This window comes from Lipophrys pholis, assembly GCF_963383615.2.
Source record: "Lipophrys pholis genome assembly, chromosome: 21".
NCBI lineage: Eukaryota > Metazoa > Chordata > Actinopteri > Blenniiformes > Blenniidae > Lipophrys > Lipophrys pholis.
Window position 1 is genome coordinate 3,525,872 of NC_137649.1, and position 288,358 is coordinate 3,814,229.

Sequence of the window (288,358 nt, forward strand, 5' to 3'; positions counted from 1 at the left end):
CCAGGACAAACCTGCTGGTGCTCCATCTTTCTGAGAGCCTGGAGAGACGTCCTCTGGTTGCTGCCTGTCTGTGTGGAAGCGGAAGACATCATGGGAGGTGGTGGAGGAAGGTCCAGGGAGAAGGGGGAAGGTCCAGAGAGGAGGAGGAATGTCCAGTGATGGAGGAAGCGGAAGGTCTATTGAGGAGGAGGAAGTTCCAGGGATGATGATGGAGACAACCAGGTGATGCTGAGGATGCCCAGAGGGACCTGGCAGGAAGTGATGTGTGAGAGCAGAACTACATCTAGACAGGAAGCTCTACTCATGTTCTCTAGTCTTGTTCTCGAGTGATGTTCTCTACTCATGTTCTCTAGACTTGTTCTCTAGTCTTGTTCTCTAGTCATGTTCTCCACTCATGTTCTCTCGTCTTGTTCTCTACTCGTGTTCTCTACTCGTGTTCTCTACTCATGTTCTCAAGTCTTGCTCTCTACTCATGTTCTCTCGTCATGTTCTCTTGTCATGTTCTCTACTCATGTTCTCGAATCATGTTCTCTAGTCTTGTTCTCTAGTCATGTTCTCTGGTCATGTTTTCTTGTCATGTTCTCTAGTCCTGTGTAAACACATGGAGATAGATGATAAAGACAGAGATGTAAACATGTTTTTCATCTTTTGTAACACTGCTCTCCTTGCTTTGACAAATGTAACCTTGTGACTGTAAATACTTGTATATGACGTTAAAATATAGAACTTAACATTTCTGTTTTATTTGATAAACAATGTAATGTTGCTTTTGTAGCCCTGGTTGAAATCATTTTGATGTGTATGGGGTTCATCCACTCCCACCACTGGACTCATGAGTCCCAAAACGACACTTTGCACGTGCTTTTTGTTTATGCTGGTTAGCCAGTGATCGGCCATTTTTTGTTTCTGGTCTCCACACTCACAAGCATCGAACTGGGCCTGCAACGAGGGGTTTTGTTTACTTTCAATTGGTAATTTCTTTACAGTGCGGATGTGTGAGTGAGTGTGGGTAAATCTATGTTACTATGGCTTAGGTGCCTGTGCGTATATTTAGTTGTCGGGAACAAACCGTGTTTCCTTTATGGGTGCCGATGATTTGCACTGATTCTCCTGCTTTTATTGGAGTCAACCTAATTCATCCATATTGTTTAGTTCACTTTTCTATTTTTATTCATTGGCTTTTTTTCGTTTTGTAATAAATAACATTTGGTTACAATAAGGTGATCCAAATTGAATCCAGGCCCTGCCCCAGCGTACTACTACACCCCCTACGTTTATTAGTTACCTGGGGCTGCGGTTACACTTTAAAGAAGAAATTGTCTCGGGTGAATTTCAACACGTATGAGGTCTATGAGGAGGACATAAAAACAAAAAGAATAACACACTACCAATTCAATAAGTTATTAACCCATGTATGAATAAAATATATACATGTAATATTTCAAGCATCAAAAACAATCCTCACTCCCATCCTCATCTGGAGGAGTTCCTCTTCTCCACTGGCTCAGGCCTTAGTAGTCCTGGATTCAAATAGTGCATGGTGTTAGTTTGAATCCACAGCATCCTCCAGTATAATGGGTAGAAAACTCTTGTACAATTAAGACAAAACCATTTACCACCATTTACTATTTTCAAATCAATCAAAATATGGTACTTTCAAAACGATATGTCAATCTTCAATACTTGGTTGGGAATCCCTTTGCCTTTATCACTGCCTCGATGCGCCGTGGCATTGAGGCAATCAACCTGTGGCATTGCCCGGGAGTTATGGAAGCCCAGATTTCCTTGATGCTTGCTGTCAGCTCTTCTTTGTTTTTGGGTTTGGTGGCCCTCATTTTCCTCTTCATAATACCTCAAAGATTCTCAATGAGCTTCAGTTCTGGCGAGTTGGCTGGCCAGTCAAGCACTGTGATGGCATGGGGGCATCAAATCAGGCTTTGGTGCTTCTGGCGGCATGGGCAGGTCCTGCTGGAAGATGAAATAAGAGTTGGTTGTTGTCCAGGCTGGAGAGAAGCTGCTGGCTCCTGTAGCGGTTAGCACCTCCTGCTAACTGTGGTTGGCTGTGTTCTGCAGGCTGTGGAGAAGAAGACCAAGTTGATGATTCAGGAGAGTCTTACTTTGCAGCGTCCTGGTTGTTCCCTTGTCAAGACCCGAGGATCTGGTCGCTCAGGTCTGTGGTGGTTTTCCTGCTTGTTGAGGAAAGCACAAAGAGGTTCCGTGAGGGGTCGTTTCCCAGGTCTCGTTCTGGAGAAACTGGTTGGTCTTCCCTGGTTGATGGGAGATCAGACGCTGGGTGCTGGTCTCTGGATCCGGGGGAAGCTCTGACCCTCGTGGTCGGTCAGGAGAGGAGTTGAGGCATTTTGTTGCAGGCCTCTGGTGTTAGCAGGATGCTAATGCTGGGTTAGCTGCTGCCAGCAACCCACCTCCTCCGTCGAAGAGCAGGAGCAAGAAGCCGTTTGAAGAGAATCTCTCCAGAGGATTTTGACGGAACCCCGGCTAGCTCAGTTGGTAGAGCATGAGACTCACAATCTCAAGGTAGAGGGTTCATGTCCCACGCCAGGCGCCACCTTCCCGTGGGCTCACCACCTGCAGGAAGGTTCTTAATGGGTGCAATGTGATCTGGGTGACGGTGCTCAGATTGCCACCCCTGCGACCTGGAAAACGGATAAGCGGGAGACAATGGATGGATGGATTTTGATGAAGGGGGGGAAAGTCCAAGGTGTCGAATCCTCTGGGCCCAGACCAATTGTTGACTGGCTGAGTGCATGGGGGTAGCCAGAGTCACTGCAGGACCCCCTGCTGTGGAATGAAGCTCAGGCAGATTCCTGAGTCAGACTCCAATGTCATGAACTTATATCATGACAAATGAAGATTGTCTTTGCTTAGAAATAAAAAACAGTCTTGTGAGATCCCAATAAAAGTGACAAAGATAAAAACATAATTTGTAATTCATAAATCAAATCTAGAATGTACCCTATCAAAAATAACAACCAAAATCACTGTATTCGCTCAGGGGTCCAACTCACTTAACAAAGACAGAGCAAAGTAAACACAAAGTCTGCCCTAAAGGATATACATCATCTGAAAGGTCTTTATATGTGGATTAGTGTCATAAAGGTTCTACATTACTCCTGATTTGAAATATTGACCTTTGAACTTTTAATTTGGTGCGTATTGTGAGTCCTATAACTCTACATCTAAATGAGATACAAGCATGAAATTACGTGTTATACAAAGCTCCTGACTTATTCTATTGCATGGACTGTGGTTTGGCATGCTCACCCATAGGGGGCGCCACAAAATATGGTGAAGTTTGCTGATGACTCCACTATAGTTGGGCTCATCAGTGACAACTAGGGATGGGAATTGAAAAACCGGTTCTGACTGAGAACTGGTTCCAATGGATCAATTCCATCAGAATCGTAAACCTTATTTGTGTTCGATTCTTCTTAACGATTCATTTCCAGCACAAGGTCAAGTCGCGTTGCGGTACGTTGCATGACGTCACACTCTGCGACGCGGACCTCCTTCAACCAGGAGAAAACATGGAGAGGAAGAAGGTCTAAAGTGGGAGACGTTAAACGACAAAATAATACGATACGGTAATACATGTTCCACTCACTACGTTCTGAGTCCACAACCTCTTGCCTCACAGCAACAAGGTCCCGTTAAAAAAAAAAAAAAAAAAGTCTCGGTGCAAATCCTGGCAGGAGCCTTTCTGTGTGGAGTTTTCATGTTCTCTCTCTCCGTGTGCTGGTTCTCCTCCGGTACTCCGGTTTACTCCGATAGTCAAAACAACCTGTACCGTGACTCCCTGAGCCACCCCGCAGGGGTGGCAACATTTGACTGTTCTTTTTTATGGGAAAAATTATAATTCAAGTTTCATGTTTGGAAAAAATTTAATTGTTCCTTTTGGTGCAGAAGACTGTGTAAAACTACTTTTCCCCGAAAAAAAATACTCAGGAATAGGAATTAGAAGAATTTTATCTATTTCTTTTATTATTATTTTTTAAGGAGAATAAACAGGTAGATTAGCAGGGGTGGTAATTGATAAGATGTGATAGAGAATCGATAAAGAATCGAATCGTTAAACAGAATTGAAAATGGAATCGGAATCGGAAAAATCTTATCAATTCCCATTCCAAGTGACAACGAGGAGGTTCACTGCAGGAAGGAGGTCTCACACCTGACTGGGTGGTGTTCAGAGAACAACCTGGTGAAGAAGGCACATCGCAGGTTCTTCTTTCTCAGGGAACTGAAGTGGGCTGGTCTCTCCCTCAGCTCATGGTGAACTTTTACTGGAGCACTGTGGAGACATCCTGGACATCCTCTGTCAGGGCATCACTGTCTGGTACACCAGCTGCACAGAACAGGAAGGACTTGGCCCGGAAGAAGCTCAGAAGATCATTGGAGCTGAGCTTCCTGCCTGGATGTAGTGTCTGCTGGATGCCTGCAGAGGGCGCCACCACTATTTCTGAACTGACAGCTGAGAAGCTCCTTATCTGAAGGGATAAGGAGCTTCTATGCAGCCAAACATAAGGTACCTGCCGAGAGCAGGTTTTTACAAAATGTTAATGGCTCTCATTGTGGACATACACATCTTTAGTGGCAACTTTATAACCATTAGTGTGGACTGGCCGTACAGTACAATTAGTTAATGCCTGCTTGTTGGAAGAAAAGAGACAAAAACATCACAGCTCTGTCATATAGGGAAAAAAGCCTGACCCAGACACCAAAGATAAGTCTAATTGAAATACATTAGTTTGAAAATCCTTCTGTGTAACAGGAATAAAGGGGCAAACCATGTCACAGAACATGAAAAATAGATTTAATTTCATGACCATTTGGTGACCATTTGATGAATTGCCCTGAGACTTGTTTGAGCTACACAAAATGACATCACTGTTGTCTCACTTTCAAGTGTGCTTTGGTCTTGGTAACTTCACTTTGATCTAGACAAAATGACATCACTGTTTTGTAGCTTTCAACTATTTGCTTTGTTCTTGGTAACTTCACTTTGATCTAGACGAAATGACATCACTGCTTTCTTGCTTGTGTCAGTAGATGCAGTAACTGTCAAGAAGAACTTCTCAGCAAGGTTAATTCCCAGGTGTAGCTCCAGCGCTTTGAAAACTTTTAACGTTTATTGTTTGATACTCAACGAAAGAAATTGTCAAAATGCCCATCCTACTTTTGGGTTACTGTCTTGGTACAATCATCACGAGGACCATCAGGACCGTCTTTAATCATTGTCAAGAGAAAGAAGCTTTGAACCTCAAAAGGAAAGGGACGGGGCGGGCCGCCGTTAACGTTAATGTAAACAAGACGGGGCGGGCTGCCGTCAACACTAATGTAGACGAAACGGAGCGGGCCACCGTCAACACTAATGTCGGCGAGACTGGGCGGCCTGCCGTCGACACTAATGTAGATGAGACGGGGGGGCCTGCCGTCAACACTAATGCCGCCGTCGACACTAATGTAGACAAGACTGGGCGGCCTGCCGTCAACACTAATGCCACCGTCAACACTAATGTAGACGAGATGGAGCGGGGCACCGTCAACACTAATGTAGACGAGATGGAGCGGGGCACCGTCAACACTAATGTAGGCGAGACTGGGCGGCCTGCCGTCAACACTAATGTAGACGAGATGGGGCGGCCTGCCGTCAACACTAATGCCGCCGTCAACACTAATGTAGACAAGACGGAGCGGGCCACCGTCAACATTAACGTAGACGAGACGGGGCAAGCTGCCATCAACGCCAACGTAAATGAGACAGGGCGGGCTGCCGTCAACACTAACGTAGATGAGCCAGGGCAGGCTGCCGTCAATGATAACGTAGATGAGACGGGGCGGGCTGCCGTCAACACTAATGTAGACGAAACAGGGGGAGCTGCCATCAATGCTAACGTAGACGAGACGGGGCGGGCTCCCGTCAACATTAACGTAGACAAGACGGGGCTTGTCGCCGTCAACACTAATGTAGGCGAGACGGAGCGGGCGAACGTCAACACTAATGCTGCCGTATACACTAATGTATACGAGACGGAGCGGGCCAACGTCAACACTAATGTAGACGAGACGGAGCGGGCCACCGTCAACACTAATGTAGACGAGATGGAGCGGGCCACCGTCAACACTAATGTAGACGAGATGGAGCAGGCCACCGTCAACACTAATGTAGACGAGATGGAGCGGGCCACCGTCAACAATAATGTAGACAAGAGTGGGCGGGCTGCCGTCAACACTAATGTATACAAGACGGAGCGGGCAACCGTCAACACTAATGTATACGAGACGGAGCGGGCAACCGTCAACACTAATGTAGGCGAGACGGGGCGGGCTGCCGTCAACACTAATGTAGACGAGACGGAGCGGGCCACCGTCAACACTAATGTAGACGAGATGGAGCGGGCAACCGTCAACACTAATGTAGGCGAGACGGGGCGGCCTGCCGTCAACACTAATGTAGGCGAGACGGGGCAGGCGAACGTCAACACTAATGTAGACGAGACGGAGCGGGCCACCGTCAACACTAATGTAGACGAGACGGAGCGGGCCACCGTCAACACTAATGTAGACGAGATGGAGCGGGCAACCGTCAACACTAATGTAGGCGAGACGGGGCGGGCAACCGTCAACACTAATGTAGACGAGACTGGGCGGCCTGCCGTCAACACTAATGTAGGCGAGACGGGGCGGGCAACCGTCAACACTAATGTAGACAAGAGTGGGCGGCCTGCCGTCAACACTAATGTAGACGAGATGGAGCGGGCCACCGTCAACAATAATGTAGACAAGAGTGGGCGGCCTGCCGTCAACACTAATGTAGATGAGACGGGGCGGCCTGCCATCGACACTAATGCCGCCGTCAACAATAATGTAGACGAGACGGAGCAGGCAACCGTCAACACTGATGTAGATGAGACGGGGCGGGCTGCCGTCAACACTAATGTATACGAGACGGAGCGGGCAACCGTCAACACTAATGTAGATGAGACGGGGCGGGCTGCCGTCAACACTAATGTATACGAGACGGGGCGGGCAACCGTCAACACTAATGTAGACGAGACGGAGCGGGCAACCGTCAACACTAATGTAGACGAGACTGGGCGGCCTGCCGTCAACACTAATGTAGGCGAGAGGGGGCGGGCTGCCGTCAACACTAATGTGTACGAGACGGAGCGGGCGAACGTCAACACTAATGTGGACAAGACTGGGCGGCCCGCCATCAACACTAACGTAGATGAGACGGGGCGTGTCGCCGTCAACATTAACGTAGGCGAGACGGGGCGTGTCGCCGTCAACGTTAACGTAGGCGAGACGGGGCGTGTCGCCGTCAACATTAACGTAGGCGAGACGGGACGGGCCGCCGTCAACATTAACGTAGGCGAGACGGGACGGGCCGCCATCAACGCTAACGTAGACGAGACAGGACGGGCTTCCGTCAACACTAACGTAGACGAGACAGGGGGAGCCGCCGTCAACACTAATGTAGACGAGACGGGGCGGGCCGCCATCAACGCTAACGTAGACGAGACAGGGGGAGCCGCCGTCAACACTAATGTAGACGAGACGGGGCGGGCCGCCATCAACGCTAACGTAGACGAGACAGGGGGAGCCGCCGTCAACACTAATGTAGACGAGACGGGGCGGGCCGCCATCAACGCTAACGTAGACGAGACAGGGGGAGCCGCCGTCAACACTAATGTAGACGAGACGGGGCGGGCCGCCATCAACGCTAACGTAGACGAGACAGGGGGAGCCGCCGTCAACACTAATGTAGACGAGACGGGGCGGGCCGCCATCAACGCTAACGTAGACGAGACAGGGGGAGCCGCCGTCAACACTAATGTAGACGAGACGGGGCGGGCCACCATCAACGCTAACGTAGACGAGACAGGGGGAGCCGCCGTCAACACTAATGTAGATGAGAGTGGGTGGCCTGCCATCAACACTAATGTAGACGAGACAGGGCGGCCTGCCATCGACACTAATGTAGACGAGACAGGGGAAGCCGCCGTCAACACTAATGTAGATGAGAGTGGGTGGCCTGCCATCAACACTAATGTAGATGAGACAGGGGAAGCCGCCGTCAACACTAATGTAGATGAGACGGGGCGGCCTGCCATCAACACTAATGTAGACGAGACAGGGGGAGCCGCCGTCAACACTAATGTAGACGAGACAGGGGAAGCCATCGTCATCCCCAGCGTTATTATAGAGATCCCGGGCAGACCCAGACGCCTCGCCAGAACCAGAGCCAGGAGGGCCAGAAGAAACAGAGCAAGTCGGCCTCCCATCAGAGATTTCATCAGGCTGATCTTAGCCAGGGGAGATTTTTTTCCTAATTTGCCATCATATAGTCAGTGGAGAAGGCAGCCACCAGTAGGCCCCCGTGGAGAAGGGATGAGGGGACGTATTTCTATTCCCTTTCTTGTACATGATGCTGCGAATGCATGAGTCCTAGCACCACTTGAGGGCGTGGCCTTAGCTACACTCACCATGGAATAGGAAATGCAATGTAAAGAGCCTTAACAGCTGCACGGTGAAGGCTGCAGCCTTCACAAAACAAACTGTTTGGTTTACATTGAGTGTCTATTGTCCACAATTGTAGATGCTAACGTAAAATGCTAGTAGACGCTAATAGATGCTCAGGGTTTTACTCTGTAACACTGAAAGACAAACAACTCCTCACTGCAGCAAGAGCTCAAGAGGAATACAAATGGAAAAATAGTCTGTCTTTACATGATGGAGCATGGAGCTTTAGAGTTCATGAGTTCAATCTCTTTTCTTTTTCACTTCAACTGTAGCCTGCTGTCATTCACCGGGAGGAACAAATACTTTATGTTTAGAACTTTTCCACAGACTTTCTGTTTGCACTTTTCTTATTGCAGTAAATGTGCATTATTACAGGAATGTTCTGCTTTCTATTGTTTTCTAGTAATTTACACAATTTTGAGTAAATCTTTATTTATTCTGTTGTCATTTAAGCCAGACGGAGTTCTGTTAAGGAAAGATGTTGTTTTATTGTATGAACCAAGGCGGGTTTCTATTTGAGAAAGATATTGATTTTATTCTGTTAATTTTGAATTTTGTAATAAAAATAAATTGCTAAATAATCATTTGTTTTCAGTGTGTTCACATAAACAATAATATGCATCTACTTAAATTCAGGTTCAAGTCAAACAGTTAAAAAATCATTTCACACACAGAAAAAAAGAGCTGAAAATAATTCACCATGCCAGGAACGGTGAAGGCAATGGGGTCAGCCGGCCCTGCCAGTGAGGAGTCCCGTATTTTTCTTTTCAGGGAGTTGGCAACTTTACATGTGGGCTTTTAAATTTCGATAACTGTTTTTGGAGTTTATAATGGGATTGGATGGGATGAGACAGATTGGAGTGACAGAATGGGAGAGGATGTTGAGTAAAGCTTGTCATCAAGGCCACAGACTCCCTCCACCTCTGCTGAAAAACTTTTATCACTGCTCAATAGAGAGTGTCCTCATCTACGGTTGTACGGTGTGGTACGCCAGCTGCACTGCAAATGAAAAAAAAACAACTGCAGCGGGTCATCAAGACTGCTCAGTGGATCATTGGATCCCCATTACCACGCCTAGAGGAGATCTACTCGAGCCGGCTCCTCCGACGGGCCACAAAGATCCGAAATGACCCCGCCCATCCAGGACACATTCTGTTCTCCACCCTCCCCTCTGGAAGACTCAGAGTCATGAGAGCTCGCGCCAACAGACTGAAGAATAGCTTCTTCCCCATGGCTGTGAAGAGACTGCTGCAGGGATCATGACCCCCCCCCCCCCCCCCAAAAGAACTTGCACTTTAATACCGCACCTTACCAAAGACAATTTTTTTTATTTAAATGTGAATGTGACATGCTGCTGCTGCTATTAGTGATGCAACAAACGGAATTTCGTTGTACTTGAACAATGACAATAAAGCTTCTTAAATCTTAAATTTCTCACTCAGTTTGATCATATAATACATAAAGACTCAGCTATAGGCCTTGAGCTTCAATGTCTTTATTGTCATTGTAACACAGTCACATCAAAATTGTTATGGCAGTTGGCGCGAAGAGCGCACCAACACCATCGAGGCAGCCAGCGTTGCGGCGCCCCAGATGAAATAAAGAGAAAAACAAGAGGTAAGGAGAGGAGAAATAAAAAAGCAGGTCCCAAACTATGCTTCTTAAAGGAGACATATCATGCTTTTAAATCCTTCCTTTTTACATATAAATCATACAGTTGTGGTCTATACAACGCGAAACTGCAATGCTTGGGTCTGAATTCCTCATTATTAGAGCTCCACAGGCCCCTTTTCAACCCCTTTTCTGATGTGCTTCTGAGAGCAACTCGTTTTGGTGCGGTCTCTTCAAATGCAAATGAGACACTTCATACCCCTCCTCCTCTCCAGGTTGCAGAGGTGACACTCGGTTCAACGTCACCCTGTTCGGCCATCTTTGTAGTTTGATAGAACAGATACAATTATCTAGCGGCGCAGAAACTTTATATTCACACATTATTTACAAAATGTCAACAACGGAAGATTTGTCCATCCAGCCATACATGTTGGAGCCAGAGTCGGACCTGGCGGAGCGAGATGAAAATGACGATGATGCACCTGCAGAACAACGTCTTCATATGGATGTAACGCAATGGTGTGTTACTATATTTACACTAACTTCTCCATCCATGCCCACTACTACAATACTGCGTGTATTACAACGACTATTTAACACAGAAGTTACATTATAATCTAAAACGAGCACACAGCGCTAACATATGAAGACGGTGCAACTGCTAATGCTAACAAAACAATGACAGGGACGTCTTATCATCACACTTTTTAGCGTTATATACAGCTTACCGAAGTGCTCTGTTCGTCGTCTCCATAGATAGAAGGAACTGACCGCTCAATCAGACCAAGTCTTTCGGCAAATCCTTCTTTATACTGGCGGAGGTTGTTGAAGCAGTCGTCCTTAAAGTGATTCGCGCACACAAAAATGACCTTACCCACAGATGTGGGTACATTTCTGTGAAAAATAAAACTCAACCAGGCACTTCGAAAAGGTTCTGATGCTGGGAGACGGTGTAACGAAGCTTGTGGGTTACTACATCCAACAACCGAACAGTTCCACTTATCCTCTCGTAACTTCGGTTGGACTACAAAATCGCAGCGAGAAACAAAAATGGCGGATTGCTCGAAGTGTCGATGTCCTAATTTGGCAGTTCCGCTGAGAATACTGTGACGTCATTGTTCAAAAAAAGTAATAGAGAATAGAAAAATCGAAACCGATCGCAAAATATGACCAAAACAGAATATAAAGATATCAACGGAGCACCTGAAGAGACTACTTTGAACTTTTCTGTACTTCTAAACACTCTAAATATACAACAAAATGCATTTAAGGGCTAAAAAAGTGGATTTAGCATGATATGTCCCCTTTAAGAGGGGAGCACAGTGTGGGATTAGGAAGCAAACTCCTCAGCACACAGAAGCACGGCGACAACAACACAATTACAACAGGAGCACATATGACAAAGTTCCAGGTGGCGCGCTGGGGTGAGAAGATGAGGAGGAGGGACGGAGAGTCAGTCTGCACAAACATCCTGGAGAAATTTTCTTGTGGGAAAACATTTGGTCGACTGCATTGAGAGACCAGCTGATCAAATCCATAATTTTGGTTTGGATAGAGATGTAGGGAGAGGCTCCTGCTAGATTCTGACAAAAGACAATACAAGACAAGAAGCAGCAAGCAGGGCAGATAAGAGGGAGGGGAAAAAGCGTCCGCCTTCGTTGAGAGCAGGAAGGGAATAAGGGGCCACCTTTCTTTTTCTGGAACACAAACGGTTCTCTCTAAAAATATATTTGTTTGCATCAAATGCCAGATTTCTACCCATGTACTGCCATGTACGTATTTTTGGGAGAAATTTTTTCTTTGAAAGCCAAAGGTACAGACATTTGTTTCAACTGTTTGCTGGCAAATGGAAGATCCTACAGACATGACACAGTAACGGTAATATCCTACTGATATCGAGACGCTTCATCATTTAGACTGGCAAGGAGCTCACTTCTAATTAATTCATCAGAACATTTGTTCCCCACATCAGTCCAATTATTCTTCATGTAAGAAGAAATCCTCTCCACAAACACAGTATCAGCTGGATGCTGAGGGCAAAGGACACAACAGCCTGGATGTTTGTGGAGGAACTGGAACCTCTCTGCTGTTCTCCTGGACTGTTCTCCTTCTCCTGAGGTTCTGGAGTGAGGTTCTGTTTTTTTTAGTTAGGTTCTGTTTTCGGTAGTGAGGTTCTGTTTTTTAGTGAGGTTCTGGAGTGAGGTTCTGTTTTTTTCAGTGAGGTTCTGTTTTCTGTAGCGAGGTTCTGTGGTGAGGTTCTGTTTTTTAGTGAGATTCTGTTTTTTTAAGTGAGGTTCTGTTTTTTAGCAAGGTTCTGTATTGAGGTTCTGTTTTTTTAGTGAGGTTCTGTTTTTTTTAGCAAGGTTCTGTAGTGAGGTTCTGTTTTTTTAGCGAGGTTCTGTAGTGAGGTTCTGTGTTTTTAGTGAGGTTCTGTTTTTTTTAGTAAGGTTCTGTAGTGAGGTTCTGTTTTTTTTTAGCGAGGTTCTTTAGTGAGGTTCTGTTTTTTCAGTGAAGTTCTGTAGTGAGGTTCTCCAGAACACTGTTTGCAGTCACACACTCATAAAGCTCCTCCATAGAAATGTTGATACAGATGAGAAGTTGACATGAGTCATAATCTCTCTCTCATCCTGGTGCGTAATTCTCTGACTCGTTCTGATGCACTTGATGATCAGTCACTTTGATCGTCAGTGGTACGGATCCGAGATCTGCTTCCCTCGCTTCGTACAGCTTGAGTGCATTGCAGCCTGACAGCTCGGTGTTTGACAGCGTGGGAACTTTTTGAAATCGCCACCAAGACTAGTTCTGACAACCCGGAGTGGCTCGCTTTTTGCCTGGATCCGGGTGTCAGTGGTGAAGACAGCAGTATGCCCCCGAGGAAAGCACCGTCGATGGAGGAAGTTGAGGAGATAAAACAGGCTGTCAACTTCATCACGGAGGAACTTTCTGCTGTTAGGAAACAGCAGAAGAGCATCATGGATCTGGTCGGAGAAGTAATGCAACTTCGAATACAGAATGCTGAGAAGGATAAGCGCATTCAGCATCTGGAAAGCAGAGTCGCGGACCTGGAACAGTACACCAGGGTGAATGACGTGATCGTCACCGGGCTCAAAATCAAACCCCGGTCATACACATTGGCGGTGACCACGGAGAGCGAGGGGGGGGAGCCCGGTGAGCTGGATGTTAGCTCCACGGAGAAGCAAGTGGCTGGGTTTCTACGGTCCAAGGGGATGGAGTTGGACTGTAATAACATCGAGGCCTGCCACCCTCTGACCAGGAGAAACGCCAGTGAGAATCCAGCGGTAATACTCCGGTTCACAAACAGAAAATACTAAATGGCCCTGCTGAAACAAGGAAGGAAGCTGAAGGGAACCAATGTTTTCATGAATGAGCACCTCTCCAAACATAATTCGGATATAGCCTGGAGCACGACAACTCAAAAAACAGAGAAAAATACAAAACACATGGACTTCAAATTGCACAATATTCATAAAACTGAACGGGACCCCCGAGGAAGCCAGAGTGATCTGCATACGCAGCGTCACTGAACTGGACAAATACCAATGAATGTTACTGGATTATACTGCAACGTCATGGCATGGACTGGATTAGGACTGGATTGGACATGGAAGTAACAAACAAAAACTCAAACATGGCTTCACGCACTGACAGAACTCACTGTACACCTGGGGACATGAACCACATCGCACAGAGGATACGTGACTACCAAGAACTGGAGCTTCAAGGTTCTAGAGCAGGGGTGTCAAACTCAGATCCTCGTGGGCCGCAGCCCTGCACGTTTTCAATGTCTCCCTCCCCTGAATGTCCTGATGGTTCATCACCACATTCAGCACAAAGCCAGATAACGAGCTGCTCATTGCAATCAGCTGTGTTGGAGCTGGGAGACATGGAGAACGTGCAGGGCTGCGGCCCACGAGGATCTGAGTTTGACACCCCTGTTCTAGAGGGAATGACAACTGTGATGGATAATGCTCTGGAATGCTTGTCAATTAAAATTTGCAAGAAAAATACGAAAAATATTATTGTGAGCTGTATATATAGAACACCAGATTCTAGCATTGGAACCTTCAGTGAATGGATGGAAAGTATGTTTTCAAATATCGATAGCAAAACAGTTTTTATATGTGCAGATTGGAACATTGACCTTTTAAATGCCAGCAACCATAAACCCACAAATGACTTTATCAGTACTATGTACAGTATGAGCTATTTTCCGAGAATCACCAGACCCAGTAGGATTACATCTAGTTCTGCTCCTCTCATTGATAACATATTCACAAATGACATTGATAATAAGGCAATTAGTGGATTACTGATTAACAACATTAGTGACCATCTCCCAGTATTTACAGTTAATAATACAAACCTTGGAAAGAAAATAGACAAAAAAACAGAATACAGACGAGTAAAGACAGAGGAATCCATAAATGCACTAAGAAATGGACTGTTTGAACAGAGTTGGGATGCAATATATAATGATAACAATGTTGACCATATATATAATGAATTCTTAAAAATATTTACCTTATTATATGATAAACACTGTCCAATTAAGAAATACAACAAAAAACTAGCATCTAATAGTAATCTGTGGATATCAACAGGATTACAAAATGCATGTAAAAAGAAGAATACACTTTACAGAGGTTTCATTAGATAGAACTATAGAGGCAGAACAAAAATATAAAAAATATAAAAATAAGTTAACTAATATTATAAGAGTGAGTAAGAAAGATTATTATAAAAGAATATTAGAGGATAATAAAAACAACATTAAAGGAACCTGGAAGATACTAAATAATATTATAAGAAACAGTAATACACACAATAGTCTACCGAAGTATTTTATTGATAAGAATGTGGAAAATTATAACATGAATAAAGTAGTTAACAGATTTAATGAATTCTTTGTAAACGTTGGACCTGAACTAGCAGAACAGATCCCTGATACTGGGAGTTATGGAGAGCATATACCTATACATATCTATCCATATACTTATATACCAGAAAGAAATCCTGGTTCTTTGTTTCTTGAAGCTGCGACAGAACAGGGAATATTGGATATTGTCACTAAAAGCAAGAATAAAAACTCTACAGATTGTGTTGATAGTGATGTGTCACTAGTGAAAAGGGTAATAGAAGGCATCTCCAAACCATTAACATACATATGTTATGTTTCATTTCAAACTGGTTCATTTCAAAATAAAATGAAAATAGCCAAGGTCCTACCTCTATATAAAACTGGGAACAAGCGTCATTTCACTAACTATAGACCCGTCTCATTAGTACCACAATTCTCAAAAATACTGGAAAAACTCTTTAACAACAGATTGGACTCATTCTTAGAAAAACACAACATACTTGCAGAGAATCAGTATAGATTTAGATCAAATAGATCAACAACACTGGCAGTAACTGAAGCAATAGAACTAATCACCAATACTATAGACCACAATAAATATGCTGCAGGGGTATTCATAGACCTGAAGAAAGTATTTGACACAATCAACCATGACATATTGATCAATAAGCTGGAAAGACATGGTGTCCGGGGAATAGTGCTTGATTGGGTCAAAAGTTATTTAAGTGGGAGACAGCAGTTTGTAAAGGTGGGCGACTATTCCTCATCATGTCTGGAGATTGTTTGTGGCGTCCCCCAGGGGTCAGTATTGGGTCCCAAACTTTTTATTTTATATATTAATGATATGTATAAGGTTTCTAAGCTACTGTATTTTGTACTGTTTGCTGATGACACTAACATTTTTCACTGAGGGGATAATATAGTACAGTTGCAGGAGAAAATAACTACAGAAATGAACAAATTAAAAAAATGGTTTGACAGCAACAAATTATCATTAAATTTAGGAAAGACAAAAATAATGCTATTTGGCAATTGTAAAATGAATGCACAGGTAAAAATAAAAGTGGAGGGGGTAGAAATTGAGAGAGTTCATGAAATTAAATTTCTGGGGGTAATTATAGACGACAAAATGAGCTGGAAACCACAGATCAAACATATACAGAGCAAAGTCTCAAGAAACATCGCAGTAATGAATAAAGCAAAGAAGGTCTTGGATGGCAGATCACTCCATACTCTATACTGTTCACTAGTCTCTCCTTATTTGCAGTACTGTGCTGAAGTTTGGGGCAACAACTACAAAACCACATTATCTTCAATAAATATCCTTCAGAAAAGAGCAATAGGATCCTTCACACAGCCGGTTATCAGGAACACACAAACACATTATTTCTGAAGTCACAATTACTCAAGCTTACTGACATTGTGCAAGACCAAATAGGAAACAACAATGTTCAAAGCAAAACATAATCTATTAACAGGAAATATTCAACAATTGTTCAAAAATGATGAAGAGTCTTAAGGAGGAAATGTAACTTTAAACAACCAAGATTTCGCACGACCAGTAACGGTTTTGTCTCTCAGTATGCAGGGTGAGACGACTGAACGGGTTTAGTGTGGAACCGAAGCAATGTCTAAAAATGAGACAGTGTAAAATGCTATCTAAAAATATGATTTTCAAAAGGTACGAGGAAGAAGAAGGTGTGGCCAATCACTAGGCTAATTTTAGGGGCAAATGTCTGGTCATTTCTTTTGGTTATTTCTATTGTTCGTTTCTTTCCTTGCACTGTGGGATTGAGTGTGGGTACAGGTGTTTATGTCTGTCTGTAGATATGTATGAATGGACGTGTATGTATATATATTCTATGTGCTGCACAGGACACGTGTGTGTGTGTGTGTGTGTGTGTGTGTGTGTGTGTGTGTGTGTGTGTGTGTGTGTGTGTGTGTGTGTGTGTGTGTGTGTGTGTGTGTGTGTGTGTGTGTGTGTGTGTGTGTGTGTGTGTGTGTGTAAGAGATGGAAGGAATAATTATATTATTTACTTGGGACAAGGGGTGAGAGTAAATAAGTTTTTACTTCTTCTCACTCCTTTTCGAATACTCATCTGACGATGTTTTTCTTGATTTATTTTTATATTATTATTACTGTTATTCATTTCTTTATTTATTTGAGAGGAAAACTTTGTTGTTAATTTTCTTTTTTTCTTATTTGTTTTCGTACCTTATTCGAAATCAACATTTCAATCAATCAAATGATTCAGGAGTGTCTTTCTTTGCAGCGTCCTGGTTGTTCCCTCGTCAAGACCCGAGGATCTGGTCGCTCAGGTCTGTGGTGGTTTTCCTGCTTGTTGAGGAAAACACAAAGAGGTTCTGTGAGGGGTCGTTTCCCAGATCTCGTTCTGGAGAAACTGGTTGGTCTTCCCTGGTTGATGGGCGATCAGACACTGGGTGCTGGTCTCTGGATCCGGGGATAACATACAATACCCTTGTTGTGCTACATACATTATTTGCAGTTATCACACTGATCCAAATACTTTACAAATGTTATTGGATTAAACCAGCCTGAGCAGCTCTATCTAGACAGTAAGATGATTTCCTAGATTAACCAGCCTGAGCAGCTCTATCTAGACCAGGGTTGCTCAATACGTCGATCGCGATCTACCGGTCGATCGCAAAGGTAGTATTGGTAGATCGCGTGACATTAAAAAAATTGACATCAGCCTATCATCCATCCCGTCTTTTGATTGATATACAGGGCAGCCAATCAGATGACATCTGAATTTTGTCCGACACTTAGGTCACTGCGCATGAGCAAACAACTGCACTAAGTGCTAACTAACTAGCAAGCTTGTCAGCGAGTAACCGCCAGTTTTCAGCCTTCGGTTTTTTCTCTTAAACCTAAGAAAGGGTATAAAAATGAGTGGGGGAGCAGGACCAAGTAAGAAGAAAAAAACGTATCACTTTCATACGGAATGGGAGGAGGACTTTTTTTTCACGATGACATTTTCGAAGTGTGTTTGCCTCATCTGCCAGTCTACCATCGCAATACCAAAGAAGGGGAATGTGGAGTGGCATTTTCGGACTGTTCATGGAAAATACGACACCGAATTCCCGCCGAAAAGCGAGCTGAGAAAGAGAAAAGTGAAGGAACTGAAATCCCAGTTTTCCGGACAGCAGTCATTTTTCACGCAACAAACTTCAAAAGCGAAAGCCGCCACCGAAGCATCGTTCCGGGTGAGTCACATCATCGTTAATAACAAGAAGTCCTTCCAAGACGGAGAGATGGTAAAGGAGGCATTCGTTGAAGCAGCTGACTCATTGTTCCGAGACTTTAAAAATAAGGCAGAAATATTATCTTCGATCAAAGCTCTCCAGCTGTCAAGAAGTACAGTTACACGGCGCTGTGCAGCCATGGCTGAGGATTTAACCCAGCAACTTTGGAAGGACATCGGAGATTGCGAGTGTTTCACACTGCAGTTGGACGAATCTACGGACAGTCGTTTAAAAACTTTATGGAGAAAACTCAGCTCCCAGTGTACAAACTGATGTCTATCACCACGCATGGAGCTCCCGCAATGGTTGGCCGCTTGAATGGATTTATTGCAAAGTGCAGGCAGGACGATGATTTCCCGGACTTCCTAAATTACCATTGCATAATCCACCAACAAGCGTTATGCGCTAAAATGGTCAACATGAAAGAGATCATGGATGTTGCAACGAAGATCGCCTGTTCTATTTGCGCCAGATCTCTTCAAAGAAGGCTATTCCGTGCACATCTGGAGAATGCTGACTGCGACCACTCTGAGTTGTTGCTGCACACTGACGTGAGATGGCTTAGTCGAGGGAAATTCCTGCAAAGATTTCGAGAGCTCTGTCCGGAGATTCAGGAGTTTTTCCGTGTAGCTGGACATGCAGAATACACGCAACTAAATGACGGTCAGTGGCTGTTAGACTTGGCATTTTTAACCGATCTGACCAACATGTTGAATGAGCTTAATCTAGAGCTGCAAGGAAAAGACAAAACAGTGATCAATATGATCAGCTCAGTTAATGCTTTCAAACGAAAGATGCAACATCTCTCCTCAAAGCTGCGGCGCCATGATTTGGCAAAAACTTCCAGAACCTGGCGTCAGAGCTGGAGATGCAAGGGAAGGCCTGTGTGCAACTTGACAGTGCACGCTACACAGAGCAGATTGACAATTGTCTGTCAGAGTTTGACAAACGCTTTCAAGACTTTTCTTTGCTCGAGCCAGTCGCTACATTCATGTGCTTTCCTTTTCGGGAAGATGCTGAGGTTGATTCACTCGCATCAAAAATTGCAACACTGTTTCACCTGAACTCTTCTGGAGTGGAAGAGGAGATTCTGACACTACAAGCCGACATTAAGCTGAAGTCCAGAGCTCATGGACAGTTCTGGAACTTACTCACAGAGGTAAAGTACCCCAACATGAGGAAATGTGTTACCTCCTTGACAGCATTATTCGGCTCCACTTATTTATGTGAGTCAGCCTTTTCCCACATGAAGATCATAAAGTCCAAGTACCGTTCCACCATGACTGATGAACATTTGGAAGTGTGCTTGAGGCTGGCTGTCAGCAGCTACTGTCCGGACTATGCATCCCTGGCTGATTCAATTCAGTGCAAGTCATCAGAGTAAACTCCGGTAATGACAAAAAATGTACATAGTTAATTGTGTTGTGTTGTGCAATATTGGCTCATGCGGTTATGCATGTACATCAACATACATTGTAGATATAAAGAATCCTCAATATATTTATAAATAAATATATGTTTTGCATTTTTGTAGTTGGTAGATCATTTTGAATTGATCATTTTATAAGTAGCTCGCATGCTGAAAAAGTGTGAGCACCCCTGATCTAGACAGTAAGATGATTTCTTAGATTAACCAGCCTGAGCAGCTCTATCTAGACAGTAAGATGAAGCAGGAACATGAATTAACAAAGAAGCAACAACACAAGAGGAACATTATTTTTAGAGTTTGAGCAAATGATGACAGAGAACAAGCAACTTCAGAAGCACCTTTCGTGAGGAGTGTGTGTATGTGTGTGTGTGTGTGTGTGTGTGTGTGTGTGTGTGTGTGTGTGTGTGTGTGTGTGTGTGTGTGTGTGTGTGTGTGTGTGTGTGTGTGTGTGGTTTCCCACTGGGTGTGGCCAAAACTGTTGTGGGGGGGCCCGTAGCGACACCCCGGGGCCCGAGGCCATCGGGCCCGGACATCGCCACCCCGGCAGACGGCAGCCCCCCAGGCCCGGGGAGGCCCCAGCAAACCACCCCAGAGAGCCACGCCCCCGCCCAAAAAGCACCAGATGGAGAATGCAGAGAAGAATCCCCCCCAGGCAAGAGGGGCCCACAAGAGAAGGCTAAAGGGCCCCAGGCCCCAACCCAAGCCGCCAAGACGAGAAAAGACCGGAGCAGGGCCCCCGGGCCGAGCGGGCCGAGAGCCCCCCCCAACCCGGCAAGGTAGAGATGGCCCCAGCCGCCGCGCCCCGGACCAGCCCCGTCCCCAGACCAGGAAAAGCGAAAGCCCAAACAAGCCCCGGTCGGGGGACAGTCAACTCTCCACCCCCAGGACCCTCATACCCACCCCCCACTTTCTCGCCCCGTGACTCTCCCCCCGATCTTGATAGATAAACCCACAGACACGCACCCCCACCCCCACCCCCACCCCAGACACAGACACAGACACAGACACAGACTCAGACACTCACATACTCACACGCTCACACACTCACACACTTGAGGGGGGGGGGATCCCTCTTGCCCCCCAGGCTGCCAGCCGGGCCCCCACCCGGCCACCGCGACATCCCATCCTCCACTAATCCAACAGTGAATGGGTACGGAGCACCACACCCCAGCCCCCCCACGAGCGCCACGCCCGAGGGAGCGCGCCCCCCGCATTCTAGCCGCACTCACCCCGGGCCGGGGCGGGACCCCAGCGGGAGGTGCTGGGGGGAGCCACGTCTCCCGCCCTCCCCCCACCCTGTGTAGTGTTGGATGCATGTAAGGGTGTGTCTTTTTGTTTTGAGGAAGTGGGTGCAATGTGTGTGTCTATGGTGAGGTTTAAAATTGGGGAGTAGCGAGGCCCGGGCGTTCTACCGCTGACAAGCGCCAGAACCCCGAAAGCGGCTTACCCCCTCAAGACCCTGCGTGACTAAGTGTGGTTAAAATTGTGGGTGGTGCAAAGTCGGGGGAGGGCCCAGACCACAGTTAAGTAGCCTGGACCCTCCACCCGAGGCACCGCACCACTGTTCCCTATTGTGGAGTGATGTAAGGTGAGGTAAGGCAAGGATGGTTCTGAGGGAGGGGGTCCCCCCGTCGCTAGGACCTTGGCCCAGCTGGACCCCCCGCGTTGCCCCACCCCACCCCCGAGCGGCCGGCCTAGGACCCGGGGAACCACAGCCCCCCCGACAAGGCGCCATAAGGGGACCCGGGCACACACACACACACACACACTCCCAAACCCACACACACACCCCTCCCATATATCAGACCCTGGAGGTCAATCTCAGTCAACCGTCCATCCAGAAACCGGAGCCGCCCTGTCCCCCGCTCCCCCAGATCCTGGAGCGAGGCAGATCCTGGAGCGAGGCAGACCCTAAGCGCGGCAGCAGGGGCCAGCCCGCCCCACCGGGGGAGGGGGGTAGAGGGAGGACCCACCCCCAGCGCCGCAGCGGGCACCCCCACCAGAAAGGGGGAGGCCCCGCACCCCCAGGGCCCCGCACCAAGCCGACGCCCAGCCCAGCCCCCCCACTCCACCCCAGCGGGAGCACCCCCGGCCCAGAGCAGAGCCCCCCCCACACCCATCCCCCAGGACTCCCCAGGCAAGGCCGCAGCCCCCCAGCACAGACTCTAGGACCCCCCCAAGCCCGCAGAGCCGCCAACCACCCAAGCTACAACGCCCCAACCACTGATGGCCCCCAGAGCCCCGGGGCGGAGCCACCGCCCCCCCACAGAGCTACATGGTGTATTTAATTATTAATTATTACCATATGGACTCAAATTGTGTTCAATGATTTTTCCTGCAAGCAGACATTCTCTCCAATGTGATGTGGTCTAGAAGTAAGTTTTTAAATAACTTTATATTCAGGTTACTTTTGGATTTTCAGTTCATGAGGATCGTCTTTTTTGCGACGCTTAGGGGAACCAGGAGCAGGCAGGACAAATGTTTTTCTCTTTTAATTTTTGTGAGATCTCCTAACAAGCAAAGTGAAGGTGAGACTGGGATAGGGTAGCCCAGGCATAACGATAAATCTTCCCAAATCTTTTGCCAGAACGTTTGGACTGGAATACACAGCCAAAGTGCGTGTAAATAGGTATCGGGGAGCTCACCTGTGCAGTTTGAACATATGTTAGTGGGAGTGAGCCCCATCTTGAACATCCTTTGTCTTGTGTAATGAACTCTGTGAAAAACCTTGTATTGTATGAGCTGTATATTGGGGTTTTTGCTCATTTTGAATGTGTTTGTATAGATTTGTGACCAAAATGTTGGGTCTCTGTTGATGTTGAGATCTTCTTCCCATTTGGAGGTTGAAGGGATATTGAGATATTTGAACCTGACAGGATTGAGATAATTTTAGAAAGTGGTTTAGGTGCTGAGATCTTCAGGAGATTTGTCACTGTCTGAGGTAAGTTCAGGTCAATCTGTTCTAGTTTGATTTGAAGGAAAAGCAGTCATTAATGTGTTCTTTAATTGATGAGGAAACAAGAGTGGAATTAATCACACAGTTTCACAGATAATTACCTTAAGCAGAATACATGGAATAAAACGAGATCTCGGGCTCAAGCACCAGTCTGTCCGGGAGGATCAGGCTTCTTTGGTCAAGAGAGCCCAGAGTACACGAAAACGAGAGTTACGTATGGAACTACGGTTCTATGAATCCTGGAAGACCGCCAGAGGCGGTGCTTAAAGCACTGGATGTTCCATCTCGCGCATGCGCAGGTCGAGTAAATTATATCAACAAAGTCACCCGTGACCCCTGGATGACCCGGAGAGTCTATATCTACCGGCGTCATCAGGTGATCTGTTCCTGTCAAAATCTTCTCGCGAGGACACGAGGATACTGAGTGACAGGATGCTCTGGCGGTCTTCCAGGATTCATAGAACCGTAGTTACATACGTAACTCTCATTCTATTTCATCCTTCCAGAACGCCAGAGGCGGTGCTTAAAGCACTGGATGACTTGTACCAGAAAGGTCACGAAGAATCCTCACCTACTCAAGGCCTGGAGCTGTGGACAGTACAGCCACTGCCACAGGCTGGACACCAGTGACATTCACCTTATAGAAACGTCCAAAGGTGCAGGATGAGGACCAGGCCGCTGCAGCACAAATGTCCTGCAGGGGAACGCCCTTCAAGGCGGCCCATGATGCAGCCATGCCTCTAGTAGAATGGCACATTATGCCCTGAGGCACCGGGGTGCTCAGTGCACGATAGGCATGCTGAATGACCTCTACTACCCAGTGAGAGTCTCTGTTTAGAAAGCGCGGTCCCCTTTCTACAGCCTCCATGGCAGACGAAAAGGCTATCTGTTGTTCGCAGTCTAGCTGTCGCTTCCATGTACGCCTTAAGCGCCCGCACAGGGCACAACAGCGATGATGGCTCGCCCTTCCCCTCTGAGGGGCCCGGAGAATTGAAGGCAGCCAACTCGATAGGCTGGTTTACATGGTGAGGGGGTAACCGCTTGGGCAGAAATGCAGGATTTGGCCTAAGACTCACCCCAGAGCCATCCGCCTTCCAGCGCAGACATGCCTGGCTCACTGACAGTGCATGCAGCTCTCCCACACGTTTTGCTGTTGCCACGGCAAGAAGGAAGGCTGTCTTGAGAGACACCCATTTTAAATCAGCGTGTCCAAGCGGCTTGAAGGGCGGCTGGGACAGCGACTGAAGGACAGCCTGCAAGTTCCATGATGGCAGCTCCAGGACATGGTGCGGTCTGAGCCTCTGAGTCCCCTTCAGGAACTGCTTGACCAGATAATGTGATCCACAGACTGGCCATCCACCTTGGTATGACTGGCCGAGATAGCAGCCACATACACTCTGAGGGTGGAAGTATTCCTGTTTCTGTCAAAGATGGACTACAGGAAACACAGTATTGCCACCACTGAACATGTCTCTGGCACCTCGTTGTGAAAGTTACACCACTCCACAAATAGCTTCCATCTGTTAGTGTAGAGCAACCTGGTAGACGGTGCTCGGCAGTTTAAAATCGTGTGGGCAACTGCCCCATCGCAGGATGCCAAAAGTGGGTCCTCAATTGTAGGGGCCACAAGAACAGCTTCAGGCGACCCGGACTCGGGTGCCATATGCGTCCATTGATTTGAGACAGGAGGTCTTTCCTCTCTGGAAGTCGCCACGGTGTTCCCTGCAGGAGTTTGATCAACAGCGGGAACCATGGTCTTCCTGGCCAGCATGGGGCAACCAGAAGCAGGCGGTGACCACCCTGCTGGGCCCTGTGAAGCGTTGCTGGTATGAGGGGGAGTGGAGGGAAAGCATAAAGTAGGCCGTCCGGCCAGGTATGCGCCAGGGCATTCTGCCCGAGGGGGCTGGTCTCTTCCCTCAGAGAGAACCAGAGAGGACAGTGGGTTGTTGCCTCTGAGGCAAAGAGGTCCACTGCTGCTTGGCCAAACGTGGCCCATATCATGGTCACCAACTCTGGATGAAGTCTCCACTCCCCGGTCGGAGGTTTCTGACGAGAGAGGAGATCCGCGGCAGTGTTCCCGAGACCAGGAACATACATTGCCCGGATGCTCAGGAAGTTGGGGTAAGCCATCGTGAGGAGCTGGTGTGCCACCCGCAGACACGCCAGAGATCTGGTGCTGCCCTGGTGGTTGATGTGGTACACGGCTGAGGTATTGTCCGACCGGACGAGAACATGCCGATCTTTTAGAACAGGTAGAAAATGCCTGAGCGCCAGGAATACCGCCTGAAGTTCCAACACATTTATGTGCTGTTGCTTCTGCTGGGTACTCCACAGGCCCCTGACAGTCCTGGACTGCCATACTGCCCCCCAACCGACAAGAGAGGCGTCCGTCTCGACAACCTCCCGGCGGGAGGCTACCCTCCCCAAGGGTACACCTGACATTAAGTAAGCTCTTTCCCTCCAGGGTCGGAGGGTAAGGAGGCACTGGGCAGACACCCTGACCACCTTGTGCCGGTGAGTGCTGGGGTCCAATTGCAGGCTGTTCACCCATTCCTGAAGGGGGCGCAAGGTAAGAAGCCCGAGTGGTACGGCCATGGATGCCGAGGCCAGCATCCCCATGAGCCGCAGGATCAAGCCATACTGCATGAGGCTGCCGCGCTGTAAACGCCGTAGAAGGCCCAAGATTGTGGAGACCCGCTCTGGAGAGAGGGAAGCTCTCATTAATGAGGAATCCAGGGGGCTTCCGGTGACGTCATGACCGAAGAAACAGCTTGAAACCTTTGCTCCGGGGAAAGACCCAAAAACTAGCCAACATAGCACGCGCTTCCTGTTATAATCAACGTGAGACACTACCAAAGATGTCTACAACTCGACGACAAACTGAAAACAAAAATAAGAGCGGTAAAAAAGACAACAAACACGATCCCGCAGACGAGGACGCCGTGGACATGAGCGAGCCTGAAGACAACATGGCGCCTATACTTCAGGAGTTGCGAAACTTCAGAAAAGAACACTTGGAAGCCTCTAAAGACACAAAGGCTGCTCTGACAAGAGTGGAGACGACACTGAAAGATGTGATTGACCGCACGGACCAGCTTGAAAAGCAAATGACCGACATGCAGCAGAGGGTGAGCGACAACGAGGATACGCTACAACGCCATGAGAGAGCCATTCGCCATCTGCTGTACCGGGATGCCAAACTATCTGCTAAATGTGAGGAGCTTGAGTCGAGGGCAAGGCGAAACAATCTGCGCATATATGGAATAAAAGAAGGAGAAGAAAAAACGACATGATTCCTTTCATAACCGGAATGCTCCGTACTTCACTGAAGCTGCCCGCGGACATGGAGCTGGGCATTGAGAGGGCACACCGCTCCCTGACGACTAAACCAAAAGAGTCTGCACCCCCCAGATCCATTATTGTCAAGTTTCTGGACTATTGGGTGAAGGAACCAATGCTTCGAGCGGCGTGGAAAAGTCGTGAGGTTATGCACCAGAACCAGAGAGTGTACTTCGATCAGGACTACACCGCGGAGGTGCAGAAGAAACGTAAACAAGTACGGGATGTGATTAAACAGCTGAAAGAGAAGAAGATAAAGGCGGTGTCGCCATTCCCTGCCCAGCTGAAACTCTACTACGACCATGGACCGAAGACGTTTGCTACACTAACAGAGGCAGCGCCGGCACTCAACGAGCTCGGAATACATGTTAAGGTGGATGAACGGCAGAACATCCGAGACAAGCTTTTGCACAACGCCTGGGCCACTGCATCCAGAGGAGCCACCGGAGACGCAGCGCTGGACGTCACCGATCTGCAAAAGTTTGTACGAGATGACGAATAATAAAAGACTGAAAAGTAAACTGCGATAGCAGGAATGTGCACATTGTTTAAACAACTAAAGTTTACTAACAAGGCTAGTTATCGCCAACACAGACTTTACCACTATGACATGGGACTTTCCCCCCCCAAAGGGGAGGTAAGATGACTCTTTTTCTTTTTTCTTTTTGTTTGATTTCTTTACTTGGATTTATGAGAGCGACTGGGAGTGCAGCCTTTCGCTGCAGGACAGTTGCTACGACACTGTGTGTTAAACCCGGAGGGATTTCGTCACGCACCTCCGTCTCCACTGTAATCGCTTTTAAGGAGGACTGGTTTGTTCGCGTGAAAGTTGGGAGTCTGTTCATGTTCCTAACTACTGTTCTTTTCCAGGTCAACACTGTTCTGAAAAATCCACTGAAAATACAACTGTTTATTTGTAGGTACATACCCTCTGATATTTGTAATGTGTATGAGAAAGTAATGAGGTACTCCTTTATTAATCTGTGAATCTTTAATGGGAAAGTTGACTGTTGTTACATATAATGTCCATGGCTTAAATCATCCCATAAAAAGAAAAAAAATACTGAGCCAGTTAAAGAAATTACAATGCTCCATTGCATTACTACAAGAGACTCACTTAAGTGAGCTTGAACACAAAAAGCTTAGACGAGAATGGGTGAACCAAACATATAGTGCATCTTTTGGGAAAAAAAGAGGGGTGGCTCTTTTAATCAGTAAATCACTAGCTTTTTCAACAGAGAAGGTAATCAGGGATAAACTTGGCAGATTTGTTATGGTAATTGGCCGATCAGAAGGGGAAGAAGTGTCTATTTTAAACTTGTATGCTCCAAATGAATATGATGAAGATATTGCAAACACCATAGCAGAGAATGCAAAGGGAATAATAATAGTTGGGGGAGATTTTAATGCTGTGCAAGATGGTAAATTGGACAGAACACCATCAGAGGTGGGCCCGCAAAATAGGAAAACAAAAACACTTAATAACATGATAACAGAATTGGGTTTGGGGGATCCATGGAGAGATAATAATCCAAGTAGGAAGGATTTCACCTTCTTCTCTAATGTCCATAATAGCTATTCAAGAATAGACTTCTTTTGCGTCTCTCAGCAACATATGTACAAAGTAACCGACTGCCAAATAGAAACAATAACACTGAGTGACCATGCACCTGTGATTTTACACCTTGATTTGAATAAGGAGAACGTCTTTAAATATTGGAGGGCAAATGTTTCATTGTTCACCAATACAGAAATAGTTCAAGAGCTGAAACAAACTTTGATTGATTATTTGGAGATAAATGATAATGGAGAAGTTGATCCACCTATCTTGTGGAGTGGAGCTAAAGCTGTGATAAGAGGAAAAATGATTCAAATATCTTCTAGATTAAAGAAACAGCGCTTAGAGGAACAAATCAAGATTGAAAATAAAATAAAGCTCTTAGAAATTGAACATAAAAATTCAGGATCAAATAATATACTAATAAAACTAAAGGAAGCTAGAAAAGAATTAGATAAAACTCTCACATATAGAGCAGAAGGGGCTCTGAGATTTACGAGACAAAAATATTATGAAATGGGAAACAGAGCTGGTCGCCTGTTGGGTTTCCAACTTCGCAAAATACAAGCTGACAGAGTAGTACATGATATAGTAGATCCAATTCTTAATAAAAAGGTATACAGACCAAAGGAAATAGCTAATGCATTTGCAAACTTCTATAAAAAGCTATATGAGGAACCAAATCCAATGAATGACAAATTGGGGGAGAAGTGTGATGCCTTTCTTACAAATCTAAATCTTCCTTTATTATCTGCAGGAGAAGCATCAAGCATGATCTCAGAGATTACACAGGGTGAAATACGAGAAGCAGTTAAAAAGCTAAAAAACAACAAGTCTCGAGGAACTGATGGGCTTCCTGGAGAATTTTATAAATGTTTTATTGATGTTTTATTGCCATTACTGACTAAGGTTTCTAACTACACACTTAAGAATGGTAACATACCTGATTCATGGCCTGAGGCCATCATTTCAGTAATTCATAAAGAAGGAAAGGATGCAGCCCATTGTGAAGGATACAGACCAATTAGCCTATTATGCAATGATTTAAAATTACTGACTGGCATCTTAGCTAAAAGGATACAAAAACATATAAAGAAACTTATTCACCCAGATCAAACGGGTTTTATCCCAAGCCGGCACATTACCAATAACATAAGAAGAACTTTAAATATCATAACACAAGCCAAAAACAATAAGCAAAATTCAATGCTAATCAGCTTTGATGCACAAAAGGCATTCGATATGGTCAATTGGCAGTTTTTATATAAAACTTTATCAGTTATGGGTTTCCATCCACAGTTCGTGGAATGGATAAAGATTATATACACAAACTCCAAATCATGTGTTAGAGTAAACGGATGCTGCTCGGACTTCTTTTATTTAGAAAGAGGGGTCCGCCAGGGTGATTGCCTCAGTCCACTTTTATTTGCAATTAATATTGAACCCCTTGCAGCATCAATCAGGATGAACAGAAATATTAGGGGCATTGAGGATGGGAATAATAAAGAACATAAGATTTCACTTTTCGCGGACGATATTTTAACATATATCAGCGACCCTGCAACATCATTGACCCCACTGATGAACGCTTTAGAGGATTATGGCAATCTTTCGGGCTATCAAATAAACCAGTCACAATCAGAAGCAATGATGTTAAAAGGCCAATGGCCCACAAATTCCAGAGATAAAGTTCATTTTCGACTCTCTAATCAAGGATTTAGATATCTTGGAATAATGATTACTCCAAAAGCATCACAATTATTTACAGCTAACTATAGTAAATTGATAGATGAAATTAAAAAAGACTTCACACGGTGGGAAATTTTGCCCCTCTCACTCGTAGGGAGGATAGAAACAATTCGAATGAACATATTACCAAGACTTCTTTTTCTATTTCAGTCACTACCTATTAAAATCCCAATGTCTACATTTACAACACTCAATAAATGGCTCTCAAAATTTATTTGGCAAAATAAACGTCCAAGAATTAGACTCAAAACTCTCATGTGCCCTAAAGAAATTGGTGGATTGAATATACCAAACCTAAAAAATTACTATTACGCAGCTCAACTTAGGTCTCTGCTGACATGGGTGTGTCAAGAGGAAGACTCAATCTGGTTTGGAATGGAACAGGGAGACTGTCCTGGAATGTTTCTTGATACGATTCCATTCATAAATCCAGATGCATGGTCAAAAGAGAAGAAGAAAGTTACAAATGAATGGGTCAAAACCACTCTATCCATATGGTCAAATATCAGAAAGACACTAAATCTTCCGGGTTCACTTTGCAGACTGATACAAATTCATCATAATTTAGAGTTTCCACCTTCCTCTGGCTTTAAAAATTGGGCTGGAAAGGGTCTTATTATGCTGGATCAAATGGTTGAAAGAGGAAGTTTAATGTCTTTTCAGCAACTCCAGCAGAAGTATGACCTGCCAGCCCAAGATTTTTATAAATATCTACAAGTAAGGAATTATTTCGTTAAGCATAATTACATAACCCTGTTACAAACTCCACCCACAAATTTAGAGCAATTTTTTATTCATGTAATAAAGGGGAAAATTAACAGTAGATACATATCTCATGCTTACAAATTACTACAAGAAAATACAGAGAATACACAGGACATTAAGAGAAAATGGGAACTAGAAATGAACATAATAATTAAAGATGATGACTGGGAACGGACATTGCGGGAGGGACATAAAATAACAAATAGTCCAAGCCTGAGAAAATTTGAGTGGAAAACTAAAATTAGATTTTTTAGAACCCCCTTTGTCACGTCTAAGTTTGGTGGAACCTCTGATCGGTGTTGGAGGGGCTGTGGTCTGGTGGGAGACCATACCCATGTGTTTTGGGACTGTCCAAAATTAACTAACTATTGGAAAGACATACAAGGAGAAATTAAGAATTGTCTCAGCATTGAAATTCCATTAGAACCTAATTTAATAATATTGGGAATTTTTCCCAACAACATAAGATTGAATGACATTAAATTTATACTCAAAATACTACTCTTAGTTGCAAAGAAAATGATTACGGTCTCTTGGCTCAAACCTCAGCCCCCCACTATTACTCAATGGAAGAACAAACTAAAATAAGTGTACCATATGGAGCAAATAACAGCAAGACTGCAAATGAAAATTGATGTATTCATGGATAAATGGTCCTTAATACAAAGATACATTTCTAATGGTTGATTTTTTTATACTATTCCATGTTGAAAGAAAGAAAGGAAAGAAGATTCACGTGTATATATTTATAAACTGTCTCTTTTCGTCTTTCTTCCCCCACTGTGATGCTGGCTCTACTTTAAAGATATAAGGAGTAATGTATAATGTGCCTACATTTTGTCTGATACTACTGGATTTTCTTTTGTTGTATTTGACCTGTATTGAAGATTTTCAATAAAAATAAGTAAAAAAAAAAAAAATTAAAAATGAGGAATCCAGCACCAGCCCTAAATACCTCGCAACCTGGCCAGGTAAGAGGTTGCTCTTGGCACAATTCACCTTGAGGCCCAGCTTGCCCACGTGAGCGAGGAGAGCCGCAGTGTTCCTCCACGCCTGCTCCCGTGTTGGGGAAATGACAAGCCAGTAGTCCAGATAGGGGAGTATCGTTACTCCGCTGGCCTGTAACGGTGACAGAGCAGCTGCCACACACCGGGTAAATATACGTGGGGCCAGGGAGAGCCCAAACGGCAGAACCCTGAACTGATAACCCTTGTCCATGAACATAAAACGAAGGAACCGTCTGTGACGAGGGGCAATGGGAATGTGAAAGTATGCGTCTTTCAGATCCACTGTCACTAACCGGTCTCCTGCTGAGACAGTTTGAAGAACGTCTGCCACTCGCAGCATATGGAAGGGGAGAACCTTGAGAAACCGGTTCCGACCCCTTAGATCCAGGACTGGGCGAAATCCGCCCCCTTTCTTGGGCACCAGAAAGTAAGTGGAGTAAAACCTGCTGAGGTAAGCCTCTGGTTTTACTCGCTCGATAGCACCCTTTCCGAGAAGGGTGGCCACCTCGTGACTGGGCATGAGGGATTTCACGGGATCTCTGACCACAGTGTGTTTGATCCCGCTGAAGGTAGGGGGCCGGCGTCGGAACCGTAACGTGTAACCCTTGGAAAGCGTGGACACCAACCAAGGGTCTGTGGTCTGCTCTTCCCAGCTGTGGAGTTGCTCCTGGGAAAAGCGTCCGACGACCGGCCCCTGAGGTTCAGGTTCCGCCCCCCTTGCCTCTTGGGGCCCTGGGGGGGCGGCGACTTGGTCCAGAACCCCTAGGCCCCTGGGCATATGGACGCGCTGCTGCACGGTGTTGCCGAAAACCCGGCACCGTGACCTGTGGGCCCCTGTACTGCCCGGATGGGCGAGCGAACAGCCGTGTGTGACCTGCCCCCGCCTCTGCCAATTGTCCCTGCCTAGGAGGGGCAGTGGGTGCCCAGCACAGACTGGCAAACTGCTGCCTTGCTTGGCCAACCTGCAGGCTAAGCTCCAAGGCCTGCAATGCTGCTGGGCCAAATGTCTGGCCCGGTACAACTGGAAGAGGACGTAGTGTTCTGCGGCATGACTCGGATAGAGGGGACTGTGCCAGCCAGACCTGGCGACGTGTTAACGTTATCATTGACATCAGCCTGCCCAACTCCCTGGTCATAAATCCGAATGTCTGCAGTGAAGCATCACTGAGGGACTGGGCCGAAGGCTCCGCCCCGGAGTCCTGCAAAGTACGTGACAGAGCCAGTACCAGGTGTGACAGTGAATTACCCAGACGTCCCATACGGGCAGCAATGTTATAACTGCGGGTCAACAAATCGTCTGTCAATCTGCACTGAGGCCGGGGGCAGCGTGCATCTGGTCTCACAGCCTCATCCGGTGAAACGATCAGTGCTGCAATGGCAGGCTCAACTGGAGCTAGCTGTTCTAACCCTTAGCTGCCAGCATCGTGCATGGCTGCCAGAGCCCTGCCATCGCTTGTGTGATGGGAAAGAACCCTTGAGTCCGGCCAGCATCTGCGGAGCTCCGCAATGTAGGGGTCAGAGGGAGGCACCACAAAGGTCGGGGGGGTGGGGGTCTGCCTGAAGAAAGCATTCGCCGTTCGGGTAGGGACGGGGGCCTCACCCACCCCCAGGCGCGCCCAGGCTGTGCGCATTGCGGGCTGCACCGTGCCACGGCTACACCCTGATCCTAAGGAGGAGCTCCTACTGGAACCCTCTGTAAGGGCATGAGAAGCCTGTGAGGCAACCTCATCCTGCCCATCCCCGCCAGTATCACCAAACAGGGTACAGGATGCTGCCGTGGACAGCGCATCCTCTTCCTGGAGGTGGGATGGCCCCGAGACGGGGTTAACTACGAAGTCTGGGGCCCTGGGTTCCATGTGCAGGCCAAGCAAGATGGCCTTAATCTGCGCAAACTCAGTGGTGAGAGCATCCACCTTGTTAGCCAGAGCATCGACCTTCCTCGCTTTCCGCGGATTAACGCCCGACGCCGTGGCCGCGCGCTTAGCACCGGCGGCTGCGCACTTAGGACCGCCAGCCGCTTGACCTGAAGATGGCAGGTCCATCGAGCCCTCTGCCCCAGCCAACCTGGAGAGTCGCAGAGCATAAGGCATAAAACTGCAGTTTATGCACGGAATATCGGAAGCCCCCTCTTTTAGGTGGTCAATGCCAAGACACGCAGGACACCGATCATGACCATCATCTGCCTGAAGGGGGGCCATGCAGGAGACACACATATGGCCGTCCATCCCAATTATTTGTCGTATTAATATTAGCAACTATTGATAAGATTACTAATATATAGATATATCAGTCATTAACTTAATTATATTTATAAGTAGTTATATTAATAACTATTATTAATTTACCCGCTGACAAGGAGGCATGAGCGAGAACTGCACACGCCATCCCTTTAAAAAAAATTATAATTTTTTTTTTTCACTTCGACGTAGAAGCTTGACTCAGGCCGGCGAGCACACCGGCCAAGAGTAATCACTATATGCCCAGTGAATCAGACTGGAGCAACCCCCGACAGAACTACACCGCACACACTGCTGTTAGCAAGGGAGAGAGAGAGAGAGTGAGAGAGCCCAGCACTGAGGCGAAAGCAGCCGTTCTCTGGCTCTTTTTTAAGCTGCAGCGCACCGCTTAGCGTACAAGCTGCGCTAACCCACCGGTCCGCTGGTAGCAGCAGCGAGCCGGGAGACCGCGTCGGACCCACACAACAGCGAATCCACCAGTCAGGTAACCACTCAGCAACACAGCAGAGTAATTTTAGCTGTTTAATACACAGAGGAGAGACAGCGGCCTAGCCGCGGAGCTACCGAGGCTAAGTTAGCACACAATCACAAGGCGATCCCGCCGATGATAATACGTGCGCAGTACTCACCACCATCCAGGGGTCACGGGTGACTTTGTTGATATAATTTACTCGACCTGCGGATGTGCGAGATGGAACATCCAGTGCTTTAAGCTGGAAGGATGAAATAGAACGTTGGTTTATAAGCATTTCTTTCTTCAGAATTTTGAGACATGAGAATCGAGAGTGTTTAACCAGATTTTTGGTGGTTTTGTTGGTATTATTGAGAAGATGTAGTTAATTTTAGGCAGGACCATCATTTTGATTGTTGCTACACTCCCCATCAGTGAAATTGGGAGTGTCCTCCATCAAGTGAGGTCCTCCTTTATTGTTTTAATAAGGGGGGTGTAGTTTAAGTGTACCAAGTCTGAGAGTTCGGCTGAGATGTTAATGCCGAGGTATTTGATGTTCCCTGGTTTTAGTGGGGTGTTTGGTGTTTGCTGAAATGTAGAGTTGATAGGCAAGACGACTGATTTGTTCCAATTTATAGAATATTCTGAGATTGACCCTATTAACGGGCAGCATGAGCTGTCTCCATGGTTTTGATTTTATCTTCCAGTTCTTTCTCCTTTATTTTTTCCCTTTTGGTCTTGTATGAGGAGTAAGAAATGATTTTACCTCTCATGACAACTTTAGTCGTTTCCCAGAGGACACAGGGAGAGACACCAGGCAGGTCATTTGTTTCTAAAAAGATCGTCCATTGTTTTTTTAAGAATGTGAGTAAGTCTGGATCCTTGAGCAGTGATGTGTTAAATCCCGGCTAGCTCAGTTGGTAGAGCATGAGACTCACAATCTCAAGGTAGAGGGTTCATGTCCCACGCCAGGCGCCACCTTCCCGTGGGCTCACCACCTGCAGGAAAGGTTCTTAATGGGTGCAATGTGATCTGGGTGACGGTGCTCAGATTGCCACCCCTGCGACCTGGAAAACGGATAAGCGGGAGACAATGGATGGATGGATTTTGATGAAGGGGGGGTGGTGTCGAATCCTCTGGGCCCTGGCTGAGTGCATGGGGGTAGTCAGAGTCACTGCAGGACCCCCTGCTGTGGAATGAAGCTCAGGCAGATTCCTGAGTCAGACTCCAATGTCATGAACTTATATCATGACAAATGAAGATTGTCTTTGCTTAGAAATAAACCAGCTTTTTTGTGGTCTTGTGAGATCCCAATAAAAGTGACAAAGATAAACAAATAATTTCTAATTCATAAATCAAATCTAAATGAGATACAAGCATAAAATTAAATGTTATACAAAGCTCCTGACCTATTCTATTGCATGGACTGTGGTTTGGCATGCTCACCCATAAGGGGCGCCATAAACTATGGTGAAGTTTGCTGATGACTCCACTATAGTCGGGTTCATCAGTGACAACTAGGAATGGGAATCGAAAACCGGTTCTGACTGAGAACTGGTTCCAATTGATCAATTCCATCGGAATCGTAAACCTTATATGTGTTCGAGTCTTCTTAACGATTCTTTTCCAGCACGACATCAAGTCGCGTTGCGGTACATTGCATTACGTCACACACTGCGACGCAGACCTCCTTCAACCAGGAGAAAACATGGAGAGGAAGAAGGTCTAAAGTGGGAGACGATAAACGACAAAAAAATACGATACGGTAATACATGTTCCACTCACCATGTCCTGAATCCACAGAGTCCACAGCCTCTCGCCGCACAGCCACAAGATCCCGTAAAAAAAAAAAAATTAAAATTAAAAATTAAAATTAAAAAAAAGTCTTGGTGCAAATCCCGGCAGGAGCCTTTCTGTGTGGAGTTTTCATGTTCTCTCTCTCCATGTGCTGGTTCTCCTCCGGTACTCCGGTTTACTCCGATAGTCAAAACAACCTGTACCGTGACTCCCTGAGCTAAGTATTCCCAGACCGAGAGAACTTGTATGTCACTTCCACATTCCTCTCCAGTCTCCGACCTCCCAGGGAGGGTTAATTTGTCAACAGCACAAAATTTGAAAAAGTGTAAATACCAGGGGGCATCTAATGAAGGCAAATACACATTTGACTGTTCTTTTTTAAGGGAAAAATTATAATTCAATTTTCATGTTTGGAAAAAATAAAATTGTTCCTTTTGGTGCAGAAGACTGTGTAAAACTGTGTTTTCCCCTCAAAAAAACACTCAGGAATAGGAATTAGAAGAATTTATCAAATCTTATCAATTACCACCCCTACTAATCTACCTGTTTATTCTCCTTAAAAAATAATAATAAAAGAAATGGACAAGAGAATCGATAAAGAATCGAATCATTAAACAGAATCGAAAATGGAATAGGAAAAATCTTATCAATTCCCATCCCAAGTGACAACGAGGAGGTTCACTACAGGGAGGAGGTCTGACACCTAATTGTTCAGAGAACAACCTGGTGAAGAAGGCACATCGCAGGTTCTTCTTTCTCAGGGAACTGAAGTGGGCTGGTCTCTCCCTCAGCTCATGGTGAACTTTTACTGGAACACTGTGGAGACATCCTGGACATCCTCTGTCATGGCATCACGGTCTGGTACACCAGCTGCACTTAACAGGAAGGACTTGGCCCGGAAGAAGCTCAGAAGATCATTGGAGCTGAGCTTCCTGCCTGGATGCAGTGTCTGCTGGACGCCTGCAGAGGGCGCCACCACTATTTCTCAACTGACAGCTGAGAAGCTCCTTATCTGAAGGGATAAGAAGCTTCTATGCAGCCAAACATAAGGTACCTGCCGAAAGCAGGTGTTTACAAAATGTTAATGGCCCTCATTGTGGATGTACACATCTTTAGTGGCAACTTTATAACCATTAGTGTGGACTGGCCGTACAGTAAAATTAGTTAATGCCTGCTTGTTGGAAGAAAAGAGACAAAAACATCACAGCTCTGTCATATAGGGAAAAAAGCCTGACCCAGACACCAAAGATAAGTCTAATTGAAATACATTAGTTTGAAAATCCTTCTGTGTAACAGGAATAAAGGGGCAAACCATGTCACAGAACATGAAAAATAGATTTAATTTCATGACCATTTGGTGACCATTTGATGAATTGCCCTGAGACTTGTTTGAGCTACACAAAATGACATCACTGTTGTCTCACTTTCAAGTGTGCTTTGGTCTTGGTAACTTCACTTTGATCTAGACAAAATGACATCACTGTTTTCTAGCTTTCAAGTATCTGCTTTGTTCTTGGTAACTTCACTTTGATCTAGACGAAATTACATCACTGTTTTCTAGCTTGTGTCAGCAGATGCAGTGGTGCAATTTTATGGATGCAAACTGTCAAGAAGAACTTCTCAGCAAGGTTAATTCCCAGGTGTAGCTCCAGCGCTTTGAAAACTTTTAACGTTTATTCTTTGATAGTCAACGATTGAAACTGTCAAAATGCCCATCCTACTTTTGGGTTACTGTCTTGGTACAATCATCACGAGGCTCATCAGGACCATCTTAAATCATTGTCAAGAGACAGAAGCTTTGGACCTCAATGGAGAAGGGACGGGGCGGCCCACCGTCAACACTAATGTAGACGAGACGGAGCAGGCCACTGTCAACACTAATGTAGAAGAGATCGGGCGGCCCGCCGTCAACACTAATGTAAATGAGACGGAGCGGGCCACCGTCAACACTAACGTAGACGAGACGGAGCGGGCCACCGTCAACACTAACGTAGACGAGACGGGGCGGGCTGCCGTCAACACTAATGCCCCCGTCAACACTAATGTATACGAGACGGGACATGATGCCGTCAACACTAATGTAGGCGAAATGAGGCGGCCTGCCGTCAACACTAATGCTGCCGTCAACACTAATGTAGACGAGACAGGGGGAGCCATCGTCATCCCCAATGTTATTATAGAGATACAGAGAAGACACAGACGCCAAGCCAGAACCAGAACCAGGAGGGTCAGAAGAAACAGAGCAAGTCGGCCTCCTGGCTCTGGGGGAGCCATTGTCATCCCCAACGTTATTATAGAGATACCGAGAAGACACAGACGCCAAGCATATACCAGAGCCAGGAGGGCCAGAAGAAACAGAGCAAGTCAGCCTGCCTTCAGAGAATTCATCAGCCTGCTCTTAGCCAGGGGAGATTTGTTTCCTAACCCTAACCCTAACCTGTGGATAAGGCAGCCAGAATTTGGCCCCGGTGGAGAAGGGATGATGGGACGTATGTTTATTCCCTTTCCTTGAACTTGATGCTTCGACTGCATGAGTCCTAGCGCCACTTGAGGGCGTGGCCTTAGCTACACTCGCCATGGAACAGGAAATGCAATGTAAAGAGCCTTAACAGCTGCACGGTGAAGGCTGCAGCCTTCACAAAACAAACTGTTTGGTTTACATTGAGTGTGTATTGTCCACAATAATAGATGCTAATGTAAAATGCTAGTAGACGCTAATAGATGCTCAGGGTTTTACTCTGTAACACTGAAAGACAAACAACTCCTCACTGTAGCAAGAGCTCAAGAGGAATACAAATAGAAAAATAGTCTGTCTTTACATGATGGAGCATGGAGCTTTAGAGTTCATGAGTTCAATCTGTTTTCTTTTTCACTTCAACTGTAGCCTGCTGTCATTCTGTCATGAGACGGAACTGAGGCTCAGGCGCAGACAGCAAAACAGGAGACACAAAAATTCAGTCCACTGATTTATTTGAACAAAAAGAAGAAGCGGAGTCAACAAAAACTACCAGAGCCCCTAGTGGGATGGTGGGGCAACTATAGGTAAAATAAGCCACTAAGGCAAAAACTAATACTAAGACTTAAACAGAAAATGATCAGGAAACTACTGACGGAAAAGCTACTGGAAAAGTAAATACAACTAAGCAGACTCTGGGTGGGCTAAACTAACAACATAGAGTACCAACGCGAACGAATCGCAGCCAAAGAGGACGGACGGAGGAGTCTGGCACAGGAGTGGGGAGAATCGACTGATGAGTGGGATAAGTAGAGGGGATCGTTGTTCCAGGCGAGCAGGAAGCAGATGGGATTCTAGCGACGAGGAGGGTCAGAATGAGGTAGGTTTACGGTTTGGCGTCGATGAGTGGTCAGCCGGTGTTTATGTAGAGGTTTGAGTAATTGCAGGTGGGGAGGCCACGCCACGTCGCAGCTGGAAGCAGTTGAGGTGAGTGGTCGGGCCAATGAGGCAGAGAGACCACTAGATGGTGGCAACGGACCAAATTAGGGTTGAGAAGTGGCGGCCATGACACATTCACTTGTAGGAACAAATACTTTATGTTTAGAACTTTTCGACAGACTTTCTGTTTGCACTTTTCTTATTGCAGTAAATGTGCATTATTACAGGAATGTTCTGCTTTCTATTGTTTTCTATTAATTTACACAATTTTGAGTAAATCTTTATTTATTCTGTTGTCATTTAAGCCAGACGGAGTTCTGTTGAGGAGAGATGTTATTTTATTCTATGAACCAAGGCGGGTTTCTATTTGAGAAAGATATTGATTTTATTCTGTTAATTTGGTATTTTGCAATAAAAATAAATTGCTAAATAATAATTTGTTTTCAATGTGTTCACATAAAAAATAATATGCATCTACTTAAATTCAGGTTCAAGTCAAACAGTTAAAAAATCATTTCAAACACAGAAAAAAAGAGCTGAAAATAATTCACCACGCCAGGAACGGTGAAGGCAATGGGGTCAGCCGGCCCTGCCAGTGAGGAGTCCCGTATTTTTCTTTTCAGGGAGTTGGCAACTCTACATGTGGGCTTTTAAATTTTGATAACTGTTTTTGGAGTTTATAATGGGATTGGATGGGATGAGACAGATTGGAGTGACAGAATGGGAGAGGATGTTGAGTAAAGCTTGTCATCAAGGCCACATTTCTCACTCAGTTTGATCATATTATACATAAAGACTCAGCTATAGGCCTTGAACTTCAATGTCTTTATTGTCATTGCAACACAGTCACATCGAAATTGTTATGGCAGTTGGCGCGAAGAGCGCACCAACACCATCGAGGCAGCCAATTTTCTTGTGGGAAAACATTTGGTCGACTGCATTGAGAGACCAGCTGATCAAATCCATAATTTTGGTTTGGATAGAGATGTAGGGAGAGGCTCCTGTTAGATTCTGACAAAAGACAATACAAGACAAGAAGCAGCAAGCAGGGCAGATAAGAGGGAGGGGAAAAAGCGTCCACCTTCGTTGAGAGCAGGAAGGGAATAAGGGGCCACCTTTCTTTTTCTGGAACACAAACGGTTCTCACTAAAAATATATTTGTTTGCATCAAATGCCAGATTTCTACCCATGTACTGCCATGTACGTATTTTTGGGAGAAATTTTTTCTTTGAAAGCCAAAGGTACAGACATTTGTTTCAACTGTTTGCTGGCAAATGGAAGATCCTACAGACATGACACAGTAACGGTAATATCCTACTGATATCGAGACGCTTCATCATTTAGACTGACAAGGAGCTCACTTCTAATTAATTCAGCAGAACATTTGTTCCCCACATCAGTCCAATTATTCTTCATGTAAGAAGAAATCCTCTCCACAAACACAGTATCAGCTGGATGCTGAGGGCAAAGGACACAACAGCCTGGATGTTTGTGGAGGAACTGGAACCTCTCTGCTGTTCTCCTGGACTGTTCTCCTTCTCCTGAGGTTCTGGAGTGAGGTTCTGCATTGAGGTTCTGGAGTGAGGTTCTGTTTTTTTTAGTGAAGTTCTGCTTTCGGTAGTGTGGTTCGGTTTTTTTAGTGAGGTTCTGTAGTGAGGTTCTGTTTTTTTTGTGAGGTTCTGTTTTCTGTAGTGAGGTGCTGTCGTGAGGTTCTGTTTTTTAGCGAGGTTCTGTGGTGAGGTGGAGTTTTTTTAGTGAGGTTCTGTAGTGAGGTTCTCCAGAACTCTGTTTGCAGTCACACACTCAAAGCTCCTCCATAGAAATGATGATACAGATGAGAAGTTGACATGAGTCATAATTGGCATATAGGTCATTACAGTGGTTTATAAAAGGAATATATATTACTATTAGGGATGTCCTGATCAGATCGGTAGATATCGGATCGGGGATGATATTGGTGATTTGTGAGTGATCGGGAATCGGCAAATCCAGCCGATCATCCCGCCGGTCTGAAAAAAACAAAAAAAACCTTTCACGTCAGCTGCCGTAAAGCGAGCCACGTTTGCGACCTGCGGTAAACTGAGGTTAGCAGCCTAAAGCCATTGAATGGATAAAATGTCAGCAGTCTGGAGGTATTTTAAGGTTGACAACCAAACCAGTCCAGCAGCCAGTTGTACCATTTGCTTCGCCACAGTCCCGAGAGGTGGAGCACCAGAGCTTCGTTTAACACAACTCATTTCATCTAAAAAGTAAACATGCGGCGGAGTACGCTCAGGGGTCGTCCACACCAGGAAACCGGTTAATCTAAACCAGCTGTTTTTGGCCTCTCATCCACATGAGGCGGTGTTTAGGCGCCCGAAGATGGATTTTTTTGAACACTGGTCCCAGAGTTGGGTAAATTCTCAAACCCCTGCAAAGATCATCCCTGGAAAAAAGAAGACGTAATCACCCACCTCCTCCCCCCACCGCGGTCCGCAACGTCACCCAATAACCACAACAGTCACGGACTACAAGCTCCGGTCGAGCTGCAGAAGCTAGAAGCAGGCGGAGTGGGGCCATAGACCTATAAAACTAGAGTTATATATAGTGGTTTATGTGTTTTTGTGGAGGAGTCGACTTCTAAATTTCTATGTGGTCTGTCTTCTGTGTTTTTTGTTGTTTGGTGAGTCACAGCGCCCCTAAAGGCCTGGCATGTGTACTACATGCCCTGAAGCATCGTGTTGAGCCGTGTTCATAGTGAGGTGTGGACGAAAAATTTTTGGGAGAAAGTTTTTCCCACTTTTCAAAATTTGTTTTCATTTTTAATAACGATGGGTTAAAATTTAGCAATAGAGTCTAATCCCTGGATATTTCATGCCTTTGTGTGTCCATTTGAATGAAATTTTCCACCATATGGAAATAGCAGAGAGCAGATAAAGGCCTCAGGTTTGATCCAATTTATTATGGAACCTGAAACCTTCCAATGAGACTGCATAGTGTCCATGAGATGTGGTAAGGAAGTACGTGAATCAGTGGCCAGTGACAAAATGTCGTCCGCGTAAAGAAGCAGTTTGTGTTCTTGTTTACATATTATTATCTCTTTAATGTCCTGATTTGTCCTCAGAATCGATGCTAAAGTTTCAATAAAAATAAATAACAGGACTGAGTGAACAGCCTTGTCAGGAACCACGTGAAAGATCAGAAAAAGGGTGAAATAATGTCATTGGTCACCACTGCAGCCTTTGGTTCTTTATACAATAATTGAACCCATTTAGTAAAATGTGGTCCAAATCCAAAATGTGATCAAGCTGAAGAAAGACACTCAACTGGATCAAACGCCTTTTCTCCGTCTCAGGAGAGGGCAGTCACGCTCAGACACATTTAAGTGTTTTCTGATGTCATCAGAGGAAGATCGCTTTTTCATAAAACTGGTGAGATTCAATTCAATTCAATTCAATTTTATTTGTAAAGCGCTAAATCACATCAACAAACATCTCAAAGCGCTCTTACAATGATAGAGTACAACAGAACCCAACTAAACCCTTCCAAAGCAAGCAGGTGTAACAAGCAACAGTGGAAACCAGGAAAAACTCCCTTGCATGGAGAGAAGTTCATAAGAACTCCCTCTTCCGGAAGAAACCGTGGGGTTAGACTCTGGAAGGGCCGCCATCCGCCTTGACCGGTTGGGGGGAGAAGTACATGGGATAGGACAGGGAGAGAGAGGAAAAGAAGAGGGAGAGAGAGAGAGGCAGACAGGCCAGATAAGTTCAAATACTAAGAAAAGTCTACGATGAGCGTTGGTCTGATGATGAACCAATCTCAGTCTGGAGTTTAAGGGCCGTGCCGTTGCGGTGGGGTCCCGGTGCTGTGGTGGGGTCGGGTAGTAGGACCGTGGTAACTCCACTCTGGGAGTCTTGGGTCTGATCCCCTGGATCTTGCTCCCCTCCTGTCAGGGAGAAAAACAGACGGCGGCAGTATCTGGTGGCTCCAGTAATGTTGTTACACAGAAAGAAAGAAAGAAAGACAAGAAACAGAACCTCCAAATGTAGAGTTACTCCCTTTAACGGGAGAGAGAAAATCCCCTCAGCAGTCTAGGCCTAGAGCAGCTCAACTTAGTGCTCCTATTTTATTCCTATTTTATTCCTAAGGATAAGCTTTATCAAAGAGAAAGGTTTTTAGTCTACTCTTAAATAAACTAATGGTGTGGGGCCTTCGGACCGAGGCTGGTAGTTGATTCCAGAGTAAAGGAGCCATATGGCTGAAACTCCTGCCTCCTCTTTTACTTTGAAGGACTTAAGGGATTACCAACAGTCCTGCATCCTCAGAGCCAAGGGCTCGTGGAGGGTGATAAACTTCTAGAAGTTTCTCCATATAGGACGGAGCCTTCTGATGAAGAGTTTTATATGTGATCAGAAGGATCTTGAATTCTATTCTAGATTTAATTGGAAGTGTTAAGAGATTCTATTCTTAAAAGCTGTGTGAAAGATACTAACGTGCACTGAGGAATTTGCTGACCGCTTGACTAACAATTTGCTGAGGTCTGCACTAATGAAAAACACCTCTATTTTATGGTTGCAGGACGTGGCCTGTAACATGTGGTTATCTCAAGTGTTTGTAGGAGACAAAGCCTGAGACACAACATCTTAAGTTGGGGGAACGAAAACCTAGACTACAATCGGCGGAAACCCATCACAGCTGGTCCCTTTTGATGACCTCGCTCAAGTACCCCTTGACCCCAGGCTGGCTTCGTGACATCCTGCAAACCTCAGCTAAACCTGCGGAGACCCCGTGACTCACCATTTGGAATGCTCTGCCTGCGAGCAGATGAAAACGCATAAATACAAATGTCGCCTAGGCAGACACGTCTTTCTTCCCGTGAACTGCTCGCAGTTCACGTTGCTCGGTTTAGAGTAGGAACCAAGACCCAGAATTCTGTAAATTGAGAATATTGCTTGCTTATCGCACTTCAATATAATTTGATGGTCAATCTTTAAGAAACCTGACTCATGTGTCTTTCTTTAGTTAGACTGGCAACAAAAGGACTTGTGGTGCGAATTGAAAGCACCAAAATTGGCGTCACGAACAGGATGTCAGTTGAAGGACTGAGTCAGAGGGACGTTCTGCGTAACTGAATTCCACCCCAGCCGGCTGAAAGACGAAAGGTGAGACATTACCTGTTTCTGTAAGACAAAAATGTCAGATTTGGATGTGAATTCAAATTAAGGGTGGAATGGGTTCGTGGAAGTCCTTTATTAAGTGTTTTGTGTGCGATAAGGAAGAAATATCAATGTGAGATAAATAGTTTTGTGAATAATTTCCTGATTGCGACTGAGGAGCTTATAATGCGGCCCAGTGATCAGATGCCTGATTACGACCGAGGCGCACTAATGCGACCCAGGGATCAGAAGCCTGATTGCGACTGAGGAGCCTATTGGCGGCCCAGTGATCAGATGCCTGATTGCGACTGTGGAGCCTATTGGCGGCCCAGTGGTCAGAAAACTAGCCCAAATAGAGGTCTCAGGGAGACCCGGGCTTAGTATATCTGTTAAAACTGTTGTGTTAAAACTGTTGTGTTGAAATAATTTTGTTAAAACTGTTGTGTTAAAACTGTTGTGTTGAAATAATTGTGGCGTGTTGAGAAAGGATTTTTGGAAGTTTATTGAAGGATTGTGTTAAGTGATAAAAGTGGGTCAGCGATAGACCGCTGACGATGGAAGGTGAATTTGAACGGGAAATTGAGGAGTATCATTTGGATATATACGGTGATGGTAATGAGGATGTTGAACCGGTTGGAGTGCAATTGCAGAGAATATGGCCATTTTACAGGAGTGCAGTAATTGGCACGGACAGAGAGAAAGAGAAGAGTTTGACAGTGGCAAAAAATTTAATTGGCAGACTGCAGAAAAAAGGAAAATTTCCAAATGATAAATTTCGGATGGATGTTGTTGTCGCATTAAAACAATTGATTGCTTTTTCAAATGCGCGAATAAAAGATTTGGACCAAGATATTGAGAAAGGAGGACTGTTGACTAAGAGAAAAGCACGAAAGCAGAAGGAAGTGTTGGAAGTCGGACTGGGCTTCTGTCTGCGATTAGCGCAGGCTGCGACGATGCAGACAAAAGGTATTGCTGACAGAAAAAATGACTCGACTAAGAACAAAACCGACAGGACTAGAAAACCATTTAAGGGTCCCCAATGGCCTGAGCTGGAGCACAAAATGCCCCCACCCTACTCTTCCACTAATCCGATCTTCCAAGCCCCAGTGTTACAGATTTCAGGTAAAATGGACATAGACGGAGGTTTCATGGTCAAAGATGAAGAGGAAGAGCCTGGGCTTCCACTTCAACGCCCAGGCAGTGTGCAGTTGATGGAGACACACTCAGGTAACACTCTTTACCCGACAATATCTCCTGACACCAAGCATCTACCCCAAGGTAAGGCTGTGCACACATATGAAGATGAATGGAAGGTTAGAGAAGTAAGGGCTAGAGTGGCTGATAGCAGTTGTAAGAGTGCTCAGAAAGGAGGACAGTGCCAGCCAGCATTATCAGAAGTGTTAAGAGACATACATCTGGACCAGGACCAGGCAAGAGATAGGCAGCAGATGTTGTCAGGAAAATTTAGAGAACTAAGAGAGGAAACATCAAAATTGAGGGAATTAAAAGAGGAAGCATCAAAACTGAGGGAGACACCCATGAGGAAGTGGGCGGAGAAAGGCTTTCAGATGGGTGGCACACAGGATGAGTCTGTGAGAGAAGAAATGGCTCCCCCTGGCGGTGACGTTTGGGAAGTGCTGCCAGGGTTGAGTGAGGAAACAACGCCAAATCCGGTAACAACCTCAACACCACATTATAATCTGAGATCGAACAAAGAAAAGAATGTGATTAGCTTTTCAATGCCCCTTAGAACAGAGCCTACTACTGGAGTACAACATTATGTACCTTTCTCGTTGGGAGACATTCAGTGCCTGGTTGAAAAGTTACCCAATCCATTAGAAGGAGGTGCCATTTTTATGCAGCGTTTTACTGATTTAACCACAGGTCAGACAGTCGCTCTCGGAGATTGGAGAGCGATCATGGGCCGGCTTGTTAATCACCACACACTTATGGAATTAGAAAGACAAGCAGGTACCGCCAGACAAACTGATGCAGCCCCATTTGGTCCACAAGCTACAGCCGTGGCACAGCAATGAGAACCATTTTTTCCCCTCCTATTGGTGTGTTGAGCCAAATGACTTTTACTTATTCACCTGAAATTGAACCATTGAAATATTTGCAGGATGCTAAGCGAGCTTGGACGGACACGACTGGACAACAACCTGGGACATCGGAAGTGATGCTGTCACTTTTTAGGGCGGCATTGCTGAAACGATGCCCTGAACTGGTACAGGACGTGATGACTGACTCACCAACCCTCTCAACTGCTTCTGAGACGGATTGGCAGACTCATTTCCTGTTCCACATGAAAAAAATTTTGACTAAAGAGGCACAAAAGAAAGCGAATACTGATAACTAAACAAACGAATTGTTGTCTTTACAATTACAGGAGGCGAAGCGACTGTCGTCTGAAAAAGCAAAATCCAAACAAATGAACCAGCAGCAGGGTCCACCACAGCCGCTGCCCCCTCCGCAGCCACAGCAGCCTGCCGATTGGCAGAATAACCAACCACGTCTCGGTGCAGGGAGAGGGAGAGGATATGGAGGATATGGAAGCCAAAGAGGTCGCGGGTTCCCACAGCGTCGCATGCGAACTCCGATGCAGTATCAACCAATAGTTTGCTTCCGGTGTGGCGCCCCTGGACACCTGGCGCGTGAGTGTAATGCTGGTTATCTCACGCCCCCTCAGTTCCAGAGACCGTTTCCTCCACCGCCACCCCAGATGATGCAGCAACCACCACCGCCGCTGCAACTGATGCCACCTCCGCAACCTCACCAGGCACCCAACACACAGTTCGCCCCTCAACCACAAGGGGGCCAGTGGACACAGAGACAATAGGGGTGCCCGGAGGAGCCACACCCAGGGCAGGTGGCAGAGCCATGGGTGACAGCCGTAGTGGGACGATCTACTATTCCTCTCATGGTAGACACGGGGGCACAGTATTCAACTGTTTCTGTTTTACCCCCAACCGCAGAACTATCTACTGACACTGTTCCACTCATTGGTTTCTCTGGGACTATGGAAACCTGCCACCTCACCGAACCTTTGCCTGTCAGCGTGGGTAAACAGGTACTCTTACATCAGTTCATTCACTCACCTCAATGCCCTGTAAACCTGATGGGAAGAGACTTACTAGTCAAGCTGGGAGCCAGCGTCCTCTGTTCCCCTGATGGATTATCTGTGACGTTGCCTGATGGAACTGTTTTGATTCATGCATATGATGGCCAGACTCTCTCTCGAATGTTACCACAGATAGTTGAACCTGAAGTCTCCTTCGGGGCTAACATCTACTGGTTGAGGCTTGGAGAGCCAACATCATCATCGATCCTTACGCAGTTTCGTTTGTGGCAACCCTGGCTACAGGCTCTCCATCCCTACTCTCCTCCCATTGATTCATTTCATTGCACTCTGTTCTATGATCGCAATGATGATTTTGAATACCAACAGATGTTTCAAACTCAATTGGCAGGCACCACACATACACTATCGTCTGTTGGCATTGTGGCTGGACCGCAGGGAGCGGCTGCTGTGGTGAAACTATCTGACTCTCTGCTGCCCTGGTTCAAAATGAGTGAAACTGCTGTACCACATATTTCGTTAGCATTAGGATCAGGTCACCAGGCCAAAGAACTGGGTCCAATGGTAAAGCAGGCTGTTTCTCTAACTGACTGGGAGCCTACATCCATCCCCAACGTTTGGTTTTCAGGCTCCACTAAATTTTACAAGATTTTGTTGACAGGAGAGGATTCTGCCAACGCCGAAGAACAGTGGTTGACACGTGACCATGGTAGAGAAATGACTGACTCAGACGTAGCAGAAGACATGATTTCTTCCCTACCATCTACACTGTGGTCCACTACACCAACTGACGTAGGTTTCATCAACATTCCACCTGTTACGTTTACACTCCTGTCCCATGATCCCATTTACAGGTCCCAGTACAAGTCCAATCCGGAGGCGGAGGAGGGCGTGCACCAGGTAATTGGGGGCCTTTTGCAGGCAGGTGTGCTTGAACCCTCATCTGCCTCCTGGAACACCCCCATTCTTCCGGTTGCAAAAGGGGGAGGTAAATACAGAATGGTACATGATTTGCGATTGATTAATGCTGTTACGTCCTCCCCATTGTCATCGGTCCCCAATCCATTCTCTGCTCTGTCCCAGCTTAGCCCCCTACACAGGTTTTTCTCTGTGGTTGACCTTTCCAATGCTTTTTTCTGTCTCCCTTTACATCCAGCTTTGCGTGACATCTTCACGTTCACACACAGAGACTCTAAATATCGGTACACTCGCCTGCCTCAAGGTTTTTTGCTATCCCCAGGTATTTTCAACCAGGTTCTGAAAAGTCTCCTACAACCTTTGACACTGCCAGACGATGTTCTTCTTGTACAGTATGTAGATGATTTGCTGATTGCAGCTCCGGATGAAGTTTCTTGTTTGGCTGCAACCCACTCTCTGCTCTCGCATTTAGCAGAATCAGGCTTTAAAGTCTCTAAATCTAAACTTCAGGTTGCCCGGTCCACTGTACAGTTTCTGGGCCGGTTGGTGACCCAGACTGGTATGGGAGTCAGTTCCTCCCACCAATCCTCTATTCTGAACCATCCAAAACCCACCACTGTTCGCGATATGTTGTCTTTCCTGGGTCTTACAGGTTTCAGCAGGACATATGTTCCAGACTATGTCGAACTAACCGCACCCTTACGATCCATGATCGCCTCCGTGGGCATGAAAAATCTTGCTCATCCCCTTCTGTGGACTCATGCAGGTGAAGAATGTTTTATTGCTCCGAAGCAAGCACTGGCATCTGCATCTGCTTTAAAGAGACCAGACTACTCTTTACCCTTTCATTTAGATGTTTCTGAAAAACCGCACTCAGTTTCTGGTGCTCTTTTTCAGAAAAAAGGGGGAGTAAGATATGTACTGATGTACTGCTCTGTAATGTTAGACAACACTGAACAGCGAGCGCCAAGTTGCACTCGTTTTGCAGCAGGACTGGCAAAAATTTTGCAAAAAACATCCCACCTGGTCCTGGGACACCCACTGACAATACTGACGTCACATAGTGTTGTCTCATTCGTCACGTCTATGTCATTCACACTTTCTCCGTTGAGACAAACCAGACTTCAAAAGATTCTGTGTGCACCTCATCTGACCTATATCCATGAAGGCACTAACATGGCTGATGGTATGTTGGAAGGTGAACCACACCAATGTGCTGAAAGAGTGCAACAGGAAGATCAGGTGAGAGAAGGTTTGTTTGCTCAGCCTATTACAGAGGGATTAACATCTACTATTTTCACAGACGGCTGTTGCTACAGGAACAAGAAAGGTGAATTACTTTCAGCATATGCAGTGGTGCAGGCATCCAGATGGATAGGACAAGGACAGGATTGCACGTATCAGGTATGGGAAGCAAAAAGATTGGAAGGACAACAGTCTGCCCAAAGAGCAGAACTGATGGCGGTTGTTAGGGCTTTGGAATTGTCAGAAAATGAAGTTGTAAATATTTACACTGATTCAGCATATGTAGTTGGAGCTATACATGTTGAATTACCACAATGGCTGAGGGCAGGATTTAAAACAGCAGCAGGAACACCAATTAAACATGGGCCGGAGATTCAAAGGTTATATCAGGCTCTATTCAAACCAAAACAGGTAGCTATTATCAAGTGTCAGGGACACAGCAAGGGCTACACATTTGTTGACAGAGGAAATGCCAAAGCTGACGAAGAAGCTAAAAAGGCAGCTGGGTACAAATCTACTTTACAACTAATGGTAAGTGAACCTAAACAGCCCATGGGACCTAAGATTGATCTGAACATGTTGCTACATGACCAAGGTAAGGCTTCACCTGAAGAGAAATCAGGCTGGATCTCTTCCGGGGCAATAAAAGGGGAGGACGGGCTGTGGAAAGGTAAGGGTGGACGTCCTATTCCTTCACAGGTTCTGTTGAAGGTATTAGTTGAAGAAGCCCACTCACCGGCACATGTTGGCCAGAAAGCAGTTTTGGCCAAGCTCAGACATTGGTGGCACCCGCATATGGTTGACTTTGTGAATGACTTTGTGACTAACTGTTCAATCTGCAATCAGATGAACCCGAAGAAAGGACTGACTCCGGACGGAGGAAAGTTCCCTGTCCCAGCGGCCGCGGGACAGGAAGTAGTGATTGACTTCACTGACATGGGGGAGAGAGTAAGTGGTAAAAGATATCTCCTGGTCATGGTGGATGCATACACCAGGTGGCCAGAAGCATATCCATGTGCATCGGAGAATGCGACCTCGGTGGTTAAGTGTTTGATTAACCACTACATTCCCACACATGGTTTTCCCAAATTAATTCGGTCCGACAATGGTACACATTTCAATAACAAATATTTGCAGGCTGTGGAAAAAGCACTGGGACTGAGGCATAAATTCGGATCAGTATATCATCCCCAGTCACAAGGAAAAGTTGAACGCATGAATGGGAACTTCAAACAGAAATCTGCAAAAATCCAAAAACACACGGGCATGAATTGGCTTCAAGCACTGCCGGTTGCTCTGATGTCTGTTCGAAGTACCATCTGCTCCTCTACAGGTTTCACACCCTATGAACTGGAACATGGACAACAATTTCCAGGACCGACAGCAGCGTTGTCCCTTGGAGACACGGTGGAACACGTAAAGTATAAGCCGTACTATGAGGCTCTCAACGCTCTGGTCTCTGCTTTTGCTAGACAGGTGGCGTCAGATCCTCCTGAGAACGACAAACCGCCCCCTCCAGACCCAGCACCATCTCAGTGGCTGTATCTGAAGGTGTTCAAACGAAAGTGGACTGAGCCAAGGTGGACTGGCCCCTTCAAAGTGGTCGAGAGGACTTCTCACGCCGTGAGGCTTCACGGAAGAGGACCCACGTGGTACCATCTCTCACAGTGTACTCCGGCTCCGCCTCTCCTGGAAGAGGACTGACAGTGATCATGCCCAGACACGGTGCAAGACCGATCTGGGTTCCTTCAGACGATATTGTGTGTGTGTGTCTTTTGTTCTGGATGTTAGCACCACTGCCGCCTTTGCTCATTTACTTCCTTGATACACCTATAGCCGCTACGGCTAACATTTCTAGACATGCGCGGTCTTCTTCCTTTACTAACACGACTCATCTCACTCCTTTACCTACTTCTAATTGCCCTAAGCTCGTCGGTAAAGACACAATATGTTTAATGATGATTGGTAAGCGACGACTGACATTTCAGATCGACATATGTTCCTACTTTGCGTGCCCTCAACACCAGAACGATCATTTTTACTTGGGTTATCCTTTTAGTAAGTCATGGGACTGTATTTGCTTATTCTGGTACCGACTGGATTCCTTCTTTGACTCCCCCGTCAACTTCTTACTTATCTGCATTGTCTATAGTACGAGGCACACTCAGTCATTCACTGACACCAGGGCTCCTTTTAACTGTTGACTTAGAATCATATGACTTGGACTCAGACTACTCAGCTGGTATGAGTTATAAATCAGGAAATATCTCTTGTAGATTTCTCAGACTGTGGGCTTATGCAAGCGGAGATGATCCATTTAGATTTGCTCAGATTTGTCAGATGCCAGTGGACACCGCTTCCCCTGACATTCTCACACCTCCACGAGTAACTCACAATACTTATATCCCCAGTGTCACCGGTGTGGTTTCTTTTGATACTCATAAACTTACTCTCTCTGATAGGTCACAGGTGGAGACTGGATATAGCGAACCTAACACCTGGTATGAGTATACTTCCGCTGTTGCTGAGGAGGCTAACAGAGGCGACTGTCTTGTGTGCTCTCCAGCTCGCCCGACCTTGGTTATGGTACCCACAGATATGGAGAGATGCTTTAATGCCACAAGGTGCTCTGAATCCCCCAATTCCACAGATTGCATCATTGATATTATGTCTAAAGATAACTCCTCGCCTTCTTGTTTATCTTGGGACCTGGTTTACCCGGTTACGCCCCCAAATGTGCAACCACCTGTGTTTAACCCCGACATATATCCTAATCTTACCTGTTTTCAACCTAATTCTGCTGTCAATGGATCCCCTCCTGTAGGTGTAGTTCCACTTTCTAAGTGTGCCCAGATTGTCATCCTTCGCGACATCCCTAAGCTGGTCACCCCACGAGCAGATGTTTGGTGGTTTTGTGGTGGACGTCGTTTATATGATATCCTGCCCGCTGTTTGGACAGGACGTTGTGCCCTGGTTTCGCTTATCGCCCCAATTCAGTTGCTTCCCATTTCTGCCTCGAGCCTGTTTCCCTCCTCCTACATGTCATCGCACCCAATCTTCCATCGACTTAAGAGAGATGTAACTAAGGATGGTGAGCTTTTTGTCGCCTCCCTGAATGCAGTAGGAGACATTGCGTCTGTTCCCCATGAGTACCATATTATGGACCATTCTTTTGGTTTCATTAATGCAATCCCAATTTTTGGCCAAATTGTTAGCATTAAAAAACTTTTTTATGGTGTTAATTACGTGCACTTTAACACTCAGCGCTTGGCCAATTATACTGTTAATGCTGTTACGGCTATTCATAGTCAGCTGTCAGCCACCTCTATCATGACTATACAAAACCGAATGGCAGTTGATATGCTGTTAGCTGAAAAAGGGGGTGTCTGTGCTATGTTCGGCAGCTCTTGTTGTACTTTTATTCCCAACAACACTGCTCCTGACGGTTCTTTGACTAGGGCCCTAGCGGGTCTTCAACTGCTATCCAGAGAGATGAAGGATGTTTCAGGTACGGTCCCGGACCCCTTCACTCAATTCATGACTGCTTGGTTTGGTAAATATAAGGATTTTGTTACTTCTGCTTTGATTGCCATGGCTATTTTTCTATCTGTTCTAGTTACTTGTGGCTGTTGCTGTATTCCCTGCATCCGTTCCCTCTGTAACAGACTTATTGTGACTGCTGTTGAAAAGTCCAGCCTTGACCGCCCCCCTCCACATGCCTATCAAATGGTTCAGACTAATGACTCGTCAATTTTTGTTCCAACTGCGTCTGATTTTGATGATGGCCGTATTGCAGAAGATATGTTATATGTTTAACTGATTTGTGGCCTGATCTGTTGGCTCAGGCCAAAAGGGGGACTGTTAAGAGATTCTATTCTTAAAAGCTGTGTGAAAGATACTAACGTGCACTGAGGAATTTGCTGACCGCTTGACTAACAATTTGCTGAGGTCTGCACTAATGAAAAACACCTCTATTTTATGGTTGCAGGACGTGGCCTGTAACATGTGGTTATCTCAAGTGTTTGTAGGAGACAAAGCCTGAGACACAACATCTTAAGTTGGGGGAACGAAAACCTAGACTACAATCGGCGGAAACCCATCACAGCTGGTCCCTTTTGATGACCTCGCTCAAGTACCCCTTGACCCCAGGCTGGCTTCGTGACATCCTGCAAACCTCAGCTAAACCTGCGGAGACCCCGTGACTCACCATTTGGAATGCTCTGCCTGCGAGCAGATGAAAACGCATAAATACAAATGTCGCCTAGGCAGACACGTCTTTCTTCCCGTGAACTGCTCGCAGTTCACGTTGCTCGGTTTAGAGTAGGAACCAAGACCCAGAATTCTGTAAATTGAGAATATTGCTTGCTTATCGCACTTCAATATAATTTGATGGTCAATCTTTAAGAAACCTGACTCATGTGTCTTTCTTTAGTTAGACTGGCAACAAAAGGACTTGTGGTGCGAATTGAAAGCACCAAAGAAGCCAGTGTAAGGATGCTAAGACTGGGGAGATGTGCTCTCTTCTTCCAGTTCTGGTTAGTAAACGTGCAGCAGCGTTCTGCACTAGCTGTAAGGTCCTAACAGAGGAGTTTGGACATCCTGACATTAGGGAGTTACAATCATCTAATCTTGAAGTCACAAAGGCATGAATAATTTTTTCTGCATCTTTGAAGGACAAGAAGTTTCTAATTTTTGCAATATTCCTTAGATGGAAGAAGGCTGTCCTGGAGACATGTTTAACATGGGACATAAAGGACAGATCCTGATCAAAAATAACACCCAGGTTCCTAATATCACTGTTAGAGGTTAAGGTAATATTATCTAAGGTAATCAGACTGTCTGAAAAGTAATCCCTGAGCTTTTTAGGACCTAGGATTAGAACCTCAGTCTTGGATGTGTTGAGCATTAAGAAGTTGATAGACATCCAGGACTTAACGTCCCTGAGGCAGGACTCTAGTTTAACAAGTTGGTCGGCCTGATTGGCTTTAATTGATAAATATAGCTGAGTATCATCTGCATAACAATGAAAGTTAATGTTGTGTTTCCTAATAATATTTCCGAGTGGTAACATATAGAGATTAAACAATATCGGTCCGAGGACGGAGCCTTGTGGTACTCCACACACGACCCGTTCATGCATTGAAGATTTGTTATTTACATGAACAAATTGAAACCTGTCAGATAGATATGATTTATACCAGTTTAAGGCTAAGTTTTTAATGCCGACGGCATCCTCTAATCTCCTTAAAAGTATATTATGATCGACAGTATCAAATGCGGCACTAAGGTCCAGAAGAACTAAAACAGATAGAAGACCTCTATCTGAGGCCGTTAGAAGGTCATTAGTAACTTTTAGCAGTGCAGTCTCTGTACTGTGGTTCATTCTGAAGCTGGACTGAAGGTCCTCTAACAGATTATTCTCCTGCAGATAATCATTGAGTTTTTTTAGCGACTACTTGCTCCAGAACCTTTGACATGAAAGGAAGGTTGGAGATCGGCCTGTAGTTTGAGAGAAGGCTTGTGTCTAAGTTTGGCTTCTTAATGAGAGGTTTAATAACTGCTAGTTTAAAGGATTGGGGCACATAGCCTATTGATAGAGACTGGTTAATAATTGCGAGTATAGAATTATTAATTAGTGGCAGTGCCTCTTTCAGAATTCTAGTAGGAATTGGGTCCAACAGGCTAGTAGTTGGTTTAGCAGAAGAAATAAGGGATTTTAGTTTGACTAGTTGTATTTGCTGAAAGCATTCCAGATGACTGTTAGGTTTAACCAGTTCCTCTGTTATGGGGCTAACGGACGGTAGGGTTTGATGGATGTTATCCCTAAGCGTTGTAATTTTATTTTGAAAGAACTTCATGAAGTCCTCACTACATATATCGATAGGAATGGTGGGCTCGACGCTATTTTGGTTCTTAGTCAGTTTGGCTACAGTACTGAAAAGAACCCGAGGGTTGTTTTTGTTTTCCTCTATTAAGGATGAGTAGTAATTAGTTCTACTTCTACTCAGAGCTTTCTTATAAGTTTTGAAGCTATCCTTCCAGGCTATATAATCTATGTCTGTTTTTGTTGAACGCCAAGTTCTTTCTAATCTACGGGAGCGTTGTTTACGCTCGCGGGTTGATGAGTTAAACCATGGGGATGACTTTTCCTGTTTTTTCATTTTAATTTTTTGAGGAGCTATGTCGTCTAGCGTTGTTTTTAGCATATCTGTCAGACTGTTTGTTAGGTATTCAATGTCTGAGCTAGCAACAGTATACGGGTCAGGAAGATCCACTACTGATTCTATAGCAGAGGGAATTCTTTCCTTGAATTTAGTTACTATGTTATCAGAGAGAGACCTGGTTAACACGGCTTTAACCGGAGGGTTAGAACTATTTAGAACAAAGTCAAAGGTTATTAAGAAGTGATCTGACAGGAAATCATTGTGAGGAGAGATGGTCAGATGCTCTATATTCAAACCATAAGTTAGAATAAGGTCTAGGGTGTGGAGATGTTTCTGGGTAGGCCCGTCTACTACCTGAGAGAAACCTAGAGAGTCAAGTGTAGATTTAAAGCTGGCACTGAAACTATCATTTTCTACGTCAACATGAACATTGAAGTCTCCTACCATGATAACCTTATCTTTAGTCAGGGCTACATCTGACAACAATTCAGAGAATTCAGTTAAAAAAGTTGAATAAGGTCCAGGAGGACGATAAATGATTACAAATTCTACAGAATTTACTATTTTATTTGACGGGTGTCGCATGGTCATGCTCAGACTCTCAAAAGAACTAAAGTTGGATTTTGGGTTAATATAATTAGTAACTGAGAGTTATAGATGGCTGCCTCCACCCTCCTCCACCACTTTCACGAGCTATTTGAGTGTTAATATGACTTGGAGGGGAGGCTTCATTTAGACTAACATACTCATCTTTACGTAGCCAGGTTTCTGTTCATCCAAAGAGATCAATGTTGTGTTCGGTTATCAGATTATTGACTAGAAGAGCTTTGGATGATAAAGATCTAATGATTAGGAAACCACATTTAATTTTTTTGTCTTGATTTTGTCTAGTTTCACACTTGATACGGATTAAGTTTTTGTAGTCATTAGAAGTTATTTTCCTAGGTTTAGATAGTTTTATACTTGTGGTGGTCCGAGGGATAGACACAGTCTCTATGGGATGTATAACTAAGTTAGCTATGGTTGGTGACTGCCGAGAGGGAAACTCAGAGAGGCGTGTAGGACTGCGACTCTGTTGCCTGGTCCCCACTCTGGTGCGTCAGGATGGAGGAGCTCAGCTTTTAACTATGTTTCTAGATAAGAGGTACGCTCCATCCAACGTGGGATGGATGCCGTCCCTCCTGATGAGACCAGGCTTGCCCCAGAAGGACTCCCAATTATTAATGAAGCCTACCGAGTTACTGGGACACCACCCTGACAGCCAGCGGTTAAAAGATGACGTGCGGCTAAACATCTCGTCACTGATGAGGTTTGGGAGGGGGCCAGAGAAAACTACTTCGTCTGAAATGGTCCGCGCGTATGTGCACACTGACTCTACATTAGCTTTGAGGACCTCAGACTTCTTCAGGCGAACGTCGTTTCCACCGCAGTGGATTACAATCCGTTTAAATCTCCGTTTACTCTTGGTCATTAGCTTTAGCTGGGACTCAATGTCGCCTGCTCTGGCCCCAGGCAGGCAGCTAACTGTGGCCGCTGGTTGTCCTAGGTTAACGTGTCTCACTATTGAGGAGCCAATAACCAGCGTGTCCTTCTCAACCAGCGTGCTGCTGAGTGGGGCAAATATATTGGAGACACTGACGGAGGCCTGCGGGGTGTAGCGGGGGTGTTCGGTAGACTTCTTGCTGCTACGTTTACCCCTGGCAGTCACCCAACCGCCCTGTTCCCCCGGCTGCTCGGGGGCCACTGAGGGGGGGTTAAAGTTAGCAGCTACCTGCGCTGCTAAGCTAGAACGCTCCGCTCCAGCTAAACCTGGCGGCTGCTTACTAGCTACAGGGCTAGCCCTAAGCTCGACAGAGAGGAGACGTTCCTCAAGCTGACTCAGCCTCGCCTCAAGTGCTACAATAAAGCTCCAGGTCACAGGTCCCTGAGTCAGTAACTGAGGTCGAGGTGTAGCTAAACATCTGACATTTGGAGCAGGAAAAAATAGGAGGAGAGGAGGGGGAAGCCATGGCTAAACAGGTGCTAATAGGAGCTAAAACAGAGCACAAACAGAGAGAAACTGGAAGGCAATCACCTTTTCGGTTTAGGAATCCGGTTCTTTCCGTCCAGTAGTTGGGTTTAGCCGCTCACCTGCTCTGAGCACCGCTCACCTGCTCTGAGCACCGCTCACCTGCTCTGAGCACCGCTCTCACCTGCTCTGAGCACCGCTCAGGGATGTATGATACTGGGAATGACTCCTTGTCAGCATGAGGCCAGCACCTGCGTTAGTGTTTTACAGTCCAGATTCAGCTTATTGGCCCATCATTTGATGGATCTGTTTGTGATGGAGCGGCTCCATCAGCAACGGGGCAACAACACACGCCCGCGCTCGCCCGCGCTCGCCCGCGCTCGCCCGCGCTCGCCCGCGCTCGCCCGCCCTGCTGTTACGCAGACAGCGGAGACCCTCGGTCAGTGAACGCGCAGTGACACCCGAACGCATACACACACATACACACCCTGCGTAGCATACACACCACGATACACGCCACACTCATTTCCTCATTCCCCTCCGTATTTCGCATGACATCATTCACTGAATTCATCTTTCGTTCCCCACCTGTTCGCATAGGCAGCCAGGGGTGCACACCAGCTAAAAGAAGAGCTGGGATCAGGTTCTGCTTTTCTGTTCTTATTGTAAATATTTTTCGCACTGTAAATATCGAGCACCGTCACTGTTTGGGGACAATAAAAGGAAAAAGTCGACCTGCCATTTGGAGTTGCTGTGGTTGTTCTTTTAACGGGAGCAAACCCCACCACAGTTGGTGTCAGAAGTGGGATGGCAAGTCGAAAGAAAAGTGGGCAGCTGCCAAGACGGCGCACAGGACTCCGATAGCAGAAGATTGAGCAGCAAGAAGATGCTGGAGCAGGTGCTGAGTCAGCATGGGAGACCGTCCCACCTTCATCATCGGAGGAAGATGAGGGACAAAGCGGGGCTGGGTTAGCCTCCGCGTCAGTAAGGCAGCCAGAGCCTGAGCTGATGAGTCTGATGAGAGGCTTCCTGGAAACACAAACCAGGCAAGAGGAAGGACTTCTGAGAGAGCTGCGTAATATCAGAGCGGGCCTTCCATTAACCAGCCAACCACCTCCACGTGTCACTGGGTCAGTAGCCCAAGAATCACCTGTGACACCAAGTACGATGACCGCCAGCAGTCCCCGGCTTGACCTGCCCCCACCAGAGCCAAGTCGTCAGCGACGGTCGGCAGGATCATCCATGTTTTCTGCACCCGGTAGCGGCAGCAGACTTGATGAGCAGAGATCTGATCACAGGTATTATAGTGACCCCAAAATACCACCTTATAACACCGGAGAGGACATTGAGAATTATCTCCTGCGTTTTGAACGAATTGCTAAAACCTGGAACTGGCCAGAGACTGAGTGGGCGTGCCAGCTTGTTCTGCTTCTGTCGGGGAAGGCATTGGAGGCATTGGAGGCCTACACAGCGATGGACGAAGAGAGGGCCCACTGCTACAGGGACTTGAAGGCAGCACTGCTGGTGAAATTTGACATCTCACCAGAGACCTATCGGCAGCAGTTTCGGGCAACGTTGGTGCCAGGAGGAGAGAACCCCACGGAGACCTACCATTGCCTGAAGGGACTCTACCGACGCTGGATCCGTCCCGAGCAGCACAACAAGGAGGAGGTCGGGGAGATCATCATCCTGGAACAGCTTCTTCGCGTTCTATCGCCGGAGGTGAGGACCCGGGTGAAGGAGCACGAACCGGCAGATGGGATCACAGCTGCCAAACTGGCTCTCCAGTACCTCAACGCCAGGAGAGGTCCAGCTTCGCGGGCTAGTGGTACAGCATCCAGACCACCACCGCTACCTCACCATCAGCCAGCAAGGAGGGAGTCGATGAGCCAGGAGCGAACCCCGCCACAGTTGGTGTCAGAAGTGGGATGTGATTATTATTTGTGTTGTGAAATTATGATTGGTGAAGATGACTCAATCACACCCCTGGGAGGGGCGTAACAGTATAAAAGCAGTGGGCTAAGCTGCAGAGGGTAGTCATTCCTTGAAGTTGCACTGTGGAGCAACACGACTCAGACTAAAACTGTTTTGTCAAACCCACCAGCTAAAAGAAGAGCTGGGATCAGGTTCTGTTTTTCTGTTCTTATTGTAAATATTTTTCGCACTGTAAATAACGAGCACCGGCACTGTTTGGGGACAATAAAAGGAAAAAGTCGATTTGCCATTTGGAGTTGCTGTGGTTGTTCTTTGAACGGGAGCGAACCCCGCCACACTGTTCCATCCCGATCTTTTTTTGGAATTACGGATATTAATGCCTCATTAACAGGAGGAATCTGTCCCCTCTCAAAAGCCTCCTGATATACTTTTTGTAAAGCCGGGCTAAGAGTGTGGATATACTCCACAATATAGTATTCTGCAGGTAAACCGTCATGACCAGGGGATTTCCCCGTCTTCATCACTGAAATTGCTTTTCTAATTTCTGCCTCTGTTATTGGCTCTTCCAAACAAGTTCCTGAGATGACCGAGGGAGATTGAGTTTGGAGAAGAAGGCCTCACACTCTCTCTGGTTCTCATCATCGGACATTGTAGAAGTATATAATGTTCCATAATATTTTTTGAACGTACGAAACGAAAGTTTATATCTTTCGCTGATGTGAGCAGAGTATCCCCTTGTTTAATGGCAGGGATCATATTTAGAAATTCCTCCTTGTTAACCTGTCCAGATAGCACGTTACTAGTTGTTTCCCCTCCCTCATAAAATGTTGTTTTCAACCTAAACAAGGAATATTCAACATTTTTTTTTTATCATAAATTTCATTTAACTAAAATTTAAGCCCACAACTATCCCGACACAGTAAATCATCCTACTTCTCAGATAATGTATTCTCTTTTAATTTGATTTCTCTTTCTGGTTTTGCTCGCCTCATTTTAAAGGTTAAACATAACCCTCCGAGGAAGACTACAGATGCTGATGAAACATGTCATCTACCTGTCGTTAAAAAGAGTCTATAATATACAAGGTTTGTTGATGTGTACATTGACAACTGGGGATCTGTGCAGGATGCTCTTGTTCTGCACAGATCCTCCATTGAAGGAGGTACCAGCTGGTGCCAGCAAGCACTGGTACGGCTGGGTACTTTCTGCTGGGTGATGGAGGAAGTACTGTATCTACCAGGTACTTTCAGCTAGGTGACAGAGGAAGTACTATATCCATGCCTGCAGCACACAGTTGTTATTATAGCACTGTACTGGGAACCTGCTTTAGCTCAATAATCCCAATCATATAATCACACTAAGGAAACAATAAATTCTGATTCATGATTACATCAAAATATATCAAATGTTTTCCATGTGAATTCTAACTGACAGGCAGGATGAAACCCAACAGACACCAGGACAAACCTGCTGGTGCTCCATCTTTCTGAGAGCCTGGAGAGACGTCCTCTGGTTGCTGCCTGTCTGTGTGGAAGCGGACGACATCATGGGAGGTGGTGGAGGAAGGTCCAGGAAGGGAGGAGGAGGAAGGTCCAGGGAGAGGGGGGAAGGTCCAGAGAGAGGAGGGAAGGTCCAGGGATGGAGGAGGCGGAAGGTCCAGTGAGAAGGAGGAAGTTCCAGGGAGGGGGAGGAAGTTCCAGGGAGGGAGGAGGAGGAAGGTCCAGGGAGAAGGAGGAAGTTCCAGGGAGAGGGAGGAAGGTCCAGGGATGATGATGGAGACAACCAGGTGATGCTGAGGATGCCCAGAGGGACCTGGCAGGAAGTGATGTGTGAGAGCAGAACTACATCTCGGCAGGAAGCTCTACTCATGTTCTCTAGTCTTGTTCTCTAGTCTTGTTCTCTAGTCATGTTCTCTAGTTATGTTCTCTACTCATCTTCTCTAGTCTTTTTCTCTAGTCATGTTCTCTACTTATGTTCTTTAGTCATGTTCTCTAGTCTTGTTCTCTACCCATGTTCTCTAGTCTTGTTCTCTAGTCTTGTTCTCTACTCATGTTCTCTAGTCTTGTTCTCTAGTCATGTTATCTACTCATGTTCTCAAGTCTTGTTCTCTACTCATGTTCTCTAGTCTTGTTCTCTACTCGTGTTTTCTACTCATTTTCTCTAGTCATGTTCTCTGGTCATGTTTTCTTGTCATGTTCTCTAGTCCTGTGTAAACACATGGAGATAGATGATAAATACAGAGATGTAAACATGTTTTTCATCTTTTGTAACACTGCTCTCCTTGCTTTGACAAATTTAACCTTGTGACTGTAAATACTTGTATATGACGTTAAAAAATAGAACTTAACATTTCTGTTTTATTTGATAAACAATGTAATGTTGCTTTTGTAGCCCTGGTTGAAATCATTTTGATGTGTATGGGGTTCATCCACTCCCACCACTGGACTCATGAGTCCCAAAACGACACTTTGCACGTGCTTTTTGTTTATGCTGGTTAGCCAGTGATCGGCCATTTTTTGTTTCTGGTCTCCACACTCACAAGCATCGAACTGGGCCTGCAACGAGGGGTTTTGTTTACTTTCATTTGGTAATTTATTTACAGTGCGGACGTGTGATTGAGTGTGGGTAAATCTATGTTACTATGGCTTAGGTGCCTGTGCGTATATTTAGTTGTCGGGAACAAACCGTGTTTCCTTTATGGGTGCCGATGATTTGCACTGATTCTCCTGCTTTTATTGGAGTCAACCTAATTCATCCGTATTGTTTAGTTCACTTTTCTATTTTTATTCATTGGCTTTTTTTCGTTTTGTAATAAATAACATTTGGTTACAATAAGGTGATCCAAATTGAATCCGGGCCCTGCCCCAGCATACTACTACACCCCCTACGTTTATTAGTTACCTGGGGCTGCGGTTACACTTTAAAGAAGAAATTGTCTCGGGTGAATTTCAACAAGTATGAGGTCTATGAGGAGGACATAAAAACAAAAAGAATAACACACTACCAATTCAATAAGTTATTAACCCATGTATGAATAAAATATATACATGTAATATTTCAAGCATCAAAAACAATCCTCACTCCCATCCTCATCTGGAGGAGTTCCTCTTCTCCACTGGCTCAGGCCTCAGTAGTCCTGGATTCAAATAGTGCATGGTGTTAGTTTTAATCCACAGCATCCTCCAGTATAATGGGTAGAAAACTCTTGTACAATTAAGACAAAACCATTTACCACCATTTACTATTTTCAAATCAATCAAAATATGGTACTTTCAAAACGATATGTCAATCTTCAATACTTGGTTGGGAATCCCTTTGCCTTTATCACTGCCTCGATGCGCCGTGGCATTGAGGCAATCAACCTGTGGCATTGCCCGGGAGTTATGGAAGCCCAGATTTCCTTGATGCTTGCTGTCAGCTCTTCTTTGTTTTTGGGTCTGGTGGCCCTCATTTTCCTCTTCATAATACCTCAAAGATTCTCAATGAGCTTCAGGTCTGGCGAGTTGGCTGGCCAGTCAAGCACTGTGATGGCATGGGGGCATCAAATCAGGCTTTGGTGCTTCTGGCGGCATGGGCAGGTCCTGCTGGAAGATGAAATAAGAGTTGGTTGTTGTCCAGGCTGGAGAGAAGCTGCTGGCTCCTGTAGCGGTTAGCACCTCCTGCTAACTGTGGTTGGCTGTGTTCTGCAGGCTGTGGAGAAGAAGACCAAGTTGATGATTCAGGAGAGTCTTACTTTGCAGCGTCCGGGTTGTTCCCTTGTCAAGACCCGAGGATCTGGTCGCTCAGGTCTGTGGTGGTTTTCCTGCTTGTTGAGGAAAGCACAAAGAGGTTCTGTGAGGGGTCGTTTCCCAGGTCTCGTTCTGGAGAAACTGGTTGGTCTTCCCTGGTTGATGGGAGATCAGACGCTGGGTGCTGGTCTCTGGATCCGGGGGAAGCTCTGACCCTCGTGGTCGGTCAGGAGAGGAGTTGAGGCATTTTGTTGCAGGCCTCTGGTGTTAGCAGGATGCTAATGCTGGGTTAGCTGCTGCCAGCAACCCACCTCCTCCGTCGAAGAGCAGGAGCAAGAAGCCGTTTGAAGAGAATCTCTCCAGAGGATTTTGATGGAACCCCGGCTAGCTCAGTTGGTAGAGCATGAGACTCACAATCTCAAGGTAGAGGGTTCATGTCCCACGCCAGGCGCCACCTTCCCGTGGGCTCACCACCTGCAGGAAAGGTTCTTAATGGGTGCAATGTGATCTGGGTGACGGTGCTCAGATTGCCACCCCTGCGGCCTGGCAAACGGATAAGCGGGAGACAATGGATGGATGGATTTTGATGAAGGGGGGGAAAGTCCAAGGTGTCAAATCCTCTGGGCCCAGACCAATTGTTGACTGGCTGAGTGCATGGGGGTAGCCAGAGTCACTGCAGGACCCCCTGCTGTGGAATGAAGCTCAGGCAGATTCCTGAGTCAGACTCCAATGTCATGAACTTATATCATGACAAATGAAGATTGTCTTTGCTTAGAAATAAAAACCAGTCTTGTGAGATCCCAATAAAAGTGACAAAGATAAAAACATAATTTGTAATTCATAAATCAAATCTAGAATGTACCCTATCAAAAATAACAACCAAAATCACCGTATTCGCTCAGGGGTCCAACTCACTTAACAAAGACAGAGCAAAGTAAACACAAAGTCTGCCCTAAAGGATATACATCATCTGAAAGGTCTTTATATGTGGATTAGTGTCATAAAGGTTCTACATTACTCCTGATTTGAAATATTGACCTTTGAACTTTTAATTTGGTACATATTGTGAGTCCTATAACTCTACATCTAAATGAGATACAAGCATGAAATTACGTGTTATACAAAGCTCCTGACTTATTCTATTGCATGGACTGTGGTTTGGCATGCTCACCCATAGGGGGCGCCACAAAATATGGTGAAGTTTGCTGATGACTCCACTATAGTTGGGCTCATCAGTGACAACTAGGGATGGGATTCAAAAAACCGGTTCTGACTGAGAACTGGTTCCAATGGATCAATTCCATCAGAATCGTAAACCTTATTTGTGTTCGATTCTTCTTAACGATTCATTTCCAGCACAAGGTCAAGTCGCGTTGCGGTACGTTGCATGACGTCACACTCTGCGACGCGGACCTCCTTCAACCAGGAGAAAACATGGAGAGGAAGAAGGTCTAAAGTGGGAGACGTTAAACGACAAAATAATACGATACGGTAATACATGTTCCACTCACTACGTTCTGAGTCCACAACCTCTTGCCTCACAGCAACAAGGTCCCGTTAAAAAAAAAAAAAAAAAAGTCTCGGTGCAAATCCTGGCAGGAGCCTTTCTGTGTGGAGTTTTCATGTTCTCTCTCTCTGTGTGCTGGTTCTCCTCCGGTACTCCGGTTTACTCCGATAGTCAAAACAACCTGTACCGTGACTATGGCAACATTTGACTGTTCTTTTTTATGGGAAAAATTATAATTCAAGTTTCATGTTTGGAAAAAATTAAATTGTTCCTTTTGGTGCAGAAGACTGTGTAAAACTACTTTTCCCCCCCAAAAAATACTCAGGAATAGGAATTAGAAGAATTTTATCTATTTCTTTTATTATTATTTTTTAAGGAGAATAAACAGGTAGATTAGTAGGGGTGGTAATTGATAAGATGTGATAGAGAATCGATAAAGAATCGAATCGGAAAAATCTTATCAATTCCCATCCCAAGTGACAACGAGGAGGTTCACTACAGGAAGGAGGTCTCACACCTGACTGGGTGGTGTTCAGAGAACAACCTGGTGAAGAAGGCACATCGCAGGTTCTTCTTTCTCAGGGAACTGAAGTGGGCTGGTCTCTCCCTCAGCTCATGGTGAACTTTTACTGGAGCACTGTGGAGACATCCTGGACATCCTCTGTCAGGGCATCACTGTCAGGTACACCAGCTGCACAGAACAGGAAGGACTTGGCCCGGAAGAAGCTCAGAAGATCATTGGAGCTGAGCTTCCTGCCTGGATGTAGTGTCTGCTGGATGCCTGCAGAGGGCGCCACCACTATTCCTCAACTGACAGCTGAGAAGCTCCTTATCTGAAGGGATAAGGAGCTTCTATGCAGCCAAACATAAGGTACCTGCCGAGAGCAGGTTTTTACAAAATGTTAATGGCTCTCATTGTGGACATACACATCTTTAGTGGCAACTTTATAACCATTAGTGTGGACTGGCCGTACAGTAAAATTAGTTAATGCCTGCTTGTTAGAAGAAAAGAGACAAAAACATCACAGCTCTGTCATATAGGGAAAAAAGCCTGACCCAGACACCAAAGATAAGTCTAATTGAAATACATTAGTTTGAAAATCCTTCTGTGTAACAGGAATAAAGGGACAAACCATGTCACAGAACATGAAAAATAGATTTAATTTCATGACCATTTGGTGACCATTTGATGAATTGCCCTGAGACTTGTTTGAGCTACACAAAATGACATCACTGTTGTCTCACTTTCAAGTGTGCTTTGGTCTTGGTAACTTCACTTTGATCTAGACAAAATGACATCACTGTTTTCTAGCTTTCAACTATTTGCTTTGTTCTTGGTAACTTCACTTTGATCTAGACGAAATGACATCACTGCTTTCTTGCTTGTGTCAGTAGATGCAGTAACTGTCAAGAAGAACTTCTCAGCAAGGTTAATTCCCAGGTGTAGCTCCAGCGCTTTGAAAACTTTTAACGTTTATTGTTTGATACTCAACGAAAGAAATTGTCAAAATGCCCATCCTACTTTTGGGTTACTGTCTTGGTACAATCATCACGAGGACCATCAGGACCGTCTTTAATCATTGTCAAGAGAAAGAAGCTTTGAACCTCAAAAGGAAAGGGACGGGGCGGGCCGCCGTTAACGTTAATGTAAACAAGACGGGGCGGGCTGCCGTCAACACTAATGTAGACGAAACGGAGCGGGCCACCGTCAACACTAATGTCGGCGAGACTGGGCGGCCTGCCGTCGACACTAATGTAGATGAGACGGGGGGGCCTGCCGTCAACACTAATGCCGCCGTCGACACTAATGTAGACAAGACTGGGCGGCCTGCCGTCAACACTAATGCCACCGTCAACACTAATGTAGACGAGATGGAGCGGGGCACCGTCAACACTAATGTAGACGAGATGGAGCGGGGCACCGTCAACACTAATGTAGGCGAGACTGGGCGGCCTGCCGTCAACACTAATGTAGACGAGATGGGGCGGCCTGCCGTCAACACTAATGCCGCCGTCAACACTAATGTAGACAAGACGGAGCGGGCCACCGTCAACATTAACGTAGACGAGACGGGGCGAGCTGCCATCAACGCCAACGTAAATGAGACAGGGCGGGCTGCTGTCAACACTAACGTAGATGAGCCAGGGCAGGCTGCCGTCAATGATAACGTAGATGAGACGGGGCGGGCTGCCATCAACACTAATGTAGACGAAACAGGGGGACCTGCCATCAATGCTAACGTAGACGAGACGGGGCGGGCTCCCGTCAACATTAACGTAGACAAGAGTGGGCGGCCTGCCGTCAACAATAATGTAGACAAGAGTGGGCGGCCTGCCGTCAACACTAATGTAGACGAGACGGGGCGGGCTGCCGTCAACACTAATGTATACGAGACGGAGCGGGCAACCGTCAACACTAATGTATACGAGACGGAGCAGGCAACCGTCAACACTAATGTAGGCGAGACGGGGCGGGCTGCCGTCAACACTAATGTAGACGAGACGGAGCGGGCAACCGTCAACACTAATGTAGACGAGACTGGGCGGCCTGCCGTCAACACTAATGTAGGCGAGACGGGGCGGGCTGCCGTCAACACTAATGTATACGAGACGGAGCGGGCGAACGTCAACACTAATGTAGACGAGACGGAGCGGGCAACCGTCAACACTAATGTAGACAAGAGTGGGCGGCCTGCCGTCAACACTAATGTAGACGAGATGGAGCGGGCCACCGTCAACAATAATGTAGACAAGAGTGTGCGGCCTGCCGTCAACACTAATGTAGATGAGACGGGGCGGCCTGCCATCGACACTAACGTAGATGAGACGGGGCGTGTCGCCGTCAACGTTAACGTAGACAAGACGGGGCGTGTCCCTGTCAACATTAATGTAGACGAGACGGGGCGTGTCGCCGTCAACATTAACGTCGACGAGACGGGGCGTGTCGCCGTCAACATTAACGTAGGTGAGACGGGACGGGCTGCTATCAACATTAACGTAGGCAAGACGGGACGGGCCGCCATCAACGTTAACGTAGACGAGACGGGGCGGGCCGCCGTCAACGCTAACGTAGACGAGACAGGACGGGCTTCCGTCAACACTAACGTAGACGAGACGGGGGAAGCCGCCGTCAACACTAATGTAGATGAGACAGGGGAAGCCGCCATCGACACTAATGTAGATGAGACAGGGGAAGCTGCCATCACACTAATGTAGACGAGAGTGGGTGGCCTGCCGTCAACACTAATGTAGATGAGACAGGGGAAGCCGCCGTCAACACTAATGTAGATGAGACAGGGGAAGCCGCCATCGACACTAATGTAGATGAGACAGGGGAAGCCGCCATCAACACTAATGTAGATGAGAGTGGGTGGCCTGCCGTCAACACTAATGTAGACGAGACAGGGGGAGCCGCCGTCAACACTAATGTAGACGAGAGTGGGTGGCCTGCCATCGACACTAATGTAGACGAGACAGGGGGAGCCGCCGTCAATACTAATGTAGACGAGACAGGGGAAGCCATCGTCATCCCCAACGTTATTATAGAGATCCCGGGCAGACACAGACGCCTCGCCAGAACCAGAGCCAGGAGGGCCAGAAGAAACAGAGCAAGTCGGCCTCCCATCAGAGATTTCATCAGGCTGATCTTAGCCAGGGGAGATTTTTTTCCTAATTTGCCATCATATAGTCAGTGGAGAAGGCAGCCACCAGTAGGCCCCCGTGGAGAAGGGATGAGGGGACGTATTTCTATTCCCTTTCTTGTACATGATGCTGCGAATGCATGAGTCCTAGCACCACTTGAGGGCGTGGCCTTAGCTACACTCACCATGGAATAGGAAATGCAATGTAAAGAGCCTTAACAGCTGCACGGTGAAGGCTGCAGCCTTCACAAAACAAACCGTTTGGTTTATATTGAGTGTGTATTGTCCACAATTGTAGATGCTAACGTAAAATGCTAGTAGACGCTAATAGATGCTCAGGGTTTTACTCTGTAACACTGAAAGACAAACAACTCCTCACTGCAGCAAGAGCTCAAGAGGAATACAAATGGAAAAATAGTCTGTCTTTACATGATGGAGCATGGAGCTTTAGAGTTCATGAGTTCAATCTCTTTTCTTTTTCACTTCAACTGTAGCCTGCTGTCATTCACCGGGAGGAACAAATACTTTATGTTTAGAACTTGTCCACAGACTTTCTGTTTGCACTTTTCTTATTGCAGTAAATGTGCATTATTACAGGAATGTTCTGCTTTCTATTGTTTTCTAGTAATTTACACAATTTTGAGTAAATCTTTATTTATTCTGTTGTCATTTAAGCCAGACGGAGTTCTGTTCAGGAAAGATGTTGTTTTATTGTATGAACCAAGGCGGGTTTCTATTTGAGAAAGATATTGATTTTATTCTGTTAATTTGGTATTTTGCAATAAAAATAAATTGCTAAATAATCATTTGTTTTCAATGTGTTCACATAAACAATAATATGCATCTACTTAAATTCAGGTTCAAGTCAAACAGTTAAAAAATCATTTCACACACAGAAAAAAAGAGCTGAAAATAATTCACCACACCAGGAACGGTGAAGGCAATGGGGTCAGCCGGCCCTGCCAGTGAGGAGTCCAGTATTTTTCTTTTCAGGGAGTTGGCAACCCCACATGTGGGCTTTTAAATTTCGATAACTGTTTTTGGAGTTTATAATGGGATTGGATGGGATGAGACAGATTGGAGTGACAGAATGGGAGAGGATGTTGAGTAAAGCTTGTCATCAAGGCCACAGACTCCCTCCACCTCTGCTGAAAAACTTTTATCACTGCTCAATAGAGAGTGTCCTCATCTACGGTTGTACGGTGTGGTACGCCAGCTGCACTGCAAATGAAAAAAAAACAACTGCAGCGGGTCATCAAGACTGCTCAGTGGATCATTGGATCCCCATTACCACGCCTAGAGGAGATCTACTCGAGCCGGCTCCTCCGACGGGCCACAAAGATCCGAAATGACCCCGCCCATCCAGGACACATTCTGTTCTCCACCCTCCCCTCTGGAAGACTCAGAGTCATGAGAGCTCGCACCAACAGACTGAAGAATAGCTTCTTCCCCATGGCTGTGAAGAGACTGCTGCAGGGATCATGACCCCCCCCCCCCCCCCAAAAGAACTTGCACTTTAATACCGCACCTTACCAAAGACAATTTTTTTTATTTAAATGTGAATGTGACATGCTGCTGCTGCTATTAGTGATGCAACAAACGGAGTTTCGTTGTACTTGAACAATGACAATAAAGCTTCTTAAATCTTAAATCTTAAATTTCTCACTCAGTTTGATCATATAATACATAAAGACTCAGCTATAGGCCTTGAGCTTCAATGTCTTTATTGTCATTGTAACACAGTCACATCGAAATTGTTATGGCAGTTGGCGCGAAGAGCGCACCAACACCATCGAGGCAGCCAGCGTTGCGGCGCCCCATGCAGATGAAATAAAGAGAAAAACAAGAGGTAAGGAGAGGAGAAATAAAAAAGCAGGTCCCAAACTATGCTTCTTAAGAGGGGAGCACAGTGTGGGATTAGGAAGCAAACTCCTCAGCACACAGAAGCACGACGACAACAACACAATTACAACAGGAGCACATATGACAAAGTTCCAGGTGGCGCGCTGGGGTGAGAAGATGAGGAGGAGGGACGGAGAGTCAGTCTGCACAAACATCCTGGAGAAATTTTCTTGTGGGAAAACATTTGGTCGACTGCATTGAGAGACCAGCTGATCAAATCCATAATTTTGGTTTGGATAGAGATGTAGGGAGAGGCTCCTGCTAGATTCTGACAAAAGACAATACAAGACAAGAAGCAGCAAGCAGGGCAGATAAGAGGGAGGGGAAAAAGCGTCCACCTTCGTTGAGAGCAGGAAGGGAATAAGGGGCCACGTTTCTTTTTCTGGAACACAAACGGTTCTCTCTAAAAATATATTTGTTTGCATCAAATGCCAGATTTCTACCCATGTACTGCCATGTACGTATTTTTGGGAGAAATTTTTTCTTTGAAAGCCAAAGGTACAGACATTTGTTTCAACTGTTTGCTGGCAAATGGAAGATCCTACAGACATGACACAGTAACGGTAATATCCTACTGATATCGAGACGCTTCATCATTTAGACTGGCAAGGAGCTGACTTCTAATTAATTCATCAGAACATTTGTTCCCCACATCAGTCCAATTATTCTTCATGTAAGAAGAAATCCTCTCCACAAACACAGTATCAGCTGGATGCTGAGGGCAAAGGACACAACAGCCTGGATGTTTGTGGAGGAACTGGAACCTCTCTGCTGTTCTCCTGGACTGTTCTCCTTCTCCTGAGGTTCTGGAGTGAGGTTCTGTTTTTTTTTTAGTTAGGTTCTGTTTTCGGAAGTGAGGTTCTGTTTTTTAGTGAGGTTCTGGAGTGAGGTTCTGTTTTTTTCAGTGAGGTTCTGTTTTCTGTAGCGAGGTTCTGTGGTGATGTTCTGTTTTTTAGTGAGATTCTGTTTTTTTAAGTGAGGTTCTGTTTTTTAGCAAGGTTCTGTATTGAGGTTCTGTTTTTTAGTGAGGTTCTGTTTTTTTAGCAAGGTTCTGTAGTGAGGTTCTGTTTTTTTTAGCGAGGTTCTGTAGTGAGGTTCTGTGTTTTTAGTGAGGTTCTGTTTTTTTTAGTAAGGTTCTGTAGTGAGGTTCTGTTTTTTTTAGCGAGGTTCTTTAGTGAGGTTCTGTTTTTTCAGTGAGGTTCTGTAGTGAGGTTCTCCAGAACACTGTTTGCAGTCACACACTCATAAAGCTCCTCCATAGAAATGTTGATACAGATGAGAAGTTGACATGAGTCATAATCTCTCTCTCATCCTGGTGCGTAATTCTCTGACTCGTTCTGATGCACTTGATGATCAGTCACTTTGATCGTCAGTGGTACGGATCCGAGATCTGCTTCCCTCGCTTCGTACAGCTTGAGTGCATTGCAGCCTGACAGCTCGGTGTTTGACAGCGTGGGAACTTTTTGAAATCGCCACCAAGACTAGTTCTGACAACCCGGAGTGGCTCGCTTTTTGCCTGGATCCGGGTGTCAGCGGTGAAGACAGCAGTATGCCCCCGAGGAAAGCACCGTCGATGGAGGAAGTTGAGGAGATAAAACAGGCTGTCAACTTCATCACGGAGGAACTTTCTGCTGTTAGGAAACAGCAGAAGAGCATCATGGATCTGGTCGGAGAAGTAATGCAACTTCGAATACAGAATGCTGAGAAGGATAAGCGCATTCAGCATCTGGAAAGCAGAGTCGCGGACCTGGAACAGTACACCAGGGTGAATGACGTGATCGTCACCGGGCTCAAAATCAAACCCCGGTCATACACATTGGCGGTGACCACGGAGAGCGAGGGGGGGGAGCCCGGTGAGCTGGATGTTAGCTCCACGGAGAAGCAAGTGGCTGGGTTTCTACGGTCCAAGGGGATGGAGTTGGACTGTAATAACATCGAGGCCTGCCACCCTCTGACCAGGAGAAACGCCAGTGAGAATCCAGCGGTAATACTCTGGTTCACAAACAGAAAATACTAAATGGCCCTGCTGAAACAAGGAAGGAAGCTGAAGGGAACCAATGTTTTCATGAATGAGCACCTCTCCAAACATAATTCGGATATAGCCTGGAGCACGACAACTCAAAAAACAGAGAAAAATACAAAACACATGGACTTCAAATTGCACAATATTCATAAAACTGAACGGGACCCCCGAGGAAGCCAGAGTGATCTGCATACGCAGCGTCACTGAACTGGACAAATACCAATGAATGTTACTGGATTATACTGCAACGTCATGGCATGGACTGGATTAGGACTGGATTGGACATGGAAGTAACAAACAAAAACTCAAACATGGCTTCACGCACTGACAGAACTCACTGTACACCTGGGGACATGAACCACATCGCACAGAGGATACGTGACTACCAAGAACTGGAGCTTCAAGGTTCTAGAGCAGGGGTGTCAAACTCAGATCCTCGTGGGCCGCAGCCCTGCACGTTTTCAATGTCTCCCTCCCCTGAATGTCCTGATGGTTCATCACCACATTCAGCACAAAGCCAGATAACGAGCTGCTCATTGCAATCAGCTGTGTTGGAGCTGGGAGACATGGAGAACGTGCAGGGCTGCGGCCCACGAGGATCTGAGTTTGACACCCCTGTTCTAGAGGGAATGACAACTGTGATGGATAATGCTCTGGAATGCTTGTCAATTAAAATTTGCAAGAAAAATACGAAAAATATTATTGTGAGCTGTATATATAGAACACCAGATTCTAGCATTGGAACCTTCAGTGAATGGATGGAAAGTATGTTTTCAAATATCGATAGCAAAACAGTTTTTATATGTGCAGATTGGAACATTGACCTTTTAAATGCCAGCAACCATAAACCCACAAATGACTTTATCAGTACTATGTACAGTATGAGCTATTTTCCGAGAATCACCAGACCCAGTAGGATTACATCTAGTTCTGCTCCTCTCATTGATAACATATTCACAAATGACATTGATAATAAGGCAATTAGTGGATTACTGATTAACAACATTAGTGACCATCTCCCAGTATTTACAGTTAATAATACAAACCTTGGAAAGAAAATAGACAAAAAAACAGAATACAGACGAGTAAAGACAGAGGAATCCATAAATGCACTAAGAAATGGACTGTTTGAACAGAGTTGGGATGCAATATATAATGATAACAATGTTGACCATATATATAATGAATTCTTAAAAATATTTACCTTATTATATGATAAACACTGTCCAATTAAGAAATACAACAAAAAACTAGCATCTAATAGTAATCTGTGGATATCAACAGGATTACAAAATGCATGTAAAAAGAAGAATACACTTTACAGAGGTTTCATTAGATAGAACTATAGAGGCAGAACAAAAATATAAAAAATATAAAAATAAGTTAACTAATATTATAAGAGTGAGTAAGAAAGATTATTATAAAAGAATATTAGAGGATAATAAAAACAACATTAAAGGAACCTGGAAGATACTAAATAATATTATAAGAAACAGTAATACACACAATAGTCTACCGAAGTATTTTATTGATAAGAATGTGGAAAATTATAACATGAATAAAGTAGTTAACAGATTTAATGAATTCTTTGTAAACGTTGGACCTGAACTAGCAGAACAGATCCCTGATACTGGGAGTTATGGAGAGCATATACCTATACATATCTATCCATATACTTATATACCAGAAAGAAATCCTGGTTCTTTGTTTCTTGAAGCTGCGACAGAACAGGGAATATTGGATATTGTCACTAAAAGCAAGAATAAAAACTCTACAGATTGTGTTGATAGTGATGTGTCACTAGTGAAAAGGGTAATAGAAGGCATCTCCAAACCATTAACATACATATGTTATGTTTCATTTCAAACTGGTTCATTTCAAAATAAAATGAAAATAGCCAAGGTCCTACCTCTATATAAAACTGGGAACAAGTGTCATTTCACTAACTATAGACCGTCTCATTAGTACCACAATTCTCAAAAATACTGGAAAAACTCTTTAACAACAGATTGGACTCATTCTTAGAAAAACACAACATACTTGCAGAGAATCAGTATAGATTTAGATCAAATAGATCAACAACACTGGCAGTAACTGAAGCAATAGAACTAATCACCAATACTATAGACCACAAGAAATATGCTGCAGGGGTATTCATAGACCTGAAGAAAGTATTTGACACAATCAACCACGACATATTGATCAATAAGCTGGAAAGACATGGTGTCCGGGGAATAGTGCTTGATTGGGTCAAAAGTTATTTAAGTGGGAGACAGTAGTTTGTAACGGTGGGCGACTATTCCTCATCATGTCTGGAGATTGTTTGTGGCGTCCCCCAGGGGTCAGTATTGGGTCCCAAACTTTTTATTTTATATATTAATGATATGTATAAGGTTTCTAAGCTACTGTATTTTGTACTGTTTGCTGATGACACTAACATTTTTCACTGAGGGGATAATATAGTACAGTTGCAGGAGAAAATAACTACAGAAATGAACAAATTAAAAAAATGGTTTGACAGCAACAAATTATCATTAAATTTAGGAAAGACAAAAATAATGCTATTTGGCAATTGTAAAATGAATGCACAGGTAAAAATAAAAGTGGAGGGGGTAGAAATTGAGAGAGTTCATGAAATTAAATTTCTGGGGGTAATTATAGACGACAAAATGAGCTGGAAACCACATATCAAACATATACAGAGCAAAGTCTCAAGAAACATCGCAGTAATGAATAAAGCAAAGAAGGTCTTGGATGGCAGATCACTCCATACTCTATACTGTTCACTAGTCTCTCCTTATTTGCAGTACTGTGCTGAAGTTTGGGGCAACAAATACAAAACCACATTATCTTCAATAAATATCCTTCAGAAAAGAGCAATAGGATCCTTCACACAGCCGCTTATCAGGAACACACAAACACATTATTTCTGAAGTCACAATTACTCAAGCTTACTGACATTGTGCAAGACCAAATAGGAAACAACAATGTTCAAAGCAAAACATAATCTATTACCGGGGAATATACAACAATTGTTCAAAAATGATGAAGAGTCTTAAGGAGGAAATGTAACTTTAAACAACCAAGATTTCGCACGACCAGTAACGGTTTTGTCTCTCAGTATGCAGGGTGAGACGACTGAACGGGTTTAGTGTGGAACCGAAGCAATGTCTAAAAATGAGACAGTGTAAAATGCTATCTAAAAATATGATTTTCAAAAGGTACGAGGAAGAAGAAGGTGTGGCCAATCACTAGGCTAATTTTAGGGGCAAATGTCTGGTCATTTCTTTTGGTTATTTCTATTGTTCGTTTCTTTCCTTGCACTGTGGGATTGAGTGTGGGTACAGGTGTTTATGTCTGTCTGTAGATATGTATGAATGGACGTGTATGTATATATATTCTATGTGCTGCACAGGACACGTGTGTGTGTGTGTGTGTGTGTGTGTGTGTGTGTGTGTGTGTGTGTGTGTGTGTGTGTGTGTGTGTGTGTGTGTGTGTGTGTGTGTGTGTGTGTGTGTGTGTGTGTGTGTGTGTGTGTGTAAGAGATGGAAGGAATAATTATATTATTTACTTGTGACAAGGGGTGAGAGTAAATAAGTTTTTACTTCTTCTCACTCCTTTTCGAATACTCATCTGACAACCCTAACCCCAAGTTTTTCTTGATTATTTTTAAATTATTGTTACTGTTATTTATTTATTTATTTATTTATTTATTTATTTATTTATTTATTTATTTGAGAGGAAAACTTGTTGTTAATTTTCTTTTCTTTTTTTTCTTATTTGTTTTCGTACCTTATTTGAAATAAACACTTCAATCAATCAATCAATCATAATTGGCACATAGGTCATTACAGTGGTTTATAAAAGAAATGTATATTACTATTAGGGATGTCCCGATTAGATCGGTAGTTATCGGATCGGGGCTGATATTGGTGATTTGTGAGTGATCGGGAACCGGCAAATCCAGTCGATCATCCCGCCGGTCCGGCAGCCAGTTGTACCATTTGCTTCGCCACAGTCCCGAGAGGTGGAGCACCAGAGCTTCGTTTAACACAACTAATTTCATCTAAAAAGTAAACATGCGGCGGAGTACGCTCAGGGGTCGTCCACACCAGGAAACCGGTTCATCTAAACCAGCTGTTTTTGGCCTCTCATCCACATGAGGCGGTGTTTAGGAGCCCGAAGACGGATTTTTTTGAACACTGGTCCCAGAGTTGGGTAAATTCTCAAACCCCTGCAAAGATCATCCCTGGAAAAAAGATGATGTAATCACCCCCTTCCTCCCCCCACCGCGGTCCACAACGTCACCCAATAACCACAACAATCAGGGACTAGAAGCTCCGGTCGAGCTGCAGAAGCTAGAAGCAGGCGGAGTGGGGCCATAGACCTATAAAACTAGAGTTATATATAGTGGTTTATGTGTTTTTGTGGAGGAGTCGACTTCTAAATTTCTATGTGGTCTGTCTTCTGTGTTTTTTGTTGTTTGGTGAGTCACAGCGCCCCTAAAGGCCTGGCATGTGTACTACATGCCCTGAAGTATCGTGTTGAGCCGTGTTCATAGTGAGGTGTGGACGAAAAATTTTTGGGAGAAAGTTTTTCCCACTTTTCAAAATTTGTTTTCATTTTTAATAACGATGGGTTAAAATTTAGCAATAGAGTCTAATCCCTGGATATTTCATGCCTTTGTGTGTCCATTTGAATGAAATTTTCCACCATATGGAAATAGCAGAGAGCAGATAAAGGCCTCAGGTTTGATCCAATTTATTATGGAACCTGAAACCTTCCAATGAGACTGCATAGTGTCCATGAGATGTGGTAAGGAAGTACGTGAATCAGTGGCCAGTGACAAAATGTCGTCCGCGTAAAGAAGCAGTTTGTGTTCTTGTTTACATATTATTATCTCTTTAATGTCCTGATTTGTCCTCAGAATCGATGCTAAAGTTTCAATAAAAATAAATAACAGGACTGAGTGAACAGCCTTGTCAGGAACCACGTGAAAGATCAGAAAAAGGGTGAAATAATGTCATTGGTCACCACTGCAGCCTTTGGTTCTTTATACAATAATTGAACCCATTTAGTAAAATGTGGTCCAAATCCAAAATGTGATCAAGCTGAAGAAAGACACTCAACTGGATCAAACGCCTTTTCTCCGTCTCAGGAGAGGGCAGTCACGCTCAGACACATTTAAGTGTTTTCTGATGTCATCAGAGGAAGATCGCTTTTTCATAAAACCGGTGTGATTGGGATGTATGATACTGGGAAGGACTCCTTGTCAGCGTGAGGCCAGCACCTGAGTTAGTGTTTTACAGTCCAGATTCAGCTTATTGGCCCATCATTTGATGGATCTGTTCCATCCCTATCTTTTTTTTGAATTACGGATATTAATGCCTCATTAAACGCAGGAGGAATCTGTCCCCTCTCAAAAGCCTCATGATATTCTTTTTGTAAAGCCGGGCTAAGAGTGTGGATATACTCCACAATATAGTATTCTGCAGGTAAACCGTCATGACCAGGGGATTTCCCCGTCTTCATCACTGAAATTGCTTTTCTAATTTCTGCCGCTGTTATTGGCTCTTCCAAACAAGTTCCTGAGATGACCGAGGGAGATTGAGTTTGGAGAAGAAGAGGTTCTGTGAGGGGTTGTTTCCCAGGTCTCGTTCTGGAGAAACTGGTTGGTCTTCCCTGGTTGATGGGAGATCAGACGCTGGGTGCTGGTCTCTGGATCCGGGGGAAGCTCTGACCCTCGTGGTCGGTCAGGAGAGGAGTTGAGGCATTTTGTTGCAGGCCTCTGGTGTTAGCAGGATGCTAATGCTGGGTTAGCTGCTGCCAGCAACCCACCTCCTCCGTCGAAGAGCAGGAGCAAGAAGCCGTTTGAAGAGAATCTCTCCAGAGGATTTTGACGGAACCCCGGCTAGCTCAGTTGGTAGAGCATGAGACTCACAATCTCAAGGTAGAGGGTTCATGTCCCACGCCAGGCGCCACCTTCCCGTGGGCTCACCACCTGCAGGAAAGGTTCTTAATGGGTGCAATGTGATCTGGGTGACGGTGCTCAGATTGCCACCCCTGCGACCTGGAAAACGGATAAGCGGGAGACAATGGATGGATGGATTTTGATGAAGGGGGGGAAAGTCCAAGGTGTCGAATCCTCTGGGCCCAGACCAATTGTTGACTGGCTGAGTGCATGGGGGTAGCCAGATTCACTGCAGGACCCCCTGCTGTGGAATGAAGCTCAGGCAGATTCCTGAGTCAGACTCCAATGTCATGAACTTATATCATGACAAATGAAGATTGTCTTTGCTTAGAAATAAAAACCAGTCTTGTGAGATCCCAATAAAAGTGACAAAGATAAAAACATAATTTGTAATTCATAAATCAAATCTAGAATGTACCCTATCAAAAATAACAACCAAAATCACCGTATTCGCTCAGGGGTCCAACTCACTTAACAAAGACAGAGCAAAGTAAACACAAAGTCTGCCCTAAAGGATATACATCATCTGAAAGGTCTTTATATGTGGATTAGTGTCATAAAGGTTCTACATTACTCCTGATTTGAAATATTGACCTTTGAACTTTTAATTTGGTACATATTGTGAGTCCTATAACTCTACATCTAAATGAGATACAAGCATGAAATTACGTGTTATACAAAGCTCCTGACTTATTCTATTGCATGGACTGTGGTTTGGCATGCTCACCCATAGGGGGCGCCACAAAATATGGTGAAGTTTGCTGATGACTCCACTATAGTTGGGCTCATCAGTGACAACTAGGGATGGGAATCGAAAAACCGGTTCTGACTGAGAACTGGTTCCAATGGATCAATTCCATCAGAATCGTAAACCTTATTTGTGTTCGATTCTTCTTAACGATTCATTTCCAGCACAAGGTCAAGTCGCGTTGCGGTACGTTGCATGACGTCACACTCTGCGACGCGGACCTCCTTCAACCAGGAGAAACCATGGAGAGGAAGAAGGTCTAAAGTGGGAGACGTTAAACGACAAAATAATACGATACGGTAATACATGTTCCACTCACTACGTCCTGAGTCCACAACCTCTTGCCTCACAGCAACAAGGTCCCGTTAAAAAAATTAAAAAAAAGTCTCGGTGCAAATCCTGGCAGGAGCCTTTCTGTGTGGAGTTTTCATGTTCTCTCTCTCCGTGTGCTGGTTCTCCTCCGGTACTCCGGTTTACTCCGATAGTCAAAACAACCTGTACCGTGACTCCCTGAGCCACCCCGCAGGGGTGGCAACATTTGACTGTTCTTTTTTATGGGAAAAATTATAATTCAAGTTTCATGTTTGGAAAAAATTAAATTGTTCCTTTTGGTGCAGAAGATTGTGTAAAACTACTTTTCCCCTAAAAACAAATACTCAAGAATAGGAATTAGAAGAATTTTATCGATTTCTTTTATTATTATTTTTTAAGGAGAATAAACAGGTAGATTAGTAGGGGTGGTAATTGATAAGATTTGATAGAAAATCGATAAAGAATCGAATCGTTAAACAGAATTGAAAATGGAATCGGAATCGGAAAAATCTTATCAATTCCCATCCCAAGTGACAACGAGGAGGTTCACTACAGGAAGGAGGTCTCACACCTGACTGGGTGGTGTTCAGAGAACAACCTGGTGAAGAAGGCACATCGCTGGTTCTTCTTTCTCAGGGAACTGAAGTGGGCTGGTCTCTCCCTCAGCTCATGGTGAACTTTTACTGGAGCACTGTGGAGACATCCTGGACATCCTCTGTCAGGGCATCACTGTCAGGTACACCAGCTGCACAGAACAGGAAGGACTTGGCCCGGAAGAAGCTCAGAAGATCATTGGAGCTGAGCTTCCTGCCTGGATGTAGTGTCTGCTGGACGCCTGCAGAGGGCGCCACCACTATTTCTCAACTGACAGCTGAGAAGCTCCTTATCTGAAGGGATAAGGAGCTTCTATGCAGCCAAACATAAGGTACCTGCCGAGAGCAGGTTTTTACAAAATGTTAATGGCTCTCATTGTGGACGTACACATCTTTAGTGCGACTTTATAACCATTAGTGTGGACTGGCCGTACAGTAAAATTAGTTAATGCCTGCTTGTTGGAAGAAAAGAGACAAAAACATCACAGCTCTGTCATATAGGGAAAAAAGCCTGACCCAGACACCAAAGATAAGTCTAATTGAAATACATTAGTTTGAAAATCCTTCTGTGTAACTGGAATAAAGGGGCAAACCATGTCACAGAACATGAAAAATAGATTTAATTTCATGACCATTTGGTGACCATTTGATGAATTGCCTTGAGACTTGTTTGAGCTACACAAAATGACATCACTGTTGTCTCACTTTCAAGTGTGCTTTGGTCTTGGTAACTTCACTTTGATCTAGACAAAATGACATCACTGTTTTCTAGTTTTCAAGTATTTGCTTTGTTCTTGGTAACTTCACTTTGATCTAGACGAAATGACATCACTGCTTTCTTGCTTGTGTCAGTAGATGCAGTAACTGTCAAGAAGAACTTCTCAGCAAGGTTAATTCCCAGGTGTAGCTCCAGCGCTTTGAAAACTTTTAACGTTTATTGTTTGATACTCAACGAAAGAAATTGTCAAAATGCCCATCCTACTTTTGGGTTACTGTCTTGGTACAATCATCACGAGGCTCATCAGGACCATCTTAAATCATTGTCAAGAGAAAGAAGCTTTGAACTTCAATGGGAAAGGGACGCGGCGGGCCGCCGTTAACGTTAATGTAAACAAGACGGGGCGGGCTGCCGTCAACACTAATGTAGACGAAACAGAGCGGGCCACCGTCAACACTAATGTCGGCGAGACTGGGCGGCCTGCCGTCAACACTAATGTAGATGAGACGGGGGGGCCTGCCGTCAACACTAATGCCGCCGTCAACAGTAATGTAGACAAGACGGGGCGGCCTGCCGTCAACACTAATGTAGGCGAGACGGGGCGGGCTGCCATCAACACTAATGCTGCCGTCAACACTAATGTAGACGAGACAGAGCGGGCCACCGTCAACATTAACGTAGACGAGACGGGACGAGCTGCAATCAACTCTAACGTAGATGAGACTGGGCGTGCTGCCGTCAACACTAATGTAGACGAGACAGGGGGAGCTGCCGTCAGTGCTCACGTAGACGAGACGGGGCAGGCTGCCATCAATGCTAACGTAGATGAGACGGGGCGGACTGCCATCAATGCTAACGTCATACCAAGCAAAATTTTGGAGATACAGAGACGATACAAAGCCGGAGCCAGGACGACCGCCGTCAACGTGAACGTAGACGAGACGGGGCAGGTTGCCGTCAACATTAACGTAGACGAGATGGGGCAGGCTGCCGTCAACACTAACGTAGATGAGCCAGGGCAGGCTGCCGTCAATGCTAACGTAGATGAGCCAGGGCAGGCTGCCGTCAATGCTAACGTAGATGAGATGAGGCGGACCATCGTCATCCCCAGAAAAGTTTTGGAGATACAGAGCAGATACAAAGCCGGAGCCAGGACGGCCTCCGTCAACGTGAACATAGACGAGATGGGGCGGGTTGCCATCAACATTAACGTAGACGAGACGGGGCGGGCTGCCGTCAACATGAACGTAGACGAGACGGGGCGGGCTGCCGTCAACACTAACGTAGATGAGCCAGGGCAGGCTGCCGTCAACGCGAACGTAGACGAGACGGGGCGGGCTGCCGTCAACATGAACGTAGACGAGATGGGGGGAGCTGCCGTCAACACTAACGTAGATGAGCCAGGGCAGGCTGCCGTCAACGCGAACGTAGACGAGACGGGGCGGGCTGCCATCAACGCTAACGTAGACGAGACAGGGGGAGCTGCCGTCAATGTTAACGAAGACGAGACGAGACGGGGGATACCGAGCAGACACACACGCCTAGCCAGAACCAGAGCCAGGAGGGCCAGAAGAAACAGAGCAAGTCAGCCTCCCGTCACAGATTTCCTGGAGCTGCTCTTAGCCAGGGGAGATATTTTTCCTAACCCTAACCCTAACCTCTGGATAAGGCCGCCAGCATTAGGCCCCTGTGGAGATAGGTTGTAGCCTTAGCTACACTCACCATGGAATAGGAAATGCAATGTAAAGAGCCTTAACAGCTGCACGGTGAAGGCTGCAGCCTTCACAAAACAAACTGTTTGGTTTATATTGAGTGTGTATTGTCCACAATTGTAGATGCTAACGTAAAATGCTAGTAGACGCTAATAGATGCTCAGGGTTTTACTCTGTAACACTGAAAGACAAACAACTCCTCACTGCAGCAAGAGCTCAAGAGGAATACAAATGGAAAAATAGTCTGTCTTTACATGATGGAGCATGGAGCTTTAGAGTTCATGAGTTCAATCTCTTTTCTTTTTCACTTCAACTGTAGCCTGCTGTCATTCACCGGGAGGAACAAATACTTTATGTTTAGAACTTTTCCACAGACTTTCTGTTTGCACTTTTCTTATTGCAGTAAATGTGCATTATTACAGGAATGTTCTGCTTTCTATTGTTTTCTATTAATTTACACAATTTTGAGTAAATCTTTATTTATTCTGTTGTCATTTAAGCCAGACGGAGTTCAGTTAAGGAAAGATGTTGTTTTATTGTATGAACCAAGGCGGGTTTCTATTTGAGAAAGATAGTGATTTTATTCTGTTCAATATTTTGGTATTTTGTAATAAAAATAAATTGCTAAATAATCATTTGTTTTCAATGTGTTCACATAAACAATAATATGCATCTACTTAAATTCAGGTTCAAGTCAAACAGTTAAAAAATCATTTCACACACAGAAAAAAAGAGCTGAAAATAATTCACCACGCCAGGAACGGTGAAGGCAATGGGGTCAGCCGGCCCTGCCAGTGAGGAGTCTCGTACTTTTCTTTTCAGGGAGTTGGCAACCTTACATGTGGGCTTTTAAATTTGGATAACTGTTTTTGGAGTTTATAATGGGATTGGATGGGATGAGACAGATTGGAGTGACAGAATGGGAGAGGATGTTGAGTAAAGCTTGTCATCAAGGCCACATTTCTCACTCAGTTTTAGTGAGTTTTACAATCATTTCTAGCTAAACAAAGCTTCTACCAATAGTGCTTTTAGCTTCAGACATCTTAGTTGCTCCAAAAGTAGACTGAGTATATTTGCAATAGCAATGCAAGTATCGGTATCGGCCGATAGTCAATTTTGAAAAGGTGTGATCGGGACATCCCTAATTACTGTAATTTTGTATAGTATTTCAACTACCCATGTAGTATTTTATTAGTGTTGTGCAATTTTTTTTGCCACATAAATAGCCCCACATGGTTGGGAGGTCGGACACAAGAAGCACATCAAAATGTGCAGAACGTTGGGGAATAGGTTGCTCTGAGTTTTGTGAACAATTCGTCTATTTCTGTAAAGAAAAAGTGATGTCCCACACAAACCGAATGGGAGAGGCATCTCATGGAGATCTCAGGAGATCAGGGTCTGTTGCCATGGAGACGCTGCGATCAAGAAAGAGGCAGGCACACAGCATTTCCTCTGGAATTTTCAGTTTTTATTAAGTTTCCGTCTGTGACGAATGCTTGTTGATTAATATTTTTGGTCAGCGGTGGTAACACTGCGGTAACACTGCTGGTAAGGTGGGTTTTGACGACCTGGCGTGTCTCCGCCCCCTCAGACCTGAGGTGTGGGCATACTGCTCTGCCCCGCCCTCTTGGTGATGCAGTTCCAGGTCTGACTGTTGTCCTGCCTCATGTGGCTCCGGTCGGTCTGCGTGGAGACGGTCAGCCTGAGGACATAAATCCCACTGAAAACCCTCAAATGCAATCCAGAAGCTTCAACTGCAGTCAAGGATTAAATCAAATATGTTATCCCAGATTATACGACTCACGTATTTACTTAAACTCAGTGGCGGCTGGTGTTATATTTCTTAGGTTGGTTCTTCATTATTGTTCCATTTCAGCCAATGTTACCTTCATATAAATACTGAGCGTTTATAAACCACAAAACAATCAGGGCCCAGTTGTTCAAAACTGGGTTATCGTTTAACCAACCGTTAAGCAGTGCAGTAAAAAGTAATTGAAAGTCATACTTGAGTTAAAGTACAAATACTTTGCTTGAAATCGACTTTGGTAAAGGTAAGTCACCCATAAAATAATCACTTGAGTAAAATTCTTCAAGTAGGTCATATGAAAAAGTATCAAAAGTAAAAGTACAAAGAGACCAAACAGCCAGAAATATTTTCTTCTCAATATGAGCCACAGACCGTACAGTGGAAATGATTTTTAAAAATTAATATAAGCTGCACCCACCATATTTACAAAGAAAAAATATATTTGTGCATATACAGTATAGGCCGCACTTGTCTATAAGCACATGTGTCCACGTTGTAACAGGACATGAATTTCTCTGTGGGGTTGCAGTTTATTTTTTTCTTTTAAGAAAAAAACGAGTTTAACACTCGGTGGTGGGGCCACAGACTGGACTGGAGGGAAAGAGAGGGCAAGTAAATTACTGCAAAATTACACAAACACTGAGGGTTCTATCTCTGGTCCTAAAGTATTTGCTGATTGTGATTCTGAGGAGAGATTTTCCTTTGAGGACGAAGCTCAGCCACGGAGAGCAGAGTTACGTGATGCACCTGAACACATCACCCATGTATCGTCGACATGAATCTCGTTTACCAGTAAAAATAAATGATCCTCATTGTTTCAGCTGCTGGATTCTAAGTGTGTGAAAAAAGTAGCTGCTGACAGTCCAGACATTCCGAAAAGTTCCGATACGCGCCGTACGCTAGAAAAAAGTCCAGCTGAGGGGTGAAATGTCAAAGTGCCAGCACCGTGATGAGACAATTATATTCACATTTTATTTTGTAATGAGTAACAGCAGTTTCCAGTATAAATGTAGCGGAGTAAAAGTAATTTTTTTCTTCTCAATGTAGCGAAGTAAAAGTGAAAGTCACAATAAATATAAAAACTGAAGTATAGATACTCCCAAAAACTACTTAAGTACTTTAACGAAGTGTTTTTACTTCCTTTACACCACTGCCGTTAAGTACATTTAACCGACCGTTAACTTTAACTGCACTGTTATCTTGGCGTTAAACTTAACACATCTCTGGACCACTAACTTTCTAACAGTGGTGAACTCTCGCCATGGCGTTCACTGGCAGTGCTGCGTTCATGATACCAGTTCAACAAAAGGATAGGAGAGGGCGGAGCGTGGACTGAACTTTGATACAAGTCAATACTGTAATGAAGAGTTATGTTGTGACTTCAGAGGCTCAGGTGCGGATAAACCAGCAGGAGACAAACTAGGTACTCTGAGAGTTCATTATAAAAAAGGGAGTTGAAAAGGAATTAAACTGAAAGTCTTAACTTGGTTAGGTTGAATAAAAAGTCAAAGACGATAAGAAGTCTTGTTTTGCTTCAGCAGGTATAATTTTGCAACTGTAGTAACACATGACTAATTCAAGTATAGAACCATTTAATATTTTGAATTTGCCTTGTTTTAGTTTAGTTTTTACTAACGCCGAATTCAGACCCAGTAAACAAGCAAGTTTCCGAGGCCTCACAGACCCCCCCCCACAGAAAGAGCGAGTCATTCCACCCGTTCACACTGACCTGCCAACGTCTGCCTTCACCTGGTGGGCGTTTAAGGACATTACATCCCCACTCAGATCCGACTCATCCCACACACACACACACACACACACACACACACACACACACAGGCACTCTCCTCACACTTTTCAGTTTTTTGTTTTTTATAAAACATTTGAAATCAATGGATTATTCGTGTTGGTCCGTCGCATCAAATCCAATAAATACATTTGTGGTCGTAATGTGATGAAATGTAGAAAAGTACATGAGTATTACTGTCCATCTACACCAAAGCTCTGCTGCAGAAGCAGAGAGTACGTCTCATGTTCAGAGGAGCAGTGAATATTTGCTTAAGCACATTTCCTCTGTTAACCCGTTAATCGCAGAATGAGGCCGTGGATGAAAAAGCCTCTGGGTTTGTTGTGACTGAAGCCTGTCAACAATCATTCATTCACCTGCAGAGGGGAGGAGTCAACAGGCCTGATCTGTTGGCTGCAAGGACTCAAGACTCAAAGCTCAGGACCGGCTCGACTTGCTCCAATTCTCATGTGAAAAGAAAAAAACAAGTTCAGTGTCCCGTTCACTCTGATTATATTTTCAACAAAACTTTAGTTTTTGAAAAAATACGAAAAGTACAGTAAAGTTCGGCTGACGTATTAAATAGTTTTAGTCATTTTAGCCTTTTCAGGAATCTGAGCTGTTTTTAATTTTATTCTTTCCATGGGCAGCAGCCACACAGCGCTCAGGGGGAACCAAGGCTCCAGCTCAGAGAACCACAGCGCGGGTTCTTTAGACTGAGGGAGGAAACCGACACACACCGGGAGAACATGCAAACTGCACGCAGGGAGGTGTTTGAACCGGGACCTGCTTGCTGTGAGGCGAGAGCGCTTAACCACTGCCCCACCACTGCCCCCACCGATTAGAACGAGGATTGACGTGTTTGTGGACATGAGATTGTTGTGTCCTCTGTTGTCCTCTCTCCTTATTTCATGTTGAGTTGAAGATATTGCTGTTCAGGTAATCTCATTACATTTTCAAAGTTTTCCTGTTATGCTTGTTCGCTTTGAGTTTAACCTCATTTCGACATTCGACAAGACATTTCATTTCGTTGCAGTATGCAGTCGGACCAGTCTGCTGGATTCACAGGAAGGTCTCAGCAAAGGCTTCAGGTGTGACTCACCTAAAACACAGAGCAACGTCAACCCCACTGACACTTGGCTCATTCATAAATCCAGGAACTCTTATGTTAGGCTGGGAGCCAGCTCCGCCTCTCAGGCAAGGCAAGGCAAGGCAAATGTATTTATAGAGCACCATTCAAACACAAGGCAATTCACAGGGCTTTACAAAGAAATGAAAGAAATACAGAATAAAGAAATATATTAAAGGTTTAGGAGAAATGAAAGACATACATTAAAACAAATAATGAAGAAAAGTATAATAAAAAGGTTAGAGATTTATTAAGATTAGTTTACTAAGTAAGTCAAATATATTTTTTCATTCTACATCCTGTGCATCTAGGAATGTTTTAAGTCCTGATTTAAAAGAAGTGAGTGTGTCAGCAGTCTTCAGGTGTTCAGGAAGTTTGTTCCACGGTGAGGAGGTAGGAACTAAAAGCTGTTTCACCTTGTTTCTTCTGACTGTAGGAACAGTGAGTCAACCTCTTCCTGATGACCTCAGAGGTCTGGAGCTTTGATCTTCTACAAGTCAATCTGAGATGATTTAGGCCGAGACCCTTCAAAGCTTTCTGGAGCAGAGGGATGGTTCTGAAGCCCATATATTTTTCTGTTTGTATGTCTGTTCGCAGTGGCGTTTCCAAACGTAAACATTTGGTGGGGAAAGACTTTATTTCAGGTCTGGTGACGTGAGTGAACCTGGGTCTGCTGATTGAAAGATGAGAATTCCACCACTCGACCACCAGCGGAGTTTCTCAACCAGGAGAAATTCTTCGTCACTGTGTCGCCCAGTTCACCACCAGTTTCCTCCAGTTTCTCCACTAAAGTCAGAGTTCCAAACTCCAACTCCAGTAAATAATCCACCTCACTCATTTTGATTCTTAACTGTTTGTTAGACTCTCCGGCTCTGTGAAGCTCCGCCTCAATCAGCGTCGGCCAATCAGCTCTGAGCTTCTGAATGAAGTTGTTAGTGGGCGGGGCTTCAAGCCCCACGTGGCATCAAAATCATGTGATCTGAATGAATGAATGAATGAATGAATGGAACCACAACCTGAGCATGAAGACTTTACTGCATGGAATACACCAAGGGTCTTCACATAGTCGTCCCCCCCCCCCCCCCCCCCCCCCGAGGGCCAGAATCTGACCAGCATGATAAACCAAGGGCCGGAACAGTCGCAGGTTTTTTGCACTTTGTCAGTAAAAGTTGTTTTATTTGCAAATGTTTTGGCTGATAAAACCATTATTACTATTATTATTGTTGTTATCATTAATATTATGAGTAATAGTAGTCGAGGTGGTTGTAGTAATAATTGAAGCCTGGGATTTTCAAACTTGTGTTGAGGGTCACATAAAAAAGTACTCTTGAAAAAAGTAAGTTTAAAACCAACTAATTATTTACACACTGAGAGAGACAGAAATACAGGGAGAGATTCACAGTTTATTACTTTTTAAATTCCATAATTGTTGTTTCAGTGCTGCTTTTGTTTCTGTTCTCATTTCATTACTTTATTGTTTTTAATTGTGATCTGTTGCGTTTGAAGTATAAAAACTGCAGTATAAATGAACTTATCATTGCTATTGTTGTCATTTTTGTTATAATACCTCAGTTAGATGCCAAATAAACCAAATGAATGAATTCACTCAGAGAGAAAAGTGATGGGATGAGGAAAATCCTCTGCTGTATCCTGTCGTCTCAATCCTGAGGCCAAGCTGAGCATCAGAAAGTCTGTTTCTGATTCTGTTTCTTTAAGTCACTGATCAGAGGTGAAGAACACTCCTCCACTAAATCCTCCTCTCTTCTTGTCTCAGTATTATCTGACAGTGAAACTTGCTCTAAGGTGCGTTTACACATCAGCACCATGAGTCACCAATATCATTTTCCATCATTCCTGCCACATTCCTGCCATTCTTAATGTGACCTAATGCATCTGAAGATAGTTCTGAAATGGGCCCGACATTCCTGATATTCCTGGAACATCGTTTTGGCTCCAATGAATCTTCAAGAATATCACCTGTATTGGTGAAGTTTGTAACTGAGCGTGTGGATTAGTAGTGATGTGTGTTGATGTGTTCTACAGAGTGACAGCATTCGCTCCCTGCAGCATCTGATCAACTCCATGAAATTTCTCTGAATGCTGAGTGATTGAGTGTGGGCCTCCATGAGACGCACCTGAGACGGTGATTCTCATTTCCTCTGAACAATAATAGTGATGAACAGTCACCATCCGTCCAGTCAGAGTTGAACTGACGCTTTTCCTGGTCGACTTTGTGCTTCTTCACGCTGCAGGTCATGTTGTTTCTTTGTTTAAATGTGACTTTCTGCTCTATGACGGGTGGTTTCGCGGGTAGTGAAAATTAAAACTCGTAGCCGTCCGAGCAGAGCAGCATTGACGTAATTATGTCAGATGCACTCAGACTCTGGCTCCGACTACGGTGTGGGATGAGGTCCAACCAAGGGAGAGCAGCACAATTTGTCCCCACAAATTCCACTTTATTTCAATGTTGATGTGCAGCTAAAAGGCCCGGCGTAGGCCAGACAGTTAAGCTGCCTACTGGGGACACCTGCAAAAAACCGTGCGAGCTACACTAATGCAATACACACTGCATGATGAGAGAGGGGCGAGCTACACTAATGCAATACACACTGCATGATGAGAGAGGGGCGAGCTACACTAATGCAATACACACTGCATGGTGAGAGAGGGGCGAGCTACACCAATGCAATACACACTGCATGGTGAGAGAGGGGCGAGCTACACTATCGCAATACACACTACATGGTGAGAGAGGGGCGAGCTACACTAATGCAATACACACTGCATGGTGAGAGAGGGGCAAGACACACTAATGCAATATGCACTACATGGTGAGAGAGGGGACGAGCCACACCAAAGCAATACACACTGCATGGTGAGAGAGGGGCAAGACACACCAATGCAATAAACACTACATGGTGAGAGAGGGGCGAGCCACACCAATGCAATACACACTGCATGGTGAGAGAGGGTCGATCGGTGTGGATCAGGAGGAAACAGAGGAGACCAAGAACCAGGAAATAAAATCATCACATGCTAATTATGTGCAATTTATGAGGAAGTTTTATTCACAAACAAGAAAATGTAATGTAATGTAGATATTAGACCCTGGAAGACCGCTTCCCATTGTGGAGATGATCATGATCTGGATCCAGATTCTGGGTTCAGGATTTCATTTTCTTGGTTTTTAAGGATTACATCAAAACTACATGACAGATTTTCACCAAATTTCTGAGTCCAGGTCAACGTTTGGCAGACGTCAGAAATCTTTGGTTCTCTTGTTGTTGCTGTGACTGAAGATATTTGGTTAAAACTACACAGGCTCTTCTATAGAATGAACACTCACCATCAGTGGGTTGCTTGTTGGGAAACAACTTTATGGGCAGTTGTTTATTATTATCCATAATGATAATAATTATCAAAGATAGCTTTAATTTATTCTACAAACAGAGCTGCCATGCATCAGATAACTCTCAGGAAATGATAGCCAATTCCTTTAAAGGGGACATATCATGCTAAATCCACTTTTTTAGCCCTTAAATGCATTTTGTTGTATATTTAGAGTGTTTAGAAGTACAGAAAAGTTCAAAGTAGTCTCTTCAGGTGCTCCGTTGATATCTTTATATTCTGTTTTGGTCATATTTTGCAATCGGTTTCGATTTTTCTATTCTCTATTACGTTTTTTGAACAATGACGTCACAGTATTCTCAGCGGAACTGCCAAATTAGGACATCGACACTTCGAGCAATCCGCCATTTTTGTTTCTCGCTGCGATTTTGTAGTCCAACCGAAGTTACGAGAGGATAAGTCGAAATGTTCGGTTGTTGGATGTAGTAACCCACAAGCTTCGTTACACCGTCTCCCAGCATCAGAACCTTTTCGAAGTGCCTGGTTGAGTTTTATTTTTCACAGAAATGTACCCACATCTGTGGGTAAGATCATTTTTGTGTGCGCGAAGCACTTTAAGGATGACTGCTTCAGCAACCTCCGCCAGTATAAAGAAGGATTTGCCGAAAGACTTGGTCTGATTGAGCGGTCAGTTCCTTCTATCTATGGAGACGACGAACAGAGCACTTCGGTAAGCTGTATATAACGCTAAAAAGTGTGATGATAAGACGTCCCTGTCATTGTTTTGTTAGCATTAGCAGTTGCACCGTCTTCATATGTTAGCGCTGTGTGCTCGTTTTAGATTATAATGTAACTTCTGTGTTAAATAGTCGTTGTAATACAGGCAGTATTGTAGTAGTGGGCATGGATGGAGAAGTTAGTGTAAATATAGTAACACACCATTGCGTTACATCCATATGAAGACGTTGTTCTGAAGGTGCATCATCGTCATTTTCATCTCGCTCCGCCGGGTCCGACTCTGGCTCCAACATGTATGGCTGGATGGACAAATCTTCCGTTGTTGACATTTTGTAAATAATGTGTGAATATAAAGTTTCTGCGCCGCTAGATAATTGTATCTGTTCTATCAAACTACAAAGATGGCCGAACAGGGTGACGTTGAACCGAGTGTGACCTCTGCAACCTGGAGAGGAGGCGGGGTATGAAGTGTCTCATTTGCATTTGAAGAGACCGCCCCAAAACGAGTTGCTCTCAGAAGCACATCAGAAAAGGGGTAGAAAAGGGGCCTGTGGAGCTCTAATAATGAGGAATTCAGACCCAAGCATTGCAGTTCCACGTTGTATAGACCACAACTGTATGATTTATATGTAAAAAGGAAGGATTTAAAAGCATGATATGTCTCCTTTAAATCAGTCTCACAACAGTTGAGCCTGAATAATTTTGGAATTCTTGAAACAGAAGAGTCGACATTTCATTCACCTTTCTGCTCATTGATAAAACAGCAAGTATGATTCCAAAAATTATATCTCTTCACGAAGAAATAGACAATACAAACAATACACACACATTGCTATATGCAGCTTGGTGTGTGTGTGTGTGTGTGTGTGTGTGTGTGTGTGTGTGTGTGTGTGTGTGTGTTTGAATGTTTTTGTCACATATCTTTGTTGCGTTCTCTTTTTTAATATTCAGAAAGACCATGTAGAACGTTTTCATTGAAAACGTGTTACAAGCGATAAATCCTCTACTTTTTGTTGTAATGTTGAAATGTAAACTACCCATATTAGAGAAGTTTTTGCATTTAGAATATTCTGTTCTGATAGACTGTGAATTGTCGTTGATTGTTCCGTTGTTCCTTTGTTCTTCACTTAATAAAAAAAAAACAATGACGAAAAAAAATCTTGACTTTTTCTTACTTCCATTTGTGCGGGAAAAGTGCTCCAGAATTCATCAGGGTTACCTAGGCAACGCATTCCCAGATGTTCTAAAAATATTCTCGGTCATCGTAGTCATAACACACAATGTTGTTTTGCTCAGCATTCATGTGTTCATCTTTTTTTGACAGTATAATGTTTGTAAGTTATTGATCGGTTCATAAACCAGAAGAACTAAGGATCTGCATCACAGAGTGGCGAGTGGCTTTAGGGAATTGTAGTTCTTTTTTAATGTCTGCTTCTCGTCAGTGGACACGTGGAATATAAAAGTTGGGGTGTCTTGAGGGGTTTGGATGGGTAAGAAATACAGCTGGTTTGTTAGAATTCGTGGCTCCTGGCTCACATACAAAGGTATGTTTCGGTTGAATTTATAAAACTGTATCTCCAGGATGTGATGGGTGTCAGCAGACACCTGCAACCTGAGTGTTTCTGGCTCCGCCCCTCTCTCTGCTGATACCGGACAGGTGAGTTTGATAAAACAAGTGCAGTGTTTTAATTGTGGTTACATCTTGTGGAAAATAAAGGTCTTTTATTTATTTTTAATGAAGTCACAGAATGAGAAGTCGTGAAGAAAAAGATTTAAATGCCGTTTGGATGATTGATTATTTATTTTATTTATGAGTAAAAAAAAAATGCGTCTGAGAATTGAAAATGAAAATGAAATTGTGTGTTAATACATTTCAAAATGATTTTTTATCAACATTCGCCACCATAGCATAACTGACTACTCTCTAACGGTAGGTGGCGCAGTCGATACAAAGCAGCGGGTCCTCACGCTGCTGTCTCCGGCTCTGCTGAGCGTCAGTCTATAAAGCCTCCTGCAGCCGGAGCTCCGCCGCTCTGCGCGGCTGAAGCAGGACGAACATGGCGGAGAGGAGCGGCGAGCAGCCGCGGTGCTCCCGGGGCGGCCCGGCGGAGTAGCTCCGCGTGGAGGAACTAGAACGAGAGGGACTATTTAACTTTACAGAAAGAGGAAGAAACATCGCGAAGTCCCGGGAGGAAGCAGGATGAACCGACAAGCAACAGGTAGGAGCGACAAGTGCAACACGCAGCCGGTCTGTGAGCTGCTGTGGCCGGACAGTGAGGGCGGACTGGCCCGGTCCTCCTCTCTCCCCCGGTCCTCCTCTCTCCCCCGGTCCGGTTTCTCTCCCCCGATCCGGTTTCTCTCCCTCGGTCCGGTCCCCTCCTCTCCTCTCCTCTCCCCTCCCCCGGTCCGGTCCGAGAGTCCGGTCCCCTCCCCTCCTCTCCTCTCCTCTCCCCCGGTCCCCTCCCCTCCTCTCCTCTCCCCTCCCCCGGTCCGGTCCGAGAGTCCGGTCCCCTCGACTCCTCTCCTCTCCTCTCCCCCGGTCCCCTCCTCTCCTCTCCTCTCCCCCGGTCCCCTCCCCTCCTCTCCTCTCCTCTCCCCCGGTCCCCTCCCCTCCTCTCCTCTCCTCTCCTCTCCCCCGGTCCCCTCCCCTCCTCTCCTCTCCTCTCCCCCGGTCCCCTCCTCTCCTCTCTTCTCCTCTCTTCTCTCTCTGTCCTCTCCTCTCCCCCGGTTCTTTCGTCTCCACTGGTCCTGTCCTCTCCTCTCCCCCGGTCCGAGAGTCCGGTCCCCTCCTCTCCTCTCCTCTCCTCTCGTCCGGTCCGAGAGTCCTCTCCTCTCCTCTCCTCTCCTCTCCTCTCGTCCGGTCTGAGAGTCCGGTCCCCTCCTCTCCTCTCTTCTCTCTCTGTCCTGTCTTCTCCCCCGGTCCTTTCGTCTCCCCCGGTCCGAGAGTCCTGTCCTCTCCTCTCTCCCTGTCTTGTCTTCTCCCCCGGTCCGGTCCTCTTCTCTCCCCCGGTCCGAGAGTCCTGTCCTCTCCTCTCTCCCTGTCTTTTCTTCTCCCCTGGTCCTTTCGTCTACCCCGGTCCGGTCCTCTTCTCTCCCCCGGTCCGAGAGTCCTGTCTTCTCCTCTGGTCCTCTCCTCTCTCCCGGTCCTTTCGTCTACCCTAGTCCGGTCCTCTTCTCTCCCCCGGTCCGAGAGTCCTGTCCTCTCCTCTCTCCCTGTCCTGTCTTCTCCTCTGGTCCTCTCCTCTCTCCCGGTCCACTATTCCGGTTCCTCAGGTGGTTTTCATGTTCAGGTGTTTTGACTCAGAGGAATGTTTCCTCTACAAACCTTGCAGACTTCCAGGATCAGGTCCACTATCCAGCCCAGGACCCGGTCCAGGAGCTGCTCTCCTCTCGGCCGCTGCCTTCAGATCATGTGCTCTGCTCCGGGTCCGTCTGGTTCCCTGGTCTGTATTGAACACACACACACACACACACACACACACACACACACACACACACACACACACACACACACACACACACACACACACACACAGGGTAATGGAGTAATTAGTAGTTTGGCTCAAAGGTTCAGGCAGTAAAGTTTAGATCGTGGGGTGAATGAAGAGTTTCCTCAGTGGGTCTGGTTGATGCATGTTGAAGCCTTCGATTCAGAGGGTGTAGTGGGGGTGGAGGTTATGATGAGGGGTGGGGGTGATGGTGTAGTCGTCTGTGCTGGTACAGGCGGATGCTGCTGGGTGCCACCGGGGGTCGAATCATGTAGCTTTTCCTAGGAGTTCATGTTGAAGTAGTGCAGCTGAACATATGACATCATTGCAGTAGATTTACTGTAGTTTCCTGTAGTTGTAAGAAGTACTGATGTATAATTCAAACTTCAATTTGAACCACTTTGTCTATTTAGACTTCATCTGTTATTTCACCTTTGATAGTTTTACCCTGGAATCATTCATTAGAATCACATGTTTACTGAGGAACTGCTTAACAAGTACTGATGAAAAATACTCTGTATACTATGTCTTGTGCAAGAAAAACAGTTTGTAGCTTTGTACTGTAACTGTACACAAAGACTGGAATGAAGCAGCGTAAGAGCTGATTTGCTCTCTGGTACCAGGAGCGTTTGATCGCCGCGGCTTCCCTCTGATCGTGTTTCCAGCCGGCGGCCATGACAGTCTGTCCTCGCTGCCCCAAGCCCAGGTGGTCGACTTCATCCAGTACTTCCGCCACCTGCACAGGTAAGAGGTGTGTGTGTGTGTGTGTGTGTGTGTGTGTGTGTGTGTGTGTGTGTGTGTGTGTGTGTGTGTGTGTGTGTGTGTGTGTGTGTGTGTGTGTGTGTGTGTGTGTGTGTGTGTGTGTGTGTGTGTGTGTGTGTGTGTGTGTGTGTGTGTGTGTGTGTGTGTGTGTGTGTGTGTGTGTGTGTGTGTGTGTGTGTGTGTGTGTGTGTGTGTGTGTGTGTGTGTGTGTGTGTGTGTGTGTGTGTGTGTGTGTGGTACTGATGTTGTATTGTTGTCCCCCCCCAGCAGGCTGCAGCAGAAGCAAAACTTGGTGTCGGTGGTGGCTAACCTCAGCCAGGCGTCGCCCCCTACAGTCAAGTTCATAGTGGAGACGCTGCTGCAGGTGACGGGTGATAACGGGTACCGACTGGTGTTAACGGGTACCGACGGGTAACCAGCGACCAGCAGCTCCTTGATGAGGAATCGGGGAAACTTTCCAAAAGCCTCTAGAGTTTGACAGTTGTTCATTTGTTAAGAGTTCTACTGACAGGGAGTCGTTGAGCTGTTCAGGCCGACGGTCCGTTCCTTCTCTAATCTTGACGCTCGGCTCATTTCTCTCCAGCCCACTGATCTGAGAACCTGAGAGGGAACTCGATAAACTACTGCTTTGTTCTGTAAAAACATCCAGTAGAGTGTCGATAGACTCTGGGTGGTTCTGGAGCAGAGCAGCTCGTATCCAGACACACTTGGAGGTTAAAGTTCAGCAGCAAACCTGAAGCAAGATTGTGAAACCAGTTTAAGACGCTCGTCATTATTGCAGCAGTTTATTTTGTCCTCCGACTCTGTCAAAGATCCAGTGGTTTGTTTTGTGAGGAAGTGAGGAGACGCTCCTCCCTCCTCCTCTGGGTTTGAGTAGACGTTGTTCTCGCTGAGAGATTCAGACTCTCTCTTCTGCCTCAACTTGTGATCGTCGTAACGTTTTCCAACATTTGCTTCGGGGCGCTGCAGTCACACTCCGTTAGTCACATGTTTGGTTCTTCAACAGACAAAAGACTTTTTAGTCTGGGTCCAGACCGAGTGGAGGGAAACTGTCCCGCTTCAGGCTGGACGTCACAAACCCACCAGTTGATTTTTTTTTTTTTATTGAAACTGGAAATGAAGAACAAACTGACTTTGAGGGTTTTTTCTTTCAATAAATCAAACAGTGTTGGAAATCCAATAAGCTGTCGGGGCAGGAAGCTCAGGAGTCTTCAACTTTGTGTTTAAAGCTGATCTTTTCTACTGATTCTCTATTTTGCACTTTGTCTTCCTGGCTGTTGTTTACCAGCGTTGCCAGATCTGCCGAGACAAACAAGCCACTTTCCTCTGGAGTTCAAAAGCACATTCAAGCATAAAATGGACCTGCCCACTGCCTCAAACTATTAACCCCTCGCTTATTGAACAGCAGAAGACGGATCTGATATGAAACGCCTACAAATAAAGTTCAGACTCTACCGAGTCCGTTTTTACGCAGTAAACCTGGTGGTTGCTTTTTACATTTCTGCAGTCTTCTTTTTCAGCACTTCAATATTCCGCCTCTTTCATCAGAAGGCCACGTTTCAAAATAATAACTGACAGAAGTCGGAAAAAACCTTTTTGTATTTGGTTTTGTGTTTGAGTCCGTTCAGCTCCAAACCTGCCGCCACACTGGAACAGGAGGATTTAGACATTCAGGCTCTTTTAGAGAAGAAACGTGTGTTTCCTCTGAGAAGAAGTGAAAAACCTTCTTCAAACTGGTGTTTGAGTCTTTTTGAGAGGAAGACCGGCAGTTTGACCACAATCACACCCGAATATCTCAGATAAGACGGAGTCCAGAAGCTTTTTAATTAGTTTCAACTCAAAGTTGTGTAATTTAAAGTCCGGTGGTATTGGTTGATTCTAATGACGCCCCCCCCCCCCCCCCCCCCCCCCCGTTGGTTTTGCAGTTGCGCCAGAGGACAGTCCACAGTGTGTACATCATCCAGCCCAAGAAGAAAGACGTGAGCAAGCTGCTGTTCAAACTTCTGGCTCCGTCCAAGTCCTCCCCCGCCTCCTTCAAGGTCAAACACCTGCATCAGTCGCTTCGTGGGCCTTTGGCGATCGACACTGCTCCGATATAGATCTGGTTTTCTTTGTCTTTTTCTGTGCAGAAAGTTCTTCTCAAAGAAATCCCGGAGCTGTCCAATCACATCGACCGCAGTCAGCTGCCGGCCGGCCTGGGCGGATACCTGATGTACTGCCACCAGAGCTGGGTCGCCTTCATTAAGGTCATTTCCTGTGTATGACTCTGTTCTGATGACAAAACCCACATGGACGGGTCCTCGCACACCCACGCACGTCTGCCGCGGTGCATGCCCAGGTTTTGTTCACGTGTGGGTGCGATGGAGACGTTAGATTGGAGGGTTCCCTGCCGGTCGGAGCCTCAGATGTGACTGGATGATGAGTTGGCTTTGTGCCAGGATGGATTAGCGAGGTGGAGAAGGTGAAATACCACGTAGTCCAACTGTCGGACAGAATTCCTACTGGGATAAAAAAAAACAAATGAATGGATAAAGGCTCCTCAGAGAACCAGTGATCTTCATCATCTTGGCATTTAAAGCTCATGTTAACCCTTCAGCAGTCTGAAAGCTCTTTGCTCTGAGTCAAATTCACACATAAACCAATAGAAATGGCGAAAACATTGAAACTGTGACGAATGCCTGAGAAAGACGTCATGTTTTGTAGCTCCAGATAGATTGTTACCATGAAGGTTGAGTTCTTCCACAGTGCAGCTGGATGACTGATGCTACCCTGTGTGGATCTGCATCGGGTCCAAACTGAAGACAGGAAGTCACACATGGAAGTTTTACACTGGTGTCAAGCTGAAACGAAGCCCTCCTGTCCCTCCTGTCCCTCTGTCCCTCCTGTCCCTCCTGTCCCTCTGTAACAATGTGTTCACTGAGACAGCCCTGGATGTTGTTTGTGGCTACCCATTAGCCACGAACTAACTAGCCTCGCCACCATGGGCTCAAGAGGCGGGACTTCCTCTTTCGGTCCGGGCCAATCAATGAGCCGTGTTCCTTCTTTACTTCCTCTCTGGTCAGTGTTTGTTTCAGGCCACAGCGCCCCCAAACAGCGGCTGGTGTAATTGCAGGATGTTTTCCAGGCAGTTTGATCCGGTCTCTAAAGTGAATGTGAACATCACCCAATCAAATGAAGGGGTTAAAGTTCTTGGCTCCGCGCCTTTCCATGTGAACCGAGTCCGGGACTATCAGAATGTGAAAGGCCCCTAAGCTGACTATAGGTGGCGCTTTAGCGTTGGATATTGCAGCACTTAGGTTGAATGAAAAAGTAGAGTATAGCTGCGGAGCAACACATGTCGCTGCTCGTGAACCCCCCCTTGTGTTTTCCTTTGTAAGTGTATTCATGAGATCCATCCAGACGGCCTGCGTCTTTTGTTGGTCGGCTGAACCGGCAGAATCAGCCGACCTCATTACCAAGTGAAAGAGCCTCTTTGCTTTACATGCTCAGCCGACGGCCTGAGAGAACCTGATCCACTGGTTCTGCACAAGATCAACTCGTCTTCCTCAAACCCCACACCTTCACTCTGATATACCAATATTCATTCAGTCATAGCACCACCTGCTGGCCACAGGAATCACTCATTGGCTCACTCTGACTGCTGATCGTATAAACATCATGTTAACAAGTCGACTCATGAAGAAACTGTTCTTGTCCATTAAACACCATGAGACATGACAGCGTCTGTTTGTCTCCATGGAAACTGGAGGCTTCTTATCTGAGCTGCAGGTTGTTGGATCTGCCTCCTATTGAACAGGGTTCTGTATGTCTGTGTCTCTCTCTCCCCATCTGTGTGTCTCTCTTTCTGTCTCTGTCGGTGTGTCTGTCTCTCTCTGTCTCTGTCATCACACAAAGTAAACATCAGTAAATACTAAACTCGATGAACCGGATAGGGTCGCTGATTGCTGTTTGTGGAACTTAAAGGAATGTTGACATGAGTTCTTTAGGTTTATTAACATGGAGGAAGGTTTCGTTAGGTTTATTAACATGTTATTAACATGAAGGTTTTTTTGTGCAGGACATCGATGCCTTTGTCCAGGAGTTCCACTCGGTGGTGCAGCGGCTGCCGTCATGTTTCTCCACGCTGCAGACTCTCTCCAGGCTGCCGGCGTCTCACAGCGAGCTGCAGAACTTCTGCTCTGTCAACGAGGCCAAGTTCAGGCAGCTCAGGAGGTCAGGTTCTGCAAGTACCCCACACACACACACACACACACACACACCCACCCACCCTCTGGTTTCTCCCTCCCGGTGTATTAATAAAGTGTGTGTGTTGTGCAGAGAGCTGGGTCTGGATGAGCTGCTCCGGCACTGCGAGAGCCTGGTGGAGAAGCTGCGCTGCCCTGAGACTGACCCCTGCTACCAGGACATGGCTGGCACCGCCCTCTTCACCCACACCGCCTTCGAAATGCTCCACAACCACAGCAGGTCTCACACCGTCGTCATCCTCGCTGTAGCACACCTTACAGCTCATTACACAGCCGCAGAGCGGCAGCTTCTCTCAACTCATCTGCAGAAGCTTAGCAGGGACGTCTTTACATCTTTTAACACAACTTTGACATTTTAAAAACAGTCCAATGTATTTTGGAGTAAACTGCCTCCATGGAGCTGAAAGTTTTCTCACAAGAGACATGGGAGACATGGGAGGCCTGTACTGCGACGTGGGATTAACATATCCGGAATGTCTTATCGGTTACGAAAGAAGCAGGTTATCAACTCGGTAGTTCAACCCATCCGATCAGTGCGTGTTTCTACAAGGAGGAGTTTGCAGCGTCTGACCTCGAACCCTGCGGAGCAGCTTACTTCACCAAGATTGTTTCCCCAAAAATAAAGAATTCAATAGAATAGAATACAGCAGCACCGCGGAGACAGAGACTGAAACAGGTCTATATCATGGAACAAATGACTGCGAGGCGACAACTGAAAACAGATTTTTGCACAAAGATGGAAAGTCGTGTTTGGACATTAATTGAAATGGGATGATGCAAAAGAAGAAAACATGGTGTCGATTCATATTTGTTTATTATAGAGATTTAGATTGTACATGTCTATAGGGGAATGTTGTCAGGTTTTTTTAGGAAAAAATTTCAATTATGTTTAAATAAAGAATTCAAACGCGTCATCCAGACCAAAAGCAAACTTGCCACAGTGAAAACCAGGAAGGACGGGTGGCAGAAAACCGCCGACCCTTTTGATGCATAACTTTTTAATTTTAAAATTATAAGTGCTGTCAAAAAACGCATTAATTTAAAACATTTAACTCATTAAAAAAAAATAACGCAGTTTTGCTTACTTCAGCTTTTTTTTTTTATTTACTTCAGTTTTCCCTGCCTGCCCGGCGCAGCTCCATGGCTGCAGAGCAGCAGAAAGTTTCACTCTAAAAAGTTCCTGGCGACTGTTGGAGAAAGTTAAAGTGAAAATCATTTACATATTTTGTGAAGCCGAGTTTAAGGTTCACAGAAGTAATTCTGCAGCAGGTTGCCATGGTGACCGATTAATCCCTCCCTAAAAAACTCCTCTAAAGCTAGAAGGATCTTCTCCGAATGGGCAGGTCATTATCTAAGAACTCTGATTGGTCAGGAGGCGGAGCCTAGAGGTTCAGTGTAAGGTAACTCACTGCTATTTACCCCGGTGGGAAGTGAACCAGCATCCTAAGACGGAAAGACGTGGCTCCATCCCTGAAGTTACCTGGATAAAAGAAAGTCCTGCTCGGTAGTACCTCAGAACAGAAGCGATGGATCACAGGCCAAACTCCCAGTGTGCCCTTTCAATGATTCACACTCTGGTCCAGTGTTGAGTGTGTTCAGCTCTGGAAGCTTCACTCAGGCCTCCGGCTCGGGGAGGACCTGCAGGAAGCTCAGCCTCACATCCCGCTGTTTCCTGTTTTTTCCTAGAATAACTGCAGCAGTGGAGAAAGTGGAGCTGCTGTGGCAGCAGACCTTTTCTAAAGCCCGCCTGCAGCTGCAGCTCTTCCACCTGCGGGACGAGGCTCTGCAGGTAGCACCGTCGCCTGCTCGCCTTTTAAACCCGCCGTCCTCAAACTCACTCGGCATTTTCTGCACTTGCAGACCACAGAGAAGATTCAAACGTTTCTTCAGGAGAAGCTGCAGCCCTACAGGACCCACATTTCCAAGGACACCGTGCAGGCCGCCATGTTGGTGTCTGACTTTGAAGCCTCCATTCACACTCCTGCCATGGTATGAACTTTAACCTTCCTGTTCGTGGCAAGCGCATCTGCCCCGGGGGCAACAAGCGGTCAGCTGAGAGGGCTTCCTGGTTTGTGGAGTCTGTTGGGCTCCGTTTACACAACGTTTCATGTGACACCTAATCCGTTTTTAAAAAATTAAAAAAGTGTGTTTACGCTGCAGCAGCTGACACACTGGCAACAGTGTTAGTCTGCCGGACCACTGGAGGGGGCTGGTGCTTGATTTTGTAATGAAACCACTCAGGCATGTGTGCAGAGAACAATACGCTATTAACGTGAAGAAAATGGAGAGAACACGACATCCGTAAGGACTGATGAGGCATCAGATGCTATCAGGGGAGAGTCTCAACTATTAAACTACTGATAGGAACGATAAAACTACAGGATGGACTGTCAGTCAAACCACTACAGGTCCGCCATGTTTGTTTACAAGTTCATGAACAGAAGGAAGGGGAGGGGGGTGGGTGGGCGCTCAGTACCAGCCTCCATCAGTCTCTGCAGGAGGGAATAGTGACTGTGAAAGAATCTTTCCTCCTTGGGAGCGGAGATAAAAACTTTGAGGAGACAGTGGATCTGAACACCGGTGTCGTGTAAACGGACCCCCCCCAAAAGTCAAGAAAGTTTTACTAATACACTAATTCGTCGTTGTGTAAACTGGGCCTTAGGTTGACCTGCAGTTGTAGTCGTGGCTGTTTGGACTAACGTGTCGTGCTCCACATTTATTTATTTCATTATTCATGACTATTATTGATTTATTTCCTGGTCCTGTGAACGGCACTGATTTGCTGTGATGGTATTTGCCGGTCTTGTTTCCAGGAGCTGGTGCGCTCTGCTGAGGAGGTGATTAACACGGTGGCTGAAATCCTGCCGCTGGATCCCCCCGACAAGGAGAGCTGGCTTCTGGATCTGGAGAGGCTGGAGGACAGGCTGCACTCTGCCGTGCATTTCACCCTGCAGACCCTCCGGGCCGTCTCCAACCACCATCACTACTACGACAAGGCCAGTGCTCAGCCCGTCCTCATGCTCGTCTGTAGAACCATCACAACTCTTTTAGTTACTGCAGGCGGAAAAAACCTCATGCGTTTTTCTTTCTGAAGTTATTTGTGGGAAATTATGCTATTGGATGGATGGATGGATGGATGGATGGATGGATGGATGGATGGATGGATAGAGATGTACTTTATTCATCCCCAGAGGGAAATTTAAAATGTCAGTTAGTGAAAAAACGAAACATTAAAAAAGCGTCATTTAGCAACATTCTTCTGAAGCTGGAGAAGATGGAAGTTAATCATGGAGACATTAACTTGGTTTTTCATTTGACCAGTTGAAATAAGATCTATTTTCTATATTTATATTCCTTCTTGAATGTTTCTCTGATTGACACCCTCCTGCCTCATCCTGTTGGCAGTGTGACTATGTTGATATTACAAACCGCTGGCTTCAGGTGTGGATCAGGTAAAATCTCTGTCAATCAGAGTCGGTATCCTGATGCTTTGTGGCTGATGACCTCCCGCCACAATATTGTAAAAAGTCCAAAATAACTTCCCTCCCCTTGAGCAACACACCAGGAAGCTGCCAGGCGCTCATCACTCAAACTCCAGGATGATTGAGGAAATTTCAAAATGTAACTTTGTGTCACATGATGGAGTTTCTGTAGAGAAAATGCAGAGCGGAGGTCTGTGGGGTCAGTAACTAAAAGGCTTTGTTCCAGGTTTAATAGTTCTCATATTGGTTAGTGGATTTCACTTATAAAGCACTTTTCAACTGCTTGAGGCGTCCCAAAGCGCTTTACATCGTTATTCACACTCCAGAGGAGGCGGCTGCCTTGCAGGGCTCCAGGTCAATCCACACCGTCCTTTACGAGGCTGGTCTGGTTCAAGTACTGTAATTACTGGACTATTGACCGCACCTGAATATAAGCCACAACACACCAAATTTGAAAAAGAAAGGTAGGAGTTACGTGATGCACCTGAATGCATCACCCATGTTTTGCTGGCGTGAAAATGGTAGCGTCTTATCAACTGGACATTACTGTAAACCTTCTACCACAGTGCTCCTCTACAACATTTAATCCAACGCACTGCAATGTTAAAATGTTTTAAAGCGGTTTAAAATATTGTCATGCTCATTTTCAAGAAACACTGGGTGCAAACTGGAGTTAAATCTCCTGACGTATAAAGTTCTCTGAGTAATGGTGGAATATATTAATGAGAAAGACATAAATTGCTCGGCATGTTTCAAGCCAATTGGCTTCAAACTGTGTATAGATTGTTCTGTTGAAACAAGCTGCATTACCAGGAAGGCGCATTAGTCTAATAAGTTCTGGGAGCTTCAGCGGTACTACAACCCCAATTTCGAAATAGTTTGGACAAAGTGTAAATTGTGAATGTCTTAAAGAAAGTAATTGACAGAAATCTGTTCAGACTTTGATATTTAACACACAGAGTCGCCAAACTGAAGCTTTTTGTTCCTCTTCCAGGCCAACAAGTGGTACAGCTTGGTTCTCCATGAGAGCTTCCTGCAGGAGCTCCTGTCTGGAGTCCGTGGAGATGAGGCTCCGGGTCCAAGCTCCAGGAAGAGCTGGGGGACGATCCCAGCATGGAGACGAAAGCTCTCGGCGTTCCTCAAGAAGAATCCTTGTCCAGACATGGAGGAGCTGGTTCACCTGGCTCACCTGTCCAACGCCATCCCAGACGTCGAGATCCGGCAGGCGGGCGGGGAGATGTCTCGCAGGTTGGCTTCATGTCACAGAAACGTGTGGATGTTTCAGCTCGCAGGCCGCGCCGCCGTGAGATGATGCGCCGTTGTCGTTAGAAATTTCTGTTTATTGTGGGACTTTTTTTTTTTTTCTAATTCATCGACATGGTTACCGTCTGAAGCGTATATTCGTAGATTCATTCCTTTGGAAATGGCGGCCATTTTTATGCTGAGAAAAGCCCTTTATTGCACTTGGATGCAATTTTTTCTGTCATCTTCATGTTGTTATGATACAATTGAATCGCTCCATCACCTCTTGACCAAACGCAGTGCCTTCTTATAAAGATACACTGCATTATGATTTGGAAAACGTGTTTACATAAAAGTGTATTTTGATCAGGAGAAAGCTTGCAGCCTTGTCATTTTAAGTCCCATACGTATAAACTTTAACGTATAAACTATCACATTTCTGGTGAGCTCCAGGCCATTGGTCCTATTTATATTCTTGGAGTTCTGAAGGTTTTGTCTCACGTAATGTTGGTTACAAGATATTTTAGTTGCTTTGAGCTCATTAGAAGAAAAGTTCAGCTCAACCTGCTGATAACAAAAAGAATTATTTTCTTTTTTTTTTAATGATCCAGATGCATGACCCTGAGGAAGCTCCTCATTTCTTCTGGACCAGTGGATGTTGGAATCCTCCAGAAGGCCTTGCAGTGGCAGTACCACTTGTTACGTAGTGAACATAACAATGAGTCTCTGGCTCATGATGCGACGAACAGAAGCTCTTCAGAGTCGGACCAAGCGGCTCGACCTCCTGGAGCTTCTCCAGCTGTTCCTGAGGGAAAACCTGCTTCCCTGGGCTCATTGGACTCTGGTTGTGATGGGGCTGCCACAGGCCGGCGGCAGGCCTGCAGGGGAAACCGAGGAGCTGAAGGCTCCACAGACCGTGGTCGGCCCCACCCCCAGCAGCAGAAGCTCTCCGGTGCTTCTGACTGTGTTGATCACACTCCACAGTTGGACCTGGGATCTGTGGGGAACTCCTCCAGGGCCGGCTTCCAGCGCATCCCCAAAGCAACGGCTGACTCGCTCAACTTTGAGGTGAATGTCGAGCGCCCTGCTGCCCTGCCCAGCAATCCGTGGCTCAGCATGCCGGTTGACGATCTGGTAAACTCGTATAGTGTCACCGTCACGCCAAAAGCCGTCCCACAGAAAGGAGACGGCGGCTTCAGTGAGGGAACAACTGACCAGTCCCACAGCTCTCAGGGTCTGCCCACCCAGATGGAGAAAGAATCACAGACCAGGCACTGGATCTTGCAGTCACAGAGGGATCTGGAGGATCCGGAGCTCGGATCCATTGACAACGTTCTGTCCAGCACCATGACTGACGGCCGGGACGCCACCTTGTGTTCCACGGAGGGGAAGCAGACTCTTCTCTGGGATTCTTATGATCTCCATGACCAGAACCTCCACTCTGTTGATGGGTTAGTTTCCTTCACTTTCAAATCTGGTTGCATGCAAGGGTGAGGACGGGAAGCTGCATTCCTTAAAAGCAGAGTTGTAGGTTTAAATCCTGCAGCAGAGCAGAGGTTCGATCAGTCGACTCCTCACAACCTTCTGGAAATGCTGTTGGAAAGGATGTTGTCATGACTTGGCTTATGGGAAATGAGAAATGAAACCTCAAACAAGATCAACTTTTATATTGATTCATATTTAGTTTATTTCGGAAAATGAGAGTCAAATCCAGACCTGCTGACGGAGTCCGAACCAGATCAGCCTGAACCGGTTATTTAGTTGCTTTTCTTTTGGTGTTCATCAGCTCCTCCGCTTGGATTGGAGTTCTCCATGCGGGGAGGGTGTTTAGTGCAAATTGTAAAATATTGATTCCATGTTAATGGAAGGTGACGATCCGCTGATCAGATTTCAGCCACGAGATTAAACTCCTGAAGTCTTTCTTTTATCCCCTTCCAGCTGTTTCACTTCTCTCTCGCTGTCTCCAGTGGTTATAGTTGTTTTACAGCTTTCAACATAACTTTTAGTTTCTCTCCACATGTCAAACATCAGTCTGTCCATGTTGAATGAAACTTTATTCTCCTGAGACTTTGTTTAATTGGATGTAATCCTGGTTAATCTACCAAAAGGAGACGTTAGAAACTCGACGTTTCTCAGCTGAAGTGACAGGCAGCATGTAGGAGACACAGATTTTATTACTTCAACTATTCTTTAGTTTCACCTGGTAAAGCAAGAGAAGAGTCTGAAATATAGTCTCGTCTTGAATTAGAATAAAAAATGAGTTGAGTGTTTAATGTTTGAGGCTGTGGAGAGGATCAGGGCGTAGAGATCACATATTACTGATGTTTGGACTTAAGTTCAGCAGCTGACTGACACTTTCACTACTGATTGGAAACCTCTGTGGGGTATAGGATGAATTATGACAAAAGAAGATTAAAAACAACGTAGATACAAGGATAGACACTTTATAAATTACATTAATTCATTGTTTTATCTGTCTGTGTGAGACAACGGTGGACTGGAGAGCAGTTTTCCATCTGTTGGAATAATGAATAACAGTATGAGTATTTTCATGAAACTTCAGTAATTGATCCCCAAAGTACCTCACCTGAAACCTCTATGTTGGAAGCCTCTTTCAGAAAGTACAGAAGATAAGAGCCCGAACAGATGAGTTGGGTTCTTCTTTGACAAACAGTCCAGCAGAACGAAGAGGAATCTTTTTTTCAAATATGAAAGCTCGGCTGGACCTGGTGGAGCAGCTCAAACTGCCCCCTTGTTCGCTGTTAAGGTGGAAAAGTCTTCAAACTCTGCAGTTGCTTCGTGTAACCTGATAGATATTTCTGCATGTGCTGTCTGACTGAACTCGTCGCTCATTTCCTCCAGTGTGACGAAGCTGACGCTGGGCGACTGGGAGCCGGAGGAGCGGGAGGGCCCGAGGCTGGAGGAGCGGGAGGGCCCGAGGCTGGAGGAGCGGACGCTGGGCCCGAGGGTGGAGGAGCGGGAGGGCCTGAGGCAGGAGGGCCCGAGGCTGGAGGAGCGGACGCTGGGCCCGAGGCTGGAGGAGCAGGAGGGCCCTAAGCTGGAGGAGCAGACGCTGGGCGACTGGGAGCTGGAGGAGCGGGAGGGCCTGAGGCGGGTGGCGCTGACGCTGGGCAGGGCCGACCAAATACTGCAGGTAAGAATCAAAACGCTGTGCCAACGCTGGTGTTCATCTGACTCGTGATGTGTTGGTGGCTGTGCAGGAAGAAGAACATGTAGTGGCTCAGGAAGCTGTGCTGGACGCTCTGCTGGGATCGGAGGGCGGCCATGATGCGTGGCCTCAGTGGAGCAGCAGCGCCGCCGCCGCCCCTCAGGTCTGTGAGCAGAAAGAAGATTAACTTATAAACTCGGCCCTTTTATCTCAATTAGTCCTTTTTATTTAAATTTAAAAGTAAATGGCAAAAATCAAACAAACCAAAGTACGAGCGGCCCACATGGTCACATGTCGGTTACCTTTCTCAAACACTGAATCTCTTTTGTCATTTCTTAGTTTTTCAGTAATAATCTTGATTTAGTCACATTTTTAAATCTACCGTGTTTTTTAGAATCTTGAGTCCTTGTCTAGCTCGTTTCATAACGGCACTACTTTCACCGAAAGGCACCGTCTTTTTACTTTGGTCCTAAATGTCTGTTTTTAAGTTACTTTTTCTTTTTGCAAATTAATGAATTTAAACATTAACATTGTCATTTCTTCATGAGCTTTATACATAATCTGCAGAATACTATAATCAGCCATGTCGTTTTTTATTATTTGCCATTTTAACTGGGTTATTGGGTTTATTGGATCTGATTTTTTCTCGAGGAATTTCCTCAAACTTCCATTCAGTAGGTCAGATATGAAACAATCAATGTACAGTTCCAATTCATCCAACAAACCCTTTACTCTGATTAATTCAGCCATAGTTTTTGATATTTTCACTTTTAAGGGTAATTTCTTTCTAAGTTCTACGTTCCTAGAGCCAGTTCCTGCTGCAGGGCCACATGGCTCCTGCTCTCGCCCTGAGTGAGCAGTGCAGCCGTCCCCCTTGCTGGACTTCTTCTGGGGGAGGTGTTGTGAACAGTGTTGTAGTTCATCAGAAGTCTCCTCCAGTTTGGATGAGTATTTTTGTGCTTCTCTTCCAGATGTCCTCCTGGGAGCTGGCTGAAGCTGGAGTTCTTGGACTGGAGGATTCCTTCGACACTGCACAGCCCGACGGCCTCGGTGATGTTGATTCCTCCGATCACCACCTCCTAGAAAATCCTCCGTCCTCTTCCACTGCAGCGTCTGTGAGCAGCAGGCCAGACCTGAGGACAGAGCTGCTCCAGGTCCACCTGCTGGACCAACTGATCAAGGAGGAAAACCTGGAGATTCACAAGCTGCGCTGCAGCAATGAGGCTCCATATGATCAACTGAGAGAAAGTCAAACCTCCGGTGGAGGCACAGAGGAGGAGGAGGAGGAGGAGGAGGATCTGGACAAGGAGCTCGATGAGGAGATTGGTAGATATTTGATAAAGGACAAGCTGAGAAGAAGAGAAGATGTTGGAGCAGGTGACTGCAGCAGATCAGAGCTCAGACCTTCCACTGAGTTACTCCAGAAGGATTGTTGGGAACCTCGGTACTCTGGTGAACCTCGGGACTCTGGTGAACCTCGGGACTCTGGTGAACCTCGGGACTCTGGTGAACCTCGGGACTCGGTCGATGTCGGAGAGGCTTCGTTGAAACGTGTGTGTGAAGATGGAAGTGAGTCACTGATGGGTATCAGAACCTCTGTGTTCAGTTCTTCTGATGTGGAGGGACTCTCTGAGGGCCCACGTCAGCGCTGGTCCTGGGGGGCGGGGTTAGACATATCTCAAACATCTCAGACGGAGCGTCTCCCACCTGAATCGGGACCCGACGAGGCGTCATGGCAGCAGGTCCATCGGGGCTCTGAAGCACATGGATTTGAATCTGTCTCGCCTCGACTGTTCCTCTCTGGAGAAAAGCCGGACCAACCTCAAGACCTCTGTAATCCAGAACCTTCTCTTACCCCTGTAATGAGGCCAGATGAAGAAACCTTTGACCCGGGGGTAAATCCACTTCCCTGTCCTCCTGTGCCAAAACCAAGAAAGACTCTGCTGCCTGGAAACGACGGACGACCAGAAAGACCTGATTCAACAGGAGGTTCAGATCTGGGTGAAGGTCCTGGTCTCACTAAACCAGAACTCCAGACCCCCGAGGTCGACGCTCTGCCAGAGAGCAGGACTGCAGGACACGGCCACACCTCTGTTCTTCGTCTCCACCCAACTCAACAAGGCAACGACCACAAGCCTTCACTTCCAGTCAACTCTGAAACCATCACTGCCGCTTCCACAGAAACATCCACGTCACAGCTGAAGCAGGAAATCTACCCTCCACCTCATGTGAAGGAGTGTCCAGATCATCTGCCTCCTGAAGGGCGGCGCCAGTGGGTCCAGGGGGGTGCCAGTGGGACTCAGAGCTCCGAGTCTGTGAGGTGTCCAGGAGTCCAGGACCGGCCCAGCAGCTCCATGAGACAGGTGAGAAGCTCTGAATGAGACGACATGGTCCTAAAGGTGGATGGATAGAGGCCGTTTTTATTTCTTTAGTGGGATTGTGCCAGAATCTTTCTAGTCGGCAGCAGGAACAGCTTCATACTGAGCTGAACCTGAAAACCTGAAGGAGGGGGGCCAGTTAGAAGACTTAACGATCCTTCAGATTTTCTTTCTCAATATTCTGAATTATAGATGCGAACACCCACGTTCCGCCTGTAATATTTGCTCTTTATTTCACTATAATGGTCCACATTTACTACAGCACTGTGAATAAAATATGAAATTTAATGTTGAAACAAAACTTTGGTTTTATTCAAGCATCCATGACTCAAGCAACTTGATTCAACAAGCCAGAGCAAAGAACCTCCTGATCACATCCCCTTCAGTGCTGGACATGCTCTCCAACAGATACAGCCCAATCCATGTTGATAGTTACACGTTTAAATTGAAATACATGTTTAAAATTGATTTACTTGTTGGCTGAAGACGGTTAACACCACCTCCCCGCAGTGAGGACAGGACTGATACAGACCTGGTGATGTGACTGAACTAGAGTTTTCTCTCTCCTGATTTTCAGATGACTGATTACCAGACGCCCGTAGTGCTGGACACCGGCTCCAGCCTGATGAAGGCCGGACTGGCAGACCAGGATCTGCCGCAAGTTGTGTTCCCAACAATAATTGGAATGCCAAAGTATGAGGTGAGGACCACGTCTTTCAAAACGTGTTAGAAGACGTACTTTATATCTTAATGCAGCCACACATGTTGGGTTTTGAACTGCAGGAGGGTTTCCAGGTAAACTCCCAATAAGCACCATGGGAACGCTTCTGATTGGTCAGGTTTGTGCTCATGCATGTTCCATTGGTGTTTTGGTGATATTGTGGTCAATATGAAGGCAATGCGCCACTTGGTTCTGATCCCTCCCTCACACATTAAACTCGGTTTTCTCTGGTGACGCAGCTTCAGAAGAATCTAGACCGTCTTGATAAGTTCAGCTGACAAATCGTCTTCCTGATTGGCGGCAAATCAAACCTCATGATGCAAAGCATGGGATGTTTAAGTTGAATTTAACTAAAGATGTTGGTCTGTGGCTCTCTCACACACACACACACACACACACACAGCTGTGGTCAGTTATCGGTTCACTTACAAGTGAAGATTTGGACGAGGGCGATGGAATGTTTAACACTCCACATTTGATCCTTGTTGGGCCTGTAATGCTGCAACGAACAACCGATTTAGTAACAATTAAACTTTTGACAAATTTTTCTAAACGACCAATCTAAATGGTTGCTTTTATTTTGATGACAGCTCAGGGGCCAAAACACAAACTTGTCTGTACCATGACAAATGGAACCGAGAAATTAAATATTACTGCTTGAATGAAATGAAGCAATAAAAACTCTGTTTACATATATAGATATTCAACATCAATAAAAACAATATATCAATACATACTCTTCACGCTGGCACATCCCGTCAGTTCAGGGGCTTCTATCGAACTGATGCTACATATAGCTAATCTACATCGTATGAATCCACAGACTTCCAGAGTTTAAGTGAATCATTCAGGAGCAGGATGTTTTCTGGGTGTGTTGAATCTGAGGTGATTTGGTTTCTGTGTCTCCAGGAAATAATGAACGATAACATAGAAAGGGAGACCTTCATTGGCCAGGATGCTCAGCACATGAGAGGTGTCTTGGCTCTGAAGCACCCCATAAAGAACGGGATCATTCGCTCCTGGGATGACGTGGAGAAGGTTGGTAGTAGGTGACTGGTTCTGAGCGCTGCTGCAGCTTAAACCGCCGGTTCAGTGTCATGCTGGACTGTTCAGCATCAGGGGGTTGAACTTAAAGTGCAGCGAGCAGCATGGAGGGAAGCCCAGTGGACATCAAGATCAGGCATAAAGGTTCAGCATCACCGTGAGTGTCGGTGTTGCTTTATAATCCGTCACTGTCTTTAGCCCGCTGTCGCCCCCTGGTGTCTCTCTGCTGAAACTGTGACTCCAGCTTCTCCCCACCCCCCTGCTTTGCTTCCCTCACGGTTCTGCTGACTGGACGTGGCAGCCCGGTAATGTTCACATTTCTCCGGTGTCAAAATCAGTTTTAATGAGACATTCTGCTGAAAAATACTGTGAAATGTTAAAAAGAACCTCCTATAAATCCTAGATCACCACCTTGCTTGGTTTGTCCGGCCCGATTGGAGCTTCAGCGGCCGGTTTTGGCCCCCGGGCCTTATGTTTGTCTCCCCTGGTGAAAAGTGAAAGTAGAGGAGTCCCAGCGCAGCACCGCGGGGAGGCGGCGATCATTCAGATCTCAAAATTAATATCCTAACACCACAATGACTGAATATTTAGATCGGGTCCAGCAAGAGTAGTTTGGCCGTTTTAGAGTCTCTTACCTTGGAATTGTTCAGGAAAACGTCGAGGCGAGAGCAAATCCTTGAACTATCCCTGCTATTTCCAGTCGGACAGCCTGATCGGGTTCTCTTAGAGGCCAGAGCTGCCAGCAGATTAACGTCTCCGCCAGGTTTACACTGCGCGTCCTCTCCAGAGGGTGAGGTGATGGAACGGCAGGGAAAGGAATCCCAAACCGAAGTAGCCGCTGAGGTTCTGAGACGGCTGCTTTCCTTTTCGCCGCCTCGGCGGTGAATCCAGAAGATACTGGCTCTGCAGACGCCGCCCGGCATCAGCGTTGGCGTCTTTCTATGTCGTCCAGCTCTGATGTCACGTTGCTGGTTGTCTTGTCTGAATAAATTGTTCAGGTTAACTTCTAAATGTTTCACCATGTCTCCTTGAATGGAGAAGGTCTTTGTGTGGAGGCGTCTTGTATCCTGCTCTGACGGCGGCCGGTAGCCCCGTTGAGTCCGTGGTCTCCAGAGGCTTTAGCGGCTTTAGCAGCCTGAGCTTTGCCATTTTTTAATCTAAATTGTGAATAACTGGTCTCAATGTGTAAAATGATTTGTAATCTTCAAGCTTTCTAACAAATGGCTCTGCTCCTTCCACGTTGTACCGGCGGGTGACTGACGGCTCGTGTCTTCTCAGATCTGGCACCACACCTTCCAGCAGCTGAGCGTGGACCCGGAGGATCACCCGGTCCTGCTGACCGAGGCCGCCATGAACCCGCGGGAGAACCGGCAGCGCACGGTGGAGCTCATGTTCGAGTGCTTCTCCGTGCCCCTCTGCTACGTGGCCATGCAGGCGGTGCTGGCGCTGTACGCCGACGGCAGAACCACCGGTACCGCCGCTGCTGCTGCTCCTCCAGCGGCGTCCGGGACAATCGTCTGACGCCGTGTCTTTGCTCCGCAGGCGTGGTGTTCGACTCTGGAGACGGGGTGAGCCACAGCGTTCCCGTGTTCGAAGGATACAGTCTGCCTCACGCCGTGCAGCGCCTCCCGCTGGCCGGCGCCGACATCACCACGCACCTCAAAAAGGTGCTTCATCCTCACCTCCACACACCCGAGGACTATTTTCTGTGCTTTCATTTGAATCAGATTAGTTTAAAAACGTCTGAAGTCTGAGCGACGCCTGATCGTCACTAGAACCTGGAGACCAAGAAAAATAGTTTATCTGGTTTGTCCCGGGTCGGATTGTTTAACGCTTCTCTGAAGAGAACTTGTACACTGTGTATTAAAAACCCATTTTAGAAGACAAATAAGATTGAAATGACAAAGAAAGAAACATTTTGTAAAAGAAAAACACATGGACTTGATTCATTTAAAATAAATACATAGAAGCAAATCAACAGTTTGATCCTCGTGCGATATAAAGAATATAAGGTCTTTCAAAGTGAATAAAGCAGAGGACAGATCAGGTCTTTTAATTGTGTAGTTTGTTCTCCAGTGGGATTTCCTGTTTGAGGTGGTATTGATCCTGGTTCCCTGCAGCTCCTCCAGGAGCAGGGCGTCTCCATGCGCACCACGGCGGAGGAGGAGATCGTCAGGGAGATAAAGGAGAAGTGCTGCTACGTGGCTCCAAACTACGAGGCGGAGCTGAAGCGAGGGGCGGCGGCGAGGGGCGGCGAGGCGTGTTACACCCTGCCGGACGGACGGCTCGTCACACTCGACACGGAGAGGTTCAGGTAACCGTCTGCCGGAGGAGGAAACCCAATCCACCTGGTGTAGCTCTCCGGGGGAGAGCGCCGGGCTGCAGCTGTCGCTGGCTGCAGCTGTCGCTGGCTGCAGCTGTCGCTGGCTGCAGCTGTCGCTGGCTGCAGCTGTCGCTGGCTGCAGCTGTCGCTGGCTGCAGCTGTCGCTGGCTGCAGCTGTCGCTGGCTGCAGCTGTCGCTCCTCACGGTGTCCAGTGTGGTCTGACACTGGACACCGAGTGGGAAAGTGGTTAAAAACGCTGTCCAAACCAGGTGAACCCTGTTTCATAACTTTCTTCAAACAGCAAATCTGGAAACGGTCTAAACGGTTCAGATGGTAAGAAAAAACTAAAGTTAATCCCTGAGACTTTAGCACAGGTAAACAATCAAACTTCTTCAAAAACAAGAAAAACAAAAACAACTAGTCAGATCTGAACCCATTTTTAAGATATCTGGAAGCAGTCGTGATCACCGTTTGGAAATCGTTTGGACTTTATGAAGGTTTAATTGTTTCAAAATGTTTGAGCACTTGTATAACTGGAATTTGTTGTGTAGCGCAAATCCTGTTTCACAAGTCTTAAGATTAAAAAACGATTGTTGCACTACACTTGCTGAAAAACATTTGTGCAGCAGAATCAATGTGAACTTCTTCCCTACGATTTGGTTTCCTTCAACTACCAATCACATCGCAGCGCCGCTGAGACCAAAGCTCCTCTCCTCTGATTGGCTGTGGGAGAGGAGCTCCTCTCCTCTGATTGGCTGAGGGAGAAGAACTTCCCATTGCTTCTGGTTTTTCAGGAAATGAATCTGTGACTTGTAAAGCAGGATTTGTGCTCCTGGAATTCAGAATGTGAGCGTCGTGTTGTTTGTGAAGAGAAAACAATCTACAAGTCTTCAGCTATGAACTATAAATATTCATGAATGAAAAAGGTCGAGAGGTCAGAGTGCAGGAATGAACTGGTTTTCAGATCATGAGTTCACATCGGCTTGTTTTATTGATGATGACCTCCTGTTTCCGCAGGGCGGCTGAGATCCTGTTCAGACCCGAGCTGATTGGACGGGATCATTATGGGATGCACGAGAGCATCTTCAAGTCGATCATCAGCGCCGACATCGACCTGCGGCGCAGCTTCCTGGGAAACATCGTGCTGTCGGGTAGAACATCACTTCCTCTGTCTCCACTTCATGAGAACTCTGATTTATACGACTTAGAACAGTCGCTGCCTTCAGATGAGCTCCGCCAGAGTTCAAGTCGATGGATCACATCCTGTCGAGCAGTTGGTTAAAGTCAAATGCCTTGTGTGACCTTATTTTGAAAATTCAACTGAAAATAGCGGCTTTTCCTCTGAGGCTCTTTCAACTAGATGAACTCAGTCCAGCTGGTTTACCTCGAGTTTCACTGTCTAATCTTCTGTCTGTCCCTGGTTCTGCTTTCTGGTTCTACTCCGATTGTTCTTCCTGGTTCTACTTCCTAGTTTGTCTCCCTGGTTCTTCTCCCTGGTTCTAATTCCTGATACTTCCTCCCGGTTCTACTCCCCCGGGTTCTTCTCCCTGGTCTTCCCAGATCTATGTCCATGGTTTCGATGGCTCTTCCTTCCTGGTTTGTCTCCCTGCTTCTTGTTCCTGGTTCTATTTCTTTGTTCTGTGTCCCTCGTCTCTCTGGTTCTTTGTCCCTAGTGGTTCTTCGTGGTTCTTCCTGGTTCTTTGTCCCTGATCTTGATGGTTCTTCCTCCCTGATTCTACTTCCTGGTTCTGTGTCCCTAGTTCTTCTTCCTGGTTCTACTCTCTGGCTCTGTGTCCTTGTTCTCCCTGGTTTTTCTTGCTGGTTGTTCTTCTTCCTTCCTGGTTCTGTGTCCCTGGTTGCTCTTCCTGTTTCTGTGTTCCTGGTCTCCCTGAATCTATGTCCCTGGTCTTGATGGTTCTTGTTCCTGGATCTATGTCCCTGGTCTTGATGGTTCTTCTCCCTGGTCCTGCTGCAGGGGGGACCACTCTGCTGCCCGGCCTGCCGGAGCGGCTGCAGCTTGAGGTTTCGAACCTGGTCGTGGACCAGGAGGGGGTCCGAGTCAGCAGCCCCAGACACAGAGACCGGTCGGTGTGGATTGGGGGTGCGGTTCTGGCGGGTCTGCCCAGCTTCAGCTCTGCATGGATCAGCCAGGAGGAGTACCAGGAGTGGGGCCCCCAGGTGGTCTTCAGGAAGTGTTTCTGAGGCCCCGATCCAGGTCTGACTCTGGGTCCCGGGGATCTTCAGGGCCTCAGCCGGTCCTCCTGGAGGGTTAATATTCATGTGTTCACGGTGGACTGGAGCTGAAGCTGGACTTTAGTTCTGAGTCTCCAGGATGTCAATAATTCTAATGTTCAGTTCTTTTATTTAAACTGTTTCCTGTTCAGTTTTTATTTAAACTGTTTCCTGTTCCAGACTTTCTTTGTTTACAAACATGAACTGGAGTGAGAGGGTGAACCGGAGAGAGGAGTGAGGGGTGAACTGGAGTGAGAGGTGGGATGTTCCTTTCAGAGCAGTGAAGTGACTCTGGTCTTTGAGGCGCTGCTGCTGTTCAGTGTTGATCATCTCTGGTTTGCAGTGTTTTACTCTCTTTTGGTGTGTTTTGGTGTGTGGGTTTTTTTTTTGTGTGTTTTAGTGTGTGTGTACTCGACAGGCCGACCTGGGCGGGGCACTAACTCCGTTTTCAGCTCTGGAGCAGCAGCGTCTCCTCCTCAATGTCCCTCTCAACTTATTGTGTTCATGTCGTCTTTTTTTAATAAATACTTTAATCAGGTTTTCATGTTTCAGTTTCTCTTTTACAGACTGAGTGTTGTTTGGACCTTACTGTCTGTCTTGTCCTGTCTGTGCGTGTGTCCAGGATTACGTATAACTTCCCAGTGTTTTCCAGCTCTGCCCAGTGACTTCTGGGGGAATTCTGCATGTCTGTGAGTTGGAGTGATTTTCACCCTGCAGGGGGCGCTACCAAAAGAGGTCTGGTCCAGGCGTGGTGGAGCACCCCAGACTGCCACAGGACGCAACGCCCAGACACCTGAAGGACCGCAGAGAATGGCTGCAAGCCGGAGACCTGGAGGGGCGAGGCAAGAGGACCAGGAGTACCAGGCGGCAGCCCAACGACCCAGCCCAGTGTGGCCAAGGGGGACGTGGCTTCAGGTGCCGGCGCAAGTCCAGCCTGAGCCAGAGCGCCCAGGGGTCAACCTGCACACTCCGGTCCCGGCTGGAGCCCAAGCCAATGTCGGCTTGGGATGCGTCCCTGGGACATCAGGGCCCCAGATGACACTGGAGACCGGCACCCCCGAATCCAACCCTGGGCGGGTGAGCTGCCCCGGCGCCGCAACCCACCCCAAAGCAGAGGCCCAGAAGGGGCCTGCCCCCCCTTGAAACCTGTCCGGCCCCACCCCCCAAGAATACACCCCACCGAGCAGCAGCCAACCCCACCGTGAGTCCTATTACTGTGTCCCGGTCAGGGAGGGGGCGGGGCCCCACGAGCCACACCAGACGAGAAACGTGATGTTCCCTCACTTTCAAGAAGGTTCCCTGACGAGCAACATTCCCTGATGTGAAGTGGAAACTTCTCCAATGAATCCAGAGACTTCATTTTGAACTGGGTTTACTTTAGTGAAAATTAAAGATTCGGTTACAAACGAGCAATAAATAATGGGATCCTTGTAAAAAAAAAAATAAAAATAACGTCTAAACAAAACTGCACTTCCTGTCTTGATAACAAAATAAAAGCACCTGTAAAATATGTACTTCCGGTTGTCGTAGTTACAAGAACGTCCCTTTCACTGTACTTTCACTCACCAATGAACCAATGCCTTAAACTGACCTAGAAATTAATGAATTTCAACACTTTACACAATTTACAACTCCAACCCAAAACCCTTCACAGCAGTCCCCCAGCCTGTGACTGGGTGTTAACCTAGGGGGTGTGTGGATGGGCAAGGCGGGGTCCCAGCAGAGGGCGGAAGGGCACTACTGCTCTGGAGCCTTCCCCACTGGACACCACTCCTCGCCCGATTCCTGTACTTGTAGGTGTATGTAGTGCCTTAATAATGTGTTCCACAGGGTGGTTTAGGAGGCGGTGCAAATGTAGGTCCAGCCTGCCTGACCAGGGAACAACAGGGCAAGGAGATGTGGCCAACAGCTCCCCAGCAAAGCCCCCGGGAAAACCAACCACCCCAAACCCCCACCCCGACCGCAAAGCCAAGCCTGGCCCACCAACCCCAGCAGCCGCACCGCCACAGGCCGGCCAACACAGAGGGCCACCCCACCACCCCGGGGAGACCCGGAGACCCCAGGCGAGAGCAGTTCTACCTGCGTACATCTATATGTGCATGTGTACACACAAAACCCAAAACCTATACGTACATATACACATGCACACCCCTGTGCAATATCATTTTTTATTTATTCTTTTTCAAATATGACAAATATTAATTGAACTAATATTTAAAGATTTAAGAAAAGGTGACCAGTTTTCTCTGAAGTCTTTGTCTTTTTTTTTTTTTTATTAGTTATTTTTTTCCAGTGAAATGTATTCCCCCAAAAGATTCTGCCACTGGTTGATGATTATTTTTCCAGTTCAGTAGGATTGTTTTCTTAGCGATGGTGAGAGTTATAAGTAGTGGATGTGCTCAGTTGTTTGTGATATCGGTTGTAGTTTGGTCACCAGTTAGACCCACGCTGGGCGATCGGGGAATCCTGCAGTCCATTGTGGAAAAACGTTGCTGGATAATTATTGACCGAAATTGTTTGGGCCTGGAGGTTAGTATCTGTCGTATTTATACTGCATTGGGTACACATGTCTGTTTTCTTGAGTGATGTGTGTCCTGTGGAGGATTTTAAATTGGATCAGTTGCAGGTTGGTGTTTCTGGTCTGAACGTATTTTCACATATCCTGGTCCAGAAGTCCTCTTCCCATTCTAACACGGGCAGATGTATCAGGTTTATAAGTAACCTGCATTTTTTGAAGAGATTTTCTTGATGCTATTGATCAAATCAAGTTGATGTAAAGTATTCTGCATTAGTTGGGTTCTTTAATTGTAGAAACAGTAGAAAATTGTCTGTTTCTCAAATCTTTGAAGCATTTCTGTCTCCGTCACGAGTGTATTGTTATGGAAAATATGGCGGAGGTGTGTGACTCCCTTCTGTTCCCATGTTTTGAAATACAGCGTTGTTTTGTTGTTTTCAGTCTGGAACCTTGTGTTCTCGCCCCAATCTGGCAGAACCCAGAGTGGATCCTGGAGCTTCCAGACTTTTTCCACCGAGCAGATATTGTAGAAGCGATCAGGGTTTTTGAAGAAATGGTGTGGTTTTATTGTGGTGGTAATGAAAGGTAAGTCGGAGAGTTGAATTCGGTTCTAGTTCTATCCATGAGTTAGATTCTTCAGTGGGGTTGTAAGAGCCAGTGGCGCCACCAGCTGGAATCCTGTACGCACTCTGCGTACAATTGTTTCGAAAGTGTGAAAAAAAATAAATGTTTTATCGGGGGACCGACATGTCGCGGGTTCAAATTCATTGAATGCATCATATTCCCTCATCCACTTCCTGCTCTGGCTGCTGTCCAGGGTGCTGAATCGGGTGACAGTAACCTTCTCATTGTGAACAGCAGCGTCCAGCTCCTGCTGAAGCTCCGCCCCTCCTGTTACTGAGAGGAGGAGTTCCTGCTGAGGCCCCGCCCCTCCTGTTACTGAGAGGGGGGCTCCAGCTGAAGCTCCGCCCCTCCCGTTACTGAGAGGAGGAGTTCCTGCTGAGGCCCCGCCCCTCCTGTTACTGAGAGGGGGGCTCCAGCTGAAGCTCCGCCCCTTCTGTTACTGAGAGGAGGAGTTCCTGCTGAGGCCCCGCCCTCCAGTTACTGAGAGGAGCTCCAGCTGAAGCTCCGCCCCTCCTGTTACTGAGAGGAGTTCCTGCTGAAGCCCCGCCCCTCCCGTTACCGATAGTAGGGGCTCCTGCTGAAGCTCCGCCCTCCAGTTACTGAGAGGAGCTCCAGCTGAAGCTCCGCCCCTCCTGTTACTGCGAGGAGGAGTTCCTGCTGAAGCCCCGCCCCTCCCGTTACCGATAGTAGGGGCTCCTGCTGAAGCTCCGCCCTCCAGTTACTGAGAGGAGCTCCAGCTGAAGCTCCGCCCCTCCCGTTACCGATAGTAGGGGCTCCTGCTGAAGCTCCGCCCCTCCCGTTACTGAGAGGAGCTCCTGCTGAAGCTCCGCCCCTCCCGTTACTGAGAGGAGGGGCTCCAGCTGAAGCTCCGCCCCTCCTGTTACTGAGAGGAGGAGTTCCTGCTGAAGCCCCGCCCCTCCCGTTACCGATAGTAGGGGCTCCTGCTGAAGCTCCGCCCCTCCCGTTACTGAGAGGAGGGGCTCCAGCTGAAGCTCCGCCCCTCCTGTTACTGAGAGGAGGTGTTCCTGCTGAAGCTCCGCCCCTCCCGTTACCGAGAGGAGGAGTTCCTGCGGAAGCTCCGCCCCTCCCGTTACCGAGAGGAGGAGTTCCTGCAGAAGCTCCGCCCCTCCAGTTACTGAGAGGAGGAGTTCCTGCAGAAGCTCCGCCCCTCCTGTTACTGAGAGCAGCTTCTGTATCTTGTTATTTACGTTTCAACAACCCCAGTGAACAAAAAAGCCAGTGAGCGCAAAGCATCGTAAACAACAGAAGGGTCTATAGCCGATGAAATATTTAAATATTGGTGAGAGTGGCGATCGTCACTGACCAATCAGACGGCTGTGTTGTCGCACCGCCTCACAGACCAGTTCGTCAGAGCTGGGTACATCAACGGAAAATCGTAGCCGGTGGTCGCGGCTTCTTTCCTTCAAACTTTTTGGGTGGGACCACATGAAACCCCCTCCCGCCCCAGCACAGAAAGCGTGGTGGAACCGTGACAGTACTACTCGGAGCGCTCTTGTGACTTGTTTGTGAATTGCGTGAGCTCAGGGACTGGCGGGCCGCACATCTGGTGGTGGAGGTGGCGGGGATCTGTGCGTAATATGAAATTGAATCTGGCAGCGCCACCGGTAAGAGCGACAATCTGTACTGGACACGTCACTGTGCACCGACACATATTTAACTGTTAACACACCTTAATGAGCGACAACCTGCCTGACGAGGACAACGGACAGGTTTTCCTGCTAAACTTCAAGCTGAGCGACACTGAAACGACCAAAATACTTGGGCCGGACCTGATTATTGGAATCTTCAGGGGTTGAGGTGTCAGGAGATTAGTTTGAGATCTGAATAATGGTGCTGCTCTGTGAAGCTCTTCTCCATTATTTTCTCTGCTGTTAAGGGAAAAGGAAACTAAGACCCGTGGGCCGAAACCAACCAAGAGGCTCTAATCTGGTCCCACCAAGCGACGAGGTTATAGAGGATTTATACAAGTTTTATTTTACTTTCATTGTATTTTGCACCAGAATGTTTCATTAAAATTGACTTTATGCTGAGATTGTAATAATTTTCAGTTCTAACTGTTTGATCTTGTAAACATATAGATAATTCCATTACACACACTGTGACCACAACAAAGAAAAACGTTGAAGTGTAAATTTAAAGGTTATTCTAGTAATATTTTACCAGTCTGGTCCACTCAGGATGAAACTGGACTGCATGTGGTCCCTGAAGTAAATTAAATCTTATTTATTAATTATCTTGTATACATCTTATATACATGTGTATATATGTATTTATATTGTATACATCTTGTATTGGTTCAGTTATTTGCTTTTAAATAAACAGAACATGTTTGGTTCCTTCAATATCAACTTGTCCTATAATTTGTCCTCATGACCCGTCCCTCTGAAGAGAGGACGCCTGTCTTCAGGGGACACTTGCCCTTGGATTTTAGGGTGTCCCTATGTCAGAGGTTTTACTATGACAGGCGTCGCAGGTTGCTGCAGGAGGCTGTCATGCGGCGGTCAGGCTCTCGTCCTCAGGCTGAGGCTCCTCCTCCCTGCACGCCTGTGCAGACTCCCCAGGGTGATCTGCCGTCCTCGGTTCACGGGGAGACGGACAACTATCACGAGCCTGCCCTGATGGTCCTCAACCTCCATCACCCCGCCTTATTTTCCCTGCCAATACATTAGTTATTAAAGATTCCAAAATGTTTCTTTAATGCTGCTTCCCTGGTGCCACAGTCCCGTCCTCCTGGATAAACTCCTCCTCCTCCTGCCCCTCCTTCCATTGAGACAACTCTGGTCCATGGTTTACCACACATCGCATCATGAATCTGAGCGCACCAAAAATCATTTTAACCTCCTTCTCAATGTCCTGAAAGAGTGCGGAAAATCTATTTTTGTCCCTGGTCCGATTCCCTGGATCAGCGGAGGTTCAGAGCGTTTTAATCATGTCCTCTACCTGCACACCTGGCGACGGTCTCTACCTGCACACCTGGGAACAGTCTCTACCTGCACACCTGGTGACGGTCTCTACCTGCACACCTGGCGACGGTCTCTACCTGCACACCTGGTGACGGTCTCTACCTGCACACCTGGCGACGGTCTCTACCTGCACACCTGGGAACAGTCTCCACCTGCACACCTGGCGACGGTCTCTACCTGCACACCTGGCGACAATCTCTACCTGCACACCTGGCGACAGTCTCTACCTGCACACCTGGTGACAGTCTCTACCTGCACACCTGGCGACAGTCTCTACCTGCACACCTGGCGACAATCTCTACCTGCACACCTGGCGACAGTCTCTACCTGCACACCTGGCGACAGTCTCTACCTGCACACCTGGCGAGTCTCTACCTGCACACCTGGCGACAATCTCTACCTGCACACCTGGCGACAATCTCTACCTGCACACCTGGCGACAATCTCTACCTGCACACCTGGCGACAGTCTCTACCTGCACACCTGGTGACAGTCTCTACCTGCACACCTGGGAACAGTCTCTACCTGCACACCTGGCGACAATCTCTACCTGCACACCTGGCGAGTCTCTACCTGCACACCCGGCGACAGTCTCTACCTGCACACCTGGCGACGGTCTCTACCTGCACACCTGGCGACAGTCTCTACCTGCACACCTGGCGACGGTCTCTACCTGCACACCTGGCGACAGTCTCTACCTGCACACCTGGCGAGTCTACCTGCACACCTGGCGAGTCTCTACCTGTACACCTGGCGACGATCTCTACCTGTACACCTGGCGACAATCTCTACCTGCACACCTGGCGACAGTCTCTACCTGCACACCTGGCGACAATCTCTACCTGCACACCTGGTGACAGTCTCTACCTGCACACCTGGCGACAATCTCTACCTGCACACCTGGCGACAATCTCTACCTGCACACCTGGCGACAATCTCTACCTGCACACCTGGCGACAGTCTCTACCTGTACACCTGGCGACAGTCTCTACCTGTACACCTGGCGACAATCTCTACCTGCACACCTGGCGACAGTCTCTACCTGCACACCTGGCGACAGTCTCTACCTGCACACCTGGCGACAGTCTCTACCTGCACACCTGGTGACAGTCTCTACCTGCACACCTGGTGACAGTCTCTACCTGCACACCTGGTGACAGTCCGCACGTATTGGGTGTAATTTAAACGTGTAAAATTATTTGAATTGAATTTCTAGGAAATGTTCTGCCTGTACAGGAATATAACAATTTAAGTGTGTAATTGTGAAAAATGTTGATCACGTCAATATGGGCCACAGACAGTACGGTGTAATCTGTTTTTAAAAAATGAACATAAGCTGCACCCACCATATTTAAAGAGAAAAAATATATTTGTACATATACAATATAGGCCCCACTTGTCTACAAGCACATGTCCACGTTGTAACGGGGTATTGTAGTTTGTTTTGTTTTCTATTTTTAAAGAAAAAAACAAGTTTTAAACACTGCTTCTGTGGTGGAGCGATGGACTGGACTGGAGGGAAAGAGAGAGCTAGAGAGAGAGGGCAAGTGAATTACTGCAAAAATACAAAAACACTGAGGGTTTTATTTCTGGTCATAAAGTATTTGCTGATTGTGATTCTGAGGAGAGGAGATTTTCCTCTGAGGACAGGTTTCATCCCAGATAGATTATTCCCAGATTTGTAACATTTCAGTGACCTAGGATGAATAGTAATGTATTTTTACACATAAAGACAGGTTAAAATCGCGGCTGGGGAAGAAAAAAAAAAAATTTCTTCCTGTGCACCACCGCACTTCCAACACCCCCACACGTCACCGACATATCCTGGTTAAGAGAACCTCCCTCCAGGTGCACACCACAAGACGACTTATTATAATAAGTATATTATGAGCAACAGGTTGAATACCTGTGTGCAATATTAACGCATATCCTGCACAGGTATTTAATTCACTTATAATAGGTCGTCTAAATGGGAATAGTCTATCTGGGCTTAGCTGCGATCTCACCAATCACTGATCAACACCAGTGACTGACATGAAATTAGAGCAGTGTGGGAAATCGTCCACAAGATGGCAGCAGAACAAAGTGCTCTTCTTGGCATCTGGTGAAAATGCTGGATTTTCTTTCATGATGCAATAAATATTGCAGACTTCAACAAAATTCACCTGAAGTCTGGTTCTGCAGGTTCTTCCTCCTCTGGAAAGGAAAGACTAACAGGATGAAACCTGCCGAACCAGACCCAGTCGCTCTGCTGCTCACGTGGATTTGGTTTTTGGGTTTCTCTGTTAAAAACTCCTAGAAATGACTGTTGTATTTGGCGCTATATCAATAAAGTTGAGTTGAATTCATATAAATGAGCGTAGCTAAGGAGCCGTTAGTGTAGTAGATTAGTTTCCCCTGATGAAGGAACACAAAGAGGGGCAGCAGTCAGGACCTTTTAATGAACTTTTATTATTAAAGCACAAAGAAAAACAGTAATAATAATAAAAAAAAAAAAGATTTAAAAATAGAATATTGGCCTTTTACTGGGTTTTACACAGTTCCTGTTGTGTGGGAGACAGAGGCCAAAAGTCCTTCTCAGGTTCCACAACTGCATCTGCAACACACAAGACGATAATCAGACATGAGAGGGACGTAGCAGGAAGTCTGCTTCTGTCAAAAAGGTTTTTCTTCACACCGTCAGTGTGATTGTTGGGTTTTCGCTGTTAAAGTGACTTGAAATGGTTTTTATTTGGCGCTCTATATATAAAGCTGATCGAGCTGAAGGCCTGAAGCTCCACCAGCGTCCAGCTCATCTTGGAGCACCAAGCAGTTTATGTACCATCTCAAGCTTGAACGAGATAAACCTGAACTGGACTTTAAGGTTTGAGTGCTTGTAATTTGACGTCATCAGAAAACAGTCGGCGCCTCTGATGCCCGAGGCTCAGGAAAGTCTTCGTAATGAAGTCTACTCTGTGATCAAACATCAACCCGGAATCGAGTCACTAAACTGCTGGATCAGACCCAGAGCAGAAGTGTTAAAGCTCTGGCAGAGCCTCCAGCTCAGGTCTCTGAGGAGCACCAGGCTCTGCAGCTCACCTGGAATGGTTCCCAGTCTGGAGTTATCAAAGAACTGTTTGGGGGCGGCTCTTCTCAGGGCGTCTGCGCTGCCCACGTCGAAGAAGCGACTTTTGGGGGAGTCCGGGACCTTCCGTGGAGACTCCCTGACCTTGTTGGGGGAGTCCAGGATCTTCCGTGGAGACTCCCTGACCTTGTTGGGGGAGTCCAGGACCTTCAGTGGAGACTCCCTGACCTTGTGGGGGGAGTGAGGGAGGTTGGGCGGGTCTGAGAAGGCGAAGCCCCTCCTCCTGGGCGTGCGGGGCGATGGGGCTCGGTCTGCCTCAGCTTTGCTCTTCAGCCTCACTGCTCTGCTCTTCCACTTGTTGATCTCAGCCTGCTGACTGGAAGCCAGACTGCAGAGGAGGGGGGGACCCAAACAACACTAGTCAGTAGATTCTCCAGCTCAGGTTTAACAGTGTTCAGTCAAGGTGAGAAAGCGTTACCTCTCCAGCTCCAACACTGTGCGGTGAAGCCGCTGGACTTCCACCTCCAGATGAACGCTGCTCCTGCTCAGGCCCCTGGGTTGGGTCAGCCGGGCGTGGAGCTCTGCACCCGTCAGGACTGAGGGGGGAAACGTTACATGAACTGCTGCAAGCTTCTAGGATGGAGCGGGCTTCACAACCCATCAGGCCTCTCTCTCTCCGTCTCTCTCTAATTCTGCTGTGGACATTTTTCTTTCCACACATTGTTCTTCTCTCCCGGTTCAGAGGACGGATGGATGGATGAGCAGAATAGAGGATGGAGGGATGAGCAGAATAGAGGATGGAGGGATGAGCAGAATAGAGGATGGGTGGAGCAGGAAAGAGGATGGGTGGAGAATAATGACCCAAACCACGGACAATGTGGAACCTATAGTTGCAGACTGCAGCAGCTTCTGGTCACATTTCTTTAGGAATGTGACTGATGGGAGCGGGACTCCTGGACGTCCCTTCAGCAGCTGAAGAGACTCCTGGACGTCCCTTCAGCATCTGAAGAGACTCCTGGACGTCCCTTCAGCATCTGAAGGGACTCGAGACTCCTGGACGTCCCTTCAGCAGCTGAAGGGACTCGAGACTCCTGGACGTCCCTTCAGCAGCTGAAGAGACTTGAGACTCCTGGACGTCCCTTCAGCAGCTGAAGAGACTTGAGACTCCTGGACGTCCCTTCAGCAGCTGAAGAGACTCCAGCTGTGCAACACAACCGGAGGAAGTTCCATCACCTGCAGACTCACATGACTCTTCTCCTTGCTGCCTCCTCAAAGTTTCCTTCAGCTTCCTCACAGAGTCCTCCTTGTCTCTCAACACGGCGCTCAGCCTCTGCAGCCTGAGAACCAGACAACATCCCGTCATGTTAGCAGGAAACCAAACTCACCACTGTGAGGAGCCACACTGATGTGAGAAGCCTCTTACTCTTTCTGGTGCTCATCAGATGCTGATCTGAGCGCCACCTCCGTCTGGAACACTCTGGCTTTGAGCTTCTCCAGCTCGGCGGAGCTCTGGGAGACGAGCATCTGAAACAAAGAGGGCGACGTCAGAGAGGCTCCTCAGGAGATCTGAGAGGAGGAGACAGCTGAGGACGGACCTGGGATTCTTCCAGTGTGCTCTGCAGAGTCCGAATGGTGTTTTCTCTCTCCTCCAGCAGGTGGCGGCCGTCCTGCTCGGGGCAGCAGCCACAGCTGGAGGCTTTGGCCAGAGCCTCCTCCAGCTGCTCATTCTGCAACACAGTTGGATCACAATTCAACACCCGAAAACAAACTGGCTTCTCGTAAAGTCGGGTATTAACTGGAGGAAGATGCTCTAAAACAGGGATGTTTGCACACAGGGTGGCTCCGGACCTCTGACTGCTGCAGCGCTGATCTACATCAGGTCTCTCAAGGTTTCAGCAAAAAGCTGCAAAGAGCCCAGAAAACTAATCCAGCTTGCAGTGGGATATGATTGCTTGTATTTGTTTACAAGTATATTAATAAAAGAGTCTTAAATGTCTCTGTTCACTAGCCGTTTGAAATAATTGTAATGTTTTATCGGGGGGGGGGGGGGGGACTCCTGGACATCCCCAGCAGCTGAAGGGACTCGAGACTCCTGTACGTTCCAGAGTTCACAGGTTGGAAAGAAACGCCCTGATATCTCTACTTTCCACTTCATAGACTAAAGTCACTGCACCATCGCCATCACTCAGCAATGCAGAGTTGATTTAGTGCCGCAGAAAGTCTGAACCAAACATTCAAGTCTCAGATCGCTCCTCTACCAGTTACTTTTTATTGCGGGTAAAATAACGGTAAATAAAAAGTAACCACTTCCTGTAAAAATTGAATGATATATCAAACAATAAAAGACTTCTACAGTTGGTTTTTAAAGATTGAAATGTGTTTTTATTGTTTATGCACGCTTTCTGTGTGGAGACTGGCCTCATGTGCAAGTTGTATCTTCACCCACTAGGGGGCGCTTGGGCAGTGTGGGAAGCTGATAACTCCAATGAGGTGATGAGGCCAGGTGGGCAGGATGGGGGGAGCGGTTCAGTTTGTGGAAGAAAAGAAATGGATTGACCTCCCCGAGGACAAGCCGCACATTGGATCTTGATCATTGCTGCTCTGGACACGTGTTTAAAACCGGGGTCGTCCTCACCAAAGTGAGTTTAAATGAGCTGCGATTTTCATGGAGTTTTAGTTCTCAGTGAAAGTAGAAAATAGGCTGAATTGTAGTACAAAAATCCAAAAGAAATGAAGACAGTCTGAATGTTTAGAAACCTGCTGCGTGACGTCCCGTCGCTCTCTGTGCTGCTGGAGCTGCTCTTCAAGCTGCTGCACCTGAGAGAAAACACAGGTTCAGAGACCCGGACGGGGGCCCGCCGGGCAGGGAGGGGACTGGGGGGGGCCTACTTGTTGATGCAGCAGGGCTTGCTCCTCCATGCGCCGCCGCTGCTCCTCCACCCGCTGCTCCTCCATCTCACACGACATCTGAATAGAGTAACATCAACATGCTTTAATGCTCAGCCGTGCTGCTCTCCTCACTTTACCAACAGGAGGGCCACCGACCAGGTTGAGCCGAGCTTGGAGGAGGTGCTTGTCCAGAATCAGTTCATTCAGCACCTCCTCCCGTTCCCATCTCATCTCCTCTAGAAACGTCAGTTTGTGCTGCAGCTCCTGGGTCTCCTCCGGGTTGCTCCGCCGGCTGGACTCCTTCTCACTCAGCAGACCGTCTCTCTCAGCTTCCAAACTCAGCAGCTTCTCCGTCAAACTTCTCACCTGTGAGCAGAGAACAAACCCGCCGGTCACTGGACGGCACCAACCTGCTGGCTGGATACTGAAACACACGTTTAGACTCTTGTACATTTGGAATAATGAGGACAGAACGATGACTCCAATACAAGATGATCACTTTTCCTGATAATCTGCCCTGGCAGGATTTTTCCCTCCCAAATCATCTTTAAAAAGGAGAATCCATCGATTTTAACATTTATCTGACACTGATCATTTCTTTGTATGTTTACCGGTTAAGTGGTTTAATGGTTAACGAAATGACTTCATCGTTGAGCTGTTGGTCCTCTGCTGTATGAATCTGGTGTCTATAAAACTCTGCAGTCCTGAAGTCAAGAGTCGGAATCAGTCTAAGGAGGATCAATATATATATAAATACACATTTTTTTTGTAAATTTAAAATAATGAATTACTTCAAGTACTTTATTCCCAATTGAAAAGTTTTTTTTAGCTCTTTGTCAAATAAAAGTAAAGTGCAAACCTGGAACCCAGAAAGGCCGAGGCGTCGGACAGTCGCCACCGGTTATGTGTTTCCATTAATAGCAGGAAACGGTGGCGGATCATCACGAGTCGTTCTGCACCGTCACCAGTATTGTTCTGCTGTGTGCAGTGGCACAGCCTCACTCTGTCACTAATCTGTCAGGAATGTTGTGAATGAGGAGAATTTGGTACAGACAGTGGTGGATGTTGCTATGAGTGATGTGGGCGGCCGCTCAGGGCCAATCGGTGAAGAGGCACACCAGAGGAAAAGGGAATGACCGTCTCTGGTCTGATCTGGTGGAGGCGATCAAATGATCATTTCCCCACTGCATGCATTCAGTCGGGCGGCTGAGATTGTATTGAACGAAGTTCTGATGCTTCCACTTTTTAAAACTGTGGTACTGCAGATACTTCATTTGGTAGTTGGACTGCTGCTGCAGCAGGGTTGGTACATTTAAAAAATGCTGCGATCAGCTGATGTTCAGACTTTAAAGTAAGGAAATCATTTCATCAGACACAGACCTGAGTGTGCAGCGACTGTGTGCCGTCCTCCAGCTGAGCTCTCTCTGCTTCCATCTGCTGCAGCTCCTCACCCAAACTCTTCATCTGGGTGGAAACAAGACATCCCAGCATGAGATTAGCAGAGAGGATCCTTTCATATCCATCATTGTGTGTGAATCCAGCAGCACTGCAGTTGTCAGTCAGCTTGTGTCAGACCTGAGTGTGCAGTGACTGTGTGCTGTCCTCCAGCTGAGCTGCCAGCTGCTGCTTCTCCTGTCTCAGTGTGTCCAACATCTCCTGCAGCTCCTCTCTCTCCTCACTGAGAGACGTCACTCTGTGCTGCAGCTTCTGAGTCTCATCGGAGGACTTCTCATGGCCGCACTCCTTCTCACTCAGCAGGCTGGCTCGCTCTGCTTCCACGCTCTGCAGCTCCTCTGTTAAACGTCTCACCTGTCAGGACAGAAGCAGAATCAAGCCAGACGTGTCGTCATCACTTTAGAATAGAAAATCACAACAAGTGGCTAACTTCAGCTCCGCCTTCTCTGCAAGGTTGGATTGACATTCTTGAAAGTTTCAAAATGGAGAAGTTAACCTACATAATGCAAACAAGAAAAAACTAATTTGATTGTATTTGGAATAAATGGATCAACTATATTACCTCAACAAGAACAGATTTTCTATGGACTTCTCTGAACGGTTTGAAAGTCTTCTAAAGTATAAGGTTTTTGTCTCCCTCAATACTGGAAGTTCCCCACTCTTCTAAATAGTTCGGGGTGTCAGACTTTCTATGTTCCAGCAATTCTTAGGCAGCTTTTGTGTTTTTTGTGTATACGCAGAACAACTTTGTGTCGACAAAGGATTGGTGAATGTCAAGTGTAGTGAGTTAAAAATGCACGGGGAGAAACAAAATAAATAAAAGGAAATAATCTTACATCTGTATTTCTACACTATATGTATAACCGTGTACAATTGCTATTTCCAAATAAAAAAATAGAAAATCACAACATAGAATCAGAGAAAACCTCAAGACAAGAAAATCACCACTTTCTCTTTAAACAAAGGGCCATAGGACCTTGACACTGGTTGTTGGTTTTAAACCCATTTTTACATCTGTTCTACAATGGACTGCACACTGGACTGTTCTATCCAAAGTCTGACTGTAAAGTGATGAAAACCCCATGTTGGATTTTTTGTGCATTAAAATGCTCCTCAAGGTTTTCTTGAGTTTTGCAGGTTAAGACTCATTTATTCATTAAAATGAATACTAGTGTCATTTCTATGTCTGTTTTGTCCTTTCTTTCTCGCGTTTCCTTCGGTGGCCGTCAGTCCAATACCAGGGCCTGTTCACATTCTCCTGTTTGATCCGGACCAGAGTCTCTTCAGGGGAAAATGACGTGAACACTCCCACCAACTCTGAACCGGAGCTACAAGATCTCTGGTCTTTAAATGCTCGGCCTCGCTTCCTTTAATAACCATCTTTCTAGTGGGTGGGGTGAGAGGACGTGATGAGAGCACAATGCATTCTGGGTAGTAAACAAATAAAGATAACTGCAAATCAGAAGAAGCAGACAGAAAGAAAAAGTTGGAAAATATCTCATGAGCAGACGAGAAGTAGAGAGGGAGAATCATTGATATGTGGTCTGAAGACAAATATATATATCACAGTTGTTTGTGGCTACCCATTACCCACGAGCTAATGAGCCTAACCACCGTGGGATCAAGAGGCGAGACTTCAGGTACGTCTGAATTGTCCCTCCTAACTCCGTAACTATCCACTTTTCCTTAACCCCGGAAGTGTTCTGTGTGGCGGCCATGATAAGGACTGTCTGAATTCTAAATAAGCAAAGGAAAGGAGGCTTGTTGCTTCTTTTAGAACCTCCTTTAGCCTAGGAACCACTGATTCTTCCTTTAGCCTAGGAACCACTGATGCTTCCTTTACCAAAGGAGACCAGCTCATGTTCTCCCACAATTCCTTGCGGTGACAACATTTAAAGGAACCCGCTCATCGGAGCGTTCAGGGAAACTCAGGATGACTGAAAAAGGAGCAGATCATGTAAGTTACCAAGCAATAATCTGCCTAGAACAACTTTAAATCATATAAAACCAAAATGCGCTTTTAGTAGTTATTTTTCGGAAACATGTAGTTCTTTCCCCACCATGGCAGACGTCACTAACTTGCGCCGCCGTCGCATTATTATGACGTCACTAAGTGAAAGTGCTGTCCGACTGTGACACACCCATGATCCCCTTTCACTAACTCCTTTAGGAAGCCTCCTACCACCTTTCCTTAACCCCTGGATGACATCACGGGGTTAAGTTAAAGTCGATAGATAAGGAGATAGGACGGACCATTCAGACGTACCCTTCCTCTTTCAGTCCGGACCAATCAATGAGCTGTGTGTCTTCTTTACTTCCTCTCTGGTCAGTGGTCCTTTCAGGCCACAGTGCCCCAAAATCATTTGATAGTTTTTGTTCCTACTTTGAAACTTTTACAAATAAAGTATTATTAAAAGAACATATCAAGTATGTGCATGTCATGTAATCCTGTGAACTATTGTTGCTCTATTTCATCATGAAGGGCAGAATGGAAGGTTTCCCATTGAAGCTGTCATCCCTCCTGTGTGTGAGGGAGGCAGTGTTTCTTCATGGTGGAATGTCAGACCTGAGTGTGCAGCGACTGTGTGCCGTCCTCCAGCTGAGCTCTCTCTGCTTCCATCTGCTGCAGCTCCTCACCCAAACTCTTCATCTGGGTGGAAACAAGACATCCCAGCATGAGATTAGCAGAGAGGATCCTTTCATATCCATCATTGTGTGAATCCAGCAGCACTGCAGTTGTCAGCAGTCAGATTGTGTCAGACCTGAGTGTGCAGTGACTGTGTGCTGTCCTCCAGCTCAGCTGCCAGCTGCTGCTTCTCCTGTCTCAGTGTGTCCAACATCTCCTGCAGCTCCTCTCTCTCCTCACTGAGAGACGTCACTCTGTGCTGCAGCTTCTGAGTCTCATCGGAGGACTTCTCATGGCCGCACTCCTTCTCACTCAGCAGGCTGGCTCGCTCTGCTTCCACGCTCTGCAGCTCCTCTGTTAAACGTCTCACCTGTCAGGACAGAAGCAGAATCAAGCCAGACGTGTCGTCATCACTTTAGAATAGAAAATCACAACATAGAATCAGAGAAAACTTCAAGACAAGAAAATCACCACTTTCTCTTTAAACAAAGGGCCATAGGACCTTGACACTGGTTGTTGGTTTTAAACCCATTTTTACATCTGTTCTACAATGGACTGTTCTATCCAAAGTCTGACTGTAAAGTGATGAAAACCCCACGTTGGATTTTGTTTGCATTAAAATGCTCCTCAAGGTTTTCTTGAGTTTTGCAGGTTTAGACTCATTTATTCATTAAAATGTATTTATTGCACTTTACTGAATGTAGACTAATAAATGTGAATCAGGGAGATGAAACCTGCTCATTAAAATGAATACTAGTGTCATTTCTGTGTCTGTTTTGTCCTTTTTTTCCTTCGGTGGCCGTCAGTCCAATACCAGGGCCTGTTCACATTCTCCTGTTTGATCTGGACCAGAGTCTCTTCAGGGAAAAATGACGTGAACACTCCCACCAACTCTGAACCGGAGCTACAAGATCTCTGGTCTTTAAATGCTCGGCCTGGCTTCCTTTAATAACCATCTTTCTAGTGGGTGGGGTGAGAGGACGTGATGAGAGCACAATGCATTCTGGGTAGTAAACAAATAAAGATAACTGCAAAATCAGAAGAAGCAGACAAAGAAAAAGTTGGAAAATATCTCATGGGCAGACGTGGAGTAGAGAGGGAGAATCATTGATTACCGGTCTGAAGACTTTATATATCAGTTGTTTGTGGCTACCCATTAGCCACAGAGCTAACTAGCCTAGCCACCGTGGGCTCATGAGGCCGGACTTCCTCTTTCAGTCCGGACCAATCAATGAGCTGTGTTTCTTCTTTACTTCCTCTCTGGTCAGTGGTTGTTTCAGGCCACAGTGCCCCAAAATCATTTGATAGTTTTTGTTCCTACTTTGTTACATGTTTTTTTTTTTTAAATAATATTTTATTTGTAAAAGTTTCAAATATGTGCATGTAATCCTGTGAACTATTGTTGCTCTATTTCATCATGAAGGGCAGAATGGAAGGTTTCCCATTGAAGCCATCATCCCTCCTGTGTGTGAGGGAGGCAGTGTTTCTTCATGGTGGAATGTCAGACCTGAGTGTGCAGCGACTGTGTGCCGTCCTCCAGCTGAGCTCTCTCTGCTTCCATCTGCTGCAGCTCCTCACCCAAACTCTTCATCTGGGTGGAAACAAGACATCCCAGCATGAGATTAGCAGAGAGGATCCTTTCATATCCATCATTGTGTGAATCCAGCAGCACTGCAGTTGTCAGCAGTCAGATTGTGTCAGACCTGAGTGTGCAGTGACTGTGTGCTGTCCTCCAGCTGAGCTGCCAGCTGCTGCTTCTCCTGTCTCAGTGTGTCCAACATCTCCTGCAGCTCCTCTCTCTCCTCACTGAGAGACGTCACTCTGTGCTGCAGCTTCTGAGTCTCATCGGAGGACTTCTCATGGCCGCACTCCTTCTCACTCAGCAGGCTGGCTCGCTCTGCTTCCACGCTCTGCAGCTCCTCTGTTAAACGTCTCACCTGTCAGGACAGAAGCAGAATCAAGCCAGACGTGTCGTCATCACTTTAGAATAGAAAATCACAACATAGAATCTGAGAAAACTTCAAGACAAGAAAATCACCACTTTCTCTTTAAAACGAACAATCAGTGTCAAGGTGCTATGGCCCTTTGTTTAAACCCATTTTTACATCTGTTCTACAATGGACTGCACACTGGACTGTTCTATCCAAAGTCTGACTGTAAAGTGATGAAATCCCCATGTTGGATTTTGTTTGCATTAAAATGCTCCTCAAGGTTTTCTTGAGTTTTGCAGGTTTAGACTCATTTATTCATTAAAATGAATACTAGTGTCATTTCTGTGTCTGTTTTATCCTTTCTTTCTTGCGTTTCCTTCGGTGGCCGTCAGTCCAATACCAGGGCCTGTTCACATTCTCCTGTTTGATCCGGACCAGAGTCTCTTCAGGGAAAAATGACGTGAACACTCCCACCAACTCTGAACCGGAGCTACAAGATCTCTGGTCTTTAAATGCTCGGCCTGGCTTCCTTTAATAACCATCTTTCTAGTGGGTGTGGTGGGAGGTCGTGACTGAGAGCGCAATGAATTCTGGGTAGTAAACAAACTGGCTAACCGCAAAATCAGAAGAAGCAGACAAAGAAAAACTTTGAAAATATCTCGTGGGCAGACGTGGAGTAGAGAGGGAGAATCATTGATTACCGGTCTGAAGACTTTATATATCAGTTGTTTGTGGTTACCCATTAGCCACAGAGCTAACTAGCCTAGCCACCGTGGGCTCATGAGGCCGGACTTCCTCTTTCAGTCCGGACCAATCAATGAGCTGTGTTTCTTCTTTACTTCCTCTCTGGTCAGTGGTTGTTTCAGGCCACAGTGCCCCAAAATCATTTGATAGTTTTTGTTCCTACTTTGTTACATGTTTTTTTTTTTAAATAATATTTTATTTGTAAAAGTTTCAAATATGTGCATGTAATCCTGTGAACTATTGTTGCTCTATTTCATCATGAAGGGCAGAATGGAAGGTTTCCCATTGAAGCCATCATCCCTCCTGTGTGTGAGGGAGGCAGTGTTTCTTCATGGTGGAATGTCAGACCTGAGTGTGCAGCGACTGTGTGCCGTCCTCCAGCTGAGCTCTCTCTGCTTCCATCTGCTGCAGCTCCTCACCCAAACTCTTCATCTGGGTGGAAACAAGACATCCCAGCATGAGATTAGCAGAGAGGATCCTTTCATATCCATCATTGTGTGAATCCAGCAGCACTGCAGTTGTCAGCAGTCAGCTTGTGTCAGACCTGAGTGTGCAGTGACTGTGTGCTGTCCTCCAGCTGAGCTGCCAGCTGCTGCTTCTCCTGTCTCAGTGTGTCCAACATCTCCTGCAGCTCCTCTCTCTCCTCACTGAGAGACGTCACTCTGTGCTGCAGCTTCTGAGTCTCATCGGAGGACTTCTCATGGCCGCACTCCTTCTCACTCAGCAGGCTGGCTCGCTCTGCTTCCACGCTCTGCAGCTCCTCCTTCAGACTCTTGATCTGGTCAAGAAGCAGAGCAGTGTGGGATCACAGTGGGCCCATGTTTTGGAAGAATCTTTTCCTTTTCAGGACATTCTTCCACTAGTATGTTGTTCTTAATAACACTAAGGAAAATACTGCGCCGTCTGTTTTACCCTGCCTGGGTCAATACACCCTCATGGATGGCAGTTTTTTGGTTTTGCATTAGTATCTGTCCACTGCACAATCTAAATCTCACATGCTTGGTGGGCGTGTCCACGATGGAATCACTCGGGGGCTCCCGGCTCCCGGCGTTCAAACCGGACCCACATGCGGCTCAGTCACAAACGTGTATTAACTAAACAATACAGCCAAAAGTATTTCTGAAAACATTTCATTCCAGTAGAGCTTATTTAGATGTTTCAGAACGTTTTGCAATGCATCGGCGCGCCGCCCCGTGCAGCTTCAGACAAACCGGTGTAGATTGTTCTGGTTTCGCTGGTGAACACATCAACCAGGGGGTGAAAGCAGTTAACAGAAATGTCACCGTCTGACTTCAGACAGCTGACTTCAGACCATTATCAACCAAACCAGGTGACATGAGGACACCACATATGAAAATCATCCAAAAAAAGAAACTTAAATCATGCAGAACAACGGCTTTCTGTAGTTCGGGAATTAGTTTGGTTTTAAATGTCCAGAACCTGAATCCAGTTCAGGAACCTGATGCATCATGAAGGTTTCATCAAGTACCTGAGCTTGCAGCTCCTCCAGCTGAGCTCTGGTCTCAGAGGGATCGTCCTCTGGTACGGACGCCTTCAGCTGTTTAATGAGCTCCTTCTGCTTCTGGTTGTTGTGAATGGCCGTCCTCAGCTCGTCCTGCACCTCGATCATCTGAGTGTTAAAAAACTCCACTCAGTTTCAAAATGTCCCATTTAAAGTTCTACGAATGCAGCTGGACAGAATCTCACGATGTCCACGTTTTCCTGCTGGTCCAGCCTGAGCTGGTCTCTCTCCGCAGACAGAGAAGCCACGGTGGAGCGCAGCTCGTCCAGCTCAGCCCAACAGCTCTGGGTGGAAGCCTGGACCGGAGCTTCCTGTTCTCCCACACTCTGGAGCTCCTGTGACAACAACAGTGTCTGTTATGGAAGCAACAGTCTGCTCTTGGTCCAATCCCTGCTCCTTGTGCTAACACCCAGCTGCTCCATCATTTTACTCACATGCTTCTCTCCATCAGACTCCTCCTGCTCACAGAGTTTAGTCAAGTCTGAGCTCCTCTGCTTCTCCTGCTGAAGCTCCAACTGCAGAGACTCCAGGACCGCTTGTGTCGCTGCAGTCTGAAGGAGACCAGAAGAACCACTGCTCAGGTTATGCAACATCCAACCCCCCGCCCCCATGAAGACAAACATCCATGGAGTCTTTTTTTCTCCATTACATGTGCAGCTCTTTGTACCACAGGGACAGACACCCTGCAGCAACTGCAACTAGCAAATCAAAACAACTGAAACAAGTCAGCCTCATCACAAAAACAAATCACAACAACAAAAACATCAAATTACCACCAGAGTAAAACAAAACAAGCAGAACAGCATCCAGCCACGACAGTCACCACTGAAGACTGAAAACCAGCACAACCAGAACAGCTACAAGAAGGTGGCAGAAGACACAACAGCAAAATGCAGGATTTCCTGGAACCCGGCGTGGTTCCACTGGGAACCTGTGAAGGTTGGTAAGGTGTTTTCTCCTCACCTGGGATCGGAGCTGCTCTCCCTCTGCACTCAGGGATGTGATGGTGCTCAGCAGCTTCTCCGTCTCCTCTGCAGAGCTGTGGACGGCGGCTTTCTGCTCCGACACCAGAGCCTCCATCGCAGCCCGGACCTCCTGCAGCTCTTCACTCAGCACCGTCACCTGGAGCCACCAGACACAAAGTTCATCTTCCATCCACAACAAAGACATTTTCACTGAATCTCATCCGGTTCTGTTTTAAAGTAGAACCTCCTCTCTGGTTACTAAGGAGTATTTGATGTGTCAGATTATTGTACCTGCTCTTGGAGCTCTCGGCTGATGTCCTCCTCGGTGCTTCTGGAAACTTCACTGTCAGAGAGCTTCTCCTCCAAATCCTGCACCAGCCGCTGCATCTCCTCCACCCTTCCTTCCAGGGACACTTTCAGCTGCTGGCTTTCTTCCAGCTGAGGTGAAAACAAACAGTCTTTAGAAAGTAACAGCCAGAGTCCAGTGAAAGCAACACAGCAGGTCTCTTTGCCTCAACGCGTTGTGGAAACTGATCAGATAAATCTGCTCTCACCCCCTACTTTACACCAATCATCGCCCCCGCTGTGTTTCTCCACATGCTTTGCTCCACCATGTGGGTACAGAGCACCACTTCATTGTTGCTCAGACTTTCACTACATCAATAAGTTGGAGATACACTGTGCAGCTCTCGAGAAACAGAGTATTTCTGAAACACCTCCGCCGTGTGCAATGTTGACATGTACTTCAAACTGTCCACCCGCAGCAGAACGGCGCCACCAGAGGTGGAGATATTTTCAGTAGGATTACGTCACATTATGGAAGTGAACCCAGAGTGGAGTATAGATACAATCATGTGAGCCCCTCTGTGGACACGCAAAGCAGAAAGTATGTAGGGGCTTTAACATGAAAATGAAGAGAACTGTTTGAGGAAACTCTCCCTCCCACCTGGAGAAGCTTTTCTTCCACTGAAGCCTGGAGTCGATTCCCCTCAGCTTCAGCTCTCTGCAGGTCTGAGTCCAGCGAGTCCATGGTCTGCTTCATGTCTTCACACTGCTGCTTCAGATCCTCCTCCCTCAGTGCAGCGCTCCTGAGCTGCTCTTTGTTTCTGTCCGCCTCCTGCAGAGCTTCACGGAGCAGCCGAGCCTCCTCCTGCCGCCCAGCTTCAGCCGAAAGCAGCTCCTCGCTCAGCTGCTGCACCTGAAACACCAGACCAGACATCACACCTGAGGGCGTCTGGGAGGACACATCCACCGGGGGGGGGGACGACGACGACGACGGACAACTCACCTGCTTGGACAGGTCGTCCACCTTGGCAGGAAACTCCTCCAGCTGAGCGCCGAGGGTTTCCTGGACTTCCCGTGACGCTGTCAGCTCCTTGTTCAGACGGCTCACAGTCTTCTCCAGTTCAAAACGGTCAATCAGATCTGGACATGCAAAGAAACTGAGTCACCACACACTGTTGCTTCATGCAAAGAAAGGCTTGGAAAAGAAAACATTGACAAAGTCCAATAAATCAGAACTTCTCAACTGCTGAGTCCCACTCAGTGTTTATGGTACATTACAGTGCTGCTGAACTTTGAATGATGAGATTAATTTGTACCTGAATCCTTTTCAATTAGTTTTTGAGTTTGTATTACTACTGCTATTGCAGAACGTTTTTTCCCCTCCATAGGACAGTGTTGGCTGTGAGATTCAGTGAGTTTTATCAGGGAAAACTACATAATTGGAGCTTTTTTGAAAATACTTTTTAATTCATGTATTTTGCATGAAAACACCGACCTAGTGGTAAAAACGACAGTTACTGAAATGCTCTGACTGTTGTATCAGTCTTATGGTTAATGCTTGAATAAGAGACTGAATAGTTTTAATTAAAACTCCATTCATGTATGGTTGTTGCATGAAAGAACTTCAGAGTCTGTTAAAGGCTGAAGTAAAGAGTTTATATTTTCATTTTAAGTGCAGCTAATTGAGCATAAAAGGGAACGTTTCCCTCTCTAGCATTGCCACATCTTGGTTTATCATGACTCGTTTTTGTGTCGTTCTGTGATCGTCTATTCGACCATCTCGGGTTCAAACTGCACGTCTCGTCATTCAAAGAATGAGAGAGGATTTAGGTGACGCTGGTCATTAGGTGCTGGTGGGTCCTGACGTCACACCAGTTGAGGACCATTTGCAATCAGAAGATCCTACTTTACTAACCGACACAACAGAAACATTTTTTTAGTGTTTGAGATCCATTTTGAACCTACTTTTTGGCACTTTGCCGGCGAGCAGACTGGTGAGCGTGGCGTTCTCCTCAAAGGCCAGGTTCAGCTCCTTCTGCAGGTCGCTCTGCATGTTCCTGTAGCGAGACTTCTCAGTCTCCAGCTGAATGCGCAGGCTGTTCACCTCCAGCCCCATCTTCTCATGGTTGGTACTGAGAGTCACCTGGAGGCAGAGGTGAAGGTCAGTGTGCATCCGGCTGGTGTTAGCAGGAAACAGGAAGTGGCTTCAGACGTACATTCGTCTCCTCCAGAGCCATGTTCTCAGTGCGGAGGAGCGCCCAGTCCTTCTTGGTGTCCCTGCTCACACCCTCTGCGTCGTCCAGAGAGCGACAGAGCTTGGTCACCTCCTGCATCAGGTCCTTCCCTCCCTGCCACAGGAAAGTCAGATCAGCCTTTTTTGCAGAGAACGAGCCGACAGCCTCTCATCTAAACTGAGGATTCACGGCAGGCTGAAGGGTTTCCACTCTGGTCACCACAAGATGTTTAACAACACGAGGCCTCAGTGCTGAAGGGTGAGGATGTGCAACTCATCTCAAGCATGACATGTGAAGCTAGAGCCGCCTGGCAGCCCGTCTAGCTGGACTTTTGCAGTCCAAACACAAAATCAGCTGATGTGGAAGATTTGCTCTTGACAGCATGTCGATGCCTCCGTGTACAGAGAAAACATCAAAATCACATTTTTGAATAAAATGACTGGACACAGAGGGCTGCACAGCCGTGTGGATGTTATCAAGGTTTGATTCTGGAAGATCTGTGGTTTGAATGTCGTCCCTGAGCCCTCGGTAGGTGTGAACATGTGATAAAGTGTCTGACGAAATGAGTGCAGACACAACATTTGATGAACAGTAAATATGAGCTGCAGATATTCTAACTAATCAAAGCTCATTGATTAATGTAATTCAACAAGATAATCAATAATACACATACCATACTCTGAAGCTCCTCTGCAAACTCAGTTTTTGTCTTCAGCTGCTCAGACAAACCCTCCAGTTTGCTCTGAACACGACACACAAAGATATTACATCAATACAAAGTACATGACTTGTACAACTGCTTGATTTGAAATGTCATTAGAAAGGAAAGTCTGTCAAATTAAGTTCAAGAATGTGACAGAACAGCCTAAAGAAAGATAAAAGATTAGGCAGATCAACAGGACGTTACCTGAAGCTGCAGGCACTGAGCTTCAGACGACTCCAGAGCCGTCTTCAACTGACTGATTGCCATATGTAGCTCCTCCTGCAAGAAAAAAGTTAAATCAATTTGAGGCCTCATGTGTACTTCAACAGGAAGCCTCTAACTGACAACCAAAACCAGTGAGGGGATTCCTGCAGCAGTGTCGGAGATGAAAGTACATTTCCTGGAGGTATTCTTCAGATATGATATCAATAAGGATGAGTCAGGCTACTGTAATCCCAGGCACCTGTGCATCTCTTTACCTTTTAGTCTTAGTGCCCCCCTGAAAATGAATACATTCTTCCACAAGCGGCGTGATTTCCGGTCGTCAAACCTTCACAAGTGTATGAGACCTGTTTAAATTATGGTTTTAGCAGACTGGACGAGTCAATCTGTGTGAACTCGCTGTGATAAATCAAGAAGAAAACAGAAGCCTGTGCCATCGATTTAGGGAAAATAAAGGCGCTAAACATGGACAGAACTCTGGCCCCAGAGGTTTTCTTATATTTAGAGAAAAACCATGATATAAAGGAAGACGAGAACATGGACGCGGTCGTGACTTGGAAAGAGAGGCGCACTGGGAAGCATATTTTGCAGAGACCTTGAAGGAAGTACTAGTATGCTCCGTTAGCATTCCGGTATAGCGCAGACAACTACATCATGTCTTACTGCATTTCTACTGGTCTGGTCGTGATCTCAGCCGGCACTACGACTCCCCAAATATCAGACACAGTCCGATAGTGTCTGGGGGCTTACGACTGATACCTGGGCTGTCCTACAACCGAGCACAAAGCCCGACCGATTGGAGGCGCGACCACAGATTTTACTAACGATTCTCCCACGATCCGATCCTTTGTCTCAGAAGGCCAAAATCACGCCGTTTGTGGAACCTTAAGAATGAGAATATCTTTATTGTCATTGTAACACAGGTATAACAAAATAATTTTTGGCAGTTGGTGCGGAGAGCGCGCCAAACCACTGAGGCAGACTGGACTCCTCAGAATGAGCAACGGTATGAATTCAAATCCAACGGAGGAGGTGCAGCATGGTAGCTGGGAGCAGCAGATTTAGGAAAAATAAGGACATCCAGATTTCTAACACGCTAAAAATTTACCTGGTGCTCTGTGTTGAACTTATCCTCCAGGGTCTTGAACTCCTCCGTCTCTCTGAGCTCCAACACCTCCTCGGACAGAGCGGCCTTCTCCTCCTCCAGCATGTTGGTCTGCTCGATGAACATCCCCAGCTCCTGCCTCAGGTAGTCCCGTTCAGTCAGCACCTCCTCCTGCAGCACCACAGCAGATGTCAGTCCTGCTGCAGGCGGCCACAGTATGCCAGTGCAGGCAGGGGAGAACACACTGAAACGCCTCAGGCTTTCAGGTTCACAGAGTAGAGACCAACACAGGAGAACCGTCTTTCAGCTGAAGGGTTTTAAGCAGTTTCTACACATTTCAGTTTTATTTGGGACAAGAACATGAGACCTGGAATAAATCTCACATCCATCTATACCACTCATCCTGTTCACGGGCGCAGGAGCTGAATCCAGCTTACTATGGGCGAGGATTGGATTCACCTGGACAGGTGTCCAGTCAATCATTGGGGGGGGGGGTTGAAATTGCTCATTGCCATTACCTTGTCTTTGGCCAAGGCTTCACACAGCTGGGCGGTCTCTGCAAACTGTCTTGTCATCTAGAAAACAAGTAGGTTCCGATCAGACAGTGGTGGATGACTCCAGAGAGAAGGCAGCGCCGTCAACCCCCACCTGCTCCACAGTTTCACTCAGAGTGTGGTTCTGCTGTTCAACGTCGGCCACTTTCAGCTGCAACATATCCACCTTCTCCACGGCCTCCTGCTTGAGCCCAGCTTCAGTCTGAAGCTGCAGCTGCAGCTCGGCCAGCCTGGGCTGGGTTTCCTCCAGCTGCAGCTCCCCTGAAGTTTCCGCCGGCTGCAGCTCGGCCAGCCTGGGCTGGGTTTCCTCCAGCTGCAGCTCCCCTGAAGTTTCCGCCGGCTGCAGCTCGGCCATCCTGGGCTGGGTTTCCTCCGGCTGCAGCTCCCCTGAAGTTTTCTCCAGTTGCAGCTTGGCCACGCTGCTCTTCAACATCTCCACTTCCCCCCAGGCCTTCTCTTTCTTCCGCCTCTCCAGATCCAGCTGCAGCTCCAGGGTCGACACTTTGCTGGAGAGCTCACACATCCAATCACTGGACCCGCCTGTCGGACTGAAGAAGGGACAACAGGAAACTCCTATAGATTCTCAACGAAGTGGAGTTCTTGTCTCCGAGACGCCCGAACCCAGCAGAAATCGGACTGAAGCGTTAAAATGTAAAGAAGACTCGCAACAACAAAGGACAAGGATGTCCAACATCCAGCTATTCAATCAAAGATCTCAGAATGTGTTTAGGATCATGTCAGCGTTTACATCCCAGGATTTTCTTCAATGTGATGTGGCTCCAACCGTTCTTTCAAGCACATTTTTTACCTTTTCTGATGAATATTGTATTCTAGTGTTTGGGTTTTCGTAAAGGACCAAACAACCTCAGAAGCCATCAGTCCGTACAATTGCTCTGCATGTCCTTTTACTGCCCTCGAGTTCTGTTATTCACTGTATATTAAAGAAACTTAACGAGGATCCTTACAGAGGTCCAGTAAGTATATCAGTAGTTCCTCTTTCCACTGCTTAATGCTGGCTGGAATTCTTCAGTCTCTGTGTGTTCCGCCGTCTCACCTGTCCCCAAAGCTCCGGACCGTCACCGAGCTCTGGCTGGTCTCCGTGTCATCCTGTGGCTCATCAGGGATTTCCCACTGGGAGTCAAAGTCCTCGTCATCTGTCCAAATGAAGAGCGGCTGCTTTAGGACTCGTCCAGAGCGTAGACGCAACGTGAAGTCGCGCTCTCCGTTACCTTCACACAGCTCACTCAGAGAGCTGCCGTACGCGTTCCTTTTCGGCATGAAGGACTGCGACAGGAGGAAGTCACATGGATGCTCCTCGCCAGCGGCTGGACCGACCAGCTTCAGCATCTTCCCTCCCCACGTGACCCGGCGCTTCGGTACCTGAGCAGACGGGCCGTTATTGAGGAGACGGCCGGTTTGGCCCGGGCAGAGAGGCTGGGGTGAGGCTCACCTTTCGGACGGTGATCTGGGTGGTGCTGGTGACCAGCAGCGTGGTCAGGTTCCTGATCCGGTCCTCCTGCTCTCTCTGCAGCATCTCCTTCTCCTGGAGCAGCTGGGACAAAACCTTCTTCTCCGTGGCCGTGGTCTGTGTGACCGAGGACACCTGGAGGCCGACACCAGGAGATCAAGGTGGAGAAAGACACCACGGACGACAAAAAGGTCGCACACTCACCTCCTGAAGACGCCGCTTCAGGTCCACGATTTCATTGCGATACCTCTTGAGCAGGGCACCGTCGTCAGACACCTCCGTCACATGAGGGTCGTTCTTCATCTTCTTAGCCGTACTCGCAAACTACAGAGGAGAAAACGCATCTTAAAAACTCCAGTACAAGTCAAACAACAACATCCGGCTTCTGTCCTGAAGGGCTATCAAAAGCACTTTATTACTGCGAACCAATAAAGTTTGTCACCGCTCGAATTATTAGAACTTTCCTTTTTGGTTTTTGTGTATTTAACATTTTAGCTTTTCTAAATATGCAAATATAATGTGACAGGTTGAGATGGTTGTTCATTCATTTTGCAGTAGAAAAGAAATAAAGCCTCAAACTGAAGCAGAATTCCCAAGCCTGCCGTCAGATCAGAAACACACACACATATATATATATACACACACACACAGAGACTGAAGATATATATATATATAATAAGTATGTTTCTCCCAGAACATATTTGATGTTTGGTTCCTTCAATATTAAATGGTCCTACAATATATCACATGTCACAATGGAGTATTTAGTAGTCCACAGTGCATTAGAATGCATCAGTTTAGGTCTATTCTTTCAAACTTTCCGGGTATTTCTGGGGGGACTAAACCTACATTTTTTTTGCTGCATTTATTCATTTTAATTTTAAATTTACTGATTGCATAGTAACACCACACCCCCCCTTAAAATAAATGAAGAAAAAATGACCAGCACTGGTTGTTGCTGTACTAAGGTAAACTACAAATAACCAAGTTCTGGTAACAGAAGTTGAGTGAAGTATTGCCAGGACCAAGAGATTCTTTCTTATGTTGGAAATGAAAACCGCTCAGTTAATAAAGTCCTTCGTTTCTCAAACCAACGTTCCAGAACCGGTTCCCTACAGATCAATGCTGCTAAAGCATGAAGGTGCTCAGGTGTTTCTCACCTGCAAGGTGCTCAGCGTCTCCTCCAGAGCGACCGGGGTGATGGTGCAGATGATGACCGTCTTGGCGTTTCCACCCAGAGAGTTCTGCAGGATGCGGGTGAGCTTACTGTCTCTGTAGCTGGTGAAAAGTCTGAGAGGAGACGACGCCAGCACTGATCAGCACGTAACCACAGCTTACGACACAAAGCAAGACCATTTCAGAACAGCAGGTCTCCTACACGCTGCCACAGCTTATGTCTGGATGTACCGACGGCAGAGGAGACGTGAGGAGGAATCATGGTTTACTCACTTCTGGTTTTCATCAGTCAGTTTCTTGATGACTTGGGCAAGTGTGAACAAGCTGCGGTTGATATTGCAGCCCTCTTTGAAGCGAGTACCTGGAACATCAGGGACGGGTCACATGTGGTTCGCGCCGCTTTCATAATGTAAGAGACATGCAGACTGGCCAGAGCGGCTCCTCACCTTCAGCTCCTGTCTGGCTGGCTCTCTCAGACCCGGCCAGATCCACCAAGTTCTACAAGACCAACCAAGTTCACACTGACACAGACGACTAAAACAGATGTAGGATACAAAAAGATGTGAAGAAGAAAGCTGGCTTACCAAATGAGACACAATAATGCCTCCGTCTGCGTTTTCTCCTGACACTGAGTCGCTTCGGTCCCGGCTCTCTATGATCTGAGGAAAAAAGAAAAAAGAAAACTGTTAGAAGAGAACAAAGTGGCCTGGATCAGCTTCAGGAGTTCTGGGACGACTCACCATCCGGAAGATGGTGTGAGAGCGGCTGCTGCGCTGGTTCATCTTGGTCTTCCCATAGTGGCGGTTCTCTACAGGGACACACTGGTTATCACAGACCGTGAGCACAGCAGGAAGACTTCAGGAGTCACATCTTACTTTCTCCTTTGCGGATCCAGGCCAGGGCTTGAGCTGAACTCGTCACCACCTCTTCCGTCAGGTCAGCCACAAAGATGTTTTTCTGGAAACAATCATGAACAGTGGTGGGTCTGAAAGGAACCTGGAGACAGGATGTGACCTGCTGTGCTTCTTTACCCCCGTGGTGTTTACCATTAAAAAATCCCCTTCCAGCAGCCAGAGCCCACCAGTCACCAGTCAGAGCTGCAGCTCCTCAACACACATTTAAAGCTCATCACTCTAGATTGTTCTTCAGTGGTCAACACAGACACCCTGACTGGTCTGCAGCTACACAACAAAACACTGCCCAGTGCAGAGACCAAGTAGAGACAGCTTGTGTATTGAAACGGCCCCGGGGCTCAGCACCAGGAAGACCCTACACCAGGGGTCTTCAATAGGCGGCCCCATTAGTTGCACATCAACATGAAATAAAGTACAATTTGTGGGGAAAAGATGTGCTGCTCCACCTTGTTTGGACCTCATTCCACACTGTAGTCTGAGCACATCTGCCGTAAACACGTCAATGCTGCTCCGCTCGGACGTCCACGGATCAATTTCATTTTCACTACCCGCCAAACCACCCGTCATTGGGCAGAAAGTCAAGATATAAACAAAGAAACAACATGACCTGCAGCGTGAAGAAGCACAAAGTCGACCAGTAAAAGCGTCAGTTCAACTCTGACTGAAATGAACAGTTTAGTTTTTCACTACCGGCCCATGCTTGATCTGCACCCAGACCGGAGCTGCCAGCAGAGTGAATCATCTAAAGCAGCTCTTCAACTTTCTGCACGCAGCAGCTTTAATACCAACGACCCTCCAGAGTCCCACAGCCGCAAAACATTAAACATAACGCCTTACAAGCCCTCCATGTTTACGATATGTCGGCATTGGTACAAGAGAGCAACAGCAGCATCATCGCTTGTTTCATGGAACCTTGCCAAAGTTAAGGAAAGATTTGCTGATGCTGAGTTCATTAAAAAAATGGATCAATTAATCTGTGGTGAAGTTTTAAGTCGTGACGAGAAAAGCAAGAAAACGGTTGTGGAACATTAAAGGTGCGTTTACATAGAACGACAACAACTTTGGCAGGAATCTCAGTTCCTGACCACGGATCAGGATTTTCACCTGAATTCTATGATTCACGGCCATGGCGTCACGCCGTCACAGACAGTCGCCACCTTTTATCAAGAGTTACAAGTAAGAGCAGGAAACGGTGGCGGATCATCATGAGTCATTCCGCACAGTCACCAGTGTGGTTCCACGGTGTTGCAAACTGCTATTTACATGTATAGATACATGTATCGTCACATTCTATCATTAATCTGTCAGGAATGTGGCGAACCGGGAGAATTTGTTATATTCAGTTGTGGATTTTGCTGTGAGAGATGTGGGCAGCCGCCCAGGTCTCAATCTGCGAAGGAGCGCACCAGAGAAAATGAGAATCACCGTCTCAGGTGAGTCTCATGGAGGCCGGGTGTTCGCCCAGGGCGTAAAACAAGTCAGGTCCACAAATGGGTGTGTGTATATATATATATATATGGCACCACACACACCCAAGTTAGTCTACCAACAGCTACTGAACAGTCCACACACTCCAGATCACTCAGTATTCAGAGAAATTTCATGGAGTTGATCAGATGCTGCAGGGAGCGAATGCTGTCACTCTGTAGAACACATCAACACACATCACTACTAATCCACACGCTCAGTTACAAACTTCACCAATACAGGTGATTCTTGATATTCTTGAAGATTCATTGGAGCCAAAAAGATGTTCCAGGAATATCAGGAATGTCGGGCCCATTTCAGAACTATCTTCAGATGCATTAGGTCACATTAAGAATGTCAGGAATGTGGCAGGAATGATGGAAAATGATATCGGTGACTCATGGTGCTGATGTGTAAACGCACCTTAGAGCAAGTTTCACTGTCAGATAATACTGAGACAAGAAGAGAGGAGGATTTAGTGGAGGAGTGTTCTTCACCTCTGATCAGTGACTTAAAGAAACAGAATCAGAAACAGACTTTCTGATGCTCAGCTTGGCCTCAGGATTGAGACGACAGGATACAGCAGAGGATTTTCCTCATCCCATCACTTTTCTCTCTGAGTGAATTCATTCATTTGGTTTATTTGGCATCTAACTGAGGTATTATAACAAAAATTACAACAATAGCAATGATAAGTTCATTTATACTGCAGTTTTTATACTTCAAACGCATCAGATCACAATTAAAAACAATAAATTAATGAAATGAGAACAGAAACAAAAGCAGCACTGAAACAACAATTATGGAATTTAAAAAGTAATAAACTGTGAATCTCTCCCTGTATTTCTGTCTCTCTCAGTGTGTAAATAATTAGTTGGTTTTAAACTTACTTTTTTCAAGAGTACTTTTTTATGTGACCCTCAACACAAGTTTGAAAATCCCAGGCTTCAATTATTACTACAACCACCTCGACTTCTTATAATGATAATAACAACAATAGTAATAATGGTAACATCAGCTAAAACATCTGTAATGAAAACAACTTTTGCTGACAAAGTGCAAAAAACCTGCGGCTGTTCCGGCCCTTGGTTTATCACGCCGGTCAGATTCTGGCCCTCGGGGGGGGGGGGAACTATGTGAGGACCCTGGTCTACACGGCGCTGCAATCAGGCTCAGACCAGGAAGACCCAACACAGCGCTGACCGGGTCATTTCACCATTACAGATCGGTAGAATCAGATTCAAGCCATTTTCCTACTTCCAACATTGAGCGACCATCTTGGGTACTGATGAGCTACACTGAGATCCAACACATTCAGTGTGTGTGTGTGTGTGTGTGTGTGTGTGTGTGTGTGTGTGTGTGTGTGTGTGTGTGTGTGACACCATCTTCCTCCATGAATTGACCCATTGTCCCTTTTAACAGGAAATCTCTTGAATTAACAGCCATTTTTCAAGCTAACCCACCCAAGAATCCCCCCCCCCAAAAAACAACAAAACAAACAAACAAAAACAAGTAGAAATAAAAATAAAGGCTTGACATTAAGACAACATAAAAACATTAAAGTCCAGTTGAAGAGCAGTAATTAAAGACTTCTACCCAGTGGTGTAGGAGTTTGGTTGATTCTTACGTTGATGGTCTCGCGGACTTCCAGGGGTTTTCTCTTCCAGCTGCTGACCAGCAGATCAACCACGGTCTCATTGTAGATCTCCATATAGGAAACCCGCAGGAGGAACTCTTTTTTTGGCAACTTGGGGGTGAAAAAGAGAAAAGCCGCCGTTAGGAACATTTCACAAACAGAAGCAACAGAAGTGTGACTCTTACGTTTGTGATGCTCTGGAAGACGTCTTCCACGGCCAGAGGAATGACTCCGGGGACGCTGCCGCCGTTTCCCATCATGGTGAAAGTCTTCCCAGAAGACGTCTGGCCGTAGGCGAAGATGGTTCCTGACAAGGAGACGACGTCATGAGCACACTGGCTCCCGGTGGGCCTTATTTACACAGAGCTACGAAAAATACTACGAAAAATATCAAATCATTGTAAACCAGCTCGTTGAAGCTAAATTCATGAGAATTTCACAGAATATGTTCAACCGATGTGGAGTTCTCTGAAGATGAGCAGAGGATGTGATCGCTGACATTCAAAAAACCAAAAGCTTGGAGAAACAACGGATATTGTCCTTTCATGACCGTCGGAACCGTTACCGGACCAGAACCACATACCGTTGTAGCCCTCCACAGCGGACACCACCAGAGGCTTGGCGATGGCCTGGTACAGCTGGTTGGTGGATTCATCGGCAGTGAACACTCGGTCTGTAAACCACAGGACACACACGTCAGTGTGCTTCAGGTCGCCTTCATGCCAAAGGAGAGCAAAACCCGCCTTCATGAGGATCAGCTCACCAAAAGAGAAGCTCTTGGTGGGATTCTCATCGTCAATCTGATGGATGGATTTGTCATTGGCTTTCCAGAAGTGCTTGACGGGCTCCGTGTCCTCCGATGAGCTTTCCTCCCTGAAAACAGACGGCCAGGACATCCAGAGTCATTTTAAAAACACGTTCTGCTCGTTTCAAGAGGTTAAACAAACAGCAGCACCGTTTCTCGCCTGGGTTTCAAACATTATGTGGACTGGTTTGTCCAAGGATTTAAAAAATGTCCCTGTGGGAACAACAACACATTCACACCCCTTTCTAATGCATGACTTGGATAAAAAAAAAAACACTCTTGTTTACTGTCAAAGTTTCTTTGCTGCAACTTCAGAATTCACTTTTTCATGATTGAATATTCTTAGGATTCCTCAAACACAGGGGGTGTCCAACCTCGGTCCTCCAGGGTCCCTGTCCTGCAGGGTTTAGCTCCTCCCAGTTGTAACACACCTGGTTACAATGAGGGGCTCGTTATTGGGCTTTTCCACAACCTTGGTGATGACATCATCATTAGATTCAGGTAAGCTGAAGCAGGGAGGAACTAAAACATGCAGGACACCGGCCCTCCAGGACCGAGGTTGGAGACCCCTGGTCTGAGAGCTCGTCTTTGATTAGTCCGGGTCATTATCTCCATTTATCCTTCAGTTATCGACTCGTCCCACCAGGGCTGGGATCATTTCAGTTTAAATTCAGTCTGGCTTGTTACATTAGAGCAAAAGTATCCCCACAGAGAGCTTAGTGACAGTTTACACCTTCAGCAGTTCGAGCTCCGGTTTTTAACGACAGGTAATGTTCAGCCGATCAGACTGAAGGAACCTCTGATATTAACCGGAACCAGACGGGCTTACCTCGCGATCAGCGGCCGGACCCGAACACAAACCTTCACGGCGGATTCCTCAGTCATGTTTCCGTTAAAAAATACAGAAACGGAGTGTCTTTACCGGACCGGGAAGGTTCACCCGCTCACGGGATACAACTGCAGGTTTAAACTGTGGAGCTTCACTCTGATTGGACAACGTCTCACTGGACGAGTCCATCTGAGCGGAGTCTGTGGGGGTGTCAGGAAAAGTCTGTCATACGATTAACTGAAACATTTTTAATTTAATTCAGAAAAGTATCAACAAAATCACAACTACACTTATGGTTATCTGTATTTTATTTGTTCATCTTAGTATTTTTTTTTTGCTATTAGAAATGAATTTAATGTGGTCTAGCGTACCCTATAGTCCATAAGGTGAACCATGAGGCTAGAAAATGATTTTCGTTCCCATGTCTGGGCACTACTTTTTAAATGCATTTTGTGTAGCATATACCCTTATGGACTTTGGGTTAAAAGTTCTCCGTAAAATATCCTGCAATTTTTTTGTCACAAGCCACAAATCTATATAAATACAAATTGAAAAAAACAAAAATTCCGTGGTATTTGATTCACTTGTTTTATTTTAGCATCACAAAACCTCTCACAAATTAGCACTTATATATCTATGATAACATTTTAGACAAGTCTTATTATTACCATGCACACACACACACAATAACAGCATTGCTTTTTTATTTACAGTTGCTGTTTCTTTTCTTCTTTTAACAATAGGGGCTTTTGTCATTTTTCAGTACATATTTTTTTAAGAGAACCTCAGTCTGGCTTCTTTAGAAAGTACCCTGTAAGCTTTAATTTGTGTTCAATGGACACCTTTTTAGAGCATGTTTTATGTTTCATCCCCATCACTGCTTCCTTCTGGACATCCACACACTGCTGGCACCAACACACTGTATGAAACCTGTCCAGCTTGGGATAGTGCAGCTTTCAGCATCAATGAACTTAACAGATATGTACGCTAGTTCAGTTTGTGCAGCAGGCTCTGTCTTCAGTCTGCATGGTTGTGTCTGCAAATAAATACTGTCATGATGAGACAGATTCTGGGGTCCCTGTCTTTTTGACTGCTGGTTCAGTTCCAATGGAATGGTAGGGGGTGGTTTGAGTGTGGACACTCCCTTCCATAGTGGCTGTCTGTTTGGGTTTGACTGTTGTTCAATGACTGAACTTTGCAGCATAATGCCGTTAGTGTGGTGGGTAGTCCCACGACTGGACAATGTCTCCTCTCCAAAGTCTATAATGTCCAAGACCAGAATTGTTGTTGTGTTCTAACAGAATCCTTTCGGTATTTTGTCTCTTCCCTCTGCTAACTGAAGTTGTGCAAGGCTGGTGTCTACACTCAGAACCGTGTCCCATGAAGCACAATGTCCTAGTCTACTTGGTAGTTACTTGTGATGAACCTGTTAGGTGGCGAACGGTTAGACCAAGACACAGAGGTTTGGGTGTCTGCTTTCGGCCCTTAGAAGCAAGACACACTACATCTTGACAAATGGATAACACTTTAAGACTCCAGTCATGTGGTATATTGACATAACATGCCAGTGCAGGTTCCTCTGAAGCACCAATAATCCAAGCAATCAGATTATACAGTTCAAGTGGCACAACAGATTTCGCTACAGTCCCATTTAGGTCATCAGATGAGGGAGGCCATGGGCGTGTCCTGCCAGGGGAGTCCCATAGGAGCCTCTGTACCATCAGTGCTGCACCATGAAGTGTCCTTGTGTCCTCATTAGTTTTGCCAAGCTGCTGTTGCACTGCGTCTTGTGTCAGTGTCCCTTTGTGGTTGGCTTCCCTCTGTTGTTGACTCTGTGGATTCTCTACCTGATGGCTGAGGCAGACGGTGTCTGAGCTTATCTGCAGCAAGTGTCTCAACACAAACCAGCTCACATATATTGACGTGCTCGGGGAGTGAAAGACCAGCTGAGGGAAATCAAGGGTCAGCCTCCTCTTCATCCATCCATCCTGCAACATATCAATACAACGGTATTTGATTAGAGTATATATATTCAACAATACAAAGCAATTTACCATTACAGACTTTGGGGGAAATATTTACCATCTAAACATCCATATTTAAGCAAAGAGGCATAAACATTATGAGTCTGGAGGTTCAAAATTATGGAGAATGATTTATCCATCGCTTAGAATTGCTGCAATGTTTTCCCTCCAAAGCTCACGTGGACAACGTTGGTATTTCAGTTCCATTACCTGGAGTTCGAAGCATCAACGTCCTCATGCTCTTTCACTATAGTGATTAACTTTCTTCTTTGCTGATCCATCCTCAACACCTCTTAGAGCCTACATCGAAGGCCGGCTCATTTCTGAAACAAACACACACACACACACACACACACACACACACACACACACACACACGCACACACACACTTAAATAATGCAGAAATCGTATGTATATACAATATATCAAGATGTGTGCAGTCTGAGCAAATTATTACGATGACCAGTCTCATGTTTCTTCTTCTGTGGTCCCAGTAACGGTTGCAGTGGACTCGGCCAAGAACCTGGTGTACTGACGGTAACAGGACTTGTGCTATCGAACTTCCATGGCCACGCAGTTTTTATCTTTAATGTTTAAAAGAACCCCAGTGTCTTCCTTCATCTCGGCAGCTTCCAGCAACAAACCTTTAATGAAGGATGATAATTACATGGTGTCTGTCTGTGTTTGTGTTACAACAAGTATAACATACAATATTACAACCCTATGAAAACACAATATACAAGTACCCTATATTAAAACAAGTACAACCTGGCCTACAGAATTAAATTCAGAATCACCACAACTGTAAACAAAATAGAATAATCTTACACACTTACTTATTTAGGGTGTTTGTGTGTTCATGTAAGAGACAGATTGTTTTTACACACCTGCTGATGGCGGCTGAAGGTCTTTCTCAGTGAAAGATGATCCTTGGTGCGTTTGTCAGGTGATGTATTTATCCACTTTCTTACAGATGATGCACAAGGCAGGCGGACCAGGACCACAGCAAACATTAGGTAGACCCAACCAGACCAGGACCAGAGGAAACAATAGGTAGACCCAACCAGACCAGGACCAGAGGAAACATTAGGTAGACCCAACCAGACCAGGACCAGAGGAAACAATAGGTAGACCCAACCAGACCAGGACCAGAGGAAACAATAGGTAGACCCAACCAGACCAGGACCAGAGGAAACATTAAGTAGACCCAACCTGGACCGGAGTTTCTTTCTCGTAGTTTCTAAATACGAAGAAGAAGAAAACCTGCTTCACATGCTTGTCACAGGAAGAAGCTGTTTGAAAATCCGTCTGATCAGGTCTGGATTATTTATTTCCTTGAAAACGGTTTGAGAGTTAGGAGAAAATTCTGACTCTTGTGAAGACGGTGTTAAAATTCCTCCTCTGGGTTACATGAGAGGGTTTGAGCTGGTGGAGTAATATCTTGTTTGGACGGTTGGGGGCAGCATTATTCCGTACGGCGTACAGTCTGCCGGAAATCAGGAAGAAGAAGAAGAAGAAGAAGCGAAACTGCTTCCTTTGGGTTGGTGAGCGCAGCTTCGCCCGGACATGTCGGCTGACCGAGAGCCCGTCAAGGAGCCGCAGCGACCCGGGGACGGGTTTAGGACTCCGGGGCTGAGGGGGGCTCAGACCACCACCCTGTTCAGAGCTTTCAACCCGGAGCTCTTCATCAAACCCGTGAGACTCCTCCACACAACAACACTGCATCAGCAGCCGCTCTCTCCTTCGACGAGTCCCTGTGGTGCTACGGATCAACTGGTTTCCCTGCTAACCAGTGACCCATTTAGATTGTTCTTTTAATATTATTTTAACAGAATATTCAAGCAGCAACCTCTTAGTGCACTTATATGCTCTGTCAGTCCAAATCTATCTCTGAATGAAGAGGAAATTAAAAATGTATATTTAATCTGAGTCATGGATTAATTGAAAAACGTTATCAATTGATTCATCAACTATTAAAATAATTGGTTGGTGCAGCCCTAATTTAAACTCCATTAAGCTGATTAAACTGAAATAAAAAGTATCAGGTAAAAGTTCAGCCCTAAAATGTTTATCTTTCAAACCAGACCTTCTTAAAAAGCAAAAAAAATGTAGGTAGGTGTAATATATAACAACAAAACATAATTTACCCCCTAAAAATGGGTGGTCCTATATTTTTGTCATGTATTGTATATGTAGCCTGGTGAAACTGAACGGCACAGGACACAGAGATATATTATTTTGGGGTCTTTATTCTGAACAGAGAAATTGGTGTTCAATTTAAATGGAATAAGAGAAATAAAATACGAAACAAGGAGAAGGCTTTCTGTTGTATAATTCTTACAGAAACAAAACCAAATTGGTACCAGTGGAGGACTCGCCTCTACGCACTGAAACTTATCTGTAAGACTCTTAATAAGCATAAGTATAAAGTGCAAAAATATCTCAGAACATGTCGGCTAACTACTTAGGAGGGCAAAATGATGTCTCTAACAGCTCATCCCTGTAACACAAATAACCCACAAATTCACAGTAAACAACTTTACATTCACATGTCTTGAAATGTTCCAGTAAATTCAATTCAATTCAGTTTTATTTGTAAAGCGCTAAATCACATCAACAAACATCTCAAAGCGCTCCTACAATGATAGAAGACAACAGAACCCAACTAAACCTTCCAGAGCAGCAGAACAAGCAACAGTGGAAACCAGGAAAAACTCCCTCGCAGGAAGAAACCGTGGGGCGGACCCTAGACTCTGGAAGGACGGCCATCCGCCTTGACCGGTTGGGGGGAGAAGTACATGGGATAGGACAGGGAGAGAGAGGAATAGAAGAGGGAGAGAGAGAGTGGCAGACAGGCCAGATAAGTACAAATACTAAGAAAAGTCTATGATGAGCGTTGGCCTGATGATGAACCAATCTCAGTCTGGAGTTTAAGGGCCGTGCCGTTGCGGTGGGGTCCCGGTGCTGTGGTGGGGTCGGGTAGTAGGACCGTGGTAACTCCACTCTGGGAGTCTTGGGTCTGATCCCCTGGATCCTGCTCCCCTCCTGTCAGGGAGAAAAAAGACGGCGGCAGTATCTGGTGGCTCCAGTAATGTTGTTACACAGAGAGAGAGAAAGAAAGACAAGAAACAGAACCTCCAAATGTAGAGTTACTCCCTTTAACGGGAGAGAGAAAATCCCCTCAGCAGTCTAGGCCTAGAGCAGCTCAACTTAGTGCTCCTATTTTATTCCTAATGAGAAGCTTTTTTTATGATAGCTTAAAATGTGAGGAACTTGCTTGTACTAACGTGTGCATCTGTCCAGGAGCACAAAACAACGTGGCGGCGGCACTACGCCATGATCTCGGCCTTCAACACGGACTAACGATCTGTTAACCTTCAACAAATACAAACATGTCAGTGTGCAGCAGTTCACAGAATACGGTCACAAATTACTTTATTAAGGGGCCGTCCGCACCAGGAAACCAGTTAACCTAAACAAGCTGTTTTTGGCCAATCGTCCACATGAGGTGTTTGTTTTAGGAGCCCGAAGACGGATGTTTTGAACTGCGGTCAAGCCGGCCGTCCCTCGTTTCTGTTTGGTGAAGTGAGCCGCGCCGAGATTTTTATGGTCGCTCGTATTGGGAACTTTATAGTAACGACTCGGAGCGGAGTTGAGCTCTCGGTTTTCAATACAAAAAACATTTTGAAATGATATGGTTTCCACTTTGTTTTTCCAATATGGACTGATTAGAAACTCGTGTTGTGGGAGACGTGATTCAACACAGATTTGGAATCTGTTACCTGGGAGCTATTAAGCTTAAAAAAATGACCATAAAAAGATCATAGGAAGAGCTGTACCTTCATCAGCTTATATACTTATGGGATCCAATACGTTCAAGCAGGATGGCGTCTCACTTCCGGGTTTCTCTCGTGACTGTTACCCACCGGAGGTTATCCAAATAGAAACAGCGCCATCTGGGGGCGTTGTTGATTATGGTAACAGTTTTCCCACCCGGCTACATACAGTAAATGAAAAAAAAAATCAAAATGCGTCTCTGGTATTTTTAAGGGGGCCGGGCCAAATGTGGAGGTGGGCTGTATCCGGCCCGCGGGCCGTAGTTTTGGGACCACTGGTGTAGACGGCTGGAGGTGATGTAGCGTCGACACAGGCTGTGCAGAGGAGGTTCACAACAATATGTAGCATCACATATCATCTGCATATGGACTATGAATTAGGCTTTATGGTATTTAATAGGTACTCCCATCAGTACTCAGTATTGGCAAGTAATTAAAAGTCAGTACTGGTGGTTGTACTCATCCTTGAGAAGAGTAGTATCTGTGCTTCCCTGGTTTAAATTTTGAATAAATGTTTAGATGTTCATGTTGATTTTGAAATAGTTTTCTGCGCTGTGTTGATGTTTCACATCTTGGTCCGTATCAAATGGCTCAATATTCAGTGTCCATGTAAACGGGCCAGTCTGGTCCTCTGATCGGAGACAATTCACTCTGATTATGATCCAAACGAACCCTTAAATCCAGAAAGTTCTGTCCTTCAGATCGTTTCTTCCAAGTAACAGTTCTCTTTGTCTATCACAACTTTAGTTTAATAAGTTGATGTGCTGATTACTTTCACGTTCCTTCATTTTAGATTTGCATGAACTCAGTCCGTGGAAACGGTTCATCACAGTTCAGTCCAGCTATGGGTCATTTTACCATGACGGTTAAATTTACAATATAATCTGCAGGTCTGCTCAGTCCCGGCAAAGTAAATCCTGTAAATACTTCCTTCTCCATCTGGATCAGTGTGAAAGCAGAGGTCTTCTAACACGGAGCTCTGCTGCTTCTGCAGAACAAACCCGTGATGGCGTTCGGCCTGGTCAGCATCACGCTGTGTGTGGGCTACCTGGGGTACCTGCACGCCATGAAGGACAACGACCAGCTGTACGAGGCCGTGGACAGCGAGGGGGAGCGCTACATGAGGAGGAAGACCTCCAAATGGGACTGACTGACTGTGTGTGTGTGTGTTTTAACACAATATGCACAGAAGTACTGGAGTATTAAAACATGTTAATAAAGATACATTTTAATATTCCTTGAAGTTATTTCACTTTCTCTTCACATTAGAATAAAACTGTGTGTGTGTGTGTGTGTGTGTGTGTGTGTGTGTGTGTGTGTGTGTGTGTGTGTGTGTGTGTGTGTGTGTGTGTGTGTGTGTGTGTGTGTGTGTGTGTGTGTGTGTGTGTGTGTGTGTGTGTGTGAGTGATCAGACATATCTACTGCCCTCATTTTAATGATTACTTTCAGTACACCCTTTTTAATTAATGATTTAAAATGAAGTTAGTGTGGGACATCACGTTTCCAGCCCTGATTTGTGAGCGAATCTGCGAGTTCTTTAATTGTTAACTACAAGCTCCTGGGGCAAAAATCCCCAAGTGGTATTGTTGGCAGTCTTTTTAATAATTAAATTAAAACAAACCTTTGCACGGCCACATAATCAGTGAAAATGAAAGAACCTGGGTTTGCAGAGTTGGTTCAGTTGAAGAAACAGCTTCCAGGGAAACGTCCTTTCCTCATGTCTTCAGGTGAGGAAGACAGTTGCGTAGCGTTCTCCGAGGTACCCAGAAAAAAAAGGTAATCCAGACCGGGCTCCCTTTGGCCAACGACCTGAATCGTCAGCTTAGTTCTGTGGTTCCACGTGTCCTCTGTGCTTCCTTGGTCCAGCAGCTGCAGGACAGGTGTCCGTCCTGTAGTCTGGTTCAGTGGAAGGAGCGAGGAGTGGTCAGTTCAGGGGGGTTTAGTACCTGAGTCAGGCCTCTTGGACACCTGCTGAGTCTGGTCCGCTTGGACCAATAGGTGGCCGGGCCCAACACTCCTCCCTCAGCCTCATTGCTAAAATCACTGTGTGGTTCTATCTTACAATAAATGTGACCGTCTCATCGATTGCCTGTCGCAGATATTTGGCTCCATTTCCATTTAAAATACCAAACTGATAAACATCCATGACGTGAGAGATGTTTAAAACCAGGATAAAAACAACCTCTCTGATTAAACCTGGTTGTCACCTTCATCATTCAGCTGCCTCCTGGCTTTCAGCACAAGTTCCCTCAGTCTAAACCCTCCTGTTCCGTGAGGCCAGACTCCTGTCTGCTGCAGTTTGAACAGTTTGAAAAGCTACTGTACGAATACAGTGACCTTTCAAACTAAAAAGTATTTTGAAGGTGCGTTGTGAATTTAGCTATACTATTTCTGATATTGCAGGAAAAACCCAGTGGCGACCCATCCCATCCTGACTTTGTGCCATCCATCTTCATCCATCCACCACTGGAGACACACAAGACATCGAACAAGCTACGACGGTATGAGACAAGGAAGGAACAATCGCAGAAATCGTCAGAAGGAAGTGACGGTATGAAGAGAGTCATCATGAGAGTGAACCTTGTGAGGAAGAAGACCATTCACAAGAAGAGGACGCTGTCGGTTTTCTGGCCAGTGTCACCGAGGAGGAACGAGCAAAATATCTTGCTGAAACAGAACATTTAAAGAGAGAGAGAAATGATGGTGTAGCTGATGTAGGTCACCTGGAGAAGAGGTTTGAAGAAGCTCTTGATGTTGGATCAATCTTTACCATGTGAAATATGTGTAAACACCAGTAATATACAGTGATGTCATGAATGGCTCCTTGCTTCAGATACATTGCACTTCATTATTGGTGAGTTTCATGCAAAAAAAAAAAATCATGTACTTATATTTTAGGTCTTTATTATTCAAAAACCACGAGCCACCATTGCATGCACACACAAACACACATACACACAGATGAGAGGTCCACTCTGATTGCAGATCACCCCGGGGTGATGGGCTGTATCATCTCCTATGATCAAGGAGGTGGATGGACAGAGTGGTCGTGGACAATCGAGGCAGGTGGAAGCAGGGGGCCGGCGTTCGCTGTGGCGGCGCAGCAGTTCCCAGCATGACGGTGCAGAGCTCCGTAGGCTCCAGGTCATTCTGACCGCTAAGGCCAGTAGCGGCCTTATCTCCAGGACGAGGATCCTGGATCCGACCGGGGCAATGGAGACTCCCAGAATGCCGACGTGAAGCAGACGTTGACGTCATGGATGACGCCTGCTGATCCGGGACCGCGACGGGCCCAACGCTGGGCTTCAGCAGACTGGACAGCCGTCAAGGAGTTAACTAGCGGAGAGGGAGCCACGGAGCCCATGGACACCGGGCCGTCCGAGCCTGGAGCCGTAGAACCACCACAGCAGGTGCAGCAGTTCAGTCCAGGCCGACACCACCAGCCAGATTTTGCTCAATCTGCGACAACACCTTGAATCAATTAGAGAGTGGGAGTGGAGATGACAGTTCGGACTGGAGTCCTTCGCTTGCCCTGGATTACGACCTCTGTCCATGATCGCTGGTTGGGTGTAGAGCAGGAGGGCGGCCATGGGTTGGAGGAATCGCAGAGTGACGTGTCCTGCAAGGCCACAGAGAGGAACGCAATCCGCCTCGACTGCCTGTGGGCCAGCGCCATGAACCTGGCCAGCAGAGCATCTTAACTCCTCAGCTCATCTGAGAGCCAGCGAATATCCTCCAACAGGTCAGCCATCTTTTTATTAGCCTTCCTGAGTTGTGGGTCTTCTTTGGGAAACATGGAGGTAGCCATTTAAATACAAATCTCAATGGAAACAAAAAATCTTTTGACTTATTTCAAAAATGAGTCATAAGGATTTTTTAATTTGAGTTATAGTAGCACAAACTATTTTGTGAAGTAGTTGTACACGGACTAACCACAGCTTCAAAATGTCCATTAAATGGTTCTTTATTGGCCTGGATCACCAAACACATTCTGGAAAAAACATGTTTCCCTTTTGAACTTGATTCGTGTCAACTCCGCCAGACACACTAAGATGTATACCATTCTAATTCTTCCCGGCCAATAAGGATCTAAAGATCTTAATTATGTCGTAATATGATTTAGTTACTCTGATATGTAATAAAAATACATCATGTAAACTTAAGTTGTGATTTCAAGATTTCCAAATATCTTCACTTTCGAACTCGTCCTTTGTTACACAAACAACACAAACTGAAGGGAGAATGGTGGCCCCTAGTGGCCATTATTGTCATTCAATTTGAGAAGATTCTGATGAAAACTTTTCAAGGTACATAAATTCTAAGGAAAAGTTTTGACCTGATTTTGGCGCGAGAGCACAGGTCAACTCACTCATAGGTTTTCATTTTCAAGCGCTTGTGTATGTATTCAACAAATAAACAAAGTGCTTGACACAAAAAACTTAAGTCAACAATGTCATGTCAATCATTTCCTTCCACTTGGTTTTACTGAGCCTGAATAAATTTGTGTCTAAACCAGGAGTATGATGGATAAGACAGGGAACCCATCCAATCAAAGCTGTGGTTCATGTCCTGTGAGATATCCTGCTCCTCAGGTGTTGACCTGAGGGTACTTCAATGACAGTGTTGATGACAAGAGATCAGGTGAACCGGTGAAACATACTGTATCTGCAGGCATGGCAGATGCTGAACGCCCCTTGAAGAACATTTTATTTGGTTCTGTTAATTTGGACCTTCTGGGAATTTGTCCAGTCAAACTGTGGGGACAGACACAAAAACCAGGGAGATCGTACTGAGGGTACATCCAGCTCATGTCAGGACTCTGGTTTAGGGAAGGTCAGATCTAACTGAAGACCTCTTTTGCACATATCTTGCTTTTTAAAGTCTTGAAACTTTGCAGAAGTCAAAACCTGTCTCCACTGTATGGACAGTGTGTCTGCTGGAGATACAGAGAAACTGGTCTGTGTTAAGAGTAGATGGACCAGTAGATGATGTTGAAGAGGACGTAAGATCCGGGGAAGGCGATCCGGGAGTACTTGTCTATGGCATGTGTATCAATCCAAACGTTGGTGTAGGCGCCGGAACCCACATGACCAGTGACCTGGTCAGTCTCCATGGCCAGCTGCACCAGCATTCTCTCCTGCTTCACCCCATTCCCCTCTGGCATGCCGTAATTCCCAGTGGTGTTGGCGTCCACCTCGCTGTAGCTGGCGGACATCATGCCAGGATGTGCTATGCCACAGGTACATGGGAGCTGCAAGCAGAGAGAAAAACACATGCATGGAGATTTGACAGTTTTTACCCAGTCATTCTCTAAGGGCAGCATGTTCTAAGGCCTATTTACACCACAGCCATCGACTGAAAACAACGTTGTTTTTGCATTTTGGGGTGGGGGTGGGGGTCCACTTGGCTCGAACGTTCCGGTTCTTTCACAGCCCCACATTGGTGGTAAATCACAGGAATTGATGACTCTGCGTCGCCGCCACCATTAATATCAAATACATTAAGAGGTAAAAATAACCAGCGTGGACAGAAAAGACAACAATAATCAACTCAATGTTATAATCGGCATGTGAACGAAGTAAGTTCAATCATTTTTAAGCTGTTTACAAATTAAAAGAACTTTTCAGAGCTTCATAAAATAGACAGAAACTAATGTTCATGATTAAACATTTTTAATATCTTATGGGTTAATTTTACTCTCCGTTCATTACGAGGAGCACAGAGGCTTTTTTCTGTCTTCCTTTCTCTAACAACCAATCAGCTTTCAGCAGACTGCATCACATATAATAACGTGGTCGACCACGCCTCCTCACGAAGATAAAAGTTACTGTCAACTCGTTGCTAAGAGTTGCTTTTAGAAACATCTAGAATCACTTTTAAGCTGAGATTCCTTGCTAAGAACTTTTACGCTAAGATAGGAGCTCTCCTAAGAGACTCTGAGACGCTTCGTGGTGAATACAGGCAGAGGTTTTTATGTGGGCCCATGTAAATGAAAATTCTTTTTTTTTTTTTTAAATGTAGATGTAAATACCTGGTTATGTGTATATGGGGCCTTAGAGTCACTCAAAAAACACTGAATCAAATATGAACCCTGACAAGTTTTTGTATTTGTTCCCTGAAACCAGTGTGAGAAGAAAACAGCAGAGCAGTAAACTGAGCGACGTCCAAACTGCAGTGCACAGTGGTGATTCGTTGGGAAAGAGGCTGCATTATAACAAGAAACAACACCAGGCGGCTGCCTGCATTAGTGGGGCGACTGGCCTGAGAAATCCTGATACTGACCCTCTCCCGCAGCTTCCTCTCCTTCCGCTCCTGCAGAGTAGACAGGTAGTTGACGGCAGCGTACTCTATGACAGAAAGGAAGACGAAGACAAAGCTGACCCAGAGGTAAATGTCCACAGCTTTGATGTAGGAGACTCTGGGCATGGAAGCGTTCACTCCAGTGATGATGGTGGACATGGTGAGCACCGTGGTGATCCCTGTATCAGGACAGACCAGAGCAGGTTTAAGATGTGAGGATTTCTGACAGTTTTAATTTCAATATCCCACAGTTGTTTTTTTTGTTTGTTTTTTATATTACTGCAGTCTGCAGCATCTTAAAGATGGGCTCTCTCACCGAGAGGCACCCTGGCGGGCACAGCCCTGCGGTCGATCCAGAAGGACACCCAGGACAGCATGACCATAAGGGTGGCAGGGAAGTAGGTCTGCAGCAGGAAGAAGAAGATGTGACGCCGCAGAGTGAAGTTGATGTATAGACGGTTGTACCAGCCTGCAGAGGAAGAGCAAGATGAAGCTGAGATACTGTGGACCTGACGTCAGAGACCAAGAAGACCCACGGACAGTACCTGTGCTGCTGTAGAAGGCCAGCCTGGTGGTGGTGTGGAACTCCTGGATGAGGAACTGAGACAGAGAAATCCTCTCGTCCGTGTTTAACGACCTGTTCCCTTCTTTCCAATACAACATCAGATCGTCGTCTGTGTATGCATCTGCAGGGACGGAAACACAATCCAGACTTTAACTCACACTGTTTTTATAGTTGTTTGGCAGGTTTTGTGAAATTTTTCAATACTTCTTATATTAAAAAGTGGCTAACATATAAAACATTTCAAAATATAGTGGTGAGTACCATCTGTGACCTCTCATTGTTACTGTATGACCACAGAAAGCTGCAACAGTGCCGCAGAAAAACCTCCATTTAACTAACAGAACAATAAAAATATCTCCAGAAAGAAAACTGTCCATATATTTATATATACCAGGGGTGTAATGGAACACACAAGGCACGGTTCGGTACAGGTTTGGTACAATGGGAAAAAAGCAACAAAAAGTCAGACATGTTTTTCATTTATTTTGAACACACTGCAAAACTAAATGCCATCTCCTGTTATAAAAAAGTATAAAATAATTAAAGCTGTAAGCAGCGTTGAACGGGTCCTCGCACCCCCACGCATGTCGGAATGTGTGGCAGTTCGAGGTTTTGTGCGTGTACGCCTCACTTCCTGTTTCCAGCAGGTGGCGCTATGCCCAATGGTTGTGTCTCGTGACACTGATCAGATGTGGACTCTCATGTACGATAAATTAGCATTATGCTACTTCGTGTGTATGCTAATGAGCACTTATGCTAATGTTAGCCCGTATGCTAGTTTACGCGGATACCAACATTAGCCCGTTTGCTACTTAGCCCAAAAGCTGATCACGTTTAGTCTATTTTCTATCTCTTGTTCGGCAGGTTGTTGTCGCGCTTCTGATCTGCTCGCTTTGCCGCTCAGAATCACGGTTTAGCCACAGTCGCCACGTGTCCGGGGCGTTCTGTCACGGCTGTTTTTGAGGAGCCATTTTGGTTTTCCCATGTATTAGAATGAGAGGAGGGAGGTGGCGGGATTCGGCATTCGGAGCTTTGACGGCCAATAAAATCAAAACTGCTCGACTCGTCAAAAACTTGAACAGAATGTTTGACAAGTCTCTATGAGCTTGCCACCTCTTGCCACTGGAGTTTTTCTGTGTTCCTCAGGAGAAAACTGTTCCAGCTCCTTCAAGTTTGATCGTGTACGCTTGTGAACAGCAATCTTCGTGACCACAGATTCTCACTTCGACTGAGGTCTGGGCTTTGACTAGTCCATTCCAACATATTCATACATGTCTCCTTAAACCACTTAAGTGTTGCTTTAGTCTCAGTCTCAAATCACTGACAGACTGATACAGGTTTTGCTCAAGAATATCCTGGTATATATCACCAAACATCTTTACCTAGACACAGACCAGTGTCCCAGTCTCTGCTGCTGATAACCATCCCCACGGCATGATGCTGCCACCACCGTGTCTCACTGTGAGGACGGTGGTCTTGGGGTGATGAGATGTATTGGATGTGCGCCAGACATAGCTTTTGGCCTTGATGGCCGAAAAGTTAAATTTTAGTCTTATCTGACCAGAGCACATTCCTCCATATGTTGTGGGAGTCTCCCACAAAACTTTTTGCAAGCTCAGCTGAAAGTAATGGCTTCCTTCTGGCCACTCTTCCAGAAAGCTCGGCTCTCTGGAGTGTGCAGCTTATTGTGGTCCCATTGACAAACACTCCAGCCTCTGCTGTGGAGCTCTACAGCCGTTCCAGGGGGACCTTTGTGTTTGCAGAGCTCCTTGGTCTTCATGGTGGTGTTTAGTTAGTGGTGCCTCTTGCTCAGGTGTTGCAGCCTCTGGGGCTTTACAGAAAATGTGTATACTGTATATACTGACAGATAACACGACACTTAAATTCCACACAAGAACAATTTATTTCACTAATTATGTGACTTCTGAATGTAATTTGTCGCACCATAGCTTTTTAGAGGCTTCATAACAAATGGGGTGAATTCATATCTGCATGCCAATTTTCAGTTTTTTATTATTTTTGTATTATTTTCTATACACATATTCCCCATTTCACTTCAAAACTTAGATTATTTTGTGCAGATCCCTCAAATAAAATTGAAATTTATAAAAAGTAATTAAATTTGAGGTAAAAAGCTAAGGCAGGTGAATACTACTTCAAGGCACACTGTATATCGTTGTACTGGTGACCCTGAGTTGCCCCTCATTCTGAGTGTGTGTGGTTGTCTGTCTCTGTGTTTTGCCCAATGATAGGCTGATGAACTGTCTAGGGTGTAGCCTGCCCTCGATCATAGTACAGGATAAGTGGTAGAGAAGATGGAAATATATATATTTATATATATATCAAACAAAAACACGCATTAAACTTGATCACTTACAGCTCTCGATCTCCAAAGAGCACGTCTGTGTGTCGAGAGGGAAACGACTTAGATCCATACTGCACATGGCTGTGACCGTCACCCTGCAACGAAACAACAGTGAGCTGTGCAGACTCCTCCAATAATGTACAGGATGGATGGATGGATGGATGGATGGATGGATGGATGGATGGATGGATGGATGGATGCCTTCCTGATCCCATGAAGTTAAAACTTGGGTAGCAGATGGGTGAACAGATGAGCCTTGACCCTTCCATCCACGGATGTTCAATACAACATTTTTCTTTTTTTTGCAGCAGCAGCAGCAGTGATTTTAGCTGGCTATTGAACAATAAACACAGAATTCCAATACAATTATGAAACCTATATAACTCTGGCATTGAAATGTAAATCAACCTGGATATTTATTGATAGATACCGTCTATCTAAGGCAGTGGCTTGGTGTCTGGGACAGTAGTTTTCCAAGGCAGAGAACTTCAGGAAAACTGGGGCGTAACTAAGGAGGCACACGACGTAACGGCTCGGGTGTCACAGTAGTCACAATAAAATGGACAAATGGACAACGTGATTAAACCAACTACTAGCTGTAGTTACATGGACCAAAATTAACCCGATTAAATTTGCATCACCTAAACATTTAAATCGGACTGTGTTTGCACAGCCCAATTGACATTTTGACCGGATCAGAGGAGGTGGTGTAGTCCGTTACTCTCATATGACCACTTTTTTCAGTAATGAGTAATCTAATACATTACTATTTCATTACTATTTCACGTTGCTATTTCTAAACCAATGATCAGATTAAAGTTACTTCTCCTAGTCACTGTGCGTTACTGTTGCAGCGTCCAGTAGGATGTAAAGCCGCTTTATTATTAAACAGAACACACACACCTACACACACACACACACACACACACACACACACACACACACACACACACACACACACACACACACACACACACACACACACACACACACACACACACACGCTCCACACGCTCACCTGACCCGCCCCCTCCTCCACTCTCAGCCAATCAATCAGTGCAAATAAATAAATAGGTAAATAGTGCAACAACAGACGTGGTATCACGTGGTAAATAAATACCAGTAATAGTAAAAATCTGATAATAGGTCAAAGGTTAAAATATGTACTGTATAAACATGGGGCAGGAGGTCAGGCAGTAGGGGGTGTTTTCGGCAGCTGCCGCAAGTAACTTGTAATTTAACTTAGTTACTTTTAAAAACAAGCAATCAGGTGCCACATCGCACACGAAAGCGTACTGTTCTGGTCTCTTCTTGCACTGTGAAAAAAAGTCTATAGATTTTCCAGTGGAAAAACTGTCAAACCATGACAGTAAAACTGTAAACTTTAAAACAGTTTGATACTGTTGATATAACAATTAACCACTGAAAGTGAGTGACTCAGGAAAGAAAACTTTATTTTTTAAATTTCTTCTCCTGAAAAATTCCATTTCAATGAAACAGTTGATATCATTCTCATATAAAGAAGATTGGGCTGGATGCCAAGAATCTTTTGAATTTCCCCCTGATGAAAACTATGGGCTGTGGTCGAGTGATGGCGCCTCTGATTACATGGCTTGGCGGGAAAATGTAAAGAAGCGGTTTACAAATGCTCAAAAGTATCTCATGACTTTTCACAAGTGGTTCATTGTATCCAGAATGAAGACGAAACAATCCCTCGGTACTTTGACAGGCTCATTTCAATGAGGGATAATTGGCCAGAATGAAGGATTTGCAGTGCAAACATTGTTGTATAAAGTGCGACCTCACATTTCGCAGAATTTTAAGCAGATGCATCAGAATTGTCAGAGCAACTCAAGGAAGGATGCGACAGAAGGATTGATGTTGATATATAGACAAGAGTCATTTTCAAATAATAACCCATGTTCTTCTGTCAGCCAGATGAATCAGCAGCTGGAGTGTGGTTCTCCCTCCCCATCGGGACCGGACACTGCCCCCCCCCGATGCTCGGCAGCCCCCCAGACCTGGGGAGGCCCCAGCAAACCACCCCATAGAGCCACCCCCCAGCCTAGAAAGCACCAGACAGAGAATACAGAGAAGACAGGTAATCAGTGTAATCATTTTCAGTACTAACCGTTTGGTCTTGTAAAAATATAGATAATTTCATTACATTCTGTGACCACAAGTGTAAATTTAAAGGTTATTATAGTAATATTGTACCAGTCTGGTCCACTCAGGATGAAACTGGACTGTATGTGGTCCCTGAAGTAAATTAAATCATATTTAATAATTATCTTCTACACATCTTATATACATGTGTATATATGTATTTATATTGTATACATCTTGTATTGGTTCAGTTATGTGCTTTTAAATAACCAGAACATATTTGGTGTTTGGTTCCTTCAATATCAACTGGTCCTACAATTTGTCCTCGTGACCCGTCCCTCTGGAGAGAGGACACCTGTCTTCAGGGGACACTTGCCCTTGGATCGGTTAGGGGGGGCCCTACATCCCAGGTTTTACTGTACATGTGGAGTTTGACCTCCTCCATAAGTTTGCAGCAGAGATGGGTTTTCCAGCACAGACATGGTAAATGACAATTTGTAATCCAGCTGGCAGCACCAGAGAGCGCTCCATGGCCTCCAGGCGAGGTCAGCTAACTGTCATCTCTCTCAGCAATCTGCCTCAGTCTGGAAAATCTCCAACCAGCACCACACAGATTAAACCAAACCATGTGACCAACACGCTGGCATACCATCACCATATCCACAGAAAACACTTCCCAGGTAAGCTGAATGTCTTGACCGTTGTGAGGTTTCCACTAAGACGCCCGAAGCAACAACCAAAGCTGCCAGCTCCAGCGTCCATGTCAGGTCCGACCCTGCTCGCAAGACGGTGGATTTGTTTGAATGGTGTTTGTGGCAGTCTGTCAGTATGTCAGCTGGAGAGGTCACAACAGGAGGCAGATGGCCAGTTGTCACGGCAGTTTGGATTACAGCGTGCACAATTCCTATCGCTCACCCAAATCACAAGGTCACGCTCGGCAGCAGGAGTGCTCGTAATTGACAAAACATCATCCCCTCAAACAAACATCTTCAACGGTGACAGCTGGGACCACTTCATCTGCAGGACTGCCTGGTTCAATTACAGGCCTAAATAACTAAAAACATCCGGGCCTGGCCCACTCGGTTTCAGCAGATCACTTCTAAATCTGCACCACCTTTCTTCCTCCATCATGACAAAAGGATACAGCCTCTGCAACACTTTGGTGTAGTGGTTAGAACTCCCTTCGTAGAGCGCAAAGACTCTGGTTTGATTCCAGGCTCGTGGTGTCTCTAGCCCCCCTAATATCTGCGTTGAACTGATGTCTCTAAGCTGACTCTCATTGTGTCCAGGATCAACTTTGCTTTGCTCCGACTGCTGGAAACAAAGTGGAATCCATCAAACTTTGACAACCTTCATGAACAAAAGGAAAGTTGCTTGTGTCCCCCCGGCGAGCTCAGTTGGTAGAGCATGAGCCTCTCAATCTCAAGGTAGAGGGTTCGTGTCACACGCCGGCGCCACCTTCCCGCTCACCACCCGCAGGAAAGGTTCTTAATCAGTGCAATATGATCTGGGTGACGGTGCTCAGACTGCCACCCCCGTCACCCGGAAACGGATAAGCGGGGGAAAATGGATGGATGTGGATAGTGTAAAAAAATAAATGTCTCTAAAAGCGCTGCAAAAAATTCAGCTGCAATAGAGGCAGAGAGAAGCAATTGATCCGTGTCTCAATTCACCACATCAAGTTACACTCTGTTACCCTCTTTCTCACCCTCTGCCTGCTCTTCATTCTCCTCCTGTAGATCAAGCAACGTGGATTCTGAGCCTCTCCACTTTTCCTCCAGACTCTGGGATTTCCACTGGGATTTCCAAAGGATAAGCACGAAGTACTTTCATGTGAAAAAAGGACTTTGGAGCACTGAGCCACAGTCCAGGTGAGACGCTTCTGACCCGGTCTCTTGGTCAGGAGTGTCTTGACCCCAGGAAGCCACATTAGGATCCCATGTCTGGGATTGGTCTGAGCCTAGTGGCTCTTGATGCGCTGACTCCAGCCTCAGTCCGTCCTTGTGAAGCTCCCCCAAATTCTTCAGTGCATTTTGTTTGACAATCCTCTCCAGGCTGCGCTCTTCCCTTTTGCTGCTGCACCTCTTCCTCCCACACTTTTTCCTTCCACTCCACTTTCTCTGAACATGCTTGGATCCAGCACTCTGTGAACTGTGTGTGTGTGTGTGTGTGTGTGTGTGTGTGTGTGTGTGTGTGTGTGTGTGTGTGTGTGTGTGTGTGTGTGTGTGTGTGTGTGTGTGTGTGTGTGTGTGTGTGTGTGTGTGTGTCAGCAGGCAGGATTTAGTCACGTGGCGATAGCGTGCTCTCCCTCAAGCGGGGGCAGCAAAACACATGGCTGAGTCTCGCATGGAGGAGATGTGCAGGAATCTGTGCATATTTTCAGCAATTCCCGCTAATCTATCTTTTATAATGCGAGAAAATCCCACATACGGGGCTGTGTGTGTGTGTGTGTGTGTGTGTGTGTGTGTGTGTGAGGTTTTCCTACTGGGTGTGGCTGAAACTTGATGTAGGGAGGCCCACAACAACAGCCCTGGCACCCGGGGCCAGGGGGCCTCACCAGAGCCAGACCTAAGAAGGTTCCAGCAAATCATTCCGAGACGGCCACACCTTTATTGCTTCATTGCTTCATTGCTCTTTCTCGGCCCGGAGCAGGCTGGAACCCAACCCCCAGCCCCCCTGGACAGACGCCATGCCCCCTCAGCCCACTGTCCCACAAGACACCCATGCAATGACGCTCAACCCCCCCGCCACAAGCATGAAATATTCCTACACCTGAGAAAGACCACCTATTAATAGAAAATTGGAGACCTATTACACTCCTAAATATAGACTATAAAATCATCTCACTGGTGTCGACGCAGAGCTGTGGCCCATTCTTTGCGCCACGATTGTTGCGTAATGACGTTACGTCCCTGCGTCGTTCACAATCCCGCCTACATTTCACCGCACTCTACATCTGAAGAAAGCCTTGTGTTGTGGACCCAAAGTGGTTTTGATTTACTGGATTTCATGGACCTGAATTATACCTTTAAGGTGTATAGCTTGTATAGAATGTAGGTCTTCAGTTCTTATTGGCAAGTAATTATAGTATCTCAAGGTTCCGCTGACCTGAAGAACTATGCATCTACTTTCATTCGGGTTCAAGTCAAATAGTTAAAAATTTGTTTTGCACAGAAAAAAAGGGCTAAAAGAATTCACAGGTGAGGGCAATCAGGTTGCCCGGCTCTGCCAGTGAGGTTTCCCTTATAGTGTTGTTCGGTATATCGGTACTGTATTGGTATCGCGGTACTGACGCCTTTAAAAGGATACTATACTGGGCCCGGCTGGTACCGGTATCTTTTTTTTTTAACGTCACGGCGGAGCGTCACTGTTGTAATTTGCACCGAGGAGAGTCGTCAGTCTCTCTCTGGGGGAAGTGTCGGCGGGCTGCTCTGCTTTCTGACTTGTTTTACATGTTTTGGACAATCGAAAGTGTGGAAAAAAACGCTCCAACTTGAGATCCGCAACTGAATAAGCGCTTCATACTCGACCTACACAACTTCAAAATAAAAGTCAAAACAAAGTATTTTCAAAACAATCTTCTCCCAACCGAGCTTGTACTTTGAAAAGAATACCGCATGCGCATGCGTAAATGACATGGCGTTTGCGTCCATGTGAGAGAGCGCATGCGTAACTGACTCAAATGACCCGTGGAAACTCCAGAGAGAGAGAGAGAGAGAGAGAGAGAGAGAGAGAGAGAGAGAGAGAGAGAGAGAGAGAGAGAGAGAGAGAAAGAGAGAGAGGGAGAGAGAGAGAGACTGCTGATACAGCCACAAGGCCGTAACTTATAGAGCTATATGAAGTACTTTGGCTTCAAAACAAAAGAGCACGGCGTCTCGATCAACACTGAAGCTCCACTGTGAAAACGATGTTTGAGAACACGTCTGGCCAAGAGTGGAAACACTACTAACCTGCTAAACACCTGAAGGACAAACACCCAGACCTGCTTAAGGAGTTCAAAGAATGACCGGTAATAACTTATATACTTATGAAAATATACCTCTGGAAAAAAATGTAAGCTATTATAAATATAATAAATAATATAAAATGAATATAATATGAAAATATTTTATTTTCGCCATTTAATGTTATAAAGATTACTGCATAGTAACAAACCATTTAAAGACACTGGTCCTACTTAAGACAGGCTGGATCTAATGACATTTTTTGTGTTCTATTTATTTGGAAAAGTATCGGAAAGTATCGAAAGTATTGAACTACATGGTGGTATCGGTATCGATACCAAAATGTTGGTATCGTGACAACACTGGTCCTTTATTTAATTTTCAGGGAGTTGGCAACCCTAATGGGCTCACACAGTAGCAAGGCTACATGCTACAAGCTAACAAGCTTCGGGTCTCAAACAATAGTGAGGCTACATACTAAAGATGATTAAAATATGACTCATACAGTCATTAGCAAGATGGAACGTGTGTGCGCAGCACACTGCAGAGTGTAAATACAAAACACATACAGTATTCCCTGTCACACACTTGTGGCGGAATGCAGAAGTAAACGTAAAATCTAACAAATCACACATCAGGACTCCGGCCTGGACTTTTGGCACAGCTGAACAAAATTTCTTCTGCCAGAGGAAAATTATGTAATTTTGTTCTTATGGAGTATGACTTGGCCTTTAGTGTGTGTCCTCACTGTGTCTCCCCAGTGTGTTCTCAGTGTGTCCTCACTGGGGGCTTTTCCACCAGAAAGAACCAGGTGCTAGTTCGGAGCCAGGACCAGACTTAGCACCAGTTCTTTGTCTTTCCACCGCCAAAGCCGCGGCCAAACAGGGGCTAAACTGGTGCTACGCTGGCCCCACTTCGTTGCTGGGCCAAAGAGCTGTCTGTCCTCAGTGTGTCCTTAGTATATGTTTTCAGTGTGTGTCTTCAGTCTGACCTCAGTGCGTTCTCAGTTCGGCCTGTTTGTAGATCTACTTCTACACGCGTGTGCCATAGCACATTAGCATACCTTGATATATGTACAAACCTTTAGTAGATCACGACCTACAAGTCGAATCAATGAAATAATCAAGATAAACGTTTTCACCTCTCGGAAGCTCAAAAATCTGAAATGTAATATTCAACAATAAAATTTTCCTCTACCAAAAGGTGCACAATTTGGATGCGTTCATCCACTGATAGGGAATGTGAGCTGGGATTAGACCGTCGTGAGACAAGTTAGTTCTACCCTACAGATGATGTGTTATTGCTATAGTAATCCTGCCATGTGTCCCTGCTGAGATGAGTGGGCTGCCTATCTGTACACATCTGCTGCGGCTCAAATAAGAAAATATGGGACATATTGACAAACTTGAAAAAATTTAAAAATAATGCCCATGACGTAACATGTATAGAAGGCATGTATAGATGCGTACATGCAAAGGGAGAAGGATTTCGATGATCAGAACTGAATGTGTTTGCTTCCCTTCCAGGCAGCGTGAGAGAAGATTTAAATCGGAGGTAGCCACAGGCTATGAAATGTAGCACAGGACAAACGTCCTGTTTGTTTCTGTTGTCTGGACTTCAGACTACGCTTAAATTGACATTTTATTAATCTCCTGGGGGAAATTCCTTTTCTGCATTGACCCATCCTGTTTCTAGGAGCTGACGGGTGTCAAGGGTCCTGCTCAGGGACCCACAGCGGTGACCTGTCAGCTGTAGGAGCCAAACCTGCCAACTCCTGATCCCAAGTCTGATTCACTAATCTGTAGGCCACCGCTGTCCTCAACCATAGCACCCTAAAACTAGACTCATGTCTGAATGAAGCTGGGGGTCGCTAAAGTAGTTTATCAACTCATATTGCATTCCTGCTGTTGTTATTGCCTCCCTCTTTACAGATAAAAATATAAAGTCTCATGTGGGGTCTTCAACCTGAGCTTATTTCTGGAATACAGACCTGAAGGCCTGTGAGTTATTTATTCTGCTCCTCCTCTATCAAAGTACAATTCAGAATATTGAGTCAAATGGAAAGCAGCACTACTTCCCCCGGTAGAATCTAGGACCTCTCCACCCTTAATGCTGTTGAACTGTGATATAATCGCATCTTTATGAAACAAAGCAAGTGATACCTGAGGCTGTAGAGGACTTTCCCATCTGGGTAAACTCGTAGCATGACGTTGTCAGTGGTGGTGTCGTGGGTGAAGGACCTTTTAGAGTGGACAAAAAACATGTCAGGCACCCAGATCTTCTTCACCAGGCGGCCATCGAAGGTCATGCTCTGATTGTTGTTGCTCCTGAAGGACAGACGCTCGTCTTTCCAATAGTGCCTCAGATACAGAGTCATTGTAAAATCCTTGAAGAAGCACAGAAAGGTTTCAGTCCCGTCCCAATGATCAGAACATAAAGATTCATTACTGTACAATACGTACCATATCAACCTCGGATATTGCATCCAGGCTTTCGACCTGAACGTCCACTCCAACAGGGACTGCTGGCCCTGGAGGAAGACCAAGGTGCATTAGCATACTGAACATACAGAGCAGCCGGATATGAGACCTGGATTATCTGTGTGTATTTGGAGGTCATGATTCCTTTTTATTCCAGTCGTTTAGCGGCAAACAATCACTTCTGCTCTCTTTCATCCAAATCCCTGTAAAAGCAGTTGTGTGTGGAGCCAGCGGAGTGAGAACTCTAATCCTGACTGATATTATAGTGCCCACTGTTTTTGTTCTTCTATACACTAATTACAAAAACATGGAATAAAGTAGATTTTCATGTTAGCAAATTTGACCAATTAGATGGAGTCCGACTGAACCAAGTTGAGTTGACGATGGGTCAAACCTTTTGGCAACTGGCCAGAAATGTAAGGAAAATGACTTCAAACAACAAAGTCTGTTCCACTTCTGAAATGCAAGTGAGCATCCTGTTCAAACTAGATCAGAGAAGAGAAAGAGCACTGTTATAGACGTCACATACTTGCAATATTATGGTATGACACATGTTTAACTAATCTGCAGTCTAATTTAAAAGAAACAATTTTGAATTCCACTTGTTTGTTTGCTGCGACTAAAATTTAAGTTTGCTTCTTTACTGGCGCGGTTTGACATCGCTGACATATAATCTAGACACTTGTTGATTTATTAACTACGGGAAGAAACGGCCACTAAACAGCTCAGATCAACTACCAGCATGTAGACCGCAGCACACACCTCTTAGAAAGGGACGTCCAAGTGAACAATGTAGACAGAAGAAAAATTGTAATTTGGAGGCACACATCCTAGATACTTGGAGTGTGAAAAACACATTTCAACTTGCGTGGGCTGGAGTGGTAAAATAGTACCATAATAACCTTTAAATTTAAACTTAAACATACTTTCACAACTGCCAAACAACACCATGTAATATGACATAGATCCCAACATTTGTTCCCAGTCCTAGTAGGACCTGGCTCCAGTCGATCACCTTTCTTTTGCAATTTACACTTTCTTGTTGTATTTAATGGTGAACAGAGCACCTTATAATCTTTATTCATGATTTTGTTTGCCAGTGACTCGAGGGGACTGTGGATGGGATGTTGTAAACGGTTAAAGGGGACGTATGCAAAAGTCACTTTCTAAAGGTTTCTCCAGCAGTATTATTCGTCCCCGTACCTGGAATGACACCCCGGAAGTGAAGACAGTCTGTTGTCTTATTCTCTTGCTTGTTTAATTTTTTTCCAAAGTGTGTTGCTTCAACGAGTGAATCAGAAATCAAATTGTATGTCGTGTCATTGGGTGGTTTTAGCCGATCCCAATCCAGGTAGAGTCACCTTTGACCCTCCCACAACCAGACCGTTCAGCTCCGTTTGTTTCCCCTCGCTGCCGCTGCAGGTAAACAAACATGGCGAAGATACGAGCAAAACCAGATGAACCATTATTAATAGTATCAACGAGCAGAGGAGTTGATTTTTACTGCCTTCATCTGAGCCTGTGAGGACCCAGTGGATTAATTTGATCTTTAATGGGAATCTACCAACAAGACTTCCTAAAGGTTTGTATGTTGCTTTCATAACATCAGAACAACGTTGGTTTTGCTGCAAAACTTCTATTAAAGCTTGGATCTGTGGGAGGGTCAAAGGTCAAAGGTGACTCTACCTTGATTGGGATTGGGATTGGGATTGGCTAAAACCCCTGTGAACTGTGAGTAAAATACTCTGATATATATGCTTTTATATTACTTTTCAAAGTACTTTCTTTTTTGTAGATGAAGCGATTGTTTTATTTATTTTCTATGATTCAATTGTTGTTCAGGATATTCTCCTGTCCGCTACTAATTATGATCATTAGTAGAAGATAATGAAATTATCCGATCTCTGTGTGGCATACACATAGTTAGAAAAGTGCATAGTCACTCGGGCTGGTCTAAATAGGTATTTCTGTGCTGTTAAAACAGCCCATTTCTTTGTAGAGTAAATACTGAGCGCAGTGGTGGGTGGGGATGTGAGAACAGAGATTCTGTAGCTTGTCCACTTGTTCCACTTACTGCATCTCCAGGCTTTGACCACAGTAGAACCTGCGAGGAGAGGACCCGGTAAGAGTGACACCCTGTACTGGACACGTCACTGTGCACTGACACATATTTAACTGTTATCACACCTTAATGAGCCGAACGAGGACAACGGACTGGTTTTCCTGGCAAACTTCAAACTGAGCAACACTGAAACGGCCAAAATACTTGGGCTGGACCCGATTATTGGAATATTCAGGCCGTGGGTGATACACCATTGCATCCATACTACACTTCCTTAATGTTCCACGGCGATGGCGTTTACATCGTAGCTGGAGACTTTAATAAGACAAATCTAAAGACTGCACTCCCAAAGTTCCACCAGCATGTTAAGTGCCCGACAAGAGGAGGAAACACACTGGATCATATGTATTCCAACATCAAACACGGCTACAGAACCATGCCTCTCCCTGCTGCTCATCCCGGCACACCCCCCCCTCAGACGCAGAGACAGGTCCATCAAAAAGACTGTAACAACCTGGCCTGAGAACGCTTTTAGTGATCTGCAGGACTGTTTCAATCACACAGACTGGTCTATTTGAGCACCAAGACCTGGAGATATACACAGGGACAGTACTGGACTACATAAAAGTTCTGGATGGACACATCCGGGTTTTTACAAAAATGAGAAACCGTGGATGACCGGCCAGGTACGCTCCCTCCTCAAAGCCCGCGACATTGCCTTCAGGTCAGGTGACAGAGCACTCTACAGCACGGCTCGAGCCGATCTGAAAAAAGGTGTTAATAATGCCAAAGCGGACTACAACAGGAGGATAGAGTCCCACCTCACCAGCCACAGGCCACGGGAGGTGTGGCAGGGTCTACAGAGCATCACTAATTACAGAGGCTGTGATGCATCACCAGGAGACCTGAGTGAGTCGCGAGCAGAGGAGCTCAACAGTTGTTTCGCCCACTTATACACACCGCAGCGACACTCTTCTTCTGCTCCAGCCCCGCCCTCACCCTCGTCAGGATCCACCCCCCCCCACCCCCCCTCACTGTAAAACAACATCATAGTCAAATTCGCTGACGACACCACTGTGGTCGGACTGAGTTCAAAAGGAGACGAGTCAGCAGAGAGGAGGTGCAGAGGCTCTCAACCTGGTGCTCAGACAACAACCTGAAACTGAACGCAGCCAGAACGAAGGAGATCTTCGTGGACTTCAGGAGGAACAGAACCGAGCTGCTCCCCTTCTACATCGACGGCGACTGTGGAGACCGTCCACACGTTCAGGTTCCTGGGAGTCCAGATCAGACCTCCCCTGGACACACAACACCACAGCTGTCATAAAGAAGGCTCAGCAGCGTTTACACTTCCTGAGAGTTCTCAGGAGGAACAACCTGGACTGAAAGCTGCTGCTGGCCTTCTACCGCTGAACCACAGAGAGCCTGCTGACGTACTGTGTACCCCCCTGGTACGGGAGCTGCACTGAGGGGGACAGAGCCAGGCTTCAGAGGACGCTTAAAGCAGCACAAAAGATGGTTGGCTGTCCTCTCCCCTCCATAATGGACACTTCCTCCTCCCGCTGCCTCAGCAGAGTTCACAGCATCATCAAGGACAGCTCACATCCCGGTTCTCAGCTGTTTGAAAAGTTGCCCTCTGGCAGGCGCTGCAGATGTTTACACACGAGGACAAACAGACTGAGAAACAGCTTTTCCCCCAGAGCCATCATCACCCTAAACTCTCGCATGTAAATAACTGATGTCCAATACACATTCCATCACTGCTGCTACTTCTCACTGTGTGATTAGATACTGTGCAATACTTTTTAATATGTGAAAGATTTTAAACTTTTAAATATGTGAAAGATTTTAAACCCATTTTAAGTTTTTATGTGAGTTGTGATCCTGCACTGAATGTAGGAGAACCTCCAAATGTCATTGTGCAATGTTGATTAATGACAATAAAGGCTATCTATCTATCTATCTATCTATCTATCTATCTATCTATCTATAACATAACGTTCCTGAAACTTTCTCCACTTCTGCAGCCCGGCGTTCTCCACCTTTCCTCAAGTACTTTATGTTTCACTTCAGGAGTTCTGAGCCTCTGGATCTCTATTTGTTTTTAAATTGTGATTGTTCAGACGGGGAGACGGAGGATCTCCTCACACAAGCGTCCAGCAGCTCTGGAGCATGAGCAGTTGCATGCACAGATCGCGCAGACTGCTAGCGCACAGGGTGGAGGACGATTTTGAAGTCAGGCGTACTCGGCACACACAAAAAGTTTCACTTTCCCTTAATATGAGAGAAAATAAGATCCGGGGGTCAAAACTTACCAAGAGGCTCTAATCTGGTCCCACCAAGCAAAGAGGTTTTAAAGGATTTATACAAGTTTTATTTTACTTTCATTGTATTTGGCACCAGAATGTTTCATTAAAATTTACTTTATGTTGAGATTGTAATCATTTTTAGTTCTAACTGTTTGATCTTGTAAAAATAAAGATAATTCCATGACATACACTGTGAACAAAACAAAGAAAAACTTTGATTATAGTAATATTTTACCAGTCTGATTCACTCAGGATGAAACTGGACTGTATGTGGTCCCTGAAGTAAATTAAATCTAATTTAATAATTATTTTGTATACATCTTATATGCATATGTGTTGCGGCTTCCCAAACCAACCTTTCAGCTGCTGAGAGTATGAGGTCGGGTCCTCAGGTTCACACATGTGTGGCGCGCTCGGAGGCTGTGGTAACAGATACGCTGAGAGCCAGAGGTGCTTCTGGTGCATTTATTAATAAACTGCACAGAGTTATCACAGCGCAGTAAAGATGGATGAAGAGAGAAATGAAAACCATCGGATTAAATGGGTCAAAAGGGTGATGAATGAATCAATGGGTAGCGGTCAACAAAACTTATGGCTTCTATTCAAGCCTGACTCTCATCCATGACAGGTGAGTGTGCACCTTTACACACACACACACTTCCGCATGTGAACACGCCTACTCCCACGTGAAACCCCGCCTCCTGCAACACACCCACTCAAACACACATGTATTTATATTGTATACATCTTGTATTGGTTCAGTTATTTGCTTTTAAATAACCAGAACATGTTTGGTGTTTGGTTCCTTCAATATCAACTGGTCCTACAATTTGTCCTCGTGACCCGTCCCTCTGAAGAGAGGACACCTGTCTTCAGGGGACACTTGTTCTTGGATTTTAGGGCGTCCCTACATCACAGGTTTTACTGTATTGTATATTTTATGTAATTTGCTGTAGCCATTCTTACATTGCCTGCGGCTGTTGTAACTGGGAAATGCAAGAATATCTCTTTGTAAACCTTGTTTTCTCTTTACAGGCTGGCGCCTCTACTGAGAGCAGTCATTTACCTCAATGGAGGGATGTTGCACGTCAGACTGACCCACTGGAGACATGTACTCTGGGCACACAGCTGTCCTTTAGGACTCATCAGACCCAATTCAGAAGTGCTGGTATGTTCTGTCCACCTTTAGAAATAGTAGTTGTGATGAAGTTTGGAATAATTAACCTCTTTTAATACTTATTATGGAATATTTCTGCTGTCTTAGTGGGATTTTTGTAGACTTTCTTCAGTAAATACACATTTAGTTACAGGTGTCCAGGCGACTGTGTCCTGTACAGAGGCGGTTCTAGACCCCCTGGGGGCCCGAGGCAAGAAGGACTATTGGGCCTTCCAGAATGATGATTAACGAAGTCCAGGATGACGGATCAGTAAAGAAATACTTTAGCAATTAACATATAAAATAAATAAATAACATTACTAAACTGAATGGAAACTTTACACACAATATATAAATGCCAGAAAAACAAACAACGCAAATGTGCAAAATGTTAAGTATGATAAAAATGCAACCCAGAAAAAAAACAAGAAAAAAACAAGGGATTGAAGTGGAAAGTAAGAACCGTGACACCTTGGTCTTATATTGTATCTATAGTCCACTTGTAGTGCAATTTGTTTTCTTAAAACTGCTGCTTGGCGGCCTTGGCATCCGCAAATGCAGCCACAATATCTTCCATATCTATGGACCTCCGAACATCTCTGTGGAAGTCAGTGCTCGTCCTGCGAGCCTCTCCTGCGAGCCTCTCCTGCGAGCCTCTCCTGCCAGCCTCTCCTGGCTCATGGTTGACCTCAAATACATTTTGATGAGCTTCAAAGCAGAAAAGCTCCTCTCACCAGAGGCAACAGAGACCAGAAGAGTCAAGAAGAGACGCAATGCAATGCCTAGATTGCTGTATGGATCCAGAAGGTCCTCACTGTAAATGTAGTTTAAAATGTCATGGTGGGCAGGTGGAGGTGAGGTCAGGGGAAGTGGAGACAGCAGAATTGATCTATGTGGCAGTAGTGCTGGTCACCACTGGGTTCCCCCACAGAGTCATGAAGTCAGAACTTTCCAGAACCATTACGTCACAATAAAGAAACATCCATTTCCATTTCAGTAGGCAGCTTTACAGAAGATTATGTCCTTTAACTTTCCTCATGAATATGAGCGTGTGGGGTTTACTGCACAAGAGGCTTTCTAGGAAAGGCATATGAGATCATATAGAGGAAATTAAGGAATTTAAGAACACCAGATTTGAGCTTGGAGCTCTGCTAATGTGGTAGATTAAGATGAGGATTATTGAAACCTTAAACTAGACTGTGGATCCTGGGTAATTAATCAGTGTCCCGCTGCATCACAGCTCAGACTTAATCCCACCCTGTTATGTCATCTCCACTCCCACCCCTCACATTCCATGAGATGAGAGTGTAGATGTGAAGCTGAGGTTTAATGTGTGTTCAAGTGAAAACAACCTTTGCAGAGGCTTACCTCCAAACCCCGGTCTCATCGTGAAGTCATGGTCATCGATCCTCAGCAGCTGCTCTGACTTGGTGCCCCAGGTTTTGGTTAGGTCCGGACTTCTCTTAATTATGGGGCTGATGAGGGGGAAAAAAGCAAATTATCAGTGTTATTATGAGACTTGAGTCTTTTAATTTCAGGATTTACATTTTACAAAAGAACCGTTTTTATCCTGCAGAACTATATGTAAACTCTATCTGAAACTACCAGCTTTAGCTAATCCATGCTTCACTTTAATTGGCCAGTTAATAGCCTCTGTTTGTTCCTGCAAACAAGCACCGTCACTTGATTGTAATCTCACCCTAGACTAATTTTCCGACGAGCTACTGCTGCATACTGGAAATGCAGAGATGTGTATTTGTGTGTTACATTGACTTGAGTAAGGTGAAACACATCATTTCTGTAGCTTTCAGCGATCACGCTCCTCTCATGTGGAACCAGTTCTCTTTTTTTCTCCCCAGAGTTCAAAACATTCCGTCCACACGTCACCATGAACACGAGGCTTCAGGGCACGTAGTACATATGACAGGATTTCACTTATATAGCACTTTTCAACTGCTTGGGTAGTCCCAAAGCGCTTTACATTGTTCGTCGCATTCACCCGTTCACACACCAGTGTAGACAGCTGCAGGGCACCTAATCCATCCATTGGGAGCACTTTGGGGTTCAGTGTCTTGCTCAAGCACACTTAGATGGAAATCAAACCCGCAACCTTTTGATTGGAAGACGACTGCTCTACCAACCAAGCTACAGCCGTGTTGTAAGGTTGAATGGAGGATTTCCTTGAGTTTCTCACATTCAAAGGCATTGGGATTAATTTTATTCTCTGTCGCTATTTATTCTAATCTAATCTGCTTTTCTCGTGTTAAACGCTCCTAATCTGAAATCTGATCTAAATGGGATGAGTCAGAAAAAGCACTTTAGTGGAAGACCGTCAGTGTAACAACAACAGCAGACGAGATAAATACCTCCGCTATATTCATCAAAAATGTACAAATTTAAGTGACAAAACGTTCAAGTTTACATGAGAAAGCTTCTCACTTCAGGTTTATTCAAAATCTACCAACTTGGGTTTGTTTTTATTTCTTCAATATAAACAAAGCATATAAAGATGGAACAGAAAAGAACACCTGTTTAAATTTATAGTCAACTTAGAAGGAAATCACAGTACTTATAATTCTACATACAACTTATCAGTAAAGTTAAAGATACATCTAATGTCAGAATCACATATAAACTAAACTGATATCATCAATCTGAGTTTTGACGTCTCTCAAGTCGTCTGATAGAACAAACAATTGTACTTAGAAAACTAAAACAGTTGTTGGCAACAAAATACATTAAAACAAAGAATAGAGACTTCCGGTGTTGACGATGTAGGAGGAAGTCATGTGATAGACGGCTCCCAGCATAACTGTAAATACATCCCTGTAAACACCACGTTCTGATTTGGAGTCGTGTTTTGAACGGCGGATTACAGCTCCGGTTTCGATTCGGCGGTGAAATGAGTGGTTCTAAACCCAAAAAGAGCAACACTCGAAGCTGTCCAGTTACACGTGGTGGCGGTGCTGCTTCAGTAGCTAGCAAACTTTCTAAGATGGCGGCGGCGGCGGCGGCGGCGGCGGCGGCGGCGGCGGCGGCGGCGGCGGCGGTGGACGAAACCCCAGAGGCTCTATCAAAGAGCCAGCTGGTATCGGAACTGGAGAGGCAACGGGCCTCGCTCCAGGAAGACATGGCGACATTAATCCTGGACTCGGTAAAACCTTTACAGACTTCGGTGGACGCATTCCGCGAGACTGTGAATAACTTTAATGGCCGCCTCACTGCTGCAGAGTCCCTAGTCCCTAACCCCAGACCTTTTGTGGCAGGTTTTCATGGTTTCCGGGAGAGGGAGAAGGTTCTCCGGTGGGCTATACAGAACGAGCTTCAGTACCACGACGCGAGGCTGCGAGTTTACCCAGACCTCAGCTACTGTGAAGAAGCGAGCCGCATTCAACAAAGTCAAACAAGCCCTTTACCAGAAAGGAGTCAAGTTTAGGCTGCTGTTTCCTGCTCGCCTCGAAGTTACAGTCCGGTGGCAGGGATACGCGTGCACTGCGGTCCGTAAAGTTCTTTTGCTCTTTCTGTTTCTGTAAGAGGTGTGCTCGTTAAGAATCTGGATGATGCCACTCTGTCATCCTTGGGCAATCCGCACAATATGCAAATTAAGGCCGCCATTTATGAAAATCTTGTTTCCGTCAATATCTCAGTAACTATGTATGGTATCAAAATAGTTTTGGTGTCTATCCCCATGTTTTGAGGGATAAAGAATGAGATTAAGCCATTTCAGTAAAGATCACACCAATATTTTGTGCTGAATAGGCATATTAATACCGCCATTACTGAAAAGGTGAAGGTGAGGCACTGCCTCATCTTCCTCCCCTGCCCGCACGTCACTGGTTGACAGGGTTCCCGTGGGGTCTTAAAAAGTCTTAAATTTGATATTGCAGGTCTTTTCTAGAGCTGCGGCGAATAAGAAGAAAAGGATCCGACTCAGTGGTTTGAACCAGATTATATGCATTTGTATTGCAACATTTCTAAAACCTCCATCAGCTGTCAGCAAACCAAGCAGTGACTTCATTCAGTAAATCTCCAGTCGTGACCAGCTGGTTAGACTAAGCTTCCACAATTCCTAAAATCTTTTGAGAGATGCACGGCAGGAAAGCAGATGTCCTTGCACGCTAAAACAATTCAAAGATGTTTTAAATCGCAGGTGGACTGAAATGACATTTAATTGCTGGCCTTCCTTCCGCCCGGATGACCTTCCCCAAAGCCACAACAATAGCAATAATTTCGGAAGCCCATTAACACAGTCAGATTACAGGTTACATAATCAGAGTAAGTGAATCCCCCCCCAATCCAAACACATGTCATCTTTTGTTGTTGTCAGCTAAAAACGGAGCTCTGATTATTAGGCATGTGGGCAAGCTGTGTCCTAAATCCACACGGGCTCACCTCGGAAATGGCGGCAGCAGTCAGGAAGCAGGTCAAGAGTTCTGCTGCAGAGGAGGCTAACAACTCTATATTCACCCTTCAGTTTCCATATTCCAAATGGGAGGCTCCAACCAGCAACATGAACCCTTCAGAAAATAAAGCCTCCAACTGGAAGGAGATCGAAAACTGCAAAAAACAAAACTGATACGAAACAAAACTAAAAAAATCTTATCATCACACATTTTCAGATTTCAGATGCTTTGTGCCACAAACACAAACTTTACACCAAATTAAGACAGACTCCATCGACTCTACATAGATAATATTATCTCCCCCGTCCCAGAGCTGAATTCACAAAACTATCAGGATGCATGATCATTATGAAACTCATCCACAGCTTTGTCTCAGGCAGGCTAGACTACTGTAACACACTCCTCATCAGGATCCCTGGTAGGGATGGGGCCCATCCGATCCAGTATCGGGATCGGGTTCCGGTACCAACGTAATTCATGGATCGGAAATTTCCGATCCAACCTGCGGAGTTTTCCGATCCACGAAGCCTCACTGTTACTGAAATGACTCCACAGTGTTTCCCTGCTGCTGCTCTGCTCGCTGGCTGCAAACTGTGGACTGGATTTCCTGAAGGGAGGCGGGTCTCAATGAGACCAGGAGGAATGAGTCAGGAAATCCATTCCACAGTTTGCAGCCAGGGAGCAGGCTAGGGAGGTAGCACTGTGCTATCCAACTTTTCATGTAAATAAATAATAAAGGGAGTGAGTGAATGCATCTCTGAGTGTGCATCAGAAAGAATGCAAGGTCACGTTCTTATTTTTTACATGTATAATAATAGTGTTAATGTTAATGTTAATTTTCAAAAGAATTACGTTACTGGTTTTCTGATTTGCATTTCATTATTTATCATTTATTTAGTGTTCCAACATGCTCTTTATAATTTGCACTTTATAATAGTAGCCTACATATTTTGCAGATATATAGGAAACATTTGTATGTATTTTTGCGTGATAAATTTATTTTACTGGAGCCTTTTTTTTTGACAAACTTTTTGTTATTTTTATTATTATTTAATATTATTGTAACCAAATATTCAAGCAGCAACCTAGTTTTTTGTTTGTGCATTTATTTGCAGTGTTTTTGGAATAAAGAGGTGGACAAGTGCTCTACATCAGCATCTGCAGCGTTGGGAGACGTTTTTGTATTACATTTTTTTTAACATGCACAAAAGATGCCAGACAGACTGGCGAGTTTAAAGGTGCAAGAGAGTTAGTTTTGGTTTCACTTTGTAATCATTCATGTAAGCTACTACCTTCATCTCATAATTTCTAACACGACTGCTGGTGCTGGAGCCAATCCCAGCTCATTATGGGTGAGGACAGGGTACACCCTGGACAGGTCGCCAGTCTGTCGCAGGGCACACACACACAAAGACAGACAGCCACACACACTCACATTCACACCTCAGGGCACTTTAGTATCACCAATCAACCTGCATGTTTTCGGACTGTGGGAGGAAACCAGAGTACCTGGACGAACACACACGAGGAATGGAATGAGATACATAGTGCTCATAAATAACCTTTGATAGCCTCTCAGAGTGGTGGCGCAGTGGTTTGCGCTCTTGCTGCACAGCAAAATGGTCCAGGTTCAAATCCTATCCAGGGCCTCTCTGTGTGGAGTTTGCATTTTCTCCCATTTAACAACCACTTGAAAATGAATCTACACGGGCTGACCAGCGTTGCCAGACATTGCGGGGTCCCCCAATGAGGGAGGCAAACTCTCTTACCCTTTAACTTTTTTTTTTATTTTGTGCATTTGTGGCGTGTTCATCATTACACATATGATAGTTTTAAGGTTTTAACATGATTCCTACACAGGCTGAGATCTGTGTGATGTGTTATTCTTTCAGGTAATTAATCAAGTCTGATTATTGTGGAAATACAGACACTCGGGCGGAGCGTGGCGGCGCTCGGGCGGAGCGTGGCGGCGCTCGGGCGGAGCGTGGCGGCGCTCGGGCGGAGCGTGGCGTGGCGGGACGGTATACACACAGGCAGTATTCGGATCTCAAAATTGATTATTCGGCACCACAACAATGACCGAATCATCAGATTATCGGGCCCAGTCCCAATTGCTGCAGATAATTCTTAAGGACACTTAAAGACACTAAAATGACAGCTTGAAACTAGAGATGTTTATTTTTATCACAGTGACGTGTTCAGTTAAATATATTCTCAGATTATTTTCTTTTACTAGATGAACCCATTAAACTTGAAGGTGTCCCCATGCTCTGTTCCGGTGTCCCTCTTCTATAACTCATGGTAAGTTTATGTTGCACACAGATTGGACAGTATTTTGCCTGTTGTGTGACATGCTAATAACAGCTAACAGCTAATATAGCAGGCACTGTGACAGCAAGGAGAGTTGTAGGTACAAATGACCTAAACATTAAAAACTACATCGTCACAATGTTCGGGGTCAACATTATCTTTGCATATAAATAAATGTTTAAGACATGGGGCGGACTTAAAAACTCATGTGATTAGGGTTCATTCAAACCGCTATCAGTTCAGCTACTTTCAAACTTGTGTTATGTGATTGCAGAAACCGCCAGAGAGAGAGAGAGAGATCTTATTGTTCAGCTTGGAACACATTTACAAGATAAGGAGACCGTAAGCTGTGTGTTTACTAGTTGTTCTTTCAAGACAAATGTTGATAGTACATTTTACTCACATAAGAATAGAAAGCATCAGGGGCACGCGGTGAAAGATTTCAAAACCTGCTTTGCTTCTCTTGCTGACGTGGCACAAGTATCAGGTAGTTGTGAGGGTGCAGCGGTACCTGGCTGTTCTACTTCATGTGTCATATTCTGAAGCTGAGACCGAGGTAGAAAGTGAGGATAGTGAAGTTACAGATCTTCCAGGACGAAGTGAGAAGAGAGTAGCTTCATTACTGTTGAACTTAGAACACACATTTCATATTCCAGCTCCAACAGTTGACGAACTGGTGGAGGAGTTTCATTTGTTGTTGCTCTCAGCTCGTGGGCCAGTAACAAAGCGCACAGTGACAGAAATGTTCAAAAGCCACAACCTCCATGTTGATCAAGCCGTTACTGAAGAACTTACCACTTCTGTTTCTGCTTCTAACCCAGTAGATAAAGATTGGGCCCTTCAGCTACCTCTCTTAAAACAAAGCAATATTACAAGCACGGTTTTAGAGTTGTAGAACCTGTTGAGTATTTTCTCGATGTAGAACAGAGGCGATCATTTCAGTACATGCCAATAATACACTTATTGCAGGAAGTATTGAGCCAATATCAATTATTAGATAAAGTGACTGAGGAACACTCTGACCACCAGACAAACCCTCAATGTTTTTCTGAGTGTTTACAGATCTTTTGTAGATGGCAAGCACGACCAAACAAATAGCTTTTTAGCTGCTGATGCATTGAGGATATCCATTATCTTTTATGTTGATGAGTTTGAGGTTTGTAATCCTCTCGGGACATCACGCAAAGAGCATAAGCTCTGTGGTGTGTATTGGGTTCTGGACAATTTACCGCCCGGTTCTCATTCGACCCTTTCATCCATTTATTTAGCTGTCCTTTGTAAAAGTGAAGATTTGAAGGCGTTTGGATTTGAAAATGTTTTAGATCCACTGATAAACGATCCGGCGTAATCCTGAAAACTGAGCCTGGTGGTGTGTCGAAGGAAAGCCTGTTTCTGTCTGAGAAACATTAATATTATATTGCCTCTTTTTTCTATCTCTCTCTAGAATGATACTGGACACACTAGGGATGTCCCGATCACACTTTTTGGCCCCCGATATCGATCCGATTTTTCAGAATTGAGTATCGGCCGATACCGATACTTTCCCGATCCGATACTTACATTGCTATTGCAAATATACTCAATAATGTATTTTTGGAGCAACTAAGACGTCTGAAGCTAAAAGCACTATTGGCAGAAGCTTTGTTTAGATAGAAATTATTGTAAAACTCACTTATTGAATCAAAATTCTTCTCAGAATGACTTAAGAACTTATTTAAACTTTATTCAGTCAGAACAACAACAAAAAAAACAAGTACACTCTGCAGTCTTGTATCTCTTATTTATGTTTGTGGCAAATTAATCACTATGAGCACGGCTCAACACGAGGCTTCAGGGCATGTAATACACATGCCAGGCCTTAAGGGGCGCTGTGACTCACCAAACACAACAGAAAGCAGAAGAAGACAGACCACATAGAGATTTAGAAGTAGTCTTCTACACATAAACACATAAAACACTACATATTACTCTAGTTTTATAGGTCTATGGCCCCGCTACACCTGCTTCTAGCTTCTGCAGCTCGACCGGAGCTTCTAGTCCCTGATTGTTGTGGTTATTAGGGGACGTTGTGAATGTCAGTTTACAGCAGCTCGCAAACGGGGCTCGCTTTATGGCAGCTGATGTGAAAAAGGTTTTTTTTTTTTGTTTTGTTTTTTTTAGACCGGCGGGGTGATCGGCAGGATTTACCGAATCCCGATCACTCACAATTCACCAATATCGGCCCCGGTCCGATATCTACCGATCTCATCGGGACATCCCCAGTACACACCGCACGTGGATGGATCATCAAGTCTTTGTGCACCTTCCTAAATGAAGACCATGAACAATTTGTGAAAGAATAGATGGTAAGGTATTTATGAATTAGCGTCTATCCAAAGTCAGACTGAGACTGAACTGTGACTCGTGATCCAACATCCAAAACACCCGGAGAAACTTCACAAGTACAATACTAGACTAGAGTACCTGATACGGAGGAATATTAGGATAACGCTGCAGACATTGGTCTTTAAACAAACCCAGCCCTCTTATTGCTGGCTAACTTAGATGAACTGTAACACATTCTAGAAAGATATCAGGTCAGCTTTGTACCATTATCAGAACATCTTTACTCTCAGTCGCTGTGTTTCTTTCATTTCTTCTCCTGGAGTGTCCAGAACACTTCTATAATATATAAACCTTTCATTGTTGGTGTCCGTATCTGAATGAGTGCCACTTAATTATCGTTTATTCTCCTCTCTTACACATGGCAGGGTTTCCAAAAATGCATTTCGTTATTTGTTTTGCTTAATCTTGACGGGCAAACGTTGTCATCCAAGGTGCAATTCCCCAAAAACAAACTTTTGGAGTGAGTCAGTGTGAATAAGACTGAAAGAAAAACTGGAACTGTTTTAGTGTTACCTGTATTCCCACAAGGGGACAAATGCGGTTGCTGCAGTTGCGCTCATATGTTGTCAGAATTATTGTTTTGAGTTGAGCAGTCATATTCTGAGTATTAGGTGTGTGAAACAGGAAGTACACAGTTTAGGGTTTTTCTTGCCTGAAATGTAAAATGATCAGTGATACTGGATATTAGAGTTTGAGAGAATTAGTTTTTCAGAAGGTTTGCTTATGGTATCAGAACAGGGAGCATCTGAAAGCCTGTTTTTTCACTTTACTTGTGACTTTTCCTCCACTGTCTTTGTGAGGTAATGTTATATTCATGTGAGGTCATGTTATATTGTTCAGTGTGGTTTTAAAAAAAACCCATTTGTTTTGTTTAATAAAAAGTTAATTATATGTATATATATTAATTGCAAAATTGGTGATTTTATTTTTATTTTTATGTAGATTGTCCCAACTGAGCCAAACATGTTTGCTTAAAATATTTTGTAAAACACGGGAGAAAACAGTTTTTCGTGTTATTTGGTGAAAAAAAAAAAAAAGTTGTTTAAAATGTTTTGTGGATTTAAAATCAAAATACATTTGAAATGTGAGTCTTATATGCTTGATAGCTGTACCAGCTGGAAGGAAAGTAATTGAAACAACGACATTTATATTAATCAAACTTTAAAAACCTACTTTAATTCATTCAACAAGATTAATTTCAGTAGAATGTGTTGATCCAGCAAGGCTGGATTTTATTGTGTTGAGATGCTTGACCAATGTAGCGTGAATTACATTGTCATTAATTTGATGAACAAAATAATGTTTAGATTCTATGAAAGACCAACCTATTGAACATAAATATTTAAATAATGTCGCATCAACAAATATACATGTTGCTCATATGACATAATTAAAAGGGACTCAATCGACTTAATCTGAATAGATTGAAATGTGTGTGCCATGATTAAATTGCATTAACTCAACAAATTATTTTTTGGAGTGTAGAATAGAGCAGTATGGACCAGCATTAGTGGCATAAACCCAAAGAAACGAGCGCAGATCAGTATCAAACCAGCACAGAAAATAGAGAAAAACAGTGTAGAACCAGGAGAAACAAACTACTGATCAAACCCACATAAACAAAGATCAACCAGTAAACACTGAAATAACCCAACATAAACCAGGACACACATATCTGATCATAATTAGACCAAAATAAACCAGACCAACGTTGGACTAGAATTAAACAGTATTTATACTGGTGTACCAGCAGTGTTACTCTAAGGAAGTCACTAAACTTTAAGATCTTATCCACACGTTCCACTTGAAACAAGATGAGAAACGCTTCTTCAGATCTGCCACAACGTTTACAGGGTTTCCTCCATCAGCACCGACCTGGTGAGCGTGTAGGGCCGCAGAGGCGGTCCTCCGCGGCTCTTCTGTTCAGACACGCCGAGCCGCACCGTCCAGAGCAGGAGACCGAGAAGCACCACGTCCGTGTGCATGACGTCCTGCGTCCCGGAGCCTCGAGCCCGCTGCGCCCTGCCGCCGCCGCCGCTCCGTGCGCACCAGAGGCGCGTTCCGCACACGCACCGGCGCGCCGTGAGAATCTATACGTGAAAGTCACGCGATTTAATCTCACGGATGAGGAGGGGGAGGAGGGGGGGTGGGGGGCAGATTCGCCAAAACCTGCAAATCCTCCGCCGTCAGATGGGGAGGATTTACTGTCAGCGCGCGGAGGACGCGGGGTCCGCGGCAGGGACGCACATTTATGCCGCCTGGTTAGAGTGGAGTCCTACGGAGCTCCGGAATAGCCACAGAGGGGGAAAATTTTTAATTAAAAGGCGAGGGAACGAGATAATAAGTCGTTTCCTCATATGAATAAACTCTAATTGTTGTGCTTTATTCTAAGGAGCAGTGAAAATAACCTGAAGGCGAGGAGTCCACTTATAATCCTCGGGTTCCAAGTCACCTGGCAGTAGAGGATTAACCAGTCACAAAAGTCATTTACAGAACATTTAATTAAAGTAAATCACTGCTAGTTTCTCTAACTGGGTGATACAAATAAAAGCTCCAGTCACTTCGCCGGGAATACTTGGGAATTTTCAAAAAAGAATAATTTATTCAAGCTAAAAGCTACTTATAAAAGATTTTGAATTGATTTGTTTGAATAGAATGGAAGTTTATTCCAGACATGTGGGCAGAAATTTGATTATTCAAAACAATGACAACAAAATTAATTAAAAACACACAAAGCAAATAAACATAACAGAGCAAAGCCATGCCAAAAATAAGTAATTGAATAAATAATGGCCAACCATGTGAGAAAAGGAGTAGGACCAAAAGTTAATTTAATTAATGTTTGTGGAATATCAATGTGTGTGTGTGTGTGTGTGTGTGTGTGTGTGTGTGTGTGTGTGTGTGTGTGTGTGTGTATTCATTATACAAGCCTACTTGTCTTCCCCACTGAACCACAAACTGGAGTCCAATTGTAACTTCAAGGCCACAATTGGACACAAAAAGCCACAATTAAAGTTTTTTGTGTGGATTTACTGGACATTGCATAGATGTCTTATCTGGAACTCATATGAATCTCAATGGGGAAAAAAAGTGCCACTACACCGGGAATCAAATCCACATTAACGTGCACAAAATAACCTCTGGAATACGCAAACATGCATCAGCAACCCAATAATTGACACCAAACACGCTTGACCATCAGAATTAGAAAAATAATCAATGGTCCAGACAACCAGAGATCCAGTGACGGGCGGTGAGGTTCATGGCTGGTGAGGCACTGAGTCAGATACACAATTGTAAGAACTGAAAAGAGCATCTTATTTCACTGTTCATCCATCAACATCAACTGGTAATGCTTCATATCCCATCAGAGTTTCTCCTTCAGTGACACTTACATCAACACAAACATACACAGGAACGTACTTGTCCTACAAAGAAAGTTTATTTTATAGAAATGGAGAGAGCACCCTTCTTATGTCCAAGCAATTCATATTTACTGTAAACAAATTAAAGTGTAGAGGCGTGTGCAGCACAAATTTGATTTTGACCTTCAGTAAAAATTTCTGTTATTTTTCAAACTTTAAATTCTGGTGCTTTAATCGGTTTTAATAAAGGTTGTCTATCAAAATGATGAGGAAAAAAATTATGTTAGGCCAAAAGTTTAGTTATCACATACTTGAATTAGGCTCTGTGCATGCAGTGTGGAGGGGGTGGAAATAGTTGCAAAAGTAAATTGTTTTTTTGTTCATTCTCTTTTATTTCCAGTTGCGTTCATTGACGCAGTTCAGTTTAAGTTGAATTGTTGTTGAAGTTCCTCTTGCCCAAGTTGTTTGGAGTTCTTCTCTTCACTCACGTCGGGTACATGTGTATGGAACAAAGTTAGTTTGGATTTTATTATGATGTGAAATAAACTGTTGTCGTGCTTCCTACAAATCCATCGGACCTGTCGCATGCATTGGACACAGAAAAAGAAAGAAAACAGACAATGAAAGGAGAAACATTCAGATTATTAAAACAAATACAAAAGAAGACACAATCCACTCAGTCTGCATTTGCATTGACAAAAAGGAGTAGAAAGAACTACTGTTTCTCTTTGGTCCAGTACGGGACTTATTTCAATATTTTGTCTTGTCTGGTTGATGTGGGGGTGGGCAGGGGTAAGTCGGGGTAATTTTATTTTTTATTGTTGTTTCAAGTCTTGGTATTCGTCTCTGTGTGTTAAACATTGTCCTGTGAATATAATTATGTATGGATTGTCTTTTACTTGCCACAGCCAGTGTTGTTCATGAACTCGTTCATATTTTGGGTGAATGTGAACTGAACGTTCTGTATTTCTGCCTGATGGACGTCACTGAGAGCGCCGTTCATTATGGTGTGAACAGCGCTCTCACAGTTCAACGTTGTATAAGAGGGTGCCAGATTTCCATAGAGCCTTTAGCCCCGTTTCCACAGTGCCCCTTGGTACCGGTGCCGGTCAGGTGGGGGTTGACTATCCGTAACCAGACCCGTATCAGTGCCGCGTTTCCATTACACGGGAAACGGTTTGAAATGTAGGCAGGGTTATGAACGGTTGTGTAATCACGCAGGATGTGACGCCATAACGGGACATTTTCAAAAAAGTTTCCTGATTGCTGCAGAAGAACTGATTGGAAATGGCTGCTTGCTGGGAGAACAGCGGTCGTCACCGACCAATGAGCAGACGGCAGTGTTGAAGCTCCTCCCCCTCATATCCGGCACATTGTGCCTGGTACCCCAAGTGGAGGGGTAGCGAGAAATGGTTACCAATGGTACCGGTTGGTAACGGTTCTGAGTCAGTGGAAACGCACAACAACCGTTCCGACCTGACCCGTACCGGCACCAAGGGGCACTGTGGACACGGGGCTTTAGTGGAAAACCCGTCCCAAGCTCACCGTAAACAGGCTTTAACATGTAGGAGGAAAACAGCCAATCTGGCAACAGCAGCAAACACAGATTCGCGCCGCCACATACGTCATCAAAATGTGAAGCATCGTGGCAAAAACAAATGGAAGACAGCAGCACTACCTCAGACTCTGGGTACGTCCGAAAAGTCCCTCCTTTCTCCTTATATGACTTTACCTTAAAGGTGTTAGAGGAGTTTCCGGGGAGAAGCGTGACCAAGATGGAGGTCTAGCCGAGAAGCTCCGACACCATGCTACACTTTTCTTAGAAATACCCTATCCAACTGCCAACATTCGAGTTAAAAAAGGCCATGTCAAAGACACCAACTGCGAAACAGTGCGAAATCTTCACCCGCAGACGCAAGACGACCACGAAAACAACCCCGGTAAGCCTCCTGGACGACACGAGTGTTAGCATAGCTAGCACTCAGATTGCTAACAGCATGGACATTGCTAACACGGAGGGCATTGGAGAAGTGCTATCAGAGCTCCGGGCAATGCGGTCGGACTTTGGAGGAAGACTCGATGGTATCGACCAGAGACTAACGAGCATGTCAACCACTCTCACAACTTTAGAGGGTAAGCTAACTGCCACTAACCAGGAAGTTACGGCTAATACTAGCCGGATTGAGCTAGCGGAGACCCGCATTGTTATGACTGAGGAGTCACAGCAGACTGCCGATACAGCCCTACAATCCGCCTTAAAAAGAATTGCTTTCCTGGAGGGGAAAACAGAAGATCTTGAAAACCGGGGCAGGAGGAAGAATCTGCGCATCTTTGGTATACGTGAAGGGGTAGAGGGGAGACGGCCGCTCATTGAATACATAACTGAGATGCTACCATCATGGCTCGGTCTCCCACCACAAAAAGTGTTCACTCTCGAGCGTGCCCATCGTACACTGAATGGAAGGCCCGGACAAAATAGAGCGGTTCTGGTCCGGTTCCTGAGTTTCCAAGAAAAGGAATTCGTTTTCCGTGAAGCTAAAAAACAGCAAATCCTCCACGATGGGCAAAAAATCACTTTCGCACAGGACCTTTCAGCTGAAACAGTTCGCGTGAGGAGAGGATTTCACCCCGTCATAAAAGGCTTCATCGACATCAATGCTTTCCGTGGATTTCAGTACAATCCATGTAAACTCAGGATCCTACATGGAGGCAAGATGCACCTGTTTTCCACACCACAAGAAGCTGAGGACTTCTACAAACAGCTCCCATCTACAGCGGGGGACACTCACTCCACATGAACAAGCTCCATCACGTGCTGTAATATGAGGCTGGTGGTAAAAGACACTTGATAATCATTTGTTCTAAATGTTAATGTTGGCAGTTCAATTTAAATTCATATTTGTGTAAATGTGTTCTAGTTCTATTTCATAAGGGTAAGTAAATACAACTGTGAAGTAGCATGGTGTATGGTTAGGGGTTTTAGAAGAGTTGGGGTCATGTTGACCAGCTGCTCCTCAGATTTGTGGATCAGCATCCCTAATAACCACTACGTTCTGGGAGGGTGGGTGTGCATTTCACAGGATGAAGTGCACGGGTTCAAGGGAAGGTTCAAAAGTTCGGTATTGTTTATATGTGTAGGTATGAATGTGTGTGTATGCCTGTGTAAGTTTGCACTTTATCTATTACTATTTAACAATTTTATTATCAACCTTACTGGCTCTAATGCTCCTTAAGTTCATTATAAAAATATATGGAAAGGACACAGCAGGGAAGTAATTTTAACATTACTATTACTAGTTGGAATGTCAGGGGAATGAGAAAATTGGTAAAAGTTAAAAAAGTATTGAGCAGAATAAAACTCCTAAATTCAAAGATTGTTTTTATACAAGAATCCCACATGACAACACCGGATATTCAAATCCTAGTGAAAAGATGGCCAGGTCAGATATTTCATGCCCCTTTCACTGGTCATGCCAGAGGGGTTGTAACTTTGATCCACAAATCCGTACCATTTCAAAAAACTAAACTTATTTTAGACCCAGGTGGGAGATACATTATTGTACAAGGTATTATAATGTCACAGAAATTTAATTTGGTTAATGTATATGGCCCCAATGATGATTCCCCATCCTTCTTTGACAAACTCTTTTTGACACTATCTGCCCTAGATGGCATATATATCATGGGAGGTGACTTTAATTGCACCCTTGATCCAACCCTCGATAGGTCCTCTCAAATTGACAATACACATACAAAAACCAGGAAAATAATACATAACTATATAAAAGACCTTAGGTTACAAGACATATGGAGGGTTCAAAATCCAACCAACAAACAGTATTCATGTTTTTCAAGTAGTCACAAAAGCCACTCACGAATAGACTATTTTCTAACATCCATAGAATTAAAGGTGGAAGAATGTTTGTACAGTAGCATTGTTATGAGCGACCATGCTCCAGTCTCAATTAAAGTTAATTTGGATAAAGTTGAACAGGGCCAAAAACGATGGAGATTACAGGCCTTTTTATTAAAAGATAATGTCTTCATTAAAGTTATTGAAAAATGCATAGACAATTATTTTGAATTTAATAAAGATGAAACGTCAGCCAGTGTCAGATGGGAAGCTTTTAAAGCTTATATAAGAGGAGAAATTATCAGTTACACGAGTGCTAAAAATAAAAAATATAACCAAGAAATTATATTAATGGAACAACAAATTAAGACACTGGAAAATGAAATTTATAGTAATAACAACTTAGGAAAAATTAAAAATCTAACTATTTTGAGAGCTAAATATGATAAATTAATGACTGACAAAGTGGCAAAAAGTTTGTTGTGGACAAAACAAACATTTTATGATCAAGGAGAGAAGGCAGGAAAATTATTAGCCTGGAGAATTAAAAAAATGCAGGCAGATAGAACAATCCCCAGCATAAAATCAGATGTTGATAAACTGACTTCCGACCCATTAGAGATAAATATAAGTTTTAGAGAATTCTATAAAAAACTATATGAATCAGAGTGTTATGTGGATGAAGCAGTTCAAAATGCATTTCTGGATAAATTACCGTTCCAAACATTATCTGATGAGGATAAAGAAGCTCTGGATAACCCACTAACAACAAAGGATATATTGGAAGCTATAGGAAATATAAATAGCGGCAAAGCCCCAGGCCCTGATGGGCTACCTATTGAATTTTACAAGGTGTTTAAAAACAAGTTAGCCCAACCACTGCTTAACATGTTTAAAGAATCATATGAAACCAGAAATCTCCCAGAATCCTTAAGATTAGCTACAATCACTCTAATATTAAAACCTAATAAACCTCAAACCGAGTGCTCATCATATCGGGGGATCAGTCTTATGGGATGTGATATAAAAATATTAAGTAAAATCCTGGCAAAACGCTTAGAAAGACTCATACCAAAACTAATAATAGATGATCAACAAGGTTTCGTTCAAAAAAGACAAGGTTATCACAATATTAGACGTGTTTTAAATATACTGTATGAAAAAAAAAATGCAAAGGATACAGCAATGCTAGCTGTAGACGCATGCCAAGCATTTGATAGAATTGAGTGGGCCTATCTTCTGAAACTGCTTCCAAGATACGGACTGGGAGAGGAATTTATCAAATGGATAGAATTGCTATATACAAACCCTACTGCCCAAGTTTTAACTAACAACAACATCTCAGAACCTTTCAATTTACAACGTTCCACACGACAAGGATGCCCGCTGTCTCCAATTCTATTCACTCTTGCTTTGGAACCTTTAGCCATTGCAGTGAGAACTCAGGCAGGACTGTCAGGGGTATGCATTGGGGGGATAAAGCATCTTATATCGTTATTTGCTGATGATATAATATTTTTTCTGACAGATTTAAAAAATACCATTCCCAACCTGGTCAACCTTATTGAAAAATTTGGAATGTTCTCTGGATATAAAATTAACAACAGTAAATCAATACTTATGTTTCTTAATGAAGAGGACAGAAAAAATCCAACCATACAAACAAACTTTACAATTGCCACAGACGGATTTAACTACTTGGGCATCAAAATCACTCCAGATCTGAACAAAATAGTTGCTACTAATTACGACCCCCTTGTGGCTCAAGTTACAGAAACTTTAAATCGTTGGACAAACTTACCCATCTCCATGATAGGACGAATAAATATCCTGAAGATGTCAATCTTACCCAAATTCTTGTACTACTTCCAGACACTTCCCATGCCCTTAACACAATCCTTCTTTAATAAACTCAATAAAACATTCAGTCATTTTGTATGGAACAATAGGAAAGCAAGGCTTCGTTTTAAATTACTATACTTGCCCTATGAAAGAGGGGGCCTCCAACTCCCAAACCTTAGATGGTATTACATGGCTGCCCAATTAACATCAGCTTCACACTACTTTTGCACAAACCCACCCCCTACTTGGGTGACTATTGAACAACAATCCAGTCCAAATTTGCCCCTTAATAGTTATATCTACTCAGCCAATTTAAAAACTCTTAAAAAACAGACTAAGAACCCCTTTCTAAAAAACACTATCATCGTGTGGCACAGTGCACATAAACAAATTGGTAATCCTTTATCTTTATCCCAATTCACTCCCCTGTGTAATAATGAACACTTCATACCTGGAAAACAGGATGGAGGATTTAAACTATGGAAAGAGAGGGGGGTCCAAACAGTCAAAGATTTATATGAAGATGGGATATTACTTACATTTAGTGAACTGTGCCATAAATTCCAAATCCCTACAAAGCATTTCTTCAAATACCTACAACTAAAAAGTTTTCTTTCATCAAAGTATGAAGACATGATACACATTCCTAGTTTATCACTAGTAGAAGAAATCTCTCTCAAAAAGCGGGAACAAAAAGGTTTGATGTCAAAATATTATAATCTATTCAGGTCGAATTCACCGGATTCTGCGATTGATAAACTAAATGCTTGGAGAAATGACATACATGAACATATAGATGAAGCAGATTGGAATGAAGCTTGTTTGCGAGCTCAAAAAGAAACAATTAATACACGACTAAAGTTACTTCAATACAAGTGGCTGACAAGGACATATATAACACCTGAAATACTTCATCACATATCCAGCAATAATCCAGACACATGCACCAAATGTCGTGATCACAAAGGGACACTAATACATTGTATGTGGGAGTGTAAAGATATATTACAATTTTGGAAGGATGTGCTTAAATGCTTATCAGAAATTTTTGAAGTGAAGGTTCCCCTTTCTGCCAAACTTTGTATATTGGGCATATACCCAGAAAACTTTTCAAGAACAAGGAAGCAAAAGAAACTACTGGATTTTGGGCTGCTACACGCCAGGAGAGCTATAGCGTTAAACTGGAAGAGGATGGAGGCTCCTTCAACACAACAATGGATCAAAGAACTGTCAGAATGCATTGGACTAGAAAGACTAACTTATATTGCAAAAGGAAAACAAAGAGACTTTGAGAGGTTATGGGAACCTTACATGACCATCATAACAAATTAGTTATTTTTTTTATTTTTTTTTTATTTGTTTGTTATGTTTTTGTTAATGTTTCTTGTTCTTCCTCATTAATATTTCTGTATCCAAACCATTATGTTGTACTGTACAACGGTCTATTTAAAATTGTTTATATATTTTCGTGTGCAAACTTCACTAAGTGTGTGTGTGTGGATGGATGTATGAATGTGCGTCTCGTGTTGTTTTGCTCATGTCCTCTGGTACAGGTTGATGTAACCAGATTGTTGATTGTATTGTATTATTAAAAATCAATAAACATATTTAAAAAAAAAAAAAAAAGGTGTTAGAGGGCTACCAAAAGTAGTGAGTGAAAGGCGATCACGTTAGTGTGGCAGTCGGACAGCGCTTTCACTTAGTGACATCATAATAATGCGACGGCGGCGCAAGATAGTGATTACAAGTTTCCGAAAATGGACTACAAAAAGGAAAAGTCGATAGTCAAGGAGTTAGGAGGGACAATTAGGACGTACCTATCGACTTCTCCTTAACCCCGGGAGTGTTTTGTGTGGCGGGCAAGATAAGGACTGTCCGAATTCTCAATAAGCAAAGGAAAGGAGGCTCGTTGCTTCCTTTAGAGCAGGGGTCTCAAACTCGCGGCTCGCGGGCCGCAGCAACACTTTGTGGCCCGCACCTTATGTAAACATAACATTGGTGCGGCCCGCGATGGAAGTGGACCTTGCTTGCACAGCGTGAACAGATTCTTCAGCAGAGTATCACACTCTGCACCACAGACTTCGATAAAACTATGTATATAGGTCTATGTTGTTCACTCTCAAAATTCTAATTCTTGCATAGTCAAACGTGACTTCAGTGTAAAACACTGCATGTAAATGTAAACAAACATGTTGCCACAAATCAAACTCTGGCCTATGTTACGACTTGGGATTATCTTTTATCAAGGTAATTTAAGGATTAACCAGGGATTTGCATACTGCGAAGCAGATTCACCCTTATTGGGATAAATCCCCCCCGGTACTCTGACACACCCCACACCACAGGAAAATCAGACACGATTATTTTGCAGACATCCGACAATCGGGCCCGTGCTCCTGATACTTGGGAGGAGGAAATAGAGAGTGTGTGCCGGCCTTAAGATTCAAGGAGAATTGTCCCATCTTCTCAGTGGTGCCTCGGCAGGCCTTGCCCTAAAGACAGAACTATCTTTGGGGACAATTTTTTTTGATTCTTGTGTCATTTATATTAATATTTTACCATGATAAAATCCATCGAGTCAATTTAAAAGACGCTTATATTTTTTGTTGACATTTTAAAAATGGAATTTAATGTGTTTTATTGTGGCGATTTGTTACTTTTAAAGCTTTTATTTTGAAGGGTAGAGGAACTGGCTTTCTGATTCGATGAGCTGACGTGCTGACGTCATGCGTCGTTACGTCAGGTCGACAGCCCGGGAGATTTGGGTTCCTCTCGGAGAGCCGTGGACAGAAAGAGGACTAAACGGGACAAAATAGATCAAAACAGTATAAAACAGGACATCAGACAGGTAAATACCGAGCTGTCTCCAACACGTGAGTGGACTCTAGGAATAAAGATCATTGTTTAGACCGCTTTTCTTCAGTTAGCCGAGCGTTAGCTTTACGATGCTAACAATCAATTGAAGCAGTCAACAAAAAAAAAAAACTTCAGACAAACTACAACAGACACACATAGAAGTCTAACCTCTCACAAACAAACGTCGGTGTAAAACAAGATGTCAGTATGGGATGGATTTAATCTTGTTGTTACCTTTTTCTAAGTTATGACTCCCCTCGCTGGGAAGCCTGGTTTATTACCGAGTTTCTCTGGCTGAGCCGTGACTCGTGTAACAAAGCCGTCGGTGAGATTCATTCTCCGTGTGGATGGAGGGAGACCGGGAACACGCCGGTAGTCGCAGAACAATGGCCGTTTATTCCTCTTCTGACACACACTGGACTTAAACAAAGTAAAACATACATGATGCTCCGCTTCCCATAATGCTTTGTCACTTCAGGGTGACAACATTGAGCTGTTGTTTGAGGACCTGGCAGGTGTGTAGTTTAGATGTATAGCACTTTATAAGCTGCTTTAATTGAAAACAAGAAATGAACCCAAACTAGACTGTGTCTATTTCGCTCAGTAAGGTAAAGCCGACTGGATTTTATTGTACGTTCAGGCACACCTCAGTTTCTTTTTTTTGTTGTTCTAATTCGGTGTTCATTTGTTGAAATGCCCACGACTGTCATAACTGTCTTCTTCTTTTATGACAAATTCTTGTTCTACATGCCCCCAGTTATCACTGTGTCAAATTTCTAGTAGATTCAATGGAGCATTTATCCACATTTGCACAAATAAATCACAGCCGTTGCATTTATTGCCGTACTGGATGTATTGGTGTGATTTAAGCAGTGGTGAGCAGTCAGGTGGCAGCAGGGCTGGCACTGCTCGCCCTGTCAAAAATGATTCTTCTTTTTTTTATAATTAAAAAAATGATTCTGAAATCTCTGTCTGTAATCAATTAGGCTGCTTGTTCAGTATGTAACTTTATCCAGAAAATGAATGGTTATATTTTGTGGTGCTCAAATCTCCTACGTCCTCTAAACGCATCACAGCAGGAACTGCATTGCTAACCTCTGATGGAAGCTGGACGCTGCTATTGGCTTAAAATGTTGAGTGGCAGTATTATCAGCCAATCAAATTTTGATATGTTTTTGACGAAACGTCCCAGGGCAAGCAGAGTTTCTTGTACTGGGCTTGGTGTCGTCATTGAACTGAGCTTCACTGATTGGCCCATGGGCAGGTGCGTGATGACGCGCTGTCATTATCTGCTATTCTGGAGGTGATGGCGGCAAATTTAACAGCAAGACCGGGTGATACGATAGCGGACCTGCTTCGGGGGAATTTTTCAAGGCGCTAGTTTTACAGAAAAAATGGAAATTGAGAGTAGAGGAAGACCAAAGCGGGAAACTACCAACACTACGACTGGGTGCCAGCGAGATGGAGCACAACAACGAATCTGATGGCGATGCTGCACAGTGGCGTCTTGATGTGTTGTGCTTGTTGATCAGCTGTCATGTTGGTATTGATAAAGTACTGATGCATAATAGTGGCCTTACATTGGATTCGGATTGTTTTTACTGTAGGACATAATGTGCGGCTGTATCTCATAGGCACCAATACTTTTTTTGGGGGGGGGTTAAATTGTTGCTGCTGGCCCTGACTGAAGCACCACCACACATTACTGGATTTAAGTGTCTAGTTTTGTAAAAATGCTGCTGTGAATCTACTTCAAATTTTACCCAGAGGTACACAGGGCCATGTACAACACGACTATGTAGTAAATGACCAAGACAGTAATGTCAGTTGTATGTATTTCAACAAATGAATATAAGAACAAATAAAGGAAGTGAGGTGTCTTGAGGTCCCTGTCGGCTTTACCGTAGTAAGCAATGTAGACGGGCAACCTAGTTCAAAACGTAGATGGCGTTACCGCAGCGGTAGAGCCAGCCCCCGCTTCAGAAAACACAGTCAGGTCGGCTGGGGCTCTGTTTGGCACTGTGCCCATTTACCAAGCATTACCATAAAGGCATACTCCAACAGATTTCTAAATAATCATTAATAAATTACTACTCATAATTAAATATTAATTACTGCCTGCAGAAACCAGCTATTTGAGAAATGTCCCCTTGATAATCTTTGCTTAAATACCTAAGCTGCTTTATCATGATCATCCTTTATCCAGTCACGAAGCAGATGAATGAAGCAGTCTGAACACAGCTGGAGTTTTTCTTTTGTTTTGTTATGACAGGTATAACACAGCAAACAATCATCCAATGAGGTCCACTTTAAATCCCTTAAATTTAGACCTTGTGTCCAACAGTTCGTCTCATGGTTCCTGGAACTTTAAGTTCAAATGCCGCTTATGAGGTACCCTTCAGACGACCAGTCTATCAATCCAAATTGATCTGCTGATCAATTAATCTGCTGCACCATCGAGGGTCCATGACTGCGATAGGGATTTGTTGGCAGTTCCAGGGAGCACGATCGGTCTGTGATGCAGTCCCAGAGGTTTTCCAACGTCTTGTCTCTTTCTGTGCAGTTTCATCCATACATCATGGCCATGAGAAGCGAGGCAAGGGTGGAAGCAGAAGTGGAGGAGGAGAACTGTGGGCCACAGCCACTTAGCAGACTAGAGGTAAGTGTTTTGGTAGAAACTGCTTCTTTTCATCACCACCGATCGGGAGAAGGAACATTCTGCAGGGAGCAGGAACATACTGTAGGGAGGAAGAACATCCTGTAGGGAGGAAGAACATCCTGTAGGGAGGAAGAACATACTGTAGGGAGGAAGAACATACTGTAGGGAGCAGGAACATACTGTAGGGAGGAAGAACATCCTGTAGGGAGGAAGAACATTCTGTAGGGAGGAAGAACATTCTGTAGGGAGGAAGAACATACTGTAGGGAGGAAGAACATTCTGTAGGGAGGAAGAACATTCTGTAGGGAGGAAGAACATACTGTAGGGAGGAAGAACATACTGTAGGGAGGAAGAACATCCTGTAGGGAGGAAGAACATACTGTAGGGAGGAAGAACATACTGTAGGGAGCAGGAACATACTGTAGGGAGGAAGAACATCCTGTAGGGAGGAAGAACATTCTTTAGGGAGGAAGAACATACTGTAGGGAGGAAGAACATACTGTAGGGAGGAAGAACATACTGTAGGGAGCAGGAACATACTGTAGGGAGGAAGAACATCCTGTAGGGAGGAAGAACATACTGTAGGGAGGAAGAACATACTGTAGGGAGGAAGAACATACTGTAGGGAGGAAGAACATACTGTAGGGAGGAAGAACATACTGCAGGGAGCAGGAACATGCTGCAGCGAGCTGGAACATGCTGCAGTGAGCATGGAGGACGAACATACTCAGAGAGCAGGGAAGAGGGAGATACTGCAGGGAGCAGGAACACACTGTAGGGAGCAAGGTAGGGATGCAGTTCTCTGTAATATACCGTACCGTTCAGTTCGCCTTTATAGGCCACAAGTTTTCCGGCTTGCATTTTATTTCTGGGTCTGGGTTTGGCGATACTACGGTAATAAGGTATCTAATCTGATTATTGCAGCGGTGTCAGTTTCTTTACCGTCATTAGAAAGGAGAAAACCTATAGGCCAGGAGCACTCAAATGCAAACCCTAAAAAGCCACAAAAATGTTTTTCAACGACTCAAAAGTTCATTTATAGAGGTCGGTCAGACTTTTTAAATATAAATACAAAGAACCACAATAAAGAAGGCAAAATGTTTTTCTGTCTTAAGGTGAAAAAAGCGTCTCAGCAATTCCAAAACTAATAAAAATCAAACCAAATGTCCTTTTCAGTTTAACAAAAAAATCAACACCTCCAGAGATTCCTTCGGTAAACAAATACATCAAGATCTCTGGAATCAAAATGTGATGGAAAACTATTTCACATTTAAAGTGTGTCTGTGCAGCGTTTTATCAGGGGCCGCCGTTCTCAAGGTTGCTTACGTGCAAAAGGGTCCTGAAAGACGCGTACGCCACTTCCCACGCTAAGTCTGTGATCTATAAATATTCACTTTGCGGTGGAATGTGCGTACCGGTTACCCAGTTTTGACCTTGCGCACGCACATTTTGGAGAAAGGGAAACTGGTGGTGCAGATGGTGAAGTGGAGAATTGAAGCCAGATTCATGTTCTACATTTAAAGTCTTCACATATCAGACTTATTGATCCACGTAATCATAAACAGCCATGCCGCAGTGTCCCAGAGGTGTTTCTTTAGTGAGACATTACAACTGAATCAGCAGCACGATGTTCATATGCCATAGTTTCATATTTCACTTCCTTGATGTCTTTGAAGAAGGAGTTTGGTTGTTGTCCAGGCTGGAGAGAAGCTGCTGGCTCCTGTAGCTGTTAGCACCTCCTGCTAACCGTGTCCGACTGTGTTCTGCAGGAGAAGAAGACCAAGTTGATGATTCAGGAGAGTCTTTCTTTTCAGCGTCCTGGTTGTTCCCTTGTCAAGATCCGAGGATCTGGTCGCTCAGGTCTGTGGTGGTTTTTCCTGCTTGTTGAGGAAAACACAAAGAGGTTCTGTGAGGGGTCGTTTCCCAGGTCTCGTTCTGGAGAAACTGGTTGGTCTTCCCTGGTTGATGGGAGATCAGACGCTGGGTGCTGGTCTCTGGATCCGGGGGAAGCTCTGACCCTCGTGGTCGGTCAGGAGAGGAGTTGAGGCATTTTGTTGCAGGCCTCTGGTGTTAGCAGGATGCTAATGCTGGGTTAGCTGCTGCCAGCAACCCACCTCCTCCGTAGCAGAGCAGCAGCAAAGCTTTTTTGAGGGAATCTCTCCAGAGGATTGTGGTAAGGTGGGGGCAATTCGCAGGTGTTGAATCCTGGAAACCTCCGGGGGGGGGGGGGTTGCATGGGACTGCAGTGTCTGCAGGACTCCCTTCAGGGGAATGCTCAGCCACATTCCTGACAGACAGACTCCACATGTCATGAACTTATATCACGACAAATGAAGATTGTCTTTCCTTAGAAATGAACCAACTTCCTGTGGTCTTGTGAGATCCCAACACTGGACTCTCAGACGAGGTTTAAGATCCTGGTAGACTGGTCATACTGGACTCTAAGGCTCAAGAAGAAGCTGTGTGAACTTACAGGCCACGCCCCCTCACAGCGGCGACATGTCTGTGAAGCTGTGTTTAAAATTTTCAACGGCACAACTTTTTTCTTACCTCAAATATTTTAAGAAATACATTTCGCTGAGCTGTTTCAGAAATAAAACAGAGTGTTTGTGTCGAAGCGGCATTGTTGTTCTGGTTTGAACGGATTTAACTGTAGGAGATGACAGCCCCAAGTGAACGTAACACCAACCGTGCTACATGCTAACGAGCTTTGTGGCTCACACAATAGCGAGGACACATGCTAAACATGATTAAAATATGACTCGCGTGGCACACGGCAGTGCATAAGTAGACGCCACACACTGCCCTGTCGCGTACTTGTGCCAGAATGCAGAAGTAAACAAGACAAATCTGTGATGCCGTGCATGCGCTTGTTGTTAGTTAAGAGTTTGTTTTATTTTGTACCGAATTCTGTAACTTAGCTTTGTTGTCCTCTGTGTGTTGCTCCTCTTTTATAAAGCTGCTGGCACTTAAAGTTCCCTGAGGGAGTCATCCCAGGGGATAAATAAAGTCCAGTCTCAGTCTTAAGTTATTGGCACGGTTTGAAACAGACATACCGTATAGTTCCTAGTATAGACCTTGAGTCAAGGAGGTCTGTCTGTTTCACTCATGTGGAGTAAGACTCATTGTGATTTTTAGCAAGATATATGTTCCTTGACATGAAAATGTGACAGCCCTGCATATCTCTCGGCCTTCTTGGTGTTATCACCCTAAATGTCTTTTCTCTGTGCGGTTTCAATGAAAAAACTGAAACTCAATAAAAGTGGTTGAATGTTATGATCTATGCTCAATATAGTGTAAATATTTTACATGTAGAATGCTAATGAGTAAGGCAAATTAAAAAATTAATAGAAATTTGTGATGGTTTCTTGATAGTGGTTAAATATTCCACCAAAATATGCCCAATATACAGAAGAACTAACAAAAATCTCTTCAAGATCACAAATGTTATCACATATTTTACTGCTATCTTGGTAACTAACGCACCTACAGCAACAAATGACCACTCAAAAACTTCCTTGGGATATACTTGATGAATGCACCGTTGTTGGAAACAATGTTATTGTAATTTTTCAACCATTCCTCCAGTTAAATTTATTTCATTGAAAATCCACATTTTCAATATTTTTGTTTCATGTTTCTTAAACTGATGATTTTTAGGTCAGTACAGAGTTCTAGTTCTAGTATTACATTATTGATAGTTATAGATGAATACGCTATCCGATCTACTCTCATACTGTGATGAAAACACATACCTGTTTATCAACTCATGCTTGTAATGGCTTTGCTATTCCAGGTGGTGGTGATCATGAAGAGATAGGCTGGGGAGGCAGTAGAAGTAGTCAGAGTGTTTTCTAGATGAATGAACACTCTAGAAAAGAACAACCTGCCAGTATGCATATTTCACAAAGGTCCGATGAATATTGCTGTAGATGGACATCTGACAAGTCCACAAGATGTAGATTCATGGCTTACCTCGCTGGAGGCTGCTTGGATAAGGAGCCTGTTCTCTATGAGGACAGAACATAAAACGCAAAGCAAAGATAACTCTGACCGAAGATGCCGCTGCTGGTTGTTCAAGTGTTTAGCGTCCGATAAGAAGATCATCGTCTGAATCACGCACATATGAGAGGAGATGCATATTCTGTGAGAAGACGAGAGAGACAAGGGCACATCAGCTCAGGAGAGACGAGTGAAATCTGTAGAAATGAGAGCAGACGTGAAGCTTTGAGCCTGTGGGATCAGCAAGTGCGAAACCAAGATCTTAGCAATTGTTGAACTATTTTGACTTAAATTCTTCCATTTAGTTTTCCAATTTAGTCTCACTATTACAGAGACAATAACTTTGTATTTCACCATGTGCTTTTTCCTCCATGTTGGCTTCAGTGGTACTCGGAGACAATAGGTCAGGTGTCCTCAATTATTCCCCCCGAGGGCCAGAATCTGGCCAACGTGATAAACCAAGGGCCGGAACAGCCGCAGGGTTTTTGCACTTTGTCAGTAAAAATTGTTTTAATTCCAGGTGTTTAAGTGAATAGCCATTCTGGAGAATCTAAGTATAAGAAAAAATAAACATACTTAATGTACAGATATGTAATCCACTTCAGAGTATGTACACGTCACTACTAGATTCGTAGGAGCTCAGAGTAAAAGCAATAACCACGGGACTCTAGGGTATACCGGTACTGTATTGATCGCGGTACTGACACCTTTAAAACAATACTACACTGGGCCCGGCTGGTACCGGTATCTTTTTTTTTTTTTTTTTTTTTTAACGTCGCCGCGGAGCGTCACTGTTGTAATTTGCACCGAGGAGAGTCGTCTGTCTCTCTGTGGGGGAAGCGTTGGCGGGCTGCTCTGCTTTCTGACTTGTTTTTGATAATTGAAAGTGTGGAAAACAGCACTCCGCTCCCACGCTCCAACCTGAGATCCGCAACTGAATAAGCGCTTCATACTCTTCAAAATAAGGGGGGGGAGAAAAGAGAGAGAGAGAGAAAAGAGAGAGAGAGAGAAAAGAGAGAGAGAGAGAGAGAGAGAGAGAGAGAGAGAGAGAGAGAGAGAGAGAGAGAGAGAGAGAGAGAGAGAGAGAGAGAGAGAGAGAGAGAGAGAGAGAGAGAGAGAGAGAGAGAGAGAGAGAGAGAGAGAGAGAGAGAGAGAGAGAGAGAGAGAGAGAGAGAGAGAGAGAGAGAGAGAGAGAGAGAGAGAGAGAGAGAGAGAGAGAGAGAGAGAGAGAGAGAGAGAGAGAGAGAGAGAGAGAGAGAGAGAGCGCGCCACAGCCACAGCCACAGCCACAAGGCCGTAACTTATAGAGCTATATGAAGTACTTTGGCTTCAAAACAAAAGAGCACGGTGTCTCCATCAACACTGAAGCTCCACTGTGAAAACGATGTTTGAGAACACGTCTGGCCAAGAGTGGAAACACTACTAACCTGCTAAACACCTGGAGGACAAACACCCAGACCTGCTTAAGGAGTTCAAAGAATGACCGGTAATAACTTATGTACCCATGAAAAAATAGCTCTGGAAAAAAATGTAAGCTATTATAAATATTAGTATTATAAATATAATAAACAATATAAAAGCATATATGAAAATATTTTATATTAGCCATTTAAGGATGTATCCAATTACATTTTTTTGTGTTCTCTATTAATTTGGAAAAGTATCGAACTACATGGTGGTATCGATAACCAAAATGTTGGTATCGTGACAACACTACTGGACACAGGTATATGTAGGTATTTTAAAGTTGTACGGTCTTCAATTTTATTCTTGGCTTTTTGCCCTGCCAGATAAACTTCAAAATAATTTAGTTTTATTCAGAACACGTTTTGGAGTGTTTTCAACTAGAAGTTATCGTGGCAGAATATTCATGTTCACAGAGTTTAATTCGATCAGCAAGACCACGGGGACCAGAGTACTCCTTCTGGATCGAGGGGGCTCTTCCTGCCCCACATGTATTTTACACCTGTTCAGTTTCATGTCTTGGTTCTGGTCTTTTGTGGTTTTCTTTCACGGACCAATGGGCATGCTGCAACAGCTATGACATCATAGCTGACGTCTCATAGCCACCTTCGTCACGATGGACCTCGGAGGCTATGAGACCAGAGCCCGGTGCGCTCTCTCAATCCTCAGCTCGAATGATGGGGGTAACTCCAGCTTCTCCCGGAGGAGACGCTCAACAAAAGTGGCCATAGATTGTGCTTCCCTCCGCTCATTTCTTACCCTTGGATCCGAACAAGTATAAGTATAAGCAAGTATAAGTAAAATCACTACTTCTGGGTGATTTGACCGAGCCCAGTGGACAATGTTGAGTCATTTTCTTATTTTAGAATTGAAGCGACGACCTTGAATAAGTCATGTTTAATTGGGTGAAACAACATCTGGAATTACACTCTCCAAGCGCAAAGCAAAAAATTTGGATAACACTTTAAAATCCACATTTAGCAGCGAGGCTTGCGTCTAGGATCTAGGAAGAGTACTTGAACAGAGTGCCTCTTTGAACATTGCTTGGAGGAGTGGTGCATATTTAAGAGAGATATTTTTTCATAAAATGCAGTTCTAAACCCTTCAGGACCGGGCAACTTATTGTGCATTTATTTAATGGCCGTAATGATTGTAGTTTCATCTTGTTCTCACAAATGCAGCAAAGTGGAATCAGTGCTAGTGACATCAAGAAGCTGGAGGATGCCAGCTTCCACACCATCGAAGCCGTGGCCTACGCTCCCAAGAAGGAGCTGCTCAACATCAAGGGCATCAGTGAGGCCAAAGCAGACAAAATCCTGGTATGTAACTCAGCCATTTCCTATCAGGACTGAATCCTACACCTTTCATACAGCGCAGCTGTACAAATCACTGTGCTGCAGGTTTAAATGACACATACTGTATTTACCACAACAGTTCTGAGTGTCTTTAAGAAATTGTTGTTGCTGTGGACATGCTCACAGGATAAAGTCTTAAGACTTTTAGCAGTGTGTTTATCTCTCAGTACGATGGTGTGTGTTATGCGTCCCAGTTATTATTGTTATAGACATTTTATTAGGCAGTTCACAAATATATTTTCACAGCAAGAGGCCTAATATCTTACAGTACATGTATAATCGACCAAAAAGTGTTTTTTTCCCTCCATAACTTGTCATCTTTAATTCAGGTCAGTATAATTCACATTTTTTTTTAAATGATCATATTTACAATGTAATACAATAATTAAAAAAAGACAGACGATTATTAGAAATAAGTCAAAAGAGTAATCCAACATGGCCTAGTAAACACAGATAATCATCAGGTCCTAAATAATTGTTTAGAGGAATGAGATCGACAGCGGTGGATTTATAGTAACCCCTCAGACAGTAAATGAACCCTGCTGTCCATCCGTGTAGATGATTTGAAATGCTGCGCTTCTCTTTGCTCTCAGGCAGAAGCTGCCAAACTGGTGCCGATGGGCTTCACCACGGCTACAGAGTTCCACCAGAGGAGAGCGGAGATCATCCAGATCTCTACCGGCTCCAAAGAGCTGGACAAGCTCCTGCAGGGTAAGATCTCAGACAGCACTCAGAGTCACCCTCAGGACCAAACACCCCATCGCATGTGTGAATCCTCCCTGCAGGTGGCATTGAGACGGGCTCCATCACAGAGATGTTTGGGGAGTTCAGAACAGGGAAGACTCAGCTGTGCCACACGCTGGCCGTTACCTGTCAGGTAAGGCTCACCCACATCTCCACCATCATCACAATCCTCCTGAGAGAGTCTGGAGCGTCTGCTTCTTCTGTTCACAGCTGCCCATCGACCTGGGAGGAGGGGAGGGCAAAGCCATGTACATTGACACTGAGGGGACCTTCAGACCAGAGAGGCTGCTCGCAGTGGCTCAGAGGTTTGTCTCAGTTAGAGTTCTGCCAAAAACCTCTTTAACCATTAGAATGAAAGAAAAACAACTGTGGACATCTCAAGTGGTTTTAGCAGTTTTAGAGCTTTTAACACCAGTCTTTGCTGTTTGGGTAAGGGTTAGGGTTATACGTGCAATGTGTAAAGTTTCAGCCGGAGCGGAGCATGCGCACTTCACTTCCTGTTTCCAGCAGGTGGCGCTATGGTTGTGTGTCTTGACAGTGATCAGATATGGACTCTCGCGCTGTGTGTATGCTAATTAGTGCATATGCTAACGACGACCCATATGCTAATTAGCGCATGTGCTAATTACCACGGGTGCGAACGTTATCCCGTATGCTAAATAGCGTGTAAGCTAAGGCAAGTGTGTTATGCCTGATGGTTGTGACTGTCTTTTGACAGTGATCAGATGTGGACTCTTGAGCAACGTGTGAAGTTAGAGCCAGATCTGAGCATGTACACCCCACTTCATGTTTCAAAACAGGCGGCGCCATGACTGATGGTCGTAATTGTGTTGCTGTGATGACGGCCGGACTCTGATGCAGTGTATCAAGTTTGAAGTCAATCTGATCACGTTCAGTCTATTTACATTGCACTTCCTGTTCCATGGCGAAACAAAGTTTGTGGCTTGGTCACAGCCACACCCTAAAACTTTTGCGAGAGATTTTGATAACGTTTACTCTTTAACCCCGTTTCTATCAAAAGAGGCCAAGATGAAGTAGATTGGAGTTTCCCCCTGGGAGGAGTTTGCGCTGGAATATTTGTACATTTGAGGAAAAATTACCTGAAATGCGCCATTTTCCTTCAAATATCCTACTTCCTGTTGAGTTCTTGGTATTGACATAAGATGATTTTTTGTTCGTCTTAGCCTGTTGGGCTACTTTTTTCCAATTTTGCAGGTGGCGCCGTTGAGCCGTTTTACAAGTCACGTGTGTAACTCCCTCAAATTATTGAAATTTCTGCCGGATCTGATGAGTGTGCAAAGTTTCACAAAAAGTTATGTATAATAAGGCCCTCAAAAACACTTCCGTTCAGGATGACAAATAATAACAATAATAATAATAATGATAATAATAATAATTATAATAATAATGGCTCCTGGTCCAATCAGAGTCCATGATTCTTGGTCCGACGTTCTTCTCTTCACTACAAGGGGGCACTCCATCTGGTCTGTCAGTCTTCTAATGAAGGCACTCAAAATGTCCAATATTATAAAACATGTGAAAGCTACACTAATGTCCCTGAGACGGTCGTCACAGACTAAATAGCTGAATAACACATGGGTGAAGGCACAAGCTTGCATAGATTAACAGTTCTCACAATTACATTGCGCCGAACTGTTTCAGTAATAAAAGACAACGTTTGTGTCCGGGCTGAGATGTTGGTCCATTCTTAACTGCGGGAGTTGACAACTTTGAGTGATGCGTTCAGGGGATCACGTAAATCCGCCTTCTGACATGTGAACGACCTGCGGGGCTCATACAGTAGTGAGGATACATGCTGAACATGATTAAAATGTGACTGATATAGTTATTAGCGAGCTGGAACGTGCATGCGCCGCACACGGCAGTGCCGACATACTTCGGGTCGGACGGTTGGCCGAAGAAAATTATGTCATTTTGTTCGGCATGTGCCAGAGCTACTCTGGACGCTTGTGTGAGGAGATCCTCCGACTCCCCGTCTGAACAATGACAATCTAAACACAGATGAAGAGCCACACAGCTCATATCTCCTGGAGTGAAACATAAACTGCTCGAGGAAAGGATGAGAACGCCACACGGAGAAATGGAGATATTTTGGGGATCATTACGTTACAGAACGCAGACGGAAGTGGGTCCAGACTGCAGTATGGATGCAATCGTGTGCGCACCTACGGCCCGTGCACAGTCTGCGGACACGCAGTGCGGAAAGCATGGAGGGGCCTTGAGGAGAACAAAGAATAATAAACATTACAATTACAATAGAGTCCTTGCCTCCAGGCCTTTCGGGCTCGGTCCTTAATGATAAGGCGCCTAATTGGGAAGCATCAAAATGGGAAGCCTCTATCAGGAAGCGTCTATCCGAGATGACCCCCCCTCATAACGAACACTCAAGACTTGACTATTTCTTCATGTTCAAATCAGACACAGAGGTCTAAAATGTGAAATGGGAAAAAGATATATCCGACCATGCATATGTGTACTTAAACTTAAACCTATACACACAAAACAAAAGAATCAACATAGAAACAATCCTTCATTTAAAGAATTTACAGAGAAAGAATTTAAAACATACTCAGAGTACAACAATAATGATGAGGTCTCTCCAAGTAATATTTGGAAGGCAGCCAAACCAGTAATGAGAGGAAAACCTATAATGTGGTCATCTATGTAAAAAAAAAGAAAAGGAAAAACAGAAATATGTTACCAGATGAACAAAGAAAACTAGAAATAAGACGCATGGAGCTCAACGATCCCCAGATATTATATCAAATAAAATGACCCAAACAGAGTTTAAACCATATTTATGATAGTCAAGAGGAGCTAAAAATGAAACTCGGTAAACAAAAATATTATGATAATGGACCAAGAGCTAAACAACATTTAGCCTGAAAGAAAATGAAAGGTCCATTTATAGAATTAAAAACATAAAATCCCCAAATATGTGTAATAAAATGAAAAAAGGTAACTATAAGGTCCGATATGCACGACCGGATGGAGCTGAACCTTCTGACTGTAACCATTTATTGAAGTCATTGGAATTGCCATCCTTCTGAACAGAACAGAATGAAATAACTGGACAATGCTGTTTCAAGACTTAAAACAAATAAAATGCCCGGTACAGATGTATCCCCTGCTGAATGGTTCAGAACCTTCACAGATATCTTGTCACCACTGGTATTAAATTGCTTCAATTTCATACTCAAGAAGCAGAGAAACACCCAAATCTTGGAGACGAGCAATAAGAACACTAACAATTTGTGTCTATAGCACAAAGCCTCTTGAAAGAATAGTGGAAACATTGAGACCAATATATACCAGGAAGAGTTCCCATGTTCAGCGGAAGACATCTTTGGAAGGTAGTTTACACGTTAGGTAGTCCAGTGGAATATAATCAATTATGTCTCTCTGCCATTGTACCTCGGAAGGACCCTTGTCTGTGATCCAGTTTAACTGAATATACTTTCTGGCACAAAAAGGTAACATCTTGTAGAGTTCTCTCTTATATCTGTCAGTGATAAAAGTTTTCGATTTACCAGGAAGTAATGAAAATCTCCCACCATTTGTATTAAAGTGGAGGATTTTGTTAATATCTTGCTCTATGATGTAACAAAACTGCTGGATTTTCATACAAGACCAGGAGCAGTGAGTTAAATGTATGGTGGAGTGAGGGAGTGCATGCGCCCTGTGCAGTAACATTAACTGAGCTGACTTTACTCTATTACAAATACTTAAGATTTTCCAGCGGAAATGATCTGTTCGTCCAGGAGCAAAATCAGGGTTGTCACATACAGGAGTACCGTCTCAAGACAGATGTGAAACTACATCATCCCTCCATTTTTCTGACAGCCTGCCATGCCTTGCCCGTAGAGCTCGTACCTGGGTTTGTGTGTGCAGCATTTAATTGTGTGGACTTGCTGATAAATAAAAGGTTTTTCTGAGGGTATTTAGTAGAGGTGTAAATCACCAGCTTCATCACGATACGATGTCGATATGTTTGGATGACGATACGATGTTCGCCGATATCACAAAGTCTGTCACGATACGATTTCGATTGGATTTGATTCACCAGCCTGCGATCGATATGATGTGATGTCATGAGCCCATCTCACACAATCATTTATATTTATATCCACTCACAAAAAACTACTGAAATATGATTTGACTATTTTATTTCTATGGTCTTTCGGGTATCAGGCATTAAACAGTGTAAACAATATTCTTCTAAGATCTCATATCTTTACAAATAAAAATATTGTAGCGATCATAGAGCTGGTCGCTGCAGTGCATCATGGGAGTTTCTGTTAGTCGTGTTTTAGATAATGTTGGGGGTTATATTAGGTTTGCAGAGTGTGTATGGTTGTGTTGTGTTCTTGTTCCTTAGTTCATGCAGTTAATTAATTCATCTAATTTAGTTTGGTTTATTAGTTGTGGGTGGGTAACCAGGAGTGAGAGGGTTTAGTGTGGGGTCTCGTCCTGCCATGGTGTTCCTGTTGATTTGTACACGTCAAAATAAAAGCCTCTACCTTTCTTCTGCATGCTCGCTGACGTGACAACAGACACGGTCACGGCGGAGCTTGATCAACCATCTTAGCGTCGGAATCCAAATTACTTCCTTACCTCTGATTACATTTCCAAGAGGTAACCGGTATGTCGCCCTTTTTAGGGCTGCAAGCGCTCACCATGACGCTGCCGTGCACGTTGTATGAAGGTGGCGGGAGTGCGCAGGAAATGGTGACACAGACGTGCAAAATGAATCCGCAACCATGTGGAGATGTTGGTGCTTTGGGATGTCTGGGAGGTCGAAACCCCCCTTTAGCAGACGACAGCTAAAACTTGGCTATTATTTAGGCGAGGCTTCTTTTTGACCCGTATAAAGGAGCTAAACCAGCTTTCTAATTGTTGTACCACCTCACGTGGAAATATAACTGGAATCATTCGGATTTGGTAGAGTAGTCCAGGAAGGATGTTCATTTTTAGAAGGGCCACTCGACCCAGCCAGGACACTAGTCCAGTCTAATTGTGTGTGTGTGTGTGGGGGGGGGGGGGGGGGGGGGGGTTCGCTTTATACACTTGTTCAAATTTGGGCGTTATTTGTATTCCTAGATGTACTAAACCATCTGCTGACCATTTAAAGGGGAAAGGCGATGGAGTCTGGGGTTTTTGTTTAAGACTGCCTAAATAACTTCCCACTTTCCAAAACTGATCTTGTGACCAGAGAAAGCACTAAATGTATTAATTGTTTCTATAAGGGTAAGGATAGATATTTTAGGTTTTGTTAGGTAGACCAGGACATCGTCTGTGTAAAGCGTGATCTTGTGCTGCCTGCCTGCTGTTGTGAGGCCATGTATGTTTTCATTGGCTCTGACCGCCTCGGCCAGCGGCTCTATAGCTAAAGCAAATAACAGAGGCGACAGAGGGCAGCCTTGTCTTGTACCTCTGAAATAGGAAAGCTTGGAGATCTCATGCCACTAGTGAGCACCGCAGATAGTGGATTATTGTAAAGCAGCCTTATCCAACTAAGAAAACATTTGCTAAGACCATACGGCCCAATTTTCTTCAAGCGCCTCCTCGTGCGTATTGAAACAGCCACACCTTTTCCTTTTTTCAAAATGTTCTGTGTTTCAGCTGAAGTTATTCGTGGGTTAGGGTTATGATCCTTCTTCATTCAAACCTGTTTGTGTGAACCTGTGTTCATTTATCTGCCCAGAATCTTCAGGGTATGTAAACTTTTCATGGGGATCATTTCGTTAGTTTCTGTTGTCATTATCATTTTATAATTTTTTTTAAAGTACACACAGTTATTTGTTAACTAATCTTCTCTATCGTTGTGGTTCTCTGAAAAACGGCCAAGACATCACACATTTTCCAGGGTTTTCAAACTTATTAGCACAACTGTATCAGCATTCATTGAGCAGCTGTAAAGAGGAAAATCCAGGATCCAATCTGAAGGTATGTGCACGTCTCATGTTGCGTTAAGTAGTGAGGTCTGCCCGCATGCTTTCACATGAAGAGGCTTTGGGAGTTTCACACACAGCCACAAGTAGAGTTTCCAGGAAACCTCTGCAAATGTTAAAAACTGTGAAGCCTGAAGGTCCATGCTGTCGGTTCACACTGGACCACCAGAACTGGACCAAGAGAAGGTCTGAGGATCCATCCTGACATGATTCAGAACCGGTTCTGGACTGCACATAGTCCCTGATGGTTCCTCCTCTTCTCCCTCTGTTCAGGTACGGGCTGGAAGGTGGAGATGTCCTGGACAACGTGGCATACGCTCGAGCCTTCAACACCGACCACCAGACGCAGCTGCTCTATCAAGCGTCTGCCATGATGGCTGAGTCAAGGTGGGTGAAGGTTCAAAATCCTGTGGTCATCAGTTTGATTAGTTTGACTTTGAAATGGAAGAAGAAAATATATATCTAGCATTTCTCAAATTATTCTCCACAGCAGATTAAAGCTGGTGTCTGTTAGAGGTCAGTCCATGCTGGAGGTGTTAACACACACACCCACCCTGTTTCAGGTATGCTCTGCTCATCGTGGACAGCGCCACCGCTCTGTACAGAACAGATTACTCGGGCAGAGGCGAGCTGTCAGCCCGTCAGTGTCACCTGGGACGGTTTCTCCGGATGTTGCTCCGGCTGGCAGACGAGGTGCCGCTTCCTTCTCCACACTCACACCATCAATGTAGCGTCATTCTCTTGTCCTACACTGACACCCAGTGGTCCTCCATGGTATCACACTGCTGAGAGCCACTTCTCTCTGAACACTGAAGAGAGTCAGCTTCAGTCTGAAGCAGACACAGACACCAAAATGTTCCCTGCCACTTTCTGAGTGAGCTGATCCTCTTCATGGTAGGGTATATAAATATAAAAAAGAACACGACACGTCTCTAATTTAACTTGAATACATCAACATGTCTGCAACGACCATCTGATTCACACCAGCTTCAACTCAGAGTTTTTCATTTCCACATAAGTTTCCTGTCTGTTGGTTTAACCCCCTCCCCCACTGTGTGATGGTTCCCTTCCAACATTATGGTCTGTCTGAACCGGTCTCTGCAGTTTGGCGTTGCCGTGGTGATAACCAACCAGGTCGTAGCTCAGGTGGACGGAGCCGCCATGTTTTCTGCTGATCCCAAGAAACCCATCGGGGGGAACATCATGGCTCACGCTTCTACCACACGGTGGGTTCATCTTCTTCACCTTCATCACACCTTCAGCATCGTCACTCTGAGGATGTCTCCTGTGTTGCAGGTTGTACCTGAGAAAAGGCCGAGGAGAGACGAGGATCTGTAAGATCTACGACTCTCCCTGCCTGCCCGAGGCTGAGGCCATGTTCGCCATCAACGCAGACGGGGTGGGGGACGCCAAGGACTGAGTCGGGGGAGGGGGTCCGTGTGTGTGTGTGTGTGTGTGTGTGTGTGTGTGTGTGTGTGTGTGTGTGTGTGTGTGTGTGTGTGTGTGTGTGTGTGTGTGTGTGTGTGTGTGTGTGTCCTGGCCTCACACTAAATCGTCCCACAGTCTGGATCAGGAGGAAGAATGGGGTCCTGGTTCAGGGTCTCCTGCAGGGACTTGGAGGACAGGTCGCTCTCATATCAGGACAGTTCAGAAATCAACCTCTGAGTCTGTCATCAGCAGTTTTTAAAAGCAGCCATGCTGCCACAGAAGAGAAACCTCTGAATAGTCCCAAGTTAATCCCATCAACAACTAGAAATATGATTTTCCTCTGTTCACATTCAGTCAGGAGGATTTAAAAAAACCTTCAAGCTGATTTCTGACTTCCTACTGGGTCCGCTCGCCCTTTTTTTTTTTTTATTTATTAGGAAGATGTGGTCCAGATGTGGTCCAGATGTGGTCCAGATGTGGAAGATGAACATAATTAAAATCCAAACAAGTGAATGAAGAATGAATGATCCTTTTTCTTTAAGTTCCCCTGATGTTTTCTGTCTCCGATGTCTCTGTATATACACAAAGATAAATTTGTTTTTCTATTAAAGCTGTGTCTCTTTGGAATCATTGGTATGGAAAGCAAATCTTTACTCCATGATGTCTCTTCTGGATTCACACCATCGTGTTCTCGGAGTGTGAAATCTGGCGGACATGAAGACAAGAAGTAGAGCTTAAAATGTGTAATTATTTTTAAAAATAATTTGTTGCAGGTGAAGGATAAACTTATATAACAAACAACCAGATTTGAAAGTAATTGCCTCTTAATGGTGGGGGGACATGAGGTTAACTAGAGCGGCACTAGAGCGCAGACCTTCGCCACATTTGTTTGCGGAACCGAGTTAGCATCGCAAACATGATAGCCGTTATCTCATACCGATGCTAACTCGGTAGCTCGGGTCGTATTCATCAAGCGTCTCGGAGCTATTTTGCGCTTAAGTCCTGAGAATTGGTGAAATTCAGTCCTACTCTCAAACTTCAGAATAAAAGCTATTTATCAGCTTTAAGAGGAACTCCTCCTCTCCCAGATAGTTAACAGACCTCCAGAGGTGTCCCAAGTGGTTAAGAGTTGCCGTCAGTGTTGCCAGATCAGACTGACAGTTTCCAGCCCAATCACTTCTGAGAACCCGCCCATTCTAATAAAAACCAGCCCAAACCCGCAAAATCATAACACATGCAAAAGAAAACACACCCAGAGCTTCAGATCTGCATCAAATAACCACATATAAATGATAAATAAATAGGTTTTTGCAACTTGCAACCAACCAGAGCAGTAAATCAAACTACACAAACTGCAAAATGAACCTCTGGCCTCCTAGCGCCAGGCCCTGATTAGTAATAGAGCCAACTGCATGTAAAAATGTGCACTATTAAGTCGTGTAAGACTCATATCTTTAGTTATTTATGTCACAAATGACCTGCATGAGGACTACATGCAAAACAATTTAAAACAAAACTAAATTACACACATACAGAGCGCATCTCCCTCCCTCTCTCCCTCCCTCCCTCCCTCCCTCCCTTCTCTTTTTCTCCTCAACGCTTTCCACACCTGTGGTGCTGAAAGAAGCACAACGACTTGGCCGCACAGCAGCTGATGTTCAGAACTTGAACTATTTACAGTCACTGGAAGCCAGGTCAGCTGGCTAATACATGGATTAATCAAACCATTTAGGCTATATTCAATTATTTATTTATTTAGGCTATTTATTTATTAGAGAGAGAGGGAGCTGTTTTCACTGAAGCCACTAGATGGCGCTGTCTGTTCAACAAATGTTTGAAAGTCCACTTCATCGCCAGTCTTTCAGACTCTATCTTCAAACCAACAGTGCCATCTAGTGGCGATCTGCACCATCAGCAACAACCACCAACCACTCACCCTCGCGCTGCATTCACCCAGGCGGTTTGGGGTTCAGTGTTTTGCCCAAGGACACTTCGGCATGTCGGCAGGCAGAGATGGGAATTGAAGTTGCAACTTTCCAATTGGGCGAGGGGCGCTCTACCAACCGAGCCCTGCCGCCCTGCCCACATTGTTTAAAGACGTTTCAGTGACGATGACAAAGGAGCTAAAGGCAGAATAATCCCAGGAGGAGATTTCAACTGTGTAAAGAAAGAAAAAGATCGATTCCGCTCGGATCCTGGACCCCCCCCCCCCCCCCCCCCCCCCACCCCCCCAGCAGGAAATCCAAAGCAGGTAAATGTGTGTCAGAAGAAGTAGGACTTGTAGATGTTCTGGAGATCACTTAAGGTTTCTATAGGTCAGAAGGTGAACCATGAAAAAGTGGCTAGAAAATGATTTTGGTTCCACGTCTGGGCACTACTTCTTAAATACATTTCTGTGTAGACGGTACCCTTATGGACTTTGGGTTAAAACTTCTCCACAATATATCCTGCAGTTTTTTGTCACAAGCCATAAATCTATACAAGTATAAATATAAAAAACAAAGTTTCTGTGATACTTGATTCACTTGTTTTATTTCTCAACTTCCTCTTCAGCAACAGAAAACCTCTCAAATTAACAGTGATATATTTATGATAACGTTTTAGAAAAGTCTTGAGGAATTATTACCATGAAATGTGAATTCAGACCATGAAACTTTGACAATTTGTGGAAAAACTAATGTCATATATGAACCAAGGAGAACTTTGCCACACAGACTCACACATCACTGTCACAGCATTGTTTGTTATTTACAGTGTTTACAGCGGCACAGTTTCATTTCTTCTTTTAACAATAGATGCTTCTGTCATTTTACAGTTCATGTTTATTTAATAGACCTCGTAAGATTTTATTTCTACTGTTTTTACAGGATGTTTGATGGTTCCTCTCCATCACTGTCAGAAACATCCTCTCATGTCACTATATCTTCTGGTTCCTTCAGAACCTCCACAGTGCTGGCACCCTATCAATCAGTCTTGTTGACGTACAGGAACATCTGTCTGGATCACATCTGACCTGCTGGCAGGTGCAGTGGACGAACTGCAACTCACCTTGAGGAGCAACTTTATTATTGCTGCTTGGTACTTTGTCCTTTTGCAGTGTTGGTGTAGAGCGCCACATGCTGGGAGGCGTGGATAGTTCTGGCAAAGCTGAAGATGCCATGCAGAACGCTCTGGATCTTGCATTGTTCACATTCTCAGCAGACGACTGGACGTACAGGTGGCACACATATTTGCAAAGTACTTCAAAGGCGGACTGGACCAGATAAAAACTTCAACCTATAAAAACCTATAAAAAGTAGAACTACATGGTAGATCTTTCTCAGGACTTAAAGCAACGACTGCCACATCAGTACCAGGGCTCTTAATGACCGCAGTGTGATGTTCCTGTTTTCTCAAAGACAACGGTGGTATTTCAGTTCCATTACCTGTGAACACCGACTATAGTGATGAACTTCCTACTCAGCAATAGGTAGACCCAACCAGACCAGGACCAGAGGAAACAATAGGTAGACCCAACCAGACCAGGACCAGAGGAAACAATAGGTAGACCCAACCAGACCAGGACCAGAGGAAACAATAGGTAGACCCAACCAGACGCTGTAAAATAACCACAACTGCCACTGTTATTTTACAATCATATACCGTAATTCAAAATACGGTAATATACTGTTAAATAACAGGAGTAGTATCGTAAAATAACAGTAAAATCCCTGCTGCAGTATTTTACTTTTATTTAACAGTGAAATTTGTTACATTGTACTTCAAAGATCAGAGGCAAGTTGCAGGTCATGTGACTTGAAGTTACCTTTGTGACATCACAGTAGATCCCAAGGTCATAAACTCTTACTTCTCAAGTCTCATTGTAGTTTTTCCCTCCTGAGAGCGAGAAGCTGCACATCTGCTGAGAAAACCTTGGATTTTTATTCACAGACTATTTGTAATTCTTACAACAGTGCAACGGTAAGTACTTCTGGCTTGTGTTTGATGATAGATGTAGCTGGTAAAAACTAAAGAAATAACAATATTCAACTCAAAATCAACACATCCTAAATGGTAAATCTATAGAGTGACTGTCTGACAGCAATGTGCACAAAGTCTGTTTGAAGACAGTTTATTTCTTTATCTCTGAGCCTTCTTCTACTTCTACACTTTCCTTCCTCTACAGGAAAACATTTGTTTCAATAGGAGAAAAATGTGGAGTCCAGTAGTACCTCCTTCACTGTTCACGGTGCACGGCATCACTCCAACCATCAATGAGGATTTTCCTGAAGAGCGAGATCTCATCCTCACCATGGAGCTGATGGACATCATGAAGTCCTGTAATGTCCTGGAGGATTACCAGGGTCTGCAGGCCAGGTGTGAAAAACACTTCTTTGACTTTTATTGTTAAATTCAAAAGTGTTGAACTCCATCAAAGCTTCATGCCATCACTTTCAGTTGAAGAAACATTTGAAATGTCTGTGTGCTTCATTTGCAGGGCGAAGGTCATCAGGAACCTGGAGACCCTGTTCAGGGAGTGGCTGGTGGAAATGTGCTTTAAAATGGTGAGAAAATCGAGTTCTGCATGTTCTACATTGTGTTAAAATGATTCCCAAATACCACACGGAACACTTGTCACTGTGACAATAATTGTTTTTACTGATTTTGATTCCAGAACATTTCAGAAGATGTCACGAGCGAGGTTGGTGGTAAAATCTTTCCATTCGGCTCGTACCATCTCGGTGTTCTCTCCAAAGGTGAGTGAGCCGATGCTTTTCAAACTTCTACTTCACTGACAGGGACTGAATGAGAAGGTGTGAAGCAGCTCAATGCCTCAGTGTTTCATATCAAGGTCTTGTGTTTGAACAGACTCTGATATCGACGCCCTCTGTGTGGCACCCTGCTTCATCCAGAGGGAGGACTTCTTCTCCTCCTTCTGTCAGAAGCTGGCGGCCCAGAAAGAAGTCAAAGACATACATGTAAGTCATACGACTCATTGCACACAAGCTGAAAGACATTTCTCTCCCTCATTCAGCAAATTAACAATACAGGAGAAAATACTTTAGCAAATAAATGTATATTCCTTAGTATTGTTATTTATTGTTATTTTCATTTATTTATTTATGCAGAAATTATTTTCCCTTATATTTTCTATTTATATGAACTTTCTAAGATGTTTACTGAATATGTGCTCACTAAAAACGCTCTATTTGATTGAATCTTGTCTCCAGGCCATTGAAGGAGCGTTTGTCCCGGTCATCAAACTGACCTACGAAGGCCAGAAGGTAACTTTATCCAGAAACTTATCCAGCAGTAGGAGTTTCTACACGTGTTCGAGCTTTCTTCATCTTTGTTTCTGTCCTTCTCCAGGTGGACTTAATCTACGCAATGTACCCGCAGTGGAGCGTCCCGGAAACTGTGGACCTAATGGAAGACAGTCTCCTGAGAAATGTGGACCCCCGCTGTGCACGGAGCTTCAACGGTGAGCAGCAGAATCCAAACGACTGACTGGTCACTGGAACGTTGACTTGATTGGTTCTTTTCTACTCTGACTGTTCCTACATCAGACTCAGAGCTTTTTACCTGACTTGATTATCGTGATGCTTCGTTTATTGTATCATCATCATCATCCTCATTCTAATTTCTTGTTTTTCCCTGCAGGTTACAGAGTGACAGAGGAGATCCTCAGACTCGTGCCCAACGTGAACAACTTCCGTGGTGCGTTGAGAGTCATCAAGTTCTGGGCCAAACGTGAGTGAATCACACAACAACCTGCTGAAGTCAGCCGGTGACGGAGGAGACTGGATAAAATGACCATCATTTCCTCCTTCCTCTTCACCACTTTAACACGGGGACGAATCTCGCTGCCCTGTGACGTTGATCCCAAAGATCAATTCAGCCTTAATGTCAAATGTTCCAGTTGTGCTGGTGGTGATGTGCCTGTTTCCTCTTTGTTCTGCTCTTCTCATTTTCCTTCAGAGCGTAAGATTCACTCCAACATGCTGGGCTTCCTGGGTGGAGTATCCTGGGCCATCTTGGTCGCCAAAATCTGCCAGTTTTACCCAAACGCGGCTGTGGCGACCCTGGTGGCCAACTTCTTTAAGGTTTACAGCACGTGGTGAGTTCTTCCTCTTTGTTTCCTGTCACAAGAAGAAAACATGAGCTGAGCTGCAGCGCCGATTGATGGAGGAGCTGATGAGTTTCCACTGTGAAAGCAGGAGGTGGAGTCATTTGTTGTGTGTGTTTCAGGGACTGGAGCACCGCCGTCCACCTGAAGTTGGTGGAGGACAGACATTTTGACCTCCCTTTCTGGAATCCCAAGGTGAGGACCCAGCAGCTTTTATTTCTTTATCAACATTTATTGCTTAAAGAGTCACAATCTGCAAATTCATCCAGCAGCACCAGTAAAGTAAAGCTTCTGTGTTTTTCCCATTTGAACTGTTTTATTTCACCCTTTTGTCTCAGTTTTTATGAAACAACCATCCTAAATTCTACCTTGTGTCTCCCTGTATCTTCAGCTTAATCGGAGGGATGGTCTCCACCTGATGCCGATCATCACTCCGTCGTACCCGCAGCAGAACACCACGTTCAACGTGACCCAGTCCAGCTTGTCCGTCATCAGCGATGAGTTTCAGTTCGGTATGACGCCTCTTATTTACACTGATGTTGAATCAGCTGCTGAATCAGAGGGTGAAGGCGGCTGCAAGTTAACGACTCCACTGTTACCAAAGATTCAGGGACCCCATTGTTCAAACCAAGAGATGGATTTTGTCCTCAAGCTGTCTCTCTCTCATTCACAGCTCAAAGCATCACGGAGGAAATCTACAACAACCAAGCGCACTGGTCCAAACTTTTTGAAAAAGAAGACCTGAAAGCAAAGTACCCGTATGTATTGAGTTACCTGAACGGGATTATTCCAAACCCAGCTGAATACTCGCTGCGTCCCACCACACGTGGTCTTATTGTCTTTCGTCCTCTGGTCTGTGTCGTTGTGTTGAACTAGAAATGTCTGCTTCTCTGAATAAGAAGAACGAGACTCTGGTTTAGTTGATTTGGTTGAAAATGACAGTTGTTTTCTCTTGTTTGTTCATTTTGTAAGTCAGTTCATCGATGTTATATTTCCATCTTGATTGACTTGCTGTTTGCCCTCGCCGTATTCAAAGATGGTTCCGTCTATTGACTGAAGGAGCGTTTCTAGTGAACTCTTCCACGGTCTTTGTTTGTCACAGCAGCAACAAAACTGTAATATGTGACAGAGTTTCCCTGAATGTGGCTCGTATGATGAAAAAGATTTCTGCTCATTTTCATTGTCCGCTCATTGAGAAGTGAATTTGCTGTGTATTTATTTGAATCTATGGATTCATTAATGAATTGTGTTCAAAGAAGTGCAATTCTTTCACTTCTGTGTGTTTAAGAATTGAATTCTTTACAGTCGACTTGGTTTATGTATTTATGGTTTGAGGTTGTGAGTTTCCATCACGTCAAGGACGAGATGCTTTAAAACCTTTTTAAAACCTCTTTTGTTCTATTGTTTTGTCTCATTGAAGGATTCACTTGGTGCTGGAGGCCTCGTACTCCTCTGAGAGCCAACGTCTTCCATGGTGAGTAAACCATAAAAAGCTGAGCTGGAAACATGCAAACAGCTCTGGGTCCAATTTCTGAACCGTTCATGGGTCAAATAACCAAAAACAGCCACTTCACATTTCTCTTGCTTCCTTCAAACTCATAAGATCAATTATAGAACTGGTCACTTTTGTTCTAAAACCTTTGGAATGAGACGAGAACATCCAGTGAAAAAAATACAAAAAGAATGAATAATATATCTCTATATCTATATAGAGCTGTCATGAAAGGAACAACAATGAATGAATGAGTGTTTTTTAGGTTTGTTTTACATTTTCCAACAGATTTGTTTTACATCCAAAAACCATTTTAGTCAATTTCCTCTTTTTTAAATCCGTCATATAGAACAACATCTGTGTGATTCTTCTTTGGTCGTAACGATGGAAAGAAAACTATTACTACTACTCTTTATAAACTAAAGAGTATTTTATGTGTTTGGCTCTTTCTAAAGTACTTTTGTTTACCCGGCAGGGTCGGCCTGGTGGAGTCCAGAATCCGAGTCCTGGTGGGATCTCTGGAGAAGGACCCTCAGATTGCCCTGGTCCAGGCGGATCCCACGTCTGTTCCTGGTCCCAGGAAGCTGGATAACAGGTGAAGACATGTTTTTCTGTGGAAACATTTCCTGTAGACTTTATTCATCTTCTGTGTTGTGTGTCTTTGTGTGCGTTAACAAGCTGTCTTGTGTTTGTATGTGGTTCAGACAGGAGAAGAGCGCCGCCTGGTGGCTGGGACTGGGTGTCCATGAAGAGGCATTTCAGAGACAGCAACTGGACCTCACAGCTGTAGTACAAACGTTCACCCAGCATGGTCAGTATTTCTTTTATTCTGAAGGAATCAGCCAGTGTTAGTGATTTTAAATGACTGTATTGACTTTCTGGATGTGATGTTGCAGTGTATCATCACGCAGTGAGCTGTGGCGTCTTAAAAGATGGCATGAAGGTCTCGGTCTCTTTAAAGCGCATCAGGCAGCAGGTGTCCAGTCAAAAGGGCATAAAGAGAAAAAACTGTGAGCGATATGAAACTCCAGCCAAGAAGGCCAAAGTCCAACAGGTTTGTAAACTGACTTCATGTATTATTACTGGATTTTTTAAAGAAGAGTTCATTCATTCATGTGTGCTCACACATTTTCTTTCCTCTGAACAATAAGAGCAGAACATTCTCATCATTTTCAGCACCTTGGACATGTTTTTATTTATTTTATTTATTTTATTTATTTTATTTATTTTATTTATTTTATTTATTTTATTTATTTTATTTATTTATTTAATTTATTTTATGCTTTGAACTGAAGAAGATTCACTGTAAAAGTGATAAGCATAGCTTCCTGCTTCTAAATCCTCCCTGTTGCTTCTCGTTCTCTCCTACAGCCTCCTGCTCCGACACTGAGCTCAAACGTGAAGCTCAGTGAGAAACCGTCTCCCAGCATGTCTTCAACAAGCACCTGGAGACTGGGGACTCCTGTGCTGGACACTAAGACCAGGACAACCCAACGGGGTAGCATGCCTGTCACCTCTTCTTCTCTACAAACACCAAACAAAGACCAAAACGCCACCAGGCAGGACAAACCCACTGCAACCAGGATTGTCTCGCTCCGTGAGAAAGCGTCTCTCTGTGTCCCCTCCATCAAGAGACCGAGGACTCCTGAGCTGGAGACACCGGCCAAAAAACGCAAACGTGACGTGGTAAGTTGATCTCAGACTTTACGAACTTCACATTCACAATAGTCTCATATCATAGATCTTTTGACATCTTTTTTTTCTGCCTGCTCTTTTTCTTTTCAGACGCCGGACACTGAATCATTGGACACAACTCAAAAGCCCGTCCAGAAAGAAGTGACGCAGCCCCCCCGCAGGTTTAAACTCCTCAGGTACAGGATACAAATATGAATGAAAACTCTTCCTCGTGCAACCAGCCTCAGAACAAGTTATTTTACTTTGAGTATAAATCAGTCAATACTTAAATATCTTGTTCACCAAATGTATTCATGCCATGAAGAAGCTTTGGGATTCTTTTATTTTAATTCTACGATGTTTGTGTCCTGATTGATGTGTGAAGTGAAGACGTTCTACCTGATTTAACTTAACTTAACTGTTTCCCTTCTTGCAAACTCAGACGTCCAGTGAGTCTCCTGCCAAAGTCACATCCGCTGTTTCGTGTCTCGTCTGAAGCTCCGGAGAAGAAACAGTAAATCGACGGAACGATGCCGTCACTACCACTGTGAAGGATCGTGGTGAACCGACTCGCCCTCAAAACTAGAGTTTGCAGGTTTTATTGAAGGGACGAGCAAAACAGATTGATGAGCGGTGTTCGAGAAGGTCCAGGTCCAGGCAGAGGTCGTTACACGGGAGAAATCCAAACACAGGAGAAGTCCACATGGGAGGACACAGGGAGCGGGCTGGGGACATGAAGACGGAGCAACAACGACAATCCAGCCCAGAGACACGAAGGAGCCGGGTTGAAATACATGAGGAGAGGGAAGACACAGGTGACACAAAGCAAGCCGGCACCAAAGGTCCAAGATGTGTTCCGGATGAGGGGAAAGACCTGACAGCAAGACCGCTACCCAGATAGGACACCGGGGTGGCCCGGACACCTCCAGGTCCGGAGGGAAAGAGAAAAGGGGAGTCGAGGTAGTCGTTGTCTTCATCCCTGAAAGGTGGACTGAGGGGACCTGGAACTCATGGGACCTGGGACTCAAGGGACCTGGGACTCAAGGGACCTGGGACTCAAGGGACCTGGGACTCAAGGGACCTGGGACTCACGGGACCTGGGACTCACGGGACCTGGGACTCACGGGACCTGGGACTCACGGGACCTGAGACTCAGGGGACTGGGTCTCAGTGGACCTGGGACTCACGGGACCTGGGACTCACGGGACCTGAGACTCACGGGACCTGAGACTCACGGGACCTGGGACTCACGGGACCTGGGACTCACGGGACCTGGGACTCACGGGACCTGGGACTCAAGGGACCTGGGACTCAAGGGACCTGGGACTCACGGGACCTGGGACTCAGGGGACTGGGTCTCAGTGGACCTGGGACTCACGGGACCTGGGACTCACGGGACCTGGGACTCAAGGGACCTGGGACTCACGGGACCTGGGACTCAGTGACCTGAGACTCAAGGGATCTGGGACTCAGGGGACTGGGACTCAGGGGACTGGGTAGAGGGATAGGGCGACGGGGAATTTACAGGAGACAGAGTCACAGGGGCTGGAGAGCGTCTGAAGGGTCCCACCTGGAGGTTTCCCCGACCCTGCCCCCTCTCAGGGCAGGTGTTGAGCCTGTGACCCAGCTGGCCACAGTCCAGGCAGCGCCCCTCCCTGAAGCGCCGTTCACACTCCTCTGGAGAGAGGTGATACCGGCCCCGAACAGAACCGGAGAGGCCGCTGATGAAAATGTCCACGAGGGCATCCTGGTTCCAGGTCGACTGGGCGGCAAGGGTCCCAAACTCCACCGCGTAATCCCTCACTCGTCGTGACCCCCGGCAGAAACGAGCGAGGGTCCGAGCCGCCTCGTGTCCTGGTGGAACGTTCTGGAAGGTCCGGAGGAGCGTCTCTGAAAACTCCCCATAGGAGTCCAGGAACAACTTTTTACTTGCCTGGACAAATTTCTACCTCCCCGGAGTTTAATGGACGTGTGTAAGCTTGTGTAACGTGTCAATTAAAACAAAAAATACATTGTAATATGTTTCTGTCATTGTTTTTTGAATAAACAAGTACATGTACATAAATTAATTTGACTCTAGTACTGGACCTTTGTGAAGAGGTCGGGGGTCCAACATACTTGTTTAATGTTTGGGGTAACTTTTTAGATGTTTACTACATTTACCCACAGTTGAAATTTAACTATTGATGTATGTCACGTTACTACTCTCAACTCTGTGTATAAATGATTGTATTCTATGATGTATTTTGTGTTTGCTACCCAGTGCTTTAAGTGGAAAGAAATAAGTACTTGTACTCCTCTTGGTGACCTGCTGTCAGGTTTTTGTCTCATATTTGTATGAGAGACTAATATTCAGTGGTGTGTACAGACATTTTGTACGGCAGGAGGTCAGTGTAAAATAAAGGCACCTTGTGCAGCGTGTGGATCCACCGGCTGCTTTATTATAATAGTGTGAGATTAAAAAAACAAAACACAAGTACATGTTGTAAGTCATTGCATATTTATTTAAATATTGGCAGACTTTTAAAAATTCCCCGTCAAAAAAATTTAAGGAAAGAATGAGAGAGAAAGAGAGAGAAAGATGAGTGGATGTCACTACACACCATTCTGAATAAGTTCAGATATACTTTTATTGTCCCCGTGAGGATTTTTATTTAATCAGTCTGTACAGCAGTACATGTATTGGGTGTGATTTAAGGTGTAATTGTGAAAAAAGCTGCAGTGAATCCATTAGAAAACTGACACAGCAGAACCTGGGGTCATGGAGAACAGGAATGTGCTGCAGTTTACTGAAAACAATTAGATTTTTTCGTGAATCTTTTCAAAATCTGCCTTGACAGCAATATTTCAATTAGCAGTGATTTTAGTGTGATTGAGAATAAAAGCTGCAGTGAATCCACTGGAGAGACAAGAGGAACCAGGGGTCATGTAGGAATGGACAGGACAGGGACCTGGTGCAGTTCACTCCTCTCCTCCCCACACCTGACTGCTCTGTGTTTCACCTGCACACACATTCACATATCCACACACACACGACTTACTGGTGACACGACGCCTCGGAGCAGTGGACAGGCAAGACAGGGTGGGGTTACCTCCGTCAGTATGTAGAGCACGAGCGTGGGGTTAAAGATCATGTGACCAGGTACTTATTCATTCATTTATATATATATACTCCCATCATTTAAGCATACATACAAATAAATAAATGTGTATGTATATACACACCCACACCCACACCCACGCACACACACACACACACACACACACACACACACACACACACACACACACACACACACACACACACACACACACACACACTTATTTAAAATTGCTTAACTGAACCATATATATATGTTACCTCTATAACATATTTGATGTTTGGTTCCTTCAATATTAACTGGTCCTACAATTTATCACATGTCACAATGTAGTATTTAGTTGTCCACAATGTAGTATTTAGTTGTCCAAAATGCATTAGAATACACCATTTAAGGGGGCGGGGAGGACACCTGTTTCTTTTGCTTCATTTATTTATTTATTTTTTTAATTTACATGATTTTATTTTATGATTGTATAGTAATCATGTAATGAGTTTCTTAACTATTGCTTTATTTATCAGTTCTAAAGATGGTTATGCAGCTTATTTCAATGTTGTTAGTATCGCCTACCAAAGTCTCTGGTTTCCACTTCTCTATTCTGTCTTGTTCATGTCATCACCAACGTTAAAGGCTTTTACATACGTCACATTACTGCCAGGTTTCCTAGAGTTTAACAACAACGTAGTATTGTTTGTGTCCTTGCATCTGTGTTTGGTATTTCACAGAAATTTTGTCTTATGTCAGCATTATTTGTGTGGAAGTGACATTTCCTGGTTTGTTTCCCCCCCGGGGCGTACAATACACAACAAAACACTTGAGTATGCCACCAACATGTAGACAGAATCAGATGGTTTTCATAAGGGTATGACCCTAAAATTGGTATTCAGCATTAGTTGCAAGCTTCCACGAAGCTATGGCAACTCTTTTTTTTAAAATCTGAGTATTAGCCATCTCTTTGGTGTTAACAAAACTACCGTGTTTAGATATGTGAAGGGTTTAGTAATGCAGTGTTTGTCATGTGTGTTTGGTGTCAATTATTGGCTTGTTGGTGCGTGTTAACGTATGTAAGAGGTTATGTTGTGCATGTTAATGTGGATTTGATTCCCAGTGGGGTAGCACTTTATTTTTTTTCATCATTGACGTTCATATGTCTTCCAGACAAGACATCCATGCAATGTCCTGGAAATTCATACAAAAAACTTTGACTGGCTTTTTGTGTCCAATTGTGGCCCTGAAGCCACAACTGAACACCAGTTTTGGCTCGGTGGGGAAGACAAGTCGGCTTGTAATGAATGTGTTATGAGTCCCCCCCCCTACGCCCAAGGTGAGCCCACTGGTGTTACATCATGTTGTTCGGCAGGTTCTTGTCGTGCTTCTGATCTGCTCGCTTTGTTTATCACATTCACGGTTCATTTAATCGTGTTTTGAAGCCGATACGATTCTCGCCCTCAGAGAGGACAGCATTGGCGTGGGAGCCTTTTTCTTGGGTGAAAATCTTATTTTGAAAGGCAAATTGCAAACTTCCTGTTGGATTTATGACAGAGCTATCGGCACGTGATTTTTAGGTCTTGATTAGACGAACAATTGAGTTTAGATTTCATCTCTTTAGGACATTCCTACGGGCCGTGGTGGCCATTTTAGCGTTTCTTGGTGGCGCTAGAGAGCACATTTTGGCACTCTCTGGGTTAATTTTTACATTTTCTTAAATTTTTCGCCAGTCTTGATGAGCGTGCCAAAGTTGGGCTCAATGAGGCATCAGGAGTAAAAGACAGTGACAGTTGTCTCCAGCCCCACACCTGAGCCAGTGGTAATAGGATAGTGATCACTGCCAACCACTGATTCTCTGACCACATTCCATGAACAAACCCCCGGAAGTGAATCTGACACCAGTGTCAGATCTATAGCTGACCCTCAACCCCTTCTGAAATGATTTCTATGAGGACAAATCGATTAGATCTTAGGATCTATTTGGGTTAAAACATTTCCAATAAATCCTAAAAAACCAAACTTCCCATACAGAGCAGTTGGGAGAGGTACCTCATGGAGGAGCTCTCAGGAGATCAGTGTCCTTTGGAGGTCCGTGGTGAGCCTCCAGTTCCCCGGGAGAGGAGGGAGAGTTCATCAGGCCTGCAGCCAGGAAGCCGCTGTTCGCCGCCTGTTAGCACACTGCTAACTCGCAGCTAATATCTTCTAGACAAGAATCCAGAAGCACCAGTGTGAGCGCTTTGACTCGGGCGGTGGCTCATCTGTGTGCCTGCAGAGGTTTTACCTGTTAACACACTAATGGGCGGACAGCCTCTCCAGCAGCACGGCGCTGCGCTGTGAAGTTTACTCCTGTCAACCATGTCATGATTCCGGGAGGGCAGACCCAAGATGCAGAACACACGAGACCACGTTGGACAGGTTTGAAAGGGGAAAAAATCTAAAGTTTATTGAGAAGGAGGATCCTTCGGCTCCCAAGCAACCACCGCTGAGAAGCCTCTCCACGGCGCAGGATGGGAGAAGATGGCGAGGACCGGGAGTCCGCAGGGGGGAACAGAAATCAAAAATCCAAAGATACAAAACCCGGTATTGATGAGTCTTGGCTCAATGTTTCAACTCGCGAGCTCCGAGATCACCACTAGAAAAAAAACTCTGAAGAGAGCTGGACCAAACAATTACCATCGCAGCAGTACGGACTGGCGACGACCATCTGGCAGCTCCAGGCTTTTAAGGGCGAAGCCACTGATGAGCCACTGATGAGCCACTGATGAGCCACTGATGAGCCTCAGGTGAAACGAGTTGTCCTCCCCCACGGCTGCGCCTGCTCTGCTGTCACAATGTGAGGGGGAGGAAGGAACACCACACACAGAGCAGAAAGACCACATCGACCAAAACAAACAGAACACAAAACATAAAACTGCCAGGACCGGACCCACCGAATCCTGACAAACCATAAGGCCCGTGGACCAAAACGGGCCACCAATGACTCCAATCTGGCCCCACAAACCACCAACAGTGTTGCCAGATCAGACTGACAGTTTCCAGCCCAATCACATCTTAGAACCCGCCCATTCCAATAAAAACCAGCCCAAACCCGCAAAATCATAACACATGCAAAAGAAAACACACCCAGAGCTTCAGATCTGCATCAAATAACCACATATAAATGATAAATAGGTTTTTACAAATTGCAACCAACCAGAGCAGTAAATCAAACTACATGAACCTCTGGCCTCCTGGCGCCAGGCCCTGATTAGTAATAAAGCCAACTGCACATAAAAATGTGCACTATTAAGTCGTGTAGGACTCAAATCTTTTGTTATTTACATCACAAATGACCTGCAAGAGGACGACGTGCAAAACAGTTTAAAACGAAACTAAATTACACACGTACAGAGCGCATCTCCCTCCCTCCCTTCCGCCCTCCATCTTTTTTTTCTCCTCGCCGCTTTCCACATCTGTGGTGCTGAAAGATGCACAACTACCTGGCCGCACAGCAGCTGATTGAGTTTTTAATTCAACCAGCAAATGCCGTAGAATAAGTGGGCTAGAGTTACCAACATCAGTCCCAGTGTAAATAAGCTAATGTGACATAAATATCATCTTACCTTTACGCAGAATCAGCGTCTTTCCATGAACTTCAACAATGTTGAGAACTTGAACTATTTACAGTCACTGGAAGACAAGTCAGCTGATTAATACATGGATGAATCAAACCATTTGGGCTATAATCAATTACTTATTTATTTATGAAAGAGAGAGAGAGAGAGAGAGAGAGAGAGAGAGAGAGAGAGAGAGAGAGAGAGAGAGAGAGAGAGAGAGAGAGAGAGATGTTTTCACAACATTAAAAACTCACCAAATGTGGACAAAAGCAGCCCAAATTTTAAATCACCAGTCCAATGTATTTTTTCCTTGCCTGACGTAAACAAAAATATTGGGCCGAAAACCGTCCAATCAGGCAACACCAATCAAAGTGCTTATATAGCATTTATAGGAAGTTGTTTTTTTTGACGTTTCACAGTATTTTGCACCGGATGTTTCATTAAAATTGACTTCATGTTGAGATTGCAGTGATTTTCAGTATTAATTGTTTGATCTTGCAAAATGACAGACCGTTTCATCACGTACACTTTGTGCCACAACAAAGCAAAACTTTCAAGTGTAACTTAAAAGGTTATTATAGCAATATTTTAAAAGTCCAGCACACGGAAGATGAAACTGGACTGTATGTGGCCCCTCAATGTTAAATTTTCTTTAATATTTATTTTGAATACATCTTTGAATATACATTTATTTATTTATACATATATATATATATATAGTACTGTTCTCTCTATGTGTTATACTGCTGCAGCCAGCCAAACTCTTTTGAGAGCCAGGGAAGTGAGCAGCCTTGCTCCTTTAATGACTCGTTCCTGGTAAGTCAGTGACATTCAAACAGAGTGAAACTATAAAAGAAAAACACAGAATCTCTGTTACAGAGATACAAAGCTGGGACACAGGTAAACATGCAGATGAACATGACTAAAGTAGCACATTCAACTGTCGTAAACTGCCTACCTCAGTACATATGCTAACGCGAATGCTAATTAGCGCGAATGCTAATGCGCGATTATGCTAATTAGCGCGAATGTTAACTAGCGCTCATGCTAACAAATACTAAAGTCATTGCCATACTAGGCCAACACACAACTTAGAGTTATTGCTTCCTGATGGATTGCACGCATAAAAAACTGAAGAAAGAGGATGTTTGGAAGGTATCGTACAACTGTCTTTGAGCTTTACTTGATACTTCCGGTGACTCATTTCCTGTGTCAAAATAAAGGCACTAAGGCGAAGATGAACAATAAACAACATAAAATACATTCTGAAGAACAGGAAGTCTGAACCTAGCAATTTACAATCTAATAACTGAACATTCATTATTGAAGGCAGAACATATATATATATATATATATACCAATCCGATTTTTCAGAAAAGAGTATCGGTCGATACCGATACTTTCCCGATCCGATACTAATACTCGTTATTGCAAATCTACTCAATAGTCTATTTTTGGATTAACTAAGATGTCTGAAGCTAAAAGCACTATTGGCAGAAGCTTTGTTTACCTAGAAATTATTGTAAAACTCACTTATTGAATCACCTGGATTTTTGTGGCAAACAAAATTTTTTTTAAAAGAAACCCAGTGAATCAGTTTTTGACTAACAAACTATAAAAAACTACAACATAAACAGTATTCAGTAAAACCAATCAGAAGAACGCAATTCCCAATTGCCTTTAGGGGCGCTGTGACTCACCTGAACACAACAAAAAAGCAGAAGAAGACAGACCACATAGAAATTTAGAAGTAGACTTCTACACAATAACATAAACCACTATATAACTCTAGTTTTATAGGTCTATGGCCCCGCTCCGCCTGCTTCTAGCTTCTGCAGCTCCACCGGAGCTTCTAGTCCCTGATTGTTGTGGTTATTAGGGGACGTTGCGGACCGCGGTGGGGGGAGGAGGGGGGCGATTATGTCATCTTATGTCCACGGATGATCGTCTTTGCTGAGCGTACTCTGCTGCATCATTAGTTGTGTTAAACTTTGCTCTGGTGCTCCACCTCTCGGGACTGTGGCGAAGCAAATGGTACAACTGGCTGCCGGACTTGTTTCGTTGTCAACCTTAAAATACCTCCAGACTGCTGACATTTTATCCACTCAATCCACCTTTTTTTTGAGATTGGCAGGGTGATCGGCTGGATTTGACGATTCCCGATCACTCACAAATCACCAATATTGGCCCCGATCCGATATCTATCTATCTATCTATCTATCTATCTATCTATCTATCTATCTATCTATCTATCTATCTATCTATCTATCTATCTATCTATCTATATCTATATCTATATATACACATAAATAAATAGAGGAAACATACTTATATATATATATATATATATATATATATATATATATATATATATATATATATATATATATATATATATATATATATATATATATATATATATAAATAAATAAATAAATAATGTATATATATCAGTTAATATCAGTTAAGCAATTTTAAATATTTCTTGCGCCACTCCCATCATTTAAGCATACTAAATATTTACTCGGAATGTACCGGAGATGTTTTAAAAACTCACTCGACTTCAACACATAAAAACAACTTCAATGGATTACGTGACGCTTTTGAAAGGTAAAACGATGTATTTTTGATTATTTCGACTTCCTAATCCCAAAGTTTCATAACTTTTTATGGTCCAGAACAAAAGTTGGCTGAGCAGGAAGAGGAGGAGGAACAGGGACAGGATTTGATGTGTTATTGACCAATATAATAAAAATAAATGACACACATTTACCATGTTATTAAAAAAACATGTATCTGGATAAAAAGTGACTAATACAATCAATCCGGTGTAGTAGGTAGTATGTAGTATGTAGTAATCTTAATACTATCCAATGTATTTCACACCATGAACAAACTTAAAATATGATATCCCTTCAGATTAAAGAATATAAAGAGACACACATTCCCTGAAAGTTCCATTGAGATATCTTGATTATTAAAGAAACTACAAGTGTTTTTATGTAAAAATGTATGTTTTCTGTGACAGATTTAAGAAAATTGCACTAATTCGTAAACTTCTTTGGCCTTTAAATTCCTTATTTGTTAAGATATCTGAATTGTTTTAGTGTTATTTTCTTGTTTTTTTCCTACTCTTCCCAGTGGTACCAGTTGCATTCTATTTCTTGACTTTTTAATTTTTCTTCACATACTACTTTTAAATCTTACCCCTCAGCGTACCGGGACTTTTTTTTCCAGCGTGCGGTGTGTATCGGAACTGTCAGCCGCTACTTTTTTCACACACTTTTAAACAATGAGGCTAATTTATGGATTTTTACTGGTAAACCAGATTCATACCGACAATACATGGTGATGCGTTCAGGTGCATCACGTAACTCTGCCCTCTGTGGCTGACCAATCGTTCTCAGAGGAAAATCTTCACTCCTCATAATCACAATCAGCAAATACTTTATGACCAGAGATAAAACTCTCAGTGTTTGTGTATTTTTTTTTTTTAAACTTAATTTTTATTGAAATTTTTTCAGTTTTCACAGTTACAGTGTCAGGGCAAAACAAAAATACAAAGTGTTTGTGTATTTTACCAGTAATTTACTTGCCCTCTCTTCCTCTCTCTCGCTCTCCCTCCAGTCCAGTCCGTCGCCTCACCACGGAAGCAGTTTAAAACTTTTTTTGTCTCAACCCCCCTCCCTCCAATCCCACAGTGAAATTCATGTCCTGTTACAACGTGGACACAAGTGCTTAGAGACAAGTGCGGCCTATACTTTATATGTACAAATATATTTTTTCTTTTCAAATATGGTGGGTGCAGCTTATGCTCATTTTTGAAAATTTGTTTAGACTGTACTGTCTGTGGCCCTTATTGACGTGATCATCAACAGTTTTCACAATTACACACGGTGGTGGGGTTCTACTCCTGTTCAAAAGAATAATCACCACAATCCATATGGGAAGTCGACTTTTTCTTTATTTGTCCAAAAACATTTATCCACATTGATCCACATATTTACAGTGGAAAAAATATATATATATTTACAGAAAGAGTGAAAAACACAAGCTGATCTCAGCTCTGCAATCAGCTGACTGGTTCAGGAAATTTCCTTTTCAAGGCCTCTTGCTTTCACCTGCAACTCCAGGGAACAACTCCTTTCATGCAGCTTCCCACCCTGATTTTAACAGGGAAACCCCTCCCATGGGTGTAGTAAACTTAGATCAAGCAATCATCAAGAGATGAAAAATACAAATTCACCTCCTCTTTAAAAGGATACTCTATTTTTCTACTAAAATAAACAAAAGCAATTTTCAAAGCAAATCTGAAAAGAATCCCACTCAGAAACCTAAATTAATAATTAATCAAAATAACCCCTGGTCACATGATCTTTAACCCCACTCTCGTGCTCTACATACTGACGGAGGTAACCCCACCCTGTCTTGCCTGTCCACTGCTCCGAGGCGTCGTGTCACCAGTAAGTCGTGTGTGTGTGGATATGTGAATGTGTGTGCAGGTGAAACACAGAGCAGTCAGGTGTGGGGAGGAGAGGAGTGAACTGCACCAGGTCCCTGTCCTGTCCATTCCTACATGACCCCTGGTTCCTCTTGTCTCTCCAGTGGATTCACTGCAGCTTTTATTCTCAATCACACTAAAATCACTGCTAATTGAAATATTGCTGTCAAGGCAGATTTTGAAAAGATTCCCTAAAAAATCTAATTATTTTCAGTAAACTGCAGCACATTCCTGTTCTCCATGACCCCAGGTTCTGCTGTGTCAGTTTTCTAATGGATTCACTGCAGCTTTTTTCACAATTACACCTTAAATCACACCCAATACATGTACTGCTGTACAGACTGATTAAATAAAAATCCTCACGGGGACAATAAAAGTATATCTGAACTTATTCAGGATGGTGTGTAGTGACATCCACTCATCTTTCTCTCTCTTTCTCTCTCATTCTTTCCTTAAATTTTTTTGACGGGGAATTTTTAAAAGTCTGCCAATATTTAAATAAATATGCAATGACTTACAACATGTACTTGTGTTTTGTTTTTTTAATCTCACACTATTATAATAAAGCAGCCGGTGGATCCACACGCTGCACAAGGTGCCTTTATTTTACACTGACCTCCTGCCGTACAAAATGTCTGTACACACCACTGAATATTAGTCTCTCATACAAATATGAGACAAAAACCTGACAGCAGGTCACCAAGAGGTGTACAAGTACTTATTTCTTTCCACTTAAAGCACTGGGTAGCAAACACAAAATACATCATAGAATACAATCATTTATACACAGAGTTGAGAGTAGTAACGTGACATACATCAGTAGTTAAATTTCAACTGTGGGTAAATGTAGTAAATATCTAAAAAGTTACCCCAAACATTAAACAAGCATGTTGGACCCCCGACCGCTTCACAAAGGTCCAGTACTAGAGTCAAATTAATTTATGTACATGTACTTGTTTATTCAAAAAACAATGACAGAAACATATTACAATGTATTTTTTGTTTTAATTGACACGTTACACAAGCTTACACACGTCCATTAAACTCCGGGGAGGTAGAAATTTGTCCAGGCAAGTAAAAAGTTGTTCCTGGACTCCTATGGGGAGTTTTCAGAGACGCTCCTCCGGACCTTCCAGAACGTTCCACCAGGACACGAGGCGGCTCGGACCCTCGCTCGTTTCTGCCGGGGGTCACGACGAGTGAGGGATTACGCGGTGGAGTTTGGGACCCTTGCCGCCCAGTCGACCTGGAACCAGGATGCCCTCGTGGACATTTTCATCAGCGGCCTCTCCGGTTCTGTTCGGGGCCGGTATCACCTCTCTCCAGAGGAGTGTGAACGGCGCTTCAGGGAGGGGCGCTGCCTGGACTGTGGCCAGCTGGGTCACAGGCTCAACACCTGCCCTGAGAGGGGGCAGGGTCGGGGAAACCTCCAGGTGGGACCCTTCAGACGCTCTCCAGCCCCTGTGACTCTGTCTCCTGTAAATTCCCCGTCGCCCTATCCCTCTACCCAGTCCCCTGAGTCCCAGATCCCTTGAGTCTCAGGTCACTGAGTCCCAGGTCCCGTGAGTCCCAGGTCCCTTGAGTCCCAGGTCCCGTGAGTCCCAGGTCCCGTGAGTCCCAGGTCCACTGAGACCCAGTCCCCTGAGTCCCAGGTCCCTTGAGTCCCAGGTCCCGTGAGTCCCAGGTCCCTTGAGTCCCAGGTCCCTTGAGTCCCAGGTCCCGTGAGTCCCAGGTCCCGTGAGTCCCAGGTCCCGTGAGTCCCAGGTCCCGTGAGTCCCAGGTCCCGTGAGTCTCAGGTCCCGTGAGTCTCAGGTCCCGTGAGTCCCAGGTCCACTGAGACCCAGTCCCCTGAGTCCCAGGTCCCGTGAGTCCCAGGTCCCGTGAGACCCAGTCCCCTGAGACCCAGTCCCCTGAGTCTCAGGTCCCGTGAGTCTCAGGTCCCGTGAGTCTCAGGTCCCTTGAGTCCCAGGTCCCGTGAGTCCCAGGTCCCGTGAGTCTCAGGTCCCGTGAGTCCCAGGTCCCGTGAGTCCCAGGTCCCCTCAGTCCACCTTTCAGGGATGAAGACAACGACTACCTCGACTCCCCTTTTCTCTTTCCCTCCGGACCTGGAGGTGTCCGGGCCACCCCGGTGTCCTATCTGGGTAGCGGTCTTGCTGTCAGGTCTTTCCCCCATCCGGAACACATCTTGGACCTTTGGTGCCGGCTTGCTTTGTGTCACCTGTGTCTTCCCTCTCCTCATGTATTTCAACCCGGCTCCTTCGTGTCTCTGGGCTGGATTGTCATTGTTGCTCCGTCTTCATGTCCCCAGCCCGCTCCCTGTGTCCTCCCATGTGGACTTCTCCTGTGTTTGGATTTCTCCCGTGTAACGACCTCTGCCTGGACCTGGACCTTCTCGAACACCGCTCATCAATCTGTTTTGCCTCGTCCCTTCAATAAAACCTGCAAACTCTAGTTTTGAGGGCGAGTCGGTTCACCACGATCCTTCACAGTGGTAGTGACGGCGTCGTTCCGTCGATTTACTGTTTCTTCTCCGGAGCTTCAGACGAGACACGAAACAGCGGATGTGACTTTGGCAGGAGACTCACTGGACGTCTGAGTTTGCAAGAAGGGAAACAGTTAAGTTAAGTTAAATCAGGTAGAACGTCTTCACTTCACACATCAATCAGGACACAAACATCGTAAAATTAAAATAAAAGAATCCCAAAGCTTCTTCATGGCATGAATACATTTGGTGAACAAGATATTTAAGTATTGACTGATTTATACTCAAAGTAAAATAACTTGTTCTGAGGCTGGTTGCACGAGGAAGAGTTTTCATTCATATTTGTATCCTGTACCTGAGGAGTTTAAACCTGCGGGGGGGCTGCGTCACTTCTTTCTGGACGGGCTTTTGAGTTGTGTCCAATGATTCAGTGTCCGGCGTCTGAAAAGAAAAAGAGCAGGCAGAAAAAAAAGATGTCAAAAGATCTATGATATGAGACTATTGTGAATGTGAAGTTCGTAAAGTCTGAGTTCAACTTACCACGTCACGTTTGCGTTTTTTGGCCGGTGTCTCCAGCTCAGGAGTCCTCGGTCTCTTGATGGAGGGGACACAGAGAGACGCTTTCTCACGGAGCGAGACAATCCTGGTTGCAGTGGGTTTGTCCTGCCTGGTGGCGTTTTGGTCTTTGTTTGGTGTTTGTAGAGAAGAAGAGGTGACAGGCATGCTACCCCGTTGGGTTGTCCTGGTCTTAGTGTCCAGCACAGGAGTCCCCAGTCTCCAGGTGCTTGTTGAAGACATGCTGGGAGACGGTTTCTCACTGAGCTTCACGTTTGAGCTCAGTGTCGGAGCAGGAGGCTGTAGGAGAGAACGAGAAGCAACAGGGAGGATTTAGAAGCAGGAAGCTATGCTTATCACTTTTACAGTGAATCTTCTTCAGTTCAAAGCATAAAATAAATTAAATAAATAAATAAAATAAATAAAATAAATAAAATAAATAAAATAAAAACATGTCCAAGGTGCTGAAAATGATGAGAATGTTCTGCTCTTATTGTTCAGAGGAAAGAAAATGTGTGAGCACACATGAATGAATGAACTCTTCTTTAAAAAATCCAGTAATAATACATGAAGTCAGTTTACAAACCTGTTGGACTTTGGCCTTCTTGGCTGGAGTTTCATATCGCTCACAGTTTTTTCTCTTTATGCCCTTTTGACTGGACACCTGCTGCCTGATGCGCTTTAAAGAGACCGAGACCTTCATGCCATCTTTTAAGACGCCACAGCTCACTGCGTGATGATACACTGCAACATCACATCCAGAAAGTCAATACAGTCATTTAAAATCACTAACACTGGCTGATTCCTTCAGAATAAAAGAAATACTGACCATGCTGGGTGAACGTTTGCACTACAGCTGTGAGGTCCAGTTGCTGTCTCTGAAATGCCTCTTCATGGACACCCAGTCCCAGCCACCAGGCGGCGCTCTTCTCCTGTCTGAACCACATACAAACACAAGACAGCTTGTTAACGCACACAAAGACACACAACACAGAAGATGAATAAAGTCTACAGGAAATGTTTCCACAGAAAAACATGTCTTCACCTGTTATCCAGCTTCCTGGGACCAGGAACAGACGTGGGATCCGCCTGGACCAGGGCAATCTGAGGGTCCTTCTCCAGAGATCCCACCAGGACTCGGATTCTGGACTCCACCAGGCCGACCCTGCCGGGTAAACAAAAGTACTTTAGAAAGAGCCAAACACATAAAATACTCTTTAGTTTATAAAGAGTAGTAGTAATAGTTTTCTTTCCATCGTTACGACCAAAGAAGAATCACACAGATGTTGTTCTATATGACGGATTTAAAAAAGAGGAAATTGACTAAAATGGTTTTTGGATGTAAAACAAATCTGTTGGAAAATGTAAAACAAACCTAAAAAACACTCATTCATTCATTGTTGTTCCTTTCATGACAGCTCTATATAGATATAGAGATATATTATTCATTCTTTTTGTATTTTTTTCACTGGATGTTCTCGTCTCATTCCAAAGGTTTTAGAACAAAAGTGACCAGTTCTATAATTGATCTTATGAGTTTGAAGGAAGCAAGAGAAATGTGAAGTGGCTGTTTTTGGTTATTTGACCCATGAACGGTTCAGAAATTGGACCCAGAGCTGTTTGCATGTTTCCAGCTCAGCTTTTTATGGTTTACTCACCATGGAAGACGTTGGCTCTCAGAGGAGTACGAGGCCTCCAGCACCAAGTGAATCCTTCAATGAGACAAAACAATAGAACAAAAGAGGTTTTAAAGCATCTCGTCCTTGACGTGATGGAAACTCACAACCTCAGACCATAAATACATAAACCAAGTCGACTGTAAAGAATTCTATTCTTAAACACACAGAAGTGAAAGAATTGCACTTCTTTGAACACAATTCATTAATGAATCCATAGATTCAAATAAATACACAGCAAATTCACTCCTCAATGAGCGGACAATGAAAATGAGCAGAAATCTTTTTCATCATACGAGCCACATTCAGGGAAACTCTGTCACATATTACAGTTTTGTTGCTGATGTGACAAACAAAGACCGTGGAAGAGTTCACTAGAAACGCTCCTTCAGTCAATAGACGGAACCATCTTTGAATACGGCGAGGGCAAACAGCAAGTCAATCAAGATGGAAATATAACATCGATGAACTGACTTACAAAATGAACAAACAAGAGAAAACAACTGTCATTTTCAACCAAATCAACTAAACCAGAGTCTCGTTCTTCTTATTCAGAGAAGCAGACATTTCTAGTTCAACACAACGACACAGACCAGAGGACGAAAGACAATAAGACCACGTGTGGTGGGACGCAGCGAGTATTCAGCTGGGTTTGGAATAATCCCGTTCAGGTAACTCAATACATACGGGTACTTTGCTTTCAGGTCTTCTTTTTCAAAAAGTTTGGACCAGTGCGCTTGGTTGTTGTAGATTTCCTCCATGATGCTTTGAGCTGTGAATGAGAGAGAGACAGCTTGAGGACAAAATCCATCTCTTGGTTTGAACAATGGGGTCCCTGAATCTTTGGTAACAGTGGAGTCGTTAACTTGCAGCCGCCTTCACCCTCTGATTCAGCAGCTGATTCAACATCAGTGTAAATAAGAGGCGTCATACCGAACTGAAACTCATCGCTGATGACGGACAAGCTGGACTGGGTCACGTTGAACGTGGTGTTCTGCTGCGGGTACGACGGAGTGATGATCGGCATCAGGTGGAGACCATCCCTCCGATTAAGCTGAAGATACAGGGAGACACAAGGTAGAATTTAGGATGGTTGTTTCATAAAAACTGAGACAAAAGGGTGAAATAAAACAGTTTTTATTTAACACAGAAGCTTTACTTTACTGGTGCTGCTGGATGAATTTGCAGATTGTGACTCTTTAAGCAATAAATGTTGATAAAGAAATAAAAGCTGCTGGGTCCTCACCTTGGGATTCCAGAAAGGGAGGTCAAAATGTCTGTCCTCCACCAACTTCAGGTGGACGGCGGTGCTCCAGTCCCTGAAACACACACAACAAATGACTCCACCTCCTGCTTTCACAGTGGAAACTCATCAGCTCCTCCATCAATCGGCGCTGCAGCTCAGCTCATGTTTTCTTCTTGTGACAGGAAACAAAGAGGAAGAACTCACCACGTGCTGTAAACCTTAAAGAAGTTGGCCACCAGGGTCGCCACAGCCGCGTTTGGGTAAAACTGGCAGATTTTGGCGACCAAGATGGCCCAGGATACTCCACCCAGGAAGCCCAGCATGTTGGAGTGAATCTTACGCTCTGAAGGAAAATGAGAAGAGCAGAACAAAGAGGAAACAGGCACATCACCACCAGCACAACTGGAACATTTGACATTAAGGCTGAATTGATCTTTGGGATCAACGTCACAGGGCAGCGAGATTCGTCCCCGTGTTAAAGTGGTGAAGAGGAAGGAGGAAATGATGGTCATTTTATCCAGTCTCCTCCGTCACCGGCTGACTTCAGCAGGTTGTTGTGTGATTCACTCACGTTTGGCCCAGAACTTGATGACTCTCAACGCACCACGGAAGTTGTTCACGTTGGGCACGAGTCTGAGGATCTCCTCTGTCACTCTGTAACCTGCAGGGAAAAACAAGAAATTAGAATGAGGATGATGATGATGATACAATAAACGAAGCATCACGATAATCAAGTCAGGTAAAAAGCTCTGAGTCTGATGTAGGAACAGTCAGAGTAGAAAAGAACCAATCAAGTCAACGTTCCAGTGACCAGTCAGTCGTTTGGATTCTGCTGCTCACCGTTGAAGCTCCGTGCACAGCGGGGGTCCACATTTCTCAGGAGACTGTCTTCCATTAGGTCCACAGTTTCCGGGACGCTCCACTGCGGGTACATTGCGTAGATTAAGTCCACCTGGAGAAGGACAGAAACAAAGATGAAGAAAGCTCGAACACGTGTAGAAACTCCTACTGCTGGATAAGTTTCTGGATAAAGTGACCTTCTGGCCTTCGTAGGTCAGTTTGATGACCGGGACAAACGCTCCTTCAATGGCCTGGAGACAAGATTCAATCAAATAGAGCGTTTTTAGTGAGCACATATTCAGTAAACATCTTAGAAAGTTCATATAAATAGAAAATATAAGGGAAAATAATTTCTGCATAAATAAATAAATGAAAATAACAATAAATAACAATACTAAGGAATATACATTTATTTGCTAAAGTATTTTCTCCTGTATTGTTAATTTGCTGAATGAGGGAGAGAAATGTCTTTCAGCTTGTGTGCAATGAGTCGTATGACTTACATGTATGTCTTTGACTTCTTTCTGGGCCGCCAGCTTCTGACAGAAGGAGGAGAAGAAGTCCTCCCTCTGGATGAAGCAGGGTGCCACACAGAGGGCGTCGATATCAGAGTCTGTTCAAACACAAGACCTTGATATGAAACACTGAGGCATTGAGCTGCTTCACACCTTCTCATTCAGTCCCTGTCAGTGAAGTAGAAGTTTGAAAAGCATCAGCTCACTCACCTTTGGAGAGAACACCGAGATGGTACGAGCCGAATGGAAAGATTTTACCACCAACCTCGCTCGTGACATCTTCTGAAATGTTCTGGAATCAAAATCAGTAAAAACAATTATTGTCACAGTGACAAGTGTTCCGTGTGGTATTTGGGAATCATTTTAACACAATGTAGAACATGCAGAACTCGATTTTCTCACCATTTTAAAGCACATTTCCACCAGCCACTCCCTGAACAGGGTCTCCAGGTTCCTGATGACCTTCGCCCTGCAAATGAAGCACACAGACATTTCAAATGTTTCTTCAACTGAAAGTGATGGCATGAAGCTTTGATGGAGTTCAACACTTTTGAATTTAACAATAAAAGTCAAATAAGTGTTTTTCACACCTGGCCTGCAGACCCTGGTAATCCTCCAGGACATTACAGGACTTCATGATGTCCATCAGCTCCATGGTGAGGATGAGATCTCGCTCTTCAGGAAAATCCTCATTGATGGTTGGAGTGATGCCGTGCACCGTGAACAGTGAAGGAGGTACTACTGGACTCCACATTTTTCTCCTATTGAAACAAATGTTTTCCTGTAGAGGAAGGAAAGTGTAGAAGTAGAAGAAGGCTCAGAGATAAAGAAATAAACTGTCCTCAAACAGACTTTGTGCACATTGCTGTCAGACAGTCACTCTATAGATTTACCATTTAGGATGTGTTGATTTTGAGTTGAATATTGTTATTTCTTTAGTTTTTACCAGCTACATCTATCATCAAACAAGCCAGAAGTACTTACCGTTGCACTGTTGTAAGAATTACAAATAGTCTGTGAATAAAAATCCAAGGTTTTCTCAGCAGATGTGCAGCTTCTCGCTCTCAGGAGGGAAAAACTAAAATGAGACTTGAGAAGTAAGAGTTTATGACCTTGGGATCTACTGTGATGTCACAAAGGTAACTTCAAGTCACATGACCTGCAACTTGCCTCTGATCTTTGAAGTACAATGTAACAAATTTCACTGTTAAATAAAAGTAAAATACTGCAGCAGGGATTTTACTGTTATTTTACGATACTACTCCAGTTATTTAACAGTATATTACCGTATTTTGAATTACGGTATATGATTGTAAAATAACAGTGGCAGTTGTGGTTATTTTACAGCGCATCTACTGGGACTTAACAGTAAAATACTGTTTTTTGAATGACAGTACCTGACGTACGATAACTGGGTTATTGTAAATTTACAGCGTATCCACTGTAAATTATTTGACAGTATATTACCGTATTTGGATTCCAGTACGTAGGAGAACTGCGGGTTCTGCTATATTTGCATTCGTATAAATCCTCACAAATTTAAAAACAAAGTATGCAGAGCTTCTCAAATACCCAGACCGAATCACTGTTCATGTGTCTGAGCTCACCTGAAGAAAAGTAGCAACTTGGACCTCAGTGCTGCCCCCTGGAGGTTAATAGCTTTTCTACAGCACAACTGGTTCTGTGTCTACTTGCAGACAATGTCGGGGAGAAGGTCAGTGTTGCCAGATTGGGCGGCTTTCTGCCCAAATGACCTTCCCATGTATTGAAGCTGCAGCTCAGGAGGAGATCTTACCTGAGTCACCGGATCCGGATCCCCCCCCCACCCTTCAGCCATTCGACCCGGTGATGTGAGCCGGCAGACGCAGTTGGAGCTCCTCATCTCCTGGAGTCTGTTTAGAGTTTCCATCCAGCTGCTGGTGATGTTTCTACAAAGCTCTTGAAGGTGAGACTCACTCTCAGGGATGCCATTGACTAGAATCCTGCTAATGTCAGGGCTGAGCTTCACCTGTTATTTGTCTCAGCAAGAAGACACTGTGCCTGATAGTCCAGCTCTCTCTATAACATGGGACCTTTGGTTGCGAGGATCTAGGAGGGACACACTTATTACCGTTTTTTAATTCACACAGACGTCAGAAGTCCAGCAACATTATATTCAAAGAGTATTTCCCAAAATCCAGCCTTGGTCCTGAATTTCAGCCAGTCTATAACATATTCAGACGCACAATATTTGAGACTTTTAAACTACTTGGCAGGAGCTGGAGCTACTTTGTTACAGCTCCTTTGACAGGTCAGCCAACCCATTTTAGAAGAGCCAGGGTGCAGTGGATGAGTCCCTGTTCAGATGACCAGCAATATAGTTTGTTATAAAGAAAGAAAGAAAAGAAAAGGAGGAAGAACAAGGAAAAAATAAATATATTAAGTTTATCCACTCTCAGAATTTTGTTTCCCTTCTGTCTGTTTAATTGGGGATCCCCTATACTACAACTTTCTCTTTGCCAGAGTGGAACCTGATGGTTTCAAGGTCTCCTCAGGCATTTTGAGAGCTGTGATCAGAAACTCTTTACCTTTCCCTCCGAATCCTCCATTCCTTTTTTAGGGGATACCTGAAAAGATGAGGCTGTCGGGCATCGATGGCGACTGGACATCCAGGATGGTCTCCCTGAGACTCAGGTTGTCCTCCTTCAGCCGTCCACCTCCAATGACATGGCGACCACAGCTGATTGGAGCTCAGCGTTGCTTAACCGCAGCTCATGCATCTGCTGATGCATAAACTCCAGGGATGGAGCATAAAGCTTGAAATTATTTTTAACTATATACTTGTGGCAGTCAGGCGATGAAGCCCCTGATGTGCCCTGACAGGCCCCAGGCAAGGCTGCAAAGTGTTGTGTGAGGTTAGTAATTCCTTTTACCAATTTAATTTTTATAGAATTCTACTAAAATTTCGGCGAACTCTGAATCTGTCTCCATTAGTTTTACCACTTAAATTTAATACAATTATTTGATTTATTATTTAATTTAATCAATTTAAATTGTGGGTGGCCTCTGTGGGTGAACGAGAGGGTGACTTACAGCGGCTCCAGAGAAGACAGCTGAGGAGACCTTCTCTCGGCTGCTCATGGACTTCCCCTGGCTGCAGTGGGAACCCGCCCAGCAGAACCAGGAGCTGATGGAGGCTCTGCTGCTGCCGAACGGGACGCAGGGACGAGTTCCCCAGTCGCCGCTGTACCGGTGGGGGGGTACCAGAGGATCGTTGTGCCCCCGGCACCGGTGTTGTCGTACTGATCCAAGGAGGAGGAAGAAGCACACCCACACGAGCAGGACGCAGACGATCCCCGCACCTCGGAGGAGGACGACACTTCGAGGCTCCGGAGGACGCACATCGCTGACGGTCAGGGTGGAGGACGCGGTGTGCCGGAGGACCGTCTTCAGGGAAGGGAGGCAGCTGCCTCACCATCCTGGGGCTGGTCTCTGTAACCCCCACCTTCGCTGTTGACGGCCGGTCCGGTCCGGCTCCAGTCCCAGCTCCGTGGAGAAAGTCGGGGCGTCGAGGGGACGGCGTCAAGGCGGTTCCGCACACCCCGGCAGCAGCTAAGGCAGGGGCCACAGCGATCAGCCCCAGGACGGTGAGGTAGCTGCTGCAGGGGGGCACCGGACCTTCTCCACACCTTCCCGTTGAGACCCCGGTTCTCCACGGAGTCGGGATTGGAGCCAGACCAGAGCGTCCAGGCTCTCCTCCCCCCGGAGACGGTCTGCCGGCACACCGAGGCCGCCATCCCGACCGTCATCGATGTTTGCCGGTCCGCAGCCCCTGAGCGCCATCGTCCACCTCGGTGCAGCTCTCGGCCGCACCACGTTCGGTAGATACACCACCTCCAGCTCCAGAGAACGGTACGGCACCACCAATGACGGGACACCACGATCGTCCAGCGCACCCCACCACCGTGACACAGCAGTGACCGGAGGAGGACGCGCCCCATGCTCCCGTGCAACAACAGGAGAGCGGCCATCAGCTCCGGGTCCTGCTGGACGGGCTCCCACTGCAAACCGGGGAAATTCCACGACCAGCCGAGACCACTTCTCCTCGGCTGTCTCCTCGGGAGCCGCTGCACGTCACCGTCGCGTTCACCTGCAGAGGCACGGAGACAGATTCATTCAGAGTTCGCCAAAGTTCCGTTAATAAAATGATATACTAACCTCACACAACCCCCGGAACACTCTACAGCCCCGGGTCTCGCGAGTGTAATGGCTGTTGGTCTTTTATGGGCAGAGAGGTGGCGCAGTGATTCACATCAGGCCTTAAGGTGAAAGCCGTATCGCTTCATCCCGATCCGACCTCGGGGCACTACAATCTATTTACAACATTGCAAAGATATATTAGTCCTGAGCTAGATGTAAAAGTTCTCCATTTGTAATCCCGCAGTTTTTTTTTAATCAGTGTTTATAGTCGGTACTACTTTCTTTAACAAGCGTAATGATATTGTTGTAATACGTGCTGCGGTTAGAGTCACGTGTAACCTGCTGGTCCAATAGGAGAGCGTAAAGCATCCAAGATGGCGGCGGCCTGTATTTTTTTATTTTTTTTATTAATACAATGTACAAAAGGTGACATTAACATAGCAAGAGGCTTGAGTTATGTATGTCTACAAAAGTTTCCTCTGGTCCTGGTCTGGTTGGGTCTACCTATTGTTTCCTCTGGTTCTGGTCTGGTTGGGTCTACCTATTGTTTCCTCTGGTCCTGGTCTGATTGGGTCTACCTATTGTTACCTCTGGTTCTGGTCTGGTTGGGTCTACCTATTGTTTCCTCTGGTCCTGGTCTGGTTGGGTCTACCTATTGTTTCCTCTGGTCCTGGTCTGATTGGGTCTACCTATTGTTTCCTCTGGTTCTGGTCTGGTTGGGTCTACCTATTGTTTCCTCTGGTTCTGGTCTGGTTGGGTCTACCTATTGTTTCCTCTGGTCCTGGTCTGATTGGGTCTACCTATTGTTTCCTCTGGTTCTGGTCTGGTTGGGTCTACCTATTGTTTCCTCTGGTCCTGGTCTGGTTGGGTCTACCTATTGCTGAGCAGAAAGTTCATCACTATAGTCGGTCTTCACAGGTAATAAAACAGGAACATTCCACATCATTAAGTCCTGAGAAAGATCTACCATGGAGGTTGTACTTTTTATAGGTTTTTATAGGTTGAAGTTTTTATCTGGTCCAGTCCGCCTTTGAAGTACTTTGCAAATATGTGTGCCACCTGTACGTCCAGTCGTCTGCTGAGAATGTGAACAATGCAAGATCCAGAGCGTTCTGCATGGCATCTTCAGCTTTGCCAGAACTATCCACGCCTCCCAGCATGTGGCGCTCTACACCAACACTGCAAAAGGACAAAGTACCAAGCAGCAATAATAAAGTTGCTCCTCAAGGTGAGTTGCAGTTCGTCCACTGCACCTGCCAGCAGGTCAGATGTGATCCAGACAGATGTTCCTGTACGTCAACAAGACTGATTGATAGGGTGCCAGCACTGTGGAGGTTCTGAAGGAACCAGAAGATATAGTGACATGAGAGGATGTTTCTGACAGTGATGGAGAGGAACCATCAAACATCCTGTAAAAACAGTAGAAATAAAATCTTACGAGGTCTATTAAATAAACATGAACTGTAAAATGACAGAAGCATCTATTGTTAAAAGAAGAAATGAAACTGTGCCGCTGTAAACACTGTAAATAACAAACAATGCTGTGACAGTGATGTGTGAGTCTGTGTGGCAAAGTTCTCCTTGGTTCATATATGACATTAGTTTTTCCACAAATTGTCAAAGTTTCATGGTCTGAATTCACATTTCATGGTAATAATTCCTCAAGACTTTTCTAAAACGTTATCATAAATATATCACTGTTAATTTGAGAGGTTTTGTGTTGCTGAAGAGGAAGTTGAGAAATAAAACAAGTGAATCAAGTATCACAGAAACTTTGTTTTTTATATTTATACTTGTATAGATTTATGGCTTGTGACAAAAAACTGCAGGATATATTGTGGAGAAGTTTTAACCCAAAGTCCATAAGGGTACCGTCTACACAGAAATGTATTTAAGAAGTAGTGCCCAGACGTGGAACCAAAATCATTTTCTAGCCACTTTTTCATGGTTCACCTTCTGACCTATAGAAACCTTAAGTGATCTCCAGAACATCTACAAGTCCTACTTCTTCTGACACACATTTACCTGCTTTGGATTTCCTGCTGGGGGGGTGGGGGGGGGGGGGGGGGGGGGGGTCCAGGATCCGAGCGGAATCGATCTTTTTCTTTCTTTACACAGTTGAAATCTCCTCCTGGGATTATTCTGCCTTTAGCTCCTTTGTCATCGTCACTGAAACGTCTTTAAACAATGTGGGCAGGGCGGCAGGGCTCGGTTGGTAGAGCGCCCCTCGCCCAATTGGAAAGTTGCAACTTCAATTCCCATCTCTGCCTGCCGACATGCCGAAGTGTCCTTGGGCAAAACACTGAACCCCAAACCGCCTGGGTGAATGCAGCGCGAGGGTGAGTGGTTGGTGGTTGTTGCTGATGGTGCAGATCGCCACTAGATGGCACTGTTGGTTTGAAGATAGAGTCTGAAAGACTGGCGATGAAGTGGACTTTCAAACATTTGTTGAACAGACAGCGCCATCTAGTGGCTTCAGAAAATAAAGGCAGTGTTTCATGAAGCTTCATTTGGCCATCACTCTCTGGGTAGCTGTGGCTACAACGTCCAGTATGGACTGAATGAGTAACGCAAAGTAAAGCATCTTTGAGTATTATTATTATTATTATTATTATTATTATTATTATTATTATTATTATTATTATTATTATTATTATTATTATTATGTGGGCTCATCTTCATTTGGTGCATATATGTTCTCGATGGTCTGATCTCCTCTTATTGACTCTATGATTATTATAAATCTATTATAAATCTATTATAAACCTGGTTTGTCCTTTATTTGCCCCTGAAAGTTAAAATTAACAGTATTTTGATTAATCAATCTAACATCATTGAAAAGAATCAATGAACTTTTAAAACATAAAACTTTTCCATATCTTTCAAATTACTTTTTTTTTTTACTTTTTCAAATTATTAATTTATCAAAGAAGGCTGCTCGAGCTCGGGATAAATTGCTTAGATCATCCAACATAGCGTACGTTCTCCTTGTCTTCTCAGGTGAGGTGTGAGGTTGCACATCGACAAGGCAAATCTTCTAGCATGATTTACCTTGTAGACCTGGACCTCATATTTCTGTGCGGCCAGCTGTGGCGACGGGGTTTGGAGGGTCAGGCCCCCCCGCCGTGGCTCTGTGGAGGAGAGTCAGAGTCTGTAAAGGTCCACGGCGGTGGACCCGCGTGCCTGGCGGACAAGTGTGTATCACTATTGCACTCTGAGCAAAGTGTGACGGCTTTACAGTCTTTAGCTCAGTGACTTGTGGATGAACAACACTTAGAACATATTGATGTTCTCTAAGCAGACTCCTCCTCTCCTCCAATGTTTTCACTCTAAACCCTCCTGCTTCTCGCCAGTGCATGTGGCTCATGGTGAGTCGGACGCTGCTTGTCTGGGGTGAGAGTGGTGGTTTTATCGTTGCTGTTAGATTTCCTGTGGCAGTGAATAAAACTGAGATAGGTCAAGCTGTTTGTTTGTCTCATTTGTTTAAACAGAGTTTTGTCAACCCTTGGAGCGACTATGTTAGAACTGTGTAACATAAAACTGGGATTTGTTTTCATTTCAGCATCATTTCATTCACAAACTGTAGAAAGTCTGAGAATGGAGGACAGACTGCACCAATGTCTCTCTCGTATTTTGTCCCTTGTTTTACCCGTGACTCTTGTAAACTGTATGGGAGCTTCTCGGCAACTGGCTTTATCCCTCTTGGAGGGTCAAGAAAGCTCAGGCCTGGCAGATAACTTTCCTTTTGGGCGTACTCTAACTCGAGCAAAAGATCTGCGAGCTGCTGCAATAGCCGAGTGTCTTTGTTGGGTACCTTTGGAAAAGTCTGTAAACGTTGGAACAGGGATGCTTCGATTACCTCCGGAGAGCCAGAACTGTTATGTAGACCTTTCCACAGGCGCTGGAGACCTGCCTCTGGGTTGTTCACATGCTCCGCCCTGATCCTCACAGCCTGTTAGAGTGACTCCCCGCCGAGCCACTTGGTGAGTCGGTCCAGCTCTTCGCTGGCTTTGAGGTTGAGCCCCTGAGTAACGTTGTCAAACATGGATTTCTAAGAAAAGCACACTGAAACAAATTGCTGTAAAAATACGGCATATCTTGTACAGTAAAATACCTTTCTATGTAAATACAGTTTAATACTGTAAATTTGTATGGTTTTTCAATTAAACAATGATTACAGCAAGCTACTGTACAACCTCACAGTAGATTACAGTGTTTTTCTGGTTTCAGGTTTCAAGTTAATTTTACAGAGAATCCAGCGTAAAGGAGATCACCTGATCCCTAAGATCGAGATGGAGATGTCTGACATCAATTGAAGTCCTAAAATGGGGAAATTTGGTCAGAAATAAAGTTACTAACGTTTTCATAATTTAGACAAAAGAGAATTAAGTCTCCAAAGTGGTCTGTGAGGAATAATACCAGGTGTGTTTAGTTTAAATAAAAGGGGTGCGTGAGCTGATGTTACTATAGTAATATAATTGATAATCACATGGCTGAACATTTATGGTTAGTTTATTATCTTTAAAAAACTAAAACTTCTGCATTAAGTTTAATAAGGATTTGAGAAAAAGGAGTACACTCTGTCTTGTGAGTGTAAAAATCTCCATATATCTGAGATACTATACGTGGAGAGAAATGAGGCAGATTTAGATATTGTATATCCAGGCCTTACAGATGACCCGTCCATCCCAGGGTCCAGACATAGATTAAAGCCCCCCCCCCCCCCCATAATCTGAGTTTAAACAGGGCATATGTGTAAGAAATGGTGAAAAAACATTGTGGCTCATCACAGTTTGGGGCATGTATATTGGCTAAAATAACTTTGATATTCTAAAGTGAACTGGTGACTTTAACATATCGACCATCAGAATCAGTCAAAACTGAGGAAGGAGTGAAGGAAACATTATTTTCTATCAATACTGCGTTGAAAAGCTGCTCCACTCATCCACATTTTAAACCGGCAGGATCCAAAATGTTAAGATGTGTTTCTTGAATAAATGCTATTCCAGCACCCAGATGTTTTAAACGTGAACCTTTGGTTCAGGCCTCTAACGTTCCAGGTCTCCGGGGCGTGGTTTGGGGGTTAAGCTAGGATGTGCGTGGTCCAGCTCCGCTGGTGAAGGGAAAGTGTCCTGCCCAAAAAAAACCTTCTGGAACAACCCGTGAGTAGAACCTGGACGGCTGCGGGTCCTCCATCTCCTCCGCTAGACCAAAGAGGCTCACATTGTTCTGCCTGTTAGCGTAGCGTTAACCTGACCTGGAGCATCGCGCAGCTTTCCTCCACTTCGACGAGACGCTGATGAAGTGACTCGGCGTTGTCCTCCAGCAACTCCAGGCGCTTGTCATGGCTCTCAGACTTCTTCTGAAGTCCATAGAGTTTTCCATTTACGTCAAAAAGCCGTGTTTTCTGATCTTCCCGTAGGGTCATGCTGTGCTCGGCTAACAAGGCTATTATGTGTGCTTTGCTAATAGCAGCGGCCATTTTGTCCAGTTTGTGTGTCATGGTGGAGCAAAAGGCATATAGAAACTAATGTAATCCTAAAATGGTTTACTGTGAGGAGGCGAGATCGGTTCTAATATAGTTAAAAACAGCGACAGCTCGCAAAAAACATGCTTAGCTCACGCTTATCAAGTGGTCATATCATTTTATTTTGTTAGATTTATCCGCCACACCTTAAAGGCTGGTCCCTTTTGTTATATTAAATTCACCTTTGTGTAGTCAGTCCTCAGGTAACACCCTCTGTTTGTTGTATTGCTGTTGTATGTGTCTTGGGGCTGTACGAGTATTGTAAACATAGGCGTAGGAACCGGGGGAGACATGTCCCCCCCAATATTGTAGACTTTTGTTCTTCCCAATAATTATACCGGGGGAAAAAAAAATTGATCTTGACATTTTTAACTAGCGTTCTTTTATTTTGATGGTGCAGCACAGTGTCCTGTCAGAGCTCCACCCCCTTCCCCAGCAGCTCTGAGTGTTTGTGGGGGGAGACAGCAGCAGTGGGTTTATTTTAATTAAAGGACTTAGTTAGAATACTTTTGAACATGTTAAAACGGTCTCTAGGGAACACTGCAAAGAATATGGCTCATTTATAACGTCATGTTCTTCGTTTACATTCATATTTAGGAACAAAAACTGTTGAATGAAGTTGTCTTAATCCTGGGAAGGACATTGGTCCTTTATTTAACTGCTAATTTTGTCAGTGTTCCTGAGGATCGTCAACACTGGACTAAGTAGTTTGTCTTCTAATTTCAGTACAGCAGAGAAGAAAAGGCTGAAAGTACAGTAAGACTATCTATAGTCTATATCACAGATCTTTTAAACACTTCCACAAGGTTCCTGTTGGTCCAAAAACATATTCAAAGTTGTTTTTTTTCCCCAAAATCCAGCTTGTCCTTGATTTTCAACCAGTTGAATATTCGATCATTCCAGCCACATTCAGAATCTGCTGTGTCTGTGTGAGCTGGAATGGCTCCGCCCCACATGTCCATCTTGGGAGGAGGAGGAAGTACTTCCTCTCCTGATGTCACGTGCTATTGTTTACACTCTGTCACTAAGTTACGGAGAAACGTTGTTCAACCAAACCGATATGAAGCAGAACGTGAGCCAGAAGGAGAAGCTCCTGAAGAAGTTCAGACTCTGCTGCTGCAGCAGGACGTTTCAGAAGGTTAGTAAAACATCTAGTGTCTGAATATGGTCATTAGCTGCACTGAATACTTACTTTACAAAGACATATGATGTTTTAACAGCAAATAAATTACTATTCAGGCCAGCCTGAACTATGTGCATGATCTGATTTAATTATCCTCTACTAATGATCATAATTAGTAGTGGACAGGAGAATATCCCCAGACACCACTGAACCTCACAATAAACAAACAAACAAAAGATACTGGCCTCATCTGTTGCAAACTAACCAGCCTGATGCTTCGAAAAGTAAAATAAAAGCATATAAATCAGAGTATTTTACTTACAGTTCCCACATTTGCAGTAGAATCACAGATAGTTGGTACAGATCAAAGTTTTATTAGAAGTTTTGTAGACAATCCAACGTTGTTCTGATGTTATGAAAACTCTCCTCCCTATAGTACTGAGAGCAACATGCAAAACTTTAGGAAGTCTTGTTGGTAGATTCTCATTAAAGATCAAATTACACAGGGTTTGATTTCTGATTTGCTTGTTGGAGCACACACTTTAGAAAAAATTAAACAAGCCAGAGAAAGAGAAGACAGACTTTCTTCACATCTGGAATGTCATTCCCAGGTATGGGGACACTTTTTACAAATTCACTATGGAAAACTATTAGAAAGTGAACTGAGCATGATATGGCCCCTTTAAGAGTAATGCCAGTGTGAGTAAAGTTACACTACACAAGAAGGACTTTTTTTTTTTTAGCTTTTGTGAGTCAAATGCTGTTAATGTACATTAATATGTGTCATGTTGTAAATACATGAATGCCATGCAGGGACATCAGGGGCTGGAGGCAGGGACTCAAAGTGGGGGGACACGGGAGCAGAGCAACAGGTAAGAGTAAAAAGTAAAAAAAAAAAAAAAAGAGGTGCTTGCTCATAGTAAGTTCAAACTTATTAAACTTTATTGGAGCCTTACTGGACAAGAAGCCAATAAGTGAGGAGTTTATTCCTGCAAATGACAGGAGGAAAAACCTTTAGTGTCTTTTGGCTCAGGCCAGAGCGTTTCAACGTTTTGTGTGTCGGTTCAAGTTTGACACTGAAGAAATCCTCTGACATGCAAATGATTGAAAACAAGGGTGAAGAGTGCAGCAGCAAAATAAAAGTCCTTGTTTATCAAAAATTACAATGTTGACTTCAAAATGGTTATCAAGCGTTTAGCAAGACTCGGGGTGAGCTGGCTTTCAACACCCCCCCCCCCCCCCCACACACACACACACACACACAATTTTTAAAACAAATTTACATTTTTTAAAACAGTTACAGTTAATAAAAATTACACCAAAAATCTCAAAATTGGATATTTAGGGATTATCTAGATTAGAGTTTAGTTGGCTTTCAAAATAAAAGCAGCAACATTATTCAAAATAAAAGTCCTTTTTTGCTCAAACTTTTCAAAAATTAAAACTTTTTAAAAAATTCTATATTTTATCAATATTTAAATGGTCCAGATGCCATGATTGGGCCGACCCCACCGGGCCAGAGGCCAGAGTGCCAGGTCCTGACCCAGCTGATGTACATATAACACAACATACAATGCCTTGCAAACCCCCCCCCCCCCCCCCCAGTATCTGTCATGTTTTGTTGCCTCACATCCTGGAATTAAAATGGATTGTTTGAAGGTGTTTGCTTTGCTTCATTTACAGAACATTTCTACAACTTTGAAAATGTGATTTTTTTTATTATTATTGTGAAGCAAACAACAAAAAGGCCCAAATAACAGAAAATGTCAATGTGCATAACAATTCACCCCACTGAGATCAGTCCTTTGTAGTAATCACAGCTACAAGTCAGTTTTGATCAGTGTCTAAGAGCTGCCACATCTTGCACTCGGGTTTTTTCCCATTCCTCAAAAGAAAACTGCTCCAGCTCCTTCAAGCTTGATGGTTTGGGCTCATGAGCAGCAATCTTTATGTCTGACCACAGATTCGGACTTTGATTGAGGTTTAGGCTTTGACTAGTCCATTCCATGATATTTATACGTTTACACACTGCTCAAAAAATAAAGGGAAGACTAAAATAACATCCTAGATCTCAATCAATGAAATATTGCAGTTGAAAGTCTTTATTCAATATATAGTAGAGTGCGTTGAGAACAAAGTAACATAAGAATGATCAATGTAAATCAAAATGATTATCCCATGGAGGTCTGGATTTGTAATCCTATCAAAATATAAGTGGAGAATCACATTGCAGGCTGATCCGACGTCAGTGGAAATTCCTCCAGACACGTCAACATGAGGCTCAGTAGTTTGTGGGGCCTCCTCGTGCCTGTAGGACCTCCCTACATCACCTGGGCATGCTTCTGATGAGGCGGCGGATGTTCTCCTGAGGGACGTTCTTCTGAGGGACGTTCTCCTGAGGGACGTTCTCCTGAGGGATGTTCTCCCAGACTTGGATCAGTCACCTCCTGGACAGTCTGTGGTCAACATGTGGTTGGTGGATGGAACCAGACATGATGTCCAGATGAGCTCAGTTGGGTTCAGGTCTGGGGAACGGGCAGGCCAGTCCAGAGCATCACTACCTACATCGTGGAAGAACTGTTGACACACTTCAGCCACATGAGGCCTGGCATTGTCCTGCATCAGAAGGAACCAGGAACCGGTTCGCGGTGCCTCTTGCTTAGCTGTTGCAGCCTCTGGGTCCTTACAGAAAAGGTGTTTGTACCAGAGGTGGAAAGTAATGAATTACATTTAATTTACTTTAACCGAGTAGTTCTTTTTATGTAGTTCTACTTTTAAGTTGTTTTGAAACGCAGAAGTTTTACTTGAGTATGTTTTTATAAAAGTAGTGTACTGCACTACAATTTCAGTCGTATCTGTTACTGGGTGCATTGATTAAGAGAAGCGCGCTGTGATATACTTATGTGTCAAGCAACACGGAAGACCTTCACCTGAGAATAAGCATTTCCTTTAATGCCGACAGTTAATGGCCGAGGCTTTTATTTTGCCTTCGTCAAATAGGAACACGGTGGCAGGAGCAGATTAAACACACTACACTTTCCACTCACGGTACTCAGCCTGAACGCATACTGTACACGTTTAACTGTTAACATACCTTATCGAGCAGACAACCCGCCAAACGTGGACAACGGACAGGTTGACCGAACTGCAAAAACCTCCAATCCATTCTGACAAACCACCAAGCAATGTGGTTATATAGGATTCAGAGAAGTTTTTTTTTCACATTTCATTCTATTTTGTAGCAGAATATTTAATTAAAATTGACATTGTAGTAATTTTCAGTACTAAATGTTTGATCATGTAAAAAAATATAGACAGTTTCATTACATATACTGTGACCACAACAAAGAAAAACTTTGAAGTGTAAATTTAAAGGTTATTTTAACAATATTTTACCAGTCTGGTTTACTCAAGATGAAACTGGACTGTATGTGGCCCCTGAAGTAAAATTGTATTTAGTACTCCCATGGTGCATTGCAGCACAACAGTTCAGTCCTTGCAGCTGGCTTGGCGCTCGCTGCACTATTAGTTGACAGGTAGACACAGTTTCATATCGAAGGACGCCATAGTTTAGTCTTAAAAAGCCGGTGATGGTACCTGACACTACAGGTTGGTCTTCTTTGGGTCTTTCAGGCGAAGTCACAGCACTTGTGACCATCAACCATCTATTCATTAAGAACAACGAGAGAGATTTATATCCTATTGTCTTTCTGGCGCTCCTCAGAAGAGGCCATTCTCCCGCTGTCAAAAAAGTAACTTTTACTCGGAATATATCTTATGTTTTACTTTTATTTGAGTACATTTCTAGACTAGCACTTTTACTTGAGTAAAATCTTATGAGTTGAATATTTTAGTACTGGTTCCACCTCTGGTATATACTGACAGGTCATGTGACACTTAGATTCCACACAGGGAGTTTATTTCACTAATCATGTGACTTCAGAAGGTAATTCATTGCACCAGAGCTTTTTAGGGGCTTCATACCTCAGGGGGTGAATACATATGCACATGCCAAACAGATTCTATTTTTGAAAATTCTTTTTTTTATAGGTATATTTCTCATTTCACTTGTGCAGCTCCATCAAATAAAATTCTGATTAAAAAACAACATTTCAATTAGAGGTTCTAATGTAACAAAACAGGTTATTAAAAAGGGGGTTGAATACTTTTGCAAGGCACCGAATCGTCTGATTATGTCATGGCATGAGTAGGATGATAGTATGATTATATAATTGTGATATTGGGAAATGTGATGTGAGCAATAAATGTAATGGTGTCCAAGGGATCATTTACAATATTGAATAACTGTACTATCTGTGCCGTGTGTTTTGCTTTACTACGTTTTATTTGCGTCTATTCTTTAGATTTTAATATATTTCATTTGGTTCTTTTTCTTACAATGATACACTGTAATGTTACTTTATCAGGTACTGGACCCTGGAAAGATTAGCAGCACCATCTGCTGCAACCGATGGGGAGCCTAATAAATTAAAGTAAACAATTTCAAAGCTTCCTGCTTCCCTTCTTTAAGAAGTTGTATCACTTCTTTTACCTTTATCTTACGAGGATCTGTACTTCTTCAGTAACGTTCCCTTCTTGTTACCATTTGTGACACTCTGCGTTCAAGCCGTTCTTCTTCAGGGTCTTCTCTGCCTCCTCTCGGCCTGCAACACCACCACAGAAGAAGTACAGCCTCATCATGTGTAGTTCAGGAGGGAGAGCATCACAGCCTCCAGAGAGACTCTGAAGCACTTACATCGCCCCCTGGTGGCTGTTACAACAGGGGGGGGAGCTTCATGAGACACACAGAGACAAAGTATACAAACAAGGTGTTTTATTCCTGATGTACGTATCAAACAGGAAGCAATGTCATGATTCCGCTGCATTATGAAGGTAACGTTGCAGCTCCAAAGTTCATGAGTCTTCAAGCTCTTACTGGGTGGCTGTGGCTCTATTGCGGGGTAGATTCCCAAGCTCCATCTGTCCAAGAGTCCTTGAGCAAGATTCTGAACCCAAACTACTCCCATTGGATGGAATGAGCACTTTGCATGGCAAGCTGCCTCCATTGATTCAAGAATCTCTCTCTGGGGTCAGTAAAGTATTTCTATTCTATTACAGTGGGTTAAAGAGTATATATAGTGATTTCCCTACATCATAAATAAAAAATTCTAAATAATGTTAATATTAGATGAATTCGTGACATTTGTAGTTAGAGAGTCTTCTTTTGACTTATAGCCAGTCTAGGTTGTTTAGGGAAACACTGAAGAATTAAAATGTACATGAAACATTATTATCATTCTTACATTATATTTATGAAAGTTAACATATCATGATTATCATTAACATCAGCCAGTCACATTGACAGGAAAGTTCCTTTTGACCTCCATTTCCTCATAAAGCTGTTATCACTTTGTGTGTGTGTGTGTGTGTGTGTGTGTGTGTGTGTGTGTGTGTGTGTGTTACCTTGTTGTCCATACAGGACCTTCTCCTGGTTTCCCTCGGCAGACTCGTACATGTCTCTGTAGGCTCGAGCGAGTCGCCATAGAAACTCTTTGCTGTCTCCATACTGAAATACAGGTGCAGGTGCAGGAGAAGCACAGTGTTGTAATCAGATTACTTTGTCATCACAGTGATAGGTTAGTGAAGCCTGGGCCTGCTGACCGAGTTACAATTTGGAGAATCAAAGGTCAAATGTGAGCATATTGTCTAAAAATGACTTTAAGGTTCAATATTGATAAAGACGGCAAAAAAGAAAATCAAAATATTAAAAATTGAACTTCAAAGGAAATAAAATCAGTAGTAAAATTTCTATTCGATTGTGAAAATCCTTTTTCATCTTGCGTGTGTGTGTGATCTGCGGCGCTGCAGAGTTACTGAAACATGTGAAACCAGGCGTCACCAACGCGTGAGGCCAAAGGAGAACAGAGTTCAGTCTCCAAACACATCAGAATTCAGGTGGAATCAGGCTGACTGCAGGTTGTGTGAAGCAAGAGACTCGCTTTTTGTTTGGTGTATTTACTGATCAAAATGTTTGTTAATCTCTGAAAATTATTCTCTACCTATAAAGAGGGAACAATACGACTTCTCTGAAAGGAGAACGTGTAGCGAGGACTGCATTTATGATCAATACAGACACTTCAGTAGATCATGGTTCAACATCTGGGATTGGACCTTGGGACCTTGTATTTTGAACAGTCTGTGACAGAATTGAGTTCTGCACTCAACGATGACATTATTTACTTCACGTCCACTGCGGATTTTAAAATATGAACAGTCACAAAAACTAACAGGAAGTAGATTCTGAATGTAGAATTTCCATGATAAGATCAACACACTGTTGTGTTCCTGTCTGTGGTTGTTATCAGTAAAGGTTTGTGTGAGTGTTGTGGACTGACCTCCTCTTTGTTGTCAAGCAGCAGTTGGTAACCTTCGGCTTTTAAGCTGGCGTCTCCGGTGTGGAGAACGTCACTCTGAGCCAGCAGCAGAGCCAGCTCCACGCTGGGACCCGGGGTCAACAGCTGCTGCCTGGCTTCTTCATCTTCCTGCTCCTCCTGCTCCTCCTGCTCCTCCTGCTCCAGGCCCCTCTCCTCCTCCTCCTCCTCCTCTCCCGGACGGAGTGTGATGACGGTCGCACAACTCTTATCGTCCTCCTCATCCGACCCCTGCTCATTCTCCTGCTCTCCTTCCTCTCTGTCCGTCTCTCGATCTGTGTAGTCGGACTCTGTGCAGGCCGTGGAGTACCTGTGGACACAGATCCAGAACCCTTCAGTCCAGAGCTGCTGGTCTACAGATCCAGGACCCTTCAGTCCAGAGCTATTAATTGTGATGCTGCCCACATACTAACACTACTAAGGCAATATTTTGTCTGATCTTTAAAAGATTCCAGACTGATTTTCCAGTGTTCTGGTCTGGTCTTGTTTTTGGGAGTCTAACTCTGTCTCTGGTTTCAGGGTCCTTGGTTTCCCCTCCTTGTGTCTGATTGTTGTTGTCCACCCTGATGTCTTTCACCTGTGCCTCAGTGTGTAATGGTCTGCACCTGGTGCCTTGAGTATAGAGTGGACCTTTGCAGACTTTGCTCACCTGACGGGAAGAGTTTTGGTTTTGGGACTTTTGCTTTGTTTTTGTAGAAATAAATGAGTTTAGTTCCTGAAATGACAGTATCAGGACTCCACCTCTCTCAACCCCCACGTGACAGAACAAACCAACACATTTGTGATCTCGGCTGACACCTCTTCTTTTCCAGGCGCAGATCCTGTGCATGCTGCAGCTCTTCAGTTCAGAGAACCACTTCAGTGCGCTTAGTCCTTCAAATAAAAGACTTCCTGTTCATCCACTCAGGTCTCCGGCCGGGGCTTTGGCAGTGGAAAGTGAAAGAACTGGTGCTGAGTCTGGCTCTGGCTCAGAACAAGCACCTGGTTCTTTCTGGTGGAAAAGCCCCCACTAACGGGTGTTAAGCTGGCCTCACATCGTTACTGGGCCAGAGCGGGCTCTGACACAGTTATTAATGCGATGGAACAAGATAATTTAATCCACGATCGCGGAGCCGTGGCTCTGGAGATGCATCTTCCATATCTGAGTTATGGTGTGGAAATATGGGGAAATAATATGTTGCTAATAATTAAAAAAGTGAACTAATGGAGAGGAACTTCACAGTGCAGCTGACGACAGCTGTCCGTGGACGAGTTGTCCGTTCACCGCTGCGGGCGGGGAGGTGGCCATTGTTGACCTACTTTATGCTTTATAAAACCTGTGTTTTTAGTCCGAAATGCTTTTTTTTTTCTTATCCGCCGCAATTTTAAACTAATGTTTAGCAACTTTTTCAAAGGAACTATGTGTCTTTATGTGTAAAAATACATTAATATTCATCCTAGGTCACTGAAATATCACAAATAATTCACTTATTATAATAAGTTGTCTAAATTGGAATCGTCTATCTGGGAATCGTCTATCTGGGATGAAGCCACCACCAGCTTCCCAGGCCTGGACAACAACCAACCTCCTTCAAAGACATCAAGGAAGTGATAACCAACTTCTGGGCATTTACATGAAATGATTAGTTAAACCTGACGGTTTAAGTTTTATGAAGATGGTTTAATTATTTTACAGTGATTGAGTTCTATTGGTAAAGACATTAGGAGTAGTTAGCAACCGGTGAACCAATGTTAGCTCTGCTGCACAAAGACACAGGGTCTTGCATGCGAATCTTTGCTTTACTAACTTGTTAACTCACAATCCTACACGTCACATCAAAGACAACATCACACACGTAACTAAACACCATCTGACGACTCCTGACGTTACAAAGCAAATCACATTCAGATCAACTCATTTTAAAAATGGGCCGACAGAGACACACGGGAAGCAGACGCTAAAGACGAGCTTCTATGTTCTATTGTTCTCCAGCACCTGGTGGAGACTGAGGACAGACTTCCTGCTTGCTGGTAACCTCCATTTGGAATGTAGTTTCTTGTGAGCCGCCTTTTTTTTGTAGTCACACACACACACACACACACACACACACACACACACACACACACACACACACACACACACACACACACACACACACACACACACACACACACACACACACACACACACACACACACACACACACACACTTCAGAGTGACCTTTAATGTGGCCACCCTAAGACACACCTGTGCAATATTCATGCAGTCTAATCAGCCTCTTGATATGCCTCACCTGAGAGGTGGGATGGATTATCTCGCCAAAGGAGAAGTGCTCACTGACACAGATTTAGACAGATTTGTGAACAATATTTGAGAGAAATAGGTCTTCTGTGTATGTAGAAAATTTTTTAGACCTTTGAGTTCAGCTCATGAAAAATGGGAGCAAAAACAAAAGTGTTGTTTATATTTTTGTTCAGTGTAGATCAAGCTACCCTCTAAGATTCGCTCTGATTGGCTGCCTTCACCGCTTGTCCCGCAATGAGAGCAGCTCTGATTGGATCTCTTGTCCGTTCGTCCCGCCCTAACATGTTCGTCTCGTTTTGATTTGTTGACTGAAGTGTCAGTTATATTTCGTCACAGTCTTCGTTTTCATGTCTTTTTATTTACTTTTTATTAAGTCTTCGTCCGTGAAAAAGGTTAGTTGACTTATATTTTTCGTAATAGTCTTAGTCGACAAAATTAACACAGCATTTCAGTGCCCTGTTAGACAGCGAGCCTCCAGCCGTCATTTGGACGGTCAATTTTCAAAAAAGACGGCTGAAAAAATTGTGCTGTGTGCTCCTCACTGCGCGCCCGCGCCTTGCAGTGAAGCGCCATAAACCGGTATCGGTGTCGTGGTATCGGCGGAAGTTTTATGAATATGAGTACGAGTACTTGTGCCTGGTATCGAACCGATACCCGATACTGGTCTCGGTTCATCCCTAAATGTAACTATTAATACAAATTCTAAATTAATTGTTTAGTATATCTTATGAGACTGATATAACTGTTCCTGGTAAACAGGTGGCGCTCCCGAGGTATCTGATACAGGTCAGATTAAGTTTTCAACAAACTATTGAATAACTACTATGTTTGATAAGTATCAATCATTATCGATAGCCAAACCCATAATTTGTACCCCATGTGCAGACTGGACTACATAAATGGTACCATGTGATCATTACGAGGTAAGAAATCTATACATTTACTGACTTACAGCATGCAAACAGCCCACATAGAAAAGTGACTGCGGGTACCTTCAGACGAGTTCAGTCAGATTTGGCAAAGTCCGGTGAGTACTGTCTGAGTACAGTCAAAGTACAGTCAGAGTACAGTCAGAGTACAGTCTGAAATTTCTCACTTGTGGGGTTAATGAAAGTTTATTTTGTTTTATGAGTACAGTCAGATGAGGTGCACTGAAAAGATGGAGAGTATGGAGGACTGGACACACCCTCCTTCACTGATCTCTTCATAGGGGCTGACCGCTCCCTGGCTGGCGGTGAAGTAGATGGAGCTGGAGCTGGTGGAGTCCGTGCGCTCTCTCTGCAGGACGTGACGGCGCCGACGCAGCCGCTGGCTGTCCTCCACCCCCTTCCTGTAGGAAGGAGACGGAAAGTCAGGAGAGAAAGATCCAGAAAGTGTCTGGGGGAGACGGGGAGTCAGAAAGGAGACAAGGTACGTCAGGAGGAAGACAGGGAGTCAGGAGGGAGACAGGGAGTCAGGACGAGACAATGAGGACAGGGTACGTCAGGAGAGAGTCAGGAAGAGACAAGGAGAGACAGGGAGAGACAGGCGGGAGTCAGGAGGGAGACAGGGAGTCAGGAGGAGACAAGGAGAGACAGGAGGGAGACATGGAGTCAGGAGGGAGACAGGGAGAGACAGGAGGGAGACATGGAGAGACAGGAGGGAGACATGGAGAGACAGGAGGAGACATGGAGTCAGGAGGGAGACAAGGAGAGACAGGAGGGAGACATGGAGTCAGGAGGGAGACACGGAGAGACAGGAGGGAGACAGGGAGTCAGGAGGGAGACAGGGAGTCGGGAGGGAGACAGGGAGAGACAGGCAGGAGACAGGGAGAGACAGGAGGGAGACAGGGAGAGACAGGCAGGAGACAGGGAGAGACAGGGAGTTGTGAAACTGGTTGATCATATTTCCAGTTGCATATCAAGTTCTTGAGAGATCGAGTGTACGAATAGGATCCTGTGACACGAGGCCTCAGGAATCTTCAGGAGTTTCCGTGAAAAAAAGATGCCAGCAAACCGAGGATGTGCCACAAAATTTAAATGCTGGAAATACGGGTTCGTACAACTGACGTGACAAATGTCCTTCAGAAAGGCATTGACAATGTATTAGAAATGTACATCAACAACTAAAACTGGGTCCTAAATATTTTAATTTTTCCATAGCCCAAGAAGAAGCTGCCAGACTCGTTGGCCACGCCCCCTCACAGCAGACACACGTCTGTAAAGCAGCGTTTTAACTTTCTTTCTCGCTTGTTTTCAGAAATACATTTTTGCTGAACCGTTTCAGTAATAAAAGAGAAAGTTTGTGTCTAGGCTGCGATGTTGGTCCGGTCTAACCACGGGTTTTCACTGCGGGAGCTGACAGCCCTGAGTGATGCATTCAGGTGCATCACGTAACCCCTACTGTGGTGCGTGCTACATGCTAACAGTCTTTGGGGCTCACACAGTCGCGAGGCTACATGCTAAACATGATGAAAATGTGACTGATACAGTCAACAGCGAGCTGGAACATGGGTGAGGGACCAAAATCTTTGTTCAGTAAGACCCCGGAGGGCCGAACTTTCTTCTTGCTCTCATGAGGAAAGTTTGAGTATGAAGAAAAAGTATGACTTGGCCTTGAGAAAGGTGGAGTCGGGTTCCGGTTCTGCCTCATTCAGTGATGGCAGCATAGAGAGAGATCCCTCCCGACATAACTTTAAAATATCCCGTAAACTTGTTGTGGTAATTTGTGAGTGTGTGGCCGAGGGGTGACGTAGCGGAGTGACGGAGGCGGCTTGAGGGAGGTGCTGAGCGGGGACCTGACAGGCCTGAGGTCCATCACTGTCTGACTGTGTCTCTCCTCCTTGACAGTAGCGGCTGGGAAGGCTTTAAGAGGGGGAAGCTCCAGGAGGAGGGAGGCCGGAGCCTGGAAAGGTGAACATTTGTGTGCGTGGCTCATAAAAAGCGTTAAGACCCGAGCTAGCGCCGCATCTGGGTCCAAAGAACCCCGGGAACCGGTCTCTTGTTACACTTGTGACTTAAACCCAACAAGTACAAAAGATCCTTCGAATAGCAGGACAACAATGGAAACAAGAGAAAAAAAGCAGGAAAAGTACTGCTGAGTCAAACGAAACAAAGACTGACAGGGTACGGAATGCTACGCTAGCGGAGAAGACGGTATCAAGCAAAAAGCTAACGAGAAGGCTAAAGTAACCCTGGAGAGGAGACGGCAAGAAAACAACCGCCTGCTGGATGATACTGAAGACAAACTCAACAAGGCAAACCAGAGAGCTGAATAAAACACAGGGATGGGAACCAGATCCATCACAATGTTTCCAGAGGGTAAAGGGAAGTGGTACGTGGTGTTAGGCTTTCATTTGTGCATTATTAAGAAAAAATACTGCATGGTTGTACTTAAGGGTCTACATGAGTTTGAAATTTGTGAAACAACTGCGATATTACAATACAAACAGTTGGATGTTGTTTTGATATAATTGCTGAGGTTTCTAGAGGAAATAAACATGAAAAGTCTTGAGATTTTATTAACGAAATTAACATTTATTACCACATAAACACACAGAACCAAAAATTGGGAGGAGCACCTTACTTACAAGAGGAAAGCGCCGCCATTTCTACTTCAACACAGGAAGTAAGTCTTAGTTTTTTATTCTTATTTTTTTATTGATTCATATGAAACATTACAAACAAAGGAAAAGCCCAATCACACGGTCATTAATACACAAAGTAAGTCTTTTTTGTGTGCCGCATCTCTAGAGTCACGTAATCTGCTTTGCTTTTTATAGTTATTCAGCGTGAAGCAGCCGGCAGATTTTAAAACATTGTTTTATATCAGGGGTCCTAAATTATTTCCCCCCCGAGGGCCAAAATCAGACCAGTGTGATAAACCAGGGGCCGGAACCGTCACGGGTTTTTTGCACGATGTCAGTAAAAGTTGTTTGAATTGCAAATGTTAGCTACTGTTACCATTATTACTATTATTATTGTTGATATTATCATTATTATTATAGTAGTAGTAGTCAAGGTGGTTGTAGTAATTATTCAAGCCTGGGATTTTAAAAACTTGTGTTGAGGGTCACATAAAAAAGTACTCCGAAAACCAGAAAAGGACTCGATTTACAGTTTGTTACTTTATAAATTCCATAATTGTTGTTTCGGTGCTGCTTTTGTTTCTGTTCTCATTTTCATCCATTTATTGTTTTTAATTGTGCTCTGTTATATTTGAAGTATAAAAACTGCAATATAAATGAGCTTATTGGTACTATTGTTGTAATTTTTGTTATAATACCTCAGTTAGATGCCAAATAAACAAAAACAAATGAATTCACTCAGCAACCAGTGAGAAATGCGATGGGATGAGGAAATTCCTCACAAAAGGAAATTATCTCTTTTAAAAAGAACCCTTTTGTTTTTGAGTGAAGTGTGATGAAAGTGAGGTTCTCACTTTATTTAATCCCAAGGAATTCACCTTAGTTGAGCAGGTGTAATGGTTCTCACTTTGTAAATCCGATAGGGGATTTATCTTTCTGTGTTCCAGATTTGCAGTTGCACTTTATTCCCAATGGGGACATTTTTTGCTCTTTTTCAATTAAAAGGAAACTACTTGGAATTATTAATTGAAGTGTCATTATTTTTTTCCGTTACCCACCACCTCCACCCCCGCCCAGGTCTCCTACAGGAGTGAGAAGTGTTACTGGACGGGGATTACGGCCCGTGGAGCCTCACTCACTTGACGTCCTGGATGATTTGCAGGGCGATGTCCTGTAGGCCTCCTCTCAGCTCGGCCACCTCGGAGCGCAGGGAGGAGACGCAGCTCAGGACTTGGTCCAGTTGGTTCCTGAGCTCCAGCTGATGCTCCGGGGACAGACCCTGCACCACGGCCTCCACCGCGGCCAGAGCCTGGGCCTGAGCCTCGCCCTCTGCAGGAGGTCACAGATGAACAAGGCACCAACCTTCATCGTTTTGATCATATCCTTGAAATGTGATCATGCTGAATTGTGATCAATAAGATCTATCTGCACATGATGTTAATATCTGAGTGCTTTTAGATCTATTTTTTCAGATAACACACCCATATCCACTCAATCCACTCGCCAGCGCTGTTCAGCCTAAGTTGACACTGTAATTCGGGCCATTACGCTCATTCACTTTGCATAACAGTGGTTACATAAGCAGTTTCATGGGGGCCCTGAGTGTTTCCTCTACATTCATTTAGGAGTGGCAGGCCGCCATTCCTAAATCCTTGCCGCCACTCCTCCTGTGTCACCAACCCACCCCTCCCCATCACCGACACACCCCCACACGTCACCGACACACCCCCACACTTCACCGACACACCCCCACACTTCACCGACACACCGCACACTTCACCGACACACCTCCCCATCACCGACACACCCCACACGTCACCGACACACCTCCCCATCACCGACACACCCCTACACGTCACCGACACATCCCCACACGTCACCGACACACCTCCCCATCACCAACCCACCCCTACACGCCACCAACACACCTCCCCATCACCGACACACCCCTACACGTCACCGACACACCCCCACACGTCACCGACACGCCTCCCCATCACCGACACACCCCCACGCATCACCAACACACCCCCACACGTCACCGACACACCTACCCATCACCGACACACCCCTACATGTCACCAACACACCCCCACACGTCACCAACACACCCCCACACGTCACCAACACACCTCCCCATCACCGACACACCCCTACACGTCACCAACACACCCCCACACGTCACCGACACACCCTCACACGTCACCAACACACCCCCACACGTCACCAACACACCCCTACACGTCACCGACACACCCCCACACGTCACCGACACACCCCTACACGTCACCGACACACCCCCACACGTCACCGACACACCCCTACACGTCACCGACACACCCTCACACGTCACCGACACACCCTCACACGTCACCGACACACCCCCACATGTCACCGACACGCCCCTACACGTCACCGACACACCCTCACACGTCACCGACACCCCCCCACACGTCACCGACACGCCCCTACACGTCACCGACACGCCCCCACACGTCACCGACACGCCCCCACACGTCACCGACACACCCTCACACGTCACCGGCACGCCCCCACACGTCACCGACACGCCCCCACACGTCACCGACACGCCCCCACACGTCACCGACACACCCTCACACGTCACCGACACACCCCCACATGTCACCGGCACGCCCCCACACGTCACCGACACACCCCCACACGTCACCGACACACCCCCACACGTCACCGACACACCCCCACATGTCACCGGCACGCCCCCACACGTCACCGACACACCCCCACATGTCACCGGCACGCCCCCACACGTCACCGACACACCCCCACATGTCACCGACACACCCCCACATGTCACCGACACACCCCCACACGTCACCGACACACCCCCACATGTCACCGACACACCCCCACATGTCACCGACACACCCCCACACGTCACCGACACACCCCCACATGTCACCGGCACGCCCCCACACGTCACCGACACACCCCCACATGTCACCGACACACCCTCACACATCACCGACACACCCCCACGTCACCGACACGCCCCCCCATGTCACCGACACCCCACCACGCGCTACCGACACACCCTCACACACCCACTCCATTCTGCTTGAGAGAACCTTCCTCCAGGTGCACGCCACAATATAATATTAATTAGCTTTCGCCTTGTTATACGTTATTCATGATGTTTACTAATGTTGTCGCTAAATACTTACCTGGGCCTGAGTAAACCTGCGATGTGTGTGTGTGTGTCAGAGTGGTTAATACTCTAGATGTGAGGACAATCAGTAGAGCCAGGGGGTGACAGCGGGATTCCGGAACAGCTGGCTGTGTCGTTTCTTTTTGTGTTATTGGACACAGTATATCATTGCAACTTTGTTATTATAAAGTTTGTTTACAACTAGTTTCTAACTAGTTTACAACTTTGCTTCTAGAAATGTGTAATTTCTCAAAGTGGCTGACCGGCACTTTAACATATAATAGTTATATTATCTCTGTTAGTGGAAATAAGTGAAGTTTATTTTTTGTTTTTGCTAAACATGGAGAGAATCAGTGTTCACCCAAAGCTGAAAGGAAGTTATAAAAAGAGAGCAGTTTACTGATTTTACTTCTCAAAAAACCCAAAACAGTTTTAGTGAAGTAATTGAGATTAATCAGACTTTTCTATCATTTTGATTTTGCAGAGCCTGATGAGCATGGACAGTGTTCCTCCAGTCATTTCATGGTTGATATCCTGATGATGAGAGCATCAGGGTGATCAGTGCTTTAAGTGGGCCGGTATGCACCCGTGCACAGTCGCAGCACCTTTTAAATTTTACCCCTCAGCGTACCTGGACTTTTTTCTAGTGAACTTTCCGTAATTTCTGTACAACAAGGCACTACTTTTTTCCACATGCTTCAAACCCGACGGCTTAAAAAATGACGCTAGCTTGTGGATTTTTACGGGTAAACAAGCCTCATGCCTATAATACATGGATGATGCGTTCATGTGCATCACGTAACTCTGCCCTGCTACGCTCCACTCACCAATCGTCCTCAGAGGAAAAACTCCTCTCCTCACAATCAGCAAATACTTTATGAACAGAGATAAAACCCTCAGTGTTTGTGTATTTTTGCAGTAATTCCCTCCCCCTCTCTCTTTCCTTCCCATCCATCGCCCCACCATGGAAGCAAGTTTAAAATAGTTGTTTTGTTTGTTTGTTTTTTTTAAAGGGTAATCCCACAGTGAAATTCATGCCCTGTTACAATGTGGACAACTGTGCCTATAGACAAATGTGGCTTATACTTTCTATGTACAAATCTATTTTTTATTTTTAAACTTGTTGGGTGCAGCTTATGTTCATTTTTTAAACATAGTCTGTGGCCCATATTGACGTGATCATTGACAACATCAGTACTACATTATACACTTAAATCCCACCCATACATTATTTAACTAAACAGACAGAACATTTCCTAAAAATTCTAATCAAGTTGTTTTCAGCAAACTGCACCACGTTCTTGTCCTGTCCGAATGGACAGGTACCACTGTGTGAATTTTTAAGTTCACTGCAGCATTTTTATTCTCAATCACACACTAAGATCCCACCTAAATGAAATATTGCTGTCAAAGCAGATTTTTTTAAATTCCCTAAAAAAATCTAATTGCTTTCAGTAAACTGCACCACGTTCTTGTTCTACACGTCCCCAGGTTCCTCTGGGTCAATTTTCAAATGGACTCATGGCAGTTTGTTGGTTTTTTTCCACAATTATACGCTTAAATTACACCCAATACATGTAATGTACAGGCTGTTAAAAATAAAAAAATAAAAATCCCCACAGGGTCAATAAAAGTATATCTTAACTTAGTCAGGATGGTGTGTGGTGACATCCACTGATCTCTCTCTTTCATTCTTTCTTTTGATTTGTTTAGGGTATTTTAAAAAATCAGCCAATATCTAAATAAGTATGCAATTACTTACATATATATATATATATATATATATATATACATATATATATTTATTATTCGGTGGTTCCACACGCTGCACAAGGTGCCTTTATTTTACACTGAAATGTCCGTGGTGCCGCTGAATATCATGTTTTTATCATGAATATCATGTTTTTATCATGAATATCATGTTTTTATCATGAATATCATGTTTTTATCATGAATATCATGTTTTTATCATGAATATCATGTTCCTCCCCTGACTGACAGCAGGTCACTAAGGGGAGGACCAGCACTTGTTTTCCACTGAGCTCGATACGTGGTTCAGTCCTGCTAAATGTGATATCAGTGGCAGCTTTCATTCCCATCACGTTCACCTGGAGCCCCTTGAACCTGGAGGACACCTGGAGGACCCGTCACTAACACCCCAAACCAGGGGCGACCAGGCGGAGCAGACTCACCCTGAGCGTCCAGGACGTCCAGGAGCAGCGCCGGTCCGCCCGCCGCCTCCAGCCGCCGGAGCGCAGCGGGCCGCCCGGCCTCCTCCGCGGCCGGCCTCCCGGAATCACCCTCCACCGGCTGCTGGCGTCTTCTCCGGCTGACCGCTCGGTAGATGATTAACGTTATCAGGCTCAACCCGGCCGCGGCACCGACCGCTATCCCGATGAGGCCCCGCCTCCCGAGCGGCAGGTTCATGTCTCCCCCAGACGGGAGGCTCCAGGAGCGGCGTCAGTCCGAGGACCAGCCCGGCTTCACATGTCCCCGACCCGCCGCTGCTGGTGCGGTTATCTGCTGTCTCCGCTGGTCCGCGTTCAGCTGTCCTTCCGCTGCGGGATCAGCTCCAGAAGGTTCCCTCGGTTTTTATATAAAAAATAAGAGTGTTTGCAGATAAAACGTTAAAATGAGACGTTAAAAACAACTAACCCTCCCCCATCTGTCGGAGCCGCTGACAGCTGGGATGCGACGCAACCGCACGACGTCACCGCATCAGCACCACGTGTCAAGTCGGCGCGAGAAGACAACTCTTCCGGTTGGAAACTACAAAATAAATTACCACAAATTGCTTCCAACCGGAAATCCGTTAGAATGCTGACTTAATCATTATAAAGCAGTTTTCTCTCTCTCTCTCTCTCTCTCTCACACACACACACACACACACACACACACACACACACACACACACACACACACACACACACACACACACACACACACACACACACACACACACACACACACACACACACTTGTTTTCTGCCATCATTCGTTCAACTATGAAAATCATGTTTTTCTGTCGTTGTTGCTTCTTTGTTAATTCATGTTCCTGCTTCATGTTACTGTCTATATAGAGCTGATAGAGCTGCTCAGGCTGGTGTAATCTAATAACAGTTGGTTAGTATTTGGATCAGTGTGATAAGTGTAAATAATATATGCAGCACTAACAAAGGTATTGTCTGTTGTCCCCCACCCATCCCCACCGTGTGCTCCAATCAGCTGCTGTTGACTTCCGGTTATGAAGGAAGTGGTGGAGTAATGGCTATATTCTTCTGCAAAGCCAAAAATAACAGTATGATGTGAATTTTCGATATTTCCTGAGATTATTTTTGATATGGTGTTAAACGAAATTTGCCAGAAGTTTGTCAGGGCTGGACATGAGGTTGAGTGAGGTTGCAGGGTGAGCCTCCACATCTGTCACAAGCATCTATTATATTTGGGAAAATCTGTGCCAGCCTTGTCGTTGAACGATGACATCTAAATACCACTTTAAATGAAAAACCACAAAACTCCCATCCGTCACACAGTGTCTCTGGGCAGCTCCTCCTTTAGAGAGGAGAGGTGAGGCAGCACACCTGGTTCCTATCAGGGCTTAATCAGCTCTCTGCCTCTACCTTCAGTGTGGATTCCCACCAATGCTGAACAAAGAAACAACCATCATATGACTGAATGGAACTATTAGACTTTTGAGGCAAAAACTCACCCCATGGCTGCTCAGGTGGAAGGTGAGGGAAGTTGGAGAACACAGATTTTGCACAGATCCTTGCCTGGAAATATCTGAAGGGATGTCGGGGTGGGGGATTTAATTTAGTTACGATGTCTGTGAATGAGCAACAGACCCCATGAGCAGACCCCCCCAACCCTCTACCCCGTATGAATGAGTGTATGTGTGATGTTTGTCTTAGAGATAGGGATGGATTTGGATGTTTTTTGTTTGCTTGTTTATTCTTTTACGTACTTATTTACTCTTCAGACTTTTCACTAATCTTGTCTGTTTATGCCTGTTTTCCTTTTATTAGTTTGTTGTTGTTTCTGTTTTCTTATTTTAAAGAATAAATTATCACAGACCATGACAACTGACCATTAAAACTGTACAATTCCACCTGTAAATAAAACTTACTGTGGGTTCCTCCGTGCCAGCCAGGCTTTTCACGGACATCTCCTTCATCCAGCCACGACAGCGCCCCCTTCCGGAGCGGTGAGTGACGCACGACAGGAGACTGACTGACCAAATCCACCCCTGGAGCTCAAATATTCCTGCTCTGGTAGAAACCTTTTTTTTTTGTGTCGTCGATGAACTTTCCTGAGTTGCTCCCGAATTATTTCTTTTGACTCCCTTCAGTGAGTAATTTATTTTTTTTTGATGAATTGAACTGCATTATTTGAGCTTTTCTTTTATTATTGGGACTATTTAAGTTTAAATTAAACAAATACAACATTTTCTTTCGGAATCAGTGTTCCGTGTTTACTTGTTTGGAACATTTCACATTACTCGGGTGTACATCCAATTATGTATTACCTTGTGTATGTTTGATGTGGGGGAAAGAAACCAAATGTGATGGGTTGTGTAAACTATATTAACTAAACAACCTAACTGACTAAAAACATCTTAAATGTCAGGAGAGAGACCTGGCTGGCACCCCGACAAAAACTTCCCCACACGTGCCCCCACAAAACCGTCACAACACACACACACACACACACACACACCCCACCCACCCTTATCTTACACACACACACTCACACGCTACCCATTAAAAAGTGGTATTGGTGCATCCCTATGACAAATAAAGAAGAACTAATTACACACAGTGTTAATGCAAATTCTGTAAATGGGAAAGTAATACCCCGAACCAGAACCGTAAATATGAATAGTAATGACAATACAGCCTCCGTCAAACCTTTAAAAGTGAATAAATAGGTACCACAATCAGCTAAGGTAAAATAAACAAATGAATAAAAATAGAAAACACAAAAACACACACAACAAACCCTGAGTGTACCTGCAACAGCAGTTAATACTGAAAAATATGTACACCGAACAAGATAAACACGTCAAGCTGAGTAAGTTAAATAACGCACAGCGTCTTGCAGAGCGAGAACAGTCTTAAGATCCGAAGGCCTCGGTTGAACGGCTTCTTAGCTCCGTTTTCAAGTGTGGCGTGAAGGCGCGCAGGGACGAGCAGTCAAGGCTTCAGGCCTAGCTCGTACAGCTTAGCCATAGCGTCTCGATGTTTGGAGCGTTGCTCCATAACCTCCGGTGGGTCGTCCTCGGAAATCTGCACTGCCGTACCTTTGGTATTGGAGGCTGCCCCCCTTCTTACGATGAGGTCTTTTATTTGGTATGGATGGAGCCGTATGCAGTGTTGGGAAAGTTCAAAGTTCATGTCACAAATTTTAAAATGAACTCGTTCAGTTCATCGTTCTAAATTCACAGTTCCAGGCATGAACTTGAAATTTTTTCAATAAGTTGCTTCAAGCTATTACCCTCAGAATACTGGCATTTCCCCATCGCTGCCATCCATTCAGTCCACACTAGCAGCAGCTTCCCACCCCGACAGTGTATTCTCAAAAACACGAGGAAAAACTTGCTGCTTGAATGGTCTTGTTTTAATGAGGAATTATAAAAACAACCAACATACAGTAGTCCTTAAGGTGCAAAGGGAAATATAACAGGCCGGTTCTACAAACAAATTCCAACTTAAAATCGTAAAACCCTCAAGGAGACCATTCTGAACTGCAGTATACTGTTAACAAGATGTCGACATAATTCTTGTACTAACACAAACACAACCTTTGGTAGGAACCAGGCTGAGGTGAGAAACTTAAGATGTACCTCAAAGTGCAAAACATTTAAACCTTATTTATCTATGTCACTTTTCAGTTTGTAGTGAATCGATTTTTTTTTCCTGACTTGTTTGCCCAAAGAAAAGTTCCAGAACTTGGGTCATGGAAGTGCAATATTCAGCCCAAATGAATAAATATAAACCAATAACTTAAAAAGAGTCCAAGGTCATGGACTGTGTGAGTGAAAATACCTTAACTGACTGAAGATCTGTCACTGGTTACAGTGCACATAACTAAAATAGTAATAATAATTAGTGGGAAGAAAGTCCAAAGGTGTGCAGGGCCAAAGGCAGTGTTCCTTTCTGTCCAGCCTGAACAGCCCGTCTCTGAATGAAGACCCTCTGTCACCGGTCCCAGTGGTCTCTCCCTGGTGGATCCCTGCTGTTTCGTTCTTCCTGTAAAAACAAGATATGTTCTGTTATTTTGATGCAGCTCACCTCTGGACACCAATATACTCCTCTCCATTGGTATTACATTGTACTTTTATAACCCGATAAACAGGTCACAACAATATTTAATATACCTTCAGATCTTTTTGTTCAAGATCAGCTGCTTCTCAAAGTTTCTCCTGGACCTCAATGAGATGAAACAAGACATTTTAACATGATTATTGTGGCAAAAATAGTCACAGTAATCTGTATTTAAGGAATTGTGTACTGAGGCAAACACTGACAATAATTAACACATGGACCAGAACAGAGGACACCATTTGTCTTTCTTTTACCAAGTCCCATTGAAATCCAACACCTTTTCTTACAAGGGAGACCTGGGTCTCATTGTAAGAGGTGAAAAACATAAGATCCATGTTCTGCACTCATGAATCAGCCAAACTGACAGAGAATCTAAGTGGTGTGAGAGAGACAAATCAAGCTGAAGTACATTCACAGGAAAATGTTTTACTGAACCTCTTATCACTTTGACCAAAACTCCAAAACAGTTCCTTTGCGGTGAGGAGAAAGAAAACAGACCCTCTGTAGTGGGGGTGCTCCAGCATGTCTGGACTTCACCAATTTGTTTTTAAACGCTAAACTGACGTTTCTCCAAAACGCCACTGTGTCACAGGGTCTCTACATAACACACAGTAGAATCCGTCAGTGATTAAGAAGACTCAGTGTGGAGGTTCTGAACAATCCAGAAACGTCCTCACGCAGATACACAAGGAGAGTGTAGAGAACAGCAGTGCTCTTGGTGTGGATGTCATGGATTCCCTATTCAGGTAAAAACAGAATTGTATCAACTGAAGAGTTTACTGTGAACAACGTTAATTCTACACAGTCCAATCAGAACATATATCCACAAATACCCTGTTCGCATATTTAATCAGGGGTGCCAACAAGTCGTGATGAAATAAGCTGGAATGGCCCGAGCGGCCATGATGACAACATCGATGGCGTATGGGGAAGATGCGGAGGTGGCAGGAACAGTCAAAAAAAAAAAAAAAGGAGGAAGTGATGATTCATGGTGACTGTGGCAGAGAGGCAAGGCAGCAAACCTGAACCCCATCACCTCTCTGCCCATAAGGGAGGAGCCACCCAAACCCAAAGACACAGACGTGACAGGCAGGAGACACAGTCCTGAGGCTCTGTGTGTGTGTTCTGATTTCATTTAATAAAATAATGGTTTATGGAACATCCGACTCCGCGCTGTTGGAACCCGGCCTTAAGTCTGTTGGTTCCTCTCGGTCTTTTGATCCGACACTTGGTTGTTTAAAAAGGTTTTACCATTTATTTAGCGGAGAAAGTAAAGCTCGCCATGTGCAACGCGCAGCGCTGGACCCTGAGCGTCTCAGCAGGAGGACCAGCAGAGTGTCCAACGTCCGTGGTTCGATATTTTCCTTCTGGGTGGGGGCCACACCCCGACAATAGGTCGGGCTTCAGCGCGTTTGGTCAATTTGGTCTGTTGCCAACCGAAATCAGACGCCTTTAATCAACGTGTGTCGTGAAGGCTGTATGTGTGTGTGTGGTTATCCGGAGCAGCTGAGTTCTATCTCTGTTGTTGTTCCATTATACGTCAGGCTGATAGGAGAACAACCTTATCTTGGAACGAACGTTCAGAATGTCCTGGTTAGAAGGAACTGTCAGCTTTTCAGTATCTCAGCATACACACAGACCGTGATCATAGTATTGCTAATGTGATATCCTCCAGTGCCTCTGTGGGAGAACCTGACAGTGGCGTGAGCAGCTGAGCTGGGTCACTCTATCCTCCACCTGTTTGACTGTGACAGTCATGGGAAATCAACCGGTCCCACACAGAATCTCCCCGGTCGTCCTCCCAGTTCTCTCTCTCTCTCTCTCTGAACTGAATCCCTCCTGGTGTCTGGAATCTGTGTGTGAATCAGACTGCAGTCTGGCTGATGTGACTGTTTTAAAGAGCTCCGTCTGACCCTTCCTGCCGGATCCAAGACTTTGTCGTCTCGGCCGATCAGACTGCGCTCATGACAAATAACTATCCACGTCCCTGAATATCCTTGTGGAACCATAATAACCCCACAAGAAACGACCAATTACACCTGGGGATTTTTGATTTTATGAGTTGTTGTTTTTTTTAATCTCAAAAGCAATTTTAATCATACTTAGGAGCAGTATACTTTTTTTTTGTTTTACCTGTAACAACTGAGGATGTCCACAATTGGTAATAATAATAATATTAATATTAATTTAAAAGTCACAGTTCTGGCTTTGTAGAATATTTGGCTTCACGCCAGGAAAACATAACCTAAAAAAGACCTGAGTGTGTGTGTGTGTGTGTGTGTGTGTGTGTGTGTGTGTGTGTGTGTGTGTGTGTGTGTGTGTGTGTGTGTGTGTGTGTGTGTGTGTGTGTGTGTGTGTGTGTGTGTGCGTGCCTCAGCTAAATATGCAGTGTTGGGATCAGCATCTCTGCGTTGCATCCTCATTGTGCTGCTGGGACAGTCGCAGGCCTGCCGATGATGCATCGTGTCAGCAAACACGTAACAATGGATCGTCTGGTGTCTCATACACACACACACACACACACACACACACACACACACACACACACACACACACACACACACACACACACACACACACACACACACACACACACACACACACACACACACACACACACACACACACACACACACACACACTGAGAGGATATCTATCAGTTTTCTCCTTTTGTCATTATTTCATTGTTTTTCCATTTGTTGGCTTCAAACTTCATTTCCGGAGTTCTTTTTGGGTCAAATAAACAAATAAAAGCCTCATTGAGAAATCTTGGTTTGCAATAAGAAATGTGATAAGATCCTCTAGTTATCCTGCTAACTTACTCGCCACAAAGCTGTTCACCCTGTTGAACTGTAGAAGACACACGTTTGTATTTTTATGTTTCATATTGTATTATTGGTGTGTACACAGGAACAGGGCACACTGATGTTACAATCAAACATGTTTGTGTACATCATCATATTTAGGTTAGTATATTTATAAGAACAGATAATGATTACAAAAAAGTTTATATTTTTTGCATGGACATTTTTGCCCACATTCATTCATTCATTTTGTTTATTTCACACAGTTTCACACAGACAATCAATGATTTTGACTTGTACATGAATTATGTGAGATCATGAAAGATGGACACCCAAAAAAGCTTGGAGCTCATCATGCTGGGGTCTTTTGTCTTTTGAGGGGATTTCACATGGACTCTTTCTTTTACTTGCTGGTGATACATTTATTTTTCTTTATTCTTCAATCGGAGCCCATGTTAATTCATTTAAATACAGTGCGTTTATAAACCACATTACAACTGTCGTGCCTGTTTTAGATCGAGGGAGACGCCTCGTGATGAAAATGTACTTTTAAACAGCTATTGAACAGAGAGCACTTATTAAGATGACACTTATATTAACACATTGGTAAACAAATACGAGCAGATGCTTGATTAGTGTCTTTTACTAAATGAATGTGTTTTGAGGCCGGTTTACTTGAAATGACAATTAGTCTGAGTTTAGGGAAGACTGTATATTTTGAACAAGACACCAATCCACCTTTCGAAGCATTTTAGGATTTTCCCCCCAAAAAACTCTTATATTTTTCAGTTATTAATAAATACGAGTATATCTAAACATTTATAAATATTAACAAATCTGGACGCCTTTGCAAAATTCTCAACAAATTTCCGGTAAATTAGAAGCGATGTGCCAGAGTTGATAATCAAAGACTCCCTGCTGCTTTTCTCCATCGCTGCATCTCAACATCTTGTAGAAACAAAGGAGAACAAACCAGAACTGACTTCATCCAATCACCGAGCAGGTCTGGCCAGGGGCCATTTAAAAAGCGCCCAAAGTCTTTCATATTAAGTCAGTCACTCAAATTGTTGCTCGGTAATCAGTGAACCCATATCTAAATGCTCCTCCGGGCGGATCTAACACCGCCCAAGCTGCTCACTCTCAGACTACTAGAGAGGAAGAAATCAAGAAATCTGCTCTTTGATCGTAGAAAATCTATAGAAAATGAAGCGCATACAGTTCAGGGCCCATTGTTAGTTTGTTGGCATGGACATATTGGACATTATCACAGTTTATCAATTTATTTAAAAAAAAAAAAATTCTCTCCTGGTCTCCTTGGTCCTGCGAGGTGGGGGGGTTGTTCTATAGCGCCCTCTATTGGCCAGCCGCCACTGCTTGTACTGGACAAGAAAGCAATGGAAACACTGTAGCTAACATTGTTATTCAGTCCAAGGTTACACCACAACGTTTTGAAGTAAAAAAAAACAAACATTTGTTGTGTTTTAGGTGGGTGTTAACACAACAACGGTGCTCAGCGCCACTGAAAATGTAACTTCTCAAAAATGCTCCAACTCCGTGGAAACGGGGTTAAACCACAACTTTTTGAAAACGGCTCCCACTGTGGACTTTTCTGGAAACGCTCCAACAAACGAACACAGACGTTTAGATGGGAAGAAAATTTAACTTTTTGAAAACTGTTTCCGTGGAAATCTGGGAAAATGCAACTTTTCAGAAACCCTGCAACTGTGCATGCGCGCAACGGCCATAGTAAATAGTTTATCTGTACATAGATAGATAGATAGATAGATAGATAGATAGATAGATAGATAGATAGATAGATAGATAGGTAGATAGAAAAGTTATGATGTGAAATCAGCTGCATAAACTGCCTCTTCCCCCCCATCACTGAGTTGACAGGTAAACTCCGTTATCAAGGACGAGGAGGAGGAGAAAAGTAGAAGAAGTTCCTGTGCAGATATCCGGAGAAAGACAACGACAAAGGCAAGAAAAGAAAAAAAGAAAAAAAGAAAAAAAAACTCCATGAATTATTCAGCCCACCTTTTGTCTGCTCTCCATTTATCTCTCAATCCTCTCGTTTCACCCCCGAAGCTGCTGACAGCTTTATTGTAGCTGCTGGGACACACACACACACACACACACACACACACACACACACACACACACACACACACACACACACACACACACACACACACACACACACACACACACACACACACACACACACACACACACACACACACTGCTTTAAATATCCTGCTCATTAAGACATTGAAATTACAGTCCTTTCTTTTCTTTGCGCCTGCAGCCGAGGACTGTGGGAAACGTAGGCAGCTCCACAGTTACCTTTGTGCTCGCAGAGCCTCAGAAGTGCTTCTTTCTTTGCTTTCCTGCACACAGAGGGGCGTGCGATTATCTTTGTGTAAACGTGTCTGTGCTTGTTGGTGGGCAGAACGTTCAAGGTCGACCTTGCGCTTAAGAAATCACTGTGAGAAAGACGCCGTGAGAGATAACGACCGAAAACTTTTATCCATCGTTAAGTTGTTCGGGTTTCACAGCACTTTTTTTTCCTTTTATTATTCATACCCGGTTATAAATAAAATGTAAAACCACAATCCAGTACTTGTTTTTTAATCAAAGTTAGAATCATGTGAACAATTTAAAACTGATTTCAGTGTGATTTACAGATTGAGGAGCAGGAATTGGCTGAAACCCTCTGGAGGTTCTGTGGAAATGTCGGCTGTTTTATCATTGATAAACTTTGGTTTTTGGATTGGTCATGAAAATTGGTGCAGTTGGTAAAAGCAGTACTTTTAAATTAACATTGGAGTTTGACTCCCTATCATAGATGTCAAGTTTTACATGATAGACTCACATTAGATGCAGATTTATTGACACTACCATTTCAATCAAAGAGAAATGAGAGTCACTATAGATTTTTTGCTCACAAGTGACTCATATCCGACCTGTTTTGTGGCCGTGTGAGAACTCTAATTCAGATTTTTTCACACCAGACCCAGGCCTCGTTCATATGTGGTACCAATTCGGATATTTTTCTACGTTCTACTGCTTCGTCATTGACGTGTGACTGACGTCACGGATAAGCTCTGGAGGAAGCGGCTCCGCTTAAATGTTAAAAACTGTCAACCGCTGTGCTCTTTTTACCTTATTCTCCTTCTTCTTTCCCTCGTCGTGTTGTCTACATTTTGTCGGCTCGTATTCAGTGTTGCCAGATCAGACTGACAGTTTCCAGCCCAATCACATCTTAGAACCCGCCCATTCCAATAAAAACCAGCCCAAACCCGCAAAATCATAACACATGCAAAAGAAAACCCAGAGCTTCAGATCTGCATCAAATAACCACATATAAATGATAAATAGGTTTTTACAACTTGCAACCAACCAGAGCAGTAAATCAAACTACACAAACTGTAAAATGAACCTCTGGCCTCCTAGCGCCAGGCCCTGATTAGTAATAAAGCCAACTGCATGTAAAAATGTGCACTTTTAAGTCGTGTAGGACTCATATCTTTAGTTATTTACGTCACAAATGACCTGCATGAGGACGACATGCAAAACAACTTAAAACAAAACTAAATTATGCACATATAGAGCGCATCTCCCTCCCTCCCTTCCTTCTCTCTTTTTTTCTCCTCGCTGCTTTCCACGCCTGTCCCCCTTCTTTAACACACCTGAATGTCCTGGTGGTTCATCACCACATTCAGCACAAAGCCAGATAAGGAGCTGCTCATTACAATCAGCTGTGTTGAAGCAGGGAGACGTGGAAAACCTGCAGGGCTGCGGCCCTCCAGGACCCGAGTTTGAGAGCCTTGCTTTATATCATGATACATGAAGATTGTCTGTAGTGTGGTGAGATCCCAACATCTCTACTGAAATGTAATCCCATGAGATGCCGTGGCTCTTGGTGATTATACAATCCTGCTTTCAACTGTAATTATACTGTACGATACTGTATTATGCTGTTTCCTCCTACTTTCTTCCTTGTAAAGTGAAACCTGTGCAGTCACTCCATGTATTAATATGGTATATGGTTTGGTTTCCTCCTTTAAAGTCTGTTCAATTCATCCTGGAAAATACTGTGGACTCCTGTACTGCATAGAAAAAAACCTAAATATAACCAGAATAAGACACTTTTGCTGCAGATTTCAGGCCCTGATTACGCAATGGTTCAAGTGAAAAGAGTCTTGAGAGATTCTTGAATACCCGCCTCTTGAAGAAACGTTTCCCAGTATTTCAGTGGTTAAAACTCGTTCTGTGATCGCCGATGTGTGTTTGAGCTGAAGTGGAAGGACTGTGTATGTCCAGCAAGGCGTTAGAAACCATAAGTACAGCTTAACAGCCTGTAATTGGACCTCAGTTGGACAAACAATGAGCGGTTTGTCCGATGAACTAAAGAAACGTGTCAGAAGTGGCTGTGCAGGATGTTTGTTACTGAGGCGTGAAACAATTCAGCTTAAGTTTGTACATGGAGCAGAGTTTATTTCGTTAGATCGGGTGCATGCGTATGCGTTCATGTCTGCGTACCTGTGTAGAGCATGCTTATCTGCGAAACTGTACCTGTAAGTGTATGTGTATGTGTGTGCCTGTGTCCAAAAGTGTATCAATGTATATTGTCCATCTACTGAGCATGTGCAGAAGAACTGTTTACTAAGGCCGTGGTGTGCATGAGCAGCAGCAGTGTTGTTAGAAAGTTGCATTTCCCCCCCACTTTTCGATGGAAAGAGAGCATTTTAAAAAAGTTGTGTTTTCCCACATCTCACTGGAGACATAGCCTTTTCTAAAAGTTGCGTTTTCCCCTGTTTCCACAGAGATGGAGCATTTTTAAACAGTTGTGTTTTCTCTCATTTCCCCCGAGACAGGGCGTTTCTTAAAAGTTGTGTTTTCTCCCGTTTGCACGGAGGCGGGTAATTTTAAACCTTTTTTTTTTTTTCACATTTTCCATGTTAAAGGTTTGACAAAAAACTACTTTTTTGACAAAGTTCTGTGAAAACAGGAGAGAACACAGTTTCTCCTGTTTTCACAGAACTTTGTCAAAAAAGTTGTGTTTTCCACAATTTCTATAAGACACAGTTGGAGCATTTTCAAAAAGTTAAAACATCAAACGCAACTAAAGTTTAGCGTTTTTCCCTTTAAAACATTGCATTAGCGGGGCCTCAGACTCACCAGTTACCATATGTTACAGACTATGAGTCACACTTAGGTATCAGTCGTATCTTTAAATGAGGTAGGTGATTAGGTAGCACACAAAAACTAGAATGTAAATAGATTAAAGTAAACTTTGGGGCTTCCAGACGGTCCACATTCAAACATTGGATAGTATCAGCATTGCATTGGTCGCTGAATATCAACATGGATTATTATTTGTGCCCATGTGATAGAAGTTGGACACGGAGGTTCGCACTCTGGCTACACAGCGTTTGTTCACACCTAAACAATTCCAACAATTGTCCCTCCACCTCCACCAGCTTCCTGTACGGCCACATTTCTCACCACAGATGTTTCCTGCCACGCCGTGTGGGAGAAACTTACATTCTGTTGGAGAGGGGACTCACCGATGACCAACTATCACCATAAACCAACTCATTCATTCAAGATTTTTAGGATTAGTTGGGTTAAATTACGTTTAACATATTTCATTTAAATAAGTTGAGGGTTAAGCCACGTTAAATCAAAATGATGTTACAGTTAATTTACATTCAAGTTAAGCTGTTTAAGTTTGTTTGGCTTAAATAAAAAAATAATGAAGTTTAGATTATGCTATGGTTAACTAAAATCATAGCACAACAGCACACTCTTCCCGAATTTTCCTCACATTTTGATGTGCGTTTTACCTTGGCCAACAAAAGTTAGAGCAAAGCTTATATTTTCGTCTGTGTGTATTTTTTTATTGGTTTGTATATATATATATATATATATATATATATATATATACATATATATATATTTTACCAACTTTTCACAAAAACACCTCGCCCAAATTGCATTGAATTATCAGAGATGATTTGTCATCATCCAACAACCAATCGATTAGATTTGGGGGTGTTAACAGTTTACCGTTTCCAAATAAATCCCCAAAAACTGCAGCAACATTTCCCATACAAAGAGGATGGGAGAGGCACCTCATGGAGGAAATCAAAGGAGATCAGCATCTGTTGCCATGGAGACGCTCAGTGTGTCACAGTGATGTTGCTTCTTTTGACTTACCGTGTTTTCCACATTATTGAGTCGCACCTGGATAAAAGCCGCACCCGCAAAATTTTAATAAATAAATAAATAAATAAATAAATAAATAAATAAATAAAATACTTCCGGCGTTGACGATGTAGGAGAGTGATGGAGGTCTCCCGGTAGAACTGAAAAGATATACCTGTAAACACTACGTACTGTTTTGGAGTCGTGTTTTGAACGGCGGATTACAGCTACGG

General features: G+C 44.8%; 7 protein-coding genes across 13 annotated transcripts; 4 read left to right on the top strand and 3 right to left on the bottom strand.

Moving 5' to 3' along the window:
- The first annotated feature begins 93,157 nt into the window (after positions 1–93,157).
- LOC308126184 (guanine nucleotide exchange factor DBS-like) lies at positions 93,158–100,534 on the top strand. Its single transcript, XM_080490368.1, has 8 exons — positions 93,158–93,346; positions 94,460–94,570; positions 95,239–95,359; positions 95,645–95,741; positions 97,303–97,416; positions 97,507–97,623; positions 99,435–99,589; positions 99,695–100,534. The coding sequence occupies exons 1-8, from the start codon at positions 93,328–93,330 to the stop codon at positions 99,978–99,980; spliced, it is 1,020 nt and encodes a 339-aa protein (XP_080346494.1). The 5' UTR covers positions 93,158–93,327; the 3' UTR covers positions 99,981–100,534.
- Positions 100,045–116,753, top strand: LOC308126564 (uncharacterized protein; the record flags this gene model as incomplete). The annotated part of the gene is made up of 16 exons (XM_080491065.1): positions 100,045–100,064; positions 101,308–101,410; positions 101,482–101,610; positions 102,435–102,644; positions 104,098–104,351; positions 104,957–105,796; positions 107,208–107,499; positions 107,567–107,677; positions 108,486–109,877; positions 110,470–110,592; positions 111,523–111,651; positions 112,936–113,128; positions 113,200–113,324; positions 113,778–113,971; positions 114,999–115,132; positions 115,957–116,753. 16 exons carry the CDS (start codon positions 100,045–100,047, stop codon positions 116,181–116,183), a joined length of 4,476 nt encoding a protein of 1,491 aa, XP_080347191.1. The 3' UTR covers positions 116,184–116,753.
- Positions 116,754–124,758: 8,005 nt separating this feature from the next.
- On the bottom strand, positions 124,759–151,056 carry cenpe (centromere protein E). 3 transcript variants are annotated; one of them, XM_080491035.1, is made up of 46 exons: positions 150,931–151,056; positions 150,060–150,169; positions 149,880–149,969; positions 149,482–149,603; positions 149,288–149,407; positions 146,155–146,236; positions 146,020–146,087; positions 145,864–145,938; positions 145,726–145,777; positions 145,553–145,640; positions 145,264–145,393; positions 144,308–144,427; positions 144,086–144,238; positions 143,865–144,015; positions 143,690–143,789; positions 142,730–143,183; positions 142,600–142,656; positions 142,085–142,252; positions 140,959–141,033; positions 140,725–140,793; positions 140,034–140,165; positions 139,783–139,960; positions 138,821–138,957; positions 138,479–138,730; positions 137,824–137,970; positions 137,531–137,689; positions 137,002–137,118; positions 136,753–136,902; positions 136,535–136,675; positions 135,590–135,823; positions 135,394–135,477; positions 134,074–134,307; positions 133,878–133,961; positions 132,507–132,740; positions 132,311–132,394; positions 129,865–130,098; positions 129,670–129,753; positions 128,446–128,655; positions 128,290–128,367; positions 128,158–128,217; positions 126,996–127,127; positions 126,824–126,924; positions 126,634–126,737; positions 125,879–125,996; positions 125,415–125,788; positions 124,759–124,932 (listed from the first exon to the last, which is right to left on the bottom strand). In XM_080491035.1, exons 1-46 carry the CDS (start codon positions 150,984–150,986, stop codon positions 124,859–124,861), a joined length of 6,276 nt encoding a protein of 2,091 aa, XP_080347161.1. In that variant the 5' UTR covers positions 150,987–151,056; the 3' UTR covers positions 124,759–124,858. The 3 variants fall into 3 exon arrangements, with proteins under 3 accessions (XP_080347161.1, XP_080347160.1, XP_080347159.1); XM_080491034.1 differs by having other exon boundaries at positions 126,646–126,737; positions 136,753–136,920; XM_080491033.1 differs by having other exon boundaries at positions 136,753–136,920.
- A 3,408-nt stretch (positions 151,057–154,464) lies between these two features.
- On the top strand, positions 154,465–158,028 carry smim8 (small integral membrane protein 8). The gene is made up of 2 exons (XM_080491423.1): positions 154,465–154,650; positions 157,786–158,028. Exons 1-2 carry the CDS (start codon positions 154,522–154,524, stop codon positions 157,939–157,941), a joined length of 285 nt encoding a protein of 94 aa, XP_080347549.1. The 5' UTR covers positions 154,465–154,521; the 3' UTR covers positions 157,942–158,028.
- Positions 158,029–159,687: 1,659 nt separating this feature from the next.
- Positions 159,688–191,445, bottom strand: LOC308125982 (gamma-aminobutyric acid receptor subunit rho-1-like). Its single transcript, XM_080490048.1, has 9 exons — positions 191,052–191,445; positions 181,447–181,553; positions 174,534–174,601; positions 174,234–174,457; positions 166,034–166,116; positions 163,637–163,777; positions 163,408–163,560; positions 163,074–163,270; positions 159,688–162,042 (listed from the first exon to the last, which is right to left on the bottom strand). The coding sequence occupies exons 1-9, from the start codon at positions 191,159–191,161 to the stop codon at positions 161,755–161,757; spliced, it is 1,371 nt and encodes a 456-aa protein (XP_080346174.1). The 5' UTR covers positions 191,162–191,445; the 3' UTR covers positions 159,688–161,754.
- A 9,514-nt stretch (positions 191,446–200,959) lies between these two features.
- rad51 (RAD51 recombinase) lies at positions 200,960–219,344 on the top strand. The gene is made up of 10 exons (XM_080490827.1): positions 200,960–201,084; positions 203,656–203,751; positions 210,399–210,536; positions 211,166–211,283; positions 211,358–211,449; positions 211,527–211,621; positions 217,562–217,675; positions 217,852–217,981; positions 218,393–218,514; positions 218,585–219,344. The coding sequence occupies exons 2-10, from the start codon at positions 203,671–203,673 to the stop codon at positions 218,706–218,708; spliced, it is 1,014 nt and encodes a 337-aa protein (XP_080346953.1). The 5' UTR covers positions 200,960–201,084; positions 203,656–203,670; the 3' UTR covers positions 218,709–219,344.
- Positions 219,345–258,237: 38,893 nt separating this feature from the next.
- rmdn3 (regulator of microtubule dynamics 3) lies at positions 258,238–275,536 on the bottom strand. Of its 5 annotated transcripts, none has more exons than XM_080491516.1 (7): positions 274,978–275,513; positions 270,738–270,927; positions 267,220–267,363; positions 263,713–264,058; positions 262,781–262,883; positions 261,870–261,981; positions 258,238–258,306 (listed from the first exon to the last, which is right to left on the bottom strand). In XM_080491516.1, exons 1-6 carry the CDS (start codon positions 275,210–275,212, stop codon positions 261,917–261,919), a joined length of 1,083 nt encoding a protein of 360 aa, XP_080347642.1. In that variant the 5' UTR covers positions 275,213–275,513; the 3' UTR covers positions 258,238–258,306; positions 261,870–261,916. The 5 variants fall into 5 exon arrangements, with proteins under 5 accessions (XP_080347642.1, XP_080347640.1, XP_080347639.1 ...); XM_080491514.1 differs by lacking the exon at positions 258,238–258,306 and adding an exon at positions 259,402–259,878 and having other exon boundaries at positions 274,978–275,536; XM_080491513.1 differs by lacking the exon at positions 258,238–258,306 and adding an exon at positions 259,402–259,999 and having other exon boundaries at positions 274,978–275,523.
- Positions 275,537–288,358: the final 12,822 nt, after the last annotated feature.

Excerpts from the sequence above, each read along its gene's own strand:
- LOC308126184 (XM_080490368.1), top strand. Across the intron at positions 95,742-97,302 it reads TAGTGGAGACGCTGCTGCAG|TTGCGCCAGAGGACAGTCCA; the intron begins GTGACGGGTGAT and ends TTGGTTTTGCAG. Across the intron at positions 97,417-97,506 it reads CCTCCCCCGCCTCCTTCAAG|AAAGTTCTTCTCAAAGAAAT; the intron begins GTCAAACACCTG and ends TTTTCTGTGCAG.
- cenpe (XM_080491033.1), bottom strand. The coding sequence starts at position 150,986 with ATGACTGAGGAATCCGCCGTGAAGGTTTGTGTTCGGGTCCGGCCGCTG. Across the intron at positions 135,824-136,534 it reads TGGAGGAGCTGCAAGCTCAG|ATCAAGAGTCTGAAGGAGGA; the intron begins GTACTTGATGAA and ends CTTCTTGACCAG. Across the intron at positions 125,997-126,633 it reads AGAGTCATGTGAGTCTGCAG|TCCTGACGGGTGCAGAGCTC; the intron begins GTGATGGAACTT and ends TTCCCCCCTCAG.
- smim8 (XM_080491423.1), top strand. The coding sequence starts at position 154,522 with ATGTCGGCTGACCGAGAGCCCGTCAAGGAGCCGCAGCGACCCGGGGAC. Across the intron at positions 154,651-157,785 it reads CGGAGCTCTTCATCAAACCC|AACAAACCCGTGATGGCGTT; the intron begins GTGAGACTCCTC and ends CTGCTTCTGCAG.
- LOC308125982 (XM_080490048.1), bottom strand. The coding sequence starts at position 191,161 with ATGCACACGGACGTGGTGCTTCTCGGTCTCCTGCTCTGGACGGTGCGG. Across the intron at positions 181,554-191,051 it reads CGGCCCTACACGCTCACCAG|CCCCATAATTAAGAGAAGTC; the intron begins GTCGGTGCTGAT and ends CCCCCTCATCAG. Across the intron at positions 162,043-163,073 it reads AGAGGAAGCTGCGGGAGAGG|CTCCCATGTACCTGTGGCAT; the intron begins GTCAGTATCAGG and ends CTCTGCTTGCAG.
- rad51 (XM_080490827.1), top strand. The coding sequence starts at position 203,671 with ATGGCCATGAGAAGCGAGGCAAGGGTGGAAGCAGAAGTGGAGGAGGAG. Across the intron at positions 217,982-218,392 it reads TGCTCCGGCTGGCAGACGAG|TTTGGCGTTGCCGTGGTGAT; the intron begins GTGCCGCTTCCT and ends CGGTCTCTGCAG. Across the intron at positions 218,515-218,584 it reads GCTCACGCTTCTACCACACG|GTTGTACCTGAGAAAAGGCC; the intron begins GTGGGTTCATCT and ends CCTGTGTTGCAG.
- rmdn3 (XM_080491516.1), bottom strand. The coding sequence starts at position 275,212 with ATGAACCTGCCGCTCGGGAGGCGGGGCCTCATCGGGATAGCGGTCGGT. Across the intron at positions 262,884-263,712 it reads TGCTTGACAACAAAGAGGAG|TATGGAGACAGCAAAGAGTT; the intron begins GTCAGTCCACAA and ends CCTGTATTTCAG. Across the intron at positions 261,982-262,780 it reads GGTCCTGTATGGACAACAAG|GCCGAGAGGAGGCAGAGAAG; the intron begins GTAACACACACA and ends GTGGTGTTGCAG.